General features: G+C 43.2%; 7 protein-coding genes across 10 annotated transcripts; 3 read left to right on the top strand and 4 right to left on the bottom strand.

Moving 5' to 3' along the window:
* Positions 1-7,588: 7,588 nt before the first annotated feature.
* Positions 7,589-83,784, bottom strand: LRP4 (LDL receptor related protein 4; the record flags this gene model as incomplete). Its single annotated transcript, XM_079536910.1, has 38 exons — positions 7,589-7,924; positions 9,625-9,766; positions 10,292-10,379; positions 10,988-11,055; positions 11,533-11,650; positions 11,972-12,085; positions 12,577-12,721; positions 13,053-13,161; positions 13,341-13,475; positions 13,785-14,003; positions 14,337-14,640; positions 15,912-16,137; positions 16,376-16,538; positions 16,622-16,793; positions 16,996-17,082; positions 17,793-17,933; positions 18,581-18,712; positions 18,956-19,145; positions 19,469-19,670; positions 20,581-20,686; positions 21,334-21,415; positions 22,019-22,227; positions 22,925-23,050; positions 23,603-23,779; positions 24,121-24,338; positions 24,687-24,843; positions 25,145-25,375; positions 26,780-26,905; positions 27,071-27,205; positions 27,677-27,802; positions 30,055-30,180; positions 30,313-30,432; positions 30,753-30,881; positions 33,301-33,417; positions 33,874-33,987; positions 36,707-36,823; positions 45,706-45,852; positions 83,700-83,784. The coding sequence occupies 38 exons, from the start codon at positions 83,782-83,784 to the stop codon at positions 7,589-7,591; spliced, it is 5,739 nt and encodes a 1,912-aa protein (XP_079393036.1).
* A 15,317-nt stretch (positions 83,785-99,101) lies between these two features.
* Positions 99,102-181,164, top strand: CSTPP1 (centriolar satellite-associated tubulin polyglutamylase complex regulator 1; the record flags this gene model as incomplete). Its single annotated transcript, XM_079536932.1, has 9 exons — positions 99,102-99,141; positions 109,128-109,230; positions 127,382-127,524; positions 167,204-167,288; positions 173,376-173,461; positions 175,978-176,173; positions 177,084-177,193; positions 180,371-180,434; positions 180,984-181,164. 9 exons carry the CDS (start codon positions 99,102-99,104, stop codon positions 181,162-181,164), a joined length of 1,008 nt encoding a protein of 335 aa, XP_079393058.1.
* Positions 181,165-183,835: 2,671 nt separating this feature from the next.
* ARFGAP2 (ARF GTPase activating protein 2) lies at positions 183,836-192,458 on the bottom strand (the record flags this gene model as incomplete). 2 transcript variants are annotated; one of them, XM_079536702.1, is made up of 17 exons in its annotated part: positions 183,836-183,856; positions 184,289-184,407; positions 184,501-184,621; positions 184,727-184,853; positions 185,213-185,341; positions 185,422-185,550; positions 186,023-186,154; positions 186,675-186,811; positions 187,175-187,227; positions 188,309-188,353; positions 188,894-188,950; positions 189,624-189,726; positions 190,361-190,441; positions 190,531-190,662; positions 191,209-191,281; positions 192,115-192,233; positions 192,384-192,455. In XM_079536702.1, the coding sequence occupies 17 exons, from the start codon at positions 192,453-192,455 to the stop codon at positions 183,836-183,838; spliced, it is 1,650 nt and encodes a 549-aa protein (XP_079392828.1). The 2 variants fall into 2 exon arrangements, with proteins under 2 accessions (XP_079392828.1, XP_079392829.1); XM_079536703.1 differs by lacking the exon at positions 188,309-188,353 and having other exon boundaries at positions 184,531-184,621; positions 192,384-192,458.
* Positions 192,459-204,353: 11,895 nt separating this feature from the next.
* PACSIN3 (protein kinase C and casein kinase substrate in neurons 3) lies at positions 204,354-211,902 on the bottom strand (the record flags this gene model as incomplete). Of its 2 annotated transcripts, XM_079537175.1 has the most annotated exons (10): positions 204,354-204,469; positions 205,915-206,075; positions 206,573-206,638; positions 207,251-207,387; positions 207,953-208,073; positions 209,279-209,454; positions 209,913-210,068; positions 210,433-210,668; positions 211,327-211,483; positions 211,849-211,902. In XM_079537175.1, 10 exons carry the CDS (start codon positions 211,900-211,902, stop codon positions 204,354-204,356), a joined length of 1,380 nt encoding a protein of 459 aa, XP_079393301.1. The 2 variants fall into 2 exon arrangements, with proteins under 2 accessions (XP_079393301.1, XP_079393302.1); XM_079537176.1 differs by lacking the exon at positions 206,573-206,638.
* Positions 211,903-227,101: 15,199 nt separating this feature from the next.
* DDB2 (damage specific DNA binding protein 2) lies at positions 227,102-240,473 on the top strand (the record flags this gene model as incomplete). 2 transcript variants are annotated; one of them, XM_079537616.1, is made up of 11 exons in its annotated part: positions 227,102-227,178; positions 227,854-228,028; positions 229,960-230,090; positions 231,907-232,098; positions 234,733-234,899; positions 235,979-236,078; positions 237,456-237,633; positions 238,659-238,804; positions 239,078-239,242; positions 239,552-239,597; positions 240,247-240,473. In XM_079537616.1, 10 exons carry the CDS (start codon positions 227,863-227,865, stop codon positions 240,471-240,473), a joined length of 1,518 nt encoding a protein of 505 aa, XP_079393742.1. The 2 variants fall into 2 exon arrangements, with proteins under 2 accessions (XP_079393742.1, XP_079393743.1); XM_079537617.1 differs by lacking the exons at positions 227,102-227,178; positions 234,733-234,899 and adding an exon at positions 232,956-233,101 and having other exon boundaries at positions 227,863-228,028.
* Positions 240,474-243,185: 2,712 nt separating this feature from the next.
* On the bottom strand, positions 243,186-250,567 carry ACP2 (acid phosphatase 2, lysosomal; the record flags this gene model as incomplete). Its single annotated transcript, XM_079536821.1, has 11 exons — positions 243,186-243,442; positions 243,521-243,696; positions 243,926-244,032; positions 244,655-244,743; positions 244,819-244,951; positions 246,980-247,069; positions 247,228-247,326; positions 247,694-247,846; positions 250,129-250,215; positions 250,290-250,385; positions 250,469-250,567. The coding sequence occupies 11 exons, from the start codon at positions 250,565-250,567 to the stop codon at positions 243,306-243,308; spliced, it is 1,266 nt and encodes a 421-aa protein (XP_079392947.1). The 3' UTR covers positions 243,186-243,305.
* A 16,762-nt stretch (positions 250,568-267,329) lies between these two features.
* Positions 267,330-276,231, top strand: NR1H3 (nuclear receptor subfamily 1 group H member 3; the record flags this gene model as incomplete). The annotated part of the gene is made up of 8 exons (XM_079537289.1): positions 267,330-267,447; positions 269,255-269,521; positions 272,295-272,503; positions 272,792-272,971; positions 273,360-273,459; positions 274,652-274,765; positions 275,588-275,682; positions 276,085-276,231. The coding sequence occupies 8 exons, from the start codon at positions 267,330-267,332 to the stop codon at positions 276,229-276,231; spliced, it is 1,230 nt and encodes a 409-aa protein (XP_079393415.1).
* Between the last annotated feature and the right edge of the window lie 11,171 nt (positions 276,232-287,402).

Genomic DNA, 287,402 nt, shown 5'->3' with positions numbered 1-287,402 from the left:
CGGGGCCGGGGGCGCCGCGGCCGTACCTGGGCGGGGAGCCGGGCCGCGCCGGGGCCAGACAAAGGCGGGCAGGGCAGCGCCGGGGCGCCCGGCGCCTCCGCGACCCCCTTTTCCCCGGGGCCGGCGGCGGTCAACGGCCCGGGTCGCGGGGCCCGCCGCCCTCGCGAGTCATCGCCTTCGGCACCCCGGCCCCGCGCCGGCGGAAACGAGGTCGACGCCGAAACGGGCGGGCGCGGCCCGGGTGTCCCTCGCGGGGCGGTCCCTCGGGCCGTCGGCCTGACGGGAGGAACGAGGCCCGCCGACAAGAAGCGCCGTGCCTTCCGAACGGCGAGCCGCCCCGCGGCACCGCCGCGCTTCGTGCCGCACGCCAGCCGTGCGATGACGGCGCCCCAGCAGAGCTGATTCATCGGCTCGCTCCAGCCGTCACCTGACGTTCGGAGATGCCTTTTCTAGCGACAGTAGCGACCGAGGAAGAGCTGCCATGGTGGAAACCCTGTGCCGACAGCTTCCTCCCGAGGGAGTCAGATACGCGACGCGAGGCTGTGCTCCTTCAGAATCATCTTAGCTAGATGAACAGCCGTAGCAGCAGCTGCTCCACGCCCCACCGAATAACTGAAGTTCCTTTTTCATTCATCTCAGCCCTACAACACAGAGGAACAAACACACGCCACCGCTTCTGCTTTCCAACCTCCGACGTCCACAGCAACCGAGCTGTCATAGAGACAGCCTCAAACAACACACATTTGGTCAGTTCTGGAGACGCTCTATTTCAAGGTGGCCCAGCGTGCTGCTTAGTGCAGGGCGATGTTTAATTTAAGCACGAGGGTACCAGGTTTTCCCATGTCACTCTTTGCAATGCCAATGTGACAAGGACGACACAGGAGCAGCCTATGGCAGCACCAACCCTATGAGCCACACGGCCTACAGTCAGCCATTCCGTGCAGGAGCACGTGGCCCTCATCCCAGCCCGCTCCAGCAGGGAATTCACAAGCCATTCCTACTACGTTGTTAAGTTGTCCATAAAATATTTCATTTTTACATGTTTCTTTTAAAAAGGCAGAAAAAGACACCTAGCTGGAACAATGGAACAGAGGAGAGACAGCAAGGGAGAAGAGGAAATCGATTGCTGGCCACAGATTTGAAAATCCCTGATTACAAGGTTTGCAAGTTCTTACACCTCACGAGGGTCCTTCAGGTCGTACATCCTACACACTACAGTCTTCAAATCAAATACTTCGCATTTGGGGATGCTTACCTCTACTCCACAAAACATTCAGATCAATTCCCTATTTGTGTGCACTGTTTGAGATATACATAAGTGACCTATCAAAGGGGTGAACAGCAGTCTTGCAGTTGGCAGATAATTACTCAGAATAGCAAAGGAAAAAAAAAAAAAAATTGACTGAAAAAGCTCACAACATGCCAAGTAAATTTCAGCTGTAAATTTATCACCAAACAGACACACGAGAGAAAAACAAATCTTAATATATGCTAGAAACCAGGTTTTGGAACTGCCAAAGGGGAATGAGACCTTACAGCTCAGACATCAGTAGGAGATGTTCAGCTGCACAGTGGCACAGCCCAGGATTTTGGAATACAGGCCCAGATCACATAACAGGCCTGTATGATGGAGAGGCCAAGAGTCAGCATGGATACAGGTCCCACAGATTCAAGTCACGTGTGTATGAGAATCAGGAATAACAACGCATTACCATGCAGTTGGTTTTTAACATTAAGACCAGCAAATGGGAAGTCCAGCAGTGTGATTAACTAATTCTTTGTGCCTCTCAAATCAAGTTTTTATCTATGTCTGTACAGATGTCACAAATAATCTTTTCCATAGCTAACCCCCTGCTTAATAGTCCCAATTTTGTATTCTTTGGGATTACCTTCAATAAATACATCTGCAATAATTCATTTAGAACCAGTCCATTTTTGTTGAGCTCGCTTTCATATACCAATTTCTCTCTGTAGCTTAAAGCTGTAACTCTATTGCAACCATCTAAAGGGGGTGAAAAAAAAAAAAACAACAACATCTACAAGTTTTAAATGGAGGAAAGCTATAAAACCAGCAGTCAAAAAAATAGGCCAAACTTGGGGAAAGAGACAGCTGTACTAAATTCTAACTTCAAACAATCAACTGATCCAGTATTAGCGAGCAAAAGCATCAGCTATAATGACAGCTTGTACACCCTCATTCTTCTTTGACTTAATACTACTGGGGAGTTTCAATAGCTAGTAGCCTTTTGTAACACTTCAACATTTGAGCCGCTATCAGCACCTGAGAAAATACAGCTTCACAATTTCAACCCGACAGATACATTCACTGCAAGTCTGTAGCCATGCTTTCCTCCATAGCTGACAGCCCAGCATCCCAACATTCACACGTATTGCTCTTGTCCGCAGAAAGCAGCTTTCAGGAGTACCATACAACACTCAAAATAAGAATCAGGAAAGAAAAGAGAGAGAGAGAGAGAAAGAGAGAGAGAGAGAGAAAGAGAGAGAGAGAGAGAAAGAGAGAGAGAGAGAGAAAGAGAGAGAGAGAGAGAAAGAGAGAGAGAAAAAAAAAAAGAAAAAAAAGAAAAAAAAGAAAAAAAAGAAAAAAAAGAAAAAAAAGAAAAAAAAGAAAAAAAAGAAAAAAAAGAAAAAAAAGAAAAAAAAGAAAAAAAAGAAAAAAAAGAAAAAAAAGAAAAAAAAGAAAAAAAAGAAAAAAAAGAAAAAAAAGAAAAAAAAGAAAAAAAAGAAAAAAAAGAAAAAAAAGAAAAAAAAGAAAAAAAAGAAAAAAAAGAAAAAAAAGAAAAAAAAGAAAAAAAAGAAAAAAAAGAAAAAAAAGAAAAAAAAGAAAAAAAAGAAAAAAAAGAAAAAAAAGAAAAAAAAGAAGGGAAACCCCAGGATAATTCCATAACTGATACATACTGAAGAAAAACCTAGATTAAAGAAAAACCCAGATAGAAAGTTACAGCACATGAGTTTAGAGGTATGTGCAACTTCCATTGTTTTTTAAGTAGCAGAGATAGGGTCAGCTTGTGCTGCACAGAATTCCTATTCCCCAGCACCTGCTCTTCAATGTTGTTAAAGATCCAAATTTAGGAGGAAAACCCCCTACACAGCAACCTGAAAGCTCCTCCCTGGAGACAAATCACAGGATTCTGACTGAATCCAACAACATAGGAGAACGGTGGGAATCCCCACTCCTGCCAGCCCCCCTTTGAGAGTACTACAGAAGGCCCAACAGGAAGCGCCTTCAGATGAGGGACACAAGGGATCCCAGACCAACACCTGAACTCAGTGCCAGGGCTTCAGAAACACAGATACCTCCATGGCTTCTGCTTTAGAACCATCCTCACCAGAGGGAACGTTACCCCAGGATGGTACGCAAACAAAACTACTTCTACATACAGGCTCCTTTAGCGAGTCCAAGGATAGGCCGGGCCGGCCCAGCCCAGCAACTCCCGGCCACCCCGGCGCCCCTCACAGCCCCGCAGCACAGGCCGCGGCCTCCCCCGTTAACCATCGCCTTCTCCGTGGTCACGAAAGCGGCTCGGATGAATCCCCCGTGCCCGGGCCCGCTCCCACGGGAGGCCACCACGAACCACACCTCCTCCGCAGCCCCCTCACGGGGTCGGGAGGCCAGGCCCAACAGAGAATGGAGGCCTACCCAGCGGCCCACGGGTCTAGCGAAGCGTGGCGGGCGACACAGGAAAGGAAGCGGCCCCCATGGAAGAAGCCAAACGGGGGGCGGATCTCACCTGGGCCCGGCAGGTCGGGCGCGGCGAGTGTCCAGCCGCTGCTCAGCGCGGTTTGAAATCGCTAACACCGCCCGCACCTCCCAGTGTCCTCGCCGCCCATTGGCCGCCGACAGCCCCGCCCCCTCCCGCAAGAGCGCGCTTGATTGGTCCGTTTGAATCGGACAGCAGCGTTGCGTGCTCCGCGCACTGCCGGGCTGGCTCAGGACGGCGCATTGCCGGGAGCAGATCGGACCCTGCCGTGGGCACGGGGCCGGGGAGTCCGCTCCTTGCCGCAGGTGGGGGCACAGCCCGCCGCTCCGCTTCGGCAGCCTCGGGGTGAGGTAGAGATGGTAACTCCAAGGTAAAGGAGCGCGGCTGGAAGCGGCCTGCGGGAGACGCGGCCCCTTGTGCCAGTTCTACACTATGTGTCATCTGTGGGTAAGGATGGGCAGCTATAAAACTAAAGCATTTGAAATCGTGTTGGTACTTATTTCCATCGGAGCTGGGTAGAAGGGAACAGCGGGTGAGCAGTAGTACTGCAGAATGGTTATTTCCGAGCATTTCAGTTGTTGTTCAGCCTTCTGTGTTCTTGAATGAAAACTCAAAGAGATGAAAATCATCTCTTCTTCAGAGCCACATTTTCTAGTTGGCGGAGGCACAAAACAACCACAGGTTCCTGTGGTGTATGGTGCTGGAGACCACAGTGCTCTTAAATTCCTTTCAAAAAAGAGGGTTATGCTCCTAGGCTGCTGCTATGTTAAAATGCTAACAAAAACAGCAGGTTGGGGCAGAGTGTGAGCATGTGGGAATGTGAGCGTAGCTATCTGACCCTTGCTTTGAGGCCTTAGTGGCAGAAGTGTGTGCTACAATCCCGTCACGAGGACAACCCACATCCATTTGTGCCTTCTTGCTCCTCCCAAATGAAATACAGGTGGGGTTCTGTGTAAACAGAGCTGGGAGCACCTCTTTCAAAGGGGAATCCAAATACCATGCACGATTCACAACCAAAAGCCAGGCAGAGTGGTTAAGAAAAGCTAAATTTATATTAAATTATCATCAACCCCTAAAATACTGAACACAGTGGTTAAATAACTCCAGAAATTCTGATGTCTCCAGTGAGTAACATTAAAACCATTACACAGGAACACAGGGAAATCATGGACGTTAAATCAGGACAGACAGGAGAGAGGTTTGCTCTGTACATAGTAAATCAGTGCTCAAGAGATCATCCTCTAGCGGCCTTCTTACATTCGTAACAGCCTAAGTGCAATGAAGGTCTTTTACTTAATTTCTGCCCACCTCACTTGGGGAGGAGAGGCTGGGGGACATTGAGTTGCGCCTTTTTTTTTGCCATATTTGATTCCAGAAGAGAGCAGAGAGCAGTTATGAATTGCTAGGCTGGAGTGTGCAGCGTCCCTCCTAAGCAGCAGCAGAGAATATACTACAGTGGAGATCACAAGCACCATCAGCTGTTGAAAGGACTGACTGGGTTTTCCTTTCCATTCTGCCCTTGTAACTCAGATAGCAACTATTTCAGCTGACTGAACCTCGAGAGACAGGAACAGGCAGATGTTTCCCTCCACCCCCCTCCCACCTCAAGAGTTTGGTGCACAAGATATCTGGAGGGGAGGGGAAAGAAACAAATGAAAACTAACTGTTCCTCCATCCACCCGCACATCTCACTTCTAATGCCTCCACCTCTGTACATGGCTTCTCTTCAAACCAATTTGCCTGCCTACACTTGAGCCTTTGATGCCCCTGTGTGCAGCAGCCCAGACAGGACAGATGTGTGTCAGTGATATGTAATCCTTTCTCAGCTCCCAGTCAAGTCCATGTCTCAATCCAGAAGTGCCCCTGCCCAACAAAAACAATGTTTCCCAGGCTGGAGTCAATCAAATAAATAATTAAATAAAAAATCTAATTTAAAAAACAAAACCCCTCTGGGAGTAGGGAAGGTTCCACATTAACACAGAATTTTCCAAGCCTTAGCTCCAGTTCATTTTCCACAGGAATATACACCAGTCAGCCCAATGGTGCATTTATGAACAGAGTTTATGCCACCCAGCCAGGTTAAAATTGCAACCTTTACCTTGCTGCAAAGCTACCTCTGGTATAAAAAGTACAGCCAACCTGCTGACAACCATCATGTTTTCAGGAGCCGCAGGACTGTTAGTATATGAAGAAGATTAAAGTTGAATAGGATTGATTTTCCTTTTTTTAATAGCTGGAAAAATACTGCACAGGAGATGCATCCTCTCCTGTACTCCTACTGCATGCTTTGCTCTCCTTCCATCATGGGTGGGAATGTACTTGGCTTCTTCCTAGGAGACAAAGAGGTCACAGTCTGCTGTGGGAGATTCCTCACTGGAAAGTTCTGCTTCCAAATATCTGCCTTAACGCTTAGTATTTTACCATGACAGCACCCACGTGACTTGAGGGGTTGATAGAAATCTCAGTTTTGAAGGAGTGTCCAGAGATTTTCTCTTCTTTTCCAGCTGAAGAAATAGATAATAGGAAGCCATGGGAGTATGAAAAAGTGGCAATAGGTCTTGAGCAAGCTCCAGCTGCTGCTGGGGTACAACTGCAAGCGTAGCATTACCTTTACCCTCTAGAGGATAAAGGCTTTGGAAGCCAGAGAATAACTGAGGCTTGCACAGCTGATGGGAAAAAATGTCTTTGCAAGGAGAGCTACTAGTAGTAACACTAGAGCTTACTTAAAGTGTCATTCTCTCTGATAAACGACTATTTTAACATAGCCCTTGCAGCTCTGTGACTATTGTCTCCTATTCTGGGTCAAATGGGCTCAGCCTCGTAATAAAGCAACTCCTAACTGTCAGCACTGAGGATTCCACTGAGGGAAACTCATCCTAGGAATCATCTTTTTTCTCCTCATTATGGAGAAATAAAAAAAAAAAGTCAGTAAGGTCAAGAGAACTGGGATCTTGCAGAACTGGGATCAATGGAGATTTAGCAAATTAAAAAAAAAAAGAAGGCAAGAGTAAAATTTAGATCTGGCTGAGATTCATTTCCTCACATTAATCCTCTAGAACTAAGAACATACTTTCCTCAAGTACAGCACCCTTGACTCCTGCACCCACTGGGAGCAGTCCTGAAAGGGCCACTTGCTGACTTATTTTCTGGAGTAGAAACATTTTTTCAGTGAGAAAGGGGAGAATAGGAGCAGTGCCCACTGCCAGCAACAGACACTGTGCTCCAATCTGAGAATTCCTTAGCAGATGGGAACGTAAGCAATGATGCTTCCATGAAGTGGGTCATTGCAACAACTGTGGTTAGCCTCTTTATGCCCTGATGCTGTGCCACTGTCCCCTTGAGCCCCAGAGTACATCCCACATATTCCCAGACATCTCTCCAAGCACAGCCCCAACATCACAAAGCCTTCAAGAGTGCTGCTACTGATGGAATGACTAGGGGAACTTCTGTGAACAGCAGCTAGCATAATGGCAGCTGTGCTGTCTTCATGGGCATTGACTGTGAGCTGGACAGCATAGGACTTGCAGGTTGCCAGAGAACTCAGCATCTGGACCAGATTCAGGCCAGAGGAGTCACTGCAAAAGTTAAAACGGCAGCTTCCAAGAAAAGAGAACATATAAATAAACCACAGACACAGTGAAAATGAGCCGAAAGGGTCTCTGGGTTCCATCCAACCCACCCATCCTCCCTCTTCAACCACAACAGCACAGCTGGCCAAGCTCCTTGCTAAAAGGCAGTCACAGTCTCTGGGCCCCTCACAAGAGGAGCTAGTCTCTGGGCCCTTCCTTGCTTGCCAGGCAGAGTCCTGTCTTCTTTTGTGCAGAACAGAGGCTAGGGAGGGTTCAAGCGTTTCTAAAGCAACATGTACTTTAGACCTCGCTCTCCGTGGAGGGCTTGCGTTGGTGTTTCCAGCCTGTGTCTGGGAGTGAGCCACGCCGTTCAGGAGTGGCCGCTGCTGTGTTAACACTGCTGCACTCAGACTGTTCTTCCTGTAGCAGCTGCTCAGTTTCAGTGTCATCCAGTGAACCAGAACTAGCCTGGATAGAGACTGTGTCTGTCTTCATGCAAACATGGTCCCGGAGGATCCCTCCTCGAGAGCTCCGAATTTGCTTAAGGTCATCCCACTCTGAATCATCACTGGATAAAAGGCATATCCCCTCCACAATCTTTATCTTCTCCTTGGTGTAGCTGTGATCAGGACCAGTCTAAGGAGCAGACAGATGAATGAAAAAATAATACATCCATGGAAAAATAAGGCAAAGAGCAAAGCAGAGCTGGAAAAAAGACAGTGAAGCAGACAAAAGGCTAGACCTCCATGTAAACATCCACTGGCTCTGGCTGTCACAATGGCAGAACCTGTTCTAAGTTTCACCTCCCTGCAGGAACCTCTAAATTGTGGAATGGAAATGAGCATGAGCCGTCTCTCCTAATTCAGCTATATGCAACACCTGACAGCAGGGAGCAAGAACAAAAACAAGCATAAAAACCCCAACCAAAATAAATAAATAAAAGCAAAAACAAACAAACAAACAAACAAAACATGCAAAGCAGGAACAGCTAGAAGATTTCATGGCAAAAGGAGGTAGGGTTAGGGAATAGATTTGTCTGCAATATCTTTGAGTCATTCCAGATTCACCTCTTAGTAAAGCACAGTTGGAATGTTGAGTTTAAGTCCCATCATGATAGAGGGGAATAAAATTACAGGGAAACAGTGGAAATCATCATAGGCTAGAAGGACACCACTGAGATTCAATTAATGAAATCTGCCTTATTTGGCTCACTGACATATAGGAGCATTAAAACATCTGATATAAACTCAGGGAAGAAAGTGAAGGGAGAACATATCTGGGTGTAACTAAGAGCAACAGAATTAAAAAGAATCATGGAAAGGATTTAGATTCCCAGAAAAATCATCCTGTGTTACCCTTTGTAGACAAGGCTAAAATTGCATGAAATTTGGGGAAATCTATTGCATATTATGTCTGAAAGAGGAAAAGCTCTCCTCTGCATAAGCCTTGCCTCAATCCCTGCTTGAGGAGTTAAGTAATCTAACAGGCTGTCATAAATACTTGTACAGAAATTATCTTTTTCAGATCTCATGTTCTACGTAGCCAAGGCCAAGACCATAGAAAATGACCTCAGCTTTCTTGGCAGACTGTAAAGCTGACTTAAAGACATAAAAGCTGATGGAAAAACATGGAAGAGTAATTAGTATGGGACAGCTACACAGCAGAGATTGAGTGAGAGAGCCAGGATCAAACACATACATAGAATAGTGATACCTGACATGAGGATGTAAGTGGAAATCAGAAGAGGGAAGATGAAAAACTATCTGAGTGATAGGAAAGCTTCTGAGGAGAAAAAAAGAGGAGAAACTAAGTGCTGCAAGACAATGCATTAAACACTCTCTATCATGCCACACACATGAGGAGGACTTCTGTAGAGCCTGTCATGTGCTTTATTTATTAAGGGCTCCATTTCTTTTCTTGTCCCACCCCTTCCATGAAGCATATAGCCAGGAGTCACATTCTTATTAACAGATTCTTTCTGGCTGCCTGGCTCCCCTCCTGGTTGTTGCCCTAAGGTTGCTTTGGGGAGTCACCAATTGGGACTGTGTCCAGGGAAGACAATTCCCTTTGATGCCTGTACTTCATTCGCATTGAGTGCTGACTACTGAAGTACAAGACATTGTGGAAGTGGGTAAGAAGCACAGAACTAAAGACCAGTCACTGTAGCTCTGGAGAAGAAATACTGCTGGTTGATGCAAAAAAGTCTAACAGCAATTCATTGAAGCTGTTCTCCCATGTTCTAAAGGGTAAATGCTAACAAGCTGCAACATTTTCACATATGAAGGCCTTAACAGCAGCTTGAATTGGGTTCCCATGTCCTTAGTAGCAGCTCTTACCTCTTTTTTATAGCATAACTGGTTGTACATTGTTGGCTTCGGAATTGTTTCAATCTTCACCTCCTGGGTAGATGTCCGATACGAGGGATTACTGTAGGTTAGGTTCCCTAGGCCAGGGTCTGTGAACTTGGATTTATTATGCCTGTAGGAAAAGAGGCGTTAGAAAAAAAGCAGAGCCCTACTGCCAGGATCTGAAGTTCCTGAGCGGAAAGCTCCAGCAATCTTCACTGCCCTACAAAGACAGACTGCTGGTTTTACCATGCCCTTCAGCTACCAGTATACTCACTACCTACCAGTGCAGCAAGGCACTGCCATGTAACCACAAAAGCTATACTGACAATAACTGGAGAGGCTACCTGGCAGAGAACACATGAGTCCACACGTGTACTGAGATATGAATTATCACACATCCCTTTCCTTAAACCTAAGCTCTCTACAGAAAATTTAGCTAATAAGGCTTCAAAAATACGTGGTAGGGGCATGTCCAACACTTCAAAGGGACAGGAAGCAAACCATGCTAATCAATTCAGCAAACATCAATACTTCCAAATGAGAACAAATGGATTGTAAATGACAATAAGGAAAGACAAAGTGCTCTTTAATAGCTTCCTGCTTCTAAGAAGGCTAGATTTTACTATGGTCCAAGAGAGGGAAAAATATCACTCACCTATATATGATTAAAGAAGCAATAAGCAGCAAAATGAACAAGATGCTGAGAAGACCTCCAATGATGTAGCTAACATGCAGTCCCTCACCTGAAAGTGAACAGCAAGGGTATGTTATACACCTTTCTTAACTTCTGCTGGGTAACACTGACATCAGTGTAACACCTCATACAGAATTATAAAACCATATGGAAGTACGTGAAGCAAAACGTCAGCATGCTGAGCTTTAGCAAGGGCTTTTGTTTGGTGTGATATGAACAAAGCCCTTCTTCCCGCCCAGGTCCCAGCAAACCAGGAGCATCAAGATTTTTGTAAAGCTGCTGAATAAAGATGAGTTGGACTTCCTTGCTGACAGGTTACTCCTGCAGTGGGAAACCATTATCCTAACTACCACCCTCAGATAAACACAAAGAGGATGGTGAGGTGGGGTAGCATTAGTAGTGAGAGTCCAGTGGATGATGTAGAGGATCAAAACAGAAAACATTATTATTTCAAATGATACTTCAGTGTGAAAAGCTCCTATATAGGCTAGTGAATGTTTATGACCGATGTTCATTTTCAGATACACTTTGCACAGAAGGCATTGGTGAAATTCAAGTTTGATTTTCAGAAGTTTTCATTTCAAACACTATGGACTGGAATGTTCTGGGCATATCTGGAAGAATACTGGTGTAGAAGAGTAAAGAGGAGGAACTCACCCATCGTTGCCAACACTGCCTCATTGGCATGAGTACACAAGCCTCGCCTAGCGTCTTTGTCAGAGCAGCTGAAAGACAAAAGGACACAATTAGAATCACAGAGTAACCAAAGTTGCTAGGGACCCATGAGGATCTTTGAGTCCAACTCCTGGAGTATTCTGTTACTGAAAGTAGTACCAAAGGTATCAAAAGACAGAATGGGTCAGGCTAGCACTGAAATTCCTTAAACTTCCAATTCAACAACAAAAGCCTTTCTTTTTCTTCTCCAGTATACTTTTTTTTTTTTTCCTCTGGGTAGTAGGAATAGCAAGCTGTAGGGAATTTGCAGAAAAAATGTAACAGACTGCCATCTCCTCTAATTTTAAGAACCTTGGAATTGTTAAATAGATCAAATGAATGGCATGGACTCAGGAGGATTCTAACTCTTCATTGTGTCTGGTCTGGAGCTGGAATAACCTCTTTTGGGTAGGAACAGCTAGAGAGGGCTTGAACTTAAACAAACAATAATTTTCACACCCCAATTCCAAGAGAACAAGAGTACTTACTTTCCCTCCTCTTCTTCCAGAGATGTAAGAGGCTTGGTTGTTGAGGTACCTATTCTGCCAGGTGGTGTCTGACTTCTCTCACTGGTGATTTCGGGACCAAAGGGCACCACACCAGGAACTAAGAAAACACAGAAAAATAAACTGGACCCCAACTTTGTGGAATAGGTGAACAAGACTGGTAAGCTATAGCGAGATTCTGAAATGGGAAGCATCAGGACTTGTATCAGCAGCTTTCCCATTGCAAACCCAGCTCATCAGCAAAAAGGACAGAAGAAAGCTGTGCTGCTCACAGCATTCTTACTTTAAGAATAAGGCTTGCACAAGTTCTTGTACTGGAGAACTTCAGATGCTCTGGTTGCCATAGATGAACGACTGATGCATAAATAACGGCAATGGCTCATGTGGAAGCCAGTACTCAAGTGATGCTCACAAAACTCACCAGTAGAACAGGGTCGCCCATCCGGTTCATCTGGGCATGCACAGACAAAGTCAGAAGCTCTGGCAAAGCAGAGGTGAGTGCAGCCTCCATTGTTCACTCCACAAGCATTGGTACCTGGAAGGAAGAAAAAAATTTAAAATTTCTTGCAACTATCTAGGTAGGAGCTCAGAGCAGCAACTTTTTTCCTGCTCAGGAAGACACTTCCTAGAAATGCAGCAAATTACTATCCTCTGGCACATGCCCTACATCTGATTGCTAAGAAAGCTGTGATAATAGTGAGACAATCTTGATAGGAAGGCACTAGAAATCAATAGAGAACAGCTCAGTCACCACAGTTAAAAACAAGCTTACGTTATTCTGTCTTTAACACAGTGTCAGATGAATAACACAGGAAGTGGTTTGCTGATCAAAGCTGTAAGAATACAGTCAAGACATACTTGGCTGAAATGTCATGGTTAGAAAAAACATGCCCAGACAAGATACATTAACAGTTTACATCCAAGGAAAGACACCAACTTCACTTGACATCTATGATAGCACAGTGGTTCTAAATTTTCCTTTTGCATCCATTTATCATTTGCCCAAATGAAGGCCCTCCTATTTACCTGTCTGTCTTTGAGGGGAAACCACAATTATATCCATCAGCCCCTCAACATTGGCCAGGACCGTCTCTTTGTTCCGCCCAGAGTATTTGTCCACTCTCTGTATAGACTTGGTTTGCCAGTCAGTCCAATATATCCATCTGTCCTGCTACTCAGGGAGATAGCATGTAGGGAAAAAACAAAACAAAACAAACAAAAAAAAACAACCCAGAACCATTAGGATGTTTAGCCACACAAACACAGAATACCCATCAAAAAAATATCCCAACCCTTTCTCATAAAGATGACAGCTATCTACACCCTACACATTTTCATACAAATCTCCTCCTATTAACTCCACAGAAGTGTAGCTATTAGCCCCTCAGCTCTCTTTGTTTACCACAGACTACAACAATTGCTTGTCCCCACACTCCACTACTGTCCAAATTCATCAACACAGCAGAGAGAATGGTAGCAGCATGGGGAGGAAATCTTTTTACCTGTGTCAAAGCAAAGGGATGTGACACCTGGCTGACCAGCACTTGCCGTAGCTTCCCATTGAGATCACAACTCTCTATGCGATCAAGATGCGCATCCACCCAGTATATCCTGCAGGAACAGGGCAAGAGGTGAGCTTCCACCTGTGCAATTCCTTTTTACTTTCTAGACATTTTCTAGTTAAGATGGATTGGACGGAACAAATTTCTTCATGAAACCAAGCTAGGAAAGCTGAAGAAAATTCATTCTTAATTCAGGTAAATACAGGTAAAGCAAATTATTTCACTGACCTTCTGGTGTCGTAATCCAAGGTCAAGCCATTTGGCCATCCTAGGTCAGTGTTGATCAGGATTTTACGTTCAGAGCCATCCAAGTTTGCCCGTTCAATTTTAGCAATGTGACCCCAATCTGTCCAGAAGAGGTACCTAATGAGATAAAAAGCAAATGCAACAAGAAAAGAACATTTCGCTCAACCTACTGAAAATTTTATTTACCAATTAAACTGCCACATTCTTCAGATTCAAAAAAAGCTCACGTGCTCTGTAGGTTGTGACTCCCAACTATCTGTCCAATCTTAAAAGCTACTGTCTGCTCAATTTCCTCTGTCACTCAGTCAGACCCTGGCTGGTGCCTACAGATGCGGACAGCACATCTGTTTTTCCACTCACATCCTTGCTCTCCAACCTGCCTCTGTACAGCCATTCTCCCTGTCCCACCAATACCCCCATACCTACCCCTTCTTGGGAAAGACAGCAATGGCTCGGGGCTCATCCAGACTGTTGTTGATTAGCACTTTCCTGGAGCTCCCGTCCAGTCTAGCTACTTCAACAGTATTGCGTCCTGTGTCTGTCCAGTAGAGGTTCCTAGCAACCCAGTCCACTGCCAGACCATCTGTAGTCTTCAGGCCCTGACCAATAACAGTTTCCATGTTGCTGCCATTCAGATCAGACCGCCTGAATAGAAATAAGAGACAAGTGGATGGTAGTGAGGAATGGATAGTTCCTGATGGCGATCACACAAGGAAGTCTCCCTAACCACAGGGAGGTTCATACTGTTACTTCCCAAATATCTTCTTCCCCATAATCTCCAGGAGGTTAAATACACCTTCAGCATTTAGTTCAACAACACATATGATGTTGTGTGCCACAGACTAGGTGTGAGCAGTGGTATATTGACAGCATCTCCTGGTTCCCTCAACTTAATGGCACTCCACAGCTTGCTGTGGCACAGCCAGCACACATAGCTAGGTGACCTGGGCAGTGGCCAAGTAGATCATTGGCACTCACCTGATGACATCAAGAAAAACATCTGTGTAGTAAATCTTGCCATCCACACTGTCATAGTCCAGAGAAATGACATTGTTCAGCTCAGGGACGGGGATGTGCACATCTGTGTGGTCACTGGTATCCAGCGAGATACGACGAATGGAAGCACGGCTAGAGAAAAGCAGGTATGTCTCTGGAGAAGAGTCACAAGTCTGCTCATCTCGTTTCAGCTGGATGCCAGTGGGGCAGGCACAGGAGAATCCAGTGGGGTGAGGCAAGCAAAGGTGAGAGCAGCCACCATTACGAACTCCACATTTATTAAAGCCTTAGGAAGTAGGGAAAGCACAGTTTTAGGATCAGTGTGTCTCCAGGAGACCGAAGCTTAATTTTAAAGGCTACATACATGCGTAACCTGCTAGCAGTTGAGTTCATCCTAACTGTAGCCTCTCTGAAAATCTACAGCTCTTCATAATTTTCTCTTGGAAAAAGAACTGGCCAAATGCTGATAGATTCACAGAATTGCAGCTGATCTTTATAATAGCTGCAAAGAAATAACGCTGACTGAAGGATCTCACCCTGTGAAGAAGCAGCACAACAATGCACCAGAGGCCAGGCTGACAAAGAAGCTTCTGTTTCAAGTTAGCTGCACACAGTGACAAATAAACAAAAGCATCAGAGAAGCCTGTTGCAAGTGTTTGACATATTAGGGTCATATCTTTGGGTTTTGCTGTTGTTTTTTTAAATTGAAAAACCAGCACATATTTGTTTGGAGTGGATAAGCACAGAAGGTGCAAGGAATAGGAGGAGAAGCCCAAAAGGAGCAGAGTGGGGGAAACAACCAGGATATATGATGGCTGGAGCTTCTAATAGCTTGAAGTTATACCGTACAATTATATGTCAAGAGCAATGTTCTACAGTTAGCAGCTACAGCAGAAGCAGTAAGGAGTTTTCTGTAGAAGTACGCACTGGGGAAATTCCACTGAAATAAAGCAGCAACTCAGACTCAAGAACAAGGAGGCAAGATGAGGTTGTATAGGACCCCAAAGAGTAACATAAGGAATCTGGCTCTAGCAAAGAATAGTTTTGAAAGTATGATATATTAATATCAGCTAAAGAAGCATTGATTCTATAGAACAAAGATGAAGCCTGCGATGTCTGGGCAAAAAAATTACTCGAACTAAGGTTTCAACAACGATCTTAAGAGGAATGAGCATCTTTTGGAGTTAAAAAAGGTAAGAGTCCATTCCCAGTAGACTCAGGTGAAGTGTAACATGGCATGACTCATTCAGTCCTCTTAAAAAAAGGCCCTGATGTGTGTGAGAATGAGACTGACTGTCTGTATAATCCAGCATAGGAAATGGAATGAAGGGGAAGAAAGGAGTGCAGTAAGAAATAAACAACAGACCTAAGGAGCTGGATAAACAGGAAAAAGTTTAAAAATAGTTACACAAGAGAAAAGAAGAAAAGAAAAACTGATCCTGGTGCTCTACTTCTATCACTCATGCTTCCTCAAAGGACTCCTTTCAGTGACAGATTTCAAGGGCTACTGTCACCACAGTCATACACTACTCATTTGGGAACAGCCTAGCAACTCACCTAGGGGCCGTGCCCTATCAACAGCTTGAATGTCCATGAGGCCAGGCAGGTTTGCCCTCACCAGGATGACATTGGCACCACTGTCCTTGTCAGCCCTGTGAATGCTGCGAGTTTGCCAGTCGGTCCAATAGATGTAAGAGTCCAGCAAAGTGAGGCCATAGGGGTGTTGCACTGGGGACAGCAGGGTGCGGCGGTTAGCACCATTGAGATCTGCAGCCTCAATACGCTGAAGAAAGAAGCAAGCACATCAGCCCCACACTCTAAACACCAATGACTAACAATGACTACAAGCGGCAACCAGAGCCTGAATTAGTGATGATATTCCTCTCCACCCTCCCAGAGCCCAAGCTCTCAAAAAAGCTTATATTCCCCTTGTTCTTTCCACAGCTTGCTCAAGGGTTTCAAAACAGCCTCCAGGCTACCACAAATCCAATGACAAACAATGCCGAAGAACAGAATCAGACCTCAGTGTGTGCATCAGCCCAGAGCAGCTGGGACCCAGCCTTATCCACTGCCAGTCCGTTGGGCCAGCCCAGGTTGTTGCTGATCAAAACCACGCGTCCTGAGCCATCCATCCCAGAGCGTTCCAGCTTGGCATTCTCACCCCAATCTGTCCAGTACATATAGCTAGGGAAAAGCAGCAAGTGTTATGGAAATAGAGGTCAGAAGTTGTATCCCAAACCCTAGACAATCCTCCTAGCAACACTAACCCCATCTCATGGTATAAGGCTATTGCCCGTGGGCTGTCCAGATTCTGCCAGACCAAGACTTTCCTCATAGAGCCATCAAGATTGCCCACTTCAATACGGTTTGTTCCTGTATCTGTCCAATATATCTTTCTGCCAATAGCATCCACGGCCAGCCCATCTGTAGTCAACAGACCTGAGAAAACACAAAGGTGTATCAATCACTTCTCATTCTCCCGGCTTAGTCAGGAACTTCTGATATTGCCTTTGTGCACCTCATCAAGATGCTTTAGGCTTTGCCACCCTTCCCCAAAAACTTGAGGAGATTACTCCACCAGATAATCTCATCTCTCTTTTCACCCTACACAGAGGCAAGAGGACAAAAAAATCACTCTTACCTGTGGTGATGATGTCCTCAAATTTTGAGCCATCAAGGGCAGCCCGGCTTATTTTTCGCAGTGTGCTGTCTGACCAGTAAACCTTTCCTGGGTTGAAGAAGAGAAACCTAAATAAATCACTAAAATCCTTGCAGTCCAGACCCAGGTGTCTGACTACCAGCTAGGCAATTATTCAGTCTATAGTGTATGTAGTCTATAGAGAGATGTGACTGCAGAGAAATAACAGCAGCACAAGGCTGTTCAGTTAGAGTGACAGAAGAGCACAAATGATCATGTTCCAGTCATCCCCCAAAGGTGTGTACATACAGGCTATTAGAATAGATTTCTGCTATTCTAATAAGATGAGCTTCACAGAAGGTAAGAGAACATGTAATACTTTTTAAGCTAGTAGTAGAGTTCCACATTTTATTTCTCAGAATGTCCCAAAGGAGAGCAATCAGATCTTACTATACAACAGGTTTACATCAACACTGCATCAGATTCTAGTAAAAACCAACAGCCACTGTCTCAGCTCTACTGCTGTAGCATGCTTCGGTTGGTGGAAAGCATTCTTAAATCCAAAACGCACAGGGACCCCACTCAATATAGCAGACTTTTTCCATTCAGTTGAGGTTGTCCTCATATAAGAACATCCCCATCAGGAAAGGAACATTTTCACCACATAATAGAAAAAAAAAGTCTATTCAAGTTCACAATGTACAGTAAAATCTGCACCCAGATTTCTACTCAGACATTCAGATACTGACGTCACATATTGCCTTTCAAACAGGCAGTTGGATACACTATGAAGCTCAGACCTTCATGAGGATCCACTCCAATTGCAATGGTGTTTTTCATGGTGACATTGACTGAAACAACGACATCCGCAAAGTAGGGAATATCCAGAGAGACCATCCGTATGTCAGTCCTTCTGGCAAAGATCAGAAAGCTGGTCATTCCTGCAGAGAGTTGAAAATGAATAGCTATCAGTGAGAAAAAAAAATCATGCAGTTTCAGATATAATTTGTTGAGCATTCTGGAGCTGACATCCATCTAAGTGGAAAAGGGGAAGTCACAGATCTCTGCCTATGGGAGTCTGGGCTGAATGACATGAAATGCTTCTTTATTTCCAAGTTGAAAATGAGTGCACTCATGGAAGAATTGATTCTGGTAAAGAGTGGAAACAAGAATTAGGAATCAGTTCTCCTATTAAGGAGTGCAAATGGATGTACCATGGCCTGAAATCAACAGTTTTCTGCAATCCTCAAAATAAGGGTCAAGAGGAAGATGTACACAACTACTAAAGAATATAGCATCTGATAACTAAAGAATCCACTTCAAGATCAGAGCAAAAATATGGGCAAAATGTGACATCTGGTTTAGTTGCCAAATGCAATTTCAAAAACAATTTCTTCTGCAACAATACAGTTATCAAATTGTTTCTTTATAGTAATTCTCTGTCACACTGAAAGTACAGATATCAAGATTGGCTTTTCAAGCAGGTAAAGCAGGTAAGTGCATAAAAGCAAATTTTGTTCTCTAACAAGGAGGGGACCAGAATGTAGTTGTGATCTACCCCAATGAAAGTCTTACAGAGTGGACTCACCAGTGGAACACGTCTTGCCATCAGACTGTAGGTTGATCCCAGTAGGACAGGTACAGCTATAACCTTTTGGAAGAGGTGCCAGAAGGCACAGGTGACTGCAGCCTCCATTATTAACTTCACATGGTGTACGTACTATAGGAAAGATAACAGGAACCCATACAGCAGGAGGATGGGCACAAGAAAGGGTCTATCAGCTACAGAAATGCATTCTAGAACGTTTTTAAGTACAAGCTGAAAGTTATTCTCGTGCTCTCATTTTCCATGACTTAAGGCACTGAGGGCTGACAGATAGCTCAGCTCCTTGCAGGAGGCAGTGACACACACTACAGACTGAATAAACTCTAAGCTCAGTGTAGCTTGGGGTGAGTTCTGTACCTGGTGGCCTATGCCGGTGGAAAACATGAATATCCATAAGATTCTCCAGATTGTCCTGAAGCGTTTCCCGTGCCTGCCCAGTCCTTCTATCTGCGCTCTGGATGCTTTTGGCCTGCCAGTCTGTCCAGTAGATTCTCTCGCCATAAAGAGTAAGTCCAAACGGGTGAGGCAGATTGCTCCCAATCAGCACCTAGTCAGATCACCCCCAATCCCACCAAAAAACATTACTAAGTGTCACTAAGGAAAAGAGGCTTCCCTTGCCCCTTCTCAACATCAAAATGTACAGACACAGCACAAGCAGTGATGGGGCAACGTGAGCCCTCAAACAGAGATTCCCTCAAACACAAGTTACAACTGAAAGGGAACTTCTCTCCTGGTGAAAGCAGTTCAGCATGTCTTGATTTGGAAGATTTCACTTTCAACTGGAAAGAGAGGCAGGGGCCATCAGCACTCTGTGCTCTAGGACTCGCACCTCATGCTCCCAGACTCCCTCCTCAAAGATGTTTTCCGTACCTTCCTGTTGCTGCCATCCAGACTGGCATATTCAATGGTCTTCATGCCTGCATCTGCCCAGTACAAGCGCTGTGACTCATAGTCAATGGCCAAGCCATTAGGCCACGTCAAGTTGGAGGAAATGATCACCAAGCGATTTGAAGCATCCATACCAGCGCGCTCAATTTTTGGGTTGGCTCCCCAGTCAGTCCAGTACATGAATCTGAACACAAGGCCAAGATAGAAGTGAGTGTGTGATGTCTGTCACTGCCATTACAGTTGGACACTGGCTGTAGTGAGAAGAGCCTGGTGCCTTCAGCAGCTAGCAAAAACCAGCATTAGACTAACGTCATACTCATGTTCAGCCTTGGGTTTTTGTATTATGCCTGAAATTATACTCAAACTGATATTCTTTCCACAGCCCATGTGCTGGCCTTATTAAAACATGGAGGAAAAAGTTACAGGTTTAATAACTAACCAATTATTTACCAGTCTTCACCATTAGCCCTTTGTACTGTTGCTGCACTGGTGTTTCAGTAATCCACTCAAAGAAACTATAAGCACACTTCTTTCTAACCATGCAATTCCTAGCTGCATACTCTTGTAAGAAGCAAAATATTTTATTGAAACCATTTGTTTCTGTTAATCTACCCAGTGTTGCTTTCCATGGTGCATTTGATCATTCAGTACTCCCACAGACACAATGCTTTGAAGCAAATGAGTCACTAATGTCACATCATGCTTAAGATCAGCCCTAATTTACACCTGAGGAGATCTTTCTGTTTCAACTGTGGTTGATAAGCAGAGTGCTTGAGTATAAACTCAACATAGATGTGAAACAATTAAATATAAAAGTCTTGTTTGCCTAATTCACAACATTTTCTATACCAGATTTTTAGTTGTTAGATCCCAAGGATAAACAAATGAAAACATCTGACTGCTCTTGCAGCATGACACGCAGTTACTCCAGCTTATCTTGTTCCACTAGCATCCAAAATCAGGTCTCTAATTTCAGACTTCAGCAGAATGTAGAACAAAGGAGTCAGAGAGATAATTGCATGAAATCAAAGCACTTTAACGTCTTAAGACAGAGAAGAATTTTCATGTCATCCCAGAAAAAAAGAATCTCTCACCCTCCAACAGGGTCCACTACGATATCTCTAGGTCTGTCTAGGTTCTCCCAGATCAGAACAGTCCTCATGGTTCCATCTGTGTTGGAGACCTCTATTCGATCTGTTCCTACAAAGATTGAGAGAAAGAATTAGACACACACCTCTGAAACAACAACAGACAAGGTAAACACTATTCTTACAGCAATGCTTTCTCTTCCATCCCCCATTTCTTTTCCTGGCTGGAAGATAAATAAAAAGTGTCGTCAAAGTATCACCTCTGTCACCTGCGTGACTGTGACTGGTGCCAAGTTCTGTGTCAGTGCAAGCCAGCACTTTCCTAAGCTATCAAAGTATCTATGCAGTACAGACATAAGACAACACCTGGAGAAGAGTCATCTTTCTTACATCTCTTTGAACTCATACTCTGACAGGGAACTAACTTGAAATCCTACCTGCTGCACCCCAAGATGTTGTGTTGGAAGATATGATGTGTACACACACAGATACAAGCTCTGTGGCAAGAGAGCAGTGGAACTTGACTTCTGCTATAAGCTCTTCTAAAGGATTAGTACCAGGAACACTATGAAGAGAGGTTAACTAATGGTTCCAACTTCAACCTCCCCTTTGTTTAAGGGACTTTGATCTCATGTGGGCTTTTTTTGCTAGACAGAAATAGGCAAATTTGTGATGAGACAGAGAACCATTCAGCTGTTACTCAGTTTTCACTACTCATAATGAAGACTGAAACTCCAGTAAAGCAGAAGAGCCCAGTACCTGCATCAGTCCAGTACAGTTTGTTGGTGACCCAGTCAATTGCCAGTCCAGCTGGACTTTCCAGGCTGGTATCCACCACAACCTAAATAAAAAAAACCAAAAACAAGAAAATCCTTAGTGAGATCAGACCCTAGTGAAAAGGCACTAACCCAGTGCGCTATTCATTCACAAACATGACTTCAAAAGACAGAAGTTCAAGCAAAACAATAAGATATGAGAGAGAGCATTAAGGACTTACTAGTTCAAATAAGCCTTATGCTTGAAGTTACACATGTTTTTCATTTCTGTTCAAAACACAACTCCAACTCTTGAATTCTGTTTGCCTCATTAATGGTAACAATAGCATAAGGGCATGCAGCTCTTGTTACAATATTGTACATAACAGGAAATGCAACACATCTTCCTCTCAGATTCTAGGGCTACAACAGAGGAATCAACCACAGCTTGTAAATCAACATGCTTTTTCCCACTTTATAGTTTAGATAAACAGGAACCTACACCAAACTTGTGTTTTAAGTGTTCACTGATGTTAGAGCCCACTATTGCCAAAACTAGGCAAATCAATGAACAATAAATCCAACATGAACTACAGTTCCTTAGGAAGCCAGTGTTTCCTAGTGGCTTCAAATCTGATGCACAAGGAGTCTCCTGGCTAGATGGTCTCCACACATAGTTAACACTGTACCTCCTGGCCTGATCCATCCCATTTTGCTCGGCTGATTGAGTCGGTGCTAACATCTGTCCAGTAGACATAGTCATCCTTTGAGTCCCAGTCCAGAGCCACTGCGCTGCGCACATCAGCAAGGGGGATGACATCATCTGACAGGTCATCTGTGTCAAAGCTGATCCGACGGATGTCCATCCTTCGGGCAAAAAGCAGGAACTTGTCAAGACCTGATCAAAGGTCGAAAGGTCTCCTTTTAATTTCTCTAAGTTCAACAACACAGTGATAGACACAGACAATTCCCTGCTATATCCAAACCTAATCCTTTACATCATCTCTCACTGACAGGTCACAGCCCAAGATTTTATTGGTAGCAAAAATTGTCATCTTATAAGGGATTGGGATCAGCAGGGAGCGTAGGAGTAAAGAACTGCATCCTGGGGTAATCTTTGCTAAGGGAACAAATTCAACCATATTCTTCAAAAAATGGCATAGGCGTTATTTCCAAATTAAACAGATTTGCCATCTCTTGAGAATCTAGGACAACAGTTGGCCTAATTCTCCCGCATGGCTGCAAATTAAGAGAAACTCTGGGAGTCCACAAGGTTGAATATCTTGGTCATCACTGACACAGCTCCTATGAAAGCTTTAGGAAAAGCTGTGGCAGGCAGTGTGGCATCAGTAGCAGCCCTGATGTAAGTACCTATGGATCGAGCTTCTCTGCATCCCCACCCATCCAGCCTAGGAATGGGAACGCAGAACAAAGAAATGCCTCAAAAAGGTGAGGCATTCTTCAGCACGGCCCTTAATCTTATCCAGCACATCTAGCTGTATCTTCTTGGAAGAAACCGCTGCATATTCCCACAACCAACCCTCTGCCACCCACAAAACATCTGGACACGCAGGCTGTGGTCCCACCTCACTTACTCTGAGCGCAGGCATGGCTGCTGGTCTTGCGGAAGCCAGTGGGGCAGGCGCAGGTATAATCCTTGCTGCTCGGCAGGCACAGGTGTGTACAGCCCCCGTTGTTGGCCCCACAGCGGTTTCTCCCTGCTCAAGTAGCCAAAGACAAAAATAACCACGCATAAGGCAAAGAGCAAGAAAAGGGGAAAAACACCAGGCAAGGTGCAAAGCCCCGTGTGAATGAGACAGCTTGTCTACGCAGACACTAATTGAGAATAAGGAGTCAAATTAAAGCGCTAACTCCATTTCTAGGGGTCAGTATAGTAGAAAAACATTTCATAAGTGTACTTCCCAAACAGATTACAGTAATTTAAACGGATTATGGGAAGTGTCAGTCATTGCTAGCGCTCACTTATGTTCCTCCTATCTCTCCCCAAACAGTCATGAGCTATTTCTCACTGAAAAGCATTCACCTCAGAGTGTCAGCAGGGGGAGCTGCGGTAACACATAGCACAGGGTTACTGCCGCTGAGGCACCTAAACCAAGCTGCCGGATGGAGCAAATGCCAAGGCAGCTCCGGACAGAAGTGGGGGATGCATCAATACCCTCGGTTCATGCTTGACATCTCCCTGCTTTAAAGGGTGGGTGGCAGCAACAGTTCTACAAGTGGCTCGAATTGGTCTCTACTCTCTCTGCAGTTACCTGCTGGCTGACGCTGAGGATGCAGTGTGTGAATGTCCATAGGGAAGTGGAGTTTGTTTCGGATGATTTCCTGGTTCTTGCCTGTGAATTTGTTGGCACTGTTAATGCTCTTGGTGTGCCAGTCCGTCCAGTACAAACTGTCCTCAAACACGGTGATAGCAAATGGGTGTGGAAGGCCTGCAACAGACATCCAATACAGGGCTACCATTACGTTCAACAGGACTTGTGCTAGCAGAGAGGCAAGGAAACTCTTACCAGTACCCTTAGGCACTGCCACAGTCAATCTGCTCAAATCCATTACACACTAATGTGACAAGACACTTCCTCTTTCCTGTCCGCTGATGTCTGGGGTAGCAAAGCCCATCCCTTATTAGTGACAGAATTCATCCCACAGCAATTAAAAAATAAATAACCATAGAATAACAAATCACCTACAAGCAGGTGGCTCTGAAACTCAGCTAAGCACCATGCCTTCTTTGCTGCAGAGAACATTTCCAGTACCTAGCTCCATTACTTACCTTGGCTAATAACGGCTTTCCTATTCTGTCCATCAAGGTCAGCCCTCTCGATGACATGGTGTTTGGCATCCACCCAGTACATCCGATGCCCTGCATAGTCAATGGTCAGTCCGTTGGGCCAGAATAGGTGTGTATCCGCAATGATGCGCCGATTAGAGCCATCCATGTTGGAATACTCAATGCGGGGAGTGTTGCCCCAGTCAGTCCAATAGATTGTGCTGGAGGGGGCAGGGAGACACAGATTAGAATACTAATGTCCCACCTAATGCACACTGCAACACCTCCTATCAGGACAAAACAATGTTGATCCTGTCACCTCATGCATGAGACTGGGTTTCAGCCATGGGAGAAGCAACAGCTAGAAAGGTAACACCCAGCACTTTCAGGCTGTTGAAACCTGAAGAGTCCAGAGTAGGACTAAAGCTCTGAAAGCCCTCAGAACCCTTGCAAGGCTTCCCAAACTACAGGTACCAAGCAAGGAGTTTGCACCCAGGGGCACCCTCAGTGACCATTGTTCACCCAACCCTTGCATGGAAGGCTCACTGAGAACTCAAGTTTTCACTCACCCCTCCATAGGATGGAGGGCAATCGCCCGGGGTTTCTCCAGGTTCTGCCACAAAAGCACCTTCCTGTGAGTACCATCCAAGTTTGCTACTTCAATTCGAGATGTTCCAGAGTCTGTCCAGTATAATTTGTCATGTATCCAGTCAATAGCAAGTCCACCTATCTCCAGAGGAGAATGAAGCACAGAATGAAATAAGGAGCAGGCTCTGCTCAGAAAAATAGTTTCCTTTCCTTCTTAGCCTCAAGAAAGGCCCAATTCCGTCCTCCTATCTTGTTCTCTGTCAGCAGACATAAATTCCAGGGGGACAATTATCTCACACCCATTCTATCCAGCCCATTCCAGTGCTTAAGGAGATGTATTCTTTTTTGAACACATGGTACCTACTTATCTCCACTCACCCATCCCTATTCTCACACCATAGACAGGGAACAAGCTTTTGCCTTTTTTGTGGTGACGCACCTGGGCTCTCCAGACCTGTAGAAACCACTTCTTCCACATTGCTACCATTCAGATTAGCCCTCATTATGCGATCCAGGGTGACATCAGACCAAAATACCAGCTCCTTGCTGTGGTGGAAGTCAAGGGCAATGGCATTTTCCAAGTTGTTCAGGAGCAGTGTATACTCTGAGCGATGAGGCAACACTTGCCGGATATCAATTCGATTGGCAAAGAGCAGCACTGGCTCTGGCCCTGAGGATATATGAGAAGACAGCATTAGAGAGCTTTGATAGGGTCCTGCCTACTATTCCCTTTACTACAAGTCTCAGAACACAGTCTTGCAGCACTGGTAGTAAGAAACCAACACCCAATTACAAAACAGCTCAGACAGCTCCTTTCCTAACCCCACCACATATTTCTACTTTGAAAATGAGCAGTTTTAAAACTTTTGGCAAATGTTCACTCAGCAAGATGTGATCAGTCCAGGTCCCATTTGAGCTCATCTCACCTGAAGCCACACCATTAGGCACACGCTTGGCAGCAAGGTTATAGTCTCCTTTGTCTCTATCCACCTTCCAGCCATGCAAACACACAAGCTATACCACACCTTCTACCGCAACCTCCAACCACAGCAAAACAGGACACAGTTAAAGTATGCCTCAGCCAGATATAAAGTAAGTCAGTAGATACTTGTACTGAAAAAAAAATAATTGAAGTTCTTTATGAAGAAAGTTTGAGAGAGTTGAGTTTGTTTAGCTTGGAGAAGGCTCTGAGCAGAACTCATTGCAGCCTTCCAGTACTCGAAAGGAACTTGTAAGCAGGAAGCAGAGTGACTTTTTACATTGTCTGTTAGTTATAGCACAAGGGGAAATGGCTTTAAACTAAAAGAGGGGAAATTTAGGTTAGACATCAGAAAAAATTCTTTATTTGGAAGTGATGAGGCACTGGAACAGGTTGCCCAGAGAAACTGTGGATGCCCCATCTTTGGAGGTGTTCAAGGTGAGGTTGGATGGGGCTCTGGGGCAGCCTGACCTACTGATTGGCAACCCTGAGCACAGCAGGGGAGTTGGAGCTTGATGATCTTTAAGGTCTCTTCCATTCTAAGCCATTCTATGATTCTTTATGGATATCATTAGGGTAATTCCTAATTACGTTCTTATTTCCTGAAATTGAATTCCTAATTCATCAGCTTCTACATCATGGGAGTTGAGGAATCAAGTTAAACAAATGTACAGATGCCCTTAGAAAACAGATGTCCTTACAGTAGCCACTGAGGACTGGTGACCAGCATCTAAGGTCAAACCAGAGCAAAGAGGTGTGATACAACTTCACTGGCAAGGAAGGACTGAGACACTTCCTGAACAGAAACAGGATGCTGTTTCTGTCTCAGGGTGTAGGCCACCTGGAGTGACGAGGAATAAGAAAAGAAAGCAGAGGCTGTCCTGTTGGCAAGGAAAGGAAACAGTGAAGCACCACCCCACAGTCAAAATCATAAAATTTTCACAGGTTTTCACCAACAACCTAGGCATACCTAATATAAATCCAGGTACTTCCTTGTGTGTGAGCAGCATAATGTTGCCAGTGAAGCATTAAAGGCAAAGTTAAAAGAATTGGACCAACAAACATGCACTAAAGTAAGACTGAATTTCTGTTTACCTAGAGCTTTGCAGCTACGCTTGTCAGGGCGCAGCTCATAGCCTTGCTCACACCAGCACTGGAAGCCACCTTCACTGTTGGTACAGCCTTGGCTGCAGTAACCTTCCTCAGCACATTCATTCACATCTGCATGTTAGAGATAAAGGGATAAAATTATTACGATATTAACAAGCCTAACAATCTCACCACAAGCTTGCTTCTGCCTTCATGCTCCAATTTGCACCCCATCATAGCCATCAACTCCAAACACATCAAAGCAGCAGGGAAGAGGCTACTGCTCCAAAAACTCACCTTGGCATGACCGGCCATCTTCCAGAAGCCTGTAACCTGTATGGCAGGTGCACTGCACCATCCCTCGTACCATCTGGCACTTCTGAGCACAGCCACCATTGTTGACATTGCAGTTCTCCTCCCCTGTTCGTGGACCTGTGAAAGCAATAGATGAAGATAACTGAGCTGAAACCACAAAGCAGCTGCTTGTGTTCTCAGCTGTTAAGCAGCCGTCACCCTCCAGAACAGGCTAAGTAAGACAGGGCGTAAACAGGTTGTGCGGGAAGCTGCTTCTTTACACTCAGAAATGTCCCCTGCAGGCCACAACCAACAGGGAGCAGCTACTCCCAAGATCTGGACAATGACACTCAGAACAATGTGGTTGGGGATTCACTATCTCTGCAAACAGACTTTGATACCTGAGAGTATAATCTTCTCCCCATTATTCCTTCTCCGCAGTATGCAATTGGAAAACCACAAAGGTCAGCGTCCTCAGTCTTCAACCCACACTCCCTTCCATTAACACAACCCAAGCTTTCTTCTTTACACACATCCTTCAGCAACACTAAATTGACTCCCACACACAGTGCCTCCATTTATATTTAAGACCTGACTTGCAGAACTTACGGCAGTTTTGATGCGGGCTCTCATCACTGCCATCTCCACAATCATTTGCTCCATTGCAGAGCTTCCGTTGCCCAATGCAACGCCCATTCCCACACAGGAACTGGTCTGGAGCACACTGAGGGGTCCCTGCAATAGAGGAAGAGGAATATAAGCACACCTGAGCTTACTGATGGAACAACAGTCATGGGGAAGTAATGGATAAAGAACGTTTCTGGTTACAATCTGTATATATGAACAGAAATCCATCACTTCCTCTTTCCTTGAATTCAATTCATCTTCCACTTCTTACTGCTCCAAATTTCTTTACATTGACTCAGAGGCTTGCTCAGCTGAGACTTGCTTGCTTCAGACTGACTCCAGTGCTGCTTTACTGGAAGTCCAGCTATTTAGTTTCCCTCAGAATGACTTCAGGGTCTTAGCTTAATTCCATTTGGTTCCAGATTCCACAACTTTCCTGAGCATGTGTCAGAAAGGAGCAAGTTTAATCATCTGAGATGCTAAACCAGCAAGGCTATAGATCTTAAGCCTGCTGAGGAATGTGTGTCTTGTCCAGCACTAACTGCACTGTGACGGACTTGGAATGAGATTTACATGCATCCTTGAAATGTGAGCTCAGGCAACAGGATTTCACACATGAGCTACACACTTCAACTTCTGCTGTTGGCAGGGACACTACAGAATTCCTGTAAGTAAAGTAATGCTATTTGTAGGGACTCTGCCAATCTAGTTGTTTCTTCAGCGATAACTGCACTGTCCTATTGCCTCTTATTTCTTGTACCTCGCAAGCTGACTTTGTTAGTGGTTTCCAAATCATCGCACTGTGATAATCCTGGGAATACAACAAGACAGTACAGTTACCAGCAAAGAAAAAAATAACTTGGCAGGCTGCCTGTAAGCAGAATGGAAAAGGGTAGGTGTGAGATTGTCAAAGAGAAATAAGAACTAACGGGCACACCAACTGGGAACACAGACACATGCAGACTCACTTTCCAGGGCACAGGAACACTTTTAATAAAGGTTTCTGAAACTTGGACCACATTTATCATAATGAAGATAGAGATTCTTACTTAAGTTGATCTCCCAGCATTCTTGGAACTTTCTTTCTATGCCAACAAAAACGTAATTCTAAGTGTCACAGGTTTCTAACTCTTGCTACAGACGTTAAGGCTATATCTCATCAGATCAGCCAGTACATGTCCTGCTGTGAACAGAACTTCCAGGTTAACTCTTTGTTGCTATCACTGTAGACCCAATGCAGAACTGCACCATTAATTTTATGGTAGCGATAGGTGTACTCAACCATGTTGGGGTTTGTTTGAAAGTGGAGAGGTTGAATTTCAGTGGCTCTGGAATTTTGATTTGGCTTCAGGGTGGCAACAGTTCAGTGTTTGTTTTAAACACTTTGGTTATTAAGACAAGGAAACATAGTTACTGCTTTTTCTTCAAGTACAATTGCTTTTTCCAGGATTATTATTACCATCTTCTGCATGCTGGTCCTCATGACAGCTGACCCATCTAGAGCAGTAGCTCCAGGACCTCTGAGCTCAGCCTCAGCTCTTCGTGTACAATACACACTGTCCACTCCTCGACAGGCCCATGGTAACAGTTCTAAACTATCCCTTTTATCACCTGTAAACCCACTTTTTAAAATACACTTCTGGACTCTGCTCACTATGACAAATGCACTGACCAGTGCTCATTACTCCTCAACAAGGGCTACAGACAACCTGGAGGATTGAAGAAAAATTGAAGATTCTAGATATTCCCTGAATCCTACAGTAATATGAGGGTCTGATGAAATCCTCTTCTATATCCATAATTATATAAAAGAATATCTATAAGGGAAATGATTATGACAAAGAACAAGAGAGATTCCCAAACAAAGGTAGAGGAAACAGCAGGGGTTGGCATCCTTAACCTCTAACACAAAGGCTTTCTTCTTAACTTTCACAACACGTCTTCTTTTGATCTACTGCCTGTTAACAATTGCTTGGCAGCTTCATATGGCAACACAAAAGCTACCTAGAATTACCTACAAAGCATGAGCTAGACTCATGCCTATTTAACAAATGCAGCAACTTTGAAAATTATTAGTATTTACAAGTCTGAGTGGAACAGCCTCAAAGCTTTGTGGTAAATCATAGCACGGACGGGATAGAAAGATGCAGGGATCTGATGTGAAAACACAACCACTTTAGTTAGTCTAATCACTAGAACTGCAGGTGTTTGCGAGCATAGAAAATAGCCTACATATCTCACACTTTGAGAAGCACTGAAAGTTGAGGGTGAACTCTGTCAAGCCATCCAAAAGAGACTTTGCAATCCATTGCTTCCAGGATGGAACTATTAGCTACAAGAAGCAAGGCAGCAGACCAAACCTGTATTTTCACAATTCTCCTCATCACTGTTGTCGGAGCAGTCATCTTCCCCATCACAGCGCCAGGACAAACGGACGCAGCGCCCTGATTTACAGCGGAACTGGTCAGCTGTACACATAGATGTAGCTGAGAGGTCAAAAAAAGAAAAAAAAGTCAGATGAGCAAGAATGATCAGAAGAGCCTACTTTCAATAACATTCCCCCGCACACTCGTGCATTCAGCAGAAATGGAACACTCCCATTAGTCCCCGGCACTCACTGCAGTTCCTCTCATCAGACTGGTCATCGCAGTCAGAGTCTCCATCGCACCGCCAGCCGGCATTAATGCACAAGCCACTGTTGCACATGAACTCCCCAGAGCGACATGGCTGGTGAGATGCTGCAGAGATATTAAAAAACATAGAGTGAATTCAGACCAATGGAACATCCAAGAAATCTCCCAATGCCACACTTTTCCTCTACTATTGCGGAACCCAGTCCTGACTAGAGTCCTCCTGGAAACTGCTTTAATTCTTGTGTGCTGAAATGTGCTGACTATGCAGTGATTCCTGTCACTACCCTCAGTTTCCTGAATTTAAAATAATGAAAGAGACAGCTCACGTGTGATCAATTAGATGGCTGTTTTTCCAGCCAACTCAAAATCCATTTAGGTTCGCAAGTCAAATGTTTGGACCCATGCATCACTCTGCACTAACTTACAGCAGTCAGATTCATCAGACCAGTCCCCACAGTCATCGTCGCCATCACAGTGGTAGATGTCCAAGATGCAGCGTCCATATGCACACTGGAATTCCTCCAAGCTGCAGGTGGCAGCTGGAACATCTGATGCTAACAAAGGAATCAAACAAAATATGCCTAAGGTAACAGGGCACAATCCAGTTTAGATGCAACTTTTCTCTACCTAGTAACAGACTAGCAAGTATTCGGTGGAAAAGTGTTGGAAATTGCTAGTCCTTGCTGCCTATCTCTGCATGACTTGTATTACTCAGAGGACCATCAGTGCTGTTTGTGCTTCACTGAGGAGTGGTTAAAGCTATACACAAAGGCAACTGTGCAGTCAACACCCTTTTAAAAAATAAAAATAAAAATAAAGAAAAAAAAGGAAGAAAGGGATGAAGATCCATGAGTGTCACCTTCTCTCTTGTGCTCAAGGTACTGTTCTAGTGCTCCCTGCAAAGAATTTTAATTGTTATTAAATTTCCAAAAAACAGATACAGAAACAGAAATAAAAACAAAACTATCATATTGAGTAGTTCTTAATATAGAGGCACATCAGAATGAAAGGTTAAAGTACGGCACAATTCCTTCAAAATTGTAACAAAAATGTGCACCTGAAGACCAAAGGAAGCAGCAAACAGCAGAGTGTCCACTTCTGCACCTGACCTTTGAAGTTTCTTCAATCCCTTCACTCTCAAGCCATCACTCAAACAAATTATGTTTTATCAGTAAGGAGCACCAGCATACCCCAGGCAGAGCCCAACAAACCTAGTCAAGGATTTTCCCACTGTTCACTGTTCAGCAGCATACAGTGTGGGAAGTGATGAAAAATATGAGTCCCACACTACTGAATCTGTCTCTTCTCCTACTGTCCAGAGAATGAACACTATGTTTCAGACACGTGACCTTTTCAACTGAGGAGCTCCAAAAACAGATCTATTAAATAAAAGGGAAAACAAAGACTGGCAATCTGGGACAGGAACTATGCCCATAGGCATGCAGTAAGAGCTCCAGTTCAGCCAGTATCCAGTGGCTGGGTACTGAAATGTGTGTCAACCTGCTCCTTACCAAGGAAATCTGAAAGAAGTGTTTGGGCTTCTCTGAGGAGAAAGTGAAGTCAGTGACATAAATTGTCGTGTACTCTGATTAAATTATATGACTCTCCTACTCCCCAGTACTCTCTAGAAAAACAAACAAAGAAACTAACAAACAAACAAACAAATAAGGAAAAATAAAAAAGAACAGCTTTGTCCTACATTGTTTTAGATGAACAATGAGCAGCACTGGATATAAGAAAAAGATGACAGCCACACTGAGGAAGATAAGATAAAAGGAGGTAGCCAAACAAAGCTTCTTAGTGAAGTTCCATACCTAAAATGCCTTACAGAAAAAACTGTCATTTACAATTTGAGAGGCATTCCAGCTCAGAGGAGCAGGGGCACCAACTCAGGTTGCCTGTAAACCTCCATAGCAGGCAAGGTTGAAACAATGTCGCCCCTCATTCCCCCAGGGCATATTCGTGGCCTGTGGGGAAGCAATAGGCAAAGGAAAAAGAAAAGAGAGGGGAAAGGAGAGGAAGAGAAGCTGCCTTCCTCTTAGAGCTCTTTCCCAGCTTAGAAACGTTTGCAACCCCTGGTTTGCTGCCAACTCTCATTATCTAGAGAGATAAAAGACAACTCCTCCATGCACCCACTCCCCCTGCCCTTCAGGAGCTGGCAGCCCTGATCCCTCCTCCCAGAGCTTTTTGAAGTTTCCTGCTATCTAGAACAAATCCTGCAAAATGCCTTTGAGAGCACGGTGGGGGAAGGGACCACTGAAACTTTCACAGACATTAACTGCACTCAGAGACACAGCAAAGAGGGAGTGGGGGTTAGGAAGGGACATAATAGACTCTTGTCCCATTTACAAGGCTATGATGGTGGAAAACAACAAAAAAAAAAAGACAACTTTTGTTGGCTCTCACACTCCCATCTATCTCCATTCCCACCAGTCAAATCAGTTTCTAGCTAGCTCGTTTACCATCCCTTATCAGACTATGTCCTGCATAAAGCACCTGAATGGTGAGAAGGTGGTTCTGCAGAGAGCCCTTGCAGCATGCCAGTTAGCAGCATGCAGTCCTTGAAGATATTATCAGTGGGCAGAGTCCCCTGAGAAATTCTGGGCAGGATTCAGACAAGAGGATAAAGAAGTCAATTGTTTCCTCCCTTTTCCCCTTGCCCTTTATCTCCTGTAGTTTTATATACCGCTATATTCACTACATCATAAGCCCCCTGCTCTGACTCAAGGTCACATAGCCATGGGAAGCAACAGAGAAGTAGCCAGAAACAGATCAAGTATTTCTGTGAGGTAACACGAGAGACAAACCATCCTCTCGTGCCCTCTGGGGTAGACAAGAGAAGGCAGCATAGCTGCTGATACAGGCAGAATTGACTCGTTTCTGATCTCTGCTGCAGGAAATGTGTCAAGTCTCAAGACAAGAGCAGGTCCAAAGGGCTATTTCCTATGGTTACAAAGCAAGAAGAGCACTTACGGCAGTTCTCTTCATCCGAACCATCTTTGCAGTCTGTGTCACCATCACAGAACCAGTGCTCAGCTATGCAGCTGCCATCACTGCAACGAAACTCCTTCTCTGAGCATTTCCTCATATCTGCAGAGAAAGCAATACAAAAGAAAAATCTTTGACTTTTCTTAGAGTGCTCAGGAAGAACCACACCATAGTCCTGAGGCTCCTAGGGCATTAGCAAACATGACTGCTTATTAAATCACACATTTTCATGTCATGCAGTGCCTGGACAAAACCACCAGTGCTCATTTGATAGACACAGAGTAGTGAATTCAAAAGGAATTCAAAATCCATGGGATTTCAAAATGGCAAGTCAAGGAAAATCAAGTCACAAATGATTTTTGCCTGGCAAATAAGCCACAGCCTGAGATCCCAAGCAGCCAGTCAGGGAAAAAAATATCACACAAACTTTGCTCTGATGAGCCAGCTGCAAGCTCTTGACATACTAAGGGGATCTTAGAACTGCACAGGTGGGAGTCTGTGCAATGCCTTTTTAAGCATCAGCAGGGCATTCAATATATTGGCAGCACCACTACTCACCACATTGCTCATCACTGTTGTCTCCACAGTCATTGTCACCATCACAGTGCCACAGGCTGCGGATGCAGTACCCATTCTGACACGAGAACTCATCCTCCTCACATTCTCGTGGTGCTGCCAGAACACAATGTAGAATAAGGTGAAGGTAAGGCACAAAGATTTATCTAGTAGAAAAACAAACGCATAGCATATCGTAAATTGAGCAACATCCTCCCGCAAGGACACTGCCATGTTGGAGAGGCTTTTTTCCCTTTTCCCTATCAACATCAGGATGGCCACTGAGTGTCTCTCTCCCACTCCAACTGCATGTTGACGGTACAGCAAGCTCTAAAACCTGACAACAAGGGCTGGAAGAAGGACATGGAGCAGAGTAACTGAGCCATCCACCATGTGCTGGTATTTTTGCACAGTTCCAAGTCAAGTTCAAGTGATCCTTTTTGGCAATGCATGCCTCCTTAAAAATTCAAAAATTAATAAGATTTAACAATAGCAAGTGTAGAGTCTTGCAACTGAAGACGAATAACTGTATGCATCAGTACAGATTAGGGGATGTCCTCTTGGAGATGAGCTCTGTGGAGAAGGACCTGGGGGTCCTGTTGGACAGCAGGTTGGCCATGAGCCAGCAGTGTGCTCTGGTGGCCAAGAAAGCCAATGATATCCTGGGGTGCATTAAAAAGAATGTGGTCAGCAGGTCGAAGGAGGTGATCCCTCTCTACTCTTGGTGAGGCCACATTTGGAATAATATGCCAGTTCTGGACTGTCCAATTCACAAAAGACAGGGATCTAATAGGAGACCAGCAGAGGGCCACAAAGATGATGAAAGGTCTGGAATATCTCCCACATGAGGAAAGGCTGGGTGACCTGGGTCTGCTCAGCCTGGGGAAAAGACGACCAAGAAGGAATCTCATAAATGTTTATAAATATCTAAAGGGAGATGGGAGGCAGATGGATGAGGCCAGGCTCTTCTTGGTGGTGTGTAGTGATAGGACAAGGAACAATGGCCTGAAACTTGAACATAGGAAGTTCCGTACTAATTAGAAAGGTGATGGAGCACTGGAATAGGTTGACAGAGAGGCTGTGGAGTCTCCTATGGAGATTCAAGACTCATCTGGATGCCTACCTCTGCAACCTATTGTAGGGTACCTGCTTTAGCAAGGGGCCTGGACTCAATGATCTCTTGAGGTCCCTTCCAATTCCTGCATTTCTGATATTCTGTGACTATCATTATCTGGCAAACATTTCATGTCAGAATTGCAGCTCTGCCTTTTTTTCCCCACAATGTCAAAGTTATCTTCACAGGAAAGGTGAAAGAGAAAATTCACTGAAACGTGAAAGAGAAAATTTAAACTTCTTCTAAACCCTCCAGCGTTTGCAGCCTCACTCTACTCTGTCTGCCAATCTTCTACAAAAGGTTGTCTGCAGGCCAGTGAGGAAAGAAAAAGGGACTGCAGAATTAGTACCTGAGGACTTCAATCCATCATAAATCTTCCTATGGTTAAGTGCTAGTCTGGACAACTCCCTAGGACTCTCTTATTCACAGAACCAACTCCTTTCATTAGTCTCCAGATCTTCTGATCACACCCTTCTCTACTGTTGCCTTAAATATACAGGCATTCCAACTTTTTATGAAAAAATAGAAGCCCAAAAGGATCCAGAGCCACATATCTTTTCTTTCACCAAAAATGGACCAGGAAACTAAGCTTAGTCCTGCCATTCAGAACATCACACAGAATAGATGTTAAAACCCTGAACTCTGCTCTCCATTCCTCTACCCAGATACCAAAGAACAGGGGCATACTGATTAAAAACTGATAAAATACTGATATGCTTTTCTTGAGATATGATTGAGTCACTCTGGAGTACCACACACACAACTGTTGTAGAATTCAAGAGCTGCCGGGTGATGCTTATCAAGCAGCTGCAATCAACCAGACAGCACAAAATACTGCTCCTAGCTGCAGCCTGATGTCAGCTCCAGCAACCAATGCAGTTTTAAAGAAGCTGAAGATCGAGTGCTATGCAACACGTTAGTTCCCCAGCACATGCTGCCAAGTACAGACTGGATGATCTGTTTTGGTGAAGGAAAGCTGCGTCCCTGAACACCTTTTGCCAAAAGAAGCCAACCACAAATAACAAAACATAAAAGTGCAAAAGGAGAGGGCTAAGGTCCAAGGGCTCAGGCAAAATTCCCTGTTTTAATAAGCTGTAGAAACACAACAGCAGTGCTCACGGCTAGCAGTATGCCATGGCAGCTCTTCTGAAGATTGCACCTTGTAGGCAGCAGACAAGCCAGCTTTCAGGGTAACTGCTGTCCACGCAGGCAGCATCCCTACAGCACCTTTCTCTCTCCTCAGGGAACTCAGTTTGAAGGGAGAAGATGCTGGGGACAAAGACAGCAGAAAAGCAAGCACAGCAGAAAGTCAGACAGTGGAACCTGAGGCCACAGGAAGTTAGCCAGACAAGCAGTTCAGTTGGTATTTGGCAGAGGTTAGGCATTTCCATGAAGAGGGGAGGACACGAAGCACTCAGCTCAGGGAACTACTTCATGCGACATTAACTAGCAAGGCTGTGGGGCATAAACTGTTCTGCAGCTGGACGGAGAAGCATCCCCTCCCCCAGGACACACCTCTGAACAGTGAGCCAAGTGCCAACACAGGAGGGCTTACTGACATCAGGAACACCTCTCTGTCAGAGGAAGGATGTAGCTTATTGCAAGCCAAGGGTTTGCCTCAGCGGATAAACTCTTAGAATTCCACAATAAAAAGGGCTAGCTTTCCCCAGCCACGGCAGGTAGGCACTGCACCCACCCTCTCCCCTTAGAGAGGTGACTTACGGCAGTCCTGTTCATCAGAATCATCCTCACAGTCGTTGTCTCCATCGCAGACCCACGACCGGCGGATGCACTTCCCATTGTCACAGTGGAAGTCCAAGGGGGAGCAAGTGGGCAGCACTGCAACAGCAGAAAAACACTTCAGTATGAAGCTGCAGTCAACTTCCTTCCTGAAAGTTCCTTCATCCTAGTGGAGGAAGGCTACATCTTTTATAAACAAAAGACATGAATTTTTGAGTCATGAGGAAGAGCTGTGCCTCAGATGGTGGGCCAGGGTAAGTTTGCAGCTCGCCGGTCTTTCCTCCCCAGAGAAGCACTGACCTTTCCACAATAGAGGAGTTGTCTTTACTCCCCCCTGAGTTTATTTTTTCTCTTTCATCCCTAAGCCCGCTATCATCCTCTTATGGCACATTTCTATAACAAGGAAAATTACAGTATCAACGTTTTTCTGTATGCTTCACAATGCAGTCCACAGAGTTTTATTAACACAGTTAATTCTTTAGGGTAAGAACCATAAGAAGCAGTGGTTTTGGGAACACGGTTTTGCAAGGTGCATGAAAAACACATAAAACACATGTTTCAGCTTGGAGGTTCTGCCAGCAATTTAGTCTAAAGAACCTGCAAGGAGAAGCAGGAATCCACCGCTGAGGACAAATTCAGTGTACCTCTGTATGGGCAATACAATTCAAATCCTGCTAGACATCTCCAGAAGGGACCAAGGAAGAGGGAGCGTGGGACACTTTCCTACACAGGATTATGGTGGCAATGGAGTGGAACCACAGATCCACAGTATTTAATGAAGCCTGGAGCCACAAAGATGAAATTCAAGAGGAAGCAGCATCAGCCCTGTCCTTCCCCCACAGATGAGAGGAACACTCAACTCCGGGGAAGTTCATGCTTTTAAGTGCTGCCAGCTGTGGTAGGGAAGGGGCTGCACAAGACTCTGTTCCTGACAGGTGTGTTCTCCAAAGAGCAAGGTTAACTCAGTGACGTGAAGGGGAGCAGAGGCAGTGCCTGAAACCCTTTCATCCCAGCCCAGCCTGCCGACAGCATCTCCAATCTGTCACCAGGAGGGCCAGCCCCCGCCTGCTATGCTTCTGCTTCCTCTGCCAATGCTATCCTGGACATGGGAGTGCAAAGGGGGGTGGGAGGGTTTAAAGAAGACAGTGAAGACAGCAATCACACACACAAAGAGGAGGATTGGATAAGGAGAACAAATAGTCATGTTTTCAGCTTTTCCAGCTTCCTTAACCCTCCATTTCCATTCACCACAGGATTGCTGCCAACGTCCTGTGAAAGCAGTATGGATTACACTACATAGAATCATTCACAGCTCTGCTCTTTATAGCATGCCCTCCAACATTTCATACCAAGCGTCTGTCCTAAAAGCCTCTCACCCTAAGAATACACCAGAGCAGTTAAATTCAGACTTGCTGTAACAGACACCTCTTTTTGTAACCACAAAAGCGGATCATCTTTTCAGTCACTCCTGTAACAGGGCAGGCATAGGCATCCCTGTAACTGACACGACATCACTGCAGATGTCACCACAGATGACACTGAAGCTTGTGTTGGATGGCAAAATACAGAATTTGACACGAGTCCTTGCAAAAATGTTTATTACCTTAAGGACACCTTGTGTAGGTGTATGTCCGGATAACACTACGCCAGTTTCAGGCCCTGGAGAGGCATGAAGGAAAGGGAAGCATACAAATCTGTATCATCACCCCATATCTCTGGCAGTACCCTGGTCTTCCAGTGGCTGACCCATTTCCTTAGTCTTCGTGCTGCTGCATTAAAGCGAAGGAGCAATCCCTTCATCCTCATGGGGGACAGAATGGGAAAACATCCCTGAATTCTACTTCCAGACAAAATCAAGATGAAGTTTTAGATTCAGAAGATCAGTCCCACAGATCAGCCCTCCCTTCTTCCAGGACAGATCCCATACTTTGCACGCTGAAGCAAACCTTCCCTGGCCTCAGCTGCCATTTCAGGACTAAGACCATCCCCCCAGCATATGCTTTTCTGCCTGCTCTCCCCAGTCCCAGCGTGACTAATCACCAAAGGACTGCACAGGAGCCGCCTGGAAGGGAATTTGCATGCTGACTCTCCAGGGGAGAATTCTTCAGGCTCGCAGAGGGTTAGGCCATTAGCACTGGTTCAGAGCTGATACCATTATCCCATTGAACTGCTGCATCCCTTCATGAGGTAACGACACAAAATGAAATTCCACCCCTACAGGGAGCAGTTCAGCCAATTTCATACTCCCCCTAAATATAAAAATTGAGCTTCAAGCACAGAGGAGGGGGTGCATGAGCAGGGGAAAGAGAGCAAAACACATACAAAGGAGGACCTAATTCCCACCCCAGCAGACAGCAAGTGTGTGCCAGCCCAGACAGCGCCAGGGGGGAGATAAATCCCCTTCTACAGGAGCTCTCCTATAAAGGAGGAAGAAAAAAAAAATCCCAAAACTACTTAAGACAAAAAACAGAAAAACAAAAAACTTAAAACCAACCCTAATGAACGAAAGCTGATGTTTCATAAAGCTTAGGAACCGCCAACAGGATCAGGACAGGGATCCATGTAAATTCGTAACCTGAATCTAATCATGTTCAGAAACAGATGCTTCAAAGGAAAATGCAGGAGATTCCAGGAGCAGTTTTCAGGCAAGGGCAGCCTCTCCCTAACCTCTTTTCCTAGCCCTGCCCCTCCCAGCCCACAATGCCTTCTCCCCATTATAAAGCAAACTGTCTTCAAAGAAACATTCCTGCTTGTTCTACACACGTCAGCTTCAGTTTCACTGTACAGCTCTTTGTTCGGGGACTACTATCATTCAGCCTTTATGCTGATCATTTATTTCTGCATACTTTGATGGAGTTGAGTTTTATTCCTATGAAGTGAAAGCTGAGGGCATAGCATTAGCTCAGAGCTAACATTTTGTGCCGTTGTAAATATATCCAGACAAGATGTTTGGAAATACAAAGTTAAGAGGAAATTCAAAAGTTAAGATGTCACACTTGGGAAACACATAGTATTTGACATTCAAACAGCCTCCACTGTATTTTTCTCTGACATGATAGAATAGCTATACAGTATGGTAAGCATATTTCACATTTTTGACTAATTTTAAAAGCCACACTTCCATGTTCTTCCTCTCTCAGTCAGAAGAAGAATACATGGCCACATAAATGAAACATTAAGGACTTTTTCTCTTGGCAGAGAGGGAGCAAGACCTCTCTGGACAAACTGGATTAGCAGCTGGAAGACTGGAAAAAGAACATTGGTGTTTTCTCCCCAGATTTGATTGTTATTATTGCATGACTGTGGGATAGTTCTGGCCCCATTCTACCAGTGGCAAAACTAAGGGTGTTTATTACTTCCTAGGAAAGCTGCAAAGCTTTCCTAGGCACAATTTCCCCGATGAGAAAATAATAATTGCACAAACATGTTTTCACCACTGCTCAGAGCAGAATTAAATAACACAATGGTAAACACAGTAACACCTCACTCCTCCACTTCCCCACTCAATTCCAGTTTCATCTCTCCACATCTGTACACATCAGCAGCGGTTTTCCTAAAAGAGACGTGCAAAGGCAAATCCTAGGATAGAGCTGGAGACAGAAAAACGCCCAGAAAGACGGGAACTAATCTGCTTTCCCAGGCAGAGGGAAGAAGCACGAGGAAGGGAAGCCTGTGGGAAGAGCAAAGCGAGCCAGTGACAGCCCAAGAGAGCACATCTGTCGACTGACAGTGAGCAACACAAAAAGGCCTTTGAACTTCCAACCATTTCCCTGAGCTCATCCCTCTGCATGGTCACACTGGACATCATCCAAGGTTTCGGCAAAGCTAGGTCTATCGTAGGGCTGCTGTTCCTCCCCCTCTCCCAACTCCTATTACACAGGGCACTCTTTTATGGCCAAGCTAAAGGAGAGGGGGAGGGCAGGGGGAAAGGGAGGTTTATAAGGTGAGACTGAATCACGTCTCGCTGTCCTTTGAACAATTTATCCCCACTGCCTGCAGTGACCAGGTTGCTTTGTATCCAAGGACAGCAAGTGACTGGTGCCCTGATATGGGTCACAGCAGTTTGAACCAACACTGTTTGATTAGACCACCTCTTTGTCACGTGAAGAACGAGGAGATAATTTAAAAACAAATATAAATTACAAAGTTTTCATATCACCTATAGCTTGAGCCCCACGTGTGTATACACACACATCCACACACACACGCGCATACAGAGATCTGTTCGCTGAGCTCTGCAGCACAGCAGGCCTTAGGTCCACAAAGAAGAATTAAGGCTGCTAGTAAGCTCTCAGGAAAGAAGAGGAGATGCTACATTCCACCAGCCACATTTTGTAGAATAACAGAAAATGTTTTCAATGGCACTGCTGAACTGTACATAAGCACTTTGCTGGTCAAAAAAAAAAAAAAAAAAAAAAAGGAAAGAAAGAAAAACTCTACCAGCACCCAATCTCCCACAGCCCTTCAATCAAAAGCTCTGTATCCGAGGTGGCACTGCATTAATTGTGATGGTTTATGAAGGAAGCATATATATACTAAGCCCAATAAAATGACAAAGCATGGAGCAAACTTGAATCACAAGAAAGAGCAGCAGCGGAAGAGTTATCTTTTCAAGAGAAACCATGAACTGAGTTCCTAAGTAGCCAAACTACAAGTTCAGAAGAAAAGCTTTGCCTGGACTCTTGTGTATGAGCTCAAAAACAGTAATTATGGGGAAAGCATTGTGGAGAAGCTTCCAGTAATTTCAGTAAAAGAACTGCAAGAGTTTTATCCTCACAACACTGTTAAGCAGAGATAATGGAGGACTGATAAGCATAGTAGTTATACAGTTTGTGGCAGCAATGAGACCATCTCCTGGATTTGAATGTGTTGCTGCTCAAAAGGAATTATGTAAAGCTCCCAAATGAGATGGAAATAGCAGGCCACTCTCAGTTAAGCTTTAAGGTAAATTCTTCTTCAGGACCTTTAAATGAAACAGTGTTGTTCAACAGAGCATGCAGCTAAGCAAGGAAGTCTGCATCCCAAGGAACTACGCATTTACAATCTAAGGAGAATTTCTGAAAATTCCAAATTCTGTTGCAGGATGTTGAGGGATTTGGCTTATTTCTTATGAGAAACAGAACTATTTATCAATCCTCGGGCCAAGTTTACTCAGTTGTCCTTTCACCCCTGCCACAGGAAGCAAGACTCATTCACACCATACTGAACTTCAAAGTGCATGTAAAAGGGCAGAATGAAAACCATCCCTCTGCTTGCACGCAGCTTTCGTTAGGGACAGTCCAAAGTAGTCTCAGTTGGCACAAGGCAAGCAGGCAGCTGAGCTACTCTGGGCATGTGTAGCAAAGACTTCCAATCCAGACACTGTCAGTAAGCCAGAGAGCTGACACCAGAAAAAGTCTATGAAGCTGGTATGACAGCTGGGACATTGCTTATTACTATTATTACTACAGAACTCTGGCCTGTAAACATGATCCTGAGCAGGAAGTCAGCATGTCATGGAATAACTGGCTCTCATCACTGCAGGGCTTCAGAATTGTAAGAAGACAGTTCCTACCATAGTCAGGTAAGCACAGGCAGGACTCCACCTCAAATTACAGGAAAATACCTGTGAGAGCCCAGCAACCAATACAGGACAACAATACAAGCTAAAAATACTTACAGGAAAGTCAGTCAGGCTGGAATATATAGAAGGGGGAAAACCTACTGCAAATGACTTCCAAAAGCATCAGTTTACTCTACAGTTCGTAAAATAACATTAAGAAAAAAAAACAAAGAAAACAACCCAGAGAATTTATATCAAAACTGAAAAATCTCTCTCAAAAGGAAGAAACAGGCCCTGCCTCTACTCCTGTTTTTCATAGGTGCAGAATTCTCACTGCTGAGTCTCAATATCCTGCTTTCTTAACACACAACTTGTTTCAAGTTACCTCTTAATTGAAATTTTAGATTACCAGTTCCAGGCCAGATAATTGCTTTACTACAGAGCATTTAGTAAAGTCTGATCACCTACTTAAACATGTATAGGGCCTATAGACACTGATCCAAAACTGAATCTCAACTTGATACTTTTTGCTTTTCCCATTACCCTGGGTTTCACTCTCCTGCTTTATTAGGAATGTAGCTGTCCAAAGTCTTCCCACTCTCACCTTAATTTTTCAATAAAGTTGACAAAACTCTTAGAAACTTCTTATTTCATCTGCACATAGTATACATATCAGCTGATATACTTAAGGATAAACAGATGTTAAAACAAGCATGGTCACAACCTAATTTTTCTGAAAAGTTTGGACAGCTACAGCAACTCTTCTAAGACGAACCTGGAAGAAACCAGGGGAAATGTAGGATTTCTTGCAATCACTTGTTGGTTCTTTCATCAGAGACACTTACTTGATGATATTCTAGCTCCCATCTTTACCACTCTGAGTTCTATTTCTACATAATGCTGAAAAACAATCATGATGATGGTTTGAGCATCTCAGACCAGTTTACTCAAGTGTTTGCACGTACTTTGGCTCATGAGTCAGAACAAACCACTAGGCTCATCTCAGCATGAAGACTATTCCATGGTTTGTGAGAAACCTCACTGATTTCTTAGCTAAGCCTTTAAAATCAGGTTCTAGGATGACCTCATCAGGACAATCTGTAACTTCAAACCTGTAGCTCAATATGTCAGGAAATTAGCACTTAGTAGAAGTCAATAAATAGAAAATAAATCAAGGTCAAAATAGATGTTGCTGAAAACTTCACTCCAACCATAAGCAGTGCACACAAATCATACACTTTTTTTTCCTTGCTGGCCGTGTATGAACTGATCATTCTCATATACTGTGTACAACTATCAGTGCTGATTTGTGAGAAACTTACATTGGTTTAAAGTTTGAGCTGCTGTTCAAAGGAGCTTACAGCTAACCCTCCTCTTGTACTCCTTGTCTTCTTTATGTTGGCACAGTCAGTAAACCAATAAAATTGAAACTTATCCCCACGAAAGGGTCTATCTTTCCAAGGTTCCAATAAGCCAAGCAAAATAGACAGATTTAACAAATGATCTTTAGCAAAGAATTTCAATGCAATAATGTCTATGCAAGATATGATTTATCACAGACAACTACCAAGAGCCTATACTGAATAATCAATCTGTCTTACAAGCTAACAATAATATCACATATTTGGAATCATATGCAGCAGCTACTCAAAGCAAAACCAAGAAAACTTAATAGAAAAACTGTTCCCAGGGCCTTCCCATTGCAATCCTGCACTTGTGCACTGAGGCCCTGCATTTACCTTTTCTATAGAGTCCTTAACCCCACTGCTTAACTTATCAGATTGCTTTTTAAAAATGTTTGAAATTTCAAAATCAGTGTTTTGTGGTAAGAAGACCCACAGCTTAAGTACATGTCAAATGATGAAGTAACTCCTGTTAATTTCAAAAAATCTCTTGCTAGCTCCCTCTTCTGTTTCCACAACTGTTTCTGCAGTTGCTTAGTTTAAGAATCTTTGGACTGTATTAATGCACAAAGTAGACCTTTTCAACAAATAAATCCTGTCTGAATGGTGACCAACTCTTTCAAGGCATTCCAATAGATTTGGGAAACATAATCACAGAAAAAAATAAACAAGTTTCTGTGCTCAGGAAGAGGCTAGCCAAACCAATTTAGTTACTGGATAACCTTACCTCCCCATTTCTCATATTCCTGCTCAATTTCTCTTCTTTTTTTCAGCCTCAGCTCTCTCTTTTGTTCTTTTGAGATTTTAATATTATTTCTTTAGATCTCAGATCTTCATCTCCTCTTTCCTGCTGTTATAATTTCCATTTTCCATTACTCAATGTAAACATGTAGGTTTTGCCTTCACACTTTCACTTCTTTCAATAGTTTCTCCAGTTAAGGTTCCTTCCTTGCCCAGTAACCCTTTCATGAATCATATTTAAACAAAAACATTGATGACCTCAGTTTGCTGGCGACCTATTTCTCAAAAATCCTCTTTTCACCAAAGCCTCCTGTGTGCTCATGATTTTGTGAAAAATTGTAAGAAAGAAGAACTGAGAAAGAAGAAAGATTTCCTACAGCTGGGTTGAAAAAAACTTAAAGAGGAGTAAAAACAATATACCGATGATGAGGGAAGCTCTTTTTTCTTACAGACGTGAACAAAGGAAACCAGGCAGAAATATCCAACAGAGGAAGATCTATTTCTCAATCACATTCATGTAGTCTTAAGAGGAGTCTTAAGTCTTCAGCTCTAGGAAAACTTTCAGGAAAGGAATTCCATGAAATTGGGCCTTTTTCTCTATTCATTTAATTCTACCAAGGTCTGTGGAATCCAGAGTCAAGGGAAGAAAGCAACTACATTGTGGCCTCATGGAAAAGAATTTTCTCTTCCTATTCGTTATATTATGATAGACCCTCTAAGATTGAGACTTCTGATCAGTTCCCATCCATCTGCACTCAGTTACATGGATGCGGACAAAACACAGATAACACAGCAGCTACAAGCTAATCAGTGAATCCCAAAGCCAGTGGAAGTCAATCACAGTGCTTGTCTTAACATCTCTTCATAGAGAAGCTGGATTTGAAACCGTAAGCGTTTGAAAGTTTTACTTTATCTACCTTCAATATACACCATACTGCGTTTTGGTTTTGTTTGTTTGTTTTTTATTACTACTTACAGAAGAACCATGTAACTTTGTGCATACAGAGTGTTTTTGAAAGGGTAGAGAAAAAAGAAGTACTTCTATCTGTTTTTCTTTATAAAACATCCAGCAAACATTCCAAAACCTCTGCAAAAGGCAAAGATGGCTTTCACTGTGCTCTGCCAGCAGATGCTGACCCTGGTAGATTACAAGAGTCAGCCAAAAGTAGGCCATTTACAACTTTAAACACCTGTCAGTCAGAAAGTAGGACCTGTCTGTAAAAGAGAAGCATCTGCAGAGGAAGAGTTAAGACACTCAGCTTTACACAAACACGAGTCACAAACGGTATTCTTACTGCAGCCATCCTCGTCGCTGTGGTCCCCACAGTCATTGTCTCCATCACACTGCCACTGAGCCGGGATGCATGTACATTCCCCAAAAGCACTGACTGCACACGTGAAGTGATTGCGTCCACAGGAGCATTCGGTGCTGCTTGTTATGCCTGCAAAAGGAACAAACAAATGGCGTATTTTGAAGAGCTCTCTCTATTTTAGGGTAATCGCATTAAATACAAATTGACATCACAATTATTCTCCGTGTCCACACCGCATGTATGAACGTACGCTCTCCTACAAAGCAAAGCATTCACCCCTCTTGCACTGTTGAAATAGGAGATCAAACGCTCTGCACAGTTTCCTGGAACGGAACTATCTGAAGGCAACAGCAAATAGCAACCTGCCAAATACAGCTTTAGGAATCAGCTGGAAAATAACTTTGCACTAATCACAATTGAGCTGAAAGAATCCTAGGAACCAGAACACTCTTTTTATTTTACAGACTCAGCCTTCTCCTACAGCAGAGCGCTGACACTGCTCCACTTAGTTCTGACAACATAACAGAAAGGATATCAAAGATTCTACTTCAGGGGGTTATTAGGGATTTCCTGACTCCAGAACTTTCTAGATGTCAAACGTTAAGATGTCAGTGCTTTAGAGATTTCAGATTCCAGTGAAAGATTAAAATAATAATAATAATATCATTTATTTATCTGTAGAGATTAACCTGTGACACTGTCGTGTGCATAACTGACATTCATGAAAACAGGAGAAGACGATTTTCAGCTCTACAAACAGACCAAAAGAAAATGCACTTCAAATGTCAAGCCGTAATGCAATAGGAACACTTTTTTCAGCTTTAAAGTTAGCTTAAGGAGCTCCCAATCCTGTTCTCCCCTTTACCACCTACTGCACAATTCTCTCCTCAGCTCTGACTTTCACCCATTTGCAAATGCAACCATTTATGATGTAAACCCATACACTCTTAATAAACCTCTGCCTTGAGTGAGAATACACTACAGCCCACCCTCAAAAGGGAAAAGATCATGCCAGAACTTTGGTCTGAAGATATCTAGATGATGAATATAATCAGTATCACTGTTAAATAAAGGATTATTCTATCAATCAACCTCAAACTAGACTGCAACTGGATTCTTTTTCCATGGTTCCTTCTTTCTGAAATTCTAACAAATCTAAAGCTCTCACCTTAAACAGAAAGTCACAAGGAAAGAAGCACCGAGGGACAACTGCCCTACATGGTAGTTATACACACACACACCCCAAACTATCTATTTGCAGATGTATTGATCTCATTTGTTGTGTTTAGAATATCTGTGACTGAACACGGACCATGGCAAATAAACCACAAAATCCTATGGGGGGAAAAGATAGAAAGAAAAGAAGAAGAAGAAGAAAAAAGGCTCATAATTTCATTTTCTATTCCAATTGTTAAAAGCAGTATCAGCAGAATTGCATTTAACTGTTCTGCAAGTTTTCTCCACAGCAGAATTCCCTCCAGTGGAGATATCCACTTAGGTAAGTTAAGCTAAGATTTAAGTTTCAAGGGGACGCATGCATCGTGAAGGAAAAGGAATAATTCTATGATAAATTTTTTCCTCGCTAAGAACATTTCAGCCAGCCCCTGCTCCCTCTGCTGCACCGCCTGTTGGCAGCCCCCAAACTACTTCCCAAGCGTATCCCAAGAACTATTTCTCAAGGACACTCACAAGCAAACTGATTGCTTTATCTCCTAGCACAGAGACTGCTGTGGGTGCAGCAAACTATTTATTTCCCATCTCTGTAATAATTTATTTTTAAAAGGCCTGGCAAAAAAATGTATATCTACAGTATTACTGCAGATGTCGGGGAAGGCAATCAATGTGTGATGCAAAATGGAGTAGAAGCAGGAAGAGCAAGGTGAATAAGGAGCAGAAAGAAGGGCACAGAACTGGGAAAGGGCCGAGTGCTCGGATGCTCCGTGAACCCACAAGTTTTGGCTACAGCAAAACTTGACACAAAAAGACTCACACAATTAGTGAGTGATGAAGATGTCTAAAGACAAGTTTAATTCTAATGCGAGGCAAAAATCTCAGCCCAGACATCCTTAGGGAAAAGTAACACATCATCTATGTAACATATTTGATGAAATTTAGAACCACAAACCTCCACAAAGCTCAAAGAGAAATTCCTTCAAACCAATAGCACAGGAAATTCAGGACAAACTACCTCCTCCTGGAGCCTACCACTACTTAGAAAGGCACAACCACAGGTACCTAAGGTAGATACTGTTCAAAATACTTTTTCTTAAAGTATATTTTCTATTATTTGGCTCAACAGTAACTGTAACAGTAACAGTAATTCACAGTATTTATCCTAAATACTTCCAGCTCCAAAACCCCTTCTTGTTGGAATCCACCAAGATGATGATCATTGTCCTCACTACCCTCAGAAAAAGACAAATATGAAAGTAGTAGCAAGTATCTTTCCAAGCCCTGTGACGTCACATTCTAGGGTAGATTCAGCAACAGGAAAGGATCTAACATCAATGCAAACGATTTTTAAACTTGGGGAAAGATAAACATGAGTGAGAGAGAAGTTGGGGAAAAAACATAAAAGAGTGAATTATTTCAGCTGCGGGACAGAAATAATCAGTGCAGTGTACCAAACTCCTGGGAAATCTACGAACTGCAACTCAATCTGCTCAACCATTAAACACACAATTATCTTACTGCAATCAACACCAAGTTATACATACGCATGCATTAAATCTGCTCCTCCTGCCTCACTGAAGTTGCAATGTTCAGCCATCTCTGACTTTTCACCAAGTCACAGAATTTGTTGGAAGCTGAAGGAGATGTTGCAACCCAAGAACCAATACCTTCTTGCATGCACTATCCTATACCTATGATACCATTACGTAAACATACTGTGCTTAAATTATGATCTTTGTGAACCTTATTTTTTCAATTTGTGATCTTCAGGTTAACTAACCTAGACTGTATAATGATGTGTTTTATACATCATGATTTACTCTGACCTTACATTTGGATGTTGTTTTTCAGAAAGCACAAACATTGCTCACCTTGAAGAAAGATGACTCTTTTTAAACACACTAACTTACTCCTGCCTATAAACAGCATCAGAGAAGAATCAATCCTGGATGACTAGTGTTTATCCAATAAAGAGAACAGACTGAAGGAAGCCCGAGACACCCTGCAAATAACAGGAATTTTCTTAATTATTTCAATGTGGACAGTATTTTAACCTTGGTTTAACGTGATTATTTCCCAGTGCTCAGAGCTCCACTGACTTTCCCCTCTGTAACAGAAGAGGGCCAAGAAGGAGAAAGATGAGAAGTGTGATTTCTTCAATCACCCCATCAACAAGCGGAAGCAGTGCATTTGGTCTGAGAAGCCTCAACGGACGACTTACTATTTAATACTGAACACTTAATAAACATAGAGAGTGTGAGATGGAAGACTAACCAAGCAGGCATTAGGGTGGAACATAAGCCTCCAGTGTCACGTTTCAACCCCAGTTAGTCCGGGGCCCAGGAGCATGACGGAAGTTAGCACTTGCCCTTCAGGCAACTGGACCAGCAATCAAAGCAGAAATATCTTCTTACACTTCTGCATACAATTCCGGAACAGAAACAATCAGGTGAACCTCTGGGCTTAGCCATGACAAACATCTTTCATAAAACTTTTCACTGCGTTGGAGTCTTGGACGTTTTAACAAACCCTTTGTATTCAAAAATCATTTCACTTTTCCAAGAGGAAAGAAATGACATTTTGACATCGAAATGTGTAAAACAATATATAGAAGCTATACAGACACCATTGGCAGCGTCTGAGCCAACATCACTCAACTTTCCATGCCTATCTCAATAGCTCATATGACCACGACACAAGTTCTTTACGTGGTTACAAGCAACCAAAAATCATCTTCACTGTTTGTAGTTTTGTTCCCTCCAGAAGCGATAGCAGAAGAATCCAGAAACCAAACAATTTTCATAGCAAAATACTACACAAACAGCCTCTAAATTTTTAATCAGGAAGTCAGTCTGAACACAGACCTCATACTTAACATCTGCCATCACCTTAGTTTTAGTACGCCTAGTTTCTTCAGACTCCTTCCAAATATCCTCCATTGTTATGTTTATCTGACACACAAAATCTCTTCTGAGGGAAGGTAAAATTTTTACCCCCATCTTTCCCTTACGAACAACATACTTAGCATCTTTGTAATTTTACACCTAAAGCTGGCAAAACAATTATCTCATGTCCAGCTGAAAAGCAGCAGTAAATAATCATCCAATTCTTTCTGCAGCACACTTCTTTTTTTCTTTCTTCTTTTTTTTTCCCCAGTTTGCAGGAGTTGAGTTGCTTAAACAAAAAATTCTTGCTCTGTTTTCCTCTTCACCCCCCAGTAACTCTTCATTAGGACAGATAATACAATCCATAAAGAAAAATTTAACATACAAAGGTTCGTTTTGCTGATGAGGTTATTTGCAACACTCAAGAGCTATTATATAACAGCCCTTTATTTGCAACAGTCACAGAGACTACAAAGGAAACTTAAGTAGGCAGAATAATTACCAAACCGAACTCTGCAGCAAATTCTTAGGTGAGCCTGAAAACTCTTTCTTCCAAGTCCTCACGGCATGTTTTATTCCAGCAGTAGAGCTGCTTCTTCAGTTTTCAGTGAGAACAGTGACAGCTGGCAGCTCTTACCTATTTCGTAGAGAACTCACCTTTCCACAAGCTGTTGCTTACATATGTTCCTGCTCTTCAAGATGCATCAGCTCTGTCAGGCTCTGATAACATCCTGGCAATAGCAGGATTTTCTCACAGTCACATAAAAATGAAGATACCTCAAATGGATAAGGGCTACGAATACTGCATCAAACAATTGCCAAAGATCCTGGCACCTATAGGCAACACCATGCTGCCTTGCCACATGTTCCTTCTTTCCATGTACCAAGAACTGACTGTTTAAGAGATTCTTGCATTCTGTGCCATCCTTCAGATGCATCTTTTCCTCATCATCCTGAGAAATTCTTACTGCTATTTTTAATAGCAGTAGTACTAAATTTATAGCCATCAATTTGCTTGTACCATCACGTAATTATGTATATACATACAAAGCAGCAGTATAGCTAACCATGGCTAAGTATCCACTCAATTTTTCTACACCTCAAAGAAAAACACCACAAGCAGGTTTAGAAAATCCTACTTTGGAACGACAAAAATATTTGGCAAGAATTACAGTTGCAGACTGTTCAGTTCAGAATCAGTAGCCTTTGAAAGAAACACTCATTCTTTTGGTCCAAGACTGAGCATCACACAGCTCTGGGTTCCTTCATCTCCTGGGACAGAAGTCTAACTGCATTTCTCAGAAGACCTTCAGCAGAAGGCAGAGATATTCCTGAGGAACCTCGCTATCACAAGAGATGCAAACAGAACAAACAGATGTCAACACCAGTTTTTATAGATTTAATCCCACCATCTAGAAGTTCCTGGCAGAGGACAGAAGGTATAAATAGATATTGGAAAGGTTTGAGAACACAGTACAAATATTTGACACCAACCTACAGTAAAAATCTGGAGCTGTAAAAGAACTGGAATATAAATAATGGAATTAAATGGAAAAAGAGAAGCAAAAAAATGTCACAACAGTGACAGACATAAGAACATGAATTTTCTCTCCCAAAAGAAGCATGGAAGGATAACAGAAATTGTATTTTTGAAAAAAAAAAAAAAAGCACCAAGCTGCACTAATCTGAATATTTTGCCTTGGCTTCAACATGTGCACTTCAATTCTGATTTCTGTGTTTTAGGAACCCATGAGCATCTAATCGTTCATTTAGAGTTCAAATTAGTGAATTTTGTAGCACAAACTTTATTACCTGGTTCACCTGCTCTTTCTGCTCTTCCATGCCAAGCTTTCTTTTGTTTTGCCATCACATACATTCCTCAATGAGGGAAGATCTACATTATGTCAGATGGCCTTGAACACAGATCGATACATTTCCTTTCTTCAACCAGCACTTCACTAGGTGTTTCCACAGCAAAACAGTTCAGTTTTCTTTGCTTGCCTATCTTGAAAGAAAATGAGAATTTTGGATTTCTCTCTCTTACCCAAACAGCAGTTTCCACTGAAGGAAAGTACAGTTAATCCAGCTTTAGAAGAGGGATTTGCTGACCATTGTACAAGCCCAGAGCTCTGCTGGCAAACACAGCAAAAGCAACATTACAGCACAGTCTGATGTCAGGAAGGGCACCTCGCTCTGGTAAAAGCAAACAGAGTTGTTGTTTTTTTTTTTTTATTACTGCCATTGGGAAAGTATCTGCAGCAGCTCTGACTGGGTACCTGCAGGGCGTCCAAATATTTGATGCCTGCCTAGAGTAAAAATACCCTTATGTGCCACTAGGATACGCAATCCAAAAGTTTCCAAAGCTTTAATGGAACTATTTCACTTTGTTTGAGGAAGAGCAGTATAGTGGTAATTTGTTGTTTATTTTTTAAAAAGGGGATAGGGGATTTTCAGATGTTGCAGCATTTTCCGAAGAAAAGATTCTAATTTTAATTTTCTTTTATTGTGACTGGGTATTGTACATACTTTAGCAGTTCCTAAGAACAGAGGAAGACTTTTCCAGGCTTAGAGGGAAACCTCAGTCCTGAACCAGCTGGCTTTTAAACATGTAGCTGAACAAAGTTCTGTGGGGAGGCACGCTACCAAGCAAAACCACCCTTCACTTCTCAAATTAAATTACACATTTATGCCAGGTAGATCTGAAAAATGTTACACTGCATGCAACCACAAGAAACAAAAAGCACGAGGGAGAGAAATTCCACACTGTATCTGCTAATTACCATCTAAAGAAAATAAGAGAAGCAGCCCAAGTGTGACATGAGTTAGTGTTTGGTGCAACTGGTGTATGTGCGAGTTTGAGGGAGCCGGGCATTCAAGAAATATGACACGGCTTGGGAGATATGAGGCCTTTGACATCGCATCTTTGACTCTCTGAGGCTCAATTCTGGTTGCACAGAAGCAATCATTACCAGCCCCCTCAAAAAACTCGTCCCGCACTGAGTGAATAGGAAAATAATTATAGAAACAACTATTGACAGAAAAATACTGAAGGATTTGAACACAAAGAGATTCAAGGGTCAAGGAGTAATTATCACAGCTCATTCTCCAAAGCCCAGAGAAACATAAATGAACATCTTGTAGTAAGAATTCTGACTAGAACCAAGATCTCTAGATACTCGTCCTAGCTATATCTGTTGTCTTCTACAACATTCTCCAAAATTACTTCTTTATCTCTAAAAGTAGGTACACTACTATTACCTCAGTACAGTGTGCTAAAGATTACTGTGTTCCTAAACACCCAGTGTCTTTGAGCAGAAAGAACAGTATTATTGCCATGAAATCCTGTTCACAAAAACTAATTCAAATTGGCTTGGCTACAAGCACACACAGACCAAAAAATCAGCTGAAGAAGCATAAACAAAAGATAATGAGAAATGGCAGCAAGTCAAGCTGTAGGGGGTTGAGATGGCTAGTAGATACCATAGGGATCAGCATTAGATCCAGTTCCATTAAATAACTTCATTAATGATATAGAAGACAGAATAAGTATCATACTAAAGCAGCCTGAAGTGAGACCAAAATAGGAAACATTTTATACAAAAACCACAGAGGACAGAGAAATAATACAGATGAGACCTTAGAAAATTGGAATTACGGACAAGAAATGTCTGGGATGCAGCAATGCCTGCAGAAATCAAGGAGCAATAACAAAAGATAAGCTAGCCATGGGTATATGCTATGACACAACATGGCAGCCAAAAATGTACTTTCAGACTAAATAAAGCATCACATCTTGGGGGAAGACATGTTCGTACAGGTTAAAATATCAGTTCCACACATCTCAGGAATAGGTTAACACAGAGAGGCTAAACAAAATACTCTAACTGTGGCAATAAAATGTATAGCAAATGCATTGTTACGGCACATTACTCTCAGTACTTCAATTGTATTCATTTTATAGCCTGAACTAACACTGCATTTTTTTCCCTGTTCTCTATCTGGTTCTTCAAATCAGATAAGAGGCAATGACCAGCAATCTCGTGCAATTTTTTTTTTTTCTAAATAGGACTTTTATTCCTTTCCTCCCCTCCAAGGAACCACTCAACTGCCTATAGAAAATATTTCACGCTAGAAAACCCATGAAGTTCCATTACATATGCAGGAACCTTTCAAATACCAAAATGTTACACCCTTCAAAATCTCAGAGCAAAGTTTTGGTTCAAAGACAAAGTAAGAAGTATTAGGTAGACAACTTCTGTTTCCAGACGAATGAGAAACTCCGGAGGCAAGGCCAGACAGATGAGAGCAATGTCTCAGTGATGTTTTTCTTCTTCTCTTCAGATTCACATGAAGCTCTTTCCAGATAAAACTGTTCTGTAAGGATCTGATAAAACATTTTATCTCTAGTTTTCAATTCTCTTGAATCAAATACAACCATACTGTATGCTTTTACATATTTACCTCCCACTAACTGACAAATGTTCCGCTTCTTTTAATTACAAAGTCCCTCAAACATTTGCAGCTGGTGAAGGAGTCAAAAATGCAGGTTTTGTTTTGTGGCTCCAAAGGCCTGCCAACCAGTGGAAATCCAAACAGTCATCTTTTAGAAAAAGCTTCCTGTATTTCAAAAGGTCACAATTCAATAGTTTTCCTATTACCTCTACTAGAGTGTTCAAAAACATGAAGTACTGGGAACATCCATACTCACTGGCACAGGTTCTTGGTAAAACAAAGGAAATAAGGAGCTCCAGTATACTATCTCTGACATTCTCCTTATCACATCCAAGGCCCTCACTGGAAGAGATTTGAACTCCTAGATCCTTTTATCCAATGTATTTACATTTTTGCTGTGGACTACTTTGTCTACATGTAAACTTGGATCCCAAGGAACACTATGCTTCCCACCTTGTGAAATTACCTTCCTGTCAGTATTAAAAGCATCTCTTCAGACTTGACATTTCATTATCTGTAGATTTACCCTCCTAACCGTGAAGCATTTCATTCATATTACGTTATGAAGTGCACAGCGATACTTGAAAGATGCCATCAAAAAGTACATATTGCTGATTTTAGCCTGGAGGGGCATTTTCTTATGTAGCTGCAAGCTCCTGTGCAACTATGCATCAATAGAGAATTACAAAGAAGAAGCCAAGGGACAGATATAAAGTGTTTAGCCACAGGAATAAATTACTTGTCATGCAGGACCATTTCACTCAAGCACACTGAACAGAAATAAAATTCACTCAGAAATGGACAATATTAAAAGACTGCTGCAGCATAACATAGAACAGTAATATCACTGTCTGTTCTAGAACAAAGTGGGAATTTTTAGCTGGACACCACGGCCTGGGAGGTAGGAATTATACAATTCAAACCCTTTCAGAATGCACAAACCTTATACAAACATTTTAAAAATACTACCTTAAACCTACATAATGCTTTGCAAGATTTAGTCACCTCAGCATGATGAGACAGATAACTTCACTTTTTTTTTTTTAAACCACATTCTAATAACCTCTATCCTTTCTTGTCCCATAATGAATATGAGCAACTTACTACTTATTTGTCGTGAATCATACAGTACAGTAGACATGAAGAGTTAGAAAACAAATGCTGGCCAGCAGAAATGTTAGCAGGAGATCTCTCAGAACCCAGACAGCTGTTAAGTGCCGGCTTGAGGGGCAACCTCAAGCTTAATCTCTGTTAAGAAACAGAGATAATCCAAAGAAGAAAGGTACTTCTGATGCATTTCATCTACTTTTGCTACACTAGCACATCAGTTCATGAGAATGAAGTTCAGTGAGTAGTCAGGAATCCTTCTTCTACTCTTGCATATCAAAGTTTATGGAGATAAACTATGGCATAGATTACAACAAGTGAAGCACAGGAGTTTGTTTCCCCAGTTACAGGACAGAAAACATCAGTATTTTAATTTCAGCATGCTTTGGAGTTACATTGGCTCATGTCCCGGCTAGAAAGCTCTCCATCTATCATGGGAAAATTTCTAGATTTTCTTCTCGTTATACATCCTCCTAAAAGCAAAGTTAAAATAAAAACATGATGATAAATGCACAAAACTGCTGTGCTTGCCACAAGGAAAGACATTCTTAACCGAAGGAAACAAGATATTATTCAACGGTGGCCTGCACTATGCAACACCCAAGATCCTAACAATTGGTTCATCCCCCAAAACTTTAACTGACAAGACAAAGAAGTATCCTCAGAGGTACAGCCTGGGTCAGATGGGTCCACCAAATCTTACAGAAGACATTCGTACATACATGACTTCTCCCTGACATCGTCACCACTGTTTGACTTAACAGGTTACATCTTGCAAGACCTCTGTGTCAAACACTCCACACTTAAAGTAGCAACTCACTCTCTATGCCCAAATATTTTATACTTTTATCGCCTGTTTATTTATACTTCGGGCGAGTACGTGAGCCTAAAGGGCAGAGTGATGGGGGCAGAAAGGTGTGAGAGACATATGAGCACTATTGACATCAGCTGCAGAATACCGTAAATGGTCACAAAGGCAAAATCAGCTTTGGCTCATATGAATCTGAGAGGTTATCTAGATGATCTTAAAGGTCCCTTCCAACAAAAACCATTCTATGATTTTATGATTATTTTTACGATAGCAAGTGATTTATAAATTTGGGGCAACTGTGAAATCCACATCCATGATGTTAAAATTGCAGGCAAAGTGCACCTGCTCCTCCAGAGGCAACATAACTCTTAAATCAAATGCTGCCATGTTACACAGCCTTCAGAAGGAAGAGTTCTGGAAAATAGGTTATCTGTGAGACCCAGGAAATAGATGCTTTCTTTCACAGCTACAGTCCCTGTTTTGTGACCCTTTGTCGTATTCATCTCCACTAGTTTGGGTAACCTAAGTATTATCTTTTAAGGCAGACAACTGCTAGTACATTCCAACATGCACTCTGTTTTTCCTCACATTGATATAACATCCTCTTCCAAGGTGAGTGTCTTTGGGATTTCACTAATGGCTTGTGTAGTAGCTGAGAAAGACAGAGCTGTCATCTCACAGTGCATGGTCTAACTCAACCCGATTTGCGCTAAAATGCTTTTAAACAAAAACAAATGAATAAAAAATCCAACAACTAACAAACAGAATCCAAGTTGGATTTCAGTTTCATACAGGAGGAAAACTATACTCTTGAAAAAATGGTCTCCCAGTCCTGAAGGTGCTACAGAAGAAATAATCAAAGGTCACAGCATTAAGAGAAACTGAAATTAATGCTGATTTGCCTCAATCTACTGCCTATAAACTGTACCTGTTGAAGTGCAGCTAAACTCTCTCACGGATGAGGGAAAGAGGGCTAAGAAAACAGAGTGGTCAAAACAGGACAGGTAAGAGGAAGAAAGGAAGAACTGCTGCCATCCCTGCTTGAAAAATAGCATTCAGAGGCTTCACAGAGCCAAGGAAAACTTAAAGTGACACATTTGGATCCGAGTTGCAGGGATGAAAAATTCTGATAAGCATATTTAGAGCACAAAAGATCCTGCACAATCATCTACTTGTCACAGATACTCTATGAAATTGGCTCCCTTCTCTTCAGATTCAGAAGCTTCTTGAGCTTTCAGTTTCCTCTACTGCACAATTTAATCTTTGTTAATTAGTGCATCACTGCTTGTCCAAACCAGTGCTATCCGGATTTACAAAGCACTCATAACCTTGCTCAAAATACATTCAGATGCCATTGTTGGCCTTCAGGGTTCCCTCCTGCGCTGACTCTGTAAATGTACTGAGTAAGTTTCTTCCACAGGAAATTATTACTCAGCCTCCTTCATCCTTTTGATGCTCCAGGTGGTGGACTAGCTACAAGGATGTTCCGCCTTTCAGAGCATGTGCCCAACTTTTCTTGAGATCTAGGAGACATATTTCTTTGTTCATTTCACCAGTTCAAGATAAAAGCCAAATTCCTCTGTCCTGATCAATCCCAAAACTCACAAGCATGAATATTCATAATTTTATTTCTGGATAAAAGATGTAAGCATTGCAAAGTCCTCCTTTTCAGGGAACCTAATATTCTAGCAGTACTTCAGTTGCCCAGGCACGTAGGGCAAGGAGACAACAGGAGGTCTCCCCCTCAAAAGAGCCTATTTTGGCTCTTGTGGGCTGCAGTGAAATTCTTCTCATCATTATGGTATGATAAAGAAAAGGCCAGGTTCCTGGACAAGACGGAGACTGTTCTCTTACAGGGACATTTTAAGGAGTTTATTTTGGTCCCCTTTAAAGAGGCCATCATGTTAGTGGTAGAGCATCTGAGCTTTGTAGCTTTCCAGCTCTTTGCCACACAAGAAACTAGGAAGTCAACCACAATAGCTCAGCTTAGCAGAGGAGTTCTCCAGGGAAGGGGTAGGATACGCAGTGTGGTTTTCTGGCAATAAGGAGGCAGAAGCTCATTTTTGCAATCCCACATGCAGGAGGACTTCAAAAGCAAAAGCCACAAGACAAACAGAGCTATCTTGAGACAAAGAGAGTTGTTCTGTATTGCTTTTTCTAAAAAAAAAAAACATAGGAAAAATAACCCCACACATGATATTATGCTGCCCTCACAGGATGAACAGCAAAGGGGCAATTATTAGCTGGTCAGACTGAGCTGGAAGAACAGGGTTGGGCCTGGCAAAGAGAGGTACCACACAACCACAGAGACATCACAGCAACTGCAGTGCCTACCAGAGAACTGGATTAACTTAAAAGGAAAAAAAGAAAAAGCAAAAAAAACCAACAAACTTTTACCAGCAACATTTATTTCAATATATATGCATATATACACACACACACATATACGCACACTTGCACTCAAAAACACAAGCTTAACATAAGTATGTTTTATGGGCTCAGATGGGACAAGCTCTGTCCAATAGAATTGCCAACAGGAAAAACAAGAACTTCAGAGTTGGGGTTACTGCAGGGCAGCTATGCTGTGCATCAGCCCCTATTCAGCCCACCCGCATTTGCTTGATTTCCAGGCAGCTCACGAAGCACCATCCTGCACCTCCCACAGCGCCTGGACTTCACACTCCTTTGCATCATTTACAGAGTGGTCACAAAACTCTTCCTCTGCTTCAGCCATAGGTCTCAGGTGCTGCCTGTACAAACCCACAAACTCCACAGTTCATTCATATTCACACTCCAGAAATATTAATCACAACAGTGAAAAAGCACCACGGGATTCTTTATAACCAATCTCATTGTTGACATTGGGCTTCACCTTCAGCGAAATAATAGCAACACCACTGAGGCGGGCAGAGGAAGATGCAAAAGCAAAGCGGCCTCTGGAACCACACCTTTCTAGGTATTTGTGTAGCCTCCACTACTACAGTGTCAGAGCACCTGTTTCCACTAATGAACAATTTCAGCAGCCCTTGAAGCTGGGAAGTATTACCTTCAATTCAAAAACAGAAATGGAAGCCCAACAGCACAGATTGGTGAGTATTTGCGTGCCCAACTCATTTAAAACCAGCGGAAAATTAGACCTTTAAGCTTCATTACACATCTGGCCAAAGGGATTTAGACCTGACACTCAGTATTGCAAAGTACTCATACCTCCCACCGCAGGCACTCCTTCTGCTTGGAAACCTGAGCCTTCAGTGACTTCCCAAAGAGATTGTGGCCAAACTGAGAAATTAACACAGATCCTACCCAGTCCCAGTCCACTTTTTAAACAGGGCACAACTTGCCCTGCCCAACCTAGGTCCTTACCCCAGAGAGCTCATTAAAACAAACTTACAGGAAATCAAAGTCACTACTGCACAAATGTGGAAGGATTTACACACGCTGCTTGGGAAGTCAAAATAACACCTCCTGCCCCAGTTCACTTGCCTGCTCCCCTAAGCTCCTTGACCCAAATTAACTAAGATCCAAGTTCTGCTTCCCAAAAACAAGGTCAGAGCCAGGCTCCTGAGACCCTCCTGGGGGTCCCAAGTTCCTGTATTAGCCTTACAATTATTAAAAGGCCAACATTAAAGGAAGTCCAGCCCTGAGGCCACTGTTGATCTAATAAACACTGGAATTAGATTTCTTCTCAGTGAAGAGGCTGCCCGCCTGATGGCATAAAGCCAACATTTAAATGCTACTGTTGCTCAGAGCCCTAAATTAGTTTTGGATCTGGGGAGTTTGCCTTGAGCTACAGCCAAAAGAAACATAGGAACTGAAGGGAAATTTGTTAAACGTTAACAGAGCTGCAGGAAAGGACTAGAGCAGGACTAGTAGGTGGTAGGGAGGAAGGAGGGGGAGGTACAAACAAACAGAAGAAACAGAAATAAGAAGCGAGATACGGAAAGACACCAAGAAAGAGTATTTTTGTGCAGAAGTGACTCCTCCATCCAAACTCCCACTCAGCTGTGTGAACAGCAGACTTCTTAGGTCTCGCTTTCTGCTAGATTTTTTTTTGCAGCTATGACGGTTCTCATCCATCCTCTTCTCTTCAGATTCAAAATGAAGAGTAAGAATGAAGAAAGTGCTATTCTTAACTCCCTGTCCACATCAATCCTGAGTTACCATGAAACATAACTCCCAGGTCAGCTGTAAGCAGATGTTCACTCCCAGTCTCCAATTGGGATCTCAACAGATCCTACGTTCTGAGGATTGGTACACAGCCACTTGCAGGAGCAGCTCTTGAAAAAGCTTTCTTTTCAGGAAAAGGAAGTAGTGAAAACTGCACAATATTCTAACTGTCTATTCATGTTACTGATGTACTGACTTAGCACAATGTCTTTCCTACCTTGTATGCCGCATCTAAAACAAGTGTTTTCGTAGAGAGAGGATATTTCTGTCTGTTCTAACATATTTTTCCTTCTCCTAGTTGGAAAGAGCTGAGCCCAAAGACCCCCCCATTTCCAGTTGCTTCCTGTGATGCCCAGCCAGTAGCTTCTGATGGAAGCAACTACAGATGCAGGACAAGAAAAAGGAAGATGAGTAACTTCCAACTCAGGAATCTCTTACTATCTCTACTAAACCTTCTTATTTGGAGAGATGAACTGGAAGATTTTAGATAGGAAAAAGTAATCAGTTGGTCATATTCCCAAAGGGCCCACAAAGGACCTTTGTTTGCTACCAAACATATCCCTGCTCTTTTCACCTCTCCACTGAAACATTTCCGAGCCAATGGGCACACACGTGCAGAGTGTGCTGTGGAAAAAGATAAAACGTCTGGAGAGCACATTCATTAGAGTTCTTACATTGCTGTCCTTTACTGTGCCACACTTGAAGCTGAACATTGCTGGGGGGCAAGAGTGTTCCCCCTCCCAAATCTCTTCACACTGCAATACAGAGACCCCTTTCAAAGACTGAAGAGTCTGTTTGAATAAATCATCTGTGCTTCTCAACAGAAGAAGCAAACAACAAACGTGATATTAAAGAAGGAAAATTAACAGAGAGCATTCAACCATGTCCAGACACTAAATTAGTTGAGCGATAAATAGAACAGTTTAAAGAAAACCAGAATGTAGACTTAGGCCTTTTTCTTCTCATTCATTTGAAATGAAACCAATAAATAATAAAAATAAGTTTTCATTTATAGAAAGGTATCTCATCTCAAAGTGTCTTGAAACTCCATCCTTTCGCCGCTGAGATCACATGTCCAAGTTATCTCTCCACTTTCAATCTCTGCATCAGTATCTGCATTCAGCTGAACTACGGCTGTGTTCTCTCACAGATTACGACTTTCTTTTAAATATATACATTGTAATTCGTGTTATATCCATCACAGGGTTATTCATGTTTCTACCAAATTTGTTTGCAAAAAATTCACAAGGAGTCTGTGGAACTTTCCAGCTCCGTTTGTGGATTTTTCCTACTGCTGCATTTAGGAAAGCACAGAAGATATAGGTAGGGATGAGGGCTACTAGATTCTGCAAAATTATTAAAATATAACCAGCAACATTTGAGCAAATCCCTGTACAACCTCTCCATCCTAACACATCCCTAAACCTTAATCTCATTCTTCAGCCACTCATACTTCATGAGATAGAGTTTGTTCACAGGTCTCCTGCTGTGCACACAACCTTTTCCCCAAATGTCAAATCCTCTCTCTCACAAACCTGTAAACACAGACTGGGCAATGATGACTTTGGTGAGCTCCTCCCTCCCCCATGAGCCTCAATAAAGGGTTAAGGCCCAGTTATCACATGCTGGTAGGCATTATATAGCTTTATGTTTGTAATGTCTACGCAGATTTCAGACTCTCCCTTTAATCAGGTTCCATTGCAATTAATCAGTAGGCTACTTTATAAGAAAAAAAAATAATAATAAAAACAGCTAGCACTCTATTCAGTCCAATTCAAACTGTCCAGCCAAATCTCATGACCAGCTGGAATGCCCCTTCCCTAGCCTGCCCAGCAGGATGCCCAAGAATGGCGTGTGAACATTTCTCTCTGCTCCTGCTCCAGCGTTAAAATGAACAATAGACCCTGCCAGTGTCATTCTTCAGCAATTCATTTCTTCCTGTCGCCAGACTCTTTCGTTCCTTCTTGCCCCTTCCACCTTTTTTGTATGAAAAACAACAGCAGATCAGCAGCAATATAATAAAATAAAATTGTATTTACTTGGGAGATTTGGGGAAAGGGACAAGGAGGTGCTGGGAGGAAGAAGAGCGCCCATCCCCCTTCTGCAATGAAGACACAGAGCGGGAGCGTTCTCAGGCCCCAGCTGACCTGCTCCACTCCATGCCTGCTTTCCCTGCCACAAGGAGCATCACGTTTGCCAGGGGGGCTGCAGGGGGGGACAGAGTCCTTTTCTTCTGGAGGATGTTGGAACTGTAATTATAGAGAGGCAGTTTCCGGAGGGAAATTAATATGGATCTCAACTTATGTTCCCTGTGTTTTTCATGGGCAGACCTGTGGCCTTTACTCAACTTTCTTGCTCACTAGAAAATGGGTCAAAGAGGTGAAAGAAGCAGCAACTGCCAGTGCGAGGAAAGATTTGGATCTCCTCTTCCTAGAAGAGCAGAAGGAACATGCTGTGGGACAACTCCAAGGGAAAAATTAAATTACATACACACACAGTTCCCTCCAGAATGAGGAATGTGTCAGTGCAAAGAATTAAAGACCAGTGAAAGCTCCATGAGGAACAAGTTAACCAAAGAGGTAGCAGTAAAGAGCATGCTGAGAGTAGACATACTGCAACTCCTCAGCACCAGTGCTCTTTCCCTCCACAGAAGAGAAATGAGGAGTCAGGTGTAGCACAGCTGTTACCGAATCTGGAACATTTTAGTAAATTTATTTTCTCAGATGTTAATTTTAAAAGTTTGCTTCCTGATGTACAAAAATTCTCACAACAGGACTGATCAACAGCGTGGCAAAGATAATACCCTTTATAGAATGCTTCAGAAGCAAGTCCAATTGCTAGTGATAACACAATAATTTTGAAATATATAATGGGGGGGGGGGGGGGGGGGAGAAGGGGAAAAGCTTTAATGAAAACTCGGAACTAAATTCATCTGCACAGCCTTTAATAGGCCCTTTTTGCACTATACGACACCACCTAACCAATACACTATCCTCACATTACTAACAGCACACCAAATGAAAGCTGAATTACCATACAGGCCTTCCAATGATATTCATCACTATAATGGTCTGGCTGCCCACGAACATAGATAGTTTCATCTGCCTTTACAACTTACTGCTGCAAATGATTTCATCAGCTCCCTGTTACAAACATCTTCTACCCAAAGAGTGAACATGCTGAAGTACTGGGTGCTCATAAAACACAACAGAAGGAAAGGAAAGAACCCAGGTCGTACGTAATACTGTGACAAACCAGTCAGTCACAGCCCTTTCAAACTTGCAGATTTCCTTTATCCACGACGACAGAGAGGAAACGGAAAAGAACCTAAAAGATACAAGATGTTTTGTGAGTGGGCCACTACGTAAGAGTGAGACTTAGGAGCAGGAGATAGGCAAGAAGTACAAAAAGAGAGCACGAGGCAGCATCTCACACCTGCTAACCAGAACCCCTTGCTAAGATTATTTCATCCCCTTTCTGTCACCTAACACGCTTCCCTATTTCCATAGTAGTTTGCTTCTGTTACTCTTTCCTCCTAAATTCCTCTCAGTCTCTCTTTAGGGAACTCTATGTTATTTTTCACACTGCAACACAATCTTCAATACTGCATTGTATCACACAGAAATAGGATGCCCTCTCCTTCTCATTGCCTGTAGGTCAGCAAGGGAGCACTCAGCCCAGATCAGCTAGATTACAGTTCCTCTGCAGCCCTTCACTTGGAAGAATACCTGAAGAGTTCCTATTCAACACAGCATTTTAGTCTAACTAGCTAAAGTTGTTCTCTCTTCCTACAGTCCTTCCCTCACTTGCAGTTGTGATGGGCTAAGGATAGAATGCCTTTACAAATACTGCATTGCGAATGATGTAGAAGAAAGAGGTAGTCAACTGATGCAGTAAGGATAAAGGATAAGGATAAAGACGCTACAAAAAAATCTCAGGAAGGATAGTTATGCACATTCTTCTAACTCGGGTGGGTATTTGGCACATCAGTTATTTCTTCTAACCAAAAAGAACTCCTATTTCGCCCGCATCACTAAATAAGAGCCATGGATGTCCTTTAATTGAAATATTTGCTATATCCATACTAAGAACTTTAGTGTCAGCTTTATTATAGCATAGCAGCTTTGCCTTCTCTCAATCCATGTATTCTCCCATACATTGACACAGAATTAAGTCTTTGCTTACTAAATTCTGGCAATCACTGGAGACTGGATTCAATTTGGAAATTTTGCTGAGATTTAACTGACTGGAAATGGAAGATGGGCCAGGTCTTGGCCAGGGAGTCCAGACAGTCCAGTCTCCATATGAGCAGACCCTAGCTATGTTCAGTTGGAAGCATCTGCAGAACTACGATTTTAGAGCACGAGTATTCCCTGCTCCAGGACAATAATGACACAGTTAAACATCTCCTGTTCAAATTTAAATTCTGACATAATGCATTTAGAACAAAGATAGAGTTTCTGGCATCATTCCCACTCTAACAAAAGCATCCGGTCTAAGAAGACATTTTTGTCTTTAATACACAGCAAATAATGCATGCAACAGATTGTTAAATGTAAGAATTCAGCCCTGAACTGTAGGCTTGCTGCAAGCCTTACAGGGATGAAAAGGAATGTTTAAAGAAGCAGCCTCCTTGCTTCTTCCTCATAATGAAAAAAAAAAACAACAAAAACAAACAAACAAAACAACAACAGCAGCAAAATAAAATAAAACCACCACTGCAGAACAACAAAAAAATGTTCCATGCCATTTATATACCTGTGCTGTAATTTTTGAAACAGAAGACGGAAACAGCACTTAGGTAAGAGCTTACCTGACTATCCCAGGACTACAACAGTGCCCTCAAGGAATTCCCAAGGCCAAAACCTATCAGGCAGTCAAGCTGCAATAACTTGCTTCAAACAGACATCATTTCTCCGATTTCTTCCACAACTGGAGCTGGGACCCAGATCAAATAAACTAGAAATTGAGAGATTATTCCTCTACTACCTGTGAGCTAAGCATAAAAACATATAAAACGGTTAAGCAGAAATAAGCTATAGAGATACTAAGCACAAGAAAAGACTGCTTTCAGCCTTTGCCACCACTTTGGATGAACCCATTCAGAAGGGGCATGTTGGCTAATGTCTCCAACTAAAAGGAAAACAAAAAAGGAGATTGACTTAGCCCAAACCATCATGTGTTGTCTGCCTACATCTCCCTCCTCCCTCTGATGCCCCCCAAACCCACTTTTAACATGGATGCAGAATGCTGACAAAAGCTCCCACTAAAACCCTGGACCACAGAAGCTGGAGATAAATCCCCCTCTAGTCATTTCAGTTTCCCGCTCCCTCACGCACATGCACACTTTTTCCCCTCTCCCACCTCTCAAATCCATCTCAGCCTCCTCCCCTCAAAAGCGATTAAGGAAAAGCTGTAGAAATATTTGCCCAAAGCTGGAGCCCATTGCTGGGCTCAGCTGTATTGTTGATAGGCATACACACAGCAAACCTGCACTGTGAGGAGCCCTGCAGGACTCCAAGCACTTCGGGGAGGCTTTGTGAGCCCAGCTCCACACGCACCAACCAGACTATTGTGAAAGGGAAACAGAAAAAATGTTACAAACACCAGTGCTCCCCCATTCCCATTTCCCCTGCCCCCCATGTGCCCCCCTTCCACCCACCGCCACCTTCCCTAACACAAATCAAGCACAGCGGGGGCCGCTCCTAAAGAGATTGAAAAGGTTTCCTCAGTTAGATTTAAGGCAACAAGTCAGAGATGGAAGGAGTCCTTTATCTGCTGGGAAAGCCTCCCACTGCTCCAGAGCTGGGCTGAACGGGGATCCTGGGGGCCAGCTTTCTGAAGGCTGCCATTGATTTGTCACTGGTGATAAGTGAGGCCGGGGCCGTTCCCACAATCGCCTGCAGAGGGGACGGCTCTCCCACAATGCACGACGGGGGAGAGAAAACCACGAGAAAACACAGAACCTTGAGGTCAAAAAATCCGGAACAGCTCCTTTCTCTAATGAGCAACAGCAAAAAGGGGCGACTACGTGAGTCCCAGGCAGAGGAGGAGAGAGAATGGCTCAAAGGGCAACACGACCTCTCACGGGCACATGAGCCTTCCCCGGAACTCTTCAGCCTTTGCCTCCAAAGGGCCTCCTAGTGCTAGCACAGTCAGACACTATTCCTTCAAAAACTCCCCAGCCGCTCCTTTGCCAATAGCAGAGGCTTTCAAACCGGCTCTATTTACACAGAGACACTTTTTGCTCAAACAGATGCTGCTGGAAACTCGTTCTTCTGCTTTTTGGGAAGGGAAATCTTTTCTCACAGTGCTACATAAATGAGAGGCTAATGAACTACTATGTCTAAAAGGTGAATTCCCAAAGCAACAGGAGATCTTATAGGAGCAGCAGAGCTCCCCCAGGGAACATACAAATAGAGCAGCAGCTGCCTGGGCAAGAACAGATGCAGATGGGTGAACTGAAAGAAAGGCAAAGAGGGGGAGAGGGGGGGGAACAACCAACAGGAGAAAAATGGGATCGGTAAAAGAAGCAAAGACCCTGGCCTTTCCTGATGTGACTAATTAGGAAGCACTATCAGAACTAGTTCGACTTGCATTGTGAAACATCTCTCTTGTACTTTCTGTGTGCTTCCAAACCGCCTCAGTGCCTCAGGACACCTTCCCTTCCTTTCTCAGCCCTCAGCAAAACCTTGTAACCTGCTTCTGCTCTGTCCAGGCAGAGGCCTTGTAACATGACTAGAAGACCAAGAGATTCAAGTCTCTAGAGGGAGAAGAGCGTCATGCCTGCAGCCTCCTTCCAATCCAATCAGACAGAATGCAGCAATCTGGAGGATCTTATCTGGCAAGATATTACCCTAGGATAGTTGTGCCCAGAACCTAAAGCATCAGTTTATAATTCAGCACATTAAAATAAATGGAAATTGCCAGGCTGTAAACTGTGACATTCAGCAATATTTTACCTTGCCTTTAGCCATTCAGAGGCACAGGGCAGACCACTGGGAATGGTCGTTAGTTCAGATACCCTAATTAAATTTGCTCCCATACAAAAGAACACAGCCCCCACGGATCTTTAAACAGGAGATGAGCAGAATATCAGAATCCTGACAGATAAAATCCAGTCCAAAAATTTCACAGGTATAAACAAAGAAACAACCACCACCACCACGAAACTTTAATCCCTATTTCAGAACCATCCAGCAGCCTGTACCAAGCAGCCACATCCTAAACCAGCCAAAGCTTCTGAGCAGTCTTGACATGCAACCCAATTACAGCCCACTGAACACTTCTGCCTCCTAATGAGCAAGGACTGAATGATCTCTCCAGCTTGGTGAACTAACTCCTTGGACCACAGCCACTGCCTGGAAACTTCAACGCAGGCATATTTCCAGCAAGATTCCAACATGCACACCTGAATAATCTCGATAGCTGCATAAGAAGCAGAACTAACACAGCCAGTTTCAAATGGATCCTTCTCTAATAGTCAATTTTGGTAGGTCTCTTGCCAAATGCAGGGAGTGGATGCTTTGATGTCTAACAAAATGCAAATTAACAACGAATCTTCACCTACAGCCCAGTCATTTACATGGTGCCTCCCCTTTATTGTGTTACCTATTTTCATGAATCTTATTCTCTGGGACCAGTTTTTTTGAGTGAGAAGATATGCATGCACATTGAAATAGCCATTGTACCATACAAAATCAGGCTGAAGATGCCTGCAGATTTTTCTCATGAGAAGAGCCAGTACTAACAATATAATTAAGGATTTCTTTTCATACTATTTCCTGGACTAAGCTCCAAGACCTGAGGAGCACATTTAAATAAAAGAAAAAAAAAAAAAAAAATTCTTCTCAAAGCTCACAATTTGTTTCAGTAGATATGCCATTCGGCCCTGGAAAAAGAACTTTTGGCATTTAAAAAAAAGACAAAATAGACTTATAGCCTCTTATGTCTACAGAGTCAAAGTTCACCTTACATACAAGCATACTGCCTTACACTAGAATCATCATCCCAGGGCCAAAAACCACAAGAAACTGTGTCATTTTCTGTTCTTACAGATGCATTTACTGTAATGACTTGAGAGCCATTTTCCTTCTCTCATTCCACTGTATTTTTGGGAGACAAATCAAGTTGAATCAAGCTTTTGAGGCAATTTGTGGTCACCGCAAGAAGTGACGTTATCCAGCCAAGTATAGCATACTTTCTCTGATCAAAGAATGACCCAAGCCTCTCAGCATTATAAATGCTACCTTAAATGACTGGATGACAGCAGAGATGCTGCAGAACACAGGGTAACTGTCCTAGTTACTTCCATTTGTAGCCAATCTTTATTTCCAGTAATTACAAACTACCTTGAGAAGTTCCCATTTTTCTTTTTTCCAGTCGGACAGACAACTTTCCTGCCTTTCCTAACTGGAAGAATTATGTAGCAATCTATTTCAATGCTTATGCAGTTAAGTGAATTTTTTGCAGTCACAAAAATGCAAATTTCTGCAGTGGGGGCCGAAAGGTCTCAGTGTGACTGATACCTTAGCTGAATTTGCTAAGGATTCCTGGTACCATGCACTCACATTCCAAGTCCCTGTGAGAACACAATATTTATTCCTGCATATCTTCTTCTAAGTAAGAACATCTAGCACATTTGGACCTTCAGCCAACAATTCTTCATGAGTCAAGATCATATCTACTATATCCCAGCCACAGTATGCCACTAAGCTACGCAGCACGAAGGTCATGATAGCACAAACCTCAGCGTGGGACAGAGGCTGAGCTCAGCCAGCTTTCTGAATTCCTGGTCCTTTATCCTGAGGTTGAATGTAGTCAATTTCAGATTCTGAGAAGAGTGCTAAGAGGTTCATTCTCCTTCCCTTTTTTTTCTTTTGCACACTATCAAGCAGTGGAATTACCAATTGACACAACACTTTGGCAGTCATTTTCATGTCCCTCCTCAAAACTGCAGAAACACTTGGCAAACTGAAATACAGACTAGATGATTTAGGTATCAAGTCCTCAACAGAGCATAACTGTTTTCCATGGGGAAGATACAATCTTCTGCCCTTCATGCTATAACCTAGTTTCTTGATTTCTTTGCCAGATATCCTCCCAAAACCAACCTTGTAATAAAAGGACAGAAAGCAGCCTTGATTTGACTATACTGAAGCAATAGAAGAGTTTGTAGGTCCTCCTGAAACAAACTGAAATTTGCATAAAATGTAAAATAAACTTCAAGACTGTGGTTTCATGTTCATCAGTAGCGGTAGCTTAAAGAGCTGCCAGCCCTCCAGCCCATGCCCCTCCACGAGCTGTCACAGTTCTTCGCAGAGCCTGATGAAAAATAGATCAGGGAAAGTTTGGTCCAGTGCAAGATGAGCAGGGGAAAATTGGAAGGGTCTTCCAATTCCTCCTCAGCCCAACCAGTTTGATTTCTCCCTCTTCTTCACCGCTTATGGAATCACAGTACCAGAGCTGAACTGACAGGAGAGCTGGGGTCATTTCCTGTTTATGACTTCAGAGACATGTTTACTGCAGTCTCAGAAGTTATTTTCCTCTTATAGTCTGTTTACCAAGTGTTTGTGTATTTAGAAGTATGGTTTGCATGTTGCTGTGCTGAAAATTCTTATGAAAAGGAATAAATATGGTGAATTAGATCATCCTGCTCTTGAGCATTGTAAATGTTTAAAAACTTTAACTGTCTTATTAGGGAAAAAGCCACTGATTTCAGTATGCAGATAAAAGAAGCTCTTAAGCAACCAGTTACCATGGTTTGGTTCTTTAATCTTGCAAGAAGAAATGCTGTTGCCTACAGAAATCAAGTTGTAAAATATATCCTTAGAGGAAAGAAAAAGTCCAAATCAGTAGCACACCTGGTCTAACAATCACAGCGAGACATTAAGCCATGATCTGCAAAGAGGGTGCTCTCAAGTCAAATTCTGTACAGACAGTCAAAGCTTATTGGAAACAACATTTAAGTTACTGGGAATATGGCCACCAAGGCCAACTATGTATTTTCAGAATTCTACCCAGCAATTTAGCCTTCTGCTACAGAGAAGCAAAAAGAACATTCAGTAATTATTATTTGGCATTGGCTGCAGCTAAACTACTCCAAGTCAGGAATCCACGGTGTAACACTTGGATTCCTAACCAAGTCCAAGTTATGCTTCTGTTCCCCTATTTCTTGACCTTTGCGGATACATGGTTAAATACCCATTTGCAATCCACTCAAACAGTTACAAGTCAGGACAGCAAAAAGACTAGAAGTGTCAGAGAGGATGAAAAGATTTTTGGAAGCTAGTTCAGATACGATTCCCTTCATTAGACCAATGTCAATCATGTATTGAACACACTACCAGAAAACAGGAACACGTGCTACCTAGGACAAAAACAGCAGCTAGACCCTTTTAGAAGGGCATTACATCTGAAAATAATTTTCATTCTTCCTGTACTAGACCCCACACATACCAAATGAGCTCATTCAGTTCTGATAATATAGTACGCAGCATGTCAAAGGAGTAAAAAAGAATAGGAAAAAAACACAGTTTCAGTAGAAATATATTCCGAGGGTGGAGAAGACTAGAAGCAGTTAGTATCAATAAACAGACTAATGGGTAAAAATACATAAAAATATGTTATTTGGTATTTCATTGACCTTCTCCTTGTTATTTGATACATCTATCAATTTATTACACTCAAAAATTAAGAACTCTTCAGAGCAAGGACTGCCCTTATTGTATGCACACACACTGCATTTAACAATGCAAAGCTCTGATTTCCATCAGAGTGGATCTTTACGTGATCCAATTGACAACTCATGTGTGAGATCCAGCCCACGCAGATCTTCCCCTTCAGCCTGCCACATATTCATTCAGGGAGAAATTGCTGTTTAGGCAGCTTTTGTTTCCAAACAGTTATCTGTGTATTCGTTTCGCCAACCAAACACTTACAGTCATCACTGCCTTTTCTACATCACCTCAGGAGAAAGGTGGTATTGCCTCCTTGTGCATGCATGTCCAGACCAGGCTACAGCATGACCACATCAGTGGAGGTGGGTGGGATGACCAAAACACCAATCCAAATTCTGCAACTGTGCGTGAAAACCCAATTCTTCACTATGGATCAGTCATTTAAGAGGCCACGTTGAAGAAGAAGAGTCAAGGACTTAGCAACGGATAAAGCTTTTCATATTTAGATGAACAATTTCTCCAGCAACAATTCAGAACATAAGCCTATGTTTGCCCAAGTAAAATAATAAGAAGGTATTTGCTTCAAGTTGTCTCCACCACAAAAGACATTGCTAATTAACGTACTGCACCAGTGCCGACATCTATAAGTTGATCTTTCACTACATCTTGACACTAATACAGCATTAAATCATTATATATGTAATAAAGAGGTCTATGTTTTTATACAAGCCACAGAAAGTGAATCATGGCCCTGAATTCTCACCTCCTGTTGTTCCCAGGGCTAGTCCATCCAAATGTCATTAAAGACAAAGAGAAGTAGCAGCAAACCATTGCCAAATGCAAAAAATAGGTTGGCCTTGTCTCTCTCCATTCCTCAATGAAGCCCATACTTGCCAGCAACATACAATCTGTGGTATCGCTGGTTTCACTATTTGGCAGGTTACTTGTTGATAAATCAATAAGCAGATCCAACAGACATACACGTGCAAACCTATCAAATGGACAAGAAAAGTGAGACTGCTTTTGTGGGGTAACCCACAGTTATGCTAGGTTAAGTGCAATGTGAAACCACAGCCCATGCATCAAGGAAGACACGTAGCTATAAGTCAAATTGCATATATTCTAGGCAGATAACAATCCTCAAAAATGACAACATCCTAGCACCACCAACACAATTTTTCCTCCTTCACCAAGAGACGTATTGGGCTTATGGAGAGCAAGATGCAGCAGGAAAAAAAAAGCCTTCTCATTTTGATATCCTAAAATATGGGCCTTGTATTACTCTCAAATGTATTTTGAACACAATGTTTCCTATTAAGTTAGATTATACTCAACCTGACTCCAAATCAGCAAAGCAGCTTTAGAAATGTAACTGCAAGTGACTTCCAATGTAACCTGAAGCAAGCCACTGCATTTGCTTCAAGCAAGTCATTGTCCAGCCTATTGTTTGAGGACATCAAAAATGCAATTTGTACTTCAGAAGTAGTTTCTTGTAGCGCCTCTAGACATGGATCTGCAGGAAGAGAGTGGGTGATAATTAGGGACAGTTTGAAATACTGTTTATCTCCTACTAAAGAAGCCAGTATTTCAGGCCTCCAAGGATAAATGAAATTTCTTAATTAGACTGAAGACACTTCATTTTCAAGTATCAATCATGTAACAGAGAACCACAGAAATCAAAGAGCCAATTCACAACAGCAACAAGAAAACAATATTACTAGAGATTTTAGAAGAGTTCTCATCAAAATTTGCACTTACAAAGACTCTCATGTTGCATCAGAACTTGTGTCACATCCCACCACAGGCAATTCAAAGACACTTTCATTGGCAAAACGAGCTCTGCAAGTGTTACCCACATGTAAGAGACAGCGCGTCTCAGTTTCTCCCAGAAGTGGATTCAACATGTGAAGCATTTGTGTCCACAAAGATTTCAAGAGAGAAGGCTACGTCACATGGAATCCAGAGATAGACACGAAAATATTCCAAAGAATAATGTTTCATTTCTGGTAAGGTAAAGTGTTTTCTTGTTCTCTCCAATCCTCTTCTATATTTTACTCACAAGATTTGAAGATTTCCTTCTCATTGTCTCCTTTCACTTCTCTTTCCCAGACATTTGCAGTTTTACTTACAAAGCTATCCTTGCATCCAACTCAAAGTTGCACGTGCCAGTTCAGTATTTGGTAAAAGCTTGACTTAGTTTTGCACATTTCATTTATTACTATCTGCCAGTACAATAACTAACCCTAGCTGGCTTCCAGGTTTATACATTTTTTGTTTGTTAGTTTGTCAAGCAGAAGATTTTGGATTAAGTTATTCACTTCATTAGCCTCAAAAGGTTTGCCAAATCCCAGCTGCAAAGTTTTCATAGGAATGGACAGCATTTTCATTTAATTTCAGTTATGGTTTCTAGTACTTTTATGAGGCTTTTAGGTGGCTTTTGCTGTTTGGCTGAGAGAGCTGCAAAAACAAGTTTTGGTTTTTTTTTTAAATGGAAACAGCAACAATGGAAATCTTCCCAGTTCTACTCGACAGCTACCACTATACAGATTTCATAAATGTAGCTGTGCCACGTCTTTTCAGATCTGAAAATCAAGAAATTAACTTCCATTTGGTTACAGTGTAAGAACATACAGAGTCCTGGAGTTCATGCTTGTAGAAGTTGAGTTTAATTTGCTACCAAATAGTATAGCAGGAAAATCCATGTATTGTATTCACAAACCTCATCATTTGAGTAGTTCAAGTGAGTCTTTACTTGCTAGGCCCACCAAGTAACCAGCATCACCACATTGTCACAGAGCTTCTGCAAGCAAGGGCCCCTTAGGCTGGATAGTGCAGGACCTTGCTGCAAGCCCAGCTCAGTCCAGCCTTAGGCTGCAAAAGTTACAGTCCTTTCCCTCCCGTGACCGTCTCCTCATTCTACTTATCTCTAAAGGGAACGGTGCCCAATAGCATATACCTTGAAGACTTTGGTACACAGACTGCAAGGTCAGAAAGGCTGGCTCTCAAGGTATATCAGGTCTCCTGTTGCACAATTCTGATGGCCTTCTTTTCTCACAACACATTAACAGGCAGTTTTAACATCCCAGCCACATTTATGTTAAGACCTTGAAATACAGGATGAAAACCATGCTGTTACAACATTGTTCAAGAAAAAGACCAAAACAACCCAGATAATGCATCACACCTTGCTGAGATTAACCTGCAGGACCAATGAACTGCAGTACATTAGCTAACAAATTTAGGTGTTTTGGCAGCTGTCCCAGTCACTTAATCAGAAGCCTGAGCTCAGAAGCTGTTTTGCCTGAGTGAGTAACTCAAGATGTACACACCGAAGATGCCATTTCTGCCTCACTCCCTTTCTTGCTCGGAGGCTTCTCTCTGAGTGCTGTTTACTTTTATCCTACAACTGATGGATGGCACATAGGTTGAATTCACCCCATATCTCCCATTAGCTCCATACTGTAAGCACATTAGATTTGTGTGTCTAATTAAGCTAAACATGTTTTTCTTTTAAGTGTTAAAATTAGGCAAGTGCCTGACGCTCCTCCTCCCTGCCAGCTCGCTCAAAAATACCTGCAGCACAGAAAGTGGTCATGGGCCATTTTTCAAAAACTCATTATCTGACTCTGGAGGAAGGAGAGAAGCTAAATATTACTCACGACTTTGCTTCTCCAGCAGAACAACCAACAAAATGTTACTATACAATGTCACAGGAATTACTTATCTTTGGGCATTCCTTTTCAGTTTCAGTTTTCTAAAGAGCTGTGGGTAAAGAACAGACCATAGCAAGTAAGAATGAAGCTTGGAAAAAAAAATCCACAGATGATGACTGAAAAACTTAACTCTTGTTCTAGCCTGGAACTTGCATGGAGAGCAATAAAAGATTACAGTTTCTCATCTCCTACTTCACAGAAGGCAGGTCACAAACAAGAGAAATGTCAGAGAAACAACGAGTTTCTCTTGTGAGTAGGTGAGTAATTTCAAGGCAGAGAATTTGCAGTGGAAAATTGTAGAAGGCAGGTATCAACAAGGTTTTTCTTCCCTGTTAGGCAGGGGAGAAGCCTTTGAGTACTTGTAGCATAGAAATTAACAGATCTGATAAAGATGCAGAAACAGCACAACTGCCCTTCCAGAGGAGCTGAGACAGGTAGAGCATCCACCTGCTCCATGGATAATAGAACTCAGAGCCTGCAGGAAAAAGGAAAAAAAAAAGCCTAAAAATCTTCAGTTGTTTAAAGTAGTGCTGACTACAGGTCTGAATTCTTTCTTACACTAAAATGCAGTGATCAAAAGCCGACATTGAGTATTGATTCAAGGGCAATGACTGTTCAAACTGCGACAGCTGAGAAGGTTACCACCCTTCTCTCAGTAGAGACGTCTTAACCAGCCATGAATCAGCTGGTTGTGAGTCAACGCTGACAAGTATAGGACAGAAGTGGGACCCAGGGACCCTGGACCACAGTCCTTCTCAAAGCCTAGTAAAGACGGTAAAAGGTAGTAACCTCACCAACCAGACCAATCAGCCCTTCCTTGTTTCCATATCAATGCCCAGGAAAGAAGTATTTTCACCAATGTAACACTGCATGAATACACTTGTCAATTCAAAATGTATTAAACCTACATCTGTTTGCAGGGCAACTACTCATCAACTTGACCCTGTCGCCTACCTACCTTCTCCCACATTACACTAAGAGTTAGACATGGGCTATCTGAGAATTTGTGACATAAATGTGAGTACACTAGCATTCCTCTGTGTCTATCAGCATCCTTTCACGCTTCTTCACTGTTAAACATTCAGAACGGCAACCTCCCATCTGTTTCCCTTTCCCATGCCACCAAGTCTACAGTATTCTCTCAAAGCCAGACCTATTATGTTTTTCCTCATGCTAATAAGCACTATGCTGATCAAGGCCCTTTTCAAAAGGCAGCACAAATTAGGGGCATATCCTCAAGCTGTAAGAAACACCTCAGGCTTTTCAAGAGTAACAGGCTCAAAAATCAGAGTGAGAAGAAAAAAAAATATCTGGGATTGTAGGAAAAAAACCCCAAACACTTCCTAATGTTATGCTCAGGATCTTAGGACAGAAACTGCAGACAGTAATCCTAAGAGTTCCCATTTTCCTCCTCTGCTCTCAGAATTGCAAAGAAAGGATTTGACTATTCAGCAGTTATGAAAATTTAGAACTAAAATTGGGTGGGAATACAAAGGAAAAAAAAAAAAAAGGTGTGTCTTTAGTTTATTCTAATCCTAGATCCCATGAGACATGTTCTACTACAGTGAATGGCTGCACCTCAGGCAAGAACCTCTCCCCGACTCTACCAGCTGTCACCAAACCGAACGAACTGACAGAGCTGGAGATACAGGCTGAAGGAGCAGGGCGCATGTTTCCCTCTAACCTTCCTGCATAGTCACACAAGGCTTCTTCTGATCCTTTCAGAGAAGGAGGCTGGGAACATCACATGTCTGTGTTGTAACTGTCCTCTGTAGTGAGTCACTCCTTCACAGAGGAATTCTTTCTGGGAGATGTAACCTCCTGCAGAAAAGGTGTCACTTTCTGTCACTAGTGCTGTTGCTTCTCCGTACCCAGACTTCTTTCCAAATCTAAAGTAATCTCCTAATCTCACTTTATGCCTTTTGTCAGGCAACCATTTCCAGCTTCCTGACTGCTCCTCAACTCCACTCTCCCATTTCATAACACTTTTCCAGACAGGATTGCTCTTCAAATATCCTCCCAGGCATCCCACTCAAAAACCCTTCTGGCTGTACATGTTCCCAAGCCTGATTTGTCCCACATTCCAGCGCTGCAGACAGCTCCATCACCACCTTTATCTCATGGGCTTACTATCTCAGCACTACCCCAGCATGTCTCCTTTTCTGCCTCTCGCCCTCATTACTAAGCTCCCGATACTTCATAAGATCATCCCACTAAGACAGGAACTCTACTGTCAAGGGTACCTAAAAAGTTTTCATATCCTCTTTTAAAGCATTACTAAAGTAATACTTTCCCTACTATGGCAATTAAATTCTGCTCAGCACTCTTGTTCACTTTTAAAACTTCTATGTTTTATACTACCTAATTAACAACTTTTTCTGCCATCAGATTTCATATAATTATTCCACTTGGATCTCCTGACATGGTTCTTCTGTTCCTCTGCCAGATCAAGTCCTTGGCTCACATTTCAAAATGCCTATCTTTGCTTCTGTTGGTATCTGTACTCTTGTATCCCCTTCCCATCTTCTCATGATTTACTCTAGTCTTAAATCTTCTTCCTCATCCTTATTTCCCCATTTACTGGCTTTTGTTAATATTCTTTGCCAACTCTTACTTCCAAAAATACTCTATCCTAGTTCTAAGAAGCGATTGGAATGAAAAACTTTCAGAAGCTTTTCCCATTAAACCAAAGCTGAAGGAAATTTAATTAGAAAGCTATGCTATTTTAATATTGGACCTTATCTATCCCACTAGAATTATCACATCCCTGATCCTTATCAGATGTCTAATTTAGACTACAAACCCTTCAGGCAAATGTAGCTTCTTCCTCCACGTAACACAGAGCAGCAGCACTTACACCAATCCTGAAGGTAAGACAAATACCTCAGAAATGCAAACAACTTGATTCTGCCAAGACCAGCTCCACTCCGTGCACAGGGACTTGGGAATGACGAGGGAAGTACTCACTCTTTGAAAATTCCAAAGGGAAGTATAGCTCCCTGCAAAAAAAAAAAAAAAAAAAAGAAAAAAAAAAAAGAGGAAAAGAAAAAGAAAGAAAGAAAGAAAGAAAGAAAGAAAGAAAGAAAGAAAGAAAGAAAGAAAGAACGCCTGACATTGTCTTTGAAGAGAAGAGCTGGGTATAGACTGTACTGAAAAGGCTTTTCCGTGGTACCTCTAGTCACTTCCCGCCTCGAGTCCCAAAGCCATCACTTATCCCCTTCAGAACAGCAGGAGAGTCATTTCTTTTTTCTTCCCTCTCCAGAAGAAGTAGAGAAGAAATAAACCTCGAATGATAAATTATGCACCACCTTTGTGTGGCTGCCTCTTGGCCAGACGGGAAATTTTTCTCCCGAAGCCTTTTGTTTCCAGCTTTGATCCCAGCGTTGGATCCGCTCCGTTCAGCACTCCCTCAGCATGGAGGTGCAGGGAGTGCCGCCACAGGCCAAGTTCAAGCGGACTTCGAGTCACAGTCAGGTCTTCCATTAGCCACATCCCCTCCCCCTTCCAAACTGGAATCGTTCTTGAGGTTGAAAAGATCCCATTAAACATTTTCCAGAGGGCCTTACAGAGGACACATTATTTTGATGGATGCTGGGACTAAAGGAGGAGGATTTCTAAGTACAGGGAAATAACGGAGTTTGTTCTAATGGGTTTAAGAGATGCCCAGGGGCACCAAGTAAGTTCCTTCTCTGCAAATCAAAAACACAGAAGACCAGAAAATGGAGCCGAACAACTAACCGCCAGGAAGCGGGGAAATCGGGCTCTATTTTACTGCTGCTCTTGGTTACAGCCAACTTCAGGCTGCTTGGAAAAACAGCACACACACACATCACTGGCACAAACTTTACAGGAGAAAACAAAGAGACAACAGGGGTCAAACTGGGGGTGGTAAGCAGGAGAAGGACGCGAGGCTGGGTCCCCACCCCCTACCAGAGAGTCGGATCAATTATCCCTGAATACTAACAAGATTTCTGATTAAAGAACTGCTGCTATGCAATAGAAACAGAAAGCTCCAGCAGGCGGGAGGGGCTGTCAGGCACTAACAAAGAGACACAGAAGACTCTGCCCTGCCGGGCACATGGAGGAAGTCACCACGCCAGTAGCCAGGAGAGGGGGCTCCTCCACCCAAAGCCACCACTACGTCCACATCTCACTGCTGGCCAACATCATTCTGGAAACGGAACTTCACTGGGACACTATGGAGCAGAGACCCAGGCACTACAACACACAACAGAGTTGGAAGCTCTGATGGATGCTTTGCTGGACAACAAATCTTGAAACACACTCATCACCACACTCCAGGGAACTGAATTCCATTCCCATCCTAACCCGTTCAGACGACAGATCTGATGCTATCATCGTGACTTCAGGGAGTTGCTACTGACATATGACAGCTCAAGAAACAAGAGCCTACACTGTCTTTGGTCATACATTTTTCAGTAAAACTGCAGTTTGCAGTATGAACATTTAATACACACACAATATTATCCGTTAATCTTAAATGTTGGTGGACCTGCTGACTGGTGGTTACATGCAGAAAAATCTAATGACCTCAGAAGAGCCTCATGAAAAACAGAAGCTTCTGTTATTACTTTCCACAACCCAAAGTTGTGCTAGCATGCCTCTAGCAGGATCCTTAATTGTAACTCATAGCATCAGCATCAGGCTTCTGACTGCCCTATCGTACTCAATCCTGTCATTTCTTTGATATGAAGAGTTTTGGTCAGTTTTCAGCTTCCACAGTTCAGCAAGGCCACAACGTCCAGTTGCACAAACTCTTAGGAAAACCTATTTTCTTGCCTTTGCATAGTGAGTGTCCTTTTGTCTGGGCTCAAAGCAGTTGAGGGAGTTCTGCTCCTCACAGCAACACTGACTGGAGCTCAAGAGTCTCTCAGACTAAGTACACAAGACGGAACACTTCAACACTTAACAGGCAGAAGCAAAAAAAAGCAACTGGAAAGCTGAAAAACCTGAACATAAACTCACCCACAGGAGGACAGCAGCCAAATACTCCCAAGGTAACAGTCTCAGAGCAACCAGATACACAGAAAGAATAACCACAAGCCTTTGGTTTACAAGTCCCTGGATCCATAGTTACTGTTTTTATCTTCGGTACAAAGAGATGGAAATCTACAGGGAAGACGGTACGGAAAGATTCAAGAAGCATTACAGTGCCCAGTCTTCACGCAGCACAGACAACAAAATCCTACAAAAGTGTACTGCCTAACGTAACAGCCATGTCAAAGAACAGCAGTGACTAAGATGCAAAAGCAAAAGCTGAACCATCAAGCTCATTAGGTTAATAGATGACAATTACAATTAGCGTTCTCTACTGTGATCTGTGTGAAATACAGACAATCAGCAAATACCGCACGCCAATCAATGGAGTGGGCTTGCTGCATGCCAGAGCTCCATCTCTGGATGTTAGATCAGGTGGAGCCAGACATTCCCAAAGGATGATGGTCAGCTTAACTCTGTGTGTGTATATACCACCTCCTTATGTGAAACCTGCTGAGAGAACATCACAAATAACTACGCTGGAAATAACAGAGAACTAAAGAAACGAATTGTCCACTTTTAGGGTGTGCATCTTTTGACAACACTTTACTTGTAATTCGCTTTTTCTGATGGAGAGTCAAGAAAATTTCTGCTGTTTTAAGAATTTTTTGGTCATCAGCAAAGGGAATGCAATTATTAAAAATGAGAAATAGACAAAAATCCCAATTAGCACAGGAATTCTATTAAGGTGGAGGACATGCACGCACTTAATGCATTTTTAAAACCTTGACTGGTTTTCAAGAAAACATCTCTTTATTAACTTTTACAAGTGTTATGAAGCATATATTCCCTTGTGTTGCATTCTAGGGCAAATGGAGTTGGCCTTGGGCAAGACAATTTCCACTTCATTTCTCACATTTACAAAACAAGAATAATATTTGCCTATTTCACAAGAGCAAAGGAAAATTGAAGAGGGATATCAAACGGCAGATCATTTTCATAGAACAAATTTTTAAATTATTTGTTAATGTTAATTTCACCAGAATCACAGGGCTTTTAGAAGTTGAAGTGTAATCGCTTCTGTTTCTTTTCTGAGTTAACACACATCAAGTACTGCTTTCAGGTTTGAACTACAAACAGATGAATAATCTTCCTACACAACCATGTTTCATTTTGTAACAAACATACATATGGAGGAACATCTCCAAGTTTTCTGAAATTTTGTGGCCCACAAGAACAGAAAAGCTCTCCTCCAGATTCACAAGATGCTCTGGAAATGCAAATGTTTTATGTAAATAACCCTATTACTTTGGTTCCTGCATATACCTCCATATGAGGACGCAGGAAGTGATTCTCTCTTGCAAAAAGCAATGCTAAAGTACAGAACTAAAAGCATTTGAACAAGAAGATAAAAGAATGTTTCATCTACACTAAATAAATGAAATGATAATGTTGACTTCATACTGAAAAGGATTGTTTCTTATGGTTTTCTACCATGGCTACCTTGTTTTATTTATGTGGAATTGTTTTGAATCAACAAAAAGTAGCCATATAAAGAAAAACCCACACATATCCATAGAAAAACCCAACAATTTTCGTTCTCTTGCAGTATCTTATTTTTTGTTTTATAGGTAGGGAACCTTACTTGGCCTATTACTGCACCACTCTGAAAAAATGGTCAAGATAAATTCCATAATCATCATGAGATGAGAATACCATCCAATCTGATTGTCAGCAAACTCAAGTACTCTCAGAATAACCAGGAAACAGAGTTACTACCAGCTCTAAGCAGACACAAGGAATACAAGCATTCTGCATTTGGCTCAGAGCTGCAGAATCAGAAGTGGTGCCAACCGCAGGTAGAGGAGATCTTAACTCCCATGCAAACTATACTTCTACAGAGGCATCACATTAAGTCTGTGACTTGAATGTGTAGTCAAGATGTTCAGGGGGGTGAATTATTCTGGCATTATTCTTCTGGCAGAGCTCCAGGAGCTAGAACATCACCTAGACAGGTTCTGTGACATTCTGCGCCTCTGCTCACCCAGAGCATCAAACCTTCTAGCCCTCCTTCGTAATGATGAACTAGCAAAGCATGCCATTAACTCTCTCCCTCTACACCCGTTTTTACCCACGAGACACTTTTCCTAATGCTCACAATACTTGCAGATCTGCTTATTGTTCTGGCACAGATTTTTCCACTAACAGACGATCAAAGTTCAATCTTGCAGATTTGTTTGCTTTACCTGCACCTGCAGAGGTACAGCAGAAAATGACCAAGTACATTTCCTGTAATTTACCTGTTTGGCATTGTGAATTCTGTGCCTGTGGATGCTTTATGACAGTTAAGCTGTATACCAACCTCACAGGCACTTCTATAGAACGATGGAAATAAACCTCTGCAGATGCTAGCAGGTGGGAACTAGGAGCAGCAACTTGACATGAGTCCTGCATCTTCTCTGCCACCTCTATCCTGACACCTCCTTACCTTTTTCCTACATTCAAAGGAAAAAAATGTTGTTCAGGAATCGTGCCCTTACATTTCTTCCCAGAATGGAAAAAGATGCTCGCTTCTGGAAGAAGTCAGAGCATCCAACCTTAAACGCACGTTCACTTGACAAGACGATAGGGGAAAGGGCAGTGATGGGACAACTACTTGAAAGGGAGACAAAGTGCCATAAAAAGTGTTCTGAAGACATCAAGGCACAACCACCTATGAGCAAACCTGCACTTCACAAACAGACATCCCCCACATGGCTGTTAACAGCCCAGACACATTAACTAGGAGCACCTGGGTAACAGCCAAAATAAAACACATCCAGATCTGCATCCATGCTAAGACCTGCACTTTAGATCCTTCTCACTCCAGACTGCAGTTAAGCATCTATGTGGCACTTAGGAACTTAAGAGCACTTTTGTTTCCAAAAAGCAGGTTTTCTGATACACAGGACTGCAGTCAGCCTCTCCAAGCTGCTTACACACCTTCATCAAAACTGCCTGCAATTAAGTCTCTTGTTGGAAAAGAAATAATATTACTTGAAAGCCAAACCCCATGTGATTGTGCCCCAGAGGCAATACTTGTAGAACGATGGAGGTCAGCAGCGCTACTGCAAACGCTTCCTGTAATTTCAGAGAAGCATAAGAGGAAAAGGATGGGTGAAATTATACAGCAGCTGCTGGAAGACAGAGGGGAAGAAAGTGAGGTACACAGTTCCCCTCCCCCCAAAGCCTCCCAACTCTGTATAAGCAGTTCCAAGAAGCGTTCAGATGCTTTCTCCATCGGGAGCACTTGTGAAATAAAATGCTAGCGCATGAGGAAGCAATCGCTTTCCAGTTGGTAGGGCAGCCATAAAGATAAGTTTTCACCGACGAGACTTCACGAAACTGCCGCCCCGCTCGCTAGGACTGCGGCCGATCCCTCCCCCGGCCCCGCCGCCTCTATTTTTGGTGCGCTCCAGCCCCGGCCGCGCCGCGCCGAGCGCAGAGGGAGCGCTCTCGGTGCCGGCCGAGGCAGGTAGCCCGGGGCGCCGCCGCGGAGCCGGGCTGCGCCTTTAAGGGGCCCGGCGTGGCGGGTGCGCGGCCGCATTCCTGCTGCGGAGCGGCGGCTGTCCCGACACGCCGGGCACGGCAGCCTCCGAGGCAACCTGCGCGCCCGCCCCGGCGCGCCGCTCGCCCCGCGGGAACAAAGCCCGCGCCCGACACCGCCGAACTTCCGCGGGGAGCAGCGGCCGCGTGGGGCGGCGGTACCCTCCGGCTCCGCCCGGCCGGGGCAGCGCCGCGCCCGGGGACCCCCGTCCGGGCCGCCGCCGCCGGCTTCCCGCGAGGCGGGAGAAGGCGAGCGGTCCCGCGTCCGGCGGCGGGACGGGGCAGGGACAAAGCGCGGCGCCGGGCAAGGCTGCGGGGCGCGGGCAGGTGAGCGGCGCGAGGCGCTCCCGCGCGGGCGAGGCTCCCCGCGCCCAGCCGGGCGGGAGGCGCCGCGGCAGCCGCTTACCTCTGGCGCGGAGCAGCGCTCCCAGCAGCAGCAGCAGCAGCCGCGGAGGCGCGGGCGAGAGGCAGCCCCCGCCGCGCCGCCTCATGGTGGCAGCGCCCCGGCCCCGCGCCCGGACCGCCCGCAACCGCCTCCCGAGCTCCTCCTGGGCGCTACGCCCCGGTCCCGCGTCCCAGGCGCCTCCGCCCGCTCTCTCGCTCGCTCCCTCCGCAACCGCGGTGGCTCCGGGGTTGGGGGCTCGCTCCCCGCTCCGCCCGGCCCAGGCCCGGCCCCGGAGGAGGAGCCCCGCCGGGGCAGCCCCCGCCCCGCTCCCCCCCGGCGCCCGGGCGCTTCGCAAACTTTCCGCGCGGCGCGGGCGGCCTCGAGGCGGTGGCTGCGAGACCCGCGCCTTTCGCCGCCCCCGGGGTCGGCCCCTGCGGCGGGTCCCGCTCCCGGCGGCACCGCCCAGGAGCGTCGCTGCGAGCCGCCCGCCTCTCGCACGGCGATGGCTTCCCGACCTGCGCTACCGCAGAACCCCCAGTACCTGTTCCAGCCCCTTTTGCCACACGCCCCTCCGAAACCGAGAGCCTTCCTGCATCTCGTTCCCGAATTCTGTGCCCGATCGCACATGCTGCTATCTTCGAGAGCGCTCTCACCTGCCGTTTATAGCAGATCTTCTGATGAAGGCTTTTCCTTTATAGCTGCGACGGCTGAGGACAGCTGATGGTGTAGGAATCTGTTACCCCCAAAAAGGGCTCAGCTCAGAGTCTACGTGAGTAGAAATTAACACGTCAACAATCCTCTTACGTGCCTGCCGGTTTCTGCGTTACGTTTAGAAGCAGACAGGCTCTCCCTGGCTGTTAGAGGCAGCTTTATGATCTTCTGTGGTAGGATTTGACGTTTTAATACACAGAGTTGGCAATGTGAGAAACCTTTGTTGAGTAATTAATCTCAGTTGCTTACAAAGTATTAATTTGGACGGATGGCTGATTCGGATACTCAAACTCTGGACCACAGGGGAAGATGGGAACTTTGTCAAATTGACACCAAAGGGGCAGCATTAGGAACGGTCTCATTTAAAGCCTTCACAAAGATGAATCCAGAGGAAACTACAATTATTCCTCTCCTTTAAAGAATCACAAGAGCAAGTAAACAGCACAGCGTGCAATGGAGACATTTCTGCCATTCCTGTTAATCAAGTGTAAAATAGTGAAGACAAAAGATATTTTTAAAAATGTCAACAGAAAATTAAAGCGACAGCTCATTCTTAGTGAGCTCAATCTAAAGAAAAAAAATAATAATCCAAAACAGCTTTGGTGGGAAGAACTCCCAAGAACAGGAACACCATAAGAAGCAAACCAAGCATAAATTCACAATATACAGCCCCAAATCAGAGGGCAGGTCAGAGTGGAAGCCTCTCTTTTTTACATGCTGAATCACTGCTTCAAGATGGGAACAGACCCATCCCATGTAATGAGTGTGACGGTACCTCCACTGTGGAGCTGAATCCTGCACATTTGATAGATAAAATGTACAAAATTGCCCAAGAGTTACAACTGGAAAAGATCACCAAGAGCAAATGATTAAATGGAAAGATTAAAAAGCCTCTCTACACTAACTTGGATACAATGACACACCGAGCCACCAAGAGAATAAGCAATTAAACTAAGAGAAACAGCTCCAAGATGATTGAAGTGGAAGGTCTGGGTACAGAAGGGTGAAGTTAAAGGTGATAAAATGCTACCACCACTCTGCAGTGGTTGACCAGCCAGCATGCCAAACCCCTACACTACTGCATCCTCCAAAAAAATACAGGGCAATACAGCCAAAATTCAAATAAAGCTGCAGTCTCTGCTGAGGCTGGATCCTCAGGTGGTATAAATCAGAGCAGCTCTGCTGACTTCAGGCTCACAGAAACTTATGAGACATTCAAAAACTAAAGTACTGCACATGATAAAGCACAGACACAGGGCCCAGAACTTCCTGATAATTATATACTTAGCCCACGGAACAGTTTTCAGTAGTTGAGAGGAGTGTTTTCACAAGTTTGAAATAAAAGCCTCTCAAAAAATATTGTCATAAACACAAGCAAGTTTAGAAAAGTTGCTAAATACTGCTAGTAAGATTGAGCTCAGTATTTAGAATGTGTATCTTTCAAGCTAGGTAGGTTTTAGAAAGACAGTGTAGGTATCAGTATGCATTTTAATCCATGCACAAGGTGTGTATTTGCTTTTACCCATGGCTATGAGGAACATTACATAACTTGTAATAACATATAGATCACTGGTAAGTGATATATATACCCTAAGTATTGTAATAAAAATGAGAAATAAATAAAGTAAAATTAATGATTAATGGACAATACACTTAATCAAATAAAACAGGTATTATAAAGTCAACAGGGAGAAGGTTATCATCATTGTAATCATATCACAATTTCTACCCTCAAAAATTACAAAATTAAATAAATTGAATGGGAGAAGTTCACTCTGAAAATGATGGTAACTTATATTATTTCCACAGTAAAAGCAACTCTGTCAGGAAAGCAGAACTAATACTGGAAGAAGAAAGGAATCAGGTAGGATTATTAGAGAAAATATACTTTTATTTTTAAACCACAAAGGCTTGAATAAGTAGAAAAAAAAACGTGATGGGTACTTTTGCTTTTATCTTTCAAATCTTTCCCCCAGGGATCAGTACTGGGACCCATCTTGTTTAATATCCTTATTGATGACCTAGATGAGGGGATTGAGTGTACTTTTGGTACACCAATGATGCAGATGACATCAAGCTGGGAGGTGGTGTCCATCTGCCTGAGGGTGGAGAGGCCCTTCAGAGGGACCTAGATAAGCTGGATCGCTGGGCTGAGGTTCAATAAGGCCAAGTGCCAGGTCCTGCACTTTGGCCACAACAACCCCGTGCAGCGCTACAGGCTTGGGGCTGAGTGGCTGGATGACTGTGAAGAGGAAATGGACCTGGGGGGTGATGGTTTGTGCTCTGCTAAACATGAGCCAGCAGTGTGCCCGGGTGGCCAAGAGAGCCAGTGGAGTCGCTGTCCTTGCCAGCGTTCAAGAGGTGTCTGGATGAGGAGCTATGAGATATGGTTTAGTAGTTAGTGGGTAGTAATGGTGACAGGAGGACGGTTGGATTAGATGATCTTGTAGGTCATTTCCAACCTTGTGATTCCATGATTCAAATGCCCTTCCGTGGGAAGATGTTTCTCCACACCTCAAGCCCCCTAGAAGAAACCTTCTAGAAGAAAGTTTCCCAGCAAAAAAAACTTTCACTGTAGCTTAGTTAAGCTCACAAAGGCTAGCAAAAGTCACGTTTAAAGTATTTAAGATAATATGAATTAACTTAATAGGAGCAAAATGCATTTGTGCCAGACTAGGCTCCTTTTCATAAGCATTGTTAAGTATTGGTAAGCAGCAGGCTCTGGACCCAGTAAATGCTGTCCAGCTTTTGACAGTGTCTCACAGTACATTTTCATGTAATCATATTTTAAATAAAACTAGCAAGAGACTTGGAGGCATTTGACAGAAGAAAGCCATAGTGGTCACAGTGGTTATTTACCAAATTCAATACTTCAGTTGGTACCTTTCAAGGGCTTTAAGCCCTGTTTTGTTCTGTATGCTCACTGACTGCTTAGGCAATGCAATGTTTATACTTGAAAAATCCATACTAACAACACCTGATAATCTCAAAACAATGGCTGTGGGGATGCAAACACTAGGAAGGATGAAATCAGATCTCAAATGCTATCAGCAGTTGGATAGACTGTCCAAAAATTAACAAGGAAAAACATGTGCAATGTGCAAAAAAAAAAAACAATGACAAACATGAAATATTATTCTGAAAGTCAACAAAATATGAATTCCTGACAGAGGAAAAATACAGCAAAAACACATATTAAGGCTATATTTATAACAAACAATATAAATCAACAGCGCAATGCTGCTGCCAAAAATGTGTTTCATTCTGGAACGTATTAAAAGGTGTGTCTAGCAAAACAATTTGTTTCGTTTCTAAACTTTGCAGGGTATGAAGCCCCAAGTGGCATTCCATGTTCAGCCAAGACCAGACACCTTCAAATTTTAAGCAGAGATGAAGAAAAACAAGAAAATAACAACAAGTTTATAAAACAAACCCTATAAGGAAAGACTGAAGAAATTCAATTAGCCTAGTCAAGAAAATAAAAGCTCCAAGTAGACGCAGCTTTCTGATACATAAAAGCTCGTTACAGAGATGTTGATCAGCCATCCTCTGTGGCTCCTGTAGAAAGGCATGAAAGAGTCAACTTGATTTGTGACAAGAAATACTTAAGAGATTTTGCTAATCAGCATTCCAACTAAGCATTTCTAAACACTAGAACTGACCGTCGAGGGGCTCTGTGGAATCTCTTCTGCTGAAATTGTTTAAGAACAAAGTTTGATCAGCTAGTGGGTACTAGCCTTGATATTACTAAGTCTTGATTCAGTACAGGCTGGACCAGGTGATCTTTTGTGACACCTTATAAACCTCCAGTTCAACAATGGATATAATTCTGAAAAGGGAAAGTGCATTTTTGTTGTTCAAATTCTGCGTTAGTGAGCTTCCTTAACTAAGCAGAAAATCCAGGAAAAAAGCAAGTGGTTTCCTACAGAGCTCTGGGTTCAACATAAAATCGCAGGTTGGTGTCATCAGATTATGGGATTTTTCCAACTGCTCTTTTAATAACTATCATTATTCTACTGCTATATTATCCACATCAAGCTCCCTTTTCAATATCACTACTGAACCAAAGAGGCTGTAACTTGGGATGCCAGTTCAGCCAAAACTAAAGATCCTACCCATATATAGAAAGATGCTCATAGACTGTTTGGCCTCAGAATTCACTACTGGATGTGAAAAGAGACTGTTTGATTTTCCAAAGAGCTGAGAGGCCCACAGCTTTCACAGCTGGTGACCTAGTTTGTAAGTGATGGTCTCTGTGTCAAATACATTAAACGAAAGTTTAGCATTGATTTATATTTTATGCTATGCTAACACTTTCCCTTGTTGCCTTCCCTGAAGTTTTTTTTAAGCAGTGACACCACTACTTCAACCTCAAATGTACTCTTAGATATCACCAATATTCAAGTCCTTCAGCACTGTTCTTTACATTGTTTCTCAAGTTAAAGCCCACTTGTTCTTGAGAAAACAGGAATGTGTTGCCTTCTGTTGTGTTACCGTGATTGTTTTCATTTATGACACATAATATATTATATATTTATTATATTATCATATAATAAATGAAATTAACAATTCAGAGCTTGTATTACTTCATTTTTCTCCCCCTTTTGTTCATTTGCTGCCTTATAAACAGTAACATCTCAATTTATTTAGAGGAAATCTGTGATCATCTCACAGACCACAATTCTACTTTGTGGTACATAACAACAAAACTAAAGAAGATTACAATAAATGCCTACACTTAAAAACTGAGATATGAAGAATCCTACAAAAGCGGCTTTGTACTGTAATATCAAAGTACAGATTCATCTGAAAACCCATTTATATATCTATTGTCAGGGGTAAGGAGGGGAGACAACAACAAAACAAGTTGACTCTAGCTAGGGAGAAAAAAAAAAAAAAACAAAAAAAACCAACAAACTAAACCTTTCCTCATGTTTTCTGATAGGAACTCTTCCTGGGTGTCCTGCAAGCTGGTTCTGCTCTCTCTTGCCGGTTCCCTTACATCTTCTATGTAAAAATAATGCAAATACACCCTCTACTACTCCTGATTGGACTCCTCCCTGCAGTGAAATGGCAATTACCCAGGCCTTGCACAATGCCTGCATTGCAAAGGTAACCTATGGCCTAGCCTTAGGAAGAGCACAGTTTAATACCTTAATACTGGCACAGGAATTTAAAAAAAAAAAAAAGGAAGAAAATAAGGAAGATCATAAAAGGAAAACGTTCTGTTGAAAGCTACCAGCAGAAGAATTCAGTTTGAAGGCAGAAGCCTAACAACTTTTCTTCTCCAAACACTTTCAAAACAGATAAGCAACAAGTTGTGCCTCCTAAATAAATTTTCACAGGCATTGAGAAGCATTTTCCAAAGAATTGAGGACCTGTGCCTTTCTCTGAAGCTCTTAATGTGGTTTGTAATCAATAATTTCTATGTTCAGGTAAAAAGTTCTTAGTGGAACTCAATCACACAACTGGAAAGAAAGGTGACCTTATGCTCAGAATATCTGATAGGCTGACTTTTCCTTCTCAAAAGGATAGGGTATCTGAATCAGGCCTGCGAGAGAAACAAGGAGTTATAGGAACAGATGTGAAAAACACAAACATACCCCTTTCAGCTCATAAATGTTTCTTGTTTACAGTATCCCAGCCACTATGGAGATGAGTGACATGTAAAAATGCAGACAGACAGATAAAGAATGTTTTCTTTCTTGATGATTCAGTTCTTACTCTTCATTGGCATGATGGGTTAGGCAAGTACCGCCAGCATGCACAAGCCTTGAGTCTTCCTGATAAGAGATGTCAACCATCTGCTTTCCTATCAGGTGGCTGAATCAGAGACTCCTCTTAACACCTCTCCCTCTCTCATATTACCTCTTGATAGGTGTGAATCAGGGAACAAATTAATTGCTTCTTATCTACACTAAGTGAGACCTGAATAAAGGCATAGATGGCAGCAAGATCTAAAGTTGCACACACACCATGTGAGTCTGAGATCAGCTGCTCAAACATCTACACACACACATCCAGCATCCCTTCTAGTCATATACACTTGTGCTCATGTCATTGCAGTTTTAGCATACTTAAATGTTACATTTTTAATCCTGTCAAACTAAGAGTAATATACTGAGAATTCAAGGTAATGTGGGGTTGCATCTTGCATTTCCCTTTGTGCTTCAGTTTAGGTCAGAAGAGTTGATAGAAGCTTAATCAAGGACAACCATAAACCATGATTTTAATTCATAGCACAAAGTCTGTAAAAGAAACTGCAAGTTTCTGCTTCACATAACTTAGAACATACTGATTATGCTTGGTAAATACCAGAAATGTATTCCAGTTACAGAGTTTGAGGGAAACTAATCCATACCTAAAATTCACCATTGTTCAGGAAGAACTCTGATCACATTAACAATATGTAAACTTTTATGCATAAAGTGTTAGAATACTAAGGACAGTTTCTTACCATCTTCCACATAAGTCACTCTGAAAGTAACACCACCTATTAATTTACATGGACACCACACAGAGCACAATAACACTATTCAATGGAGTCAATTCTCAGCTATAAAACACCATTTTTTGGCATGGTCAACAATATTAGCTATGTATTTTCATCAGTAATGAACAAGAGCCTACACAACATGCTTATAAATATCCAAATGGCTGTCTGCAATTCCGCTTAGTCTTTCATGTCACTGTGGCCACTGCTGAAAGACACCACCCACCACCTCACTGTGCTCACATTCACTGTTTGGTTTCTGCAAAATGAAAGAGTACTGTGGGCACCTGCAGCTCAAAAAGCAAGTGGTATCCTGTACTTCATCTGAAGAGAAGTGGCCAGCAGGGACAGGGAAGTGATTGTCCCCTCTACTCTCTTGTGAGGCCCCATCTGGAGTACTGTGTTCAGGTCTGGAGCCTCCAGTACAAGAAAGACAAAGAACTGATGGAGAGAGTCCAGAGGAGAGACACAAAGATGATCAGTGGACTGGAGCACCTCCCCTACGAAGACAGGCTGAGGGAGCTGGACTTGTTCAGCTTGGAGAAAAGAAGGCTGCAGGGAGACCTCACTTCAGCCAGTACCTAAAGGGAGACTATAAACAGGAGGGGAATCAACTCTTTGAAAGGGTAGATAACTGCAGGACAAGAGGAAATGGTTTTAAGTTGAAGGAGAGAAGATTCAGGTTGGATGTCAGGGGGAAGTTCTTTACAGAGAGAGTGGTGAGGTGCTGGAACAGGCTGCCCAGAGAGGTTGCGGATGCCCCATCCCTGGAGGTGTTCAAGGCCAGGTTGGATGGGGCCCTGGGCAGCCTGGTCTAGTATTAAATGGGGAGGTTGGTGGCCCTGCTTGTGGCAGGGGGGTTGGAGATTCACGATCCTTGGAGTCCCTTCCAACCCAGGCCATTCCGTGATTCTGTCTCCATAAACACTCAGCAAGCATCAGTGCATGCCACCCCCCCCCTCCCCCCCCATGTGGATTAATTCAGTGACACACCTTTGCTTCATATGCACTTCCATGTCTGAAGCCATTTTGTCAGATTGTCCCTCTGCTGCCAGCTGTCACACAGCACCAACATGTAATGGGATACTGTGGGAAGGTTCAGCCTCTACTGCTGTACCACCAACATCCACCTCTGATATTGTGAGCCAACATAATATAATAGCAGGCACTACTTTCAGTGTGGCCCTCATGCTATCAGTTTCAAGTGGGGAACGAGGACTTTAATTTTCTACTTTAGAAACCAACGTGATTAAGTCAGCAAATCAAAAGAGAATTTTAAATACATAAACCTTAATATCCTAATTTGCTCTTTCATTCTCCTTTGGAATATTTTCCCCCTCAGTAAGAGATTTACATATCACCCTTTCCATCCCCTGCCTACTGCTTCTCAATATCTCTCTTTAAATTCTCCAACCACTGCGATCTTCTGGTCTCAGACTTCTCTTCTAGTGACTCCACAAAGATGTCACTCCTGAAAACACCCCAAATATTATGTGACAGAAGGGAAACAACATTCTCCACCCTGTCTTCTTGTACTACTTTGTGAATAACTGGCATATAAGTGTGTGCTTTCAATTAAAATCTTCTTCAGCTCTCACAAAGCTGAGATATTCTGTAGTGGCCTCTCACAACCACCCTAATAAATACTCAGGATCTCTCTTAGATATCTAACAAGCAGAAATCAGGATTGCTTTGCAAGAATTTCACAATTTTAATGAATCTGTAAATTTCTCTTCCTTCTGTTTTTCCCCGTAGATTTTATAAGATAGAATACTTCCAGGCCGTTTTGAATGTGCTAAGTCTCTGTACTGCACACAGGAATTTATGTCCCTCTCCCATATGAGCTGGCCAGTACAGCTGTCAGAGATACTACTTGCTTCTAGAGCTGAAGCAAACAGTTTACTCCCACGCAGACCTGCCCATTTTCTTCCACACGCACACACACACAGCTTCATTTACTTCTTCTATCACACAGACACCTGGCCTAATCAACAACACTGTCCAGATGCCTCAGTTTGCAAGGAACATTCGATGAATAAAAAGAATGAAAATTGCAGGCCTTTTTGAGTTACCCCCCAGGATGAGCTAAGCCTTGGCTGTCAGAAATGTTTCCCATGCCAGAATTTCATAGAGATATTTATTTTTACCAGGCATATTGGACTTTTTTTGTTTGGCATGAGAGATCCTGCAAACTCTGCCAGAAATGGCTGTTTTTCTTCTCTGCATCATTAGTGAGGCAGCATTCCAGCTTAGAAGGGTCACTCGCTTGGTACTTAAGTATTTTTAAAGATGTCCTTTCCTTCTTGAAGAGATAATGGGAACAAAAGCTGAAGGAGAGTCTGTCTCCAGTTTGACATTACAAAAACACAACAAAAACAGATTTGCTTGCTAACACTGAGCTCAAAAACAACCAGAGTTTGGCCAGTGTATTTGCTAGACATTGCAACTGTGGCATATGACTTACAACTACCCTTGATTTTAAAATGAAGATCCAGCCTCAATAAGTCACAGAGCCTGTCACAATCATGTTCCCTCCTCACACACACAGATCACCTACAATTTAGAACTACTCCCATGACCAAGGAGTAGAATAATGTTCCTTGTTTCCCTCCCCCCCAAGAACTTATATTTTGAATGTAATGATCTGTGAACTCAAGCTTTATCCTCAGGTGAACATGAAGTTTATAGACATATAGACTTCAAAATTAGATCAGACCTGTGGTTTCTTTCCTTTCATTCAACATTTAAAAGGGGCAAAATAAAACCTCTGCAACCCAGATTGCAATGTAGGTAAGCAATAATAAAGAAGAAATTAATTATGATTGTACAGTATTCACAGTATGGTTTCCTGCATGCTTATGACACCTAACCAGTTAAGTAAGTGTACACTTGACTTCAGAGTTCCAGATACAATTACAAGTGCCAAATTGAAGTCCATTAATGGTACAAATGATGGCTCCTTGAGAGAGCTGCTGCTGTCATCAAGTCCTATCATTAGCTGGGAAATACTCATTTCCAAACTTCATTCTGTGGCAGATGCTAGCAGAGAGAAACTTCATGAATCTCATTTCTCTAAAGCCTGTTGACCTTAAGAAACAATCTATGTCCCATCTGTTTGCCTATGTTTTACCCACAGAAATAAATTAGTATTAACACTGAATTATTAGAGAAAAAAAAAAAAAAGATTGCTTTGTCATGCTAAGCCTTTGGTTTGCTGCTTGTTAATGAGGTAACAGTTCATTCAGTTTGGGAAGGCTCAGATCAAGATAAACATGGGGAGTACTGCAGCTTTCTCCATGAATGTCTCAAGGAATCAACAATATGAAAACACAGATTTCCTCATATAATTTCACTGTAACTTTGGCTGACCTTCTAACTTAAGATAACCATATTCTTAGCATGTGTTTAGAGAGTTTGATCATAGTTCATAAATACAATTACTAAATCAAAAATTTATTGGAGGTTTTCATGGTTTTGCAAGTGACTCATAAATGAATCATCAGCTGTGGCACCATTGATTTTTTAAAATGTCTTGCATAATAGAACAGTAATTCACAGCATTTCCAATTAATTACATGGAGAATAGCATGTGAAGTTTTTACTCCCCACTCATTCAGTTCACTCTCCACAAAACTTCTCTGCTATGGTGCTTAATATAATAGATCAAAAATTGACACTTGTTTGTTTCACCCAGTATCCAATTTGTTTTCCAGGTGTTCTTAGATAAACATTTTGTTATCCCACTAGTAATTTTGCTCATGTCCCCATTTTGTTAATTTATGGGCAAATGCATCAGAGGCCTCAAAAAATACAAAGCATCACTCAACACCCAAAAGCTAATTCCTGGGCAATGGAAGTACTTAGCTAGTTCTTAAAATAGGACAATGCTATGGACACTCAAAAGATAAGCAAAAAAGGCTAGAGAGTTTTCTACTGTTTCTTGCAAAACTCACTTACACACATAGAAGTCAGATGTGGGACAAGACTGAAGACTCCTCACAGCTTAGTTCTTAACATGTCGCAGTAGTAAGCCTTAAAGCAATACAGTCTCCAACTGCCTCCTTCAGAAAAAAAATAAAGGGAAAGTTAAGTTTCCTGCCTCCGATACTTCTAGGCTTTAACGTAATTACTTTAGCAGTAATTGTTATAATTCTAAGCACATAAAATATTTTGTCCCCAGAAAAAAAAAAAAAATAATAATAGAAGCCAGACAAAATGACTCAGCCTGTTTCAAATGGAGTATATCCTCTAGCATTTGGTGCTTAATATCTAGTCCTGTTTATTATTCTATATAATATCCTCTCTGAAAGAGGGGCTGTTTCTCAGGAGAACTTTGGCTAATAAAAATATTTCAGATCAACTTTGGTGGTATTTAGAATAATGAACATAAGACCAGAAAGGATTAAGCTACACAATTAATATAGCGGGCTCAAAGTATGTGGGAATGGAAGAGAATAGAAACATAATCTGAACTACATTGCTTAGAAACTTACAAAGCTGATACAGGAAAGATTTTTCCTGTCCACGCATCAAAATTCAACAAAGAAATCGTAGCATTAAAGAAAAATTTGAACTATACCACTGGTTATTTTCAAACTTGTGGTCACAAGGACTCTTTAATAATTACACTAGCCCAGTTTCGATTTCTGAAAGCCTACTTAAATCAGACTTTGAGGGGAGTTAAGCTAAATAAAATCCAGTGCTGGTAGACAAAACTTAGCAAATTTAGTTAAAAAAATGTAATTTCAAAGATTCCAGGGTGGATGGTAATCCTGAGAGTCTACTGCATACTCTTGCCCTGAAGTGAGAACTGGACTCCTGATCATCTCCCAAGGGGTTGCTGAGAGAGAAAACTGCTGTTTTCCACTATCATTCTCCCAGAAGGGCCTAAAAGAACATTAAATCCCTGCTAAAGGGTTCCTCTTCCCAGAGCAGCTATTAAGCAGATGCTTTCCACTGATCCAGAAAAGCCTTCTCAATTTAAAAGAGCTTTTCATTAAAAGGCAATACTCTTGAGTTCTAAGATTAATGTGAGGAAACAAAACATCCACAGCTAAACTGGCAGCATTTCTCCCTTTTCAGGTCACAAGCGTAAGAGACCAGGTAAGCCCTAGAGCTGATGTGTCATGTCACCTAATCCTGGTTGTAGCAAGTCCAGAAAGGAATTACAGTAAACAGGGAAGTCTATAAAAGGCTTCAGAAATGATGCCTTGTGTTTATGCAGTTTTCTTTGCGCTATTACTATTCAGGTGCTGTTACTACTGAAACTTATTACTACCACAAATGGGTTTGGAGTCCAAAAGGATTCCCTAAACTGGTTTAAAGAAAATAATGAAGTCCAATCCACAGAGACCAAGCAGTAACATAAAAAAAATCCCAGGAAAAAAAAAAAATATTATGGTGCATTATTTAAAACTGGACTTCAAAAGTCTCTTGTAAATGAGTGCTCCAGATAATAATCAAGGCAAGTTTTTTTTTGTTTTTTTTTTTTTTTTTTTAAAACAGAAATGGCTTAAGCAACAAAAAAGAAACAGCACACAATTTGTAGAATGGTTCCTACCAGCTCAAGAGATCAGCAGTATAGAAAAGGCTTCTAAATTTGACTTTTCAGTATCAGTGAAACTTCCTGGCTGATGGTAAAAAACTGCTTGAAAACAAAGATTTTGACATTAACTTTGAAACTACAGGAACTATGCTATAAACCTGAAGGGGGGGGAGGGAGGGAGGAGGTCTACCAAATTCTATTCCTCCTCTCCAGCAGTAGCCTAGGATGAGAGACCTTATCGTAAAGTGCCAGAAATGCTAAACTAGTTATGGAATAGACCTCACATTAGAAAAAATGCTTCCTGAAACCCAATTGGTCAAATATTGCTATGATGGATCACAATCCTACCAGACATTGTGCTATTTTTTGCTATGCCTTTATAGGTAATAACATAACCTTGTATTTTCTCATTACGACACTATAATGCAATAAAATACACAGCAGTAATAGCAAGACAGCAAAGTCCTAAGTAGCAGCAAATAAGGATAAACCTAAGCGCAGCAGCCATGGTTACAGAATTAAACAAAAAAGGGTACTTACCTTTACAAGGCCTCAGCCACAAAGGGATCTCCAACAAGATCCACTCACCTTCACTGCCAACCCTTAAGTGAGGTCTGGGAATGGGTGGATCCTGGCTCCAGCCCTTCCGAGCACTCAGGTGCATCACATGCAGCTGAGCTCCCCTGGGTTGGCCCTGCTTTCCCCCCAGGTGTTCAATCACTGGTTCAAACTGTGACTTAGCATTTCTGCTACGCTCATTCTGTGTGAAAACATCTACTTCCCTTCTGGTGAATTCGTGGTCTCAAGAATATCCTGCATCAATATGTTCTACAATCTGATTTTATCTGGTATCAACAATCTCCCTTCTTCAGATTTATGGCCTTTCAATACACTGACCTGAATGCACAAACTGCAAAACTGGATATGGAGAAGTTTTTAAATGAACTGTATTTTATCACAAACCCTTTTAGATAATGTTGTCATTTTCTATGTTATACCTGCTCTCTTTAACACAGTCTTATTTTCTATCTGATCACTCTTCACACTAAAGTATTTCATTGTTTCCTATGTTATTCTCACTACTCATCTTTTAAATATTTATATCTAATACATATTAATTTAAAGACAGAGCAAGACAAAGAGAACAGAGTGACCCAGTCAGTCTGGTGGAAGGAATGTAAATAGGTTGGCTATAACATCCTAATTGCTCTTTTTTATCTATGGTTTTGACTGTGAGTAGAGGTTGAAGATGAGTTTCCAACAGCAACATTCAGCTTTTCCCCTGGAGTAAAAAGCAGCAGTAGAAGCAGGCTGTGTGCACATCTCTCTTAGCTGGCATGGAACTTTTTTCTTAAGAGTGTCTGGAATGATTCTATATTTTTTGTTTTAGGATAAAAACAATGTTGATAACATGGTGATGTTTACGCGATGTTGCTGCTAAACAGTGTTGTACGAAGCCAAGGCCATTCTCAGAGAAGAGAGCTCAAGGAGCTAGGAGGGAATAGGACTGCACTGCATGAGGGGCTAGCTGGGCTTTGGTTGGGACGTGGTGAGCAATTTCTTGTGTATCACTTGTTATATACATTCATATATTTATATGTACATACATACATACATATAGTCATAATTATCCTTTTCCTTTCCTCTGTCTTAGTAAATAGTTCTACCTCAACCTGCAGGTTTTAGGGGTTTTTTTTTCCCCTTTTCTCTCTCCCATTCCATTGGGAAGGGGGGAAGTGTGCAAATGACTGCATGGTACTCAACCATCCGTTGGGTTAAACCACAACAATATCTCAGCCTTTTACTTAATTTCTGTTGCTTTGTGTTTGTCATTAAAAACACACAACAGTTCCCAGTCCCTCATTTGGAATTTCTGGGTTTACGCCCTGGGTTGGGATTTTTCTATTGCTGATGTGAGAAATTCCAAAAGTTTTTGGATATTTTGGCCCCACCAGCTTCTGGGGAAGGGGCACTCAGCAGGGCCGGGTCCTGTTGTGGAAAGGTATCTGCTTGGAAAAGGGCCATTCCCTGAGAAATTCCCAGATAAGCAGAATGAGCAGAAGGAAGTAGCTCAGGACCTTCTGCTACTTCCCACTTTCCTGTGAACAACGGGCAATGCCTGATGCTCCCCATTCCTTCCTCTCTAGAGCACCAGGGTTGCAAAACAAACACAGGAGCAGAGTGAGCATTACTGACATGTAAGACCCATGTAACTGCACAGGGCCTGCTTGGTCACTGCTGGCCCTGCTCTCCGGGATAAAGTTGTTACACAATACCCTTCCGTATCTTCATCGCCAAAGCCTTACTTTTCTCTTCATGTCGCTTTGTCTCTTCAGCCCTTTTCCCTCTGTTGAGTCGCCCGGCCTTGGAGTGCACAACCCACGCCGTCACTCACACCCTCCCTCAATGCCAGGCCGTCACATCATGCCGGGGATCCCTCCTCAGGACCAGGATGCCCCGCTCCTCCGCAGACCCTTCCCTCGAGGTCTCTCCATTCCCGCCTCTCGCAGCTTAGGGGCCGGAACCCCGGCGGCGTGAGGGCGCGTTCCCAGCCGGGGCGAGCGGAGGAGCAACGCCGGGCCTGGGAGCCAGGAGCGTCGGGCGCCTTGGAAACGGACGGAAGCCCGGAGGAGGCGGCGGCGGCGGCGGCGGCAGCGGCAGCGGCGGCGGCAGGATGCTGAGCCCCGAGCGGCTGCCCGGGCCCGAGTACCTAGGTGAGGAGCGGGGCAGCCCAGGCCCCCGGCTGCCGTCCGGCGTCAGAAGGGCTCGATGGGGCGAGCAGCGTGCCGGCATCAGGGCCGCGTCGTGGCGGAGCGGGTGGGGGGAGCTCGGTGCCCGGCCTCAGCTCGGCCGGGGAGCGGCACCGCCGGGCAGGGTCTCCCTGAGGGGGCTGCGGTCTCAACTGATGGCCTGAGGAGAGCGTCAGAACGGGTGCTGCTCTTCGGCTGCGAGGGGGTCGGAAGGTGGGCTTTTTCTCTGAAATAAAGGTATTGTTTCCCGCTGATCTCTTTACGCCACATAAGATAAAAACCTTTGATCTTACAAAGCAGCCGCTCCCCTGTGGGCTGCATCCCTTTGCTACGCCTTCCAGTGAACTAAAGGGTGAAATGATGAGGTGCTATTGTGTCAAGTGAAAGATAATTATGAAGGAAAGAAATCAATATGACATCACTTAATTGCTAAAGAGGAGATGAACTGCAAGCTGTGAGCATTTGGAGTGTGTTCAAATCAGTGTTTTTGAAGTGAGACTCTTCAGCCATTACCTTCTAGGCCCGAGAGGCTGTTTGCTAATAACTGTTATTAAAGTATACTTAATTTGCTGTGGCTTTGTTGTATAAGGAAAGGTAAGAAATGGTGCATGTTGGTTTGCGATACGTGTTTCAGCATGGTTTTGCTGTCTCTGGTAAGTCAGAGCTAGAGAAACATGGTGGCTTCTAGTAAATGGAAAGCTACTGTTGCAAGGGAAGGCTGAAGCAGCTGTTTCTCCAGCCCAACATTAGGATCAATGAGTCAGGAACCAACTTCCCTGCCAGAATGCCCCACAGCAATAAAAGGGCTGAAAAGTTTAAGCAGAGGGGTGATCTACATCCTCTTGGAGTAGAACCTCTGCACTTTTGCTACTAGACTGCTAGTAGGTGCTTTGTACATGCCTACATAACCACACTGCTGTTCTGTGCTACAGAAACTCGAGGCAGGAAATAGGAGTTTTAGCTCTCTGCACAGGGTGATTCTTGAGAGAATTATGGATTTTAACTTTGGCATTAATTCAGGTATTCGAGAACAATATTGCAGCATGCCATTTAGATACACCCTTCAATTGTGTGTCACTCTGTTATACTACATCAGCATTTTCAGCCTACGCATTAATGGAGACACTCATAACTTTTCCACAGAATTGCTCTAGGCTGAAACTTGCAAAATTTCTTTTTTCTTTTCCTTTCTGTAACAAGCCAACTTGGTTTTGGGCTCATTTAATTGTTTTTAATGAAATAGGTGCTTAACTCTTACTTGTGTGAAACTTGTCAGTTAGCATTGAAACAGCCAAAACAAGCTAGGAAGCAGACTACCAATTTTTGTAATTCTTATAAGAAATAACCAATTTTCTGTGTTATGCCTAAAGCTTAGGAGAAGCTTGACTTTGGAGATGTGTGCAATGTTGTGCAAGCAGCTCTATTGAAATGAAATGTCTCCTTCACTCTCTATTTCCTGATCTATCACTTTTTTTTTTTTTTTTTTTTTTTTTTTTTTTTGACACCTAAATTATTCCAATTTTTGGATTAAGAAAAGACTCATACAACTATGTGGGTTACCTGATTTAGCTGTGCACGCCCCTGTTCATTGCAAGGGTGTTGGACTAGATGACATTTAAAGATCCCTTCCAACTTTAAGGACTCTATGATTGATTGTATTCAAGATTGAGAAGTAATTGTCTAAGAGCTTGTTTGGTTGATCATGTAGGGAGGGTGTCCTTCTGTTTAAGTTGCAATCTATCCTCTGTTAGAAAGTGTTTGCTACGCTGGGATATTTTCACTGGCTATAAATGTGATCAGGATTATTATTATTATTATTATTGTCCTCATGAGGCTGCTCACAGATCCTATGGAATGAATTCTGTCTTCATAGTAGGAAATCAATAAGTAGTGTGTTCATAAGATACTTTTTCATTTTCTACATCGCCCTGGCATTCTGAAATTACTGTTATTTGGATTTGTCCTCTTCTGTACCTCTAAGTCTTGTTAATATTGTTATCTGTTGTGGGGTTGTAAGCAATTGTGATTTTAAAAAAGTTTCACATTCTATAATTTCATTCTGAAGTTGCCCCAGACTGCTGCAGAAGATATTTTTTGAGTCTCCTAGGTTGGATGGCACCCTTTTCTCTCCTGATCTGGAATGAGAAAGCTTCACCTAGCCTCTTCTCTCCCTTTTCCTTTCTCAAGGCCCAGAACAGGCCAAATGAACTGAGTGGCCAAAGTAGCATTTTGTGCTACTTGAGGTATTTATCTCCCCCCCCCCCCCCTCCCCCCCCATTTGTAAGGGTCTTTTTTGTGCCCAGTTTGGATGCTAGGAGGACAATACACACATAAGGGAAGTATAAGCAGTTGTGAGTTAAAATAAAAATGAAAAAAAAATGAATCAGGCATTCACTCAAGATGAAGAATAAATGCAAATTTTTGATACAGAGAAGTTCCTGGGAAATGCGAATTTCATGCCATAGTGACTGTGAGACAATAGGTAGAAGAAGAACAGAGACAACCAGAATTCGGTGAATAGGAAAGGAGATGAAGTCTGCGAAGATGGCAGGAAGGCTGTGGGGAAGAAGCTGTAGCAAGGAAGATATTTAAAACAGTATTTTCACTGAGTAAACAATAGTTAGTGTTTGGGGATAGTGATGAAAATGTGTTTTACGTTTGATGAATGAGACTAGAATGACAGTAGGCAAAGTAAAGCTTATTTGGGACACTTTTCCATGCCTTCCTCATTATGGTTTAATAAGTGGTGATTGCTCCATTATTTATAACAGACTCAGAGCATTCAGTTTATTGTTCTACTCATGCAGCTGTCTTCTGAAACTTCAAATTGTAGATTTCCCCATCTTCTCCATTAAAAAGAAAATGCTGAAGATTATCACAAATTTCGGAAGTTTTCCTCTGGGGTCTCCTTCTTTCCACTCCCCAACTCCAGGATGTTGGGTTTTTTTTCTTCCTTTGCCAGCATAAAACATGTAAGAACACAAATACGCCATTAAGGAAGTACCTTATTGGTAAGGCATGGGGCTATCAAGTGCCAGTCCTGTTTCCTCATCTCTCTTAGGCTTAACGAGTTGAAAGAACTCATTCACGTTTTACAAAGCCAAGGGTAGCTTCCAGCAAAGTACTTCAGTTATGCAGCAATCTTGCACAGAACTGGGGTTTACTCTTCTGCTGGACAGAAATACTGAGTTAGAAAGTCCAGGTGCATCCACAACAAGTTTGTGGGTGACACCAAGCTGTGTGGTGCAGTCAGGGCACAGGGATGGGATGCCATTCAGAGAGCCCCAGACAGGCTGGAGCAGTGGGCCCAAATGAACCTTATGAGGTTCAACAAATCCAAGTGCAAGGTCATGCACCTGGGTCCTGGCAATCTGCACTATTACTACAAGCTCAGGGTGAAAGGATTTGAATACAGTTTTGCTGAAAAGGGCTTGAGAGTACTGGTGGATGGCAAGCTGGACATGAGCCAACAATGTGTGCTTACAGCACAGAAAGCCAACAGTATCCTGGGCTGTATCAAAAGAAGCATGGCCAGCAGGTGGAGGAAGGTGATCCTGCTCCTCTGCTCTGCACTGACGAGACCTCACCTGGAATGCAGTGTGAGGCTCTAAGCAGCATGATCTAACTGTAGGTTTCCTGTTCTCTGGTGTTGGAATGGGGAGCTTTTAAACTCAACCTTTCCAGCTATAAAGATTCTATGATCTTATGATTTTCTTTGCCATCACATTCAATGTTTAGGCTACTGTTACAATTGGAAAGATTAGTGCACTGGAAGGACAATACAGGAACATAACAGCAAAGGGACCAGTATAGATAGAAAGGTGTTTCACAGGAAAAGTAAAGGTGCTCACCTAGCTCTAAAGATCTAGGCTTGTAGAAAAGATTCCACAAGGGAGGGATTCCAATCAGAGATCCTTCCCTCGTGGTACTCAGCCCTTAAATGAGATCTAACAGAGGTGCAGCCACGCTCCAGCCCTTTGTTCACACAGCTGAATTGCCTTCACCTGTGCTTCCAGGGCTGACCGTGTCCTTTCCCCAGGTGCTCAATCAGTGGTTCAGGCTGTGACTCATCTGTTCCCATACAGCTACACTTCTATCTAGGCACTGTGAGAAATGTTGAGTCTCTTCATAGTTGAGACATTTGCCAGTGGAGCACTTCATCTACAAGATGTTGTGGTCTAAAAAGAGAAAGCCTTTTCCTTTTCCCTTTCTTACTCTTTTGTATAAATAGGAAAGCTATGATGTTGAGGATGAATGACTTCCCTGCTGATGCATTAAAGTTTGCTTGTATGGATGATAAGTCTGAATCTTCTTAGATTCAGTGTCACACTTTCTCCAAAAGATTGCAGCTTCAAACCAAACCTGCTGTTGTACTACAGGACATCTACCTTAGCTTGATATCACATGGAATCTGATCCCAAGTGAGGTAGATTTTCAGAACTGGAAAGTATAGAGGCCTCTGTGTTTGAGTATGCTTTGATAGGGAGCCTGTCAAAAGCTATCTAATGTCCTTGTAACAAGCCAGAATGGTCACTAATTCCACAATGTTAATAACATGCTGAATAAATTCAGACTGATTTATTTTTTAGGGGAAAAGAGCTCAACAATTGTGCAGTGAAGGGGTGCTGATGCCTCCCATCTGCACTGCATCTTGCAGGAGGTAGTTGCTGGCGGGACTTGAACAATGAAGGCAATCTCTGTGGGGTCTCAGGATGCGTGCGCAGCGAAAGACTATAATGTCATGGTTTGTTATTAACGTCTGATTAATTTTTTGAAAGAAATATTCAGTTACAGTCACAACAAAATTACAAAAGGAACCATTTCTCAATTTTTTTGTTGAAAGTGATTTTGAGTCTGTGAATATACAGAATACAATGTGTTGTGCTGCCATTTAGCATGCATTCATGTTTTGCTCATATCATAGTGTTATGTCTGGTATGGCCAGCTCTACTTCCATTTTGCTACACGTTCTGTCCTTTGATCTTGTTTGTTAGGGTTACGGAAATTATACTGCCAAGCTGTGCAAAGCTGTGAAGAACTATAGCTATACAGTGATATAGCTCTTTGGTTGGTTGGTTTTATTTACATACTTCTCTTGCTAAGTCCATTCCTTGGGGATACCTGAAGACTTGAAAAAGAGCATCCTGAAAGATCATCAGTGCTGAAAAGTCTCTTGGAGCTGATGCTGGTCTGGTTTTGCAGTTTATACGCGTTATTATTGCTCACATAGTATTAGCTATAATTGTTTTTATGTTACTGTAGTTGTCTCTTTCTAATGTGCTTTAATACAGTGGGGCTCTTAATTAAGCTCTAATTGAGAATAGCAGAGATTTAAAAACACCAAAAATATTTCATGTACATTAAATCTTGTAATGCTCTTGGAATTCTGATAACTAAAATGAATTATAATGGTAATTGCATCAAACAGTGTGTATTTTGAGCACTTCACATACAAGCAAACTTTAATGTTGTGTAGCTGAGGAGGAGGAGGATAATTAATAAAAATCAGTCTCATTATCCAGGAATTCCCACTCCTGATTTTTCAAAACATTCTGTTGTGCCAGGAATGAAGCAGCCAACAAAAAAACACTCATGCACACGGTAGATATTGCTCTGGTAGAGAGCTTGTGATCCATTAGAAGGCATCTCTCATGACAAGTTGAGCAATAATGTAGCTACCTGATTTGATGATTTGATAAATAAGACTCAACCTCTGCTCCAGGCTGTGGTTCTGCTGCTGCTTAAAACAGAGCATACCTGTTGACCTGTGCCAATGTGTATTTTAGCATCCTGTATAAGTTTGTTTCAGTCTTTTTTCTGCTGGTGTATTGATCTTCAGGGTGAGGGGTTTTTTTTGTTTTATTTTTGTTGGATAGTTTTATGGGCCACTTAAAAAAGGCAGATTTCTTGAAAAGAGAAGCTTCTTATTAACATAACCTTAGGGACGTGTACCGAAGTTGCAAAGCCAGGTAACTAATATGCAAAAGCAGAGTGGTTAACTCCATCACATTGCCATGGTGTGTTGGAAGGGACATTGTGCAACTCAAGGGCATGGCACTACAGCACATGTAAGGTCTTAATCCTCACCGCCTCTGAGTGCTGCTGGTAATAAAAAACTTACAAATATGCAATATTGTTACTTAAAGGTGGCATGTACTTTCCTTCCTCCTCCTGAATTTCTGACTTGGAGAATGTCAGTGCATACATTCTGTTTCACACAGTAGTATTTTCCTTTTCCTTCAAGACTTTCCTCAAATATCAGTTCTTGTTCTTAGAATATTTTTAGTCGAATCTACAAATTACCAGAACTGTTTGTTCTTGTAAGAAGAAACAAGTCATTCATTGGCTTATAAAAGCACTATTTTTACTATTTGAAATACAAATGTAAAAATAATTTGATACAGTTATAATTAAAAGGAATCACTTGGGGTTGTGTAAACTATTGTAATGGAGAATGTAGGGATTGTGAACAGAGTGTGGATGTATTTCTTTGTCTGCCTTTTACTTGTAAACCGGAGGAAACTTGGATGACCCGATCAGGCCTTGCTTGAATTGAACAGCCAGCATTCAACCTTGAATTTGGTTTTGAGCTAAAGGGCAGTCATTCCAAAATGCACTTTGAACCTTGAGCAAGTGAGTGACGGTGGGATGTTGGTGTGTGATAGAGTGGCAATGCCATCAGTGCCATTCTCTCAAGTGCTGTGGTAGCTGACTTTGAGAGTGCTATGTTGTATGTATTGCAATCAGTTGTGCAGACTCTAGGTGCAATGTCACCACTAGAGGTTTCAAGATAAGAGTTAAGCTACTCTGTGAAAATAAACTTACTTAGCATCATGTCATTGGCTGCCAGAAGATTGTTCTCTGTTCTTCATGCTGTTCTATCTTTCTGTGAGAGGTGCCTGGCAGGTTTTAGGTCTGACAACAAGAAGGGGTACCTACCGAATATGTGTGGCAGGCACGCTTGGTTCCATTTTGGGGTAGTGGCATGGGATTTTGAGTTTAGTAAAGGTGTTGCATGGTCCATTAGCTTGGAGGATTTTGTGTGAGTAGGGAGGAGAGCCATAGGTAGAATAAGCCAGAAGCAGTAAATGATGAGGATAATGTGTGTGGAAGCTGCAGTAAACTGGAATTCTATCTGAAGGACAATGAATAGAGAGGTCGGGTTGTAATTGTAGCATTTTGTGAGCATCTGAGCTTTCCATTCTGATTTGGACTTGTTGCTTTATTGCCAAATTGGCCTAAAAAATAGGAGCCGCATCTGTACCAATACAATAACTCCCTGAATTTTCAAAGAGTTTGAAACAGAATGAAAACCTATGAATAATCATGTTTATTTTGCATTGGACCCTGTGAATTTTTAACTTTGCACTTACATAAATAGGTAACGTTGCCATATAGTTCCAATGTTTGTTATGGAAAGTACCCTTTATATAAATTATGCCACTAATGTTTTGCTATAACTAGACCCGTGGCATTTCATTTTGTCTCTCTGGCCTGCTAGAACCTGCCCATAAATTAATTTTTTCTATGGCTTTTCTGTGTAGGATAGAGTTGGTTGGGCTACAAAACATACTGCTTGTACCACTCTGTGCAACTCGGCAGCCAGAAAACAGGAAGCCAGAGCAGGGCTTTGATTTGGCAGTGTGAACCACGCTACCTGGGAAACAGCACAGCAGTTGAAGAGTCAAGGAGAGAGGATTCTTAAGTAGATTGCAAGTGCTGTTTTGTTTTTAGCTTCCCTGCTCATCGTCTTCTTCCCTCCCCCACTTCCCTATGTGCCTTTTGGGAAATAAGGAGAGACAATCTTTGCCAGGATCCTGAGACCATGCAACAAAAAGTTTAACGAATATCCATTTTTCAGTGACAGTATTCATCAGTGACCCATACATATCTGTGTACAATTTTAAGGGCATCAGAAATGTCTGAAATTCTGTGTTGAATGTTAATTTATTCTCCAGGAGCAGACTCAAAGGTATTTGTTAGAGAGGTCAGTCTTACTGTGATGTGTAGCACTGTGGGGACCATGCCTGTTTACTCCTTTAGGCTTTTAGGGGAGAGGTTAACAGCTCTCAAGAAGTGGAATAACAAAAATATGTGTTTCACTGATAGAGGCTCTTCCACAACAGAGTGTATACATCCCCACAAAGTTTAGAAAATGGTTTTGCAGTTGAGTAGGAACATATTGTGGACTGAGAGAAGTGGAAGCCTCTTTGCTACTGTGGTTTCCTGTCTTAATCTGGTACTGCTGACAGCTCTAGAGGGGCCTGGGAAGATGTTTCTGGGTGCAAGATGGGCTACATAATGAAGAGGGAAGAAGGATGGGCTGAAATAAAGTTACCCAGCTGCTGTTATCTTAAGACCGTGACTGAGCTGCACAACTCATTCCTCCCTCGGGGGACACAGGTGCGCAGAACTATTTTTCTTTAATCACTCACATAAATTAAATTTATTCCTTTGCATTAAAATAATTAAATAAAGCTACGCCCTGTATCTTTTAGTGCCAGATAATATCTTTGAACCTTTGGCTCACCATTTTGCTATCAGCTGCAAGGTGTTTTCCAGGGTGTGCTTAACCAATTTTACCATTGTCCTAAAAAGTGTTCTAGTCAGAGAAATCCCCTGATAGCAATCAATGTTCATATATACTTTTAATCACTGTATCCACTGGGAATAATCATTTCCGGGCCTCTCTTGAAGCCCACCTGCCCCACACTAAGATGAAAGGGACTTCCATGTTGTGTATCAAGTGGCACAGGCTTGATGCCTACCAGGATATTAAGCACAAATTAAAATGGTTTGAAGAATATTGATGTGGGTCTGTGGTTGGCCAGTTGCTAGTTGAGGGGAGTGATGCTGCCAAGTCTGGAACAGATTGGCAAGGAGCAAGAACAGCCTTCGCCTTTCCTATATCCCCTAAGGGTTTTCTCCTGCTCTTTTTAGGACACGACACTACTTGCAAAGGTGCAGTACCATACGTGTTTAGGATGGAGGTGTGTGCTTTGGGAACAGGGCTTGTGTGCTTTCCAGGTTAGGAACAATTTTCCTGGGTTCGTTGTGACTTGTTTTCTGATTGTTGAACTTGTAGGTTTGGAAAGTCTACTGCTTGCTAGCTGGTGCATCATGCCAGACTCAGCTCTTTGTTCCTCCGAGTTGATTTCCAGCCAAGAACATCAAAGGTGCTCAGTGGCAAATCTGCACTGTTTCCTTCCTGGCAAATGCTTGATTTCTGCAGTCTGCCCCCTGCAGAAGCAGCAAAATGGTTTGTCTTGTAGTCTTACTCAGAAGACTTCCTAGTGTGGTTGGGTACTGGCAGATCTGCCTCTTCTGAAACCTCCTCAGGTTTGGTCTAGGCAGTTACTTGGGACTGACTGTTGAGCAGTAGAAATCTCTCCTGGAAATGAGGTCTGTTCCCTACCTGCCACTCCAAGGACAGTCATTGATGCTTGTGTGGCAAGGGATGTACTTTTCTGTGCACCTTTAGGAAAAAACTTTACAGAACAAGCTTAAAGCTACTTGGCTTTGGTAAGCAGGGAGGGGCAGGGAGCACCTACATCTCTACAACAGCTTCATTGATCTATTCGTGATTTATATATGAAAGATGGCTGTGACTCAGAAGAGATGAAGAATTCCTCTTGGATAAGCATTTTCCAGCATAGAAGCATTTTCAGCATTTTCACAGCTCTGTCTCTTCTTCCTTCACTTGCAGAATCTCAAAGGATTTGAAAAAGGGTCCACGCTGTTAATGACTAACTGTGTAGCCAGGAGAGACGGCAGGATTTAGGTCAGGAGTTCTGCTATCTGAATCTGGGGGAATAAAACCTCTGCTCTCTAAATGAGGGAGCAAATGCTCATTGGCTTGTTTTGTAAGGCCCCAACAAGGCTGGTCTGGGTCTGGGCTTTGCAGGCCCCTTGTATTCTAATTTCTGTCTCTTACTGTCTTTTATTTGCAGCTCAAAGGCATGTCCTCACGTACATGGAGGATGCAGTGAGCCAGCTGCTGGAGAACAGAGAAGATATTAGTCAGTATGGCATTGCCAGGTTCTTCACTGAATAGTAAGTACATCAGGACACTGCCAATAGGGCCAGCCTGAGAGAGTCTTTTGGAAGCAGGCAGGGTACATGGAGAATGGAGCTGGACACATGCTGATTATGTTGTGAATGCTAGATTTCACTGGGTTAGCCAAGGGCTGCCTGAGTACGTCTCAGAAACGTGCATGGGTTTTCGTTCAGTTTGGTACCTCTCCTGTTACATTCATGTCAAGCAGCCACTTTGGGAAATGAAGCCTTTTAAAGCATATAGAAAAGCAAACCCTGCTTGGCTTAATCAGAGCTAGTAGCCACTTTCAAAAGCAGGGATTGTTTCTGGTTTCAGCAGTGCTTGTTCTTTCATTTTCTGTTTGGATTCAAACTGTTTTGTCCCCTTGTGTAATTGTTATTGTGCTGAATGCTCTAATAGAATATCTCTTGCTCTCCCGCAACCTGCCTAAGTCCTTAAAAATGAAAATAATTATTAGCACAGATAATCTTTTCCTACTAATTTGGGAAGTTGTTGGTTTTGTTTCTGTTTTTGGTGGGGGGAGTTGAAACTGTGTACTGATCTCCAGTGTTGTTGATGTTGACTCAGCCAATCGCTGCATGTTTTGCCAACTTGGTGTCTTACACAGTGTTTAAAAGTCTTCCGGCCACTTCATTAAAAAATCTGTTGGTAATGGGTGTGCTTGCAGTTGGTATGCTTCAGTCTGTCTTCTTATGCCCATTTGAAAATCTGCTTGTTTGCTTCTTTTGCTTCTTTTCCTGTTAATTTTTTTCTTGAGGCTAATGACTGTGCAGAGCATTTCACAGAAATCTCTGTACTACAGCTGTGGAAGAGGATTTCAGTGCACAGGAGCAGCTTGCTTTCTAGGCTGACCAGGGCCTTGTTGGTTTATTTTGTTTGTTTTTTACTGAAGTATGATGAGATCTAACTTCCTACTTGAGCTGTCTGGACAACTTAGGTTACATTTTCCAGCACCATGCATATTTTAAACTTAGAGATATCTGAGATTCTCTCTGGTAAATTAGTAACTAAAATAAATTATGCAGCAAATCTGAGTGGAAATTCCTAAAGCTGTTTTTTTTTTTTTTTAAATAAATTTTTATACTGAGACAGAGTAACAAGCTGCTCGAGGCCAGTGCGGTTTTGACCATGCTTGGCAGAGGAAGTAAGATATGGGCCATCTTGCTACATCTGCTTATATAACAGATCTTTGAGGTAGATGGCATTGTAATGAGGAAATATGGTTTTTAGTATTACCTTAGCTATTTTGCTCTCAACAAATCAGTAAGAAAAGATTATCTGTGCTAATAATTATTTTCATTTTTAAGGACTTATGCAGGTAGCAGGGGAGCAAGAAATTAAAGCACTCAGCATGATAATTCAGCTTTGGCTTTAAAGGAATCATCCCAATTACACAATGCAACACTTTTCTGTATAAGTGTAGAATTAAGAAGAATCAAACAGCTAACTAAGGTTGTCTTGTTCTACTGTTAATCTTACTCTGCAGCTAAAACTGGAGTAAAAATTGATTTTAAAAGACCTTCAAAATCTATTCTAGAATAGATAAAATATTTGGTACTACATGAGTTTTACAGGGATATTTATGTGTATGTATATGTGTACCTATATGTATATATGTATGTATGCACATATATATATGTAAGTATATAAAGATTTTGTCTTTAAAGTAGCCTGAACTCAAACTGCATTCCCTTTCTGTAGGGATATACCAAGATATAAAGATTAAAAAATAAAAATCAATGCATAGTATCCGGAATGCAAGTCTTATTGCACAAATAAATAAACAGTGCACTTGCACAATGTGAGCAAGTTGCAGTGCTAATAGTCATTGTTAAGTGATGGTTGTAGAGAATTAATCTCTGGTGGTAGTCATTGGGGACAAATAACGATACAATCTTGTGTACTTGATATGACTGGGAATCATGATGCTCCATCTGATGCAGGTGACTTTCCACAGAAATAATACTGAGATTAATCAGCTGAACAAATAGTAAACAAGTTCCTAATGATAAAGAGCATGACTGTAGTGACCTCCACCCACATCAAAGTTTGTTTACCAGGATTGAAAGCAAGGTTATATAATACCCAGTTGGAATTGTTGTTCAGCCATCTATCCAAACTGGATTTGGTTTACATCTGCTTTCAAGTTGACACCTCAGGATGTTTTCTAAACCTTTGTGCATATATACTTCAAACGTTAAATAGTGGTCAAATAAGTCTTCCATGCTTACTTGAAACTGCCCACACTGCTTCTCTGCAGTATTTCTTCCTTCATCATGTCCTGATAACCATTTTCACTTCCTATTCTTGTTCTGCTTCTGAAAGAATAAGTAGTAATTCAAGATCATTTTAACAAACAGAATTGTGAGCATAGAGCACAACCGTGTGATGGACTTATGTTTTTCCCAGTTACTTTCAAATATGTGAATTTCTAAAACAGCTCCATTCACACTGAAAATTCCACGGAGCATCTTATTTCCTGAAAGATGGGAATAGACCACATTTGTTTGTTTGTTTCACAAGTAATAAAAAACTGGTCACTCATTTTTTCCTTTTGTGATATGGGTGGAACTTAGCAGATGGCATTGTGTCCAAGACCCAAAGCACAAACAGCCTTAGTAATTCTGAGAGCTGTGAAACTCCTAGCATGTGAAGTGTATGAAGCTTTATTTGAAATGAAGAATAAATGATCACAAATATAGACTTAGATAGAACGGGAATTTTCCCAGAGCTTAGTTTTAAGCTCTTACTGCCCAGTGAAATTGTACTTGTCTACCTGACTGTGTGTGTTCAGGCTGTGCTTTGAGAACTTCACCAGCTTGTACTGCTCTGTCAAGCAAACTTGACTTGTATTTTAATCTTAATACCTTAATACTCAAAGATAACTTGTGAGATTCCTAAGGTTTGTGTGCACTGTTCCAATGTTTTGCTTGTTCCATGTTATTCTATGAAAGAGGGTTGGCATGCCCATATTTAGAAGCATGCTATTGGGATTTAAGATAAAGGGACTTGTTGGGGGTGTCTGATTTTTCATATTGTTCATTCCTTGCTCGTGTTTACTTACAATTAGAGACTAAGCCCAGAATTCAGCAAGCTAGCATGTGGACCCACAGAAGTAACTTTTTTTAAAGTATGGGATAAAGTAACACAAGTTTTGTAGCTTTGCCAAGATAATGAATCACAGAATCACAGAATGGCCAGGGTTGAAAGGGGCCTCAGGGATGATGAAGCTCCAACCCCCCTGCCACATGCAGGGCCACCAACCTCCATGTTTAATGCTAAACCAGGCTGCCCAGGGCCCCATCCAACCTGGCCTTGAACATCTCCAAGGATGGGGCATCCACAACCTCTCTGGGCAGCCTGTTCCAGTACCTCACCACTCTCTGGGTAAAGAATTTCCCCTTGATGTCCAAATTTCCCCCTGATGTCCGAGAAGAAGTTTGTGTGTCAAGTATGGGTTCTACGTATTAACTCATTTTAGAGGGTACACTGTACAATAGCAGTGTCCATGCACCCTTCTGACTGGATTCATCACAGAAGGATGCTCGTGGCTACCTATCATGTCTCTATCATGGACTGCGGTGCCCTGCCTTACCGGGAGTCACTTGAAAACATTGTACAGTTATAACAGCCATTTTATAGGTGATCATTAAGAAAAGATTCGTTTTGTTGGGATTTAGCTTATCTGAGTGAAATTTCAGAGTTGAAAAACTATGTGATCATGCATCTCTCTATGTATGGATCAAGCTGGAAGTGTTTTGCAGGCAATAAGTTGTTCCTTGTTCAGGAAATGAAGCCAGTTATGTATTCCACTGCTATCCACAGCCGAGCACTAAGATTGCTGATTGCAGAGGCCTGACCCTTGTCTTTACAGCTCTCCTTCCAGAATATTTTTAGCCTTCAAGGATACTTTTTTTCTCCCACTTTATTTGGTTGTTCATTTGTCCCAATCATGTGGACATCTGCTTTCAATCTTGGGAGTTCTTTGAGGCTTCTCTCATCTGACTCACTCCTGACTCTTACAAGAATGGGCTCAGTCACCCTTCTGCCAATTAATCCGCATCTTTTACCTAAAAGAGTAAAATTGTGCCTCTCTCAGGGCTGGTTTGGATTTTATAGATTTGCTGAAATGCTACTGGTGTTTGTTCATTACAAACCCAAGAAATCTCTGCTTTGCTTTTGAATCTCCATGAAATGCAGACTCTTGAAAGCCCTTTGTGTAATTACAGACTGATGCTGCTTTACTTCTTCCAACCTAAATTCTGCGCCAGCATATCTTAAAGGGACACGTTCCTCCTATACATTATTTATCATCCTGTTTTCTTGATTGTTCCTGTACTGAAGAAAAAGAGGGCCCCTGTGCTAATGCATTTGATCACTCAGTGGGAATGTGCGTTGTGTCCTACTTTAAATTTTCTGGGATCTTAAAGGGAAGCTGTGTTTATTTCACTTTAGCTGGAAGAAACAAACAGCAAAAAACTGTCCTTGACCAAAAGACTTTCCATTAGTAATTTTTGTTTTTTTCTTCTATGGTAGTAGTTTGCTTGAAACTTTCTCTCCCAGTTTGCAGGTAGATACCTTACGCTGTCCAATGCTCTTCTAAAAGGTTTTGGTGTTTTTTTTTTGTTGTTTTTTTTTTGTTTTTTGTTTTTAATGTACCTCTCCCAGAACACTTCTTGTTTTCCTTTGTTTATGGCGAAATGTTTTCCTGTCCATGTGCCAATTGCAGGATGATTGAAAAAGACATCTTAACTGTTTGTTTGCAGATGCATCACTACCTCAATTGGGCTCTGTGCATACTGATTGATGTCCAAGATCCTCTTTTTCTGTAAGGGGTTTTTCATCTGGGTCTGACTTGAAGTATCCCTGCTGGATCGTGTTCACATTTGTGTGCTTTCTGATGACAGTTTTGATAAGTTATCTACAGTGTGCTTGTTCATTGGGAATGGTGGTTAGACGCTGCATTTAGGTCCTTTAGAATAAATTTTTAGTTTACAGTGCAGGTCTGCACTGTGTAGAGCACTATTTTACACAGGGGAACACTTTATTTATAATATTGTAGCCAGCAGGAGCAGGGAGGTGATCATCCCCCTCTACTCAGCACTGGTGAGGCCGCACCTCGAGTACTGTGTTCAGTTTTGGGCCCCTCACTACAAGAAAGACACTGAGGCCCTGGAACATGTCCAGAGAAGGGCAATGAAACTGGTGAGGGGTCTGGAACACAAACCTTATGAGGAGCGGCTGAGGGAGCTGGGATTGTTCAGTCTGGAGAAGAGGAGGCTCAGGGGAGACCTCATTGCACTCTTTGCACTCTACAACTTTCTGAAGAGAGGTTGTGGTGCAAAAGGGTCTGGCCTCTTCTCCCAGGCAAATAGTAGGACCCAAGGAAACGGCCAGAAGTTATACCAGAGGAGGTTTAGGTTGGATATTAGGAGAAACTTTTTCTCTCAAAGGGTGGTCAGGCACTGGAATGGCCTGCCCAGGGAGGTGGTGGAGTCGCTGTCCCTGGTAGTGTTCAAGAGGCGCCTGGATGAGGAGCTACGAGAGATGGTTTAGTAGCTTGTGGTACTAATAGGAATGGGAGAGTGGTTGGACTAGATGATCTTGCAGGTTGTTTCCAACCTTGTGATTCTGTGATTCTGTGATTATTTAGTTCAGAGTAACGGGATTGGTAGCGCTGTATAGCTCGAGGTCATTGGATAGAAAGTTTTGAGAAGTATTAGCTTATAGTAAAGAAGGTACCTCATTTTGTCCTGCTCCTGAGATCGGCTGGGACCGTTTGTTCAACTCGCTCCTTAGGGTCTACTGTGGTACTGCTCTTTTGGCTTAATCTGGCAATAGCAGTGACACCAGCTTGTCTAGTCTTGTACTTCTATGTTGTGATACCTGGATGAAATCTGCAGGGGAAACAATGTCCTCTTGTTTAAAATGGTCTCTATACCCTTGGGGAATGGAAGAGGCAGAAGGGAAGGGCCGGAAATGGGACAGATGGGATGCCTGTGAGAAATAAGCCACTCACTGAGGGCAGTGCTGAATGACAACTGGAAATAAGCTGAATTATCTGCTTATAAAGAGGAGAGGTTCTTAGAGCTATCTTAGAGCCACTTTTTTTCTTTCTTTTCTTTTCTTTTTTGTTTTGTATCTGTGTGTATGTAGGTCTTATCATCATCATCTTGCTGTCATCTGCACTATATCTTTCCTCTTTTCATTGTAACTTGTTGTGTCTTGTTTGCAAGGATAGTATGAGCTTGTCAAGACAGAAATTATATTGTACTGCGTGTACTTTACAGCATCCAGCACTGTAGAACATTTACAGCTGTACGAAGTGTGGAGGCATAAACAACAGAAATAGTGAGAAGGTCCTTAGGGCTTTGACAAGTTGTACTGTATTCCCTTTTTGAGAGACAGAGCCTAATCGGCTGTCATCATTTGAATTTATTTTATTTTATTTTATTTTATTTTATTTTATTTTATTTTATTTTATTTTATTTTTGAGAAACTTGCATCTAGGAAGCAAAAATTCTTTCAGCTACTTACAGCACATGTTGATACGCTCTCTAATACTATTTTTGCAAAAGACATTATGTTTTGCATGTTCTGTGATTCTGTGATTCTTCTAATACTTCTTCAGAACTTCAGAACTTCTGCAGTTGTTTTGCTTTGGAGAGAAAGAATCAAAATGATCACAATCGGTGCAAGACTGCTGTGAGCCATGTGACAGGGATGAATTTGCTGCTGTCAATGGCCCAGCCGTGAAGGAGCTCTTTGGGCTGAGAATCTCAGCTGGGATTATGAGCTTGATGGCTCCTGACAGTCTCTTACTTGAGATTTCTCGATCCCTATGACACTGCATAAGAGCGCTGTCTGCATCTCCTTTACTCTGCAGTTATCAGTAGAGAGAGAATAAATACATGCATTCTGAGAGACAGTGCTCATGCCAGCAATTCTGAGGAGATTTTGCAGTTAACATGAATAAGTTCCTCAGAGAGGCATTTTGAATGCCTATTTCTGGAGAACACGTGCATTTGCAGGACTGAGTTTGGTGGTAAATCTTTCTGGGGATCTTATAATAGTTGCATATCTATCTCTACACTTACAGATGTGTGGCTAATGGACACAAAGCCTTTCCGTTGAGGTCCATTTGTTGCTTTCCAATCTTGCCCCTAAAGAGAAGTATCAAAATAGGAAAGCCTTTCCTTTGTAACCTAAGTTTCTCCAGCCCATAGCAGAAATGAGACTTCAGTACCACCTGCTTGCAGCGTAAGGGGTGTACATTTTGTATGATTGTTTGTTATTTGAAATTAGATGAATTTTGTGCAAAGCCTGTGGATTGCCTGTAGTTTGATTCTTTATTACAGGCCTTATTTATTTATTTTTTTTAATAGCAGAAACAGCATTAATATCTTCATCTTGCCAGCAGGTTCTGCAAAGTCTTTCTTTTCCCATAGTTGTTTCTTTGTAACAAACATTGCAACAAGTCCTAGCGTGACAAATATGTTGGTTGGGATGGCTGCTATTGAGTAAACTGCTGGAAAAAAACGCATATATTAACAGGAATAACACACTCATCCTCACTGTAGTTTGTACATGTTGCAAATATATTAGAAGAAGTATTGATTTTTCCCCTCCCTGCATACATGAGAAGTTAACAGGAGAGCACATGCTTGGATGAATCTAAGCCCTTACAAAGAAAACAGAGGGGAAAAATCTAAAAGAAGAATTTTTGGTAGTAGGACAAATTTATAAAGTTTGTAGTTAGAAGAGCAAGTTGAATGCAGGAGGCAATATTTACTTTTAATGAGGTATTCAGTAATACTGAAACGTATAATACTGTTGTGGTGACAGGAAAACCTAGAGAACTTGCCATAACATACAAATACTAGCACTTGATATCAGCATCTTGGCAGCACAGGACAGTTCTCCATGGATAAGCCTCCACTTCTAAATAGCCAAGCTGCAGTATGCTCTTGCTACTTGAACAGAGACAATTGCAAGTTCTGTATGCAGTGTGATCCAAATATGATGCTTCAAGCATGTCTTCACTGTGTATCTATGCTGTCTTTACTTGCTTTGTTCCTATTGCTTTCTGTAATGGAAATTATATGTTTGCAATCTTTGTCAGAATAACTGAAGGAGAATTGGGCTGACTGCCTTATGGAAGAGCTTTCTGTGTAGTTGGGTGTGTCTCTATTCCTTCATACAACCTTGAATGCTGAAAGGCAACATGGTTGCCATAGAGTTGAGGTGCCTCCAGTGATCATTGAAATTGCATTTAGGAAGTGTTACCAACACTGAAAAACAAACACTTGAAATTTTTCAAAAGATGAAGTGAAGAAACCTGGCAGACTGTAAGAGTGTTAGGGCTACACATATCTGTGTTGGCTGGTGTTTGTGCTCTTTCTCTGTGCTATGTTTGAATGCACTATCCTTTGTCTGCTTTTAGTTCATAATTCTGTTTATGCTTTCAAATTTTCAGTGTTTTCATTGTAGTTACAAATATTGCTAATACAGATTTGAGCATGCATACGTGATCCCTGGAAATTAATTTCAAATTATTTTTGCACACTTCAAATGTGTACATTTGTTCTTGAAACAAGTCTGAATAATTTAGGGAGCAATTGAAATAGACAAGATCCTATAGAATGCTGAAAACTAGTCACTTTCATCTGGATTAGAAGGTAACAGAAGTGATTTTATTTGGTACACCCTGTTTGTGATGTAGTTTTCATACTTGACCAGTCCACTTGAGCTGTCTGCATTTGGCAGTGCAACAAAAGAGATATGTAAGTCATTGCAGCTCCTAAGAACATCTTTAATGAGCCTCTTGTGTGTGAGCTCTTTGTGGTTATTTTGCCATAACTTATCAGTTGAGTATTTCATAGGGATCATCGTGTCCCTTTTTGGATGACTCTTTTCTTTTTTCTCCAACTATCAATTGTTTTTCCTATATCCATAGTATATGACAGTTACTTCCTTTTCCCTGTTTTGGCATTTCTAATTGCAAATCTCCACTCTGCTTTAGTTTGAATCCTTGCAGAAGCAGAAAGGTCCTTCAGTCAGAATCTTATATTGTATGTCTTCCAGTGAGGAATGCTCTGGAACTGAGCTCAATGTAATGCTAAACAGATACTCAATGCGCACATTGCTGTTTGACAAACATCTTTCTCCATCATTCTGGAAAACGGCTTATTTGTGCTTACTGAGTCACTCAGTGTTGGAATATATAGGGAGGGAAAAACTGAGACAAATAGCGACTTACCCACAACAGATGTACTGGGTCTATTTACAGTCTTTTGCATACAATCTGCAATGTGTATATAAAGCAATAATCTCTTTTCATACTTGGTCACCAGCTGTAATGGTTAGATTTCCTGCAGCTTCTGTAAATGTTTTGAAGAAAATTGTTTTAGAAACATGGAATTGGCACCTGGAATGTGCCAATGGAAAATGGCAGTGGAAATACAGTAGAACATAGAAGCTTTAGAAAAGCAAAGTAACATAGAAAATTTGGAAACTAATGGTAATGTTTTTACTTTACAAGGAATTTACAAGTAATGAGTCATAGTTTAATCCTTATCTGCAATTAATTTTTTTAATATGCTATTTTCTCCACGAATATTTTACATGTCTCAAGATGGAAGAGAATCACTGCTGAATACGTGATGATTTCGGCATTAACAATACCCTTTTGGTTTAGTTTCATTAAAGTATCTTGCTGTGAGTCTAGATTATTATATGCATTCAGCAGATCAATTCCAGAAGAATACTTGGCTTTTATCTATCTAAGTAGCTTGCTCCAAAAGTAATGCCTCCTATTTATTTCCATGGAAACTGTCTCAGATTGAAAGAGCAGAGTAATGCTGTTTGATAGAGCAAATTCTCAGCTATAAAACATTGTTTTTCAACGTAGTCACCACCATATGTTATGTTGGTTTTTTTTGTTTTTGTTTTTTTTTTTTTGCCAGCAATGAATAAGAGCCTGCATGCCGCTCTCGTATAAATCTGCACCAGTGGAAGTGAACCACTGCCATGGCTGTCACTGCTGAAATGCATCACCCAGTGCCTCACTGTGCCCACATTCACTGTTTTGTTTCCATAAACATTCAGCAAACATCAGTGGGTGCAGTTATTTCCACATGGAGAAATTCAGTGACACACATTTGCTTCATATGCACTTTCATGTCTGAAGCCATTCTGTCAGACTGCCTCTCTGCTGCCAGCTGTCACACAGCAACAACGTGTAATGGAATAGTGATGGGAAGACTCAGCCTCTACTGCCATATCACCAATATCCACCTCTGATAATATATCAGAGGCCACCAACATAGTATAATAGGAGGCATTATTTTCAGAGCAGCTCTCGTGTATTTGTAAGACTGTATTAAAAAGTAATGAAGTAATTTAAGCTTGAGATGCATTTTATCTTTATGAGCAAGATTTTAAAGAAAAAAATGGAGCAGGATTGAGGTGTTTTACATTTTGGTAATGCTCAGTCTTAGACTGTAGAATGTTCTGGTGTTACAGGAAATTTTGAGGAGCATTTCTGATTGCCTTGCAAAGAATATGTGTCTTTCAACTATGGACATGGCCAACAAATGTAAATTTTTTCCTAACCTGGGTATGCCAAGCTGCAAAAAATCACAAATGCTTACAGCAATGGGATGTAATAAGATTCTCTAATAAGATTCCTTATCCTTTACAGGATAAAATCCCCTAAATGTCTCCATATCACCATGAATAGCAAACAGTTGTAAGCCCTATAGTTCTATCTCAACTGAAAAGCGCATTTAAAAAAAAAAACCTTATTTTAGCTTCTTCTCTCCTTTTTTTTTTTAAAAAAAAACTAATATTATTTTCTTTTTTAATCAAATAGAAATCAAACGAAATCAATTCCAAAAAAACCAGACTTTTGATGCTGTCTAGTGATGAAACCATACAACCTCTGTATACCTCATATAATTATCCTCAGAGATTTGCAGTAATCTCATGCCCTGTAAAATTAATCCTATTGCATATCTCCAAATATGCTGGACGAACAGCGGCTGGTCAACGCTACAGCCATGCAGTTGTAGTGAGCATTAAGTGGTTTAGCTAAGTAATCTCTAAATTGATGTTAATGAAAATTGATGGAGGTCCATCTATAGTAAGGAAACAGCGGTGTTCATTTGTTGCCATGATGGAAATACTGGAAGCTGCTTAGTCTTTAATGTGCTGTATTTCATGCCAACAAAATTGAATAGGTGAAAGAGTATTAGTTGTAATTTTTTCCTTCTAAAATTCCCCCCTCTAACCAAGACTGAAAAGAGCAAATATGGAGGCTGCACACATGGTGGAACTGTATTGAATCTCCTTTGAAAATAGTAAAGAAATTATATTTCAGTGGTTTGTGGATTGTAGTCACTGTGATGTGATTGTGCTGCTATCTTTTAAACTAATCAGATTCTGATTTTCAAAACATGGAACTGTCTTACAATGAGGTGTACAGGAGACTACCTGCAGGATGGAGCAAGCGGGCCTTTTACTTATGCTTGTTGCTTTGGCCTCACCTTTCTGAGAAGCCGGTGTGCCTTTACTCACCATTATGTTTTGTTCTCAACAGTACAGGATGGGTCATTCAATACTGTTCGAATTCAAACTCCTCCTTCAGTGGACATTGATGTTTTGTTATCAAATTCCATCTCCAGTCAATGTCAGTTCCATAGCGTCTTCCAAAGTTGTTAAACCAGGGTAAATCTGTACACCACTGTGTGAAGTTTGCATTTTTAACTCTGTTTCTCCTCCTTGTACCATCCTCTCTCCCATGCTTCCAGTTCTCTGAATGGTTTCTGAATCATCTTGAAACTATTCACAACATGACAGGGAGAGCAAAACTATCTGTTTGCTTATGAATTAAGACAAAGAACACAGATCATGGCTATGTGTTAATAATGTAGAGGACTTGAATCTCCCATGTCCTCAGAGTATTGAAGGTCATAGAGCAGCTCAATAAGGAATTTTCTTCTTCCTTATAATGGCTACCTAGACCAGTTTGAACAAATACTAAATACATTAGCTGGGGAGTTAACAGCTTCCTTTGTGTAATTCTGGATATATATTTTCTTAACATGTTTGGGGTAAAACGAGGGTTTTGGAGTGCAGCTGGGTAGGAACTTACAGTGATCTCCATAAAACCAGTTACAACAGTATTCACACAGCCATCTCTGTGGTGGGCAACACGCTGTGGTTTTGTATTCTACTGTAAAAAGTAGACCTCTATTTATACCATCAAGGCATATCTAGACTCATTGAAACACCATGTGGTCTGAAATTACCTGATCAGACTGAAAAAGCTACTCTTAGTGATTGATGCTTATCTCTGAGGCTTCATTACTTTTCCCTAAGCACCTTAGAGGACTTCTGCATGGCTATTTACCATCTTCCATTTACCGTATTCTATTGTATGCCCTTCCCATCTTCTTGAATACTAGGTTTCCCAGCCCATAACTCCAAGAAGCAGCTTTATTTCAGAGTAGAAAGGGGTCTCAATATGTGGCCTATTATATCCATATCAGCTTGCCTTACTCTTTTCAAACAGCTATTGTGTTTTAATAGGTCCTTGCCTGGCAGGGGGAGTCCTTAATTCCTACTATGTTAGAATGGCCAGCTTGAGTTACAGCAAACTGCAGGATGCTGCTCTGATCAAAAGGCTTCTGTTTTTAGAGATTCCTCCCCAGCTCTTATTCGCTGCTGCTGCTTTTTTTTTTTTTTTTTTTTTTTTTTTTTTTTTTTTAAATCCTGGACTAATAATTCAGCATGGTAAGGTCATTTTAGCTTTTCATTTGAAAACTTTAAGGTGTTAAGTTACTGACCTAGCAGAGGAGAAATCAAGGGAGAGGACTCTAAAAAGATAAAGGGATTCCGGGTAATAAAGGGCAAGCACAGCAACTCCTTTCATCCTTTCCTTTTCCAGAATCTGTAGACTGGTCTCAGAGGGTTTGTTTTGCTACAAAGCAACACAAGAAGGCTTTTTCACTGCCTGCTCTGAGCTGTGTCACAGGTGCTGTTGTTCATTTCCTTTCATACAGTACTTGGGATAATCTCTGTACCACATGTACTAATGCCGCCACGAATACAGAGATTGCTGTGCCTGTACCAAAAAGGCTGAAAATAAATTGTTAGCATTTGTGTCTCTCCTTTCCTTCTTTCCACACCCCTCAGCTGAAATAAACTTGAGTGGGTGAGACAGAAAGCATAGCAAAAAATCTCATCTATTTGCAGTGTTACATCACTCACCAATATGTTGTGTTAATGATTTCCTATCTGCCCAGGATATTTAAGGATATTTCCTTAAAGCCAGCCATCAGAAATAACTTTCAGCATCTGTTTCATCTTAATACTGCTAACACATTTCAGTGGAAGTTCCTGAAAAGTACTGTTAATTTCATTAGAGGAAGACGTTGATTTTCGTAAGGCTGACTTTGTTCTCCCAAATATTGTTATCTAAGGAGTTTTAAAAAGCACTCAATACAGTAGCTTTGCATTGAGGTATGCTAATGTTCCTACACTACCTTCCAAGCAAGAGTGATAAGGAAGGAAATAACCCAGTGATTGGTCTGCATATTGCACATAGTGTGGTAAACTTAAGATCGCTATTCTTCACGTATTAGTTTATGTTAAACCACATCCATTCAGCAGTAATTTATTCACAGCAGTAGTGAAGCTGGGATTTTTTTTTTCTCAGTGGTGCCTGCTATTTCAAGTGTTCCCTCTCAGGGCTTGTTCCAGGCAAGGTACAGCTCGCTTTGCTAGTAGAGAGCGTAACCTTGGGGTGAGAGTGATTGATCACTCGGGGATGCTTTAAAGTGTGTGAATGAGTTATTTAACAACAGAAATTTCCTGAACGTTAAAGCCTCCAGTATTTTCTATTGCTAGAGCTAGTTCTTTGTTACCCATTGTACAAATGTCTCTAATCCTAATACTCCTGATTATCCTTACTGTGCTTTTGGTTCATACCAAAAGCACAGTAAGTGCTTGGAGCTCGTGACCTGGGTTCCTTTCAGAGGAACTAAATTGGAAGATGTGTTCCAACTGCAAATGAGCATGCAGTCCATGGGACCAAACTCGAGCTAGTCCAATGCACGTTTCAAGGAAAGCAAATGCTGAAATACCCAAAATGTTGTCATCAAGTCCTCTGTGCTGTTTTTCCCTACAAGTGTTTCACTCAGTCTAGCCATAGCCTCTTTGAGTTTGAGACTACCTTATTCTCACTTAAGGCACTCAATTGTCTATTCATGATGGAGACACCAGTGGGACTGGGAAGAGAAGTTGGGGATGGAAAAAGAGGTGCTCACGCTAGAGAAGCAGGATGAGCCTTCACAGTGAGTTTTCCTTCTTTCATCATGATCTCAGAGGAAAATGCAAATAGTATGCTGTAAGTTAAGGAATGTTGGCCCTTGTTCTTTGCTGTCTCTTTAGTAGAGGAGGGGTCCTGTTCACTCCTTCAGCTCTCTGCATGGCAGCCAAAGGTGGCACTTGCTAAGGGGAGGCAGGACCATGACAAGCTCTTCTGTCCTTGTCGGGGACACATGGCTCTCTCTGCATTATGCATAGTTAGCTTTGCCAAAGTTCAGCAGGCAGAGGCTAACTACTGTAGTGAGTTTCAATTGGGATGTTACCATAGCATCCTGGGACTTTCACAATCTATTTAGAAGTCCAAAGGTTTGAAAAGGGTGCTTGAAAGTTTCTGAACTCTGGCAAGTTGCCGAAATGTAATTACACAAAAGACAAAGCCCCAGTGAAAGCAGCTCTGTTTGGAGAAGCAGCACCTGAGTGCTAGAGTTCCCAGCAGGGCCATTCCTGAGGGCTGGGGCTGTTTTATCACAGTCTCTTCTCAAAACTGTTTTCTTCCTCTCCTGTGCCTGTGTAGTCCCACAAGTGCAGACAAGATGTGCTGCAAGGTGCAGCTTTCTCAGCAGTGCTATTGGAAGGGATGCAGTGCTGTGGTTTGGCTGCTCTAGGGCTTGTGAGGATAAAGAGTGACAAAGCAAGACCTTGCAGTCTCGACTGCAGAAGCTTCTTTAGAGTTTCCAACTGAGCAACGACTTTTGCTCTATTTCTTTGTCATCTTTCTCCAGAATGTCCTTTTAGTGAATGAGGGAAGCTGTTTGGCTAATGGAGTACCAGTCAGGTAGCAATTCCTGTGTGAAATATGAGTGTTGTAATGAACTGAGGTTACCTAAGGAACATTTCGTTCAACTTCTAGTCTCAGCTTCTGCAAGACAAATAAAATCATGTCATTAGTAACTTTTGTTAATGTTCTGATTTGCCTGTGCTGTTTCCTGGTAACAGAAGACCAAGGCAACCATTAGGTCTGTAGTAGGAGGCTTTGAAACCTTCAGCCTTGTTAAAAGGTTTCTCTGCCAAGGACCACAGTAAAACCTGAAGGGGGGAAAGGAGAAGTTAACCAGATAAATGAGAAGGTTTTTTTTCTGCTTTTGCTTCTAGGTTTACAGACCTGCTTTTAACTGAATGAGGACAAATTGATAGTGTGTTAAGATGCTCTAGTTTGGTCGTAAGTCTTTCTCCTGCACAAATGCACTGCTAAGCTCTGGCCACTTGACTTTGCAAAGGGAATGAATTTTTCAGTGGAAGGAAGGCAGGGGGAAGACTGAGCAATCCTAATCTCAGCAGCTGTTAAACTTGCTGAGAAAGTTGGAACTGTTTGTTGCCTTGCTGTTGTTATCTTGCTTACTTAAGCTGTTCCTCTGGAGCGGTAACTTGTTTTATTTCAAAAGAAACTGGAAAAGACATCCCTGCAAGCATTTATAAAAATATAGGTAATGTGATGGTCATACCACGTACATGCAGTTGTAATAACTGCTAGAGTTTTTGGTAGTCTTTTTCTTTTTTCTAGGGTTTACCTGCAGGTCACTTCTACTAGCCATGTTCATGGTAGTTTTAGAGCCATCCCATGCTGAAAACATGAGTGATTTGAGTTTTCATTTTATTAGGGCTAAGAAGCAAGATATTAGTGCTGTCTCCTGCGAGTTAATAGTATGTTAGCTTCATGTTTGAACCTTTCCATCATAGATGTGCCAGGATTTGCTTCCAGATAGTGCAGGTACTGTAGTTCTTCTGAGCAACATAATTCAGGTGCATTTAGATGTCTCACTGCACAGCTAACCCTCCTCATTTCTTTCTCAGATTTAAACTACTCTGAGTATCCTGCAGTTCTGTGATTCTTTCTCACTCCCTCATATTCTTGCCTTCATCTTCTTTCTTTTCCTAAAAACGTCCCTTGTATGTGTCATCTTTTTGAATGCTGCCTTCTCCAATTATACAAAGTTTCTTCATTTTCTCATTTATATCCCTCGTTCTTCCATCAGCCTGACAAATCATCAGTAAAACAATGCAAATAAGAAATGAAAAAAGTCTTACAGGCTTGGTTTGGTTTGGGGTGAGAAGAACTGAAATCCCATTTCCAGCTTTGTCACAGTCATGTTGTGTTAAATCATGTTACTTTCCCATACTCTGTACTCATTCCCTCTGAAGCAGTGAGCTAGAGCACTTTGTAATGAATACTGTTCACTTACAATGAGAGTCATGGAAGCCTTTCCTCTAATTGGTTGTATTTCGATCAGGCAGAGCGTATACTTACTAAGGTCTGCTGGTACAGTGACTGTGCTTTTCTCTGACTTGCACAGCACTGGTTTCATAAATATGAAATAATTTGTTTATTCATTATGTTTACAGAAGGAGTACTTCTAACTCCAAACTTCAAAGATCATGTGTGTTTCTTAATCATAATGTGATTGTTTGTACTTATTTTGCATGAATTTCCTTCAGAACAGGTGGGCTAGAATCGGTGCTTTCAACATATGACAGAAAGTTTTGATTACAGAGACATAAAAGAACAAATACAAATTCTTATCTGAAAAAGTTACATTGGCCTTTCTCAACCCTCCCATCCTCCCACCTGATATCTGACTTTAATTTTGCTTATCTGTGGTGTAATTCCCTGTCAAATGTAAGACACTTTTCTGAGCTACGAAACTTAAAAGGTGATTTACACTACTTATATTTAAGGGGCTGATTTTAAAATTGTAAGTTGAAAGGGTTCCCACTGACCACTGGATTTTGTCTACAGCAGAAATGCTACCCACAGAGAGGTTCTGCTGTGATGAAAATAAGCTTATATCTTTTTCATTAATTCTCTAGATTCTCTTCATTCTCTTTCATTAATGCTCTATATTCGTGTGGACAAGTTAAGCTGCTGTCCCAAGTGAATATTTTTAATGATCTCTCTGGAGTGTTTGAAAGCTTTGTCCCGCATGCATGATTCACAGTGAAATGCACAAAATCCATCTTTGAGGCAACTCTATCATTGTACCTTTGGTATATAATGTTTGTATTTGCATTTCCATTGTTCTTGCATGCTGAGCTTCACCATACCCAAAGGAGAGCTTCTTATACTTCAGAGAAAGCATTTTAAGACAAATGTTTACTATAATAAGTCAGCCTAAAGTGCATACAATTCAAATATGAGAAATCTGCACTAAAATACAAGGGTCTGAATATCAAACTGACTTTCCATTGTAATGATCAGGTACTATTTTCAAAATGCACTTGTGTAAGAGTATCACTTAGGGGAGTGCCAGTCTACTTTTCATGATTCCTGAGGTAGATTTTATACATCTAATACAGTCATGTCTCAGTAATCAACCTAAAAATGAAATCTTGAGGCATGTGTTAAATATTTTTTTGGTTTTGTTTTGTGGCTTCAAGGAAAACTGGTGGTGAGAATGGCATTGAAATATAAACGATGCTAAAACAAAGGGCATCTTCTGATCAGACAAACAATCGTAACTCTTAGCCAGCCATTTTCTGGTGGATTGGTCTCAAGACGTTAAATGACTCTTGGACACCCCTTGCTGGGATTCTTTAGAATGAATTTTACTTTCACAAACCTCTAATTCCTATAATTAAGTTCCAATGTGCGGTTTTTTGCAAATAGTCTTGCCTCTAGAGGACAGATGGATATAAGCTTTAGAGACTTGGTTTCACAAAATATAACTGCCAGTGGTTTTCTTGCTACTGTTCCAGCTGGCTCCAGAACATTCACACTGGTTCAGCTTTCTAACATTCTCTTGTTTTTACTTATCTCCACAGTTTTAACAGCGTACGTCAAGGAACACACATTTTGTTCCGTGAGTTCAGCTTTGTCCAAGCTACCCCTCATAACAGGGCATCTTTTCTTCGGACTTTTTGGAGGTGTTTCCGAACAGTGGGGAAAAATGGAGGCAAGTATTCCAGTACCGTTACGTTGATATCAATATTGTTAGCTACACTACTGGTGCTGCACAAATGCTGACACTGCACACTGATCTAATACACTGATTCTGTTAAAAGGCATCATCACTATAGCGGCCTGTGGAATAAAAAAAAAAAAAAAAGTGCCCACAGCATAAATTAGCATAAGAGCACCTTGTTGCCAGTGTTTCTTCTACTACAGAACAGCTCATCAAGCAACAACAGAGCAAAGGGAATATATCTGTGGTCCTATGCATGAGGACACAAAGGAGAAAATACAAGTTCCGGGGGTCGGATGGGACTCGGATAGCAGCTCTGGAGATAGTTTGAATGTAGACTATGAAGCATGAGATGCTGCTATTACATAGACTATGAAGCATGAGATGCTGCTATTACAAGGCAGGTGGGGTGCTGAGTTCTTTGGCTAGGAGTTCTGTGTGATGTACAGGGTACAGCATTGTTGGGCTGAACATGGGCACCTAAGCTGTGTCTGAGCTAGTTCTGGCACATTTCTTAGATGACATTACAGGAACCTGGTGGTTGTGGAATGGGGACCACTGACAGCTGGGTGACCTTCCCAGCCTCAGCCACAAGGAAAAAGGTTCAATGCCAAAATAACTATTCAGCACTGTGCTATCTTGTCTAGCTATTCTTATACTGCACACACTAGAGTAGGTATTGAAGAACTGGCCAGAGTACAAAATAAACTCATGTAACTGCATGCAACTAAAATTAAGTTTTGGCTTAGTCTTTAAGTTCAGAATTTTAAGCAAACATAATGAATGTTGCTGTACAAATGCGGATTTCAGTGGTTTGAGTTCATTCTGTTTTTTGGGTTTTTTTTTCACAATCAGTCTCACTTGTTTCAAGATATTCTACCTCACTTCTTGTTGCAGGGAAGACTAGAGATAAATCTACAGATAAATCCTTAACTTCTGGCTAAGTTTTGCAAGACTTCTGCTTTTGATGAACAGAGTTTCCAAGATTATAAATAGGGAGATGGCTTTTTTGACACATGCTATTTTAAATCCTTTGAAATTTGACAGTTATAGCTAAACGTGACAAAATAATTAGGTACCGAAGCAATTGGGTACACTGTCTGTAATATTGTCTTACTAGTGATAGTTACTCTGTTGTGTTCTAAATCAAATATATTGGTTCAGGGATAGCATTTTTAAGGCATTGTGTAAATTGTATGGTACTAATCTATTGAGTATGCAGTGAAGACATCTATGATATAAAGTCAGATCATTATCAGGAAAAACAGAGTGTAGATTCCTGGAACACGGTTACACCGTAGAACTGAGAGATGATAATAAGAAAGTCATCCAGCAGAACTGCAGCTTTCAGTGGTGAATGTTGCCAATAACTTGAGAAGAAGCTATCTGATGGAAGGTACTCAATCAACGTTCAATGCAAATTTTCGACAAGCTTTGTCTGTCTAACATTTAACCTTCACCGGGTCATCTTCATTTGTCAGAACCAAAAAGTTCTGGCTACATAATGCGCCGATTTTCTATTACTTTTAGCAATTGTATGTAAATACAGAAAAGGCCTGGGTGAAAATGGAATCACCAAGGTACTTTGCGAGGGAATGGGGGAATCTTAAGGAAAAAAAATCTTAGATGAATGCTACTCTATTCTGATTGTGGTCTTAAAAGAGTTCAGGATATGTTTTCCTGACTTCAAACTTGAGTGGCTGCACTTCTTGGTCTGAGCAAATGTGGCATGTTTACCTGTACATTTACATGCTTTCTTCCTATGTTAACTGGAGACAGAAATGTGCGGCTTCAGAGAACTTGCTGACAAATTTTCAGCCATTCAGTCTAATTTCTTCTTGTTCTCTAGCAGTAATTACAGTCTAGAACTTTGTTTTTATTCATTTTAGTTTCATTTGCTCTGAGATTTTTATCCCTAATGAATCACATTAACTTCTTAGTGGAATTTCTCAGTATGTCTGCAATTAAAATATTTCTGCTGTATTTGCACAACAGGAGAACTCAGAACATCCATGTTATTTTAAGTGCTAAACTCAATTTACTAAGAAGTTGCCACCAAAACAGTGCAACATGATGGATGAAAGATGATCATTGCCATCCCAAGGCATAGATTAGACCTGGATTTACTTCTTTTAAATACTTTCTTTTTGGGTGAATGAAGTAAGCAATAATGTTATGCAACAAATGGTAGCAACCAGAATTGAGATCATTAGTGTTTTAAATGACAAAATGTCTCCTTATGAGAGGAAAAAATCAAACTAAGTGATGCCCAAAGCAAGTGAGACTTTCAACTTGGAGCTTTCTTTAGAAGAATGAATGGTGGTATGTCTTTTAATTAGATTATTCCAGAAGTTAGTTTTGTTTTGGTTTGTTTTTTTAGGATCACTGAACTAGAACACAAGACCATATGAACATATCAAAAATAGTTATTTTTGATGAGCTTGCGTAGAATCATAATTCTGTCTGTAGACAGTTTGTTGCTGTAGCATCTTATTTTATGTTGATAGAATTATGACAGTTTTAATATCATTATGTGCAGGAGGTAGAAAAGTTAGAGTCCTGCTAGGATTAACATCAACAGAATTTCTTATACCATACAATCTCTTCAGCTTGATAGGTTTTAGTTACATTTTTACTCATATTGGAGACTGGATTTATAATTATTTTATTTATTTATTTATAAATAAATAAATAAATATATTTATAAATATATATATAAAATAAATATTATATATTTATTTATAATTATTTTGTCTCAAAATACCAAGGAAAAGTCTCTAGCTTCACTAAGTATGTTGGTAGCGTAATAAGCTTAAAAAAATAAAGAAAATTTTTAGGAAAAAAAAAAAAGGAAGGTGATACACTGGATCTTTTTTTTTTTTTTTTTTTTTTTTTTTTTTTTTTCCTTTTTTCCTTTTTTTGAAGCTCAGCAAGGTGCAGAGTTCTGTTTTCAAGTATGTTTAAGCATATGTTTATGCATATCTGGGATTCCATGCAGGGGGGAAGAATACAATTGAGTTTATTTTAGAATGCGATCCACTGTTAAGAAACTGTTGAGGACTTCAGAAAATTTCTTGCATTCTATAAACACTTAACAATGATTTGCAACACTCATAGAGGTGGTTAGAGGACAGCTAGTTTGTGTGTTCAGAAACATAGAGCATAATGCTTGGTTAGCAACAGATTTCTCCCAGAGGAAGGTAAAATGACCAGAAGTCTTGTTTTCCTTCTGCTTATGCTTAAATTGACCTCTTGGAATCTAGCTGACCTGCTCTTTTGAATTGTCTGTTCTTCAGGACTCTTTAATTAAAACTGTGCTTTCTCAGTTTAAACAGCCCCTGCAGAGTTCTGCTGTAAAGCTTCATAAGGTCAACATATGCCTCTCCCAACCCCCTTGGCTTTCATGTCTTGTTGGTTCTGTTTTTAATTAAAAAGATTTTTCCTTAAATGCTTTCCAGCCAATTAAAGATATTTTGCACTGAGAAACTTGTTCCAGGCCTGATATATTGAGAAGCAAACAGAAAGCTCAGACTGAACCATTGGAACTTTTTTTTTTTTTCTTTTTCTTTTCTTTTTTTCCTAGAGCCCCAGCTTTCTTCAGTACTTTTCAATGGCTTTTCTCTTTTTTTCTCCCTTTTCTTTCTCCTCTTTTCTTTTTCTATTTTTACCACCTATTTAAAATTGCATCCAGGAAAAATAGCTGTGGCTTGATACCTTAGATATAGTTCTGGAATGGTTCAGCACCAGATACAGGATCAGGAGTGGCTGTTACTTTATGTAGGTGCACGCAGCACCAAAGCATAGAAGTGCTACAGAAAAGTATGTTGGAATGTATTGGTTAGGGAACATTTTGGCAGGCCATTACATCCCCTTCAGGCAAAAAGTACTGCTACTGTATCAAAACGAAATCTTATATACTTGTTTCTTGTTTCATGTTCATCACATGGCATAATGGTTGAGGTTCTGAAACCCTTTTCTTTGTCAGTGTCAGCCTACCTCTGCGTATGTAATTCCTCATTTTAAATTGTTCCTTTTCCTTTTTTTATTCTCTCTCTTTTAAGCTGGCAGAATCCTCCGTCTTTTCTTTTTTTGTTACTAAAAGCAAATCAGATCTTTACATACTGTTACTGTAGGAAAGTTTTTATTAATCAGTAAGGGTTTGTGGTATGTGCTAAAGATGATTAAGCAATGGATTTTAGTATAGTATTCTCTGGAAGCTCATTCTGCAGTGAAATAGCCTTATCTGAAATGACTGATCTCCAGCCTTTGTTCACTTAGTAGTTTCACTGCCCTGCAACTGTGGCTGTTACTATTTATGATTTGTTGATGTAGCTATGTCTGGAACCACAGATGAATTTGGAATATCAGGTCAAAGAATTTCTGAAATTGAGGAGAAATAAGTAGATTGTGTAGCAGACATGGTGAGGTATATCTACAGGTATTATAAGTTAAAACATCTGCATTGCACAATGAAATGGGCTGCAGTAATCACTGTAGAACTAGTAGCACATGGGTCAGTGATCATGTCTTCATTCAACCTCTTCCTGAAGTTAGTCTATACCGTTTTATCTGTGCAGTTTCTGGAATTCAGTATGGTACAGCAGAAAGCTTCATTATTGAATCTGTTTCCTCATCCCCAGTATTGCATTTTCTTTTTAACTGTCTCTCTGAACATGCAGCAGCTCATCTTAATTTCCAAATGTTTTTTTTTTTCAACTTCATAACTTCATATTCTAAATTTATATCTCTTCAATGCTTTTAATGCTTTTTTGGGGGGAGGGGGGAACAATAAGTTTATCTGTTTTTATAAAATTTTTCTGGTTATTTGTTCATCTGACAGTTTTTCACTGGTTATTATGTCACTGGCAAATTGAATTAATATGTTCTTTATCTTTTGTTCCACTAGAGTGAAACATTTAAATGAGCTTATTCTCAATGATCATTGTTGCATTCTGCTAAGCAATTATCCAAAATTCAACTGGCAATTATTATGACCATTTGCTTTGCAGCCTTTTGGCAAGTTGCCCACCCCTATGACAGAATCCTTATTCAAACCAACTGAAATGGATTTTTTCAATTAAGTTGCTTAAGACTTTTAGATTCCAATATGGGCCGAGAGAGTTTGTTATTCCGAATTGTGGGGAAGTTCCTTGGAATAAAATTAGCTCTATGTTGTGTGATTTGGACTGGGATTCTGAACTCTCCATGTGTCCTGTGTTAAATGAAAGTGGTCTGTCTCTTTTCTGACATTCGACAAGTCTTTAGAGGTAATCTACACACTGTATATGCATACACAACTAACCAATCAACAATCTTTCAAGCATTGGCTTCATGAACTGTTAATTTTTAGGACAGCTGCTCTGAAAGTAATGCCTCCTATTTTGTTATCTCGGCCCATTACTTCAGAGGTGGATGTTGGTGGTATGGCAGTAGAGGTTGAACCTTCCCAGCAATATCCCATTACATTTTGTTGCTGTGTGACAGATGGCAGCAGCAGGTCAGTCTGACAAAATGGCGCCTGCCACTGAAGTGCGTATGAGGCAAAGGTGTGGAATTGAATTCCTCCATGAAAGAAAAATTGCGCTTACTGACATTTATCAATGCTTGCTGAATGTGTGTGGAGACCAAATAGGGGATATGAACACAGTGGGATGGTGAGTGGTGTGTTTCGGTAATGCAATGTGAAAGACAAGTCTCGTACTGGATGGCCATGCACAGCAATCACACAGTGAAATGAAGAGTGTCTTAATCAGCTCCTCTGAGTGAATCAGCAGATTGCTATCAGGGAAATGTGCATGGTGCTGAATATTGGTGTCAGTGCATTGGAAATTGTGGTGCTGGTGTTGGAATATCACAAAGCTTTCACCAGATGCGTCCCACAAATCATCACACAGGAACAAGAAGAATAGCATGTGCAAGTTTGTCAGGACTTATTGATCCAATACCAGGCTGAAGGTGACAGTTTCCTGGATTGTTTTGTTACCAGTGACAAGATGTGGTGTCACCACTAGAATCTGGAATCAAAACTCTATGGCAGTCCATGGAATGGTGACATGTGAATTCCCTATTGAAGAAAAAGTTCAAGGCACAGCCGTCAGCAGAAAAAGTGATGTGCGCTGTTGGGACAAGAAACAGGTGATCCTTCTGGATTTTCTGGAGCCTGGACAAACCAATAGCCCTGACTTCTGTACCATGATACTGACTAAGTAGAATGCATGAACTTCCAGTCAGGCCAGAGAAGGAAGCAGCCTTTCTCTTGCAGCATGATAACGCCGGGTCCCATACCAGTTTGAAGACCATGAAGCCCATAACCAATCCTGGCGGGCTGTCATACTACATCCACTGTACAGTCTGGCTTTGCACCTTCTTACTTCCATTTATTCAGGCTGATGAAAGATGGACTGTTGGGCAACATTTTCCTAACAACGCTGTCATAGTAGCTATGAGACAGTGGGCGAACTCCACTGGTGCAGACTTCTAAGGGTGCAGCATGCAGGTTCTTGTTCATCACCATTGAAAATGCATACCTAATTGTGGTGATTATGTTGAAAAATAGCATTCTGTAGCTGAGAACTTGCTCTACCAAATAGTGTTATTGTGCTCTTTGTGTCTCTCTGTAGTTTTTACAGAAATAAAAAGGAGGCGTTGCTTTTGCAGCAACTTACCTGATGTTTCTTGTCCACTCTTCAGCAGTAAAGATATTCAGAGGTAGAGAAAGGAAATGTACATCTTGTTTTCTTTTGATTCCTTTTACTGTGACTTTTACAAAGAGCTTGTAGGAAAGCAAGAACCTCTGTGAAGCTCGCACCTGCTTTCAGTCCACTGTTGGCTCAGAGATGTGAAAGTGAGAAAAGAGTTATCTTCATCCCTTCTCATTAACAATGAAACATCCATTCCTAAGTTGCTGTTTTCTAGTATGCCCCTGTGCTGTTTAATTCAGGCTTTATATACGTTGATATTTCCAAATACAAATATGATTTCCAAGTACAATTTAGCACTATATAAAGATGCTAGCTTGGGACCTGGATAGGCATATTTGTATGTCAGCAGCCTGAAACTAGGTGATTCTCTCAGCAAATCAATACATATGTGAGCAGTGTTATGGTGAGTCTTTGTAGCTAACTGATATAGAATAAACTCTGGGACATGTGCTGAACTACTTGGCAGTGCAGATGCAGCCTGAGGAAGAGCAGTGTGAAAGGAACGTGTATCCATGTTTTGCATAAAAAGTAGAATACGGACCCTCCTTCACACACATGCAGTTAGTTCTTCAAAGTGGCCTCCATGCTAGAAGATGTCATCTTAAGTGAAGGTGTATCTATCTATTTATTACTGTCATCCAGCTGCGTGGATAACTGGATTATTGCACCTTTTTTGTTCCAGCTGCTGCTTATAGCTTTTCTGATTTTCTTTTTATTCATAGTTTCCATCATTGTAAATTCACTTCATGCTTTTCACAAGTTAACCTCATTGATTTACATAATGTGCTCCTGACTCTAAAATGGACCATCTCCTATTGAATCAAGCAGGCTTGATCTATATATCTAAAAGGATTTTTTTTTGTTTTGTTTTGTTTGTTTGTTTGTTTTGTTTTTTGTCTGTTTGTTGATTGTGAGTATAGACAACTACAGTCTCTCATCCCTGGTCTTCTACCTCATCAACTACTTACACTCACCAAAAGCTTTAAATGAAGTTATTCTGGTAAAACAAGCTTGGAAATACCATTTATTTCTTTTGGAAACATATTTTTCCCTGTGGTGTAAAAAGGCTGGCTTGAGCTGAATTTCTATTTCTGTAACAATGTTACCAAACTCTTCCAGCAAATCTTTTTTCTTGCTAGGCAGGATAATTGATGCCTGCAAACTCATAATCTCTGCTCTGCTTTTTGTTTTAAGGTCTTGGTACCATTCGAGATGCCCTTGCTTAACTAAAAGTGTGATGTAGAATTAATTTAGTTAAACAGTGCAGCTGTGCTTAGGTGTAGAAGTTCTTGCATAACCCTAAAGTTGTCTTACCTTGTTGAACTATTTAAATCTGGTTTAAATAAGTATGATCGTGAATAAAGGTGTTTTGTATGATTGAAAAGATCATTGTATTCTACTGTGGTGTTCATCCTTGGAGAATTCTAGATGAATATCATTTGAAATGATCTGCATGCATGATTAGTACTTTGATATGCTCTACTACTTTCTGAAATTGCAGTAAGGTAATCTGCAGATGAATTATGAAATATAGTTAGTAATATTTATAAATGAAGCCTGATCCATTTCAGATTTGTCAAAGGGACATGATTCTTATGTTGCACAGTGTGACATCCATCTTTGCAAGCTGAACTGAGAGTGATTTGCCTTCAGTGGTCTTAGTAAGGACAAACCTTATCACCTCTGATGGTTCAATGTTTCCATTTTGCAAACTGTAAAATAAAGAAGTGGAAAAAATGTGGAAAAGTTAAATAACTTCCATGTTACTCTTTTACCAAAAACAGCCCTTCCCTTTGGTCCTTTTCTTTCATGGGGAACTAGGACTGTATGAAATATTTACTACTTCAGTGAGGTGGATTTTTCATGCAGGAAGCTACATTTCATGCTAAAAAAAAACAAAATTAAAAAAAAAACCAAACCTTTTTTTTTCTATTAGCTACAAAGTCTTCCCAAAAATAAATAATAAGTGTTTGGGGTCTTCTTCTGTTGCTGCCTAGCAGCACAAAAGTACACCATAAGGATACTTCACCATAACTGATATTTCCAAAGCAATACTCTGCTACATTGCTTGCTGATGCTAAGGATACTAAACAGCATATCTGTGCTGTAGGAAACTCTATTCTGAATTTTCAGTGTAAGTTAAGTATTATCTAGAGACTTGCAACAATAGTATATGATTCTTAAAGCAACTCAAGGTATAGATGTGCTAAAGAGGCATGGAGCTTGGTTGCTGCTGCATGATGTCTGTTTCCAAGGTGTTTTCTGCCCTCGGAAGGCAGTCAGTAGAAAGATTAAAAGTTGTGAAGAAGGAAGAAGTTTTGGGTGTAGGAAAAAAGAAAAAAGGCCTTACTGGGTAGAAAATTCAAATCATAATCACAAAACTGTGACTGTGATTAGATGTTAGAAGGAACATTTTGATCACGCAGGGTCAGATGCAGCATGTTGTCCAAGACTGTGTTGAGTTGGGTTTTGAATTGAATACAAAGATGAATGCTTTGTAACCTCTCTGGACAAACAGTTCCAGTGTTTGACCACCCTGAAATCTCAGTGTGACCAAGAAACCACTCTTAAGCAAACTACTGTTAAACTACAGCATTCAAATTGTACTGTTCTTTTAGCCACTGAAATTTTAAGGAGAAAGTCTTTCTTCAGAAAGAAAACAAGGGGAATTGCTAATAAACCAAGTGTGAATGACTATCAAAAGCATAGGTTTTTTTTTTCTACCCCTTTCTATAAGGGTTTAAATGTCTATGAAATAGCATCGCCACAGACTTTGTAAGTTCTTCTAAAGCAAATGCTGTTTTAGTTTATCTCTTCATTAATCTCTTCAAGTATGACTTGTTTCTGTCGTACTTATGATTGTTGATTGTTTTCTGTGTTTGTCCTTTCTCAGTATTTTGTGGTCAATTTTCATTATACTTAACAGAAAAATATGACTCAGATAAATTCCTGAAATGGTTGCTCAGATATAAAGACAAAGACCTCAGAAATACTTCATGTGCAGGAAAAGCTTAAATAGAATTTCACACCTGAAACTTCAGAGAATTCAATGTCAGTTTAGCTAAAACCTACAAATCTGTAGTAGAAAAGCTTTGTAAGTTCCTGTACTCACAGAGCCGCTTGTTAGAACTTTTCTTCTAAGGTTTTCCTGTATTAAGCCTGGGCGCAGGAGCAGTCAGAGTTTACATCAGCTGATTTAATAAACTGGTATTGATTCCTCTGTAGAAATTGTGTATGATTTGTAACAGTGAAAATAACTCCTCATACTCTACAGTCTCTCTGCTATTGCTTCTTTTTCTTAAGCAACACTAAGGGCTGGAGAGAGTATGAGGAGTTGGGGACACAGTAAAAGCCTAAAGGAAGCAGAAGAGGTGACGTTATTTATTGATTTATTGTGGTGGTGGTGGAAAGTACATCAAGTTTCAAAGTTTTTCTAGAGTTAGCTTTTGTAGAGGGAGAAGTCAGGAAAAGTGATATTATTCTGAATGGAATTTCAGTCTTTCCCCTTTTTTGTTCCACTGTGCTGTAGCACAGACTTTCATTCTGAACTATGTTCACACTCATCCTCTGTTCAAGTGTCATGTGTTAGACCCAAAGATTTTTCTTTGTTTCCTTTCGCTTCATTCTGCTATTAAATATTTCTTCACTTTTGCTGGCAGTGGCAGAGGAATTGCTATACTGTGCAAAGTTATAGTGCAAAGCGGATACTAACCAGCATGATTAGGATAAAGAGCATTTAATATTACAGTTTCTGCCTGAAATAGTTCTAATTTTTTTGTCTACTCTGATTGAAAACTTCATATTCTTGAAATGACTGAGCTGCCAAAATTGTCTTTAAGGAGCTGTGAAGTGTTTCATTGCTTTCATTTGTGACAGACAGAACCTCTCAAATGTGATATCTCAATTTTAATCTGGTGAATAATGATGACACTTTTCTATACCTGCTGTCTAAGGATCTGTTTTACAGATTTTAAGAAATGAAGCCTTCCCAAACTCTTGTCAATACTATTTTCACTTTATAGCTGCAAAAAGTGAGACAGGGAAATGAAGCAGCTAGCTGAGGTTCACATAGCTGGAGGTAGAATCAAAATCTTTGATCTTTTGATATTAGTTATTCAATTTTATATGCTAAAATTGTTTTTCTTACAGATACAGGCATCTTTTACCATGAAACAACTAAGAAAACGTATTACTATAAGGCAATATTGTTTAGATGAATTGTTTTTAAAAACCTGGTTTCTATTTAATTTGTAACTGTTTTGAGTGATTGCTGGCTTACTCAGAATAGTATACCACTGCGTATGACCTGCATGGGGTCGTAGGATTTATTTTTTGTTCTTTTCAAGTTTGACATTAAAACCCCATTTTCTGTTTGCTTTTCTAGACAAAGTCTTTAGAGCAAGTTAGAAATCAGTTAGCTAACAAATGCTGTCATGTTCATTGCCTTTATTGTAGAACCACATGCTTAGTATCACTTTCACCGTGATCCTTCCCTCTTTGGGAAGAAAAAAAAAAGGTAATTTTGTGTGTATGTACCATGGTTCATAAGAATTCTGGTGTTTAGCTGATAACTTTACCACTTAGAAAGCAAATCCCCTTGTACCAAAATTGTTTGCTTTTCGTGTAAAATTGGCAAGAGGTTTTCTCTTTTGAAGGAGCTCAAAATAGAAACTACTTTATATGCTGGAATATCTTCTTTGTTCATCTTCCCTCATTGTAAATGCAGAATATTTTCCTCTTATACAAAGGTTGTAGTCTTTTGTTGTTTCTCCATAGTTTCAAAGTACTAACTACTAGTTGTACTCTTGTTCAAACATGTTGTGCTTCAAGGGACCATCTTGTAAAATAATGCACTATTATTTTCTAAGTCCAGACTGTTAGATGAACTGAACATTGTGTCTAGAGAAAGTTTTCCTGAGCATAACTGTTCTTGGAAGAGCCATCTTCTGAATTCTTCTATTTAAATCATAGAGAGCAGAAGCCTAGAACCTAATTTGGTCTGTTATGCCTTGCTATTTGTCTGGAAATACAGGTTTATAAGCTGAGCTTTTAATATCACAGAGAAGTCGGATTTTGCATTAGATTAAACAAGGCTCCTGCACTGGAAAGCTGTGTGTATGCACTTGAGTAACCAAAGCTAAAGAATGCCTGCTGGAGCTGCAGCTGTTTCTTTCTACATTTTCCAACTAAACGAATAAACGTATAATAAAAAACAGAAGTAAAAAGGACATAAACTGATGAATAGAGTTCTTAGTCTGTTAGCCTTAGCATAAACTGCATAAGGTAGATCTGTATGAATGTCACCAGGAAGAGAAAAAAGGATTACACTTCTAGAAAATTGTATTTCATCTACAGGATGTAGAATCATAGAATCATTCAGGTTGGAAAAGACCTTGAAGATCATGGAGTCCAACCACGACCTAACCATACTGCCCCAACTCTAACAACCCTCTGCTAAATCATGTCCCTGAGCACCATGTCCAAATGGCTTTTAAACACATCCAGGGATGGTGACTCAACCACCTCCCTGGGGAGCCTATTCCAGCGCTTAACAACCCTGTTCTTCTGTGAAGAAGTGTTTCCTGATATCCAACCTAAACTTACCCTGGCGCAACTTGAGGCCATTTCCCCTCATCCTGTCACCTGTCACCAGTGAGAAGAGACCAACCCTGCTCTTGCTGTAAGCACCTTTCAGATACTGGAAGAGAGCAATAAGGTCTGTCCTCAGCCTCCTTTTCCCCAGACTGAACATCCCCAGTTCCTTCAGTCTCTCCTTGTAGGGCACATTCTCCAAGCCCTTCACAAGCCTTGTTGCCCTTCTTTGGACCTGCTCCAGCACCTCAGTGTCCTTTCTGTACTGAGCTGCCCAAAACTGAACACGGTACTCGAGGTGAGGTCTCACCAATGCTGAGTACAGGGGCAGGGTGACTTCCCTCGTCCTGCTCACCACTCCATTCCTGATCCAAGCCAGGATACCACTGGTCTTCTTGGCCACCTGGGCACACTGCTGGCTCATATTCAGCCAACTGTCCATCAGTTGATTATTAACTATCTGATAGTAGAGTTAGTAGAGGTTAGTAGAGTAGAGTAGAGACAGTAGAGTTGCCTGGGTTGTTGTGACCAAAATGCAGGACCCAACACTTGGCCATATTGAAGCTCATGCAGTTTGCCTTGGCCCATTGATGCAGTCTATCCAGGTCCCTCTGTAGTGCCATTCGCCCCTCAGGCAGATCAACACTCCCTAACTTGGTGTCGTCTGCAAACTTACTAAGAAAGCACTCAATTCCCTCATCAAGTTCATTAATGAAGATGTTAAATAGAAGCTGCCCCAGTACTGAGCCCTGGGGGACACCACTCATGATTGGCAGCCAACTGGGTTTACCTCCATTGACCACAACTCTTTGGCCACAGCCATCCAGCCAGTGTTTCACCCAGCGGAGCATACGCCCATCCAAACCATGGGCAGTCAGCTTCTCCACGAGAATGTTGTGGAGGACAATGTCAAAGGCCTTACTGAAGTCCAGATAGACCACATCGACAGCCTTACCCTCATCCATTAAATGGGTCACCTTATCATAGAATTAATCAGGTTTGTCAGATAGGATCTACCATTCGTAAACCCATCCTGACTGGGCCTGATCCCCTGGTTGACCTTTATTTAGTACATGATGGCTCCCGAAATTATCCATTCCACAACATTCTTGGGCACTGAGATGAGACTGATAGGTCTGTAGCTACCAGGATCATCTTTCTGGTGTCATATTTGCCAGTCTCCAGTCTGGAGCAACCTCTAGGAGTCACCTGGTTCAGTTCTCTACTCTGAGTAGGCCCAGGGCTTTCCCCAGCTGAGTTTTGAGCATCTCCAGTTGCCCCTTCCTCAGAGATGCTTCTCTGAGTTAGCTGTTCCAATGTTTGACTACTCTGGTTGTGAATTTTTTCCCCTCTGTGATCAAAATTTCTCTTGGTTCAACTTGCATCCATTGCCTCTTCTCTTATGAGAATATAAATTTAATGCATAACCTAGAAATCTAGTTTCCATGGGCTTCTTTTATAGACAACAAAGAATGGCTGATCCATAAGATAGTTTTTAACAGTTTGAGTGGGATCTTGCCATGATTCATTATCTGGGAATATTTCACTGTATTGGTTATGCTAGGAGTTTATGTAGAGCAGCCTTGGAAGACCTGTGTTTGGTCCCTGGGCTAGGCAGCATGAATATTACCCTTTAACTCTGCATTTCAAACATGCTCTTTCTGGAGAAATGCACTAAACCTTTATCTAAATGCATCTTTCTGAGAATGCTGTGTTCGTTTTACGTTGTCATTCACTGTACTGTAGGACCTACAGATAAACCTTTTAGGAAAGTGCTTGATTCCATGATGCTTTCTTCCTTTATACTTCTTCAGCTAATAATACAGCTTTTGTATCTAGAGTATGCTCTAAGTAAAGGGAAAAAAGTAAGTAGCATATTAAATCTTTTTAGACTAGAGAAGGTTAGTAAGAAATCCAAAGTAATTGAAATCAAACTTATAATCTCTTGAAGTATTTATTTTGGAATCCTAGCTAAGACATCTTGGAGATCTAGTGTTGTATAGAAAAAAAAATCTAGTGAAATGCTACTTACCTGGTTTCTCAGTAAGTGAATACTGCCAACTCCAGCAGATAAAGAAATTAAACATCGTCATTTAAGGAAACAGGTTTTTTAGTTCAGAGTATAGATACTGTAAACTTTATTCATTCTTTCTTTTTCCTTTTTTCTGTCAGAGAAATCTATCGGCAACATTCCTCTACACAGACTCACACACAGAGTCTGAGGCTTTCTTTTATAAGAGCTTATGCTGATTTCAAATGTTTTTTAGTTCTTTTGTACTTACATTATTTCTGGTTTAGGTGTATATAAAGTGAATAGCTGATATTGAATAGTGTGACAGTGTTATTTGTGTTTACACCAAGCAGAAGATTTAAGCATTTTTCTCCCTTCCCTACTCTTCTCAGTATACATAATCTAGTGGAGCAAATGTAGGACAAGCAAAGAAATAGAGACTGGCAACTTCTGAATCCTAATCCTGTTAGACTGTGTCTTTGGCAAATCTCTTAACCTCAATGCACCTTTGTTTTCCTATTTATAACCTGGACTTCCACCTGTTGAATTGGTTTAAGTGTTCTTTGGATGTATGAGTTTGGGCTGGATAAGTAGAACTGAGACTACTTAGATGTCTGTATCAATCAGATTTGCCAGCATCGAGACCTTATGGAACTCTCACTTTTTTTGTTAGTATTAAGCAGTTAATTTTCAACAGAGAAGTATGTAAACTTCACTGCAACTTCTTTTTTGCTGAAGAAGTAACTATTCTTGAAATGCATAGTAAAACTGAGCAAGCATTTGAAATTTAAAAACTTTAATATGAAAAACAAAGTATGAATATCAGTCTTCTCTTCTACTTTACCTCCCGCTTCTTCCCATTCCCCCTTTCAGACTCAGAAGTTTTTTCCTATGGGATTTTGTCTGCCTTTTAACAGCTCTTTGGATGATATTCAAATAAATTCTGAAGGAGGAAGAAAAGGCTTTTTGATAGTTAAAATGAGATTTCAAAAGCTATATGTATTCATGCAAAAATTAACTAAGCCTGCAGAGAGGAAATATGAAAGTGGCAGCTCTGTTTGTTGTGGTCTTGTTGCAGAAAGCTGTCAGACACAATATGCAAAATCATCTTGAACTCTTTCATACTTTCAGCAGAGATGAAGTAAACCAATGGCTTTTTAGCCAGAAAGCTATTTTTTTTCCCCTGCCTTGACTCTTTTCTTTCTCTACTTGTATTTGAACATTTACTAAATGCTTGTTAAAAAGAAGATGTTGATGAAATATACCTGATAATCAATTTGTGTGTATTCGTATGATTCTGTTTCTGATTGGTGAAAAGTGAACACATTTAAAATGTGAAAACTCAGATTATGTAAATGAAATTACACAAGCAAATCAGTCTTCTTAATTGCCTTTTTTTTTTTTTTTTTTTTTTTTTTTTTTTTTGAGTAATGTGGATATAGATAAAGAAGAACTTTATATTTCTTATGACTAGTTGTCAGATAGTACACAGAGAGTAGTGGTCAATAAATCAATGGAAATCGGTGATTCCAATAAGTGGTGTCCCCTAGAGGTATCCAGTCCCCATGGTACAGGGATCAATACCCTTTAAAAAGTATTAAAGATATTAAAGAATATATTCATCAGTGACATTGACAGTGAGATTGAGTACACCCTCAGCAAGTTTGCAGATGACACCAAGCTGTGTGATGCAGTTGATGCACCCAAGGGAGAGAGGTGGGGTGCCATTCAGAGAGACCCAGACAGGCTGGAGCAGTGGGCCCAGATGAACCTCATGAGGTTCAACAAATCCAAGTGCAAGGTTATGCACCTGGGTCCTGGCAATTCCCACTATCACAACAAGCTGGGGTACAAAAGGATTTGAACACAGTCTTTCTGATGGATGGCAAGTTGGACATGAGCCAGCAGTATGTCCTCGCAGAAAGCCAACCATATCCTGGGCTGCATCAACAGAAGTGTGATCAGCAGGTGGAGGGAAGTGATCCTGCCCCTCTGCTCTGTGCTGATGAGACCTCACCTGGAGTACTGCATCCAGATGTGGAATCCTGAGCACAGGAGAGACATGGATCTGTTGGAGCATGTCCAGAGGAGGGCTGCAAAAATTATCCAGGGAATGGAACACCTCTCCTACAAGGACAGACTGAGAGAGCTGGGGCTGCTCAGCCTGGAGAAGAGAAGGCTCCAGGGAGACCTGATATCAGCCCTTCAGTATCTAAAGGGGGACTACAAGAATTTAAACAAAATAATCTTTTTTTTTTTTTATAATTTATTCTATACCTGTCTACAATCCTGATTCCTGTATACCTTATTATGACAAAAGGTAGCAAAATAAAAATGGGATTCTAATTAACAGATTTATAAAACATTATCCAATTACCTTAAACAACATTCTCTACCTTTCCTTGCTATGATAGTTACAAATTAAAACTGGCTTACACCTCCCCTCTCCTTACAAGAGTAAGTCAAGTAGCTTTTGCTGGGTGCCTAGAATATAATTATCTTGTTTGTTATGAGTGTATCAAAATGTAAGACAGTTTGGGCATAAGTGGCAGAAAAATGTTATTGACTGGCTAGTAATGCTGAAATTATAATTAGTAAATTAGATGTGGGGAGAAAAGCCCTTGTATGTTGCTTTACAAGTTGGACTTTGGGAAGGCTATCAGTGTGAATGTACTTTCTATTATTTAACATTCTTTCTCCTAAAACCACTGGATAACAGTGAATATGCACACTTTTCTTGAATCTTGACAGTGGATTAGACTCAGCTCACCTAACTTACCTAGGTGAGTGGGGTAAGTTAGAAATCAATTCGGTGACTTTTTGCAAAATTCTGCTTAGGCTTATCTGAATTACCTCAGATTCCACTAGTGTTAGCATCTTAAAATGTTCAGCACTTTTGAAATTTATTGCTTAGTTTGTTCTTCTGTTTCTACTTATTTAACTACAATGTTTTTTTCTTCTTATAGTACTGTACAGGAAAGGTATTGAAGAGATGCTGTGCTCTGCAATCTTAGCCTGATATGGAAGTTTCTTATCCAAGAAATCTTTTATTCTCTTTTCACAACTTTAGCACATGATTTTCATGTTTGAATTAAAAAAAAGAAAAAAAGAAAAGAAAAAGAAAAAGAAAAAAAATGTATAGGGACCACTACGACATTAGGGCAGTTCAATTGCTTTTTGGCTCAGTTGGGTTGAGTAACTTTATTGGAAGTGTCTGGATACACTGAACAGATGCACTCTCATAAACCTACAAAGTGCAATCCCTTTGCTTTCAAGTAGTGTCAAGTGTTTTGAAAAGGGACTAATGCATCACCATGCAACAAAAGAGCAGAAAACTGCTTCACTGTTTTTTGAAGGAGTTTCAAAATTCTGAAGGATGATAAGTTTTGCTTAACAAGAACTTTGAGAAGCAAAGTCCCAACCCCACGGTTTACCCATGACAAAGGTCAGTTTGAAGAAGTTGCCCAGTGATGACTACATCATCTTTGTAGGCTCTTCCATCATGGAGATGAATGCATTGTAGTACGCATTGGTGTTCTTCTTTTCTAGGGAGTAGGGGAATGCAGGGCATACTGTATTATTTCTTAAAGCAGACATCTTGAACTATAAATACTTTAGCAAGTTAGAGCACCTGTTACCTGTCATTTTCTGACAATTGAGTATCCTTTGGTGATGGAATGGCTTAATATCGTTGTGCTGAAACTTCTGAATAACTGGCAGCTGAGCCGTCTTCCTGTAAAATTGCAGGCATTCTTCTCATATCATACTAACCTCCCTCGCATTCCCTCTCACTGGCTTCAATCCCTCTCTGAAATCTTCTGTTTCAAGGCCAGAGTCTGCCAAATTGGCAAGAAGAACAGATTCTCCCTCTCTTTGAAGAGCTAGTGTCACTTATTAGCATGTGAGAAGATTGATTGTAAATAAACAATAAATTGTTGTGTGGAGTATAGTATTCTAGTAATGTATACAAGGATATGTAGCTGTCTGGATAAAGCAGGTTTATCATTATTATTTAGAAATGACCGATCCTAGCTTGTTTCTTAACCAGCAGGCTTATTTTAACTAGAACAACTGATACTGTCTTTGTCTTAGCTTTACCTCCAGAGATCCCAGACAGTGCATGTTCGTGTATTGTGGAGTTCTGTAACATTCAGTTTTAGTGCTGCCAGCTGTAATGTGTGTTCAGATCTCCCAGTGGCCTTTAATACAAACAAAGGGAATATATAAGAGTCTTCCACCAAGCCTTGTTGATGGGTTGCCCAGAGCAAGATGGAATTCTGCAAGTTGAAACTTGTAATTTTAGAGACTGTACCTTTGTTACCTTGAAAGCAACATAACTCATCTTTCCTCACAATCAAGCAGTTTTAAACTGGCTTTAAAATCAGACTAGCATGCTTCACGTGCACGAAACATTCCTGCAGTAATTCCCATTTTGACAAACCTGGCCCTAAGATACAGATCATGTTGCTTTGGATTGACACTTGGCCCAGTCTAATTAGTTAATACAATACAATATACTAGTGCTTGCTCTGAAAGCCTCTTCTAAAGAGTAATACACTTGTAGACTTTTATAACCAGTAAGTACCATTAGGCCATGTAGCCTGATCTGTATAGCACATCATTAAACTTCACTTAGTAACACCGGTATTGAACCCAAACGCTTTTGTCTGACTGAAAAAATCATTTGCATATCTTCCAGAAGGGCATTCAGTTTTGATTAAGTCATGTGGTGCTGAAGGGGCCGAAAGGCCCCTGGGAAACATAGCAGCAGGAAGCAGTCAGATGGTGGTGCTGCCAGAGCAATTAGGCTGGCCTGCAGCCCGGTCCCCATGATGGACTGAGTTTTCATGGGAAGGAGGCTGCTGGGAACAGCTCACTCTCGGACTACTTCTGCCCAGTGTGCCCATACACACTTTCACTCACAGGTGAGAGGCTGAGCACTGCAGGCACAAAGTGGGGCAGCTCATGAGCACCTCTGCCCTCAGCCACTGCTGGGAGGAATCACTGCTTGTATAGGCTGAGAAAACTGTCCTGACAGAGTAGGAAGATTGCCAATGATCTATTTGATAACTTTGGTTTTGTAAGAGGACAGAATTTACTAAGACTTACTTACTTGATTTTTGAACTGAAATATATGATGGGACTACTGAAATCTGAATGCTGAGCACTACAGTACAATCTCTAGTTGTGGCAGTCTCTAACAATGTAATTATCTTCACCTTATACATTTAAAAGATCTATGAAAAGTAAGTTCTTTTAAATATTGAATAACATATTGAAACCAGTTTGTTATCTTTCTTTCTGATAAGCCAAGTAAATTATTACCTTGAACCTCTCTAAGGCAATTTGGTAACCACATCATCCAGTGCTGCACCTATTTTTACTCCTTTTCAATTCTCACCATTGTTCCTGAGTTGTGGGTGTTTCAGTCTGGCCAAATGCTGGTAACTCAGCTTCTCTAATTGACACTGTTTTGTTTACTCATCTGAAGACCATATTATTTTGGCTATGTTGTTCTGAGCAATTATTTTCACTTTTCTGTCTACTTGTCTTTATAGAAACTGTTTACCTAGCTGGAGTCCTCTGCGCTCAGGTCTATCATAGAATTGCTAAGGTTGGAAAAGACCACTAAGAACATCTAGTCCAACTATCAGCCCATCCCCACCTTGCCCACTGACCACGTCCCTCAGTGCCACATCCACATGTTTCTTGAACACCTCCAGGGATGGTGACTCATCACCTCCCTGAGCAGCCTGTTTCAATACCTCACCAATGTGGAATGGTACTCTAAACTCAGCGTAAGCAAACTGCCAATGGAACTTTTATCTGTTACTGTTTCCTCAGTTGCTGCACTGCTCAGAAAATAATCTTAGTTCTGTTCTAGGCCAGTAATTAAAAAAATGCTTTGCAGTGTAGAACTTTGATGGTATTCTTGGGCATTACAAATGAAATGTACCTTCTAAGTGGTGATTCCTCATCCATGCTTCTAGTTATACCCATTAACCTGTTAACGTGTTCATTTATAGCATTCACATTTTTTAATCAAAGCACTGTTTAGTATAGTGTGGTATCTCTCAAAGTCTGTTATTTAATGCTTTTTTACATCTAGATTTTTGTTCCTGCTTGAAAATACAACAGTTCTCCAAGATTATGTTTTCATAGTTGATAGCTACTAGTAGGTAATTGAAGAAGTCCAGTGTTTCCCAGGGGCCATTAAATAGTGTTTAATGTTTTTCTTGGGAGTATTATCAAACTGGACGTGGTATAAATATCTAGGTCATCTTATGGCAGCACTAAGATCCTATTTCTGCCCTATCCTTGCAGTAGGTCCCGCATGCTCCTGTTGTATAGTAGCCACTTCAGTCAGTAGTAATCTTAAGTTCTAATGGAAATTTAGCTTCTAGTCCTACAAAATTTTCCAGGTGCTTCAGACTTTGAAAATCAATTTTCCACAGTGCTGAGAGGTTATCAGACAGCTCTCTTCTAACAAATTATGAACACCTGATTTTAATTTCTTAATGTGTTAAGTACCACTCCACTACTGACATCTTCCCAACTCATCACTGAAATGGAAGATGCATTGCACAGAAAAAGATGATGCACATTATATTACATACAGCACACACTTGTTCTGAACACTACTTTATTTGCCTCTCTCCCTTCAACGCTGGGATAAAATGTCAAGAGGACTATAATTGCGACAGTTTTCTCCTCATATGCATATCATTATCTTTTTGTTCACTGATTTTTAACATTTCATTTTGTTCCTCTGTTAAATTTTCTGAAAATTCCTGGCACTTCATCAGCAGAAGAGATGTTTTTACCTTGTATTATTTATTTTTATACTGCTTAAGAGTCCATCAAAGACATCTATGCCAGTAATGCATCAATTATTCTTGAATCTTCCAATTAAAATATACTAGAAAAATAGCTTAATCTTTACCAGCACTTAATGTATTATCTGAATTTCATCATACATGAGGGAAATAGCTATAAACTGGAAGAGGGTAGATTTAGACTACATATTAGAGGGAAATTCTTTATTGCGAGTATAGTGAGACAATGAAACAGACTGCCTAAAGAGGCTGTGGATGCACCTTTCCTTAGGCATTCAAAGCCAGGCTGGATGGGGCTTTGAGCAACTTAGTTTAGTGGGAGGTGTCCCTGCCTGTAGCAGGGGCTTGGAACTACATGATCCTAAAGGTCCCTTCCAACCAAAACCTTTTTTTTCTTTTTTTTTAAATGAACAAAATCTCAAACAACTGAAAACACTTGATTAATACTAACTGCCTTCCTATCCCATATACTGAACAAATTCCTAACAGGTAATTCTTTGTATATTCATTCTATAGTGTGTTCATGAAATTAGGTAACGGCTGGGATGAGACTTCGTTGTGTTCTTCATATGGCTTCTAAAACATCTCAAAATATAAACATAACTGGGGGAAAATGGGAAATTGTAACATACAATTAGAATTTCAGTGTGTAGACAACACTAAAGTTTCTGAAAAGTTTCTCTGTCTATGAATGTATTTATCCTTACTTTATTCTACTGAGTGGAAAAACAGATGTTAATCTGGGAAGATCCAAAAGCACCTCTTTCAATTTATTCAAGCTAGAGAATTTTATTGTAGTACTGTTTGATGTTCATGAAGTTGAGTAGTCTGCTAAACAGCAATAGAAAATAATAGTAAAGGCAAAATATGGCTAATGTTCAGATGTCAGTCTGATGTGAGTGGATTTTCAGAATTTTGAACACTTCAGCTATTAATAATTTTCTCTCTGCAGAGAAGTCAAATCTGGTAATTATTTAGAATTAGTTATTACAATTTCAACCACCTAATAATCAAGAATATCTCAGGAAAAAAAAAAAAAAAGAAGGGGAAAAAAGAAAACTTTGAAAGGGTAAGTAGTCTCATCACCAGGAAAGAAAATTGAATCAGTTAGAAAACCTTAAGGCAGACATGGCACTTCTGGAGGAGATGCCCCTTTCCAAGTAAAATACAAACACTTATGTAAGAGAGACAGGGTGGAACTAGCTGTGCCTAATGATTTTTTTCCCCAGAGCAAGGGATGTTCCTGTCTTGTTTAATAAAACTAAAATTCAGGCTCTGAAAGCTACAGAACAGGAGCTTATTGACCGTTGCTGAGTACTAAAGTGACTGGTTAAAGATTCACTTGTCCTTAATGAAGATGACCCTAAACTTCTTATGAAAGCTACCAGGGGATATGATCTGACACTTGTTCACTATGTCTAGTGTTATTCTTTCACTCTTGTAAGAATTTTTTTCGTAGATAAATGCAGAATGATTTATCCCTTTAATTCTCTAGCTTTAATAACCATGGGCTATTCCCTTAATGATTTAGAATTGCATGATGCAGGAGACAGTTAAACTTACTTTCCAAGAGATTAATTTCATTTTCAGGCTGTGCCCAGCTATTTGACAAGATTGTAAGCAAAGAAACTCTTTCTTCCCAAGGAAGGCAACTGTAGTTAGATAAGCACTTTTAGCTTGGCATTGGTGGAGGAACAAACAGTCTGGATATCCTCCATGCTACTGATTTCTTTGCCTTTCTTTGTGGAAACACAGCTTGTCATGTGTTGAAGACAGCACAGAACTTATCCAAACAAAAAATATCCTGGGGAAAAAAAAAAAAAAAAAAGTTATTTCTCAATTTAATCAGGTTCCTGTCCCACTTACAGTGGAGCTATATAAGCAGCTGGGGAGAAGATAGGAGTGAAGGCTGGAGAGAGTAGGACTAATCTTTTCAGATGACCAAGTCTGAAATCTATATTTTTACTACAACTTTGCTTGGTGGTGGCAAAAAGGGTCTAGTGGGACAAATTTGCTTTTAATGCCACAGAACTTCTGTTCCTCAAAAAACAATTTATATATAACCTCAGCTCTCTTGTTTACGGCTGTAACATCAGCTATCAACTGCCTGCTATATTTGTTATGTCTGGTTTTAACTGCATGCTGAAGAGTAGGCACCTAAGCAAGAAGATGACTAGTGTATTGACTCAAAGAACAATTTACCAAAAATACTCTGCAGGTATTTGGAGCCTTTCTCTGAACTTTTGATATGGAAAATATTATTTATGTCTAAACCAAGGATATTAGTGAAATCTTCTGTGGTATCAGTCCTATTCTTTTCTCAGTTTGTGGTTCTTTTGCTCATCTCATATTTTTTTCCACTTTTTCCAAAATCCCACCTGTATTACAATCAATTAAGTAGATTTTTCTTTTTTCCACCTAACTTTTACTGTGTACATTTTAATTTGCTGTGTATACAGAGAAGGGTTTGACTGAAACTGTCTGTGTTTTACCCAAGTCATAGATGTAGCGAAGCTGTTTTAACAAGCAACTTTAATACCTCTTTGCCCTTCTCAAGCTGCGAAAAGGGCTGTAGGGGAGCCAAGAACTTTTGCCAAAACCGTTTACCCAAATGCCTAAATATATCCTCCAACCAAACTTGTAGTGTACTGAGTCAGACAGTGCTTCTGGAACAATTCTGCTTCAAATGTTAAAATCTAAGGATGAGTAATGAAAGCACCTTTGCTGACTGCAAGTACATTAGAATAACAGAGCAAAACACACCACTGCAGACAGTCAGGAGACTAACATTAATCAAGGTGTTCACCTGTATTTTGTATTGAAGCTTCCAAAAACAAACAAAACCACTGAAAACATTCATCAGACTGAGTGAGTGGTTCCTTCATCTTGACGGTACCAGATCAACTGAGAGCTGGTTAGCTTTGAGGATTCTTGCTCTTTACTAAATAAGGCTATCACTTACACCCATCTTTTGAGCGTATCCACTTTGTATTAAAGTGCCTTCATGTAGCAATACTTGAAAGCCTCCTTCAGAATTCTTTATGCCCTAAGTTTTGGCTGAGCAATTTATATTAAAACCATTTCTGCTTCCCTTGCCTGTTCTCTCCCTTCTCTCTTCTCCCCCCTCTTCTTTCCTAAGTAACTGTAGGGTGAGAAAAGAAGCCGTTTTGCATTTCAGTACACTTAATGTAGCCAAGAGGTTTGTTCATTGCTGCTTTGTACTTTCAGACAAACTAGAAAATTTAGATTAATAGGTTGTTTATTCTTTTGCGTGTTCCTCAAATCAAAGGCACTGGGTTGCATTATTAAAGAAGTTTTGTGTGGCAGGCTTGGAACTGTCCTTACTGCGCTGTACGTGAAGAAAAACGATTGCTTTTCATCCCCCTCTCTTTATGCAGACTGGCACTGGAGAACTGTTAAATGTGTGTCATATACTATCACTTAAAGACCTTCCTTCTGTACAGCTGATGTTTATCTCCAATGTCATGGAATGCTTTAATGATCTGTTTTGGAACAGAACAGGAAAACGCTAGAAATAGAAACTCACATGTCTTTATATTTAAAAAAAATTAAATATTCACCAGTTTAATAAAAGGAGGTTTTGTTTAGAACACTAGTGACTGTCTGCTTCGCGGCGTTTTCAGATCTCCTCATTGGGATTCTGTTCATTTATTGTATGGTTTCTCATCCATTCAGCTAGCTATAATGCACAATTAGGATTTCAGGGATGATCTACCCAGCCAAATTAATGAGGAAAGTATTCAATGTTATTTTGAGATGAGACCCATTGCTGAAGTATGTAGTTAGTTTTTGGTAGCTGACTGAATGCATGACAGTGTCCTGATGTTCTGTACCAAATGGGTAATAGCCTACCTCCAGGTTTATAATTATGCTAGGGACTCCATTCCATTGCCATTCTGTGACAGGCCTTCAGCTTCAGAAGTGAAAAGTCTGAGGTGATGTAATTTAAGAGACAAGATTGTGCCTGTCATATAAATAAACGTAAGAGCTAAGATGTTTCTTTGCCTTATGGTTTGTACTTCAGCTCTAGCTGATGTTCAGGATGAGAAAGACAGAGCTGCATATTCAGCACTGCAATTCATTTTAAGAAATGGAAAGACTTCGACCTGTGTGTCACACCAGCGGTGCCAGGTGCACAGTGGGAAGCAAGCAGTCACAGCTATTAGGCTGGCTGAAATGATGAACTTTCTTCAGCTTGATGCAGGGTGCAATAATTATGACTTTCTTGTTTCATGTTTAGTTCCCGATTTGCAGCCCCTTTGCCTAAGAAGAGTCCGGTTTTTGTTCTGAGTGAAACTTAGTGCCTGTACTTCCATTCTGTGTGAGGTACTAGCGCTAGTAGTAGGCTCTCCGAGTCTTCTAGGAAAGAGTATTTAAAGAAAACTTTGCCTATAGGCTTGTTTGTAACTATACTGTCATCCTCCACCTGAGGATCATGCAGAGTTCATCTAGCCACTTCTGAATTTCACTTTATCGTGTTAGTTTACCTCTGTATCACAAATCACTGGCAATGTTGGGTTTCCCTGGCAAGGAGTCTTAAACCTTTTTTGTGGAAATGGGAGTGGTGGTGCTTTGCTTTTGTTTTGGTTTGGGTTTTTTTTATGTCTGTTCATTTGTGATCTCTGCGTAGGCAAGTAGTGACCTGTAGTTCTGCTAGAAGCTGCTTTCCCAGCTTTTCAGGGGACAATCTCAACTTGAGTCTTTCCATACTGTTCAGTTGTCTGGTTTGTTCAATTGTGCCATGTCTTCCACCTTTCTAATGCTTGCAAGCCAAGGTAGCCAAGTTCAAAAATTTATTATAGATCTCTATTTATAATGTTACATATTAACTTTTAGCCTATTATAAACTGCCAAGAATATGAATAAGTAGATCATTGTTCTTTTCTTGTAGAGACTGAATTGTGATGATCCCAGACTTCCAATGGCACAGCAAGTGTTGTTTGCACTGCAATAGATCTGTGACTGAGCTGAACATTGGTACTTTTTTGAGAAAGTCGTAAATATTTTTATCTTCCTAATTAATATTTCACATGTATGAATTTTACCCTGCTGGAGGGGCCAGCAGGGACAGGGAGGTGATTGTCCCCCTCTACTCTGCTCTTGTGTGGCCCCATCTGGAATACTGCGTCCAGGTCTGGAGCCTCCAGTACAAGAAAGACAGAGCTGTTGGAGAGGGTCCAGAGGAGAGCCACAATGATGATCAGGGGACTGGAGCACCTCCCCTGCAAAGACAGGCTGAGGGAGCTGGGCTTGTTCAGCTTGGAGAAAAGAAGGCTGTGGGGTGACCTCATTGCAGCCTTTCAGTACCTAAAGGGTGCCTACAAACAGGAGAGGAATCAACTCTTTGAAAGGGTTGATAACTGCAGCACAAGGGGAAATGGTTTTAAGATGAGGGAGGGGAGATTTAGGTTGGATATCAGGGGGAAGTTCTTTACAGAGAGAGTGGTGAGGTGCTGGAACAGGCTGCCCAGAGAGGCTGTGGATGCCCCGTCCCTGGAGGTGTTCAAGGCCAGGTTGGATGGGGCCCTGGGCAGCCTGGTCTAGTATTAAATGGGGAGGTTGGTGGCCCTGCTTGTGGCAGGGGGGTTGGAGATTCATGATTCTTGAGGACCCTTCCAACCCTGGCCATTCCGTGATTCTGTGATACTGCTTTTTTCCAGTCTAATTTTTGGACATTTCTGAGTCAGATATGGTCATAACCTGATATATCATTATCACAAAATACTAATCTTATTTATTTTTGTTACTGACCAGCAATATTCACACTTACAGGAATTAAAATACTAGATTGACAGGAAGTAGTTTTATACTGCAAAGATGAATAATAAATCATACCTGTTTGTTTTACAAATGAGTTCTATATAAACAAAACTTCTCTGTTCCTATCTGTCTTTAGTATCTGAAAGCAGGTTGTTGTAGCCACAAACTCCACTCATGTATCTCCTCATTTTCCTGTTATACCAGAAATTTCTAGTACTTGCCTAGTTTTCTTTGTGTTTACTAATAGGTATAACAGAAGGTATTTTAATAGCTTCCTTTTAACATCCAGAATAGTTAACAATTTCACACAGATATTGAAACTGGAATCTAATTTGTCTATCATTGAAAAGCTTTCATATCTACACTTATTCATAAGAAGACTTTCTAGTGGTACAGACAGCTATTCAAAAAGAAAAGGAAATCAGAAGAAAGGCTCATTAAATTCTCAAATAATTCACTGATTTGTTGTTTCAGACCTTAACTGCTAAGCAAGTAATGATCTTCCTTGTGCTGTACCAGTGGATTCAGAACTGTGTCCTTCATTCAGCAAAAGTCTGTTCTGGTCACAGCTGTGTATACAGAGCTGCAAGTGAATATGAGATGTGCACATAAAGGCTTTCAGCCTATTTCCCTTTGCAGCACTCATCCATTTGTTCTCTACCAAATCCCAGAAAACATCCTCCTAAATGGAAAGAGTAAAAGTAAATAGCGAGAAGATTTGTTTTTCTTCTTGATAAACATATCATTTAAAGTGACTTTCCAAACATATCCCATTTACTGGAGATGATTTAGAAACTTCAGCATTCTGTTTATTGCCCACCAGCTTGAACCCTCAAAGCCTTGTTCTTTCTGTCAGTTTCTAATTCAGGGAGTTCATCAGCAAAGTTTTATTTTGGTGCTTGGACTCAGGTTCTCAAGTCCAGAGTAACTTCCATATTCTCTAATAACCGAGGAGCTTTTTCTTGTAACTTGTATCTACTGAACATCCTGGAACTTTTTTGGAGGTGGTATATTTTCTGTTTTCCTTTGGGACTCACTGTATGCTAATGATTTTATTTAATCTTGAATCTCTTTGAGAGCTAGTGCTGCTAGTTTCAGAGTCCTCGGTATTGCATGGGAGTGTGGAACAGCAAAGCTCAAAACAGATCCAGACAGGAGATAACTCATGTGAGAGACAACTGCAAGGATGGATGTTACTTTTAAATGTGACATGAAAGTTAAAGCAATATGACTTAATACATCTATATAGCATCCCTTTATTTTGACCATCCACTTCACATAGAGTACTACTGAAATGCAGGAACATCTGATGCAGTCTGTTAGATACAGTTCCTTTGCCAGAAACACCAGGAAGCAATCTTTTTCCCAACAGGGCAGCATGAAGAAACATTTATAATTGCGTGGAGCAAATAGGACCTTAGCTTTTAAGCTCTGCTTTGAAGGATCCAGCACATTTCCTTTGAGTCAAGAACATATGCTGAAATACATTACGTTTAAGTACTTCTTAAAGCTATGTTGCTGTATGATTTGCACCATCTGATTTTCAGACTTGTTCCATAAGTCTCACCATCGAATGGGAAAAGAAGGGCAAATGTTGCAGCAAATAAAAGGAACATGTGTTTTGTAAGTCTTTAATGGCTAGAGATACTTAAAGAGCAGCTTTCATCTTGACTCCCACTCTGATGGTTTATCATACTTGCATTTTCATGGTGGGTTGTAATTTATTTATTTATATTTTTTTTTGGCTGAACAGTCAGGATATTGTTGCACGGGAGACTCAAAAAGAATATGTAAGAGCGAAACCACAAAGAGTACAATTGTGTTAGAACAGTGTCACTGAGAACCCAGTTACTAGTAAAGGTTAATACAGTGTTACTATGGATGGCCCCTCTTCCTATACATGTGTTAGTCAACAGTATAGTTTTATTCTACAAACACATCATGAATAACAGTATAACTGTATTTAGGATATTAGGACTCCTGGAATTCTTTTTTTTTCTTTACTTTCTTTTTCCCCAGAATAAGGATAGCCCTATATTTCTTGAAAGTTCTGTTTTAGTTTCCTCTTTACATTCTCAGTAGCATGCATTGCAGCAGCAATCCTTACAGAAGTTTCCATAGAATACTGATCATGCTTTCTTTAGGAAAAATCTCTTATATATCATATATGGTCAGAATAATTTGCTCTCAAAGTTATCTTCTTAAAACTAAGCAGCTAAGTTGATACTCCTTTTTTTTTTAATCATTTCATCCTTGAAGATCTTCAAACTGTCATCTGAAAGCTGAAAAGAGATTGAACAACTGAACTCTTATCTGTTTTCAGTTTCTTCAAACAAAGATTACAGTATGGGCTTATATGTACCTCCAGTAGATGGCCTTTGTTTTCTCTGGAAAGCCCTGTGCAGCAATAAGAAACTGTCCTTTCATTTTCTCCAACAAGAGGCACTCTTTTGTCTAATTTCTTACCCTTCCCTGATTACCATAATATATGCATACTATTAGTGTTAGGACATAATGCTGAAGAATTTAGAGCATTTCCTTTAACCTTCGTCCAGCAGAATATTTTTAATTTGCAGTTCACAGTAGATGGTCCATGGAAGTGTATTAAACTGTGAAATAGATATCATTTAAACTTTGTCAAAAATGCATGATGTCTATGTGAGGCTTTCTGGATTAATGGACACTTGAAGAGTTAAGAACTTGCTGTGCTAAAAGTTCAAGAATGCCCAACAATTTTTATGTATTTTTAATGAACGTTTATGGTCATTTTAAAATATATGGCAGATACAGAAAAAAGTACCTTATTTCATTTTCTCTCCCTCTTTTTTGGGGGGGGGAAGGGAAGGGGGGAGGGCGGGGAAGGGGAAGGGCCACACTGCTCCCTGGAGAACTGAAGAGTTAAAATCAAGAGCGAAGTTACAGAACTGTGGCCAAAAAAGGGGTAGTTGGATGCATTGTTGTTTCAAGTTTCTCTTAGTGCATTCATTCTGCTTTGCATTCAGACCAGTTCTGTAGTGGTAGTCATTTATAATCATTAATCTAGCTCATTGATATTGTAATGGGCTGCAGACATTCTCTGTGGAGCTTACATGCTCCACTGCATTTCCTTCTAAATAACTAATGACTTCTTCAGTCTTGTCATTAACCAGATTACCTTCCTACATCCACTTATTGACTTGTTTGGTTTCAGGTTCATTTTCTTCTTAGTTTTTTACACTCATAAAAATGACTTGGTTTCAGAGTGTTTGAGAGCACTTTATCTGATTAAAAAACATTGTCAAACCATAAGTTTGTATATACCACAATGCTTGTTTTTTGTGAATAGATGCTTTAACTGTTGACCCAGAGGCTCTTTAAAAATGTCCTTTCCTTTCATACTGTTTTCCTCAGCATTTGTAATCTGTAAAAGACTGAAGAAAACTAGCCAATGGTCTGGGTACATAGGATGGTGCTGCACGGTCTGTGGAAAAACTATGTATAAATATTCATTGCAGTACAGTCAAAGAATGGCCAGGATTATGAATGTTTTTATTACACAAGCTTACAGAGAAAGTTATGTGCTGGACCATTCAGTGCTTTGTGGATCACAACTAGCTTCAGCCACAATGAACTTACTGCTTTACATTATGACATACTAAACTATGCTGAGATGTTCTGTCAGTCTTTCATGATGTGTTTGTAGAAACTGCCCTATTCCTTGAAAGCCTCTTCTGAAACAGTTTAAAGTCCAAAACATTTTAGTTTTGTTCATTGTTGATTGTTGCTCTTCATGCTTTTATGCACCATGTTGAAGTCTGAAACATTTGGGAGATTCAAAGTATTTCAAATACTTGATTCTACTGGAACTGGGTCACCAGAACCTTTGGTTGATGTTTTTTGGAAAGGTCTTAGGCCTGAGATTGCTACAGCAATCTGCAGCATTTCTGCAGTTCATTGTATGTCACTTCTTTCCTCTTTAACCCCCACTTCTTTTTCCTTCTAGCCCAATCTCATAGCTTTTCTTACGATTTCAAACCTGCTGTGCTTGACACTAATGAGTTGTTTGCCAGCTAAATATACTTCTTCAGTTCCCAAAGCAGAGATGAAATACTAAGCAGTAGCTGAAGGCTGTGTGCCTCTCCTTGGCCATAGTCCCATTACTGTCACTAGACCCTCTACACATCTGAGGGAGGAGGCGTTGCACGTAAGGTCCCGTATTGCATGAGATGCAGCTGCATACCACCTGCCCATTTACTCTGCCTTTCTCGTGATGTGTAGCTATGAATTCTTCAGTTGTTTTGAAGATCTTAAGCTTAATGACAACTTGTTTTCTTGAATGGAGCCTGATCCACATCTTGCCTAAAGATTATTGACGCTGCCTGAGAGCCTGGGGAAATGTTGATGGTCCCCTCTAGTGAAGCGTAGCCGGCATTCCTGTACTTCACTATTAAGATTGTTGTGGGTCCCGTTTCAAGTGGTTGAGCAGTCTGCCCCCCAGATGGCCAGAACTCCTGCGGGAATGTTTGCTCCTTATTGTTGACACGACCATATAGCTCTGGCATTGGATTGATTATTTTCTCAATCAGCAACTGAAAGCTCTTCAAAATGAAGAAAATCAACTGTTGAACAAGATAGAAGCACTTGGAAGATCTGCTGATTGCATCTTAAGTGACATGACAGTGAAAGGGAAAAAATGGTGTCACGGACAGCACATACAAAGAATAGTAAATGTAACAGCACTTCATTTGTAAATTAATCTCACTTTGAAATTGTAACTTATTTATGATTTTCCAGTTTATATATCTGAAGAGACAATCTTGGTTTGGTTTTACGTATATTTGGTAGATTAAAACGCCTCTTGCTATCTAATGTCATTTCCCTTTTTAGCTGTTTACAGACTGAGGAGTGATTTCTGCTGGGCCACTGGCTGATGGTCAGCCAAAAACATACAGAATATTTGTTACTACACTTAACTTTAGATGTTGGGACATTCTTAGCATTTCTTACTTTGCTTTTTTAATGTATCTAACACACGATAGAACACCATACATTCTCACACTGTAGTCCACCAAACAAGCCTTTTCATTTGCTTCAAGCCATGTCCTTTTAGACCTTACTCACAGATCTGAGTGTAGATTTAGTATTATGTATGCTTTTGAATATACACAGGATTATCTTGCAAAGAAGGCTACATGAAGAAAACTGGGTGTCTGTGTAGCAAATAGTTTTATCTACTACTTGCTTTCTTTAGTCAGTAATGTATCTGACAGATTTAAACCAGGCTTTTTTTTTTGTTTATCTTCCGTCTTTGGGGTTGTTCAGCCTGAAGAAGAGAAGGCTTCAGAGTGATTTCACCACTGCCTTTCAATACTCAAGGGGAACATAAAAATATGGAGAGTAATTTTTTATATTGTCTGATAGTGATGGGACAAGGGGCAAGTTTTAAACTAAGAGAAGAAATTTCAAGTAGATATAAGGAGAAACTTATTTACTTAGAGAATGATGAGGCACTGGCACATGTTGCTCAGAGAAGCTGTGGATGCCCCATGCCTGGAGGCATTTAAGGCTAGGTTGGCTGGGGTCTTGAGCAACCTGATGGAGCGGGAGATACAGGGGAGTTGGAACGAGATGGTCTTCACGGTTCCTTCCAACCCAAGCCATTCCATGGTGATCTACTTCTGAAAATACCTCCAAAAGTTATGGTTAATTCTTCTTTCTTACTGCTTGCTGTTCTTGCTCTTCAGGAGTTCTGAATTCGTTAAAATCCAACTTCATCCGAAGTCCCATCCTGCAGTTAAAAGAAGAAATGAAAAAGTTAACATCATCTTTAGTGTTTCATTAGATTTTAGTGTTTAAGTTATCAAAGTTCATACTTGAGTCATGTTTCAGGCTATCTGTGGATTGAGGAATACTGCATTGATGATGGTTGAACTTCCACTATTGGAATGTTTTCTTTACATTTTTTTGTTTTGTTTCTAATAAAGTTTAAATTCTTCAGTTTCTGGATGTGCCATGCTAGCCACATGAGCATGCCACATCATAGCCTTTGGACTGCACCTTTGGCAATGCTCATCCTGCCCTTAGTGACACTCACTCTAAGCTGAAGGAATGCTGCCACATGAAATGTTTTATACTGTAAGATAATTATGGGGAATTTGAAAAGAACTAGAGGATGATTGAAAGTTTGCATAAACACCAAGATTCTGGATTCTGGAGATAGAATTGCAGCAGTTCTATACAGATTCATGTTTTGTTTTTTGTTAACCTGACAAATGGCTTATTGATGACACAGTTCAAGATCAAGGGGCAAAAATAACCACACTATCTAGAGATTTTCATTTTTTAAAACATCTTTAGCTCACTCAAAAGGTGGTGCCACTGGAGCTTTGCCTGAAATAAGCCATCTTTTCAGTGGGGTTACTGTTCATTTGAACTGTCAAGATTCCCTTTCGAACTAATGTTTTTATTCTTTATGTCAACTGCAGATAAATCTTTTCCTTCTTACTTGAGTACTTAAAAAAGCTCTCTGCTCAACCACAGTGTTAATCCTTTCTAACGGTTCTCTCTTTCAGCACTACCCCGACAAATCTTTTTGGTCAGTCTGCTTTAGCTCTCCACTGTATTTGTCTTGAGTCCAAGTGAATCTTACTAAATCTCCGTCACTCTTTTCATTTTTTCTGTATCTTAAGCTGGGTCTTTCTGTGTGTTATCAGGAGTCACCTAAGTTTGCTGTTTGCAGCCATGATCCTTTGTGGAGCACAGAATATCTTGTGAAGGCTAGTTGCCTGTAGCAACGCTCTTACATCTGGTTCTGGCAGGATTTTGCAAATGTTTTCATATGTCTGTAGAAATAATCTGGCGCTTCAAGCACCACTCTGGAAGAATTCAGCTATAGAACCAAACTCTAGCAACGGAATGCATTCTTCAGATATCCTGCCTGCCTTTGCTGTCATGTCAGATGGTCTTTTGAGAACACCTTGGGATCCCTTCTGGAGGGATCGAAATGATATCAGTGGAAAAACAGGATTTGCGAGTAACCTGAAGTCAGCTGCTGCTTTAATATAGGAAAGATGCTAGAAGATGAGTCTTAAGAATGTGTCTGATATCAGAGTGTTAACAAACGATCTTAGCAACTGTAATACAAATAAAGCCAGTTGTCCTGAACCTACCTTTAATTAGAAGACCATTAATTACAATAAGGATCATTAATGACAATAGTATTGCATACTCTTCAACTTCTGAATTTAAACATCTTCAGCAGGAAATTACCTGAGCCTAAGTTTATCTCTCCTGAAAAGGGAGGTTCTGCTTTCTCTCTTTACATTTTGGATCTGGCTTCTGTTTATTTTATCTCTTCTCGTTGGTAGGAAAAATGAATCAATCAAAGAAACAGTGATTGAATGTTTTTATTTTCTTTCAAAATCTTCCTAAATGACCATTTCCTCAAGTTAGAACAACAGGTCTTTTTCCTGATAGTTTATAAAATCTCTCAATGTAAAATTTTATAAATTTATTGCTAATCAAGTGCTATGCTTAGATTCATTTTCCTAGAGCTCTTGGTTTTCTGTTTGCTACTAGTGCCAGATGTATGGAGAGCTGGGGACATTAGGTTATCACTATCCTGCAAATAAGATGTGCAGAGCACAGCCTCTTCGTCAGATGGAAGCTGTGAAATTGTGTTATTAACTATGAGTGTGTTTATATTGCTCTTTTTGTAGAATTGCAACTCCTGTAGGCAGCATGAGAACATCTGGACTTTTATTTTCAGAGGCTTTTTCTTTTTTATTTGTTTTTTGTAAATATAAAGAGAAAATCCTAAGGATGTGATACTGTGTATATCAGAAACTCTAAAAATCTAAAGGCCAGGAAAGATTCTCCCAACATTTCAAAGTACATTTTGTTATTTATTGGGCTTTTCTCTGTTATATTTCCAGGAGACTGATTTACCGTGATTGTGACTTTATGACTCCTGAATGACTTCATGGCTGTGGTAGAAAAACAATCTGTGGAAATTTTGTGTCCTACCATAATCCTGAGTGGAAAGCTACATTGCCCAGGGCTCCAGCCTTCTTGGATAGCTTTATATACAAGATGATGAATATAAATTTAAGTTTCTTATTCCCATCAAGGCAATCATTCTGTTTCTGGGGAGTTACTAATGTGACTTTTTGGGTCAAATTTCATACACCAACTGCAATAAGTGTTCTCCTACTGCTTTTGGCATATTTATAGCTGTCATAGGTTGTGACAGCACTGTAGATAACTATGTCTTGTGCCGAAAGCAGCCTAGATACAGCAGCAGTGACTTCAGTTCAGGCTGTCCTAAATATTTATTGGCTTCCTAGGTAGATTTTACAGCCTTCACTGAGCTCCAGGCATCTGTGGCTAGGCTGCTGTCAACATGAAAGACTTTAAAGCTTTAAAGATAGCTCAGGTGTGTCTACAGTACACCTCATTCAGGACACCAATAGCAGGCTAAATGCATCATTTAGCATTCCTAGAGCTTGCTTTGCTTTGTGTTAGGTGCCACCTGTCAGCTACACACAAACAGGAAACAGAAGTGGTAAAAGAGTCTAGGTTTTAAAAGCCAGGGAAATACAAAGCAGCTGCCTTCAAGTGCTGGCCATTTTTATCCAGAAAGTGGTGTGTTTGTTTTCCAAGACTGTACCACTTGGATGAACATCTCTGGCCACTGTGTCTCTGAAATGTGAGGACAAGTCTCCCTTGGCATTAATGGACAATAAACTGATTGTGGATGGTGAGATCTGGTGGACAACAGTCTGGATTTTGCTAGTATCGTGACAGCAGCAGCAGTATACAGACTAGGCAGGAGTCTGGAGACCAGTACAGCAAAAATTGTGAGTAAACAGTTAAAGAGCTTCCTCTTCAACTTTAGCCATACCAATTTACTTTTCTTTTTCTGTTAAGTCTCCCAGCTCCTTCTTAGTGGACTGCTGTTTCAGAATCACTCTGCGATTTATTGATTAGCTATCTTGCAGTAGAAAAGTGTTACTTTGAAATTAAGATGGTTAATGTGGAGATTGCAGTTTCTCTTCATCCTTAAGCACATGAGATGATCAAGTTTGTTGCACTGTGAAATCATGGTAGAGTGCATATATTTCTCTGCTATAGGGTCAGCCTTAAACTCTTTGATTTGCTTCATTTGTTACTGGAACTTGAGATATAGTAATTTTGTGGTAGCAACCAAAGTGGCAGTTGTGGATTCCAATTTTCACTTATTCTTACTGATACCTTCCTTCTTTTCTTTCTTTCTTCATCTTGCAGCATTGGAGACTATTTACTCAGCTGTGGCCTGGAGACAGGAAGGAGCAATGTGGTCATACACCAAACTGCCCTTGTTTATTCCAAGCAGCTCTTGGCAGGCAGTATGGTTCATGGGCAAAAGTAATTTTCTGTATGGTCTTCGCTGACCTTGCTGTAGGGAATAAGAAAACAGTCATCACAGAAAGCTGTAGACACCTCCCAGGGTCTGCGGTGATCCCCCTTCCTGTTTAATAGGTATCCATCCCTAGTCAGAGAAATCGGTATGATTTACTGGTCAGATGCCTGGGGTTGTCTACAGGCTGTTATGTTATGGTCTAAAAGCCTGCATGCTTTGGTGACTCATTTGAGGGTGCATTCTCTCCAGACATAAGCAGCAAGAAGAAAAAGAGTAAAGAACAAGCTTCTTCCTTTACAGAAGGAACTTCTCTGTGCTGCTTCAGCTTTGCATGCAGTTCCCATCTAAATAGAATACTTGCTCAAAGGCCAGAACTGTAATTAATTCTTCACTTGTACTGAAAATAAATGTTGCCTTCTGATTTGCTGGCTGGGGAGGATATCTGCTATCCTTTCTTAATGTCCTTTTAGGCAGACTTCTGCTTTAGCTATATGTTGCTTTGTGGTTTTCCGGTGGAGGAATAAGGATGGTGCTCTAATTCAAAACAAAGAATGAGGAGTAAAGGACAACATAAATGATTATTAAGTTTTAAAAACACATTAATTGCAGGCAATGAGATATCTTTGTGCCTCAAAACTAATGCTTACTTAGGGCCCAGTTACCCTTTTAAGCTGCTTTTGTCTAGAAACCTGACAGAGTCTGTGAACAACTTTCACAGAAAACCTCCTCCTACCTTTGAGGAGAAAGATAAGGCTAAGATTCAGAAGTCTGTGGGAGAATTATCCTCCCAGAACTTGTCTGCTCCGAACGCATGAGGGATGCTCTGTACAATGCTGGCCACCCCACTGTGAAAATGTTAGGGGAACAAAGCAGAGCGACAGGTATGATTGGGCAAAGTGTGGGAAGTAAAATAAACAGATTTAACTTCAAATCAATATAGTTGTCAGTTAAACAGACTGTAAAAAAGGAATTGTTTTATTGGCATGCTGACAAATGGATGGAAAAAAAAACAGAGAGCCAGAGGTGCAAGGATGCATAAATAGGGAATTGAACTTAAGCGAACCAGAAGTGTAACCTGAATATTGGATCAAGCTTCCAAATGGTGTGACTGCTTGAGGACTAACACATAAACTCTTTAGGTAAAGATCAGGATTGTAATGCCCACTGTTATTAAGATCTTGATTTAGAAGTTCTTGAAGAGTAGCCCACACCATACTCTTCAACTATGAGAAAATGTGTTTCAGAAGAGATTTTTAATGCCCACCTACTAACCTTCTCCCTGTGTTGAGCTAGTTGGAGATGATTTCATGAAGCTTGCATGTTCTTTAAATGATCAAAGAGCTTCTTTAAGAAATTAGGACCAAAATCTGTATTGCTATAAATGAATGTCAACATAACAAAACAAAAGAGAAGAACCTTTCTCTTTCTATGTTTAATGAAATATAAATTGTGACCTGGCATTTGGTTGAAAAATCTGTTAAAAATAGCAGTTTACTGCTCGTAGTAAGCATGACACTTTCAATAGTATCTTGTGGTTATACTTAAAAGCTCAGTGGTACTGGACACCCTCATAGCCCAAGCTCAGTCACATGATGGCTGAAAGACCAAGTGTCTTCAACAGAGATCAGCCTCTGAATTGCATTTTAGTTAGAAATGACAATACAAAAGAAGTTACAGTGCCCTCCATATTCTCCAAGGTATTTCACATTTCAGTGCCATCACAGAAATCTGAATTCAGTTCTTATGTGGGAAGAAGAGAGATTCTGATGTATTTATCCCTGTAGAAGAGCAGGCTGTACAAATCCCTATAATGGTATTGTGACCTGCACAAGCTGGGACTCCCTTGTATTCTTTCTGATTTCTGACTGCAGAGCTGGCTTTTCCAGGCTGAACAAAATGTTTCTACTTATTGTTCAAAATAACCTTTTAGTACCATGACTTGAAATCAAGGGTACTTTATCAAGTAGAAAGTCCTCCCGAGAGCAGTGTGAAATAAATAATTCTAGGTAGTGTCTGTCTTATAGTTTTCTGAACAGAAAATATATTAGCTCTCTCCCCTCTTTCCTCCAGTTCCCTCACTAATAACGTAGGTAAAGTCTGTAACCTGATTTTGATGTCAGTGATCCCGCAATGTTTCTGTAGTCAGCACTGAAAAAATTACTGTGGCTGGGTTGGACATTGCATTGAAATGTCCTTTGGTGCTGCATACCTGGCTCTTGAAATGTCTGACAGAGTTATAGCATTTTCCCTTTCTCTTAGTTTTTCTTTTCTCTTAGTGGAACCATCTAACTTTGAGATAGGAAGAAGTTGTGGCTACCAGCTGGGATAGGTGATATTTGGTTGATTATTTGAATGGGAGCTTAGGGGCGATGGAAGGTTAAGATGTGTCTCTGGTAACAGAACTGATGTTCTGTACCTCAGTCCTAATGCCTGTGCCCTTTGGATTCCCTCCCCAACTACTGCTTGGCTCTACTTCCACCCCTGGCTCTTTCTTTCATACTTCACATTTTTCTGTATATAGAAGTACTGCAAAATTGCTGCCATTCAGCTAGTCTTCTCCATAACTCCAGTCCACAGGCTTTTGGACCATGAACACACAATCAGGTTGGGCTTTTTGACAACAATATATTTCCATTCCCTTGGGATCCTATAAAATTCCATAAGATTCACCTCTATGACTCCTTTTGCTGAACCACAGAGGCCTTTCTTGACCATCCTTTCACAAAGCAGCTCCCTAAAACATAAATCATTTGATTGCTCTTCTTGTGTTTCTTGGATCTTAGTTCTCTGCTTCCTATAATACAGTGACCAGATTTGTACACATTATTCCAAAAAGAGACCGTCCAGCTGCCTTACCAAATGCCAAAGTAATAACGTCTGTGGTTTATACTCTGTAGCCTTCCATATACAACCCCAAAGCCTTGTTTGCCTTTGTTACTGCTGCCAGATGTTCTGTGGATGGTTTTCAGGCTTATTGTGGTGAATGTCATCATGCCAGCAAATTTCAGCAAATTTAAGTGACTTTGAAATGATTCTTTTTTCCACATTCAAGTCAAACCAAACTGTGTTGTCACTTGAAACTGCGCTGTGTTGGTTACCTCTTTGTCACACTGAATCACCACTACCTGCTAGCAGCTTCTCTGATGGAAATGCTTTAGAAGTGTTTCCCCTCTATTAGGCCCCTGGTTGTCTGGTTCACTTGAAGTCCCATCTGCAGAGTCCAGCTCTGAGGGCCTAGGCAATAAGGAAGTAGATTTATTGTTGCTACGTATTCAGTCTTAAAACGAGGGTAGAAAAGAGCATTAATTTTTTCAAGAGATGAAGCATGGGGAGAGATCATCCTGTAAAAAACTGTTATATTCTCACCTCTCCTTTCCTGCAGATTTGCTGACAGCACAGGAATACCACTGCCTACTGCAGCTGCTCTGCCCTGACTTCCCTATGGAACTCACTCAGAAAGCAGCAAGGTGGGTTCTCATCTACTCTTTTAGAGCAAGATCAGTCCTGCACAAGTGGACTTGGGAACTAGGTTTGTGGATAAAGGTATGAACAGAGACCTTCAGCTTTTAACATTCTGAGGAAAAGAGATATCGTGATTTGGGGTTAAAAACAGTGTTTTTTCTAGCAATGAGAAAGAATATATATTTAAAGCATATGAGTGCAGAATATTGCTCTAAGTTCAAGGTGAGTTGCATATAAAAGAATGTTAGCCAATGTGGTTTTAACTGATATCATTTAAAATGTATTTACCAACCAGATTCCTGTGGTTGATGACATTTAAAAGGTACTAAACTCAGGTAAATTGCTAATGTTTTAAAGTACTTTAGCTAAGAACACGGTAGCTAATCTATTTGAAATTTTATTTTAATCTAGGCAAGGCCTAAAGCAGATAGATGGCTCAGGGCACTGATAATGTGATATGGGACTTTTTTACTGACAGTGTTTGTTGGTTCCAGTCCAGCCCAGACAGTTAGAATAGAATCATAGAATCACTCGGGTTGGAAAAGACCTTGAAGATCATGGAGTCCAACCACGACCTAACCATACTGCCCCAACTCTAACAACCCTCTGCTAAATCATGTCCCTGAGCACCATGTCCAAATGGCTTTTAAACACATCCAGGGATGGTGACTCAACCACCTCCCTGGGGAGCCTATTCCAGTGCTTAACAACCCTGTTCTTCTGTGAAGAAGTGTTTCCTGATATCCAACCTAAACTTACCCTGGCGCAACCTGAGGCCATTTCCCCTCATCCTGTCACCAGTGAAAAGGGACCAACCCTGCTCTTGCTGTAAGCACCTTTCAGATACTGGAAGAGAGCAATAAGGTCTGTCCTCAGCCTCCTTTTCCCCAGACTGAACAGCCCCAGTTCCTTCAGTCTCTCCTTGTAGGGCACAGTCTCCAAGCCCTTCACAAGCCTTGTTGCCCTTCTTTGGACCTGCTCCAGCACCTCAATGTCCTTTCTATACTGAGCTGCCCAAAACTGAACACGGTACTCGAGGTGAGGTCTCACCAGTGCCACCAATAAGTACAGGGGCAGGATGACTTCCCTCGTCCTGCTCACCACTCCATTCCTGATCCAAGCCAGGATACCACTGGCCTTCTTGGCCACCTGGGCACACTGCTGGCTCATATTCAGCCAACTGTCCATCAGTTGATTATTAACTATCTGATAGTGAAAAATGTAATACAATATATGCATCTTTTGGGATAGGGGGTCTTCTCAGATCTTAGGTCTGAGATCACAGCAAGATTACTGAATGAATACTTTATTCCTAGCCATCTCAGTAGAAGGGGCATGGAAATTAAAGTGTTTTAGTGGGCACAGATATAACATTGGAAACAGAATCCAGGCACGTGATCAGGATATTAGCTGCTCCTTTGTTGTTCATGGCCTGAATAATGAAGAGGTCCTTATTTTTAGTATTTTTCATTTCTTTCTTCAGCATCAGAGTCTCTTGAAAATAATACTAAGACAGGAGAGTGAAAAAGTGTTATCTATCTGGCAGTACTTCCACCTGGCTGACTGAATTCTCCCCTGGTACCTATGTCTTGGTATCTGAATTAAAGCTGTGCTGCTTCAATTAATACTAAAAGATGAGTGCTGCTTTTCCCTCTGGCTCATCCGTGTGCCTTCTGGGCCCAACAAAGTGCAGTTGCTTGGCCTCCAATGCCAGACTGGGAAAGAATGCTAACCCTGCAGCAGGAATATATCTGCTGCTTCCTTTCATGGAGGTACAACAGCACCAGTCCCATGTGTGGGTGTGCATTTCATAGTGTTCCAGCTGAGCTGAGCAGGAATTTGTGATGGTGCATGAAAGGAGACTTCAGCATATCTACACATGTTATGATGTTTGTGTCAAGGAATTTAATCCACAAGGCTGCTGTAAACTAGAGGCCCCATTTAGGGGCCTGCTGCACTGTTGTGTGCATGCCTTAGAGACAGGCGAGCAGGCTTTGAGAGCAGGTGTTAGAGAGAAACGAAATCTCTGTCAGATGCACCCCAGCTCAGGTGGGGATGACCTCACTCTTGTTGCTGGCTGGTTAAGATTTACTTAGACAATGCTATTACTCTGTTGGAAGATAATCCGATTGAGCAATTTTAATAAAACTTGCCATATTTCTGAAATATCTTTCTCTTTGCTTCCAGTTGTTGCTCTTTTTTTCCTTTTTCACGTCCCATGCTGCTACTCAGTCCAGTTCCCACTTCCTATCGTTCTCTCTGGTTCTGCCTGTCAGAAAGGTGAATCGGTCTTCTGGAAGCAGTTGTTTGAGTCCTTGAAGAGTGGGAATGGCACACAGAGACCTCCTGACCCTGTTCCTCTTTCACTCTGCACAATCCCAGCAATTTTGTTGCTAATTTGCCTTGGGAAAGGAATTCAGGTGTGGCAGTAGCCACAGTGTTTGCTGATACAGCCAGGAGCTGTGTCATTATTGGAGCTCCTAGGAAGAAAGCAGTCATAGTTGTATTCTCTGTGCTGCATGATTGAGATGATCTCACAACACGGTACTCTCCACTTGTCCAGGAGCTGTTGCTATGCACTGATAACAAACACTGGAAGGGAGTAAGACCTGGCAATGTTAGAGGAACAGAGGTTACAACAGTATTGGTTTTGTTAGCATGACACCAGAGACCTCTATTTTTCTATTCCTGGTGCCACACAGATGCAGAGGTGGTCATGCTGCCCAAAAAACAAGTTATGTGTGTCTATGAGACTTCTTGGACATTTTTTTCTTCAAAGGGTCATAGGCATTAGCACGTTAAAGATTTTTATGTACAGAGATACCTTTGATCTTCAGAGGCACCTTCTGGCTTTCTGAATCATGAAACTGCAAAGGACAGAAGAGGAAGAAATTTTTCCTGTTTGGTGCTGGAATCTCAGGACCTTACCAGAGCACTGATTTTTCTCTTGTAACAAACACAAGGACCACACTGCCTGCATTGCAGTAGTGTGAGCAGAGTAGTACATAGAGTAAGTACATAAACCAGTCCTGAGCTGGTTTATGCAGTATGGGAGCTTACATTGCATTGGTAAGTGCTAACGGAAGTGGGTCTTGAAAGCCTGTACACTCACTGGTAATAGATTGCCTGAGAGTGCAGATCTTACCCTTTTTGTGTGTTCCATTTATTTTTGCCTCCATGTATGAGTAAACAAACCAAGTCTCTGAAGACCCATTTGATCCAGCCTGGCTTTAAGACACACAGAGTCAGTTTGCCCTTAATGGTAGTAGAGAGCGGTAAAAGTCCTTTGCCTGTTCAACTTGCTGGGTCTAGAATTTGTCCTGGGAACATCCTGTCTAGTCTCGGTTTCTGAAATTCTAGCTGTAGTCAGCAGATCACAAAGTTTCCCCATTGACACACTAGCAAGGCTTTCCTACCAGCCAAACCCGCTTGAACCTAAAAGACCTCTACATCCTTACCAGAATCCCTCAAATGTAGGCATCTTTCTTCAGTTCTTTCCACATTTTCTCCTTAATATCCATTATTAACGGAGGGCCAACTACTACAGCTACTAACCTTGTAACCAAGTCCAAGCCCCCAAGGGCTGAAAGGCTAATTTGGACAAGAATGAATAAACAGTCCCTTGAAAAACTGGCTACCTGATGAACTCTCTTGATTTCCAGTTCAGACTTTTCAGATTTTGTCCTCAATTGAGGTCCTGCTGTCTGGAATTCCCTCCTTGCCAGTTGTTTCAGGGAAGAGGTGCAGATACATTGCATATGATGCTCTCTCAGCTTCCCTGGCTGCACAGTCAGCTAGTTATGTGGGGAAATAGCCAGCTGCAGTCAATCTCCTCATAAATGATTGTATTGGATTTTAAAACTTCTCAACATTTCCGGAGTGCAGACTCCTGGGCCAAGTGGAGTCAGTAACCCAGCACCAGAGTGCACCTGCTTCTATTTAGACATTCCCCTGTTACATATGTGCCATACAGTACCCCTTTGAGGCTCCTTGCCATCTCTAAAAGCAAGAAATATTAAATTCCCAGACTTCTGCCTGCTTCCTGATGCTCTTCTTTAAGTAGGAGAGTGGAAATTGCTGCTGCAGAGCACACACACTGACCATAGCTTTAGATTTAAGAAATGAAATTTAGTTTATTGTCATGAAGGTGATATCATGTTGTTTCTCCTCAAAACATATTTTAAAACTGTCCATTATTGTTCTTCTACTTCTCCAGGATGTAGAAATGTACCAGCAACAGCTTTGGAGCTGGTGCTTTGAGGGTATCTAGGAGATAGACCAGCATTTCAAAGCAGAGAGCGCAGCTGCTCAGTGATGGGGCCCATAGCATTTCCAGTGCTTAAAGAGTGGTTGGAAATGCTAGTAGCTGAGTAGTATCGCCTGAGAGATGAAGATGCTCAGCCTGCCAGCTTCAAAGCCATTTCCTTGATGTGGCCACTGACAACTTCAGTAACATGCTTATTAGTGAGAATTAAGCACTGAAGCTACTGCTTCTTTAGACAGGAGGAGGAGGAGGCTTCTGGAACATAATAAATAAATCAGAAGCACTTTGACATCTTCAAAGAGTTTTGTTTTAAATACTGGGTTTTCTCCTGGGGACTCTCTTAGCCTCAGTCTTTCTTCTTTAAGGTAATTAATTCAAGCTGCTCTGCATGTTTGATTTTGCCACAGAGAACAGAACTGGTCTAAGTGGCAGGGAAGTAAGCCTTTTGCAAGATCCTGTAGCTCTTTTAGGTCAGCCTCCCACACAGCTCCCTGGAGTCTTCTACATGAGACATAACAGCTTTTTGCCAGCAACGTGTTTAGACTATTGAGGCTGCAGGAATTGGTTTGTGGATCACATTTGGCCCCATGTTCAAAAGGGTCCTACAAGATGACCTATACTTTGGCTATAATGAAATGGTAATCCTTCTCATATGGCATGATATGATAGATACCGACCAGATAGGGTCAGAAGACCTGTTTCTGCTTAGTGCTGTGCGGTGGTCCAGGAAAGCACACAGCTGAAAGGAAGTACCAATCACCTTTCTTTGTCATCCTCTGAATATTCTGGTTTGTTTTCTTTTTCTTTTCCTATAAGTGGAGTGTTTCCTTCTGTTTACTAGTCTGACCTATCATTGATCAGCCCAAGTTTAATATTCCCCTCTTCAGAGCTTTTCATCCTTATGTAGTGATAGTGACCAGAATGATGTTTTCATTTTTATGAATGTTTTTGGCATAATTTAGTTCTTAGCAGTTTTTTTCCTGAAAGGGGGAGGTGGAATTTGCTTTCACTTCTACTTCATCTTTATGGCTTCTGGCTGACGCATTTGCCATTTGCGTGGTTCAAAATAGGGGTGCATGAAACTCCCTAAATATACTTGGGACTTTGCAGAGAGAAAGAAGCATTGTCACTGGTTTAGGAAGATTCCAGTCTCTGTGAAACTTGACCTGATAATATATGAAAAGAGACTGATTCATTCATCAAGAAAGGAAGATCGGATGTTTGCAGTGAGTAATTTTAAAGCTGATGGTTGGTGCAAAAGAGACATTGTGTTATTTCCTTTTTAGTCAGGTTAGGTTTGACCATAGATTGGGAGCTAATCGCTGCTATTATACTTACAAATCTGAAAATAGCCCAGTTCAGTGAACTCTGGTATACAAAATAATAGCATAAGTCTCATTCTGCTCACACCAGTTTTATTCCCATGTAAATGCTTGGTCTTTAGCACAGTTGCTCTTTATATAGTCATGTGAACCCTTTTCTTTTTTTAATGCCAGTGTTTATTCCGTCATGTCCCTCAGGCTTTGAATTACATTTAATGCTCATCTTGTTCTGTATGTCCTGAAGGTGAAGCATGTAATAGCATTGGCATTCAGCATCATCTCATCACAGTTTATCAAGCTGCATTTGTTTGATTTTAGGATGTCCACACCTATGCATTGATGGATGTTCCCATTCCCCTTTCCCAACCTCTTACACTGAAGCCAAGCTGCTAGCTGTCCTCAGTTGCACATAGATCCCTACCTGCTCTTTCTGTAGACCTGGTATTCCTGCTTGAAGATTTCATCCTTTTGGAGATGCTAAACTGTTTCTCTCGTCTTACTCCTAGGATTGTGCTGATGGATGATGCTATGGATTGTCTGATGTCTTTTTCTGATTTCCTCTTTGCTTTCCAGATCCAATTCTACTATTCAGGTAAATACTGGGAAGCTTCTTACTTCACCCACTAGCATGTCACTACAACCTTCCAGCTTCCATATCCCTTCACTTTTTAAAATCATGTGTGTATGGTTTTTCACAGACAGCATATAGATAATGGGATCTACTGTGAAAAAGTTATCACTGATACCAGTAGATAAAGAGGTTTCATAAAGAATTTTCAAATTTTGCTGAATAGCAAGATACTTCTAATGGCCAAAGCTTATGCATATATTTGTCTTAGCCCCGAGACATGGTTTTCTATCTTTATCAAGTGTATGTTAGCAACTAACAATTAACTTTTACTAGGAACAAGTTTTTGCATAACTCTGTAACGCAGCATTTCTGCCTCTAAAGTACTGGGTGCTGCTGGAAATGGGATCAGAAGATTCTAGAGCAAGGCAAGCACAGCATTCTGGCTCCAACAGCTGGTGCCTTGAAAAAAAAAAAGGAATTGGGCAAATGTGTACAATTCTCTTCCCTAATACTCACCCAACCACAATCTGTTTTCAGCTCAGAATCTCTCTGAAATGCACATAGTTTCTATGGGTTTAGGAATCCCTACTGGATTCCTCTCCTGAAGACTTCTCCACATGAAATCACGTAAACATTTAACCTTCACAACACCCTTTGGCAAGGGGTTGCACAGGCCTGCCACCTCTTCCATGAAGAACCACATTTTTTTTTTCTTTGAGAGCCCCTAATTGGAAAGCAGCAGTTAATCGTTGTCTACCTTCCCCATATTATTGGTCATTTCTCATATTCTATCTTTCCTCCCAATGCTAAGTAGATGGAGTACTTCTTTTAAAATTCTTGACAGAAAAATTACATGTCAAATAATAACAATTTGTGCGTGTTTATCTTTACATACACTCACCAACACATACACATCTGTGAAAATCCTGAGGTATTTTTAAACTAAGTTCAGGAGGCAAGGGGAAGAAACTTGGATCAACATTCATGAGTTTTTCCTGTGCAGAGAAATGCTTTAAAATATGTTGGCTTGTTTGTCCTAGTCCCCTAAAGTGTGGTTGAGGAGAGGAAATCTCATTTAGGGAATTACGTTGGTAGGGAAAAAGAGGGAAGCATTTCCCTTGTCAGGATGAGATATGTTCCCAAGCACGGGGTGCTGTGGGGCACTCATGTCTCCCAGCATAGTGCGCTTTCAAAAAGCAACATAAGCTCATGGGATTCTGACCACTCACACTATTAGCTCCTTCTGATGGACATAGCTCTCATTTGGCCTTAAACAGGCAAAAGGAGCCAGCTCTGAAGTACTAAGAGACATTGGCTAGAAGCTGTGATGGAGCATAGTTTTTGGTCAGAGTGTCGCCCTGGGTGGCCTGGAGATCTGATCCAACCTGTCAATTTTCATCTTTGCAGCAGTTACAAGTCAGCTGCTGTTCTTAATACAAACATCTCTATTTCTTAGTACTTTTTTGTGTATACTTACCCTGTAACTCCCCCGCACATATCACAACATTATCCATGACAAGTCATCAAAGAAAACCAGTTAAAATGGTCATTTTAGGTTGGGCAGAACCAGGCTTGCAATGCCTTTAGCTGTGGGCAGAAAATGCGTTTGGAAAGTTCTTCTCTGATACAACAAATGTTTCCACTGAGCTGCAAAACCTCAGTGCAGCCACAGGGCTGACATACTGCCTTTCCTCTCCACCCGCCTCACGCACATCACCACACTTCCATTCACTTGGGACACAAATGCCACTGCAGTCCTCACAAACACGCCCTTGTGTACACACTCAAGCATCCCTTCCCAGTCCTGCTCACCCAGGCACAATGCACACATGCAGCCTGTCATACGCTCTCCCACCAACCCACACACATACAAACCACTCCAAATGGAATCTAGATTTGTAAACTGCTGACCACATCCATAAACAAACTTGTTTAAAATTAGGCTCTTGCAGTAAACAGTGGGTAGTATGAGGAGCCTGGGGAGAGGCTTTCTGCCAGCTCTAGCCCTGACCTGCCCTGGCCCTTCCTTTAGATCCTGTGTTATATTTACTTTGGAGGAGCACAGAGACAAGCTGGGATACAGCCTGGAGCCCTGACTAATTTGCTCCTTTTGCTTCTGTTGCAGTTCTATATATTTTCTCCCAGCTTGGTGTGTTCTTAGTTGGTGGTTGTAGGTGAAGGAAGAAAATTTTTGAGACTTTGCAAACCAGTTGTATGTTTGACATTAGCTTTCATGCTCCACTGTTTCATCTGTTTGCTAACCTGTGTTTCCTTTGGAAAAATCTGAACAGAATGGCTAGTCTCTCATAATCGTCCTAATAGGGAGATGTCAGCAACTTACATGGAAATGGCTGTTTGTGCCTGCATAATATTTGATCTGAATACGCAGGATGCCTTAGTGTTGTGCTAACATCCATCTCCTGATGGTGTCATGCATAACAGAGTGGAGAATGACAGTTTAATCTTGGGTCTGGTAGGTCAGGAGGATGCTTTGATGGTTGTAGCCCTGAGTTGTAAATTGCTTTCTGGTTTTCCAGAATTCTTGGAAAGTGTGGCTGCTATTTATCAAGATCTATTGGCTGGTAAGAATCCAAATACTGTGATCGTGCCAACATCATCCTCTGGGCAACATCGGCAGCGGCAACCCCCAAATGACTGCAACCAGCTTGATGGGGTAGAGGCATCTCTCTTCTACCAGTGCCTAGAGACCTTGTGTGACAGATCAAAATACAGGTATGAACAGAGTCCAGAACGCAGATGTGAAAGTCTGTTTCTGGAGACCTTTTGTGAGATTGGAGCTGTGAATAAATACATCAGTTTAACTTTTGTGTAGATCTCATTGGAGAAGTATGACTGGAGAGATCAGAGCAGAACTGCTTTAACCAAAAGAGAAAAACAATTACAACAGGGCCTAAGAGACGTGGGGGTTTGAGCACATTCTTGAGCTGTTTGATTTGGGACTCTGTTTTCCTTCTTACTTTAACATGGACGCTTTCATAAAGAAGAGGTTAATCTACCATCATTAATTATCTGGAGATAAATGAGTGCAAGTGTGTTCCTGGGAGCTGAAGCATAGGCAAGCAACAGTGGGGTGGATCGAGTCTGAAGCCTTAGTAGCTAGACAGGATCACACTGCTGGTCCATACTGGAATCCAGGATGGAGCTGGTTTCTCGTTACAGATCACAGGCAAAAGAAGTCTGCTTACTACATGCTAGAAACTATGAAAAATGTGTCTGTCAAGGATACACAGTAAGGCCTAGTATTTTTCTATCCCCTACTGAACTAAGGCTAGTCTTTTTGTGTTGTTTTGCTTTCTTTTTTTTTTTTTTTTTAATTTAAGAATATGTCAAAAGTTGGCATGTGTATATCTCTGAGCAGATCTGGATTTTTCTCCCTTTCCTTACTAGGGAGACAGGTAAGACTGCTCTTAGGAATGTACCCCAGCTCAAAAGTCTTACTTAACAAACTGGGAGCAGATGCAGTACTAAATAAACAACCTGTTAGCTGTTTATTTTAAACAGCTAGGGCAGTGTGACAGTGTTAGAGCAATAAATGGGCTTGCTCTTCCATTTTGAACTTCATCTTAGAAAAAATTATCATTGTTCAAAAGACAAGATGATTTTCTGGTCTCTCTTTTCCTAGCTGTCCACCTTCTGCTCTTGTGAAGGAAGTGCTAAGTACTGCACAGAGACTGACCTTCTCTGGATTCCTTCTGGCACTTGCGAAGGATCAGGGGATCAACAGAGCCCTAGGTAAGATTTCTTTGAATGGTACAGCTCTACATTTTCAGTCATTCTGCATTTCTTTGGAATTCCCATTGTAATTATGCTCCAGATTTTACATCATCATCAGAGAGTGAGGGAGTTTTTCATATTTTTATTATGGATTAAATTTTTAAAACACTGCACCTTACTGTCTGCTTGAAGATGTGGAGATTTGTCACCAATAAAATTAGATGTGAAACGGTGCCCTAAGACAGCAATGTTTTATTCTTTGGTAGTTGATCATTTTAGCAGAACTGTCATTTTAGCATGCTTGGCTGTAAAGGTTGGATAGAGGTTGTCAGGAGGCAAGTAAGGTAGCTGGCTGCTTAAGTTGAACTTTCATCCTATGCTTTAGCCCTTTATGCTCCCACAGATTTTAAATGACTGCTTTCATTGTCCACAAGAAAAAGAAGACACACCTAATGGGAAAACTTCTGATGACTTCTTGGCTTAAAGACTCAAGCTAAGCCCAGACTTCCCCAGCCATGCCCCATCTTCCCTGACATCACTGTAATCTTTCTAATATATTAATCTATGGCCTACTGAAAATCTGGTGGTATAAAATGCAAAATTCTGCTACAGAACTCTGTACCAAATTACTGTGGAAACCAGAGGGATCACCAAGCAGCATCTCACTGCTCATTTCTGTGTTGTGATGATGAATACAGTTCTAGAGCAGGGAAGCAAAGTGTTGCATTGGCAAATCACAGTGTGTAATCCATACCTAACTCAGACACATAATTCAATATTGCTCTCATATGACTTGGTTGTGCTTGTCCTGCAAAGCTGAACAAAAATGGCTTTCTGCATTTGATGAGGAGAAGTGGGCAAAGGTTCACACACTTTCACTCATCTCAGGAAATAATCAGGGTAGGCTTTTTGTCTCTTTGAGTATCCTCTTCCTCTACTTCCAGGCTTGAGTATCACCCAGTCCCTATATTTCAAAGACAGGCCTCAGTGAAAAGATGGTGTACCTTGCCAGGGGAATTTGTTCTTTTACACAGGTGTGTCATAATAGAAGTGTCCCCCTCCCTAGCTGAGCCTCTTCTTCCAGCAAACCGTTTAAGCTACTAATGTTCTTCTGGGAAAGGGCTGCTTACCCAACAAGGTGAAGATTATATGTCAAAGGTACATGCATACAGCTCTGCAATCTCTTCTGCAAACAGGCTTACGGATCAGTGTATTCACTGGGGATGGTGTTGCCTGGATTGCACCAAACAAAATGGAAAATGGTTTTTTCCTTGCCCAGTAAAATCCACTTCCAGTCAAAAGCAAACAAAACAGATGGAAAAAAAAAAAAAAAAAAAAAAGAAGAAAAAAAGGATCCTGCCCAAGGCTTCCATTTTGTTATCTACAAAGCACGTGGGTTTTCCCTTCCATTAATGTGGGCCCAGCCCCTGGCTCTCTGCCTCCTCCCATGGCTTCTCACAGAGGAGGGGCAGCAACCACAAGTCTGACAGGTGCTAGCATTTTGACAAGGATAGGGGGATTCTTTTTCTGATGTTTTTCAATCTCCTGAAGGGTGATTTCAATAGTCTTTGGTCTGTAGGAGATCACAAGCTCCCCAAAGCCCTTCAACAAGGGCAGTTGCAGGCAAAGGAGCTTTCAGTCAGGATGCTTGCTTCCTCTGTAGTCTCACAAAGCCAGTGGCACCCCTGGAGGAGCAGGGGTAGGGATTAGAGAAGCTCATTCTGGCTGGGGTAGCACTGATGAGTGTCAAGCAAATGGGAATCTGCAGGCTAACTCATGTCAGTGTGGACTTGTGAATCCTTTATATAATTCTCTCCCAAGCAATTCTTATGCCCCAGAGACCATACTAGATTCTGCAAACACAGAAACAAGTTAAGCTTTAGCCGCTTATTCTTTTAACTGAGCATGTGAAAGCAAGCACTGGACCTCCCAGCACTTGTTGGGATGCCAGGTTTTCCTGTTCATGTGCAGGAGAGGGAGACCAGAACTGGAAAAAGTGGGGGAGGTGGGTCTGATCTGAACTGCTTCTAATTTTTAGATGCTTGTTGCTGCTACATTTTTGGTAACTGCTGCCAGTTTGTCTGTGTGCAAGAGTGGCTTTCCAGCCCCTCCTTCAGGACCAAGGTGCCAAGGCCAGAAACCAGATTTGTGTTCCCACAGAGCAGTATAAAGCTCTTTCCCAAAACTCTGGATTGTGGCAGCCAGGTCTCCTCAAAAACAAGAGTATTCCTCACTGCACTGTTGGTACACGTTACCCGATGTGCAGCGTACTGCACATTGTACCAAACTGCCCAGGCTGTGGTAGGCAGTTCCCATCATCTAGGTGCTGACCTATCAGACCCTCCCATAGTTCCTGTGCAAGGTGTTCACTACAGAATTAGTAAAGAGGTCTCTCTGAGAGCCTTGTCTTCCTGAGGGCTCTTTCTGAGCTTCTAGTGTTGTTCTACAGTGGTGATCAACCAGCTGCTCCAGTCCTGAACTACACCCATCTCTTTCATCCTGAATGGAATTTCAAATGTGAAAAGGAGCCTTGTGCTGAGGGAGGGTACCTGTTTATTAAACAGCTTTTTCCTTTCTTACCCAGGCAGCAAGCAACTGTAAAATACAGCTCATCCACCCCATGCTTCACATGCACCAGTCAGGGCTAATCTTCCTGAATTGCGAGGAAAGCGAGTCTCACACCTGTGTTTTGATCCCCAAGCTCAGTGCACCACAAGAAAGACGGGCAGCACAGAAGTCTATGTCTCCCTGGGTGGTATTATGTGTGCTTTAGGCTGTGGCACATACAACCTGTTACTCTGATAGCATCCGGCACTGACATCTACATATTGCAATTAGCAGGAACGTGAAGCTGTCAGTCTTCTCCCTGAGACAGTGTGCACTCAGTAGTTCTGCAAAGTCAACGGACCCTGCCATCTCTGAGAGTTTCAAGTTCTGTGTGAAACCACTTAGCGTGCCCCCTGTTTGATCTGAGCGCTGCTACAGCCTGTGTGAAGGATGGAGAATATGAGCCATCATTCTTTGTCTGCCCATGATCACTGAGGATTCATTTCTCTAGTGGATATGAGGAAGGGTCTTCTCTGTCTTCCAGAACAGATTTAGGATGATGAATTGAGTGATTTTCTTTAAGATTACCCCTGAATAGTCTAACTCTGCTGTAATATTTTCCTTGTTTGTTTGTTTGTTTGTTTCCAGGAGCTTTGCCAGATAAAGGAGATTTGTTTCTGGACCCTGCCATGGATCAGGAACTTGAGAAATTGTAAGTTGAGTTGCAAGGAGTAGGAAGTAAAACAACAGATGGAAAGTGGCATGTTGAGAATGGCTTCAGTAAAGTACTGTCTCTATTTATTTAACTTCACTGTAAGACAATAGAGATGCTAACACTGCAGCCCTAACAGACAAGGCCTTTTGTTGGGGTGCCTTGGTGCAGCTAGCAAAATCCTTCAAAAAGACTTCAGAAGCATTGGGAAAAACTTGCTAAAAGAAGGATCTAGAGGTAACAGAAGAATCTCTAATGATCTGAGGCATTTTGTTTGGACGGTGAAAACAAGGGGTACTGGAGGACACAGGCCTAGCCAAGAAGATCTCTTTTTAAAAGGAAGAAAAATTATTCACACAGCAAGTCTGGCAGGTGGTAGTGCAGTGTTCCTCCTCTTTGCCATAAATATCTTTCCATTCTCTCAGCTAGCTGTGAATAAGTAATCATCCCAAGTTTACTCCAAAACTGCTATGGTTAAGGCTGGAGATGACAAGCTAGGGTACCCACTTTAGCCTTTTCTCTCTCTTTTTTTTTTCCCCTCTCTTCCAGGGTAGCTCAGGTTTCAGGGCTTTCCATCTCTGCTCCCATCAGCTCCAGCGGGGACACTGCTAATTTTCATGTCCGTAACTCTCCCAGGATAAACTCTCCCTGGAAACCACTGCATCATCGCCGAAAAATAGATGCTGAAAGTGAAGGCTCCAATGAAGAGACAGATTCCTCTGAAAACTGAAGGTTGTGAGGGTGGGAACCTTTCTCACCCTTGGTTTGTCCAGAGCTCACTGTAGGTACAGCATCTCTTCCCGGAGCATCTGCTCTGACAATGGGTTCTGTTCACATCACGAGTGTGTGCGTGGCTGTGCCAGTTCCCATTGCCAGGTCCGCCTGTTCCTTCCCAGCAAGAATGCTGCTAGTTTCCTAGATCCGAATTTGTGCAGTAGCTCCTCCTCAGAAGCTATTTCCAGATGCAGTTATGCTACCCTCTGCTGGCAAGTAAGACAAACCAGCAGATGCTAGATACCTGTACTTGGAAATAGCAGGGTGTTCTCTCACCAGGGATCTCACACAGTTCAGCAGGTGCTGGAGCAGTGGGAGTTCTGGTGCAGGCTGATTGCCAGGTAGCTGTGTTTAAACTTGACCTAGACACTAGACTGGTTAAATTGCCAGCAGCAGCTTTGCATTCATGCTCCATTATGATTATTCCTAGTAAAGCTGCACCTGCATGTGATCAAAGGTGGAGAAATTCCTGAAGTTCCTCAAGTAGAAGGGCTTAGGTATTGCCATGCTGCCTGTCACTGCTTCCTCCTCTCTGAGTCCAAGACATGCCAAAGCAAATATACCAAATAATAAGCAGGATTTCAGTGGGTACTGCATGCTGCTGTCTGGCTCTTCTCCTGCAGTCCCTCACTGGGAGGCCTCCCCCTACCTCCAACAAGCTTAACATGCTATTTGGCAAAAGGGAACTTTGGAGGGGGTGGAGGAGAGATGAAGTCTTGAGATTGCTTCGCTACAAGCAGTGGCATGGCCTGCAAACATGTAGGGCACCTGCTGGTGTTTGGCAGGCAGAAGCACTGGGAAGATGGAGGCAGGTTTCAAGTAAGTCCTAGATATTTTTGTAAATATTGGTATTGCAGCACTACAGTGTGGCACGAACAGCTACAGAAAGAGTTGTAACTTCATTGTGTTAATGGTAATGCTAACTCCACAGCCTGGCTGCTGCAGCCCTGAACCCTTCCCTAGCTGCGCTCCTGTGCCATGGCTTGCATAGACTGATGAGACACTGGTTTCTTATGAGTCTTGGGGAGCCTCCTTGCTCTTCCCTCCCATAAAAAAACACTACACGGCATGGGCTACTAACAGCTGTTAACCCAAAGCTTATTGCTGCCCTAAGCTGACTGGATTCAGCACATACTGTAACTATTTTAAGAGTAATCCCTTCACTACTGCTGACCTAGCTGTGGAGGTAGTGGGAGGTATCATTTATTTATTATATTATTTATTAGCATGCCCTTTAACTGCACGTTCACTCCCGCCCACCAAGTGACAACCAAAGCTGGAGAATAAAGCCTGCTGTGTAAGGTCTCCCCCATCTCTGGGCTCTTCTGCGCTGCTCCGTGCCCTCCCCAGGGCTCGCTCTGCCTGCTCCCCTCTCAAGCCTCTGTCTGCCTCCAGCCACGTGGTGGGGAACTGAGGTGAAGGTAGAGGGAAGCTCAGGCCTCTCCCACTCTCCAGGCAGCCATATGGCTTCACCATGCAGGTAGAGACAGGGCAGCTGCTGAGGCAGCAGGACTTGCTGGTACCACAGCCCCTCTGGCTCCCACCACACAAATCTGGCCCAAGTCTATGAAAAGATGGCACAAGGTTGGGACTCAGCCCTGGAGGAGATTTGTTGATGGGAACCCACAGAATAAAAAGACCCAGCCTCTTGTTTTGCTAATACAGTTATTTTTCAACTGTAGAGCACTTAATAGGGGATAAAGGGCTATTCCATCCTCAACTGCATAGTCAAAGATACCTGAAAATAGCTCTTGTTAAAAACACAGTCAGGAGCAAAGAGTCAACCTGAGCAGGACAAAAATAACAGTCCTCATGCAGCCCCCCTCACCCACAACACACTTCGGTTAAGTCAGAGGTCAGGATTTTTCTCTCTGTCCAAGTCTGGAAGTATAGCTGAGCAACACACTAGCCAGCAGTCCAGCAAACATCCTTACCATACTTCAGTACCTGGGACTTTGCTCTTGTTGTTGATGTGATTAGAAGCTAAAAAAATAATCTTTGCTTTGATTTGTTCTCCTGCATCAATACATGCTGGTTTACAAGACAATAGGAAAAATTATCCCATGGTACAAAGCAGACCCTGAAAATACAGAGGAATCCGTGACACCATGGACTACCATGCACACTAGAACCTTGCAGCTGAAAATGTCTTACCAGTGATGTGAACTGCAACAGCAGCCTGCGTGGAAACAGGCAATAGAAGCACTGAGCAGAACAAGAAACCACAGTCATGTCCATGAGGATCAGGTAACACCACATTCAGAAATAAAGCATCCCCATTTCCTCTATAACATGGTGAGCTAAGGTATGGGCTAAGAAGGACAGCAGCACTGATGAGGGCAGCCACAGGAGTTCCCATCTTATCTTTCACAGCAGGGAGGTTATCCCAGTCTCCACTGGCTAGTAAGTAGCAGTGGGTTGAGGGCACATTGAATTTTAATGCAGTGTGGAATCCAGAGATATTTGGAAAGCATCTTGTGTACAGCCACATGCTGAACCCTTCTGCTTTCCTTCTTCCTTCCCCACCCACCCCAGATAAACTAAGACAATCCTGCAGAGTGTACTCCAGGCAAAAGTGGCATCAGTGCCTCTTGCTGGCTTCCCTGTGAGTTGCAGTCCTTGGGTCATCAATATGAGCCATAACGATCCTGGGGAGGAAACACACCAAGTCACCATGCTGCAACACTGCACCAACTCTTAAGAGGCAAACAACAAGGTCTTAGGGTGTTTGGGACTGGAACACAAACAAGAGATAAGAGATCAGTGAAAATTTACATCAAGACAGAAAACATGCCAAGAGGTAAAATGCACTCAAATTTTAAGTTCCACCCAGGATTTGTCTGACATAGCAGACATAGTATGACAACCTGTCCAGCAAAAGTGTAAGGCTGTCCAAGTAGTGTTCACTGGCCACCTGGAATTGCTCAGTTATTAAGTCCTCAGATACAAAAGGTGCATCTGTACCTGGGACTTTCCATGCAATCTGAGAAGACAGCAGTAATCCCAGTGGAAGTCAAGATATGGTTAAAGCACCTGAGCATGACTAGAGCCTACGTGAAGGTACTGTTGCATAACCTCACCTGGAGGGAGTTCATCACTCCATTGGCTAGGACGGCCATCTTGCCAGCAACTGACTTCACTCCTTGCTTAAACTGTGCGATATCAGCAGCAGGCAGAACATTTCCAATTGATACACCACCTACGAGAAGCAGCACAAGTAAGGCTGGAGTTCCCCAGCACCAGAGAGCACCCTGACCCCTCCCCAGTCTAGGTCCTCCAAAGCTGCCTTCACCCCCCCCCCCCCTCCCCAGCATTAACGAACCTGAGTGTGCATTCTCAGCCTCCCCAAACAGGTCTGCGGAGCTGATAGCACTGCTGCCCGAGAGCTGCTGTAGTCGGGACCTGGCTTCATACTGCAGAAGAAAGGACAAGAAAAGTAAAGGAAGGGTACAACCTGTGCAAACAGGAGAAGATGAAGCCAGAGCTGTATCAACTTAAGCACTGCAGAGTGCATGTACCTCAGCATCTGCTTCCCGCCCAAAGAACATATCTGAAGAGATGGCTTTAGCTCCTGCAAACTTCTGCCGAGCTTCATTAGATTCCACAACTGATGTCCTGTTCTCCATATCCCGCCTACTGGTAGGCCTGAGGACACAACAGAAGATAGCTTAAACTCACCAAATCAGTAAGAGAAGACTTCTCTCTCAGATCCTATCTGATCAAAGAAAAGCAACAAAGCCCCAGGCACTAGCTACTATCAGGGATCTCCTCTCCCCTCTTCAGGGCAGTTAAATTTGACGACTATAAAGACTGGGATGCAACAGGCATAGAAATGAACGAGTCTTTCAGTGAAGGCTCATTTTCTCAGGGTCATTTATGCATGTTATCTTCTGCATTACAAGGCTCAGATACTGTCAAAATACAGTAGCATCTCTCCTACAGCTCTTACACCTATACCTTAGTCCCACACAAAGAAGGTACAGAAGCAGTAGTGGTTGGTTTACCTCTCTGAAATTGGCCGAATACTGGAAACTGTCACCTCTGATTCCTCGTCTTTGTCCATACCCCATGAAGAGTCTGTTTCCCATCGTGAGCCAAAGGCATCTTCAAATGAGAAGGGATTATATTTGTACCTAGATACCAAAAATGGGTAATTTAGGACCGATGTTGTGTCTGGGAATAAGCCAATGACTACACTGAATCTCAGTCTTACTTGGGGGGTCCAGATGTGAAGCCTCCACCATCTTCAAATAAGTCCAATTGGGAGCGGGAAGACTTTGCAGCCAGTGGCGTCTCCTGCTCAATTACTTGCATCTCAGACATCACTGAGTGTGAAACAGAACTAGCACAAGAAACAGGCAGTTAGGGCTGAAAAGTATGACTGCTTCCAGCTGCTACACCCTATATCCCTCAAAACTGAACATCGCCTTTACAGACAAAGCAAGTGCCACAAGCCTAAAGCGAGAGCTGTGGGAAACCTTCACCACGTATCTGGCTTGACTCCCTTAGAAGTTCCAAGTCATCTTCTTAAAGGTGATAGGAGGACACATCTGCCTACACAGGGACATGTGTCAAGCAGCAAGGCTCTAGAACTAGGCACTCACCAGCCATAATCACCTTTGGAAAAGCTCAAATGAGAACTAGAATCTTTGAACAGGTTCCATTCCTTCTGGGGCCCAAAGCGTTTTTAGACACAGTCCAGCATACAAGCTCCTTTTGTACCACAGGAGCAGCAAGCTACTGCTCAGGAAACTATTCCAGAGCAGGGCGGTTCCAAAGCACCTCCATCTGTCCTATGCCATTCACAACTGTACCTTCTTGACACCAAGCCCATGCCTAGCCTCTCCGCTTGTTCACGCTTCTTCCCTTCAAGGTTTTGAAGCTTTTTCTCTTCCTTCTTTCGATCAAGCTGCAGTTCCTGATAAGCCAGTCGCATTGAGGTGACTCTAAAGGAAAGAAGTGTGGTGAGATCCAGCTCTTTACCCTCTCCCTCAGCCCAGCCTACACTGTGAAAGGGCAAAACTATCCTGATAACCCTTCAAAACACCAGCTGCCACAACAGCTCAGACAAAAATCCTTTCACAGAAGCTTGTCATCTCCCTTACTCTGAGATAAAACTCTTTTCTAGCCAACTTTGATTTCCATGGTGTAGGCATTGCTTCCCCACCCCCAGACATAGGTACAGGAACACCTCATCCAGTTCGGCCTTTTGCTTCCTCAATCCTGTCCCAAGGTCAACAGAAAAAAAAATCAAATACTTCCACATCTGCTCCTTAAACTTCCAGAGGTAAAAGTTTTCGCAGAGGTATAACTTTTGCCTTGTTATAAGGACCACTTTGGCTTACGGTTACTGCTCATCCTACTATGCAGGATGTTTTCATATCAGGTGGGCCTGGAGTGAATAGCATCAGCCACATTACCTCTGATTTACGTATGAAAGGTATTCAGAACAAACAGGGCACTTACATGGACTCCTCGGCTTGTTTTCTGGACTCCACTGCCTGCTGCTCCCTCAGCTGCTCTGCCACCTGAGCTTGCCGCTCAATCTCATTGAAGCTCTGGCTACTCACTTTCTGGGCTCCAAGACCTTTTTTGGCACCCAACTTAAAAACAAACAAACAAACAACAAAAAATCCACATAAAAGTCAGTCTCCCTGTGTAGGCACAGTACTGCATGCAGCAAAACATGGAAAAACACACAAGAGTTAACCCTCCAGCAGCAAGTGCTAAGAGATCAGCCACAGTACACTCTAGACCGTAACAAGTAACGATCCAAAGCCTATTTTTTTCCTATTAATATAAAAGCTATCTTTCAAAAGAGGCAATGAGATAAAGCTCCGCCTTCCCTACATGTATCTCTCAGTAGGCAGCACGGTTAAGGGCAGAAAGGAAGGGCTCAGGGAAAGGACAGCGGTAATACGGGATGTGCTCTGCTACCTCTCCAGAAAATAGGAGCTCCAACATACCCCTTTCTTGGCAGCTCCTGGCTTCTTCTTTCCAATGAGGGAGGATTTCAGTTCTGCAAGAGAAGCAAAGCGCAAATAAGCAGAAGTGAATTATTTTAAGAATCCAAAATAAACCAGGAACCCTCACAAACATCCACCACAGTCCAGCTGCTATAGAATCCAGGGCACACCATGCAGCTTCACGTAAGACTTCACTCAGCCAAGAAAAATGCACTGAAAAGCTTCACCTTTGCAGGCCGGTGACCTGGAGAAGCATATCCATCCCTGGAGAAACTTGTAAGGCCTTCAAAAAGAGCCTTCAAGTGTCATGTGGTTGGTGACCCTATCTGGTACAATCAGCGCTAGAGAGGCACTAGATATACTTCGTACATAAATCCAAGAGAACACAGCTTCAAAGCCATTTAAAGCTCAGTGTCTCCAGTGTCTACCAGTGCCTTAGGAACAAAGAAGCAAGAACCCTAAAGCTACATTTACATGTACAGACCACCAACAAAATGGACCTAAAATGCACTGTGCTATAGAAGCAACAGGTTTCTCAACAACTTCTATCAGAAAGCTGTCAATATGAGGGGATAAGGCACACCATGCCTGTAAAAACAGCCAAGGTCCAGCCAAGCAGCAGATGTCTGTGGAAAAAGTGTAAGAACAAAGCAAGCATAAAGACTGATTTCCTATGACACTTTTCCAGCTTTTAACACTGCACAGTTCCATAATCTGATTGCCCTTGTTGGGCCTTTATTCCAAAAGTGTCTCCCTACTTCCTATACCCACATGACTTTTGTCAATCCACACTTGAGATACTGGAAAGGCTGTTGAGAATGACCTTTTCTAAATTTATCATAATTTTTTAAAATAGTGAGATGAATGTCCCAAATCCCCTACCTGATACTATTTTCAGCTCACCATTTATAACTTCTTTGATTTTATTACTGTCAGGAAATGCTTTTTTTTTTAGTAAGATCCCTTTCCAGAGAAACAATATTTAGCTTAGATCCCAATATGATACACATAAGCTTTGGCTCATTCTCTCCCTCTAAGCAAAAGAAGCTAAAGTTAGATTTGAAGGCAGAATCACAAAATGGGCAGGCAGAATTGTGACAAGCAGCCAGCGCAGGCCACCTGTTAGCCAGTTACCTCTGGCAGGAGCAGGCTCCTGTGGTGACAGGTACATGGACATGTCTGAGAAGAAACAAATATGGGGAATGAATAGACACTTAAGGACATAGTCTTTCCACCCAGGATGAAGCCCACTGTGGGCTATAAGCATACTCTTGATAAGAAAAGCTCCGCAAGATGCTTTGTGCAGACAGGAGAGCAATGGTTGGGACAATCAGATACAAACTCCTGTTACTCAGCAAGCTAAAGATTTACTCGCTTCCAAGTTTCTGGAGGAAAAAGCAAAACAAAACACAAAACAGCCATGTGGCCTTGATCAGCCAAATTCTCGATACACAAATACCAAAAGCCCCAAAATGAAAACAAACTTCAGAGATGAGATATCCTTGAACTCAAACACCCAAAGGAGCAAGATACCCTCCAATAAGCTGTGGATTGTTGTGGAGATTTACAGAAATCCTCAGTATTGCTTCCAAAGGAAGATAAAAGCTCCTTTCAACATTCTGAAAATAGGTTCATTGTTTCCAGCTCCACTAAGCTTACTGCTGAGCAGCAGGTGTAACAGCAAGACTCATCTAAGAGACCCTAAAGAATCTTACTTACCTATAGGAGCTTTAGGAGATGTGCTCAACAAGTCAATAGACGGGCCTTCGCTTGGATCTACAGGCACAAGAACAGGAGAGTACATTCAGAGATCATAGAATCGTATCATAGAATGGCCTGGGCTGGAAATGACCACAACGATCATCTAGTTTCAACCCCCCTGCTGTGCAGGGTCGCCAACCACTACATCAGGGTGTCCAGAGCCACATCCAGCCTGGCCTTGAATGCATCCAGGGATGGGGGGAGGATCCACAACTCTGTGGGCAACCTGTTCCAGTGTGTCACCACCCTCTGTGGGAGATACTCTTAACTCCTTTATTCTCACAATGTGATAGTTTCACTATCTCTCTTCTAACTTCTGTGCCCCACACCAACCAAACCAAGCTAAGTTCCGGCTTGAAAGCTGCAATTTCCCAAGCACAACTACCTTAATCTCCACACAGCAAGTTACCCACTCTGCAGTGGCCTCAACATGTTAAAAGAAAGAAAACACTCTGAAAGTGAATACACAAAGCTGTTTCAAATTACTGTCATGCTCCAGATTCTTGTTTTCTTTGTAACTTATCTTAGAAACAGTTTTCTGCTTTATGTTCACATGCCATTTTCAGACAGCACACAGAGCTTCCATTTCTTCAAACCTGAAACAAGCCTTTCCAACAGAGAGTACAGGACTGTACTTCTCTGGAAATTAAGTCAGGTTCTTGAGAACATTATTCAGCAGAGAACTCACGTGCTGCTTCACTGCTTTCTGATGACTTTGGTGCTTTTTCCATGTCCAAGGAAGACTGTGCAGGATTCTGGCTGGCATCTGCTACATCCCAGGTTCTGGAAGACTGTAAGGAGATAATCACTCTACTGATTTGCAGAGGATGAATACATCTAACAAACCTAAACTTACTTCTAGTTCAGATGCCTTTATTCAGCTTAAAGTCAAGAAAACATGTTCCAAACAACAGACTATGTCCTCACTGAAGATAACTCAACCCTACATTCCTTTACTGAGATAAATATATATATATATATATATATATATATATATATATATATATATATATATATAAGCAAAATGGAATACCACAAGGAATAATAGAGTATTGTACAAGCAGTTGGCCAAATCCACTTCCACTGGAAAGCTGACTAAACCAGATGTTCAAAGTAATAGCCAACCCTTGCTTTAACTGTCCAAAGAGACTCTGCGTTATCCAGGGAGATTCCCTGAAGATAAAGATGTTCTCAAAGAGAAAAGGCATGGGTACTGAAAACCCATATAGAAATATTTATACCTGTGGACTATATTCCAGACTGATGACTGAATCTTAGTTGTTCTGTGTTACTGCTGAATCTGTATACAGTTTAGAATCCTTCTCAACTAAGCAGAACTGCTCCTACTGCCACTCCAGGCTCCTGGACAACCAGCTGGCCACCTGAGAGCTTTTAAAGCTGTCTGGTGTAAGCAATTCTTCCCACCTGTGTGTGCTCCATGAAGAAATCAGCATCACTCTTGTCAGGGGAATGCCCAGGGGCTCCACTGAGTCCATCTATGAGCAACTGAAGAGAAGAGAGTTAAAAAGAAGCTATCCTACAAGACTCAGCATGAAGTGCTACATGTCTAACTGTAGAGAGCTGCTCAGACTTACATCAGTGCCATACTTGGCCATGGCAGCACTTGCCAGCTGCCGGATCTTCTCCCTGTACATCTGGGCAGCTCGACTGTTATACTTAGCATTGGCATCTGTTGTAGTGCAGCCATGCTGGCGGAAGAAAGCAGTCTGAAATGAGAAGAACATTCAGTCTCCTTGCTGCTAGGTGATACTCAAGTAGCAGTTAGACATGACACAAACACTACAGGAACAAGAAGCTTCCCAAAGACAGGAGATATAATACTCAGCACATGGCATGAAGCTTGCACTGATCAGCTCAGCTTTCCCCAAGAAGTCTCAAGCAAACCCCAGAGGGATGTGAACAATCCCTTTCATTCCCAGAGGAACGCTTTTGTCACCATGCTGAACAAGAGCTTCCCAACTGAGCAGTGTTACTAACTCCTTTTGTTTAAGAGGACTATGCCTCTCATTTAAAGATGATGTCAGGAAATGACTGATCTGCATGCCAGAAAACAATACATGCATAGGTCACAGGCTGACTTCCAAGTGCACCTGACAAATGCCTGCCCTCATTATACATTTCAAGAAAACAAGAGAAAGAAAAGAGAGAGAAAGGTTGGTACCCAGAAAGCCACACAAAAGAAAGCGACAAGAAACTGAGGATGTGGATTAGCAATGGAGAAAATAAGCAAAATGCCTATGGAAGTTCCTCACCGCATTGGCATTGCTGCCCACTTGCATACATCTCAGCTGGAACCAGTTCCAGTTAGAGTCGAGCTCTGTGGACCTGCATGAAAACAAATTACTGCTATTAATGATAGGCAGGCGTGCCAAACACAAAAGCATGCTCCAAGCCACAACAGTCAGAGATCCCACTTCTGTTCCACCAGAGTACAGGATACAAAGGGGGAAAGCACATCTCAGTGAATTATCAGGAATTAACCCGAACTTTTAAAGCAAGGAATAAAGTTAGCTTCAGCTTCATACCAAATAACATGGCACCCAAATTGAGAGGGTGTCTCACTGGTATGGCTTGCTGAGAGGTGGGGCCTGAATCAGGAAAGCTTCCATTCCACATCTGATCTCACCACAGCACAAAGACTCATGCTCGGCCCACCCCTCCGATCAAGCCAGAGCACATGACAAAGCAGCCCCAAATGGTCAAACGGAGCAAGGGCACAGCATGTCTTTTAGGGTTACTTGACTTATCTCTGTATGAGCAATGATCACTATTCTGTTACTCAGAAAGTTTTTACAGGTACAGAAAATAAGAGCAGTGGATGAAAATACAAAACCACCTTCCTCTCTGGACTAACTCAGAGAAGACTGAATAACATTCCTGCTAACAACACTCCTCTTTTTGCTTTGCTCAGCGTTACAAAACACTCAGACTGTTTTACTAACGACATTCACACAACACGGTCTCCTTTCAACTTCTTCCAAGTCCGGACGCTGTTATGCGACCCAGGGGACACAGCACGCCGCCGTCCTGCCCACTGACCCGCGGCTCCCCGTACGCAGACACACGGTGCGAAGCCACCACTTGGCAACGAAGCTTTTCCCCGACGGAATCCCCGAGCCCCGCAGCAAAACGCAACATGCCGGCCCGCTCCCACACACCTGATGAAGCTGACGTGCACGCCCAGGGAGCGGTGGACGCCGGAGCAGTCGATGCACAGGAAGACCCCGTAGGTAATGCTGGCCCAGCTCGGGTTCTTGGCGCCGCAGTCGAAGCACGACTGGAGGGGCAGAGAGACGACCGGGTTGGGCAGAGCCCTCGCCTCGCCCCGCGGCCGCTCAGCCAGGCCCCAACCCCGCCGCCCTGACTCCAGCCCGCAGATTACCGGCCCCGCCGGGAACCGGAGCGCCCTCCCGGCCCCGCCCGCTACCTTGTTGGCCGGCGCCGCCCGGAGCCGCTTGAAAAGAGTCTGAATCTCCGTCTTGCTCGGTTCCGCCGCCATCATCTCTCCTTCCCACACGCCACTGCGTCGACGGGTCCCGGCAGGGCCCAACAGGCGGAGGAGCGAGCGGGGCTACGGGAACCGCCCGAGCTCAAAGCGGCACCGGGACGGGCCGTCCCCGGGCCGCCGGCAGGGGGCGTGCTCGCGGCTCATGCGGGGATGGGCGGTCCCGATGACCCAGCTCGGCGCCGCGGTAGCTGCGAAGCCCCGGCGCCTCGAGGCGGCTCGAGGCGCGGCGCGGTGCGGTGCGGTGCGGTGCGGCGCGCGGCTCTCGGACCCCCGCAGAGCTCCCGGAGCGGCCGCTGCCTGAGGGAGTCGGGGGCTGTGCGGTGTCCCCGCGCTGAGGCCGCAGCCGGAGAGTGATTTAGTGAGCGGGAGGCGCGGCCTGCTCCTCAGAGCAGCGCGGGGCGGTGATCCAGGCAGGGAAGGGCTCGCTTCAGATCAGGCACTGTGTCAGGACCTTACCGTGCTCAGTCATAGACCGGCGCGTCGTTGCGCTGCAGTGCAAGAGAGTAGAAGATGTGGATGTGCTTTGAACTGTGTGTCAGTGGCAGAGAGCCCCTTTCGCACCGTAACAAGGGAAAACAAGCGACTGCGGAGCAAGGACAGCAGGAACTACCCGCTATCATGGCACTGCTGAGCTGGAGCAGAACACACCTCCTTTCCTTCCTTCCAGAAGGAGATCGTTTGGTCACACCAGTCTGTTGCTAGCAGTAAATGTGGAAGTATCTGGACAAGGCAGCTCTCAGTTTACATTTAAAGGTTTCCATGTCACTTATTTCTGATTTTTCCACTGATATGCAAGATAGATGGTAGAATTAATTGCCATGGGAGCCCAGGATGCATGATCTTAGCAAGGTCCGTAAAGTTTGAGGATGTAAAGATACAACCAGGTACAACTGAGACGTTCAGCAAAAACTCCTGCAGAGCAAGGCTTAGCAGGACTGTTGAGTCTTGTGTTCTGGGACTCGGCAGGGGCCAAGCATGCATAGTCAGCTGGGACCTGGTACAGAGATAGGCTGCTCTGCAGTAAGACAGGAGGCTTCTGCACGCTCATCTGACTCGAGCTGCCCCAGGACAAGGTACTGAGGCTGGCAGCAAAGCTAGATGCAGCCTGGCAGGGCACGTTCTTGGCTGCAGCCCCGCCTTGGGCAGCCCCTGCAGTGTGTTGCTCTTACTCTGCTACCTTGGTTGCTTCTGTGTGCCCATTTCTGGGGTTACACAAGCAGTACTGGGGAATCAATTCAGGTAAAAGAAACTGATAGCTTTTTGTCACAGTTATTTTTAAACCATCTGAGTTCCCTGATCCCATTCATGGTGCAGCTGTTCTCGCAGTCGTACCAGGAGAGCCAGTGTTGAGTGTTGCAAGAGCTGGCTGCACCCTGGGAAGAAGAGAGCTGAGGGCAGCTCCCATAGGGCTGTGCCTTCATCAGCCATTACTCATCTCCACAATACCTGAGCATGGCAAGCAGAGCAGGCATTGCCAGGTTTGAGTTGCTTACTGCACCTTGTCCCCATCTACTGTGCTGCAGTGTGATGCTGCTCTCCTCCTGCGCAGGCTTTATTCTGGTGATGTCTGTGTTTGGCTGCCTGAGGGATGAGCTGTGCAGGAATTAGGAGGGACAGAGTCTATTTGCAGTGCTGTTACCACTGTTTGGGGCTTATGAAAGAGGAATGGCTTGTACACAGGAGGAGCCAAGGCAATCTTTGAGGTCTGTAGCTCAGTATCACACATTGTTTCTGCCTGTCTGTGCTAGAAGGCATGTGGGAAGAGTGCAGGCTCTGCTGTTCTGTGAAGGGGTACATGGTTTGTGCTCATTGTGCTGTGACCCAGGAAGGCTTGCCTACAGCAGGGTTATTTAAGCTGCTTTGTCTCAGCCAGGCCCCTTGCAAGCCTTCCAGCCCATGCTGGTTGCTCCAAGTCCTGGCAAGGCTGCCGATCCTGTCCATCAGTTTTACATAAAAGAAGCAGGAAGAGTATGCTCCTGCTCTGAGAAATAGTCAGCTTCTTTTTGTTGCCACTTCCAGTACAGGAAAGACCTCCTGCTGCTGACTCTTCCCTGTGAGCATGTGCTGTCACTGCACAGTTCTTGCTATTTCCTGCATCTGTTTCTCTTGCATCTCATGTGCTTTGCTGTTGAATTTCTGAACAGCTAGCTGGCATCCTGTTCTTCGGCTTTCAGCTTTTGTGTCCATCTACATCACGTGTAAAAATAGTCTCTTCTGATTGCTGTGACACCAGACCCTGAGCCATTTGTAGTCTCCTAATGAGAGATGGTGCTGTTACCAATGTCAGTTAGTGACAGTCTCCAGCATCATGCAATAGAGCAAAGGAAGGTAACCAGGCACATTCTTGGAGTGTGCCATACTACTGGGGACACTTTTTCAGCACAGAAGTCTTGTTGCTTGTGAGTGCGAGGTTACTGTGGAAGGAAAAGTGGCAGAGAGAAAACCCAAGGGCCCTGCATGAGAAGCAGGGGATGTGTCAGACGAGAGCTGGAGAAGCTCAGGGGTGAAGTGCCACAGTGGGTGTAAAACCTGCCATGCACTTGCAGGTCTAAGCCAAGGAGAGTAGAAGGTGACCCTCTGGAGACCCATCTGGAAGCATGGTGACAGTGGGGAGAAGGGACCTAGCTGTCTTCTACTGCCCTCCAGCTTGTGAACCAGAATAACTGTGAAGAAGAGGGAGGGCATGCCTCCTGCCGTCCTCCTTGGACCCATCGGCCTCTCAAGCTTTTGCTGAATGAGGAAACTACCTGAAAAAGAAGTGGGAGAGACAGTGTCCCATGGGTCACAGTGTGAGTGGTGGGGTATCAGGAACCTAGTGACGTGTGGAGAGAGGAACAACACTTAAAACAGGGTTGCCAAATATAGATATATATTTGGTTTGTTTTTAAACAGCCAGTTTACAGATACTGGGACCAGTCTGCCAGTGTGCCACACAGAATGTAATTAGTAGCTGTCTCTGTAGGAAAAAGTACTGTACGAAGGCAGGCAGTCACATCACATGCTGACTCCATACAATGCTTGTAGCGAGATTTAAGATAAGGAGCTATTATGCTACATGTAGAGTGAATATTTTGTTAAGGTTTACAACTTAGGCAGTTTTACTGCAAATCAAACAAATGTTGTGGTTTGGAGAGAAGCCAGCAAGGGTAGAAGAAGCATACAAATTAAGGAGCACAATAGATGAGTAACTCCAGAGGTGTTGAGACGCAGAGTAATGGCTTGATCTGGTTTGGGGGTGTGCTGCAGCCAGAAGGGGTCCTGCTGCTCATGCTGTCCCTTGCGCTATTCTGACAAGTGGGCAACCATGGTCTGAGTCACAACCCTAGCCCTGCCCTAACACCAGCTGTCCTTGCTTCGCTGAGCTGATTGCTCTTCCTCCTGGAACTTCCAGGAAGGTTTGGAAGGGTGGAGAGCACTGTCTCTATCAGTTGTGTCAGCTGATGTTGCTGGGCTGCCTGGCAAAATGGATGAGGCTTGATGGAGTGTGCAACTACAGCATGAGTCTTGACTGCTGCTCTAACCTAGTTGTTAAGTAACTGTATGTATGCATATACATGTTATGTTTTTATGCTTTGATTTTGTAACCCTATTTCCAGTATTGTTGTTGAATATTTTCAAACACACCGTTTGAAAATAAATCTGTGAGTGGCATGACGTGCTGGGGATCTGGGAGGCTCTGGGGATGCCCCATATTAAAGGAGAGCTGGCAGATGTCTTCAGGGGAGGGGGAGGGGGACTGGGAATGTTTCATACCTTGCTGTAGTGGTCATTTTGGAGATGTGCTATAACAGTTGTCCTTGCTTGGAGCAGGCTGCTTAGCAGGTGTCAGTCACAGCGTGTCCTGTGGCTTAAAGCCATGCTCACCACACCATGTGGGAGCAAGGTGGGTAGACTGGGCAGTCAGCAGGCTCTGAGCTGTCTTGCTATGAACAAAGTCAGAGAGGGAGTAAAGCCCCAAGGCTGGTTAGAGGTAGGGTAAGCCTTTGGCAGTGCTGGAGAAAGCCTGCAAGGCAGTAGAAAAGCACTGCTTTCTGCAGCAGCCCCCTGTGCCCCCCACACTCCTCTGTGTGATGGATGAACTGCAGCTCTGCTGCTGCAGCAGCTTCCAGAGCTTGGAAGTTGCTATAGCCCCCTGAGTGCAACCAGTTCAGCTGGGCTGGGACAGCAGGGTAAAGGCAGGAGAGTGGCTCAGGGGAGAGAGTGAGGAAGGCTGATTTAGATGCCCCTGCCTTGGCTGTCTGTTTTGGCAGCCAAAGGGCGTGCTTCTTTACCCACTCACCCAAGGTTGCACTGTGCCATGTATGTTTGCATATTTATTAATCACTGGCTTAACTGTTCTCAGAGTGACCCACAGTTTTCTTCCATACAGGAGCCATCCGGGAAGCAATTCACACCCTTAGGTTCCCCCAGAATACAGCAGCAGTTGGTACCAGCAAGGCTGATTCACTGGCAGACATCATTCCTGTCCTAGCTAACAAGACATTTAAAAAAATGGAAGTGGTACCAACACAGCCTCCTAGCAGAGGTGCAGACCTTCTGCCTCATTGCAGTCATATAATCTCTGTCTGCCTAAAGTATGACAGATCTGTATCTTGGCTCTGCTGTTCCATGGCTACAGGCTCTTAGCAGATGTGAGAGAGCACTTCTGGAAAACTACCTGAGCCCAGAGGCCAGGGAGGGTATGGGATGTAAGAGGGGAATGTATTACAAAAAATATTTGCTGGTTTACTGGGAAAATGTGTTGGGTCTTCCATAGACCTGGAAAGGGGAGGAAGCTGCAAGAAGACCCTCAGCTAGATCCCATAGCAAGGCAGGGTGCAGTTGTAACATCTGTCTCCCAGAAGGCAGTCATTAAACCTCTCAGCCATTAGTCATAGTTATAAGACAGATGTAAGACACATGCTCAGCCTTTTGAGGTGGTTAATAAATAGAACAAGGTTTGCTGTATCCAGTGCTATTACTGAGTTGCAGGAAATGGGGAAACTAAAAATGAGTAGTGGAGAATGACAGAACAGTGGACTGGTGTGTGCCTTGTATCACGTAGCATTTCATCTTATAAATATGATCAGGTTTGGTGAGGAGCTTGGATCAGAAAGGATGGGAACCATAAAGAGCCTGCAGCAGGTTGCATCTGAGTGACGTTCCCTTGGTAGACATTCTCTTCAACATGAAGGAAAGAGGTACAGCTAGGATGATGGGGAATAGAATTTCCTTAGGGAAGCTAATTACAAGGCCTTGCACAGAGCAAAGACCAAAAAAATCTTTCAGGTGGATGAAGAGACGAACATACCCTCTGAACCCAAAAGGGATGGGAATCTATCACCTTCTCTGATGGGAAAACAAGGCAGCCTGCCAAGGAAAGGAGAGTATTTTCCAAGTCTGTTTCCCCTCAGATTACATAGGAGCAGGTGGTCTGTAGGGTTTGTAGCTGCTTCCTTATTGTTCTTCATAGGTCGTTTCATGAGCTTTTCCTCCTTCAGCTTCCTGTGTTCTCTGTTGCAGGTGTCTGTTGAGCTCCAATACCAGCCCTGAGCCTTCAGTGCCTTGGCAGGCAGTCTGCATGCTGGGGACAGAGTTCCAGTACTGTTTGATGCTCTTTGGAACAGTGCCACTGGAGAAGCAGATCCATTACAACCTGTGGTGTGCAAAGTCTGGCTTTGGAGCTGAGGTATACAGTGCAGACAACGTGTCAGTGATTGGAGTAGTCTTCCTGCATGTGGCAGCAGGACTCCACAGATGCTAGACAGTGCTCCTTAGCTACATCTTCCTTGCTACCTTCCACAGCTGTGGTGGGGCTGAGCTGCTGTGCGGCTTTATCCTCAAGCAGTACAACAGCAACACCCAGGTGTCAGCATCCCCACGATGTCAGACGCCACTGCCCTAACAAAGGCACTGCTGCCATGGGTGACAGTTGATGTCATCTCAATGGAGCCCGTGTTCCTGCATCCAGCCACTCATGTTGGAGTTCATGTACTTCTGTGATCCTCGCTACTTCTCACCTTTGGCCACATCATGCTTCAGGCTCTGGAACCTTTCAGGTGAGCAGCAAATTTATCTACTAGGAACTGTGTCTATCTCCTTGGTGCTCTGTGGGAGGAGAGGGTTCCCCAAGTTGTGCTCAAGCAGAGGGAGGTCAGATCCAGGGAGCAGTGCTGCCCAGCTGTTCAGCAGGAGCACAGCAGAGACATAACATTTCAAGGCCAACTTGGCTTTGCCTGTTTTTGATGCATGTGACAATTGCTTGCATCCTTGAGCCGCTTGCCTGCATTCAACATCTGCAGCAGCTGAAACTCAAGAGACCAAACAGCCAAAGGAGTTGGTTTCACAGACCCTAAAGTTACAAGAAATCCAGTTCCTTGAACAAAAAAGGTACTGCCTTTGAGAACTGTAGTTTATGTTGGTCTTGGGTTGTCAGCACTAGCTTAACTGTCAGCCCACAGTCCTGGAACAGGCCTCATGGTACTTAATAGAATTAATGCTTTCTCTGGTTTTGAAATTCTTTACTGAAGAACTTTAATGTTAGAATTAGATAAGCCAAAAAATCAAGTGACTCGTGCAGGGGGAAAAAGGAGAGGTGGAGAGGGGGCAGATGGTGGTACTAAAGTGAGGGAAGCACCTCTTTTTTCACACCAGAGCAACATACCAATTTTGGAGTTTCTCAACTGCTTCACTGCTTCCTTGAAGGTAGCCCAGACAGCACAAGCACTAACTTGTTGGAGGACAGAGCCAGCAGGGCTGTCCTATCAGATGTGACCTTTTCCAGCAAACATGTAAACTCAGTTCCCTGCAAATCACCTCACTCACCAGAATTTTCTAAACTGAATCCCTTTAGTACAAGGACTAGTTGTCTGCAGCACTTATAAGACAGGTAGGAAGCATGCCTGAAGGGGAAGAGAGTGACCCAAGGCAGGCAGCACTAAGGAAAATATAATGTGAGCAAGGAAAAATGAGAAAGCTGTTGTTTTACTCGGATGCTCTTTTGAAAACAAACAATCATCAGTGCACATAAGCACCCCTGTGAACTGTGATTTGGGTGGGGAGTAGGTAGCAGAGGTTCAGCTCAGTGGGTGGCCACAATGCGTAGAAAGGTTGCAGGGCCACCAAGTGAGACAAACATACAAAGGATAGTGGATGTGGCACTGGTTAGAAACACTGTGGCACCTGAGGGGAATCCCTGAGGAGAATTTGAGAGAAAGGGCCAGTATGCTCACAGCTGGGGACGGGGATTGTTTTGGTGTCAGCCTCCTGCTGAAAGCAGGAACAATAGACTCAGGAAGGAAAGAGATTGTGAAGTCAAAGGGGAAGAATATGGGTCCTGGAAGAAGATTTCCAGCTGATATGCTAGAAGGGAAGTACAGAGAGGAAGGGATCATAGGATCTATAAATAGCTGGACCCAGTGAAAGCACTGGGTCTTTAAGAGGAGAGATTACAGGCCTCTGCACTTAGCAGGGGAAAGGTGCTGACCACTAGAATGCTTCAGGAGAAAGGAAGTCCCAAGCTGCATCTGTAATTACTTTAAGCTGGGAGACTGACAACAAACCATGAACCTCTGCAAGTGGGATTATCAGACAGGCAGGATGACCCAGACAATAAAATGGATGTGTTAAAAGCAACTAAGAAAGTGACTGGGCCTGAAACTTGTTACTTGTTCACTGCAGTCCTGTTGTTTAGTCAGGATGTCCCAACAAAGGAACTGTCAATCTTTTCCAGCTACCCCATTGCCTCCACCCCCTACTTTTCCTTCTTCATCTTGTCTAGAATCATCCTCTCACATTCATCCCATTTGCTCTTCTTTGGTGAGTTAACAGTTTCACTCCCTTACAGCCCTTGAGCTTTCCAGCTCCTTGTCTGAAACTGGATGGCAGTACAACACTTGATCACAGGTTAGTTTTTTCCTCCTTTCTTTTATTTTGGAGCAAGAGCCCTCTGAAGACACTTTGCCTTGTATCATCCACCCTTCCTGTTCTTGCGCAATGGCTCCTGACAGCACCTGGTGGGTACTTTCCAGCCATTTTTTCCATAGGTGAAGCTGGAGTTGTGGTGGCACTGGCATTGTCTCAGTTTCAGCCCCACGAGCAACACGGAACATTCCTACCAGTCTCTGTGCAGTTACCCTAGGAGCAATTACTTCTTCAAGAAGCAGTGTTCAGGCCCATTTTAACTCCAGCACTGCTTTCCTCACAAGCAGAGGGAAATTTTGCAGCAAGCAGATCTGAAAATGCAACTAAAGCAACCCAAAAGCGTGCAGTTTGCTTGCACTTCAGTCAGGTAGAACATGCCTGAAATAGAGCTGAGCAACCAACAACTGAAGCTTTAGGCTAGACCTGTAAACAGAGCAGGAGCAAAGGGAATTCAGAATGACTTTTAACAGCTCTGGGATTGCTGTGCAGAACTGACACCTACTTGTACCTTCCTTGGTGTGGCAAACCAGCTACAAGGACGTGAAATGGGGAAATGGGATGGAAAGTAAACTGATGCACAAATGGCCCCAGGCTCCACACAGGGCTGGGGGACTGCCACCAAAGGTTAGAGGCTAACCACAGCTCAGCTGCCATCACACAGCACAGCTGGCCCGTGCACACTACAGGCCCTGAGGCAGATTCTGCCTACAGGACAGAAATGTTATTAGTGGGTTGGGCAAGCTCAGCTTCTGCTTTGGGGAAATGGGTGTGATCTGCCATAGAAAATCTTTAACAACTTCTTTCTAGAAAACTCCTTATCAACAGAAAATCCAAGCTTTGCACCATACTTGAAAAGTTCTTGGTGAGGAAGATGTCAGAACTAAATTAATTATCTGCCAAGCACAGCTGTGCAAGCTCTTCACAAGGAAGGGCTTTATTTAAAAAAAAAAATGGTGGCTAATGTTGTCACTGTGTCACTATTAGGCAAAGAGACACATCTGTATGCTTTCACAGATAGTATAGGGGAAGAATAGGCTTTGCCAGCATTGTGGAATTCAGACACAATTAGTTCACACGTGCATCTCTCTGTTCATGCAAAACCACTCAAAAGCATGGATAACAAGTTTCAACTAGAGCCTTTACACTTAAAAACCCCCTGCATTTGCTCCTGTGGAAAACTAAGTTTCCAGGCAGACCTATTACTTTAATACAAGACTATTAAGGGTCTTTTTTGTTGTTGTTGGTTTGTTTTCTTCCCTTGGGGAAGTTCTTTATGCAGGCTTTTACTAATCCATTTGGGTTTGGGTACCCAAACTAAGGACTAAGAGCTGTACCAAAATTTATGAGCTACAGTAAAGCAGAGCAGTTTTTTATTCCTGATATGTTTTCTCCTGTCCCTTAATTCAGCTCTTGGCAGCAGTTTGATGTGCAAACATTCTTTAGGAGACACATTCATATAATCTGTGGTGTGTCACTATTTCTGGCAACCTTCAAGCAGGCCATTATGATCAAGTGGTTGGGTTTTCCTAGGACAAACAAATCTGTTCAGACTTTGTCCTGTGGAATTTCAGGTTGTTTATATTTAACCAGGGGTCCTGCCTGCTGGCCATTTCTGTCCTCACCTACTGCCATCCCTAATTATAACCCAATCAGACTTAGAAGAATTGAAGTTATGCTTCCACCTTTTCCTCTGTAACTCCCTTCTACATTTTTATTTTGACATTACTGAAAGGCAAGAATTAGTGCTTGGAAACATCCAAGCTAACAACATCAATTTCTCTTTTTCTCATAGCACAATTCAGGTCATTTCATCCTTGACTGTTTTTGTTTCTTATCTCACAGGCCTGGCACACATGCTGTCTTCGCATTCACATGCATTAGACGAAAACAGCAAGTTACTCAGTTGGGGGTCAAGCAGTAGAACACATACAGTTACCATACAACACAGCTGCTACTTTACATGGTACACGGTACTAAAAGAGAAGATCAGATCTTTAAATGCAAATGCTTATGCACTGACATATTTGACTAGATTGTATAAGCTTAGTGATTTCTCCTAAAATTGGGCCTAGAGCAGTAGGTAAAGTCATAGCTATATCCAAGCTTGTTTAATGGCTGTTGCTTGATCTCTAACTACTTTTCTCTTTTCCTGAGAAGTGGTATTACCAATTCAGAGCCAACTGCCTATTTAGCCACATCCTTTTGTTTCCATCCTTCTTTCCATACAGTGGTGAAATGGTGAAGGTGCAGTGCCAGAGATGCCTTGAGCAAGATCTGTCCCAACAGCCACTGCATTTCTGCAGTCTCACAAGAGACCTAGACAGCATCCATCTCAGATCTTTATCCACAGCACACTATTTCATTGCATCCAGTATGCTGTGAAAGACTAATTTCCACTCCCTAACAGGCACCAAGATCTTTGTAATGCTTTATGATTTCACCAACAGCATTTAAATCTGTTCATCCCCAACTTTTTTTTAGTCCATGCTTGCTAAATACCAGTTTTGGTTTGCTAGCTGCTAAAATTCTGTAGTCATTTAATCCCAAATGTTCACTTACAACTTCAGACTGTATCATTTCTTTTCCAAACAGCCCTACAGCTGTTAGCCCCTGTGTGATTGGCAGAAGCTTGACTGAGGTTTTTTTGAGTCTAACTGAAAAATGACCTTCATGTGTGCCAACTCAGAATAAGCAGTACACTGCACAAGGCTACTACAAGTTCACACTGCATCTGATAGAATTTACTGCTGAGACAGTCAGTAGCCAGTTTTTAGCCTATTCAGTTTTATACCATGAATGTTTGCTTTTCCTTTTGCCTTTTCTTGTGGCCTTGGGATTACTGTGTATGGGATGTGCCCATCAGTCATGGGCATGTTCCTCATGTTTAGGCAAATCCTTATGTTTGAATAAGTAAATCTCTAAGATCAGGACTGCACTGGTTCAGCAGCCTCAAGATGCTTTCAGGAGCAGAAAGCAGGACAAAGGGAAAGGTTTGATAGGTGTTCCCTTGCTGAATGGTACTTAACTGGACATAAGCATACCTGATGCAGGCCAGAAAAAAAGCAATCCGATCTGCTGTCAGACACTTCCATTCACACCTTTGTCAGCGTGAACAGCCAGATCATACAAGACAGAAGCCTTTCTCCTGTCCCAAAGCTGTACTCCGTCATTCATTCCTGGTGTTATCCCAATAGTAGGAGAGGAAATCCAGGCTTAGAATCACCAAGGTTTGAAAAGACTAAGGTCCACCCGACACCAATATTTTCCATTCAACCATGCACCTCACTACAACATCTAAACATTTCTTGAAGGTTTCCAGTGATTGTGACTCCACCACCTCCCTGAACAGCTCATTCCAGCACCTAACCACTCTTTCAAAGCTTCTCCTGTTGTTCAACCTGAATCTCTCCTTGAAAGGCTTTTGAAGCTTTGTCACTTATGCCAGCTGCCTTACCCACAAGAGTCAACAAGCCTGCAGGTGAAGGACAATGAAGATTTCTGAAACATCTGAGAATAAACAGAATTCTGTGTCAGCTCAACTGAGCAAGAAAGAGGAAGGAACAGAAGTTCTCTATAGCCCTACTCATGCAGAGTTCCTTGAACAGGAAGCTTGGGGGCAGGGCAGCCACCACCACCCTATGGATGCACACGCATGGAAGCTAAGAAGCTCTTTTGTCTGTTTTGAAGACTTGCACATGTCATGCATCTCCCTTCACTGAGTGCAAGTCAAGAGGATCTGTTCCCTTCTGTACTTCTATGTTCCTGTAGTGCTCACAGTCAGAGTAGTCTTAGTCATCCTTGTTTATTTATTAGAAAATCCCTACAGGTCTAGGCATTTAAAACGAAGCATTAGTTACATGGAATACAGGCCCTCAGAGTCCAGAAGTTGCTGGATATATTGCACAGGTGGACTGGAGCCAGCAGTGACCCAGTGACCTCTGCAGTAGGTGCTGGTATGGATGTGAGACACTGGCAGGGCAGTTGTAATCATGAGCCAACCTTCTCAACATAGTTAGCAGGATAGAGTCCAATGTGGCCAGTGAGAAGTCGGCCCTTGCACCATCCCTGCTCATCTTCCTCACTAATCTTCATTAGCTCTTCTCCTACAAGCAAAGACAGTTATTAGGAAGCAGCTTTGGAAAAGGTAGCATGGCATTTGCTTTTTTGTGAACTCTGAGGGAAAAACCCATTGGTCTGAAGTATCACACCTTCTTCCCCTTTATCACACTCAGCATCAGTTTAATTTTGTCCACAGTTATTGACCTCTTCATTAGCTGTTGTCAGTATCATCCCCTGGGCCAAGGGGATTCCTCAATAGAAGTTTTTTTTGTTCCCAGTAGTTCTACTCAGTTTCCTTTCCCCAGAAGTACTTAGAAGCCAAATGGAGCAGAAGGCTCAGGTTTTCTTTTTCACCAGCTCCTCTGTAGCAAGTGGGAAAGAAATTTAAGAAGCTGCTAAGCTCTGGCTGGTAGGGGCCAAAATGGCTATTCTGTGATAGGCCATTTAGCTTGACCAGAAAGGCATGCAATCAACTTCTTTCTCAGACTATGACCAGGGAAGACTATGACTTTTAACCTCTCCATATCTACTTTAGGGAAGGGCAGAAAGGACCCCTTCTCCATCAGTAGGGGAGCCAAACATCTGCCAGAAAGCCTTCTGCATCATTAAGAACATCTCACACTGGTAGAGCCTGGGAAAGAAAGTCATCTGCTATTAAACTTAAGCCCTACTGGTCCACACTTGCCAGAGCAGATTCAGAAGATGGATAACATAACAAGGCATGCTTTTTTAACCATTAGATCTGTTGGGTGGAAAGAAAGAGCAAAGAGTCAAGTTCCACAGCACACATACTGTAAGATATTTAACAGCAAAAACAGTTTGTTTAGTAGCTAATTTACTAGCAGCACAGATACTGGAGCCTCGGACACAAACCTCTGCTACTGAAAGAATTCAGCACCTTTTTAGAAAGGGGCTATTTTGGAGTTGTATAGCAGAGATGCCACACAAGACAAGCAAGATTAGAAACACTCAAGATCCAGATGTTCTCTTGGGTTTGGAGATAGAACATTCAAACAATATTTTAAGTAAAAGGAAGAAAAATGGAAGGAGTCTGCTTGCTTCAGCATTCCTCTCCTCTCAATCCTCTGCTGGGAGCTAGGCTCACCAAGCAAGATAACCATTTTGATCAACACTTTGCACAATTTTTTTGCCAGCTGAACTGTCTTCAGTAGTGTGTCACTTTAGTTAATTCAAAAGGACCTTGCATTAAAGAAAAGGCAAGAGGGATCTATTTTGCCACTTGGATCTGCTGCTTTCCCTATACTGTAAGCAAGACCCAAGCAAACTTCTGATAGGGCCTCACTGTTTCTTAATCTAAGAGACTGAACTGCCCAGTGTATCATCTGCCTCATTAGTTGGCAATGGGCCAGTTCACAAGTACAATAATTGTCAGCTCAAGGTAACATCCAGTTCTTAAGGAGTGTTCCAATCATTCCCTCAGCCCAAGTGAGGACAGCAAAAGGTTAGTAAGAGATTAGTGCTTCTGTACCTGCTTTAAAGCTCAGCTCATCTGCCTCCTGTCCTGTGTAATCATACAGTGCTCGTACCCGTACACCTGGTACCTTTATGTCCTCCTCATGCCCGTTGGCATCCAGGTACTTCTTTGGAGTGTCCTCATCTGACCACTCCGAAATATCTTCCTTCCCTCCACTGCAGATATGGAAGCAGAGAGGAAATATGATGGTAGTTAGACTTCTCTCACACACTTACTCCTTAATCCACATACCATTCCAGCCTCTCATAGACATAGAACCAAGTGCAAAAGACCCAGTAGCCAAGAGAGGATGAACGGAGAAGTGAGATACCAGAAGACACTAGATTTGGTTGAAAGCATAGCAGTGATAGGACCCTGATAGCTAGGAGGCAGACTCATTCTCACAGTGTTTCCATATATACATTTTTCATGTCTTCATCCTACTCTAGTAGACCCTCTCATTCAGGGAAGGTCAGTTCTAATGGGAGCTCAGCTGTATCTGGAGGTATTCCAGCCAAGAACAGTACAGAGAAGGAAAAGCCATATCTCCAGCATTGAACAGATGTGGCTGGAATGTTATTTTCCAAGTCAGAAGCAAGAGCAAAGGGGAAGAGCAGCAGAGGACAGGCACCTGGAACCCAGAAACCCTGAAGAGGCTATATTCCATACTAACTTCACAAATGTGGGTGCCCTCAGGCTGTCATAGAAGAGGCTGTTCTGCTCCTCTTGATAAAAAGACCTGTAGGTGGGCAAATAGGGCCCCTGAATCCATTAGACTGAAATGGCCTTGAAACACCTTTATATTCCCATTCTTTTCTGCCCAGTTCACTTATGCCAGAGTTCCCCTTTGAAGGCCAGGATGCTAGCAACACAGTAGGACGGTGCTCTGTTCAGCCTCTCCCTATTCTGATTGCTTCCTGGCAAGAGAGGGCAGCTCTTGCATAATCAGCATAACCAGACTTGTCAGGCAGTATTCAGCATCATATTAGGCAAAACAAACTAACAAACCAAAACCACAAATACGCCTGCATTTCAGAAACAGTACAGCTAACTCACAAAGCTGTCAGTTTCTAACTTTCCTTACCCTACCTAGGACAAGCAGGAATAAGGCCATTTCTCATCACTAAAGGACCTTAAGGCAGGCACCTAATGAGAGTGAGACAGTATGCACTGCATACACTATAGACCAAGAAGAGCTCCATGAAAAACTCCTTTTCTACCCTGTCTTGTATTTCTTGTCCTCTGGGGCCTTGCCCAAGGCAAGAAGTTGAGAGGTCACTCCTACTCAACAGTGATCCTTGGCAGGACTGTATTTTTCCTAACCTGAGGCATCCCAGAGTTCAGCTCTTACCCTTGCCTTGTCTGCAGAGGAGTCTGTGAAACAACACCATCCCGTGTAGGCAAAATGCTGGTCAGCGTGACATCATCAGCCACCTTACCACTCTTTTCCTTCTTGGTGATTGGCCGCTGTGTTTCAAGGGACCATTCCTGTTCAAAGAAAGAGCAATAATACTATCAAGCCATTAAGATGAAAAAGCTCTAGGCATGTTTTCTGACCAATACAGAAAGGAAACAAGTAAAGAACATCAAGTTATGCTTCGTCTGTGGCTGATCAGTTAACTGGCCTTGCAGCCATATCAGGCCCACTCCTACTGAATCCCAAGGTGCAACAAGAGGGCCTGCAGGACAGGTTACAATAGGAGCTTATTCCAAGGTCCTGAGCACCATCTCTTCCTTGCTTTTGCAGCCAGATAAGCTGGAGTAGTTGCAGTTTAGCAGGGTAGTAAAAATCCCCTTATGCAAAAAGATTGCAAAAAGCCAGTTTCTGAAAAGCCTAATATCCTGAGCCTCTGATCAAGAAGTCTCACTTAAAGATCAGAGACACTAATACAGGTTAGCCAAAAGGGACCGAATGCCAACTCTCAGACTTGGAAGGGGAAAGGAAAGAGACCTCCCTGATGCAGGTCTCTACAATACAGAACTAGCAATCCACCAGTTTCAGAAAAACACATGGTAAGAAATAGTAATAATGCACTTGTGAATGCTGTGTCACCTCAAATTGAGGCCAATTCATGGCCATGCCTGGTCCATGAGTGTTACGCCACCACTTCAGGTCCTCCTGGTTGTCTGCAGCCATGATGACTTGATAGAGATCTCGATACAATGCTTGAAAGCTATGGCCAAGAACAGACAAAAGCATCAGTCCCTCAGTAGTTCCCCAAAACCCAGTTAGGAAAGAGGACCTTAACTTCATGAATAGCCACACAGCTTATTAAATCCTACAAAGTTAAGGTTGCTAGAGTAATAGCTATTCCTCTCGAGGGAAAAAGAGCAAGCTTTACAAAAGAGAGTAGCAAGCAGGACAAGTTGATTGGTGTGGCCGTAGCTAACATTTGATGAGCTATGCTGAGAACTGGCAAATGGGCATTTAAAGAGCATGGCACATTTTATACTACAAGATCTCTCTTCTCTAGGCAGAATGGACATTCTTGCTTGCTGAAGTACTAGAAAGTAACAGTCTCATTCCTCCAATTTTGATTACAGGTAGCAACATGAAGACTTCTCATATGAAGGCTGCTCCAAAAGCAATGCCTCCTGTTTTACTGTGCTAACCTACAACATCAGATGTAGGTATTGGTGGCACAGCAGTAGAGGTTGAATCTTCCTGCCAATATTCCATTATATTTTGTTGCTGTGAGACGGATGATAGCAGAGGGCAAGTCTGACAAAATAGCATCTGACCTGGAAGTGCACATGAAGAAAAACTGTGTCGCTGAACACTATGTGGAAAAAAGTGGCACCCACTGACATTCATCAACAGTTGCTGACCATTTATGGAGACCAAACAGTGGATATGAGCATCACAGTGAGGTGGTAAGCAGCACATCTCAGCAGTGGCAACAGCAAGTCACCTCTAGTGGCGCATTTTTATTTTTTATTGTTATATTTTTTTTTTTTTAAACAAGCATGGATCGTTCATTGCTGGCAAAAAAAAAAAAAAAAAAAAAAAAATGCAGAGCTAACGCTGATGACTATGCCGAAAAACAATATTTTGTAGCTGAGAATGTGCTCTGTCAAACAGTTTTATTGCATCAGATATAGTTTCTATGGAAATAAATAGAAGGTATTACTTTTGGAGCAACACACACAGCATAAAAACACATACAGGACAGTATGAGAAGGGTTCAGAGACATTAAGAATCCTTCCTGGGGAATATGTACTGGTCAGTCTGAAGAGATCAGATGTCAGTTCTCTGATGAGACTGACAGAATCAGCAAGACCTGCTTGATGCAATTTCCTTCCTCAGACACTGGAATCAACACCCCTTGCCAGGGGTGCACAGTCTAGCAGACCCCCCTCCTGTGCAAGGGCTGGTACCTTTCACTGGTGGAGAGGTTGAGATGCTGGTGCAGATTCAGGAACATCTCCTTGAAGAAGCACAATCGCTTGCGCTCTGCTTCCTGACAGCCCTCAAATACTTGCTCCATGTCCTCCATGTAGCGGGGATTGTAGCGATTCAGCTCTTCCAGCATCTTCTCATATTGATCCTTGCACTGTATCAACCCAGGAGGAAAGAGAGCTGTGGTTTAAAACGTTGCCTGGAAGTCAAGCCTGTGACCCACCACCTCCCAAGCACCCTTACAAGTTCCTCCTTCCTTACAGTCCTCTTCCACAGAGGGATCTCCCACACTTTGACTCTTACGGGCAGGCAAACGACTCACTTTGGGTAGCCAAATCTTCAACTCTGCACTGAGTGGCTGCTGAACCAAATCCTCTATTTTTTTCTTCTCGATGTATTTATTAGTGAGATCTTACCCAACAGCAAAGATATCAACTTCTTGCTCAGTCTTAGGTGCTGATATCTCAGTCTAACTCACTGAGTATCTTAAAACAATGAGGTCCCACCACCTGCAAGCTTTCATCAGGAACAGCATCACAAAGTGACAATACAACCAGTGCTTTCTCCTTGAGAGCATTATCCTTGTGACCCATGTCTATTAAACACACTCACCTTCTCAGCCTCCTGAGTACACTTTTCAACACGCTCCTGCAACTTGCGCAGCTGCTCCTGTGATACAGAGGAGTCTGCCTTGGCATGATTCTCCCTTGTATGGGCTGTTTTCTCCTCCTTCCGGGCTGCATGATAGTTTTTCTTAGAATTCTCCACCTGAGTGGATGAGTGATGCAGAGAAAGTCATTATTATGACCACACAGATCCTCCATTTGTCAGAGAGAACACAGTAATATTTCATGTCAGTCAGTGGCAATTGTTTCAGGACAACCCAACTGAAATGCCTATTTGGTGTTTAGCCAACCATGCTCTAGAGGAAACAGGTACCTCCAAAAGATTTATTTTAGTGCTAACTTACCATGGAAGAACACCAAACTTGTTACGAAAGCTTTTATCACAAAGGATATCACGAAGGAAGCCACAAGACCAAGACACAAACTAGGTATCCTTCCCCTGGCATCCTCTGTAAGCACCACCTGGACCACCCTCATCCCTTCTTCCCCATTCACACTTTGCTCACATCTTTCATCTTCTTCACCCAGGGCTTCTGAGCCTTGCGGAACCCATCCTCTGCCTCCTTTGTCTCCTTGAAGCCCCCAATTATTTGCTTGTGGTAGGCTTCCTTCTGCCAGGCCTTGATCTTATCTGAATCTTCACCAGCCAGGTGGTTCCTGACAGCTAAGTGAATTTCACTTAGTTTGTCTGCAGCTGTCAAAAATGCATGCCAGGCCTTCTCCAGAGTGCCGTACTGTGGGCCTGCAAGAACAAGCACCAGAGACATGCTTATACCTCCTGCCCATAGACAAAAAGAAAAAAAAGACAACACAAGAAACATTCCTTTTCTCCTATATGCATCTCTTCGGGGTTACTTCCATAACTCTACATCACAAGTCAGCATAGACTTGGTCTCCATACAGTCCCCAAAAGCAGCATCTAGACTGGCTGTCACAGCTGCCTGATAGAGGCACTTCTTTTGAGCAGCCTTCACCACCTCAGGCAGTACATACCAAGGGAGAGCTTCTGTATGAAGCTTTCTTCACATAACTGGCCTGAGCTTCAGTTTGTGCCACTGAAGCACAGTACTGTTGTTATTCTCTCACTGGAGGAGAAAGATGGGTGACAGCTGAGCTACTCTTAAAATGGGAGACCTCCAGCTTAATTTAAGGCTTCGACTGGCTAATGGCTTATTAGATTAAGTAACCAAAGTATCTGACAGCATTGAAAAAGAAGGCTTTTTAAAGTGAATTAAAGGATAGGGTAGAAAACAAACAAACAAACAAAGATAGTCAAAGAATTTACCTCCCTTCCTGTAGGTGGGAAGCCTGTCTCACAGCCTCAACTCAGCAAGACAGACCACTCCAGGAACAGAGTGTAATTACTACATCCTGTTCCCAAGACAACCTGCCAGATTTACCTTTCTCCACATTGGTCCTCCACTTTCGGGACCATTCTGTTAGCTGCTGGGCATAGTTCTTCTCTATTTTGGCTCGCTCCTGGAAGCAGGAGATTAAGTCATTGCAGAGCCGGTAGCCATCATCCACCCGCTTCACTGTCCGCCTGTAGTTTCCAGCCTGAAATTTCACAAAACATTTATGCTGTACTGATGTTCAAACTCCTTCAGAACAGCTAGCAGCAAGCCAAGTGTCACAGTGAAAGGGAGCACCTGCCCTCTTGAAAGCAACAGCTTGTCTCAGACCTGCCTCTGGCACTCTGATCTCAGATAGGCAGAGTAGTAGAAGGAGTAAGCAGAGATGCTCTGCTTACCTCTCACTGCTCAGATCCGTATCACCTGTACAAGAACCTCCCTACAGTTCCTCCCTTCCACTCCCTAAGAGCAACATGTCACTCACAAACATGAAACTTAAACCCTTCATTCCACAGATGGAAGGTAAGATGACATTCCTACCTCCCTCGCACCCCAATTATCTTTCCTTACCTCCCAGAAACTACCCTCAGGAGCCTCCCCACCGGTATCATCTTCTGATGACATCACACCCGTTTTCTTGCAGCAGAGAATTTTTGCAGATTTTAGTTAAGCTGAGGAAAGAAGGAAAAAAAATTTAATATGGCACTGTCTGAACCTTTGCAGAGACCACAGTTCTCCATAACTTAGCTAGAGAAATCTCACTTAGTGTCTTGCAGACAAGCACTGCCATCACTGCACCTCCAGCGGCAGATGGCTGTATGTAGCAGAAATGCCCAAGATTGAACCTGCCTGTTGTTTCCCTCCCTGCAGATGAAGGGCCTCCTTGGCAGCCCAGGAGCACATTTGGAAAGAATGTTGCAGAAGACCATCTTGCCAAACCTCAGCTGTATGAATCCCAGAAATGCTGATGAATCCAACATTTCTCAGCAGCAGTCACCTCTGCAGAGATTCTTTTCTTCACCAAGGCTCACAGAACAGTAGCAAAAGCTACAGAAATGGAGGTAGCTAGAACCATTAGAAAGTCCTCTGTCAGATGACTCCAGCTTCCCAGTGTGAGATTCAGGATTACAGCTGACTGGAAATAGTGATGCTGGGCAGTCAGCAGGCAGGCATGTCTTGAATGGGAGGAGCCCTACAAATTGCCCATTGGCTGAGTTGGGCTCAAGTAAAACTGCAGAAATATGCTGAAGCAAATCCAGCCAGGGGAAGGCACTGCAGCATGCATGCCAATTACTCAGCCATGCCACTTCCCTAGAAATATCTCTGTAAAGCTGGCACAGCCCACCACTGCACTAGGGTCAAAATCCAGGCAAGGAGTTGAAAAGTGTTTCTCATTCTATTGTCTCTTCTGCCCATTTCCCCTGTACAAACCTGTGCTGCCATTCTGCTCCTGTCAGGGTGCAACACCAAATACCTTGGGAAAGCTTCTGGGATGATCTTAGGCAAGAGCAAAGAGTAATGCAAAGAGACTCAAGCATTGACATATAAACCCGCTCCATTCTAGGCAAGCTTGGGTTAATCTACCATAGATGTCCTTTGCTGCCACTTCTCCTCTTGCACATTCCTAGTTATAAAAAGCTTTCTTCACACCCCAGAGAGGTATCTGGTCATTCTGCCAGCCCACAGAGTACACAGCAGAGATGAAGAAAATCACATCGAGAGTCTGCATCCCCCACATCTTTAAAGTCCTTTCCACTGTGCCTACTATAGCACGAGCCACATCATGAAGTGTCCCAACAAAGACTGCAGGAATTTCTTCCATTTCTTCTGGCAACAGCCAGGCTCTATTTGCAGTCTCATCTTACTGACAGTAGGAAGTATGTTAACGCTGCTCCAGAAGGCTGAAGTGATGAATGTCAGTCACAGAAGCAAGTTGTTAAATAGGATGTGGTGCTCAAATGCATGAACTTCGAAGCCTGCAGAACAACTTCACCTGTTCCCATCCTCCCTCTCCCCACCATTCCTCAGAGGTCTGCAAAGCCATATTACTGGTTTCCAGGGCATGCAACTCCACATTAGTCCCCAGTAGCTACATACCTGAAAATGAGATGACGGAAGCAGCAGGAAGCTGGCAACTACGTCCTGAGCTCAAATTCTGTAAAACAGATTGGAGAGGAGACAGATGGGCACAGTTAGATAGCATTGCTTCGCTGCCTGCTCTGACACATCCCCATCCCAGCATAGACATAAGGTTGTCCCCCTTCTGCCAGCTACTAGGAGGGGCACCCTCTGATATAGCAGCTGCGGCCACTGTGCCTCCTAAGATGCCACGTTCCAACACGTAGGAGAGATGCCAGATCGCTGTGTCACAAGATCTAGCCCCAGAGGGAGTTAAAATAGAAACACTGGGGCGGGATGACAGCACTGTGCGGGAAAGGTAGCATCACAACAGCTGAGCAAAGGGAACTGCCCAAGGAAAGAAGGGCCTAAAATAAGCACACTCCCTGGGCACGGTATGTGGGGCCTGACCCCCCCACACCCCAACTGTACACTGTCTGGTTTGGGAAACTCACTGCCACCACATTTAGGCTTAGCAAACTTCAGGAGAAGGGGAAGGACAGACGTATACCTTCTCCAGACCATGTTTAGTAAAGATGAAGGGCATTTATCTATGAAACAAAGGACTCTTTAACTTCACAATTAAAAACAAGCTTGCTTTCTCCTCACAGAGAGGGATCAATTAGTTACAACTCATGAAGGTTGTATCACTTTTTCCCATCCTTCCCTCCCACTCTCCCCCATCCCCACTTCTTTATCAGGAAGCAGTGAATCACAAACATGCCTTCCATCTCTTGTTTCCAGTTCAGGCTGACTATACAGTCCTAGAATTCAGGGTTAAATGTGGAAAACTTGTGTCAGAGTGTGCTTGTTTGTTTGATAGTCAATAAGAAAGGAGGAACTGAAATCCATTCTTTCTGCTATTTTCATGTTCAAGTTGGAAACAAAATTAAAGAAGTTGGGAATGAACTAAAGAAAAACTAAAGAAATTGTGAGAATTATATTTCTTCTGCCATTTCCACAATAAATGTGAGCTATCCTCCCTTATTTCATCAAGTTACAAGCCCAGGTAACTGGGTCTACTATGCTTGTGATTAGCAAGTTCTGAAACGTAATAGTAGCAGTGCTGAACGAGACTGAGTGTTCTTGTTGCCCTATATCCTTCACAGACAGTAGCCAAAAGCAGGTATTTTCCCCTGCTCTGAGAACAGAGCAAGCATACATGATGCCTCCCTGCATATTTTCCAAGCCTCTAACCATTTGTTGACAGGAGCTTCCTGAGCTGGATGTGGCACCTATGAATTTAGAAACACTCAATGCATTTCTCTTCCACTAACTTCTCCAATCTCATACGAGTTTTCAGCATCAACAATATAATGTGGCAAAGCATCCCACAGCTTGAGGCTCAACTTGGAACCACCACAGTAGCTAGGTGGCACAATTAAAAAAAAAAAAAAAAAAAAAAAAAAAAAAAAAAAGCAGGATAATATTTCTGCAGGTCAGTCTCCATGCGTCAAGTAGCACTCAGTAGAATACACATTTAAAAAACGTTTATGTAGACTTTATAGAAGCCAGGGGGAAAAAAAAAAAAAAAAGACACAGTCCTGAAAGATGGAAAAAGGTCAAAAAAATAAGGAGGACCCTTTTCTGCCAGGCTTTTTCTGGACTTTACATAGCTCATGAGCCCATGTCAGTCAGCAGATCAAATTGGATCTGCATGCAGACACAGGGAAGGCCCTTAGTAGTGCACACAGAAGCTGAAGAACAGCTGCTGCTGTCACCCTCAGCCCAAGAAGAGCAAATAGATTGCCACTCCACCCCCTCATGCCTCGTTATTCCTGAAACATATGTGTTGTGTGCTGCCAAGAACCCAAAACCAGCGAAAAATTGAGTTTGCCAGGAAAAACAAATAGAGAAGCATTACACATGCCAAAGCCTGAGGCTTGTTTTATAGCAAGGTATAGAGATGACAGTACTACCCTATGCACAGCCCAATGTAGCAGAAGCCACCATGTAATTCAGAAATGCTAAGAGAGCCTGCAAAGGACAAGCAGTATAGCTGGAGTTACATGTGGATCGGCACCGACACATTCTGATGCCAATACCACCTTTGCTGAGAAGAGGCCAACAACAGATTTGCACACCTAGAGGAATGTTTATCCTTCCCCTCCTGCTTTCCTCGTTCACATCTCACAGATAAAAGGTTGGAGACCTCACTGCAGCTCCTGCAAGACAAGCTCTCTGAAGGAGAGTGACTTCTTTAGTCACTTCGCACCTCTGCAGAGTTACAAATGAGGGCATCACTGGCACTGCTACAAACAGCAGTGTCAAGTAGACAAAATAGATGACATAAATGATGCTTACGCAGAGCTACAGCCTTTGCTGCTGACAGTGTTAAAAAAAAAATAAAAGATACTCTCCTACTTCCCTAAAGATCTACTTTCATTTATGAACAGCATAGTAAGTTACCCAAAAGTGGCTCTTTATCTTCAGCTGCAGGAAGGCAGAATGGCTCATGACTGATTCACTGGTACTGAGCTTCACTCAGAGAAATGCCACTTGTCATGGCAGGGCTGTTTCCACATTTAACCATGCTGATCTCACCCTGCTACAGTCAGTCACACATCCCAGACCGTAATTCCCCACCCTCAGACCAAGGTGTCACACTAAAACTCTCTGCTTTCAAATGCATGCATCTGGGAAGGCACTGCTTGTTTTTGTTTCAAGTTTACACAACACTAATACAACAGGGTCTTGTTCCACAATTATAGTGCCTAGACTGGATAGCAATTACTCTTCTCAACTTCAGAAACTTTTCCCTAAGGCAGGTAAACCACAAAAATCTTCTTCCCTCTAAACCACACTCCAGTGTTTCCAGGCTCCAACGCCCAAGGCATCACTTCTGTGCACTGCTTGACTGCCTTCTGAGACTGACTCCCTGTAAGCAATTGTTCTCTTAAGCTTGCCAAGAAGCAGCCTCTGGGCCCTACAAATGCTCACAGGGCTGGTGCGTGCAGCCCTGCAGGAATTTGTCCACAGAAACAGAGTTTGTTCACTTGCCAAGCAAGGCCTTCTGCGCGACTCTTCCCCTTTTCCTGAGTACAAGCTTAAGCACTGGATTCAGGCAGACAGAAATAAGTTTGAATTCTATTTATCCAGTAACCAGGGCTTTGGCAGAAGGCGATTTTTATTATGGACCAATTTCTATGTGTTGCTTAGCTTAGTTTTAACACCTAGTTTTAATTAGGAATGGGCTGTTAATAACTAGTTTCTCCCTTGAGAGAACAGTAACACCACAAAGCAGCAGCAACTCATGTATTTGATTCCCAAAGAGTCACCTTTCCTGTATGCAGGCAGTGGTAAAGGTTTCATTCTCTTCAGGGCACTTCCAGTATAGGTTGCCAATAAGCACTTCAATCTCAACAATCCAAATACACAGAAGTACTGACACCACCACTTCCTTCATAGAGCAGCAGGCACAAAAACCCTTCATTTTCTGTTAACTGTTTTTCAGAAAGGAACTAAAAAGCTGAAGCCAGGAGGAACTACATGAAACCATCAGCACAATGAACAGCATTGCTGTTGGTACAGCAGTGCTAGGAAGGTCCTGATGGAAAGAATGAAACAAGGCATGGGACAGCATTTCTTTCCAGCTTCCCCATCCCCACAGGTAGGCACCCAATAGTTACAGTCACTGATTCAGAGCTGTGTCCAACAAGGTATACCACTGGAGAGTGGTATAACACAGGAACACTGATATTTACAGGTGTGCTCACCTCTCTGAAGAGGGGCCAGTTCACCTTTACAGCTAGAGACTGCCAACTAATACAGATCCTCCAAGAAGCCCATGTACCTAAGATGACTTCTACCCAGCAAAACACCCCTTAGAGATACTTATCCTACTGCTGTGATCACACCCTTGGTAGGGTCACCTGACTGGTAAACAAACAGCAAACCAGCATTTCCCAGCCGCTCCCTAAGGACTGACGCCTACCAGGACTGCCTAACGCAGTTTTGAGAAAGACTCCAGATCTCTCCAGGCAGGGAGAGGTCAGAGGGCCATCAGGCAGAACAGTAACTGCACACAAAGGTCACTTCAGCTATGTGCAAGCCTTTAACAGAAGCTTGTCTCCAAAACGGTAATTCTCTAGAGATTGTGTAGCTGACCGTTAGCAAAGTTCTCCTTGACTATATGGAAGTATTAAAATGCAGACAAGATCCTCATCCTCTTAAAGGAGGATGATTCCTTTAAGTCTGCACAATGTTTCAGCGCACTGTCTGGTTTCACCTTCTTTATATTGGTCTCCTCCAAATTCAGGCCAAGCTAATATCCTGTAAATAGATACCCTGCTATACCCTTCCTCCCTTTTTTTTTTTTTTAAAACTCTATTTTTCACACGTTTAGACAGAACAAAGTACCTTCCATATCCATTAGCTACTCCCTGTTCAGTTCTCAGAGGCCAATGCTACAGGACAAGCTTCTGCCAACACATCATTGCTGATCTAAAGGATAAGATTCCTAACCAACATGCTGTACCAGGCAGAAACCACTCCACCAAGAAAAGTTTCCTTTTCTACTCCCATAGGATGTAGGAAATCTCTAATATTAAAGGAAACACAGATCTGTCCTGGTTAACATAACAGTATGAGATAATATTAATAAGAGTGCGTTGGGCTATCAAGGTCCATGCTATTTTTTCCTCAAAGTTGTTCCTCCTATGAGAAAGTTTGCTTATAATTGCTGTATGTTTACAACAGTTGCTAGAATAATCATGACATGCATGCTGCAGCTATATTTAACAGGCAGCTTCTAATAAGAGCAGAGGGAAGTTTGATAAAGAGCTACTAGGAATTGCGCTACAGCAGCCTGATTTCTTAGCTTAGTGAACAGCATAGGACCTGTTTCACACAATCAGCTTGCCTGCTTCCCAGTTCTCACAGAGCCAGAGAAAGCACTGTCAGAGCAAGGTGTTAACCCATGCAGACAGGGTGCCTCCAAGCTCAGTGTCCCACTCTCCAAGCCTCTTCAGCTGCTTGCTTTCACACTGCCTACTTCCTATCCTGTTGCATCAGTCTCTGCAAATAGATGCCAAGCTTGCCAGCAAATTCGTGCATCAGCAACTCACTTTTGTTGCTGTTCTCTTCTGCTTAACTGTTGTAAATAAGCTATTTCTTCCTAAATTGCTTAGACCCCAATAAAAGCTGTAATCTCTTCTCAACAGTCTCAATCTGCACTAAATTCAGTTTTTCCCAGTACTTAATCTACTTTCACCTGATCACATTTTTTCTGCACTCTAGACAAGATCAATAGTCCATCCTGTAGAACAGTTGCCTGTAACTTAAGATATCTCTGATCACAACAGCAGGCTGAGGCAGTTCTCCCATTTAGGCTTTAAGTACAGTTGTTTTCTGTTTAGAACTTTATGTGAAAAAACAGTGATCCAAACCCCAACCTCATCCAACGCAGAGTAAAGAACAGGGGAAATACTAGGGTAATAGTGTCTTTTCCCAACTAAACAAAACTGTGGCTACTCCATATCAATAGAGCATTCTCCTCCTGTGATTGAGTCACCTTGTAACCCCAGAGCAAGGATCAAGTTTACTTGCATGTATTAAGAAATCTTAAGGTAGCAGTCATTTGCAATCAAGCAGCCTTCAGAAGAGGCCAGTTAGCTCTGTTCTAGCACTGAGCTTTCAGTGACTCCTTGCTTCAGGACTACATAGTAGACTGTAATCTCCAAACAGCTGTGCCTCCTCCTTCCTTCCATTTGAAAGTAGCACTTTTTTTTTTTTTTCTCTTAAGCCCAGCTGCAGTTCCACATACCTCTGTATACAAAGTAAATTCTTGGCTTCACTTTACCAACACTTAGAGTTCTGCATATCTCTTAGAAGGGGGAAAGGGAGATGAAGTTGGCAAGTATCTTGCCATCTTGATAAAATATACAGCAATCACGTGCCCAATGATTTCAAAATACATTTCTTCATCTCTGGTTGTATCAAGAAGGCATCTGGGTTTCCTCAGTAAAAGCTAGTTTACTGAAACTGTTTATTAGAAAGACTCTTAAAATTATTTAGGTTGGAAGAAAGTGATCTTGAGATCACTAAGTGCAACCATCAACCTAACACTTCCATGTCCTCCACTAAAACATGTCCCCAAGGACCACATCTTTTAAATATCTCCAGGGACATCATTTTCACCCCTTCCCTGAGCAGGCCATTCCAATAGCTGATCACCTGATATTCACAAAGAAGTTTTCCCCAGTATCCAACCTAAATCTTGCCAGCTCAACTTGAGGCTGTCTCCTCACGTCATATCACATCACCTGAGAAGTGTGACTGATACCCTCCTCACTACAGCCTCCTCTCAAGTAGTTGTAGAGTGATGAGGTTAAACAACCCCAGTTCCACATATCTTCTCGAGTCCCTTAACCAGCTTTATTGCTTTGATGAATGTTTCTGTTCCAAATATTCATACAATGCAGGCAAGAACCTAAATGATCATCAAGATATTTCTAAGTTCATTCAGTTCCCTGCTCAGTCCCTAACAGGCTGTGCAGAAAAGAATACTAGCAGCTTCATGAACAGCAAGTGGGAATAAGGTAAGATTCAGTACTAGCATATCTCTTACGTTAGAGGAAGAGGTAAAGCATCATATTCAATTTTTTCTAGTTTATGTCCTGGGCAGTTCCTCCACTTTACTGATAGCAAGGCTCTTTGCTCACCTTTTGCCAACAGAGCTAGGTTTACTTAATTTCTTCCTCACGGGAAAGCTTAAGCAACATAAAGATGTAACTGTAAGGCAAGACTCATATATACAACATAAGGGTAAAGCAGGCTGCACTACCATATGAAGTGGCAAGAGTATTGGTATGCAGTTACATACTTTGCAGAGTGTTTTGGGGGGGAAAAAAGCATGTTGGGGGAAAAAGAAAATGTTGTTTGCATTGGGGGAGTAGAGAGAATATTAATTACCTTAGATTCCCTTCCAAGCAACTTCAGGTCCTAGAAGCTTATAGCAGATTCAATCACTTCATAGTCCACTCCCCAAAATAACTATATCTCATATATATGAGATATGACATATTCTCTAGAGATATGCATTGAAAACAAGGCTGGAAAAGGGCAGCCATTAAGAATTGGCCTGCAATGTGAATATTTGTACTTTGCCCATTCTCCCCAGAGATCCTTGCTGCAACTTTTGTCAACTTTCATGTTAACTGCACAGAATCTGGTGTTTGGTTTCAGTCTCTTCAGCCCTTTTCAAATAAATTTTTAGATATCAAGCTGAAGAACAAGTCTATAAATATATTTCATATTTCAGGTGTTATCAACGAAATCCCACGAGAATACAACAGCCAGTGCAAAATGCATATATTACAGAACAGATTTCAATTGCTGAACATCACTGGAATGTCATTTGCTTCCACAGCACAGATAGAATCATATAGATTTCAGCTTCTGATCCTCAGAACCCAAACTGACATGTGAGGAAAGCACACTAGGAATGTTAAAAAAAAAAATAAAAATCAGAGCACAAACAGAGCAATCTCCCCCTCGTGGCTTCCAGAAGCAGCTCCTATCCTACAGCTCAGAAAACTAGGTTTTTTTTGGTTGCTGTTTGTGCTGGGGTAAAAGCCTGCTGGAATCAACATCCATATTTCACAGATGTTACCAGGCAGTGGTGGAGGCAGTGCTGGTACAAGAAAGGGCTGACTGAAAAACATCAAGAAACAAAAAAGTATTTATAATCATTCAAGAAGTGAAGTATACTCATCTTCTCCCAGTCCTCAATGAAAGTTTCTTGTCCTTGTCAGAGCCAGGCATCAAGCCTATTTGCTCTGCTCAGCAAATGCAAGAGAGGCTTGTCTCAGCAGCAAGGATACTGAGGGAGAGGAGGAAGTTAATGCCCACAGATAATCATTTATGGGTGACTGAAAAAGTTGACCATGTTCCCAATAGCCAAGTAGGCAAGTACCACACCTTCCTGAACACAGACGAGACACAGCTTGGGCACACTCATAGCATGGACAGAGCTGAAGAGTTGCTGACAGTTTTGTTGCCTGCAGCAATTCTAAGTCTCTTAGCCTAGAAAGATTGTCTGGCAGGTCACGATAAACAACTGTAGTACAGGAGAACATGAAATCCTCACAAGCTTAATGCCTCTGGATACAGGCCCCTGCTACTAGAGAGATCTCCCACATACCCCTTCTGTACTCTGCAATGCTTGCTGACAACCACTAGATTTAACAAATTCCAACTATCACAAGTCTGAAAGGCTCTTTCTCATTGTGCCATTCTGACAGAAGCAACCACTGACATTGAAATATGATTAGGATGCCAGTCACACGTATTGCCTCACAGCAATACCCAGCCTCAACCCACATTTCAGCTTGGAGGAACATGAAGCTATTGTACCAGTCATCAAAACAAAGCAGGATGATTACAGCAGGGCACACACCAGACTCTCTGCACTGACTTTACACTGTCTGCTGGAAAAGTTTCTGCAACCATGGCCAGAAAGTATTTGGACGTTAATTAAACTTAATGATCACTATGCCACAAGGTAGCAGGCAAAAAATTGCCACCTAAACAGCTTCTGAACTGCTCTAAAGGATGCAGAACTCTTCTGCTACTTTTCAAAGAGCTAAAGCCCAAATTCTCTGTGAAAGACTCCAGGTATACTAGTCACATTTTCTCTCATCCACTAAGGCTTTTTCTATTTAATCTCTCTGACACAGCTCCCTGTTATACAGCACCATCTACACCCATCATGCTAAATATGTGGTGATAAAATAGCTTGCCTGATCAAAAAGTCTGTTCTACGGAGATAAGAGCACCTCAAAGGGCTTGAACAGCTCTGCTATTGTTTAGGCGTTTCCCCATGAACTCTCATGAGCAGCCTAAATTCCCATATTACTGATCAGCTGATGGAAAAAATAGAGGCAGTTTATTATTGCTCTCTAATCAAGAGCATAGTTTTTTCCACTCAGGCTGTAGGCAGATACTTTTAACTTTTGAGGTCCCCAGTTCAATCCCTAGATGGCAGCCATCACATGAACCAAACAGTTCAAGCCCTCGAAATGGCCAGAATAATGCAAATACAGTATATGCTATCCTGAAATACAGTAAGAGCTCCTAACAGAAGTTCATCATGCCCCCATGTTGTGCCCAATCTGTTCAATCGGGTTTTGTAGTTATCTCCAAGGAACAGTAGTCACATTACAAATATACCTGATGGTACCTTTGAATTTGTTTCTATAGTTTTTTTTGTTTGGTTGGTTGGGTTTTTTTGGAAGCTTGTGGTCATCCATGGTAAGATCAGAAGTTTCAAGCTAGCTCTCATATAATCCACAACAACCCAGAATGACTAAAATGCATCAGTCACTGTCCTGGGGAGAACTCAGTCTGGGCCCTCAAGATTTTCAGGCTCTTATGACCTGGTTGTGCACACAGTTTGCCAAAGACCTGGAGCATATTAGCCCAGCCCAGATACATGGGCACAGATTGGGAAGGCAGGAAACAAGTAGTCCAGCTCATAGCCATTCTGTTCAGAGCTGCAACTGGAAGTACCATCTAGTAAATATGTTAGGTGACTTCTCACAAGGCACTATAATTAACACGAAACGCTGTCAAAGAACAACAGACCGCCTTGCGGAGTACAGCGTACACCTCATGGAAAGGTGAATCCTGCCCAAAAAAGGAATGTGCTCAGTTACATAATGCACAGGGAGAAGCTCCATTTTGACTCCACCCAGAAAGCAGCTCACCTGCAGCGAGGAGCAGCTGGACCCTGTCATTTTAGCCCACACGCTGCAGAGGTGCATTCTGCTCCCATTACGCACCGAGAAACATTTCAGTTGTCGTAGGGCTCAATGACTTCTCAGTGACATCTGAATTCCAGGGTGGAGCGGGAGGCTCTGCTAGTATTGTGCATCACAATCAATTACCACAGTATCAGAAACTCCTTCGTGCAAATTAGATCAGCAGTGAAGCTGAAAGGAAGAGGTTCACATCTCATTGCTGAAAATTGGGAGCACCCACTGGGAACGGAGCTTACGGTGTGAATGAAGAGGCCACAGCACGTGCCCAGAGGTGGCCAGCTAACCTCCTCCGCACCCCCTGCCTGGGGACGACGCAGAGCTTTTAGAACTGAGGCAAGCAAAGAACACATAGTTGGCACAGAAAGTTGTGAAACTGGTTAATGCATTTGGGCCACGCTAACTTCATTTATTGATGGTCTTGTGGAGATGGCAGATCCCTCCTCCTGCGAGCAGCAACAAATCACAGACCGAGTGCTGGCTATTCAGGCCCACTAATACCTCCGCGTTTATCAGCTTTCTCCCGCCCAGGGCGGGCAGGACACGGTAACCCCAGCGGCGTGCCACAGCCCGGCACCGCCCGGCTCTGCCCACCGTGACACCGAGACCGCAGCCTCCCGCCGGGCGGGGAGGGAGAGGGCAGCAGGAGCGGGGCTGCCCCGTTCCTCACAGCAGGGGCACGGCGAGAACCCCCACACCCGGGCCCCAGCGAGGCCCCTTCCCCCGGGGAAGCCGTTCTGCTCCTCAGCCGCGGCACCGCCGGAGCCCGCGGCTCCAGTTTCAGAGTGGGAAGCGGCCCGCGGCGGAGCCGACACAAAGGGGCCCCTGTCCCCGCCGCGGAGCGGAGGCGTCGGCTGCGGAGAGCGCGGGCGGGGAGCGGGGCGGCCCGCCGAGCCCCCAGTGGTGCGAGCCGCCGGGCACCCGATAAAGGTCAGATCGGTGGCCGGGCCGCGCGGGGCTCCGCCGGGAGCCTTCCCCAGCCGCACGGCAGCCCGCCGAGCCTCGCCCTCAGGCAGCGCCTCGCGCAGCCGCCTCCTCTCCACGAGGAAACTTCTCCCTCGCGACCGCCGCTAAGCAGCCGGGAGCCCCGGCACTCCGCAGAGAGCCGGCCCGGCGGAGGACACCTCGCTTACCTCACCGGCAGCACGGTACGGCACAGCCCGGCGGTCAGCAGGCACCTGGGCCGAGCGGGACGGGCCCTCCCCTATTTCAGCCGCGGGACGCGGGGGCTCCCGCCCCGCCCCCAGCAGCTGCCGGCAGGGCGGGCCCGGCGCTGGGGGCAGCCCGCTGGCGGCGGGGCAGCGCCGAAGAGGCTCCGTCCGCTCCGCCCTCTCCCGATCCAATTAACGGGCCCTGCACGGGCAGGTGGGGTCGGGCGGGGGGCAGTGCCTCGGTGCCGGGAGCCGGGTGACCGGGAGCCGTGTGGGACAGCCGGGAGGGGACAGAGCCTCGCTCTTAGGAGGCGGGAGATGCTGGGCCGAGCGCCCCGTCATGGCGGGCGCCTGAGGGGGTGGAAGGTGGCTCGGTGTGGAGGTCGCAGGTTCCCTGAGCCCCGTTGTCCTCGGAGCCCGTCCCTGTGTTCTGGATGAGGCACTGGTCGCTCTCCTGGAGGTGGGCAGCAGCTTCAGCACAGCGGCCCGCTCCCGCAGAGCTGACCGCTCACTTTCTCTTCTGGAAACCTTTCCCTAAGTAATCCAGACTCATCTTTCAGTGTCCCGGTCGAAGCCAGCTTTTTAGCAGTACCAGGGGCTGCGGGCCAGAGTTTCCATCCCCAGCGCCAGGCCTGGGTGGGGTTTGCCATGACGCCGGGGCAGAGCTCATAGCGGAGCTGCAGGGCCATGCTGGCCCCTCTCACCACTTTCAAAAGTCCTGAGACCTGGCTCCAGGGACCAGCTGTGCGTTCGTGGTGATGTTTATTCAATCAGCAGAGAAAGGAAAGAGTGAGAGAGGAAAAAGCACGCTATAAATCTGCACTGCCTCTGGAGTCCCTTCCCAGTGGGACTGGAAAGGTTTGTCTGGTCCTTGGAGTTAATCAGTGTTAAGGTTTAAGCATCAACTCTGTATTTTACTTAAAAATAATGTTAAAAAAATAATTTATTTGGCATAGATATTCCCTAATTCAAGTATGAGATATGAACACCACTATCAAATTTATGTAGATTAATAGGGTATAGAAAGAGCAAAAATCTGCTACTCCTTAATACTCTATGCCAGCATTTACCCAGCTTTCTGTTATACCAGTTGTGGTACAGATACCTCATGCACTGAGCATCTGAGATAATGCTTTCCACATGGGGTCTGCCTGCCCCCAGCACTAAGTGGCAACGGTACTGTGTAACACTGCTGCTTCGCTCCTTTCCCTCCTTCCCTCTAAGGCTGGAATATTGTAATATGGCTAATACAATAGCAATACTTTTTGTTTTTCTGGTCCAGGACAGCTTAGTAAAGATCACAGGCTAGAAAGAGGCCAGATAGCATGATACTTATTCTCTTTGCTCTCTTTGGGGTTGTATCTTTTTCCTTTTTTTTTTTTTTTTTCTTTTTTTTTTTCTTTTTTTCTTTTCTTTTTATCAGAATGTAGGCTTGCTTTCTTATGCAGGCCAAACTCAAGTTGTTGTAATGGTACTCTTTACATCACAGTCAGACTAAAGTAGCCAAAAATGTTCGTGCTTTGGAAAAAGGTCCTGGCAACAAGGAGGCAAAATACTGTCCAGTATTACAAATACCACAGAGATGACAGTCTTAGTCATAATATAGCTTTACCAAAGCTGGCAACAGGATGTCTTAATTCTGTGATAGAGAATTGAGGTCTGTAACTGACTGTATGTTGGACAGAAGGCACTGTGAAAACAAGGCTTGTACTCTGCCCAAGGGTAATCACACTCCTCTACCTTGGCTGCATACAGGAGTTTGAAGAGTGTGAGCCTATGCACACATGTGAGAATATTCTATTAGAATTACTCCTTCCCTGGCCATCTCAGAGTGCCACACCTGCTCAGTGCTGGCACGCCGATACCAATTGGTGGCACCCTGGGCTGGTGGCGTCTTCTGCGCATGGTTTGCGATCTACTGTTCTTGTCCTTAGTGAATAATGATTACGGAAATAATCTGATGACTCTCCAGAGAAAGCAAGCTCAGTGTTAGTAATTGATAGAAAATGCTAGCCATGACAGCTCAGTGAGGAAACACAAGGGCTGCTGTGCACATTCGCTGTGTGGGGAAGCAGATGAACACTAGTGGATGAAGGAGCAGGATGGGAAATGCACATCTCTGCTCAGATGAGCTGGGTCACAGCATCACAGCTTGCTTTGGGATTAATGAGTAGATCACTGAAAGCAACGTGAGGATTTCAGTGTTTCTGGCATGGAAATTACCCCTTGTAAAGTATGTAAAAACTAAAGATGTTCATGTTTATGCCATTGGTGATTTCTGGTCAACTCCTCAGATCCCAGCCCTGATGTCGAGACCCTGTGCACACCTGTGGCAGCACTGCTGACTGCCATCAAGACAAGGAGGATATTTTTCTGCAACAGTTTCCTTTCCTGTAAACCAGGCCTTTGTGGTACCCGAGGAAAGCAGGTGAGGACTACTTTCGATTACTGCCATTGCTACTTTTTGGTGGTGGGCATAGCTCTCAGGAGAGCGCTGTGCTGCAGAAGTGCTGTGTAAGAGCTGGCAATGCCAGTCAGGTTGGCGTATGCCTTCAAAACCCGGTTGTGTCGTCTGTCGGTGGGTTTTTGTAGGTCATTCTGACAGCTGCAGCATGCCGGCAGCTAACACAGCGTTGTTGCGGTTCAGCAGAAAAGCCCGGAGATTGGCTCTTCGTCGTAGTGGCGGCGAGCCCTGCCGAGCGGGGCCGAGGGGCGCAATGACCGCCGCCTCCGGGCTCCGTTCCGCTGCCGGGGCCGCCGGCCGCTGCTCCCCCCACTTCGCTCCCCGCCCCGGTTATGAAACCTCCGGGGAGGGGCCGGCTGCCGCCCGCCGTCCTCGGCGGCACTGGGGAGCGGAGGTCGGGGGAGCGCAGGTGAGAGCGGGGCGGCCCTGCGGAAGCCCAGCCGTGCGGGGATGGGAATTTGCGTTGCGGTTACCGCGGCCACGTCCGCGGCAGTCGCTCGCGACTCTTTAACCATCGGCATCGAGGAGGAGAGGCTGGGAGGGCCCTCCGCAGTCAGTGGGCCCACGGCGAGGAGCTGCCGGCTGCGAGCGTGTCTGGCGCTCAGAGCAGGAGCCCGAGCCGCGTATCGGGCTGTGAGCGGCCGCTGGGTAGGAAGTGTCGTCTGAACACGTGGTGGAAAAGCAGTCAGCCTTGACCGGCTTGGTAACGGCTCTGATCTCTTCCCTAGCGAAATCTGAAGAGCTTGCTGTGAGCCACCAGAGAAACAGTAGGGCATTATGTGGTTGCACAGATGTACTTTATGCAGATCTGTGGGTTTTAGGCTAAAACGTTCTGTAGAAGCACATCTGTCAAAACATACTCTAGTGTTTTAGGATGCATTCGTTTTCATGTGGGAACAAAGAAGAGCTTATTGAACCTGTTCCTTTCCCCAGCAGTGCGCAACAAAAAGCTACTGTCATCCCGATGAAAGGGGCACAAAGTACAGTTGCTACTTCCAGGCCACTGGGGTGTATTTCACTCCCGTTTTCCTCTGTCTTCTGTGTATGGCAGTCTTACCTTCCGTGCTTTGTTTGCTTTTAGTGGTCAGACAGAATGGCTCCAGTGAACCAGCCCAAGGACAAGAAGCATGAGAAGACATATTGGTCAGAAGAGGCAAAATCATCTGGGAAAAGGAAACTGGACTACGAAGGACTGGAGAATGTACCACTAGCAAAGAAATTGTTTTTGAGGAAAACATCCAAAGCCCAAGAGAAAATTGGTAACATTTCCTAAGGTTCTTACTCCCAGCCAGATATACCCTAAATCCCAGGCATTAACTAGTTGAAGAGAGAGGATGCCAAGAAACATGGTCAGATGCGAGATTTCAGATAGGGCTGTATATTGGAGGTATAACACAGACAGCACTAGGGTAGTACATCCTCCAATTATCTGTCTAGTTGCACTGTGTCTTTGTACACAAGTCTCGTTTTTCAGACTCTGTCCCTTGATAGAAGCCTGCTTACTGATATTACTGTCACAGTCCACTGCAGAGTGGTTAAGTTCCATGGAATTCCCAAGTTAGCAGACATCTGCTTTAGTGTAGGACAGACTGACCTTGGCCACATATCATTCTTTCTTCCATACAGTTCTTAATGCAGTTTCATGGTCATAAGTTTGGTGTTCTACAGCATGCAGCCTAAACTGGCCTTTCCACCTAATCCTTTGTATTCTAACTTTCTAAAGTGAGAAGGTATACTAAATACTTCCTACCTCTATGTTCAGATTAGACTGGACAGAATTTCCACTAATCACTTTTCATGTTCTTTTTCTTTCCCTCTGATTTGTAACTTAAAGATGTATTACATTTTTTATTGAAAGAGAGAGAAGTGATTTAAAGATGGTGGGAAAATCTGCAGTAACAAAAAAGTTGTTTAGACTTCAGTTATTGTAAGGATTGATTTTTACATATGTTGAAAAAAAAAATTCTCCTTGTATTTTTAGGACAGGTCCAGTTTCTTGCAATTGAAATCTGTTTTGAAAGGGTTTCTTACAGCAGATGCTAAACAGGCCTAGAATTTGTTCTTAATAACTTATCCTTTGAAATAAAACTGAATCTGAAAAAACTCCCCGTCACCTTTGAAGAAGGAACTGTGAATGTTAATTCTTCTGTGGGGAAAAAGAAAGGAATTAAAATATCAATCCTTCTGTTCCCATTTCAGCAGGTGTGGCGTGTTGGCTCTGTGTTGGCATGTGAATGTAGAGGCTTAGTCTTGCATTTCTGCATTTCTTAGCTCCAGGGTTGCATTAAAGGAAGATTTTGTTCAGGTTCTAATTGCATGGAATGATATGTATGATGTTGCTCTTCTGTTTCTTCATTAATGCCTTTACATTAAAGTAGCTTTTTTGTTCTTTAAGAAAGGCATCTTTCCCATTTGACACCTAGATCTGTTGGAGTGTTACAGACAATTGCCATGGGGATGATTAGATCACAGACGTGGGACTGAGCAGATCTTGTTTTTATGTAAAGGTCCCTGAAGATAAAACTTGGAACATGGACAGAACGTAGAAGCATGCTGTGCTTTCAGCAAAAACCACCCTGAACAGAAAGGTTTTCACGCAATGAGGCGTCAGCAAGTCTATTATCAAAAACAAAACTCACAGTGCTCTGGACAGACTCTATGAGCTACAGCACAAGCAGATAGAAAATTCTAATTCACATACAGGCATTTCAGGAACTGCATGGGAAGTCATGTTACTACGCTTTGGGAGTTTTCAGATGTAACCTTTTTGACTGATCTTCCACCATACACATGGGCTCATCCCCTCCCATCATGTATTTCCAGGTTGTTGGAGCTTTAGATAGATTCCAAGTATGAATCACTCAGGTTCTATACTGTCCCAGAGATGCACCACCAGAAGCTTTGCTTTCATCCTCTCTTTGTCTTTCTGGCAAATCTTTGATGAGGAAAAGGAAGATTTAATGTGCAGAGGTGCACACAAAGCTCTGGCAGCCTATGGGAAGCGCTGGACTCCATAGGCTGCAGAGGCTGCTTGCAACTTAGGCATGTTTCGAGTCTTTTTTCTTGTGGCTGAAGCTTGTCATGAATTTAACAGAATATGCGGATGTTTTCCCACGTTGTTTAGTGAATGAACACAATGGGCATTGGGCACTGGCTCTCAGTAACTTTCACTCATTTTCCTCTCTGGCAGGTTGGAATAGTGGTGGGACTGTGATGAAAAATACCAGAGCCTTTTTCCATCAGCCAAAATGGCAGTGCAGCATTGTTCATTATGTCTACCAGAACATGCTGGGAGGCTCCATCCGGGCACAGCTCAGGCAGGTGAGGAGTTCCTCCTTATGACACATTAAACATCTCATCTCTGTACAAAAAAAAATAAAAATATTTTGAACACAAGTGAGGAGACTTTAAAGAGGTTTAATGCTCACATACACAGTTTGTGGCTCCAAATCTGGCATACTCTTGTGTTTCTTAGTCCTGTAAAATGCCAGTACTGGGATGACTGTCCCTTTCAGTTGAAGTAGCCTTGTTGCAACATTTTATCCTGTATTCATTCTGTGCTTCTTTTAATTATATTTAAACTGTGCTCACTACTATTTAGGTTATTGCACAGTGCTGCCTTTGCACGCTGATGTAACTGTTTTGTCATATTATTTTTGCATCTGCTCTGCTTCTCTAATCATGTATAATTTAGTGTTGATTTCTCTTTTTCACAGACAAATTCCCTCAAGTCCATAATCTTTTTCCTAATTTTCAGAGTCACGCTCCTTTCATTTGAAAGTTAACTTTTTCTGTGATATCCATAGGTGGGAAGCACCTAGACTAGCTTTATCTTTCAGATGTTTTGTTTATTTTAAGTATCAAAATGCTAAAGAAATCGCCATCATCACCCAAGCAGTACCTGTTCCTCAGCTGAATAACAACAGAGTTGTGTTATGGTTCTTCATTCTCTGTTTTGCTCTTGTTCACTCTTATGCTGTATTGTTGTGCTTCAAGCGGTTTAGATGGAAGGCTGTATTATTGTACCTCTAGGTGATGAATAATATTTCAGGATGCTCAGTGCAGGCATAGCCATCAGTTTCTTTTTCTGGTGGGAGATGTGTTCTCCTCCATTGTGTCAGCTGCCACTATCAATAGAAGATGGGGAACAAAAGGAAACAGCATAGCCCTGCTGAAAAGGATTTGGGGTAGTGGTGGATGGCAAGCTGGACACGAGCCTGCAGTGTGCCCTTGCAGCCCAGAAAGCCAGTTGTATTCTGCACTGCATCAAGAGAAGCAAGGTCAGCAGGTCGAGGGAGGTGATCTTGCCCCTTTACTCTGTGTTGATGAGACATCACCTGGAGTACTGCGTCCAGTTGTGGACAGGCACAGGAAAGATGCACATCATGATCAGAAGAGGGCCACAAAAATGGCCCAAGGGATGGACCACCTCCCCTACATGGACAGGCTGAGAGAGCTGGGACTGTTCAGCCTGGAGAACAGAAGGCTCCAGGGAGACATGGGAGTGGCCTTCTTGTGTCTAAAGGAGGGGCTACAAGAACGAAGGGGATAGACTCTTTAGCAGGGTTATTGTGATAGGAAAAGGGAAAATGGTTTCAAACTAAAAGAGAGGAGATCTAGATTGGATATAAAGATGTTGTTTTTTACAGTAATGGTGAGGCACTGGAGCACGTTGCCCAAGGGGGTGGTGGATGCCCCATCCCTCGAGACATGCAAGGTCAGGCTGGATGGGGCTCTGAGCACTGTGATCTATCTCTGGGTGTCCCTGTTCATAGCAGGGGAGTTGATCTAGATGACCTTTTGGGGTCTCTTCCAGCTCAAATGATTCTATGATTCCCCCTTGTTTAATATTAGTTATCATGCTATTTTAACTCAACCTAAAATACTTAGCCCCCTGCACGTCATTTGAAGTATGTATCTCATGTCTGTTATTTTTGAGAACTATAGCTGATGTGGTTTTGTGTGGTCACAGGCTGCTTGCCTGGGGAACAGTGTGTTCTCTTCATTGCATGGAGGGACTTAGCATTTTGTGTGAGTGTGCTAAGGCTGGTGGTGATTAGGAATTGTTAGCACTCTGCATTCAGAGATATTCAGGGATCCCTACAGAAGTTATTATTCTCTTTTATCTTTGTAACAGTGTCTACAGCTGCCCTTTCTGCGTTCTCTGACCTCATACCGCCTGTTTCGAACAGCAAGTCCTTTTGACAGGAGAGTGACTTGCCTGGAGTGGCATCCAACACACCCCAGTACTGTAGCTGTTGGTTCCAAAGGTGGAGACATCATTCTTTGGGACTATGAAGTACTTACTAAAACCTGCTTCATAAAAGGGGTAAGTCTCTGCGTGTGTGGAATAGGAAGGAATGGAAGACTGAAGCACGACCAAATATTTGCAAAAATGACATCTGTTGTGAGATGTGCATAAAGGCCCAAAACTGAAATGGAGATTGAGGAGTAGCATAACAATTGAAATGTACCAGCAAGTCATTCTTTAGTTCCAGATTGTTCTAGTGCTGGGGAAAACAGAGATGTATGGATTAAAGTCATAATGAAACAATACTTGGTGTGTGTTCAGTGAGAAAATAAGTCAGCAACTGGCAAAATAGTAATTTTAAAGGGATGCCAGAAACAAGTACTCAAAGGAAGTCTGTCTTAGGTCTTGATCTTTTTCACCTTTTATTGTGTCAGATGAAGGAGAAAACATCTTTGAGTGGAGAGTGGAGAAGTCTCTTGATCTGAAGTGAAAAGCTGAACTACAATGGGTGACTTACATAGCTGGCATGCCCATGTTACTATATTCAGCCACTGTCATTCCTACCGAGACTTGAAGAGACTCTTAACTTTTGTCCTTTTGTAAATTAACATAGCTGTATGCTGGGGGGGGGATATATCTTCCCAGAATTCCAGAGTCATCTTTCTCTTTTTAATGCTGTGGTGCCAGCCAGCCAAGGAATACATTACCTGGGGACTGGAGGAGTTACAGTTTTATTCTGTGGAGGGGCGGCTGCCCAGACAGCTGCCATGTGGGAAGACATGGTGGTTGGTATGGTTGTCTTTGCCTCCTGGAGGGCTGTACTGTGTTTCTCTGTTGCTGTTAAGAAATAGCAGTGAATGCAGATTTAGAGAATGCGCTTCCCTCCTTCCCCATCACTCAGTGGATTTTTCTCTTGTTCATCCCCTTCCTTGTAGATGGGAGCTGGAGGGGCCATCACAGGAATGAAGTTTAACCCTTTTAACCCTAGTCAGCTGTACACTTCATCAGTTGCCGGCAGTACCATCCTGCAGGATTTTAATGGCAATACTTCCCGGGTCTTCACCATCACCGAGAACTGGGAGTAAGAAATACAGCAATGTTTTGGGCTTCCAGGAGCACTATAAAAAAAAAAGAGAGAGAAAGGGAGATGCTTGACTCTATATATGGGAGCGGGGTTTCTTCTCCATATTCATCTCCTTTGTCCTCTGAACTTCAGTGCTGTTCTCTGTAGTCCAGGAAGACTCAGTCTCTTTATTTTTCTCTGAAATGGGGTGGTGGGTAGGAGAGAGCTTTTCTTCATTAAGGGGGGGGCTGTAGATGCTTGCTTGCTTACTACTTGTTACACAAGGGAGTGTGGGTTGTGCCAGTGGGTTTCTTCAGCTGTAAGTTCCGTAACTCTGCCCTGGGGACTTTCTAACCTCTTGACCTGGTGCAGTGCTGCTCACTGCCAGATGATTTTTTGCTGAGCAATTTCTTGTGCCCCCGGTACTTCTCCACTAACACCACTGCCTTCAAGTGGTGTCATAAGGATTCTTCTGATTCATTCCACCTAACTTTCAATGCTTACATAAAATGCCAAAACTAAGAGTCAGTGGAATGAGGAGATGAATCTCTAGAGGCAATTCTATCTGCCCGTGCTTAGAATCACCCTCTCAGTCTATTCTGTGGACCTACGAGGAAGCCTGAGCTCTTCAATTAGTTAATTCTGCTCAGTGTTGAAAGCTAAGTGAGGAGAAATTGGGTTAGACTGCTCTTTACATTTCTCCACCTGGCTATTTCTGGTAGCATCTTTTGTGGTTGGTTTCCAATCTGGCTGTTCCAGCTGCACTCTTGTCTTCAAACAGAAGGTGATCCTTAGTGGTGCTGAGATGACTAGCTAGGTGAACAAGGCGGGATAGACCTTGTTCTGGACCCACCCTGGGACAAGATCTTGTATCCCAATGGAATGCCTATCAGAGTTATGCCTAGATACACCATCCTTCTTCCACTACTGTGAGGGCAGACAGGCTCTGTAACTGGGCCTTTTCTTGTCTCCCCTGGCCTCTTAACAGCTAATATTTACAGTGCATCTTTGTTAAATAGCTGCTGTGTGAGCATCAGAGTGACACTTGAGTACCAGAGTTTGGGGACTCCCAGTCAGCATCCTTGTTTTCCATCTTTGTTTCTATAGGGTTTCCACGTTTCCCCAGAGGACAGGCTGGGAGAAAACAGCTCTGGCATGAGGTTCTTGTGCCTTGTAGTTAGCAGTAGGATTTCTCTTGGCACTACTCTTGTTTTTCCTGGGGAGACCTTGAGTAAGACCAGATAAAGCAATGGAAGTAGCCTGTGGTGAACTGGTAAATGAAGACAGTGTAAGAAAGCTTAATGCAGGGTTGTCATAAGATTTTATGTGGTTTCTGCATGGAATAATGTTGTATTTTTCTTGTAATCTCCTAAGCTGGTCTGAGTGAGGTGGTTCACTGCACATTTGTCCTGCACCCAGTGCAGAGGAAGCAGTGCTGCTAATGAGGTTTGCAGCCCAAAGCAATGGGGCTGAACCTACAGATACAGAATGTATGTGTGGAAACAGATCAGAAAGTTCTTGTGAGTGTCCCCTGCCAGAAAGCTGTGCATTGCACCTGGAGAATCCTGCAGCGTGTTCCAGAAAGATGGGTTGTATTAAGATTTTTTCCACTCTAACCTTGATACCATTTGGCTTTGTATGTATTCCAGAAAGGGCCAGGAGATTCTCTTGGAGACATCAAGTTCAGTCCTTATGAGGCAGTGAAGCTTTATGTGGCATCAGGGGATGGCACCCTAAGTCTGCAGGACCTTGAGGGCAGAGCGGTGCAGGTGATCTCCCGTGCCCCGGACTGTGGCCATGAGAACCATAACGTTTGGTGAGGAAGGAGCAGAGTGAGGTTGAATCTCTGCTCTGTAATGCTGTGTTAATGCTGTGGCTCTGGTCATGTGAATGTACACTTCTTTGGAGGTTTTAGGAGATTCTTGATATGAACTGGTCTTGTGAGGGAGCTCACAGGTAGGCTCCTGGGCCCCACTCCAGCACTACAGGGTGGGTGATAAGCCAGGCAGCCACAAGGCTTTTAGCTTTTGCGGTAGCTGAGTACGCTGATCCACCTTCTGGTGTTGCTTTCTGGTGACACCATCTCCCATCTTGTAGATACTGACAGTGCTTCACTGTATAATGTACAGAAAGTCTTCTCTTCTTTGTGATCAGTGTTTTGTGTTTTCTGTGTGCAACTCAGGCAGGATAGGAATTCCAAAAAAGCCTTTCTTCAGAATCTGAATTTCATCTTACTGGGTTTACCCTACTGTCCTGTGAAGAGTTCAGGCTCACCATGCTAATTTCTTCCATCTTGAATTCAAGAATAATTTAGCCCTGCAAGTGAAACTTTTCCAAATTCCAAAAGGAACACAGCTTTACTCTCGTTGGGCCTACCCCCCCAGCAGAGCTGTGGCTAAGAAGAATGTCTTTATCAGATAAGCCTCTATTCATGTTTTTTTCTAGGAGCATAAAGTTCAGATAGTTTAGAAATGCAATTTTCTAGTCCAGAGCTCTTGTTTTTTTCTTTTCCGTTGCTTCCTGTTTTGTGGAAAACCTTTTTAAAAGCCATTTCTATATATTTGCCAGTGTCACTTGGGTGTGTCCATGTGAAGTTTCTGAATGACTTTTCAGCTTCTATTATATTCCACTGTCCCAACATGCCACACTCCCATCTATTGAGCACTTCATAGATGCCTTAGGAATTATTTCATATTCAGTCACCAGAAGCTAGCATTGCTGATAAGCCACCCTCTTTCCTGCTGTTCAGGGCCATACCATCAGATCAGAGAGAGGATGACAGATGCAATCTGTTTCATTCTCCTTTGTCAGAGACAGGGATAAGGTGTGAACTAGAGCTCTGCTGCCTTCACCTGCCTGTGGGAGGTAGCACTGATTTTGTCTCTTTCCTTCTAGTTGCTGGTACTGCAGTGTTGATGTTTCTGCAAGCTGCCGTACTGTGGTGACAGGTGATAATTTGGGCAATGTGGTCCTGCTCAGCACTTCTGGTGAAGAGGTTAGTATGGCTTCACTAAGTGTTTTTTTGGGGGGGAGTCTTCATGGCTTGTGTTCTTTTTTCCAGGCCCCTGTAGTGTAGGAAAGTACAAGTGCCTTGCAGTTGAGAAGATGAGTCTGCCACTGTTTAGGTGGTGAGATTGTTTGTGCTTCTGCCAACTGGCACTGTAATAACAATTTTCAGACAGGAACTGTGTGATGTGCTGCCCCTTCCTTCAGGGTATTTCATGCTGGGCAGAGTAATTACAGGGCAACCTGTAATACATACATAAATGCCCTCTGCCAGCAACCTTCATGCTTCCAAAAGCAGTGCACTGGTGGAGGTCGTTTGGTGGATACTGCTGTGATAGATACCCTTCTGCAAGTACGCAACAGCAGTTCAGTGAATGTTGGGATAGAAATTGCACTACTGCTGTTAGGCAGGAGAGGGCAGGCACAGCCAGACTGGAGTTGTGCAGAAACCTATTAGAGAACAGACTTGGAGTTGGTCCTGCTTATAAGAACCTGCTGTACTGTCAGACTGGAATTACCATTTCTCCTGCCTACAGGGGTAACATCAAGGGTAAGAACTTACTGCCCAGTGTGCTGTGGCCAGAGGCAGTTGTATAAATTAGTGAGCAGAATTATAAATACTCTGTATGAGTTGTGCTCGTTCTAAGCTAGTTGTTCCATTTTTTTTCTTCTGAAAGAATGTGACAAAAGTCTTTTCTTCACTTGGCAGATACCCATTAGATAGATGATCTCCCAATAGAGATGATGGACCAACTTCACTCAGTTGATTAGAAATAATCTTTTGGTGTCCAGTATAAATGTATCCATAGCCAGTTTGTGTCTACTTGATCTTGATAATTGAAATATTTTGCTTCCTTTATGTTTAATTTTCTGATATATTTCTAGAAGCCAATTACATCCTCTGTCATCTTTCATTTTTATTAAAATAAAGAAAGCAAATTTTTTGTATCTTCACCAAAGCAGTTCTCTTCCTTCTTGTTGTTGTGTTGGCAGCTCATCTGTGTATCAGTTCCAGTTGTTTTAGTCTTTCTGTCAGTGGAAAACTGGTACTGCATGAAGTGTTCCAGATGAGGTCTTGCTTTGTACCGTGGTACTAATACTTTCCTCAGTGAACCAGGGATTGCATTTTTCTTTCCTGTAGCTGTAATAAATTGATGGATTAGAGATTCCTCCAGAACTGAATAGTTCCAAGGTCACTTTTCTCCATTCTTGCTCCCACAAGGTAAACTCCTAGTGTATTGTAGTCGGTTTTATTTTATTCTCTAAATGTCTGGCCTCTTTACTCTGCACTAGTAGATTTTTCTTCAATTTCTCTACTCTAGCTCATGATTTTTTTTTTTCCTGTGTGATTTTCTATTTGCTGCAGATTTGGAGGCTGAAACTGCACAAGAAGAAAGTGACTCATGTGGAGTTTAACTCTCGATGTGAGTGGTTATTGGCCACAGCATCTGTGGATCAGACAGTTAAAATCTGGGACCTCAGAAACATTAAAGACAAAGCAAATTTTCTTCACGTACTTCCTCATGACAAACCTGTCAATGCAGGTGAGTTCCTGAGATAAGGATTTTGTTGCATGTATGTCTACTGAGTCTCCCATCCGTGTATTTTTATTGCTTTCTTTTTCATCTGAGTCTGTATCCAAATTATTTTGGATTCTGTCTTGCTTTTATTCCACAAAACCATGAGATGGTGTTCTTGTTTTGCAGCAAACCTCAATACAATCAGATGCAAATTGTTCAAGTTCCATGTAATTTTTAAATGCAAACATTGAACATTAACATATCTAAGAGTGCTTTGGGAGAAGGTTAATGTAACTATAAAAAAAGGCTAACCTGTTTTTTTTTTTTTTTTTTTTCCACCTTCTGAGTAAATTATTTTTAATTGCTGTTAGTGGTATTAGTGGTAGAAGCATACTTAAATGTTTTGTTCTGTTTATGATAGGCAGCTTACAGCTTAGTACTTCCTAAGGTATTGCCCTTCAGGTTTAGTAGACAGTGTGGTTTCATGGCAGCTTAAACAGATCTGAAGAGGGCTGCCTTGGAGGTTTCCCCCTACACTCAGCCATATGCTGCAATCTGTTCTTGTGCTGGCTTTTGTGTTCAGAGGCTGTGTATGGCAAGACGGGGTAGAGATCGAACCTGAGAAAAGCAGATCTGAATATACTGGGACAGTCCCTTTGATAAAAGCAGGATATGGGAGTTAGGGAACTGTTCCTTGACTGCAGTTCTGCCAGTTTGTATCCATCTGTGCCGTGTGTCTTTTGTCATCTTCATATCTCATGTACTTGTGACTTTCTATCTGAGTGAACAGGTTCCTTTGTTTGCAGTGTTTGTTTACGTGACTCTAAAATGAGAATAGTGATTCTCCCTGTGTAACCCAGTGTGGTAGGTTTCAACTTACTGTAAGAGCTGTGAGTTTGCTTGAGATGGGTGAAGCCTTGTCTCTTGAGATGCACAGCCACATTCATATCCTTAGTAAAAAGAGTTTATGGTTTTCCAGACAAATATGACTTCTGTGTTTCATGTCAATCACAGCATTGTGATCTTTGGCTTACTGTCCCCCTCTCTAGCTTACTTCAGCCCAACAGATGGTGCCAAGCTGCTGAGCACAGACCAGCGCAATGAAATCAGGGTTTACTCATGTTCAGACTGGACCAAGCCTCAGCATCTGATCCCACACCCACATCGGCAATTCCAGCACCTCACACCTATTAAGGCAAGTTAAGTTGCTATTGTTTGAGAAGAGTATTGCTGCTGGTGCTAGCAGCAGGCTTTAAAATAAATGATCTGGTTTCTGGTCAGGATATAACACTGGTGGGTGGATGTTCATACTTCTGCAACTCTTGCAGAGCACCTTCTGAGGACTCTCCTGTTGCTCAGGCCGTGGGTGGGATGCCCAGGCTGCTGCTCGCACTGCTGGCTGTCTGCTGTGCATCAGCATCAGCTCTGCCCTGCTCTCTGACTCTCCATTGCTCTGTTCTATGACTAGGCAACATGGCATCCTCGCTATGATCTCATTGTAGTGGGTCGCTATCCAGACCCGAAGTTCCCAGGCTACACAGTGAATGAGCTGAGAACTGTTGATATATTTGATGGAAACACCGGGGAGATGGTTTGTCAGCTCTATGATCCGAATGCATCTGGTATAATCTCGGTGAGTTGGGCACTGCAGCTAAAAGTATTTCTGAGTATTGATATGCAGCCAAGAGAGAGGTTTCAGGGATTAGAACAACAGGAATGTCTGCTTTACTTGTGACAGACTCATGCTCTCATGGGGTTATGACTGCTGGCTAAAGCTGCTGACTCGAGCAGGGCTGTTCTGTGGTCATCTGTAGGTTTCCTGTGATGCTCTTTAGGGAACATTCTGCTTTCCAGATTGTTGCCATTATATAAACAGTGGTGCTTTTATGCCTCTGTTATATAACCAATGATGCTCTTACAGACTCGTTTTGTCTATTTTCAGCTGAATAAATTTAACCCTATGGGAGACACACTAGCCTCTGGCATGGGTAAGTAAAAAGAATTCCGGAACATTAAGCTCCTGGAAAAGGGCAGGCTTGTTTCTCAGAGACTAAACAAGTTGCAAGTATGGGTTTCCTAAATCCCATTCACTAGTAGTCCTTTACAGTTTCCTATACGTGTAAAAGGAAATCAAGAGCTTCTTAGTATTCTTCCACTTCGGCGGTTATGAAACAGGATGTTTCCGGGAGAGTCAGAAGCCATCCCTGGGCCAGAAGCTGCTGCCATCTGCTGGCCATGAAATTGTTCCAGAAAACAGGACGGGGAGAAAAAAGGCTTTTTCCGACTAGGCTGTAGCACTTTCCCTTTATTTGATTCATTTTCCAGGCTTCGGAGTAGAGTATTTGTTTTTTCCTAGGCTGTGTGAGATTATGGGAGCTGACTATAGGTTTGTGGTTTATAGTTGTGACAGATAAGACTAGAAATTACTTGATTACAGATCTCAATTAGAGCAGAATTCTGTGGGCCACCTAGAGATTGTCTGCAATACAAATATTTGCATCATCTATACTGTGTAAGTGTCTTAGAACAGACAAAATATTTTGAATTTCTGGCATCAAAGTGACATGGCCTTTGGTGCTATATTTTTATAAAAAATTTCTGATGTACAAAACATAATGTTTTTGTTTTTCCTCTCAGGCTTTAATATTCTGATCTGGAGCCGGGAGGAGATGGTGATGAAGAAGCAAGAACATCTTTTGAAAGCCATGACTGAGCAGGGGATCGGGAGCCGGAGTTTGTCCAGACGTGGAGGGCAGAGACAGGCAAACCCTGGGACAAGCAAACTCAAAGCTAAGTTATTGTCTTGGGAAGTGGAAGAGATGGGAACAAAACCCAAAGATTCTAAATCACGGGGAAGGAAGTGAAAAGGGATCTATATAACCGATAGAGTATTTTGATCCTTTTTTGATCATAGAAGACAAATTCAGTGATGGCAGTGGGCACAATAGGCATTGCAGGGCATTAGCCTTCTACTTTGTCCTTCCTCCCTAGATCTGATCTTGCTTCTGTGATTCTCTGCTTCTCCTTCTAGAGTTGCCAGTGGAGTTACCACTTAATTTCTGAGGCATTTCAGAGTTTCTAAGGAAAATTCAGAGATGTTTTCAGATCCTGCTGAAGTCACTGCTTCCAGCCTGCTTGTTATCATTAACAGTGCGATAACAGGATATTATCTCCTGTAGTCTGCTGTGGAGCAGCTCGTGATGAGGTCTCCAGACTGTTTTAGTCAAATTGAGCTGAGGAAACCTTTGTTAGCAAGATTCACGTCTTGAAAGGTAGAATGTTCACAAGGGTGAGGTGATGGATAGCTTGAGTGAGTTAAGGAAACACCAGCCTTTCCCATCTGCAAGCTTCTTGCAGCATGTGCTGTCAAAAACCTCAGGCTAAGTCTATTCTGAACCTGCAGCTATTTAACTAGACCATGAAGAACATTATGATGCCATACCTCTTTATCTGCCTTGTGGGATGCATAGGCAATATAGAGCTAAGAACCTACTGATTCTTTGTCTTCAGAACTCTAGGCATTTTTTTGCTACCAGTTAAGTATTTTTTTTCACCCATGCCAGCGTGCCTCAGAATGTTGGGTGTGTTGTTAAGCAGAAACAAGGGATTTCTTTCACATGCCTCTTTTCAGAGTCAGACCTCACAACTGCTGTTAAACTGAAAAAATCTGCTTTTTCTGGTTTGTTTATAAAGCTGTCTGGGAGCCTTGCTCCAGAAGTTGATGAGCAGGCTTTAGACCTGCTGAGATTCCCTGTGTTCACTTAATAGTTTTACAGCTTTGATATAAATAAAAGTTTTGTACTAAACTGAAGTACTTCTCTGATATAAAATGGGTGCTGTGAGTATTCTGCTGAACTGTTTTTATCTGGGAGGTTAGAAGGTATTAATCTTTCTGCTGGAGAACTATGAGAACTAGAACTGATTTTTCTATCTGTCATAATGCCGTATCTGCAACAGACCCTTCCCAGTTGGACAGGCTGCATTATAAGCTGTACATATGCATGGTTGCTACCAGCCAAACAACTTTGTTTCAATTCTCACTTTGCTCTAGTAAACAAGGAATTTACCTTGGAAGGGGATATACTAAGTTATCCCTGTTTTCTAATGGTGAGCTGGGTTTAACCCTGTGAAATCTTAAAGAGGAAGAATAAAGTTCAGTGTGAATTTGATTTTAATGATGAAAAGGAAATGTACTGAAACAATTACAGAAAGTCATTCACAGTCAGAATGTCATTATCATCATGGAAACCTTTTTTCTGCATGTGCAAAATTTGCTGTCTTTAAAAATAACAGGTCTGGTCCCTTAAATGCACTTTCTATTACCTCTTTTTTTTTTTTTTTTGTGCCTGTTCACACAGGCTTTTGCTTTATGACTGCCTCACTGTGCAGCAAACCTAGATTACATCTTCAGAGGACAAAAAGGTGAGGAAGATGCTGAGAACAGCAAGCTGCTACTGCTGATTCAGAGTTCCCATGCTGGCAGATGGCAATTATGGTGTGGGGAAAAGTCCCAAGGAAATGTCGTTAGCCTAAGCACTCGCTTCTGCCGCCAAGAAGGAAAGGGAACTGCAGCAGAAAAGGAACTAAAACTGGGAAGTGAATGTGCAGCATCACCATGTGAAGAGCCTGTGCTGGTGCCTGCCACAGTCTCTCATCTTCTGCCAGAAGCTGTGAGGCAGGTGGTGAGCACTTGGCAGTTGCAGTGTGCAGAGAGGCCCACAGCTTCCATCCAGCTTGCCTGGAGAAATGATCACACTTCAGACAGAAAGCCAAAGAATGGCAGATGAAGGGATCCACAGTTACCTGCAAAGTCTGATCCTTATGATTTGATTTCATTTTTTTTCCTCTGAATGAGGCGGTCCAGTAGGGAATACAGGAAACAAAAACAACAACAAAAAACCAACCAAACAAAAAAAGAACAATAACAACAAAAAACAATACAGGAGTTGGCATTTATTCTAATCTTGAAGCTCTTTGCTCAAGATCATATGGATGTGGATCATATGTAACTTTGAACCAAATACCAAAAAAACTACTGCCAGGTTTGCAGTTCTGTCCTGATCCCAGGCCAGTTCTTTTCTCTTGAGCTGCAATGTGAGGAGGGAAAGAACTGACTAGCAACAACTACTTAGCAGCCTCAGGAACCACTTGTCACTATCTGCCATCATCTGCAGCAGCTTCCTCTGTGTGACCAGCTGCCGCCACTGCACATGGTGATCTGGGCCTTCTACTCCAAGCCCAGCTTTCCCACCAGCATCAGTCCAAAGGCTTGAGAGAAAAGCACACAAAGCAGGTTGTGTGGAAAGAGAAGCAATTTTTGATTGTCCTAGATGTGGCACCTTCTGGAGAAACAAGCGCCTCTGCTACAGTCATGATGAGTGGTTACATTTACAATCACTGAAAGGAGGAAAATTCTTCATGAGCTTCAACTGGCCATGGTGGGAATCCCAGACAAGTTGTATGAGGACTGGGGCACCACACAGTAGAGTGGCTTCTCAGAATTAAAATGTCCGCTTCCATTAGATTAAGTTAATCCTCTCTCTGGGCATCTCATTAGAAAGCATCCAAAACTCATAGTCCAGCTTCATTCTGGGAAGCAATAGCCAAAGCAGAGTACTCAGTAACTGAAGATGCCCAATCATCCTTAAGGGCAACACTGCTCCCTCCTATTGCCTGGGAAGGAGTTGAAGCAACTGTCAGGCCTGCTCTTCTGCCTCATTGGAAACGTGCCGGTAGCCAGGGGGCTGAGACTGAATGCGAAGGAGTACGGTCAGGAGGAGGATTATGAGGAGAAGGAGAATGGATCCACACACAGCCAGACCCACAAACAGTCCTGCAATGGAGAAAATAAGCAGTTAGTATAATACCAAGCTTTCCCTGTCTGCCACTATCTGGTCCAGCTTAGGCTCACCTGTGTCATGCATACTGCTTGCTACCTGACATTCTTGCTCCCAGTCCTGAGGAACAACAGGATCTGTGAGTTCCAAGAATCTTTGCAATGGACATATTTGCTGACAGCCAGGAATTGTCAGCGGGAAAGGTTCCTTTCCGCTCTCATTCCGGAAAAACATTTCCACAGAGAAATTACTGAAAAAAAAAACCACAGAAAATAGGTGTTTTCTTTTTTTCCATCCAGCTGAAGTCATCCCTTCCCAAAAAGCTCTTAGTGTGCACACTGTTTCCTTTAGTCTGGTGGTTGTTTTCTTCCTAAGAGTTTGCCACTAGGACCAAGATTGCATCCCCCTAGGTTACACCTAGCCTACGTATCTAACCCTTGAGGTGAAATCACAGCAGACATCTTTACTGCAGCCCTCACCCATCATCCTCTTGGTACAGCTCAAATAAATGACATGAGGCGTATGGTGCTTGAATCTTGTTGTAGACATCTAGAGCCATCTGCAGTGCCACAAGTGTGGTGTCATGCTGAGAAAGAGGGAAAAAAACCAAATCAGTCACCCTCATGAATGTGGCAGGGCAGCTCAGACCATACCAGCAGCGGACAGGACAGTGCTGAAGGGAAGTCCCCATTGTAACTTCCACAGGGAAGAAGGGAAAGGAGCAGTACTGTTTGAAAAGTGATCTGTGATGGTACCAGAGAAGGAGAGGTAGTGAAACAAAGCCATATGTCCTGCATCATTCTGTTACGAATTATTTTCTACAGGGCAGTTTTGGGAGAGATGCCTGACTTTCCAGTCAGTAGGCTGCTGAAAAGTTAGGGGCATGACTTTAGCTACGCTGTGTAACATCACATTTGAGTACTACCAACCCATCCACTAGTGAAGCCTAGCACTATCCCCCAAAGACTACCAGTCTCATCCACAAGTCTAAGCTAAAAGGAGCGAAGTGCCAGTTAAGAATTTTCCTCAAAGGCCCTAGAGGAATGATGCCAGACGTGGCACATCCCACCCAGCCAAAGGCAAAGATACATCTCCTGCTCACTGCATAGGCTGTGGAGAAGCCAGAAAGGGTTAAAGCCATCAGCAAGCCCCAGTTCCCAGTGAGGAAGGGTAAGTGGACCAAAGCTAGTACCCAACCTCTGACTTACCGCTGAATAGACAAGTAGTTTCAGTTGCTGGTGGGCAGAGACGTTTGCTGCTTTGGTTAGGTTTTTCCTAATGTGATCCAGCAGGACCCCTGGCAAACACAAATAACTAGTAAGATTCAAAATCCAGACAAAGCAGCACAAAGCTCCTTCCTTTGTGCACTCACCGCCTTGCAAACGAGCTTTTTCTACCCGACGATGAATTCCGAACAGAAATTCAAAACCAAAGTCTTTTAGCTGCTTCATTTGAGTCATGACATCTGGTGTCACCCATGATGGCAAATCCATTTTGTGTGCTTGCTAGGAAGAGAAAGAGAGTACTCATGTGCAGGTAGCACGGACCACAGATTAATCAGAACAGGAGTCAAGGTGTCTGGAGTCCTGCCCAAACTGTTGTTGTGTTCCTGCTTTACTTTAAGTATTACCCTCTTCTATTTATGCTTCTATAATCACTGTGAACACTGCATACAGAAAATAGAGGTAGTTTGTGTCCTTCCTTTTTAATGTTGCTTTAGAAACTAATCATGAGAAGCATAAAGATTAGAGTCGAGGAGCTACTTTTCTGTAAATGCACAACTGGAGCGCGGGCTTTTATTCTTACAACAGCACAGTCATCTCAGGGCTTTTGCTTTACATGTGTATGCAGATGGCACACAGTCAAAAACAAAAAGACAAGCCGGAGAGCACAAGAACCCAAGTTTTCTGCTGTGTCTGCAGCACAATTCCCCAGGAGGTTTTGAGAGCCAATGAAGGATACTGGAGAATGTTAGCAAGCACTCTGCAACAGTACTGGGATGCACCTGGGATGAGGCCCAGCAATCAAACCTCAAATACATGTAACTGGGAATCTAGAAAAGAATTTGTTTTGTAGCTAACCATTTACAAGAAATAATTAGTTATGCTGGCAGACAGTTGTGGTTCCCTGGCATTACTCAGATTATTTTCTATGCCACATCCCACTAAAATGCCAGAAGATGAGACTGAATATCCTTAAGGGCTCATTCTGTCTAAGCAGTTCCCATTAGCAACTTACATATTTAGCTAGTTTTTCATTACTATACAGAAATAATAGCTGCTAAGTTCAGGCATTTCTCGGGCTTTTATTTTCATCCAGGTGTTACAGTGAATCTCCTGGTTCCGGTGTGAAAAACAGTACTTCTCTTCAGGGCACTGTTTGTAAAAGTGAGAAAAAAGGAGGAAATTCAAAGTATCTAAAGAGATTAATCAGTATGAGGGTATAGTTTCGAGAGTGGATCTCCTCTTCTTTACAGTGTTCTCTTTCACTTTGGGACAGTGAGCTGTTGCCTGAGATCTTAGGGCTACAGTGGTTCAGTTGGGTTTCTTGACTCAATTTGCAAGCTCTTTAAGTCAGTCTTGAAAGTGAAAGTGAAGTTCTTGATCTCTCTGACCAGAGGGATTTTTGTTACTGACAGAAGTTGCTTCAGAGCGATAGGAGATTATGTTTGTGATACAAAAGGCAAATTTACACAGTGCAGTGCCACTCTGGATTGGAATATTCTCAGCTTGCAGCAACTCAAGCTGCTACTTTACAGAGCAAGTGCAACTGCATGCAGATTTATCCTTTACATCCCCAAAGGACCTATACAGATATGTTAACGTACCACCACCAGCAAACTAACTAGCCTTGTGTGTCCACAGTACGAGCATGGACACAGAATTAGCATCGACAGAATGTCAGAATATTTAAGTTTATGGATTCTTTCAACAATAGCTAGTCTGACACTAAAGATCTCTATAACATGCTTCCTTATGCTATACAGTTGTACACAAATTGATGTATGCAATAATTATAAGTCTCCTGCATGCATGACCTTCACTTTGGCATTAGCTAACCTGATTTTTATTTTAAGCCTTCACAAGATGTGCTTTCAACAAAATACCGTGAGTTTTGGGCTTGCCCCACATGGTAGAGAAGTAACGTGTCTCTAGTCTTTGTCGTAGGATATCATAATAGATCTAAACCCAGATGTTGGTGATACCCACTTAACCTAGCAGAGAGAAATAAACATGAACAGAACACAGAAAGAAGTGATTGACCCAAATTAACAGAGGCAGAGGTAGAATCAGGAATGGTCCCAACTTAAAGCCTCTAACTTATATCATAAAGTGAACGTGTTTCCAGAAATCTCATTTCTACCTAACTCAGCTGTCTCTGGAGAGCTGAAGATTTCAGACTGCAGTCATTTTCTAGTGACTTTCAAATGAATAATTTACTGCACCTGTGGCATGGTATTTAAGCTACAAAGCAAGAGGTAACAGAGCCCTGAGACCAAAGTCTCATGGCTGTAAGAGGATGACCAAACTTACTTCACAGAATAGTGTGTCATACACACTCCAAACAGACTCGAGAGAGAGATCCCGGATTCCAGTCTCATTTGCCACCATCTGCAGGAATTGCTGTAGGTACGAGCAGAGAGAGACCTTCAATTTTTCAATCTCATACAGCATTACGCACACAGAATGAGTCTTCCTACCCTTTTCTCTGATAATGTAGAGGTAACAATATTTCAACTAAAATCCTAAGACCATTTTATTTCATGCAAACGACCACTTACCAAATTGTCTCTGGTCTTATTTATGTATTCTGCTGAGTTCCGTGTTTCATTCTGTAGCTGTTCATATCGTGGACAGGGGGTCAATGGAAATTTCAATAGCTGGAAAGAGACAAGAGCAGCAAGATCACCGAGAATACAAATGTACAGGATTTGTACATACAGGACTTTTGACATACAGAATTGTACCAAAACTCTGACTGGTGGGGTGCATCTATGAACAGCTTCAGGTATTGCCTTCTCACACATTCCAGTTTGTGTGTGGTCTGGTGAGTGGCTGTAGCTAATATTGGCTGTACAAACACAGACCTTCAGTTTTCATCTTGTTCAAAGAACAGAAGAATCTTTGCAAGACAGGTTCCCAGGAGAAGCTCAAGACAGTCTGAATTGAGACTGAAGGAAAAAGCTTATGGAGAAGTCAGCGTAACGTTACTCGAGTAGTCAGTACACATCCTTGGGACTAACTTACCATTTCTCCAGACTCCGGCACTGTGTGCACAGGGATTGGCTGCCAGGAAATGTTAGGGTTGAACATCTGTTGTTTGTCTGGGGGATACAGGCCGGCCAGATTGGCCTCCGCACTCATCAGCGTCCGATCATAATCCGTGCTGCGGATGAAGATCTGCCAGGATATGGACAATGCACCATTAGCATTGCTACTGTAAGTGATAGTGCTTAGACAAAGGACAACGTGTGTGCTGAAGAACATTGCCAAGTGCCCTGCAGCTGCTCACAGACAACAGAGTAACAGGAACCGAAGTGATTGAGCCTGCTGCTGTCAACCTGGATGGAATAATAAGGATGGGTATGAGAGATGATGTGTCGTGTAGCACTAGAGCACTCTGTTCTGGGAGAGCGGGACAGTAAGATGCGCTGTGTGGGGATTACAGATGGAAGGAAGGGAGTCTGAATATTCTAGTCAGAGAAGGGCAAGACAGAGGTGCAGATAATGATGGACACAGATAGGAAGTGCACTGTATTTACAAGGCAGAACTGGGGCAAACTGCAGTATTCAGTTCTCCGTTTCAGGAGCAGGCTACTGCTCATGCAAAAACCTGGCTTCTCCACACCTCAGCTTTACCACCTGAGAAATGGAAACAAGAGTGGTCTAAGAGAGAAAGAGAAGTGAGGAAGATGAGATTTTATTTGATGAATGTGTACTTTTGGGATTAATGGGTCAAGACTTACCATTCCAGAGCTCAGAGAAAAATCTGAGCCAGAAAAGAAAGAAAAATACGAAAGAGTTCAGAAGGTCAAAGTGGTAAAATCTTTGGTATTCTGATATCCATGTACTGAAAACGCTTTGGGGAAACTGAAGGGAAACCAGTGCTAAGACAGGATAAACACATAGAAAAGAACATACTAAAAACCAACACTGGACCTGAAATAAGAAGAATGCCAGAAGAGTCAAATATAATGTCAAGAGTGGGGTTTTGTTTTAAATGCTAAATGAAAAGTGAGAAATGTAAAAAACAAACAAACAAACAAATAGGCTCATCATGTATATCTCCCATGTAAACTGTGTATCAAAACTGAAGTCATGGCAAAAAAAAGTCTTGACTGTTTCTACCTACATTTACTTTCTAACTGTGGCTTAATAAAAACTGATCCTGTACTTAGACAGGATTGCCTCTGTCCTAAGTATGCTCTGAAGAAGCAGAAAGGAAATATTTTAAAATATAAGGACCTACTTCTCTAAGTGTCATTAAAAAAACCCCAAACAATTAAGCCCTGAGCATATTTGCTTTCTTCAGCACCTTTTGCCAAGGCTCCAGCCTGTCGCTGAGTCAGGTGACAGATGGTCACACGGTATCATCCAGAGGCAACACTTCTTATAAGAGAACTTGCTTAACTCAAGCCTGCTCAATTCAGGCTTGGTTAGCAGAACAGTTTTTGTTTGCATGTGCTGTGGTTAGTTTTTCTTTCTCAAGCAAGAGGAGAACAGTTTCAGCTGGCAAAAGCTGTATAAGAATGGACTATATTTAGAAAGGAACTACTGAAGAAGGTTAAAAGACCTTTGTTTGAATTGAGACTGGAAGTTTTGTTGGTAAGACAGAGGTCAAAGAGATGTAATCTGAACCACACCAAGCTGTGTACTTACTGGAGAGTCCAAAATGGGTGGGAGTAACAACAGAAAATCTTATGGGGACTCTTCCTTTGCCTCCAAGTAAGCTCAGATAAAACAACTGAATCAATGCAAGGCCAGCAGTAGGACAAGCTTTCCTTTCCATCCACATGATAGTGTACCTCTCAGCATGACGCTTGCTCATGTTCCCATTGACTCACACCCCTGTGGTCAACCACAATGGATGTTTGTGGGGAATTTCAGATGTGCCTCTGTGCACAGCACACAGCTGCACACGGACTCCAGAATATTTTTAATGAAGTTCACTGATGACTGTCAGTTTCTCAGGAACTGGAATGAAGCAGGACGACACCGCAGAGGAAGAGAGCAAAGTTAGCAGATGGGAGAACAAAACATTTACACTAGAAGGGAACAGAGGGTCACTTTTGGTTGGGGACCGCTGTTTCTACGGGCCGTGAGACAGCGCCTGCAGCGTAGCACAGACAGCACGGCAAGCACAGGCGGGGTTCTTCTTTTTGACCGGGATCTGCTGTTGTGACAGAACAATCTCAAGTAAGAAACAACACCAGATACGGCACGGCGTTTGTTGAGCAGATGTTACGGCCGCCGGCACGCCGCTCCCCCGGCCCGCAGGTGCCGCTGCGCCGCGCTCGGTGGCGGAAGCGCAGAACGAGGCGGTGCCGCGTGCCGCTCCCACAGCCACGGCGCGGAGCGAAGATCGACGAGCTTTTCCTCCATCTCGTCGTCATTTTAGTTGTGGTTTCGTTTTTTTCTCCTTTCTCCCGTCCCCCCCCTCCCCCCGCCCCTCGGGCACTCACCTCCTGCCGCCGGTACGAGGCGCTGAGGAAGTCGCGGTACCGCTGCCGCAAGGCCCGGCCCAGCTCCCACTGCTGCCGCATCCCCACCTGCAACAGCACCCACCGTTACCGCCGGCCTCACCGCTCCCGGCCCGCTGCCCCGGCCCGCCTCCCGCACGCACCTGCGTGAGCTGCCCGAAGCCCTGCGGCCAGGCGCCCTCCTGGAAGGGATCCCGCGGGTAGGCCTTGATGGGCGAGCGGTCTCCGTGCCGGTACACCTGCGGGCGGCACCGCGTCACCTCGGCCCGGCGGGGACCGACCCGGCCCGACCCGCTCCCACCGCCCCCCATCCTTCCCTCACCAGCGTCACGAAACGGAGGCTGCGGGGCCGGACGGGCGGCGGCTGCAGCCACGCCGCCAGGAGGAGCAGCACGGCGCCCGCCCGTTGCCCCGCCGCCATCGCGCTCCCCGCGGAACCCGACCGCCGGCTGCACGCGCCGCACGGACGCAGTTCTCCGCGCGCTGCCGGCGGGCGCGCGCCTTCTTCCCCTACGGCGCGTGCGCGGCCTGGCCCGGGCCCGGCTGAGGCGGGCGGCGGGGCTGGCGCTGAGGCGGGCAGGGCCCGGCCGGGCCGGGGTGGCCCGAGGCTTTCGCGGGACGCGAGGCGAACGACGGGCGGCTCTTTCCGCTGGTAAACGGGCCCGGGGCGCGCCGGTTGTCTCGCCGAACTCCGCGGGCCGGCTCGCGGCGCTGTGCGGTGCTGTGCGCCGCGTCCCCGCCTGCCTTCCGGCTCCGGAGTGTCCCAGCCCCGCGGCTCCCCTGCCGCGCCCGGTGACGGCGCTGCTCGGGCAGTTCCCGGGCCGGGCTGCTAAACGCGAGGCGCTGCCCGAGTTACGGCGTGCGGTGGTCGCTGCGTTTCTCGTGAACCGTCCCCTCGCTCCGCATGCAGGCGGGTCGACCGTCAGCTTCTCCGCGTCGCGTTCTCGTGAAAACAGAGAAAGTTATCCAGTGTTCTTGCACCCCCCGGGTGTGTTTTACGGGACAGGAGGAGTGCAGACGTGCTCTGGCTCCGTGCCACCCATCCCCTGGGCCTGCCTTTGCAGGTTGTGCCCGGCTGCGTTCTTCCTTGCGGTCCTCAGGGGATCGCGGACACGGAGGAGGCCCGGCCTTTGCTGCCCGTGGGCCGGCGGGGCCGCTTAAAGAAAGGAGGAGGAAATGATGGGTGGTTGGGGTGTCTGGCGGTGTGTGCTGCCTGTCTCTACCTACCCATGATTGGAGACGCGAGGGTCTCGGCTTTTGCTTTTGTCTGCGTTCCTTAGAAAGTGTGGTTTGCGGCACTGGGAGTCACGCGTCGCTTCTTAAGAAACAAAAGGCTTACGTCTGTGTAACTCAGCCGCGGCTGGACGGAGCCGTTTGTTTGACGTGCTTGAATGTTTAATGAATTAAAGCGACTGTGATTCCGTATCTCTTGGAAAGCACCAGGTCACGTTGATCTTTCCTGTTATCGCTGCTGACGCCGTGCCATAGGGGGCGCGGGGAGAAAAAGTATCAGCAGGCCGGGACTGAGTGCGCTTAACCGGAGGTACCAGTTTGGTTGTGCTATTCTTTATCGGGTTCGGCTCTCTGCTGATTCGACAGAACTGATACGTAGGGGCAATGCACGGCGGCCCCGAGCACGGGCAGGAGCGTGAGCGGAACCGCTGCTAGTAGCGCTAAGGCGGCGCTTGCGTTTGTTTGCTTGCGCTTCGGTGATCGTCGCGTCGGGACAGCGAGCCGAGCCGAGACCGATGCGTAAGGGCCGGCACGGCACGGCGCACCGCTTTGCTTTCGTTCTCCCGAGGGCCCGGCTCTCCGGGGGCGGTCGCTGCCGCCGGGCCGGAATGGGGCGGGCCGGGCCGGGCGTGCGGTGGGCGGCCGGGCCGCGCGTTACATCACGGCAGCTCCGCGGCACGCAGCCGGGTCGCGCCGCCGCCGGGCGCTCGGGCACCTGCCGGGAGCGGTGGCCGCCCGTCGCCGGGGCCGCCGAGGAGCCGCGCCGCCCGGTAACTTTCCTCTGGGGCTGGAGCGGGCCGAGGGGGGAAGGGGGAACGCTCGGCTCCGCCGCCGCCCGACCCGAGGCCTGCGCCGGGCTCCTGCGGCGCGTTGGAGGGTGCCGGAACGGGCCCTGAGGCGGCCGTCACGGCCTCGCCTTTCCGCGCTCGGGCTCGGGGCGGAGCGGAGAGCGAGGGGACCTGCCCTGGGGACGGCGGGGCTCCGGGGTCGCGGCGCTGGAAGGGGCTCTCTGGGAGGAGTGGACGGGCGGGTGGAGGAGCTGAAGAAGGGTCGAGGCTCGGGGCGTCGCACATCTCCTGTGTCCAGAGAGCCCGGGTCTCTGCTGGAGAGGCTGCCAGCTGCGGTGATGTTTACTCTGTTAGCTTTGTCACGTTTCCTTGTCTGTGCGGCTCAGCTCTGTATTGCTGTTGGTTCACCTGTTACGTGCTGTCAGCTCCGATCACCTGCCTTCTGGAACACAGACCGGTGACAGGTGTGTGTAGGGCTGTAAGAGGGTAACTGCGAACGTCGGCTTCTTGTTGTGCCGCTTCATTGCAAGTTGTGTTAAGGTCCGCAGACTCTTAACAGCAAGTGTTCCATTGCAGGATGGCAGCATCCTTCAGATCTCTGCTTGAAGAGGAATGCTTTCTCTCATGGATCCCCCCTTTCTTCCCCCTAAAGGCACAGCTGGGCCTTTCACTGTAAGGCTTTTCTAAGGGAGTTTCTGCCACTGACTCACACACCTGACTAATGCTTTGGATCGCTGCGGCAGCTCCCAGCTGTGGCTGCAGGTTATGTTTGCAGGGAGGGCAGACTGTCCTCTGAGCTCTGCTGCTCATCCCAAGGTACATGGAGTGTGCTGCTTCCCAGGCACCAGGCTCTACTGGGGACAAACAGAAAAAGAAAAACGTTTGCTACTTCTTTCAGTGAGTAGCGGTCTTCTCTTCCAGTTAAAGGAGCAAATCTGGTGTGAAAATTACAGCTGAGTGTTAATAAGCTCGGCCTTACTTTCTTTTGGGTTGTGGAGAGAGGGCATTGGACGTAGTACAGGTTATGCCACGACCAGATGGAGTTTGGCCTTGCTGCATTTCTCCACAACCACACCCATGACACATTCACCAGAGGGTTCTTCCTGCTGCAAGGCCTGCGATGCAGGCTGGATGCTGCCCGCTGTAGTCACTCACTGGAATCTAGCACTCGAGTTCAGTAGGTTTTCTTTCTTATGTGTGCTTACAGAGGTGCATCTATCGCAGAGGGCGGCAAACTTTTGGGAGAGAAAAATGGAGGCTAAAATGATCAGTTCCCCTCCTGTCTCCACCATTCCGTAGCTGTCCGAGGAATCCTGCAGCTGCTTGTACTGTAACGGGGTGCAAGGAGAAGCGCTGCAGCAGGGACTGCGTATGAATCACCTAACCAAAAAAACGTCAAACAACAGGAAACTTTATCACCGACCTGCTGTGTTCTGGCAGTGTGCCTTTGGTTACCGCTGCTGGCAGTTAGCAGCTGCTGCAGCTGCAGCTCTGTACCTTGTCATGGCGTTCCCTTTGCTGGCCGCGGTGCAGCAAGGAGCTGGCGGTGTGCAGGACAGCAGGTGTGCGCTGCAGAGGTATGGGCGGGAGCTCACTGCTTGGTGCTGAGCTCACACCTGTAGGCAGAGCTGTGTTTCCAGCGTGTTAATGCGTGTTGGATTGCTGTTATCTCTGTTCAGACAACTTTTTCAGTTAAGGTACTTTCTCTAGGAATTGCTGTTACAATTCGGGAAGCGCTCGATGTTGGATTAAGGGAAGGATGAAATCTGCTGCTGATTGTTTGATCTAGTCTTTAGAAACGGTGATGGGTGCAGACTAGTCATGTTCCGTCTTTTGTAACTAGATCTGCTTTGTGACTGTTGGCTATCAAGATAGATTTTTTTTCTTCAAAAAGAAGTTTTGAATTTAGAGTCTTAAGCTGTTGCTGTTTCTCAGAAGTCCCATCTGCCCAGGGAAGGATACAAAATATAATGTGCTTTGTCTTTGAATGCACTGAAGGATGATCCTATGTTCTGCTCTGGAAGCAGCTGCTGTGGAAGTCTCGTTGTCACTGATCTGTGTATCTTTGCAAGTTGAATAGGAAAGCTTATCAGATTTTGTCATTTTCCTTCCTCCTTCCCCACCAAGCAGTAGGATTTGCACATCTGACAGTCTCAGAGAAAAATGACAATTTCAGCATTAAAGTCAAACCTTAGAAAAACGCTGTTTTGTTTGGCTGGGGGAAATTGTTCTGCTGCTCTGCACTGCAGTGTGTTGCCTTGTTTTTCTCACAGCATAATAATTTAGGAGGGCAGGAACACATTCTCTGCTGTGGAAACTGAGTGGGAAGGAGCCTTGGAAAGGAGTTTGGGGGAGTGCTTTCTGCACGGGTACGGTTCTGCATCCAGTCTGCAAACAGGTTGAACTTGGTCTTAGATCATACTTCTGCTAATATGTAAGTGCAGTGTTTGACCTTGCATTTTCATTGTGGTTACTGCAGCTAGAAGCTGTGTTTTAATAAGCCTTGGTATGACAAATGCACAGAATGTTGTTAAAGTAAGAGAGGCTTTCTGTGTTGTGGCAGATCTTAAAAATATCTCAGTTAAAAGTGGTGTGATGTGTTACTTTAGCGCTCCGTGTTGCTTTGTTCTGTGACTTCCTGCTTAGGACAAAATACTTTTTTTTTCCATTTTTGGAACACGGACAAATTCATTTCTTGTGTCCTCGATAAGAAGGAGATAGATATCCCTGGAGCCTATGGGGCTTGTTAGTTTAGATCTGGAGATCTCAAAAGCAGATTTCCCGTAATGCAAAATTGCTTGCCTTATTGAGAATCCGAAAGAAAATGTTAGGGTGATATCATTATCATTTAGTAAAGTGAGTTGGAATATGCACTGTCAAGCTTTTAAGCCTCTTGTTTGGGGAGGGCAAAGGCTACTTTGGGTAGCACACGTGGGGAAGAGCAAAATCCTGCTTTTATCTGTTAAGGGGGGAGGGGAAGATTTGTTTTAGTTGATGGTGGGATGAAAAGAACTATGTTAGAAATTAGGAATGTAATTCTCTGAATTTGGAAGCTACCATAATTGTTCTCTCTAGGGTTAAGTAGGAGGACTCTCATGGGATGGGAGGACTGAAAGGCCATCAAATCCATGCTGCAGAGCCAAGGTGCATTATTTACACGTAGAAACATCTTTGGGATGTAAATAAACAGTATTAGGTGGGTATCACACCGGTTGCTGCAGCAAGTGACTGACAAGAGTAGGTGTTCCCTGGTGTGTTAGGTTTTCTAGTTTTTTGTAAGGTTTTTTTTTTTTAAATACTGGTAAATACACTTGTAAAATTCCTTGAAACGAGAGCTGCGCACAGAAGTGAGATCTTCTGCCCTTCTTAGGAAAGGGGAGTCTTGGCTGACTGCGGTCCAGCTGTGAGACAAGCACTGCTGTGTGGCTCAAAGCAAGGCTCCCACCTGCTGATTTGAAGTCACGATTTAAGTTGGTGATCCAAGTAATCCACGTAAACCTTGTTTTGCATTTGGTGTTTTCCTAAAAGCAAGGTTTGTTCTAATCGGCTAGGCTAATTTATTACTTGCTAAGCAGGATGATAGAGTGTGTCTGCATACATTAGTTTATGCTGTTATATCACAGCAAATGTTTACGTTGGAAAATGGCCACTTGAATTTATTAGGTGAATAACATCTTTCCTAGTGACTGCTGCAATACTGTTTGATTAAAAGGTCAAATTAAAAGCATGCAAAATTGAATTTTTATAATTAGACTGTAATCAAGCACTGGACAAACAAGAAAAAAATGAGCTTGCTGGCGTGTGTACTGTTAAAACAGTTTTGCTTTAACAAGGCGCTGTTATCTGTACTTATCAAAATGAACTGCATGTTTTCGGTCATTGTGTCCTTCCAGATCTCAGAATGAGTGTAACTCATCCTCCCTTGTGTTGTTTTGCTTCATAGATTGGAAGAGAAAAACACCTCCCTCCCCAAGCGTGCTTCCCTCCCCCAGCTTTCAGTGAATGATTGCAGTGATGAAACTGCCTCTTGTCCTTTATGGATTGATCCTTCAGTGGATTCTGCTTCCAGGGACTTCAGATCTTTCTCAAATTTAGGAAATGCGTTCTTTAAACATTCCACAGTGACCGTGTGCTGCTTGGAGAGGGTTTGCGTGTTTGTGTTAGGCTTTATCATATATTGTCATCGTCGTCAAAAATTCAGTGAATGTAATCTTGAAAAAATGTGTGTGAAGTCCTCTATAAATAGAAACATTTGGAATTTAAGTAGTCTATTTAGGGCCTTTGTGAAACGAGGGCAAAGAGGTGCAGGCTTTTGAACCAGTTCTGTAGTGTGTCTCTGTGGCCAGAGTCACGCATGCGGAAACGTGCCGCTCCCCAGAGGACTCCGCACGCTGCGCCGGTGCCTTTTCCTGGACGTTTATACATGGGCAGCTCTCGGTGAGGTGTGCGCAGCGGCTTCTCGAGCACCTCCCAAGGGGAAACCCACGTGCGGATGTCTGCGGGTGTGTGAAGGTGTGCTGGGAGAGCCTTTGGGACCGGCTGTGATGGCACTTGCCCTGACTTGCAGGCGGTGCGGGGCCCTCAGCAGCATGCTGCGGCTCGCACAGGCGCGGCCACCGAGGCAGCTCAGCAGCCGTGCGCTCCCAATGCTGGAGAAGAGGCTGGCATGTGGCCTTCAGGTACCGACTTTGGGAGTGTTTTGGAATACAGAATATGGATGAGCTCAGTGCCTGCCACGGAGCTCCTGTTATCTGAGTGGGGAGTTAACTTTCATGCTTTTGTGGAACTGAAGAAAACTTTTCCCTTGCTCTATAGAAGCTCCCAAATTGCTTTTTGTTTTCCTAGAAGTAGAACTGGAGTGGAGAAAGTGGAATCCTTTTCCTGAAGAAAACTTTTTTTTTTTTCTCTCTATTAACTGCACTTTGAAGATATTTTCCTGTTACGCTTTTAACAGCAGATTGGGGTTGGTAGTGGAAGTTAAAACAAGGAGAGACTGGAGGTTTTGTCCTGCCCCATTCCAGCCTGGTCTCCCAGTGAAGCTTCCCAGTACTTGCTCTGAGTGGTGCCTTCTGCAGTGTCCCAGGAGCAGCAGCCATCCCCACACTTAACCTTGGTGCAAGGATCAGGATAAGAAGCCCAGCTGCCTGCTGGCAGCCCCATTACCTGCTCCCACACGCTCATGCTTACATTGCTAGGTCTGCAGCTGTTTCTGAGAAGGTGGCTGGCAGGAGCTTTCTGACTGGAATAATGTTTGCTCGCTTGCTTCATGTGGCACCTGCCCAAGCTTTCATCTGTGCACAGCTTCTGGCTCATGGTTCTTTGATTGGTGGCCAGTGGGTTCTGCCATTGATTTCTTTCTCCTCTGCCTGACAGGACTGCGCAGGAACTAGGAATGCGGTGGGCTCCTTGTGCTGTATTGCTTAGATGAAACCTGACAGTCTCGTAGTTAGGTTCCTTTGCTTTTCCCTATTAGAGATTTTTTGCAGACTTGCAGTCTGTTCTGCTGAAGGAATTTGGACCATAGAAAAGCATCAATGTGCTTAGCACCTCAGCTCCTCTTGCCCTACGCTAGTGCTCTGTTTGCGTGAACCACGGTGAAGCTCACAGTGCCTGGAGATTACCTGCAGGAGCAGAGGCTCAGCTCAGCCAACTGGAGGGTGTGCCACCCTGCAGCCATCCCACTGGCTGATGCTGCCGCAGCGGATTCTGCCCCGCTCCGGTCTGTTTTCCAGCTGAGTGTTTGTGGTGATGTCAGGCGGTGTGAGAAGGGAACATGACTTGGCAGGACAAAGTCTGCAGAAAGTTCAGCTCTGCATTTGGCCAGGAACCTCAGAGGGAATGGGATCGACACACACATTCTGCTACACAGTCTGTCACACGCCCTCTCACACGCTCCCTTCCTGTCACACGGATCCTCTTTTCTCATTTTCAGATCTTTAACCCTTCAAGCTTTTATTTGTGTGTTTATTTTAAAAAGAAAAATAATTCCTCCTCCTTATCTTGTTGTTATTGTACTTCTAAGTGTTTAGCTGAATTGACCCCAAAGCAGAATCATATCACAGAATCATAGGATAGCCTGAATTGAAAACAACCACAATGATCACCTAGTTTCAACCTGCCTGCTGTGTGCCGGGTTTCCAATCACTAGACCAGGCTGCCCAGAGCCACATCTAGCCTGGCCTTATATGCATCCAGGGATGGGGAAATAGACCATGAGGGCCAGGGTCTAGGATAGTAAAGTCAAAAGCAGGACAAATTTGCCTTCCAACAGAGCTCTTAAAAGTCTTCTGATCTGCACCCCTGCAGCCCTAAATGCCGCTCCTACTGTGTTTCTTGGCAATTTTTCTGATCACTTCTTGCTGATTTAGGTTTGGATGTATAATGCAAAGCTCTGCCTCTCTTCTGCCCTTCTAAGAGCCACTTTAGTGAAATCTGCCAAAATGTATCCCTAGGTAATGGATGAGTGCTGAATAGGCCAAGATATGGAATGGTCCAGCTTACTTTGAAGCAATTTAGACTCAGTTCCTGTATTCACCTGATACGTTCTTCATATGAGTGTTTCAGTAGTATTGTCATTTCTTCTTGACCTCTGTGCTACATCTAGGGATGATATTTCTATGAATGGGACTTGGTACTTTTCCCCTACTGCCCTTAAGGGAGTCTTAATGAGTTTCCTGCCTGCTTTGCAATCCAGTACTGTATTTCTCTTTTGCCTGTGATGAGCAGTAGTATTTGTTTTGATAGATGCTTTTAGGTGGGATGATGCTTGGATACTAAGTGCTATATAGATGCATTATAAAAAGCTGTTTCCCAGAAACAATCCCGTGTTAGTTATGGTGATATGCAGCATGTTGATGAAAGGAAGTGGGTGGAAAGAAGGAAATAGAAAAAATGAACAAACAACTGTACCACTAACAGCCCTCTCTGTCAGTTTTTCTTTCTTCTTTTGCCTTTTGTTCTTCTGTTGCAGAGGTGCTGGAGGGTAGAGACCAGTTTGAGAGAGGGTGATCTGTCAGTGAATCGGACTGTGTCTTCCTCAGAGGAGCCAGCAGCACTTTTGGGCTCTGATACTGAAGAGATGGTCTGAGACCACCTGGTGAGCCGAGCACATCTCTTCTTGGTGATGCCAACTGCTGGAGATGGTTAGAATAGGCAGGGGGTGTTATTTCCTGAGAGTTTTGTGGAGATTAAATTACTTTAAGGGTACAATCAGGTAAGCAGTATGTGATTATTTATCGTTATTTTCCCCGTGCAGAGAAAGGCTGGCAGGGCTGCTTTTCTGGTTGTAATGTCTTTGATTCTCTTATTGGCTATGGGCTGCTTTTAGCCCTCTTCCCTGATCTCCACTACTTTGGGTAGTCATCATTATTTCCGTGGTTTTTGTTTGTTCTCATCTTCCTTCAGTTTAGATATAATGTTGGGGTGACATCTCACACCTCTCGTGAGTCAAACCTGTGTTCCCTGAAGCAGGGATGTAATATCTGTGGGACTCAAGTTCAGAAAGGGAGAACATAGGCTGCCAGGTAGGGATATCTTCTTTTCTCTGTCATATGGTGCCAAGGTGGTAGTACATAGTGGTTGGAGAAAGAGGTTTCTTTAGATCTTTTTTTTTTCCACTAATGCACAGCCCCATTTAAAAAGAAAACAAAAACAAAACACAACAACAAACAGGCTGTTGAAACATAGCTAGTACTGCCAGTATCTCTGATTCAGGTGACACTGGCTATTTCCCATCTCATTGGAGTTGTGTTCTCTTGACAAGTCTGGGGATAACTTTAATTCCTGCTGATTAGCAGATAACTTCACAGGAGGAAGTTTTCCAGATTGCTTGAACAGTTCTCTTTTACCTGTATTTTCTCCGATAAGGACAAGAGAATTACACTCATAGCCAATACAGGTGCCGTAGGAAGAAAACGAAACACAAAGCAAAACCACCTTAGTATAGATATATTTGCATGTGCAAGGGAAAAAAATCTAATGTTTGGATACCTTAATTTGCATGGGGAAATTGTGAGTGGCACTGGCAAAAGAGCGCTGTTGCTGCTATGTGAATTTCCATAGGGAGCCGCTTACAGCTGATGCTGACAAACACTCTGCAGAGCATGCTGCTGGTTGGATCCCCTCCCTTCCCCTTCTTCCAGGGAGCAGCACAGAGCTGCCCTTTGCTCCTTTGATAGGAGGAGGGGGCAGCTGTTTTGCTCTGTGTGCTTCATCCTCCGGGGAGGAGCACAGATGGGATTTTTCCTGTTCGAAGCTTCTGTTGGAGCCTCGGTTGTGCTTCCTGCCGTCTGAAGGTCGGCGCTGATAGCGGAGTCAAACTGCCATTTGACGGTTGGAGCTGGATTTGCAGCCAGGAGCTGGGGATTATTGCAGTTCAGCTGCAAATGGCAAATTCTGCTCGCTTTCTCCCCTGTGGTTGCTGTGGAAGCCGGCATCAATCCATGTGGCTGTGTTCCCTTTGCTCCCCACACTGGAATGCGGGGCCATGGCTTAGCTGGCCAGGCTGGGCTGGGAGATGATGGCTTGTCTTTTGGTAGGATGATTGGGGGTGCTGTTACTGTAATGTCTTCTTTACTAGAAACCAGTGCGCACTCTTGGTTTGGCAGCTCAGGATGGCTATATTCTAGATTAGTCAGAAGCTTGAAAGCTGAGGGAAAGAGGCAGTAGAAAGCCTGGGAAGAATAAAGGGCTGGAGCTTTGCTACCTCAACCTGACTTGTGCTGTTTTGTAGACTTCAAGGGAACCTGGGTCTATGGCCTCCAGAGGCATTTCCTGTCAGCAAGGTGCCACATCAACCCTGATGGACTTACTATTAATTTTCAGTTAATTAATCAGGGAAGAGTCTATCCTTTCTTACCATTGTCTGTTCCCTCGCCCCCTTTCTGCCTTTCTCTCTTCCTTTGTCAGGGGGAACGATGCTTCCATGCAAACAGGAAAAGAGGCAAGAGAGCACCCTGTGTGCAGTGTGAGTGAACGGCAGTAACCCTGTCTCCTTTCTCCTCCTCTCTGCAGGATCAAGGGCAGCTGGGACGGAGGAAGGGAGGGAGGGAGGAAATAGGCTCAGCCCACTTCAGGATCTCACCCACCCTGAGAACAGTATCTGTATCACTGTTTTCCCCTTGTTTCTTGTTTTGACATGGCACCCTCAGGTGAAGAGGTGAAGGCAAGGGCAAGCCCAAAACCTCAGTCTTTGGATATAAGGTGTAATGAGAGAGACAGGTGAGAGGAGAGGGAGCATCTCCTGCTGGATGAGATGCGCATGGGAGAGCTGACTTGAAGAACAGTGGCTGTTGGAGTGAGGAGCTCCTCTACAGATTTTGTAAGTTTCTGGCCGTGATTGGAGCCAACATGTTCTGTCTTCACCTCAGGGATAGTTTGGGAAGCCCTGTTTCCAGCGTGCCCTGTGTAGAAAAGAAGCTAGTCCTGTGCTATGGAGACACAGGCTAGGAGTGAGTTTGGATTTTGATATAAAACAAAGCAGAAGTCCTTTGGCCTGATTCTGCCCTGAATTAAGGTGTTGTGTTTGATAGTGCCATTGTGTCATATGGCTGTAATTCAGTTCACTAATGAATTTGCAAATGTTCAGTGGAGAGAAATTTTTCTTTTGCTTCAGTCCTATTTTCAGTTCTTTTTCCCCACTGTTGGGCAGAAGTGGTTTGGATTTTCTGTTGCTGCTGCTGCTTGTCGATAATGGCATATTCTGTGTGTCCAGACCATTTAAGTCATGCTGGATACAGACTGACAAATGTGTGTGGAAATATTTGCATTGTTACAGTAAAAGATCTGAAAGTTACAGAGACTGCCCTTCAATCTTCCAAAGCTAAAAACTCTTTTAGGGTGTTTTTCTATAATAGCCTGACTTTCCCTTCCTTGATAAGCTTAAGCGGAAGAGGCAGAAACCATCTCACAGAATACCACCTTCCATCCTGGTGCACACCATCATTATGTCTTCCTATTCTCTTTCCTGCACTCTTTCAGCCAAGTGACACACACTTGTTTATGTTAATCTGTCTGGTAGTTAGTCACTTTTGGAGCTGTTCTCTGGGAGCTGCCATTGCACCTGTACTTGGAGGTAGGAGACATGGTGCTGTGTTTTAAGAACAGACTGAAGCCAAAGGCAGAGAGCCAGTCCAAAGAAAGCCTTCACCATGAGAGCCAGGTGCCACAGTGAGAACCAGGTGAGATCAGGGATACATGAGTTTAAAGGAAGAGACAAACACTTAAGCAGAGGCCATTCCAGAAGTCAGCAAAGGGATGGGTAATAAGGAATTTGGTCGGCAACAGGAAGAAGAGCCAAAGTAAGAGGACGTGGGCTCTAAGACTCAGAACTAGAGACAGAGATCGGAATAAGACCCTTAACCTGGGGACAGGAGGCCCAAGCGCTGCCCACCATGGGCAGCTGGCTGCAGTCAGGAATGACTGCTTTCTGTGGTTGTCAGAAGTGACAGCAGCTGCTAGTTCTTGTGGACAAGTGCCATGCGTTTGTGGAACTGGTAGTGGTCTGCTGAAGCTTAGCTTGGTAGCCAGTGAAAGCTCTTAATAGGCTGTAGCTTTTCTACCATTGTTGAGATAGGTGGGCTTGTAGGCTAATTTCATTTTGTAGCAGTCTTTATTCTTGAGACATCCAAACAGTTAATGCTGTGCACTTCTCTGTAGAAGGGAATCTGCTGCTAGGACATGGAGCTAGTTGCTGTTCACTCAGAGTTATAGAGCAGTTCTTGCCCTTGTTTGTAAACATAATGTTAAGAACAGTGCTGTCTTGTTGTGCTTCTTGGCACACCTTGCATTTTCATGTTTTATCCTTCCCTTTGACAACCTGAAGTTGATGCTGCACCAGAGGAGGCATAGGAAGAACATTGGGTAGCAGAATACCTTTAGTACTTAGGAAAGAATTGAAAGAGCAGTGGCTCATGAGGAGCTTTGTTCTACGCCGATGCTGTAGGTTCTGTGATGTGTCAGTCCAATGGTGTTTTTTCTTTTTTACTCAGACATTTGGATTGACACTCGAGGTATCATAACCAGTGTGCGCACTGAGAATTTAGCTTTCAGCAGAGATCCTTAAGACCTTATTTTGACTCAGTTTTCAGAGGTAGTTTCAGATTGAGGATTGTTTTGCCTGTCAGGATGCCTCTAGAAGCCCAAATGCGAAATTATATTGTTGCTGTAAGTTTCCCTGAAAGTTCTTCCCTTCAGACACACTGGTTCTCCAGCAGCCCATTCGTTAGGCCCATCCACACAGGTGCAGTCCTGTTGACACACACATATATGACACGTGAGCACAGTCACAGTACTACATGTGTACATGCACAGGGTCTCTTCTGTTGGTGCTGACGTGCTGCAGTGTGCACTGGTGATTCATTATAGAACCAAAACATAACTGCTTATTTTCTCTTGTCTGAAGGCTGTAGGATTTTGTAACGTACCAGGACTCTGACCAGTAGCTCCTCTTTTGAAAGATCCCAGGGACTTGCATAAACTTCTTAAAAAGCCACCGTTTCCTCTGAGCATCCAGTGCTTGGAGGTGAAAGGCCCACTGTGCTTTTCCTCTCTTTATCCCTGCTCTCCACAGCACAGTTTCTCCAGACATGCACTTGCATCTGGTTTGGTTCCTGGTCTGTAAATTCTTCCCACAAAGTACCAGAAAAAGATGCCAGACAAAGATGCTGTGGAGAGAACAGACATTTTTATCAGAAGTATGACTACAGTAACTACATGTGGTTCCTTTGGCTTCTTCATCTGTGTGCTTTGCTGCGCAAAGCCATATCTTTTACTTATCCTCTGAGAGCGTGGGACAGAAAATAGGCATGTTCTGTAGTTTTGTGGCTCTTGAGGACAGGTCTGGTCAGAGATTTCCAAAAGAGTGCAGAAATGCTTCAGCTGGGCTCAGAAGGGGTCTTCTAACTGAGGGTATGGGTTCAGACAAGGCTGGTGCTGGAGGGAGGAGTGAAGGTGTCTGGTAGTAAGCATGAAGTGCAAGAGCCAGGCCCCTCTAGTCCCTTCTCCAGTATTTTGTTTGAGGAGTGCTGATTTCGAGACCATCAGAGAAGGAAGAAAGGATGTAAGGAACAACATTTTTCAAAAATGTTTAACGTCTCTTCTGAGACATGAGTGACAAGGAGAGAATCTGAGACATGAGTGACGAGGTGGAGAATTGTTTCTGTTTGCCTTTCATCTATGCGTGCTTCCCTGTGCAGTGTATGCTCACCAGGGTCCTGCACTGTAGAAGCTGTGTTGGAGAAGTGATTGCCCCATCTCTTGTCACTTGGCCAGTGCTGGTTTCTAAAACTGACAGAGTCGAGACAGAAGGTGGAGGCAGTGCGGAAGATGATGTCAAGAAGTCTGCATTCGTTTTTGTAGTTCAGGCTTGCATCACCCTTTTTTATTTCAAGTTGAAGTGGTGGTACAAATCGGGAGATATGAACCTCTGATAACATGAATATTAATACAGAACTCAAGAACATTTGGAGTTATGGAGTTATATGAGTCATATATTTCTGTGAAACTTAGCTTCCTGCCTAATCACACAGCCTCTTGTATCTGCCTGTGGGGAAAAGGCTAGTTTAGTTTCATTACCTTGCTCCACCGGAGTGCTGCTGTTTGTAATTAGGTCTATTTTCCACAGCCTGGAACTGTTACTGCATCTACAAAACTAAAAATACTGTGTCTTAGGAGCAGCCTTGGCCTCTCGTCTTTCCTGCTTCTGTCTGGCCCATTCTATTGGGGAAGTGCCAGAGGATGGTGCATGAGGTAGGAACACATGGGCTGGTTTCACAGCATGAAGGTAGTGACTGATATGCCATACCCCTGCTGTGTGCTGGGTGCCTGCAGGCTAGTCTGACATTGCCAGGAAGTCAGCAGTCTCTTTTTTAAGAAAAAAAAATCCCTCCCCTTTGGGCTCCAGATGTCCTGCTGACAAGAAGTTTCACTCTTGCAATGTCAGTCGTGATTATGTGGATGAAATGATTTTGTAATCCCATCAGGAGGAGCCCTCCTCCTCCCTTACTTCCCGGAATACATTGCAGCTTGTGGCTGGGATGCAGCAGGGCTGTGTCACTGCCTGCAGGCAGCAGGGCATGAGCACCGTCACTCCGTCCATCAGCTGGAGGATCAGCTGGAGGATCGGACCTTTTCTTCAAGAAGTGCTGCAAGTACTACCAGCAGTGTTTCATTCTTCACAGTAATTAATGCTTGAGTGAATCTTTTGCGTGACTTAAAGGAATGTGGAGATGTACTCAGGCATCTCAGCTTTCTGCTTTGTGTCCAAACATGTCCCTAGAGATCTGAAACTGTGCATCCATGAGAAGCATACATGTAGGAATATAAGGCAGCTCTGGGTTTCTCTTACTGAAGTTCCCATCTCCAGGTGGTGCTCTGTGCCTCTCCATAAGGTTTTCTGTTGCTGCAGGATTTACTGTGGATAATTTTTTTAAAGTTAATTGTGATATCCACTTTGTTCTTTTGGGAACTGTGTATCTCTTTAGATTATTTGCAAATCAGACCTGTTATGTTGTGGACTTTTACTCTGGGATTTCTTGTTCTTTTGTGGCATTGTGTTCTACATTTGCTGCAGTTGCACTTATCCTAGTCTATTTTTGCAGTGATTGTGTGGCTGTGTACATCAAAGAAAGGGAGTTTTGATTTCCTTATGCAGTCTGAGTCTGTGTTTACAAAGGTCACATAAATTAATATGTGGTTTTTTAATATATGGTTTTTAACACTTGCTTCTGTTGTTTGCCACAGCATAAAGAGGCATGGCAAGAGCCTAGCAATCTTGACAGTATGACTGGATTTGTACGTGATGACTGTTGCTGTCAGAGTTCTGGGAGGGGGTGGTTTTGTGGCACAACTGCTTTTGTCTTTTGCCTTTGGCACTCTAAGAGAATTTACATGGTCTGGTCCAAATATAGAGGAGGGAAGAAGAGGCCTGGGGCAGTAGTCCTCTGCCTCTCCCAGTCAGCAGTGCACTGTGTAAAGCATGTCCCTGTTTACCTGACGTTTTATGTTTGTGCTGCTGCACAGCCTTCTGTCACCTCCTCTCTTCTAGAGAGTGGCACACTTCCAGTCCTGAACTCCATGGGCCAAGTTAAACTGGTCCTGGCCTTTAAGGCAGTTGCTTTTTAAATCACTTAATCCTTTTAGCTTGCATTGGTAAATCGCAGAATTAAGATCAAGTGATCTGTATGCATGTTGGAGCAGATAAAGGTGTGTTTATGCTAGCAGTTTACATCAGTTTCACTAAGTCTTTGCAATCTCACTGGTAAGACTTTTTTTTCTGTTTGGGTAGTAGAGCTTTTTGGAAAAAGTGGTGGGATTCGCTTTCCAGGTTCACACAATGTAGTGTGGAGTTAGTGCTTTATAAAAGGATGGTTTTTAGTATCATTTCCAAGTCCTGGAAAAGGGTGTCCCCAGAAGGTTGGTGGTGAATGTTTCCTGAGAGTGGCATAATGGCCAGGGTTTCCCTTAGATATGATTCTGGTTTTCTGTTTATTTTTATAGGTCAGGGGAGGATTAGTAATCCTCATCTTTGATGCATCATTGATCCTTGGCACAGCCTTCAGCTGTTGCTAGTGATAGGGAAATTAGTCGTTGCTATATCAGTGTATCAAAATTGGCTTTTACAGTTTTCTGTGTGCTCTGGAGTTCATGCAATAAAATCCAGCACAGCTGGCAGTAATGAGTAATTGGTTCCTGGAAGCTTCAGCAAAGGCCTCTGGTTGTGGAGTTAGGAATTTCCCTCTCACATGCTTGGAAAGATTAGGGCTGAAGTCCCCTGCTGGTGCTAGCGGTAATGGAGGTTTGTCCTGGTTTGATGTGACAGTAAACAGTTTTGTGTCCAAGTGTGCTGTTACTGTATTTTAACCACAGTTTGTTAAAATATTATTTCAAGGGAATAAATATTGATAAAAAACAAAGTTAATTGTCTCTTAATAAGGAAACAATCTTGCTGCTTGCTTGCTGTTCTGTAAGATTTGGGGAGTTAACAGTCTCAGTAGCTGAAATCTTGCCTCTTTTGTCTCTGTTTTTCTCCACAGGTACTTCCTTTCTGATTTTCAGTAGCAGGGAAAAACTAAAGACCTTGAAGAAAGTTGCCTGCTGCTCCTTACTCTGCAGTAACAATGCTGCAGAGATGAGATTATAGCAAGCCCTTCCTGTGTGGCCTCCATGGGTCCCACTCAACTCAGCACACAGGACCATGGGAAGAGGGTGGCAAGTGTATTTGAGATGGAGGAGGAAGGCCTTTCAGTCTTCTCTGGCTCGGAGAACCCCCCTAAGCATGCAGGTATGGAAAAATTCTTATTAAATGCTTACAAGCTAAAGGGATTCCATTCTTTAAGCTGTAAATGATACTGATACTTGGAGAAGTTCTAGAGTGAGTACTGCTACATCTGAGACACCAGAGTTGAAGACTAGAATCCGTTACTGGTAGTTGAAGATGAAATTAATGAATGCTTTACAAAAGATGCAGGAAAGTCATGAAATGTAGAGAAAATGGTTAAAGAGTGAATCTATTGAACAAGGAGGACCATAATGAGAGGCAAAGGTATCAAGATGATGGTCAAGCTTGATGCATCTCAAGCTTTGATTTTGCAAAATGACAATGATAAGTAGTATAACTAAAATGCCTAATGTTCAAAATGGAAAATAGTTTCCTTAGATGAAAACTGAAGCCTATTTGACTCAGTGAAACAGTCATAAGGATGGTTGTCAGATCTTTAGGTAACTCATTAATGACAGTCAAAAGATATGTGCCGGATGGATCCATCATGTGCAGTTATTGGTTTACTTTGCTGTCACTCAGAAATCTGAACGTGATTCAAAACTTCATCAAAGTTTTTATGCCAGTTAATATATGTGTAAAAGAAGACTGAGTAACTTGAAATAAATACAGGCATTGCGTAATTTATTCTTTGTAAGAGATGGTGTGAAGAGAAGTACAGTAAATCAAGAGAGGAGAATATCAGAGGCTTAACCTTTCTGCTGACATTTTCCTGATCTGCAATGTCTGCAATGAGATGTGCATGCCAAAGTGAATGACCTGCAGACCTTTGCAAAGTCAATGGAATTGAAAATCAACACCAAGATGCTTAAGTCTGAAAACCAATATGAAGTGAAGAACACTAATAATAATTTCTGAGCCTTATCAAGGCCGTTCTGCCTGCATTGTTTATGAAAGCTGCCATAGAAGGATCTATTACATCAAACAGACAAAAAAATACATGCACTGAGCTGCATAGAAGAACATGCGAGATGACGACATGGCTAGAATTAGTGGAAAGAAAATGGGGATGGCTAATAAGGAGGGAATGCACAAAGAACATCAGTGAGCATTTGAGTAGAATGCTTTAGTATTGACTGGAGCAGTCCAAAGATGTTTTCAGAACATGCATTTTGTGACAGAAGATCCATGAGAATGAGGTAGGAAAAACTGGGAACTGCTGCACAAGACCATTTAAAATGCAAGGCAATAGTGAAGACTTTTTTTTAACGGAGTAACAAGATTCAGCAAATGGAAGAGTGAGAATATTTTAGTTTAAGGAGTGAGGAGCAGTCATCTTGAAAAATAAATGATGGTTTTGGGGTTACAGAAGTTCCTAGAGCTCACATAGTGTGTGTCAGCTGCTTGACCCTGACTGCATGGAGTTGCTGTCTTCTATCTTGAAGGCTTTCCCATATGTTCAATTTTGAAAAGACTTATTTTCTGTGCAATCTTGAATTTCAGGTCAGTTTTCAGCAGCTATTTGTTAGGTGCTAAGTCATTTCTGCTGATGGAATGTACGGAAGAACATCGGGCTTGAGCACGTTTTTATCACTTTGATCTGCTCCATAGTAGGGTCAAATGTAAAGCTATATCTGCTTACATATTTGGCATGGAACTGTTTGGATTATGTCAATACGTGGTTTGTTGCAGAAGATATGCTTGCCCCAAAGGAGTGAAAAGGGTGACTTTTCATCCGCGTATATAGGAGATGGTGGGTTTGAGCGAACGTATTGGTTGTTGTAAGGAATGGGGCCATCAGTTGCAAATGCCATGCTTCCCTCTTGTGTGTATGTGACCGTTTGTTTTTTTGCTACTGTTCTTCTCATAGAAAACCCCCCGCTGAAGCGGAAGAAGGGCCCGGCCCCCAAGATGCTGGGAAATGAAGTCTGCAGTGTGTGTGGGGACAAGGCCTCGGGCTTCCACTACAACGTGCTGAGCTGTGAAGGCTGCAAGGGCTTCTTCCGCCGCAGTGTCATCAAGGGCGCCCAGTACGTCTGCAAGAACGGCGGCAAGTGTGAGATGGACATGTATATGCGGCGCAAGTGCCAGGAGTGCCGGCTGCGCAAGTGCCAGGAGGCAGGCATGCGGGAGCAGTGTGAGTACAGGAAGTGGTGCTGGGGGGCGCTGGGATGAGGGAGCGTGGGTGGGCGGGTGGCCAGTGGGGGAGGATGTAAGGGAGAGGACAGCGTGAACGCTGGGGAACACACGTGAGCCACGCACGCTACAGGCTGGATTGCGTGTGAGAAGGTGCTGGGAGCTCAGCGGGGATTACGTGGGGAGGTGGAGCTGCTGGTGAAACAACGCTGATGTGCTGAGATCCCTGCTGTATTCTTTTGAAAACGCTGTTTTGTGAGAAATCACGGAGCGGAGTGTGACATCAGAGGAAAGACTCGCAGCTGAAGTTTACACGTTCTTCAGTATGCTGTCTTTTGGTCTGCATTATGAGGTTTGTCGCCATGCTCTTAAAATGCCAAAAAGCACTTCCTGTATTCACCTCGTGACAGAGGTCAAGGGCAGCGCCACAGTACTGCAGCTGTGTTTGTGCAGACTCAATCTTGTCGCTGCCTTTACAGAACTTAGTTATTTTTCTCACTGGACCATAAGACTGCTGTTTCTGAATATTCAGCAGCACTCCTGCTTGTGTATCAGAAACAGCACTCCCCTGACAAGGTTCCCAGGTTTCACCCCTCTCCTGACCAAGGCTGACTGAGTAGATGCTCACTTAGAATTAATTTTGTGTGAAGTCTCCTTTTCTGACCTTCAGCAAACAGAACTGTGAAGAACATAAAGTATTTCAGAAACATCTCTAAAATATACTCCTCAAAAACAGTAAGCCCCAATGAGCTGCAGCAAAAAAATGTGCTTTTCACTTTTTGCAAGCTGAAACACAGAATGCTTAACGTATTTAATCTTCCACGCTGGTTTGGATCAGCTTTATGTAGGCTGTCTCTGCGCTGTTTCCCCCTGCTTCTGAGAGCTACAAAAAGAGATGCACTTGAAAAATGATTCTGTAAGGCTGCCTGCCTGCCCTGTTAACTCTTCTGTTGTAGGTAGATACTACTAGAGAGCCTGATTATGTTTCAGTGTTTGCTCATTGTTTTTTGGTGAAGACAGAGGATACACTTCAGCTCAGGAAAACTATGCCAGAAGGAATAATTGGGTCATTTTATCAACCACTTGTCTTGTCAGCACTGTAATCCATGCTATAAATTTGCCTTGTTAATCGTGACAAAAAATGAGATTTTTGTTTCCCAGCTGTTTACTTGGAATGTCATTCCCTCTGCAAATTGTTTGAAACATTCTTCTAATTCCCAGACTGAAGGGAATTACTCATGGCTAGTTTATTTTTCTTAAACCAGCATGTGCCATGAGCTTTGATAGCTCCTCCATGGAAAACTGAGTGGCTCAGGTTACTTGGAATTTGGTGTGGTAAAGGAAGCATGCACATAGGCAGTTTGCAAGGTTTTCTGATACTTGGTAACGTGTTACTCAGATATAAATTCTTCTGCGAGGGACTATAATTGCCTGAATCAGTCTCTGCCATTCTTAAATTCATACTGTGAGTAGCGTTCTCCGATCTTGCAGGTCATGTTTGATGTGGTAATTGTACTGAATGTCTTTGCTGTAAGAATTCTCATTTTGTGTATGTGTGTGCATGCACGCATACCCTCCCTTATTTTGGAAGTCTGGGATAAGGGTTCATCTCAGCTTGAATATATGCTCTTGGGTTTTCCCTCTGATCCCGTGTATTGTCCACCTCAGAACACACTGTCACAGCAATTGCCTAGTTCTCGCCTACATGTTTTATCAGAATTTGTTTTGAGAAGTTTATACTTGTTCAGTTTTGGGGCCTGCCTTCTTGCGTAGCACCCATTTTTCGTTGTTATCTCTGCATAAAAAATGACCAAAGCGTTTTTCAGCAAGGTCAGGCTTTATTTTTTATTTTTATACTTCTTTTTGAACAAATACAGTTTTATTTCCAGTCTGCTTTCTGCATTTTGTTCATTTATCAGTAGCTCACAGAGTGATTTAGATATGGCCTGCAGGTAGTTTTTGCAGCTTTGACTTAAAGAAACAGCAGAAATCTACATTGAAAATCTTTTTTCTTTTTTTTTTTTTTTTTCCAATTAACTTAGTTAAAGGCATCCAAATAAATTTAACTAATGAGAAAATGGTTTGATAAGACATTCCAGAAGGATACCCCTGACTTGTTTTATTTTCTGCAGTGTTGAATCTAAATAATATCACTCTTTAACTTCATGACTGAAGACTTCCAGCCCTACTCAGAAGGGCTTACATTCCTCCTCAGTGGGATTTATACAAAGCTGTCCTTTCTTTATTCCACTTGCTGTACATTTCTGCTGCAGATGGGCTGTGCAGAGGGTTGTGCTTTCATGGTCTAACTCCATCTAGTACTGAATCTGGCCTCTTAAGGAGAAGATTAAATGACACAAACTGTTAACTTAGCAGTATCAGAAAAAAGACAAAACAACAGGATTATATAAAATATAATGGACTCATCGTGATGTGTAGAGAGCACCTCTTGGACTATGTTATATGATATTTTGGGAAATTGCTCAGAGGCAAAAGCCATTTCTGACATACGCAGGACAGCATGATGGGAGCTTCATGTGTTCACTGTCCTTTGTGAATGTTTGCACGAAGTACAATTAAAAGAAAGGCAGTGGAACAAGTGGAGAAGAGAGCGAGACACAAATAAGTATCACTGCCTGTATCCTGTACATGAGTGTACATAAGCCAGATGCTGGCAGCTGGAACCTCTGCTTCTCCATCCGCAACGTGCTGCCCTGTGTTTAGTGTGGTTTCATTGTTCCTCTGCGATTGATCTCTGGCTGTTCCTATTGTAGATGTTCTGTCTGAAGAGCAGATTCGGCTGAAAAAGCTGAAGAAGCAGGAGGACGATCAGGCGCGGACAGTCGTGGTGCGTCCAAACCCTCCACAGCCACCAAGTCCTTCCCACCAGCTGACACCTGAACAGTTAAACATGATTGAAAAGCTTGTGGCTGCTCAACAGCAGTGCAACCAGCGCTCGTTCACTGACAGGATCAAAGTGACGGTAAATACCAGTGGAAATTTATAATAGTAAGAATAATAAGGAAGAAGTGGAATTACGAGGAGTCAGGGTTGGGGTGAAGTTTTGGGTAGAATGGAAATGCTTGAGGCATAGTTCTCTATAGAAAAACTTATTAGTTCCAGTGTGTCTCACTTATTCTCTTTGTTCACTTCGTCTTCTCATCCTTCTATTCTTTTTTCATCTTTCATTTTATGTATGTATATATACATACATACATACATACATACATACATATATATATATATATGCTGTCTCTTTTCATTTCCACAGCCATGGCCCCAAGTTCCTGACCCTAATAACCGTGAAGCAAGGCAGCAGCGTTTTGCTCACTTTACAGAACTTGCAATTATCTCTGTGCAAGAGATTGTGGACTTTGCCAAGCAACTACCTGGCTTCCGGGAGCTCACGAGGGAAGATCAGATTGCTTTGTTGAAGACATCTACCATAGAGGTGAGAGATTGTCTCCACAATAGTATATAGTAACAGAGACAAAAGAGTCTGGATTACCCACCTGCAGAAATGGTTTTACATCCCTTTTTTTGGGATGGCAGGCTGAAAAAAAGACCTCTACTCTGTAGTGAGAGGCTATCCTGGCAAAAGGCCATGGAGAAGAATGAGGAAAGAGCCTTGGCACTGGAAAGCATTATAATCCGTTCCCAGGAGGAGACGCTGCAAAGGATGCAGCAGAATTTACATTGGAATTTTGAAGTATTCTGAGAGAATTACACTTGGGGTTTATCTTTTGTTTTTTTTTCTTCTTTTTTCTCTCAACTGATTATTAATACTGTGATGTTCTTTCCTGTATTCAAGTGTATCTGACTGTGATCTCTGGTTTCAGGTGATGTTGTTGGAGACATCTCGGCGCTACAATCCAGAGATTGAGAGCATCACTTTTCTGAAGGACCTGAGCTATAATCGGGATGACTTCGCCAAAGCAGGTGCTGCATTAGACAGGTGTTTCTTCCTTCCCTGTCTTGTGTTCTTTCATCTTTTCATTTTTCATGTGGCTGCTGGAAATAGTGTGTGTGACTTGAAGTTAAATGAAGGGTTTAGAACAAGAGCAGCTTTTAACAGAAGGATCATTGCAAAAAAAAAAAAACAGGGAATAAGCAAGAGCTGTACAAAGAGACTGGGAGCAAGGGAGGAAACAATCTGGTATCAGTGAAAAAGAGTGGTGAGAGTCATGTTGCTTAGGGATGAAATAGATATGGTAGAAGGGATTCAAAATCGATACATTCTGGTAAGAAGGAGCTTTAGTGGTCCACAAGACTCAGAAGGTCAGCTGCTGTGATTCTTTGTACCTTCCATGGACAAGTTTAGGGTGTCTAGGCCCTCCAGGCTGCTGATGGCTTTCTAGGAGCTTACTGCCACATCACGCCACTCAACTGCACTTTCAAACTTTAACGCTCAGTTTCTTATGACAAAGGTTCCAAACTTAGGAAACTGAACTTTATTTTTTTTTCAGCTTTTAGTAGACGTTTCTCCTCCTTGATGCTCTTCATGGCAGCTTTTTCTTTGGGTTATTAGAAAGACAAAAAGAAGGCAGCCAGGGAGATTCCCTCCATCTTGCTCTTACATACTACAGGACATGAGATTTGGATGGTATTCTGGGGGGAAAGGCTTAGTTTTCAGCATGCTTTTACATCACATAGCACAAGGGGACACAATATGACAGTCATCTGTATGTTATGACAGAATAAATGTGATTGTACTTCTGCCAGGCCGTTATCAAAGAAGGTGATTGTAAGTCTAGACCAGGATCTTCCCAGCTCTCCCAGATTTTTAAGGTAAAGGAAATCGAGTAGTGCGGAACTCTTGGAACTGCTTTTTCATCTCAAGACTTCAGATGAATCAGCAGCATGGAATTAAAACTTTGTTTGAAAGCAATAGGGCTGCCAGGTTTGAAAGAGATGGTAGCGTGGAATAAAAAGCATAGATTTTAAACTTGTGGGATTTTGTCTTTGGGATAGATTTGTCTGAAAACTGATTGTGTGTCTGCCTGCCTGTCTTCCCTGCTCCCTGGCATGCTGAGTGTGTTTCTGACAGCTAATTCTGTGAGATGGAGAGAGAAAGAGAGAGGAAGCAATTGCCACTGCTGACCCTTACACTCTTCTCTTCTGTTTGCTGCAGGTCTGCAGTTTGAGTTCATTAACCCCATCTTTGAGTTCTCAAAGGGAATGAATGAGCTGCAACTCAATGATGCTGAATATGCACTTTTAATCGCCATCAACATTTTCTCTGCAGGTAAAAAGGCAGGGAGATCTGAAAAGCTGCAGTACTGAGTTGCAGGGTAAAGGAAGCAGTTAAGGAAGATGATGGAAAGCAGAGAAGTAATAGAAGGTGCAAGGTCTTATGATGAATGAGCACATTACTACTTCTGCTTGGAGTATTTGTTATATTCTGAATCTTCCAGTGCTACCTCAACAGTAAAACGGATTCTTCTCTGAAGATGTGTGTAGCAAAATCAGCCAGTATTGATCTACCTCATTTAAAAACTGCTATTTTACTGTCCCCTTAACATGTTTGGTATCTCTGAATTGCGATGGGTAGCATGGCGTGAGTGACATCTAGTGGACAAGTACAGGTACTCTGAGAGAACAACATTGTTCTGGGCCAGGAAAGGGCTCTGAAAAGAAGCTGTCTCTGCTCCTTGCATCTTTTTTCTGTGTCTTGTGACCTGAAAGATCAAAATTCTTTATTTGTTCTTGTTTTTGGACTGGCTTAGCTGCTGGAGAAACTTTCCCATTCCGTCCTGAATAACTGCAGCTTTTCATCTTCCGTTAGTCACAAATGTGAGACAAAAAAGGTATCTATATAGTGCTTTTTGGTCTCTATAACCTTCTACCCCGTAGGAATTGGATCTGATTCCCTGTACGCATTAGACGTGATTGAAAAAGAGCAGTTGGAGAAAACTGGCATAGCTGCTGCATTCACAAATGACTGTTCCAGCTGTGCTGGGTGAATGCTAGATGAGTTTTGGGGAGAGATCTTACTGAGGCTAGACCAGGGTCAAGTCTAGTAATGCTGCCTGTAGCAACATGCTTATTTCTAACCTGCTTTTGGTAGATCGACCGAATGTGCAGGACCAGTCCCTGGTGGAGAGACTACAGCACACCTATGTGGAAGCCCTTCATTCATACATTTGCATCAATAGACCAAATGTAAGTGTCTCACCGGACATCCCCGCGATGGTACAAACTGAATTTGTGTTCATGCAGGCCCAGTTCTGACAGTGTCAATCAGATCTCTTGTTGCCTGTACTGTCATGCTGTTCTCTTCTGTGGCTATGTGATAGCAGCTGTAAATGGAGGATTTGTGAGCTGTCACAGCCTGCAGTTCTGTACTGTGCTCTTTTGTTAGCTAGCACAGAAAGTCTGGAGTTTTGGGTTGTAATGTTGTATTTGTGTTCTTCCACACTGCTGCCTCCAGGATAATGCTGTTCTAGGGAAAATTGGGATTGTGTGTAATGCATCATCCACTGTGCTTTGGTGGGGTTTGTTAGTTTTCAAAAGCCAAAGTTTTAGCATGGATTTACTAACAGCTGTCAATTTCTGACCCTGCAGGATCACCTGATGTTTCCACGGATGTTAATGAAGCTGGTCAGTCTTCGGACACTAAGTAGTGTTCACTCTGAACAGGTGTTTGCCCTTCGGCTGCAGGACAAGAAACTTCCTCCCCTGCTCTCAGAAATCTGGGATGTGCATGAGTGACTGCATGCTCCCAGGGCACTGATGTGCCGACATAACGCCGTGTCCCAGCCTTTGCTAACGAGAAGCCAGCCTCCCCTCTCCAAAGCACTGAACTCTGGGCTAGGCAGTGCAGAGAGTGACGAGCTTGGGGTTTCAATGTTGTAATGAGACTATGCAGGAGGCAGCTGGGGTAGATCAGATGATGGGGGTTGGTTTTGATGTAGTGCCCACACCCCAAATGAATAATACGAAACATCTGAAAACGGTAGAAATGAAGACTCTCCACACACATACACCTCTTTCTTCAGTCTCTTTCTCTTTTCTAAGCATGTCCTGGGGATTTGCTAATCGATCCTTTCCTCTCTCGTTGATTATGAAAATGAATTTGCAGGAATTTGCCAAACCCTCTCTATTGAGAGTAACCCAGCTCAAAAGGCTTATGCAGGGTTCCCAGTGTACCTGGATCTGAGGAGCTCAGGGAAGTCAGTGTGTATGTTCTAGGGGTTTCACTGGGTTTCCTATAAATAAAAATATCTTCTATGTGCTGCCCTTTGCAAGGATTTCAAGAGAAGTAGCTGTTATTTCCTTACAGTGAGACTTCATCTCTAGAGGTGCCCTTTCATTCTGGCCTTCCTTTGGAAAGAGGATTCCTCTGATGTTGGAGCTAAATGATCTTTAAGGTCCCTTCCAACCTAGGCCATTCTGCGATTCTAATGTGTAGTGCCCTTTGTCTAACAGGGAAATCCTCTGGGTAGGGAACATTTGTACACCAGAAAAATGTCAGGCATAAAGTAGAGAATTTTTTTTTTTTTTTTAATGTAATGTATCACAATTCTATCTCATGCTGATTTGCAGCCAGTTCTCTTTACCTTTGTCTTGCTAACAGCTGGAAAACTTTAGTTCAAAACAAATCAGGGCATAGATTTTTTTCTGTCTTTAGGGGTGGAAGAGAAGAGAGAAAGGTGGGAAGGACTGGTACCTAGGCAAGGTAGGTGTGGTGGAAGGATCTGCAAAACTTGCAAGAATTTGGAGCATATGGCATGTGTTCCAAGGTGAGTGTGAAGATGTATCGGCCAAGGAGAGAGGACACACTGCTCTTAGTGAAATATGTGGGCATTGCACAAGCTGTGGGCTGCACAACTCTCAGATCGTGGGCTGCAGGAATATTGAGTGTTACTTCCTCTGCTTGCATCTTCTTCCTCATGCCAAAGTCTTTCCAAGGTACTTTCTCCAAGTTCCAGTGGTTATGATGGGATATGGAGGTCCCTGCTGTATGAGGAGTGCCAACTGCTTTAGAAGGACACTTGGGTCCTGTATCCTTCCTTCACGTTGGGCGCAGTGAGAGCCACGCTGGATTTATGCCCCGCATTCTTAAGTATCCACATCCATAAGTATTCTGGGACTTAAAGCAATACTTGTCTGACAAGAGAAGCATACTGTTCCAAAATATGTTCCTTATTTTCCAAGAAACAGCATCTTTAGGGCTGATCTCAGAGATGTAACCTGAAGTATCCTGGTAGTTTGGTCTCATGAGTCTTCTCTGTCATAGGGGTCTGTTTGCTTGCCTGGTGAGCATCCCGAGAGCCTACATTCACATGGCTCGTGTTGGTTTTTTTGTTGGTTTGTTTTTTATTTTTGGCTGTGTATCTGAGCGCTATGCCCGTGGTGAGGGTATTGTGTCCATTTTGCACTTGAGGTTGGTCCCTTGCCACTGGCCTTCACTCTGCACCTTTGTAAAGCACTTGTAACAATCCGTAAAATAATCTGTTGTTTTTTATAACTCATTGCAATTGCAAAAAAAAAAAAAAAAAAAAAAAAAAAAAATCTTGTTTAAATCTGTATTTTTAACTAATCTGTTTGAGAAATGTTAATGTTTATATAAAAGAATAAAGCCTAATACAGGATTTTGACATTCTCTGATGCCATCATTAGACTGGAGGAAGGTGGAGTAAGTTCTTAGTGTAACAAACTCCAAGCTAATAAGAAAGTGAGGATATAGGTTGGGGAGAAGCAGGAAGTAGTGAAATAAGCAGTAGTGCAATGCCACACAGGTTCTTTGACCTTCAGTGTTGGATTTTACACAGGAGTGTAGGGACATTTTACACAGGTAGGGATTTGACACGCAGGAGGGTGTGGGTTCACCCTCCTATGTGCTGTAGCCAACAAATGTGGATAAAAGTGCATGTTGTGAAGACTGTTTATTACCTATTAACTATACCCTCACTTCGATTTGTGGGCTGCATTCAGAGTTTAACCATTTTATTCCACGTGCTTCACTCTACTTTTTATATAGACCAGCTCAACAAAATTGAAATACAGGTCCAAGCTGATAGCTGCTCACCTGACGCTCACAGGGAGAGGGGGAGCAGTGAGCAGAGCTGGGAGGCCAGACCAGCCTTGGATGGATGAGAGGACAGCTGGGCCCTGCTGCAGGGTCTGATGACGAACAAGGCTGCCAGCAGCCAGAAGTGAGGCAGCAGTGAAGTTGCTGCCTGGTGACAGGCACTTGCTTTGAAGCTGCAGCCTGAGCTGCTGCCATCTCATTTTTTATTAATTTGAAGAGAAAAGCTGCATGCAAACGCCGATTTTGGAGTTGCAGCCAATAATGTTGATGGCACTGGAGAAAACAGATTTTGCTTGGCTTTGGCTTCTCCATCCCTCTCCAGTATCCTGGAAGCAAAGTCTTTTGATTGTATTTTTTTTTAATGTGCAAACGAGTACAGGGTTAATTTCTAGTTTTATAACCGCTTCTCTAATGGGAGCTGTAAGCCTGGGGTAAGTGGCTACGCGGAGATAAATCAGTGGTGCTTTAGTATTTGCAGAGTGGTGCCCACTGCTCCAAGTCTCTAGAGTTGCTCATTGGGTGCTGGAGAAGCTGGGGCGCTTGAAATGCCTTCTGCAGGGGTGCTGGGGGGCAGCCCTGTGCTTGGATGGGTGACACAGCCGAGCTTGTGCAGTCTGTGCACGTGGGGGGTGGGGCAGGAGGAAAGTCTCAGTTCCTCTGCCAGGTGAGAGCACGGCTGTGGGACACCGAAGCCAGGGTTGTGGGTTTTTTAACCAATTTTTTGTTTGTTTTAAACCACTGGAATATCGGTGGTAGTTTGGGTTGCATTTGGGATTTATTTCAGTCGTTTTGGTTGGTATAAAGTTCAGAACGCTAAACCTCGAGCTCGTCCCAGCACGGCTCACTCCCAAACCAGGGCCCAGCAGGAAGCAGCTCTCACATTTCACTCCTTGCTGGGGCAATTCCTAACGCCTGCCACTCACGCTGGCGTCGTTTGCACGGAGCCAGGCCTCTCTCTGACGCCGCACCTCGGGGCGGCCGCACGCCGCGCTCCGACGCTTCGTCCCGCGCAACCGCGCGGCGCCCACGGCCGGGAGGTACCTGCCTACCCCCCGCCGCCGGTGCGAGTGGTTCGTTCCGCCCCTCCCTCTCTCCCTCCCTGCGGCCGGCGGTGGCGCGTTCCGCTCCCGGCGCTCGATGCGGAACTGCCCGAGCGGCGCACAGCGGCTGGGGGCGGCGGCGGGGCAGGTGAGCGGGCTGTGGAGCGTTGGGACCTGCGGGCGCGAAGACGGGCCGGGCGCCTCCTCGGGTGATTCGCCTCGGCTGTCCCCCGGCCGGCCGGGCGTCGCGGTGATGCTCGGCGGGCGGCGAGCCCTTCCGCGGGGCGCCGCGGGGCGGGACCCGGGTGCCGGCTGTGGCTGCGCGAGGAGGGGGGCGCGGCCGCCGGTGGCTGTGAGGGGTCGGCGCGCGGGCGGCAGCTCTGGGCCGCGGGCTGCGCTCTGTGGGGCGGTCGGGATGGGGAGGGGAGGGGAGGGGAGGGGAGGGGGGGTCCGGAGCGAAGGGGTGAGCGAGGAGTGCCCTGCTGCGGCGTGACTCGAACGGCGCTTTCGCTCGTCGATTTGCAAACGGCGGAGCCTCCCGTTTCCCGAGACAATAGAGTGGGAAATCCACGTTATGTTAGGTAATCTCTTAAGAAGTAACGTGTAAATCGAGAGCGTTCTCCTCTTGGAAATGGCCGTCACCACTTTGCCGTGTCGTGTTGTCAGACAGAAGGGAGAGGAGCCCTCCGCGGCACTGTTGATGTGGAGTCACGATAACGAGGCGCTCAGGGAAATGACAGGCTTGGAAGCGAGCCGCTTCGCTCCCAGGCTTTCTTCTCCCTATTCCCCCTGAGCGTCGCCCATCCGTCTCGCTGCTGTCGGGCACGCACGGAGCAGCGCGTGCTGCACATCGCATCCCGGGGAGGTGGGACGGAGCTGTGCGTGTCGGCGCGCTGTGCTTCCCCGCCGAGCCAGCCATTTTCTGTGCAGCCCGGCCGGCGCTTCTGCTCACCTGCGCTCCGTGTCCTTGCCGTGCTCTCTGCAGCATCGCTTATCTGCGCAGAGGCAGCTGCTCGAGCGGGAGCGAGGGGAGGGAAAGCGTGTTTCGGTGTGCTGAGGGTCACATAGCCAAAGCGATGTCATTCAAATGCAGGTCGTTTGGGAAGCGTCTCCATTTTCGGCCTTCGTGCTGGTTGAGCCTTGGGAACTATTTTGGGCAGGCACAAGAGGTGCTGGCGGTTTTCAGCACTAATGAAAATCTGCAACCCTGACACATCAGGGAGGGCATCCAAGGCAACCAGCACAGCAAAAATGCAGCTCTCGCAAGATCCCATCTTGCCATCATCTGATGGCTTGTTATGTAATTCTGAACAGATCGATCATTACTGCTATAAATTGTCCTTTTGCTTTATGCTGCTTTATGGTTGGAAAATGTGTAGCTCTCGAATCCAGTTTAATCACTTTACGATTAATTACATGCTCCTCACACATCTTATTGTGTGTGTAACAAAATGCAAAATCATCAACAAGTCTCGAACATGCTTTTTTTTTTAAACAGTATAGTTTTGTCTTCACTAAAAATTGTTGTAGGTACTTCTCCACTATTGCAGAAAGTCAGGGCTTCTGTGCTTTTAGCAAGTTAACGTCCCGAGTTGCAAGTTTGTGTTGGCTTTCACACCATTACTTTTAAAAAGAGAAGGAAAATTGTGTCCCCACTGACAGAACCTCATCTTCATAACACATGCAACATGGCCCCTTCTGATGGTGAGTTATGTGTTATGTGAAGTTTTTGAATGGCAGTGAACAGAAGGCTTTGTAGCAAGCTCTTCTGCTTTCAAGTTTTTATAGAAAAGACAGGAGTAAAGATTCTGTGAGGCCAACCTCTTCTGCAGCCTTGATCCCATTCTGCAGTTCCTTTGGAAGGAAGCAGGCTGTGTCTGTGATGAAGTCCAGCCTAAGTCTCCTCAGAAGGATGCTGGAGAAATGCTGAGGAAATAAAGGTTCCAGAGACATTAAATAGTAAGCCTTGCCAAAGTAGCTTTTTGCTTTATTGGATGTTGGGATTGATGGCAGAATGTATTGGTGCATGCCAAGTTTTGCTTAGAACACTGTATTGCCATTCTAAATTGAATTAAAATTGGCTTTGATTTGATCTCACTTGGGGTTGGGGACATGCAGGCTCCTCATTTGTAGCTCTTTCCCTCTCATCTTGCCTCATCAAATAGGTATAGGTGGGATGTGTTAGGCGATACTTCTGCAGAGGTGCTGTGTGGTCTATTTAATATCCTGTGCAATGAGTCAGTTGAAAAAACAAATATTTATGAAATAAAAAGGGTGTAAATTTGTGTCACTTGGCATTACGGCTGACGTTACCTGTAGATACGTTACCATGGCATGCTGTAGTGCTTTTACTAGGGGGGTAGTGCCACCTGCCCACAGGATGGAAAGTGATACTTCTCTGTAGGTATGGGCTGAATGTTTCACTTACTTTCCACTATACATATGTTACAGCCTGGAGTAATTCCTGGCCACATCCTCTGCCTTACTGGTGTGACATTTAGGATGCGTTACATTTAGGATGCATTGCATTTCTGAGCAGCCCGTTTGCTGGAAAGCCTTTGACATCGTTACTCAACACAAAGGCAGAAAATGCAGAATGAGTGGGGGTTTGCAGAGGTGAGGAAAGGTTATAGAAACAGGAGGAACTCTTAATATGTAAGAAAGCATTTGAAAGCTAGAATCAAATCTTAATGTGTAAGATTAACTTCCACAGTTAAGCAGTCTCCATCTTTCTCAAAGTGTAAGTTCTCATGAAGGAAAAGCATTGTTGGTGACCTAACAAGAAGTGAAATAAAAGTAAGCAGCATGAGGCTTCAGTCGGAAGAGAATGTTCTTAGTGGGATAATCTGGTAATGTGTGGAATAATTGTGGTGTTTGTTTGATCACAGAAGGGTTTGCAGCTTTTCCTTCAGTGCCTTAAGAGCTATGAAGAGGTGTGTGGTGGTGACCTTCTGTGTGCTCCTCTATAACAGCCTCTGTAATTCTGCTACTCTTTGCTCTGTTGGCTGAGAGAGAAAATAATTTGGGAGATAGGAGGTTCTCTGTCACTTGGGGCCTTTAAATCTGTTGTGAGCATGTGAAAATTACTCTTGATAATCAAGAAATGTGCTCCGGGTTTGTTTCTTGGAGCTGGACTAGTTGACTAAAACTACATCCCCTGCAAGTAGGAGGGCTCGTGCTACTGTGAGCTCTGGTGTTTCCTCACAGCTAGGGCTCCCAAACTGGGGGCTGTGCCTTTTGAGGCCAGAACCCACAGAGTTGTGAGGTATTGTGTTAATTGCTGCTACGTTTCCTTTTCTCATCTGCTAGCAGCACCGTTGTAGTGATGTAAAAGTAAGAAGAGCCGCTTGCATGCACCCAGAGTTCCTGTTCTGAGGCAGTTCTCTTGCTGTGTTCTTAGGGACTGCGGTCAAGTGAGAGACTGGTGCTTTTCTAGGCCAGTGTAAGGAAAAGATGCATCAGTGTGGCAGCAAGGAACAAAGGTTTATGGTTTTCTTTTCTTTCACAGCCTTCAGTGTTCACAGCTGGGGCAGTCCTCAAAAAAGAACCAGTCATCACCTTGCCTTGGGTCAGTCCTGTGATGGTTGTTGTGATTTCTGTTTTCTGTGTTGTTTATGACCTAATTTCTGAATACTTTCTGTAAATTGTATTTGGGATTTCAATCTTGTTTTTTTGTTTTTTTTTACACATGAGGGGCAGAGATATCCAGATTGTTGGGAATGCATCTGATGCTCTTCAGAACTGAGTGTTGTCTGATGAGCAGAACAGCCTTTTTCATAAACTATGCCTTTTCTTTGTCATATCTGTGAGTTCAGCAGCAGTGTTGCACAGCATTGCAAGCCCTTTATCATTTTTGTCACTGTCTTTGTTGCATTCTACTTCTGTTTTCATGCTAACTGAATTTCCCACTGCCAGTATCAAATGGTTGTCCTTCACCTTACGTGTAACTTTGACATCTGCTTGCCAGGGTTGGTTTGACTTGCTCCAGAGAGGTTCCTGTGGGGTGGGATGGAAAGTTTTGCCTCTTTTGCCTCGTTGTCTCATCAGGTAGTGGAAGTGCTTTTGGTGATGAAGACCTTGCATTTCATCAGAATTACTTCACGCAAGGACACAGCCACTCTGCTGCAGTGTCTGTATCAGTTTCCTCTTGGTAGTGGTTAAACCGTGCTTGGGGCATTCGTGTTCTTCTCACAGACCATCTTGTTTCTCCCTTCTGACTCATAAGATGGACCCAGCAGACACGGTGCTTCCCCTTCCTCTGGCGGGGTGACTCTGGGAGACCCACTCAGCTTCTTCAATCCCTCACTGGCCATGAGGGGTGTTGGAGGCCATTCTGTCTCTTCTGGGCTTGGATCTCGCTTTGCTCGTGTTTACGTGTGGGTGAGTGTAAGATGACATCCCACCTAGCACAGCTCTGCAGAGAGTAGGCTTTGCTCTTGGCTCTGCTTGCAGCTTTGACCAGCTGGTACTATCATTTGTCACAACAAGTAGTAGTAGGATCAGGCTGGGAGTAGGAATTTCAGCTCATGCACAGTGTTTATGAAAAGAAGAGGAAGGCGTGTAGACAGAAGGAGTAATTAAGGTGGGTGGCATGTGGAGGGAGAGTGAGGTAAGGCAGAAGTGATGGGATCTTGTGGGTACCAGTGCCAAGGCTGAGAACAGCTGAAGAATTTATTTCAAAGACTCGTGTTTATTTGCTCATTCTCAGTATTTCAGTGTTTCTATGCTGGCTGACTTTGCCCCGTTTCAGCCCCATAATCAGTCTTTATTGTAGGAACCCCATGGTGTGTGCCAGTTGTCCCGCTGTGGCCCACAATCAGGTAAGAAGTGAATCCCTGTGCCTGGCGGGGGCAGTGCCACCACAGAGGTCCTCTGCTCAGGGAGTCGTGGCACAGCTTGAAGCCTGCGTGTGGACAGAAGCTGCTGGTTGCTGCCTCCTGGCCGTGTGTCTGCCCCACGTCTCTTCCTCTCTCACAGAAGGCCCTTCTCTGAGCTCCCGCAACGGGGAGGAGATGGGCAAGAGCAAAGACACTGAATAATTTAGGAGCTGTGCTTGCATCCAGCAGTTCTCACAATTTAAATACCGTGTGCTGTGCTCTGTTGTCATCTTATTAATTCTTAATAAGGCTATGCATTTGCATTGTTGGGCTTCTGGAAGAAGCTGCGGGTGGTCATGATGTGGGTGTTCTGGCTCACTTGTCCTGTGCCAAGCTGATGGAAGTGCCTGGGCTGCTTCTGCAGCGGCTGAGGAGGTTTCTCAGCTCAGAACTCAAGTTGGAAGCTGTTCCAGTTTGGAAAAGAGCATAATCCCATAGTGGCTGCGGAAGGTGAAACTAATTTAGTTCAAGGGCTTTCTGTAGGTTTTGATTGGTTGTTGTATTTTTTCTCTCTGCAAAGTGTACAAGCAGATGCTAGTGGAGATCTGAGGAACAATAAAGAGCTGATGAGGTAGAAATAAATGATGTGGCTTTTGTGTTTTGTTATGGCGGTATCGTGCAAGAGTGGGGGAAATGGGCAGATTTGGAAGAAGCAGAAGGCAGAGAGCCAAAGCACTTTTGTTGCTGTTCTGTACTGCAAATCTCCAGAGATTAATGGTACCTAAAAGATGAATTTAAGTGTGAGCCGTGCGCTCAAGAGGACTGGCTGGGTTGGCAGAGGGCCCTTGTTGCCAATATTCCTGTTCCCTGAGATCTGTGAGAGGGAAGGAGAGTAGGGGCTGCAGCCTGAACCAAAGGGCTTCCAGTGAAGGTGGGGCTGAGGCTGCAATCTGTTGTTGTTTTCTTTGTTAATGACAAGTAATGTAAAAGTGTGTGCTTCTGCATTTCTCCAGCATGAGTTTATTGTTGGTGGTTTTCCCTGGGAGTGCACTAGAATAAAATGGATAACAGTATTCGCATGTCATTCTTCCTCACCCTCTTGTCCCTGGAGACCAATTCAACAGCTCTTGTTTGTTCTTGTTTCTTCTTTTTGGAAACAATTAGCAGATATATGTCTGGGCCATGCAGTTCACAAACACCTGCTGGTGGATGCAGCCATGCCTATGGGACAAGGGCTGCTACGTGCTTTCTGCCATTTGCAAGTTACCTCTAGGATCGCACATTTCTGCTGGCACACTTTTTGTGCTGCAGTGAGGAACCAGCAGCAGCAGCAGCAGCCTGCAGGAGCACTGTGTGTACCTCGGGCACAGGATCTCATCGGCTGCAGAGGGTTCTTGCTTTCAGTGACCAGTAGCAGCTTCTGATCCGCGTAGCATTTGTGCACACAGAAAACCTTGCCGGCGGGGAGGCTTTTAGTGCATTGTGGACACAATGGTGCCACCAGGGTCAGTGAGAGCGTACCCCGGCAGTCCTTGTGCTGGGGTGAGGCCTGGCAGCAGTGCTGGGAGCTTGGTGCAAGGGGTGGAGCGCGGCCGCCGTGCCATAAATAGATCCAGCACGCCGAGATCTGGGCATGAAGATTGGGTTGCTATGGAGATTGAGCTGAATCAGATTACCTGCGGCTCTGCTTTTACAGCTTGCGCATATGTGGTGGCTGCGTGGTCGCGCGTGTGCGGCAGGCTGCTGTACCCAGGCTGGAACCGGGGGAAGCAAGGAGCAAAGCAGCTGAAGGGCTGGCATATGCCAAATCTGTTACCATAACAACCAAGAACCTGAGCCAGGCTGGCTTCAGGCTTGCTGTGCTCTAGAAAGGCTCCTGACTCTGCTGTGTGATGCTTCTGCTTGCGAGCTAATTCTGGCTGTGTTAAGTCTGTCTGTGCAAGCTGCCTCCATTTTGCTTGGAATACCGCTGTGCAGACTAAAGCTGCATCTGTACTGTGTCAGGCATGTTTTCAGTAGGGCAAAGAGGTAATATCACTGCAGTAGGAAAGGAAGAAATCTGTACGATATTCACATTCTTCCAAAGAGTTTCTGAGGGCGTCATTCTGTATCTCTGCAAACTGTTTTCCCACTTAATTCCCTAAGTTTTTTCAATTCAGTTTAGCATGTCTTTTTCCTCAGCCTTTATGGATACGTGGAAAGTGCAAACAGTTGGGATGCATCTGCTGCTTTATCCATAAGAAACTCTTACTGACTCAAGTGATGCTGTCTCCCATTGAGGATGCTTTTAGAATGTGCCTGTAGTCCTCTGCTGAGCTGTTTCTGAGATGTATGACTACTGCTAAGGCGTTTCACAGAGCCACCCCTGTATTGTAGGCTACTCATGCTGGATAAATATACCATCACCTGTTTTAGGTTGGTTTGCAATGCTTTGAAAATGCCTTTTTTTCTCTCTCAGTTGTACCAAGGTGCTACTATCTGTTTAAGAGTCATACATTGCTATCTTGGCAAGGTGAATGGTAACAAAAAATGAAGCAACTGCACTAGTATAGCAAGTCCATCCAGATTTGACTTCAGAAATTGTTCCACCTTCTGTCAATCTCTTCCATCGGGTTCAGGAGGAGGAGGTATTCTCAGCCCATAACATCTAGAATCAGAGAATCTTGGAGTTGGAAGGAGCCCTGAAAAGTCGTTTAGTCCAACCCACTTTTCTGTAATGAACACGGACACCTACAGCTAGATTAGGTTGCTCAGAGCACCAACCTTGAATGTCTCCAGGGACAGGGCATCCACCACCTCTCTGGGCAGCCTGTTCCATTGCTTCACCATCCTTATTGTTAAAAATTTCTTCTTTATATTTGACCTAAATCCAGTATCTAAATCTCCTCTTTTAGTTTGAAACCATTTCCTCTTGTCCTTTCAGCGATGCATGGCAATGGGGCAAGGGGAAACGGCCACAAACTGAAGCACAGGAAATTCCACACGAATGTG

The sequence above is a fragment of the Tetrao urogallus genome (genome assembly GCF_951394365.1).
Source record: "Tetrao urogallus genome assembly, chromosome: 6".
In the NCBI taxonomy this organism is placed as follows: Eukaryota; Metazoa; Chordata; class Aves; order Galliformes; family Phasianidae; genus Tetrao; species Tetrao urogallus.
This window is presented reverse-complemented; position numbering and strand designations above follow the sequence as displayed.